Below are 288,358 nucleotides of genomic sequence, written 5' to 3' on the forward strand. Positions count from 1 at the left end.
CGCTGTAATGTTCTATGTTCTATGTTCTAAGGGGATTAACGAGAACTTCTACAGCCAACCAGGGCCCTCTAGGCCTCTTGCACACAGTGTACGAGTGCAAAGCTCATCCACAGCCAAAGGGCAATTAGATCAGCAGCCTTCCTCCAGTCAGGCTGCAAGCGCAGAGGTTGTACAGAGATGGGGCACTTGCCAGCATTTATAGAGAACACACTGACACAAATGAGAATGTACAGGTGTCACAGCAATGTAAATATGTTTTTTATGAAATGTTCCTCACCAACATGTGTGTCCTTTTCTCTGTGTGAATGATATGTGCCAGCATGTTGCGCCAATGTCACATCCCTTTGCACCATTGGACTGACAGGAGAGCCAATGTATGCAATAACATCATTGCTGTGCCACCATTACTCATGATCGTCTCCACGGATGCTGTGACATGGTCATTGGCTCAGTCAGCAGCTGCCTCTAATGGTTTACACAGAGATACTGCAGATGTGGACTGGTGCACAGCAGGTGAGCGAGGATGATGTGTGGCTTGCAAAGCTCATGTCAGTTCCTATGGAGCAGAAATGGCCCAAATATATAGGGTTGTACTTACCCAGCAGCCCCCTGGTCTCCGCCGAAAACAAAAAGAAATTAAGTTTCCTTTAAACTGACCTTCCCAGCTGCTCACTCGCTCGCACTCTCTGCTCCTGAAAAAGCTGCTGCAATGAAAGGCAAGTTATTTTAAACGGCCCAAATATACAGAGTTGTACTTACCCAGCAGCCCCCTGGTCTCCGCCGAAAACAAAAAGAAATTAAGTTTACTTTAAACTGACCTTCCCAGCTGCTCACTCGCTCGCACTCTATGCTCCTGAAAAAGCTGCTGCATTGAAAGGTAAGTTATTCTAAATGGCCCAATTATATAGGGTTTTACTTACCCAGCAGCCCCCTGGTCTCCGCCGAAAACAAAAAGAAATTAAGTTTACTTTAAACTGACCTTCCCAGCTGCTCACTCGCTCGCACTCCCTGCTCCTGAAAAAGCTGCTGCAATGAAAAGATGTCAGGCTAACAGGTCTGTAATCCCCTTTTTTTCTCACTCCCTCCCAATATTTTCACTGGGGACCAAAGCAGCAAAGGTGGAGGTGAGGATGTAGTCGAGCAAATCAGTAGCTGCAGAAATGTTGTGGCAAATGGATGGCGAAAGGCTAGAGAGTTGAGACTTTGAAAGTGCAATTGTGAGTGAATTGGGTATCGTTTTTCCCAGGCACAGTTACAGAAGGAGGTAAGGTTGGGAATGGAAGGGGGATGTGGGTGCAGGATGATATAAGGAAAATCATCAGAGCTGATCTTATCTGTGATTAAGAGGATAGGACCAACAAGGTAACGTGAGATGACAAGATCAATGTGGTGGCTGTGAATATGGGTTGGGGAGTTTATATGGAGGGAGAGATTTTGGGAGGATAAGAAGGCAGTGAACTCAGAGCAGAGAGAGAATGATGAGTTGAGATGAAGGTTGAAATCACCGAGGATGAGAAATCGTTCAGTTCAGAAGCTGTGGGAGAAAAGCAATTAAGATATCTCAGTGATAAAATTTTTATCATACTTGGGAGGGAGGGAGAGAATGAGGATTTTGAATGCGAGATGAGAAGGGTGGAACAAGGTGAGATGCTGAAAGGAGGAGAAAGTGCCAGGCGAGTAGGGGGTCAGGCCATAGTGTGATCTGGTGATAAGTGTCACATTGTCACCACGATAGTCTCAGTGAGACAGCCAGTGGAAGGCATAGCCAGGTAGGGAGGCTTCAGTTAGGGGGAAGGTGTCATCACCCCTCTGCCAGGTTTCCAGTAAGGCCATGATGTCAATGCAAGCAGACACAATACGTTCATGGATACCAAGGGCCTTGTTCACAAATGCACAGTAATTCTAGAGGGAAATGCACAAAGAGGTGGTGAGAGCAGAGTCTGCAGGGTCAGCAGTGGGAGGGGTGAGTTGGACAGGAAGGACTTTGGCAACACTAGCCTCCAGTGGGAGCTGCACTGAGTGGGAAGTTAGATGAAAGTGTAGGATGTGGCAATTGGGGTTTCTGCTCATAATGAGCCAGCACCAAGTGCCTCGATGAGCCTTTTGTGGATGCTAAGAGAGGCACAGAGGGAAGTTGTAGGTTTATCTAAGAGGGAATCAAGCCTGGTGCAGCAGCGAGAACATATGAACATACAAATTAGGAGCAGAAGTAGGCCATTTGGCCCCTCGGGCCTGCTCTGTCATTCAATAAGATCATAGCTGATCTATTTGTGTTTCAAATTCCCTGATACCCTTGATTCCCATGCCTAACAAGAATCTATCTACCTCCGCCTTAAAAATATTCAGTGACCCCGCCTCCACCACCTTCTGAGGCAGAGACTTCCAAAGTCGCACAACCCTCTGAGAGAAAGAATTTCTCCTCGTCTCTGTTCTAAGAGGACGACCCCTAATTTTAAAACAGTGCCCTCTAGTTCTGGACTCACCTACAAGAGGAAACATTATCCTCACATCCACCTTGTCAAGATCGTTCAGGATCTTATAAACTTCAATCGAGTCTCCTCTCACTCTTCTAAACTCCAATGAAAACAAGCCCAGTCTCTCCAACTTTTCCTTATAAGACAACCCACTCATTCCAGGTATCCTCTAGTAAACCTCCTCTGAACTGTCTCCAACGTAATTACATCAGTCCTTAAATAAGGAGACCAAAACTGCACACAGTATTCGAGATGTGGTCTCACCAATGCCCTGTATAACTGAAGCCTAAGATCCTTACTTTTGTTTTCAATTCCTCTCGCAATAAAGAATAGCAATTCATTAGCTTTCTTTATTCCCCGCTGTACATACATGCTAGCTTTTTGTGACTCATGCACTAGAACACCTAGATCCCTCTGCACCTTGGAATTCTGCAGTCGTTCTGCGCTTAAGTAATACTCTGCTTTTTTATTCTTCCTGCAAAGTGAACAACTTCACATTTTCCCACATTATACCCCATCTGCCAGATTTTTGCCCACTCACTTGACCTATCTATATTGGTTTGCAACCACCTTATGTCCTCTTCACAACATTCATTCCTATCTTTATGTGATTTGCAAATTTAGCAACCATGCCATCGCTCCACTCATCATATCCTGCCAATCAGAAAAGGACACCTTGGATTGCCCCTCTGCCATGTCCTTCAACTTCACTGGTCAATGCACAGTCTAAATAATTTAAGTTGCAGCTACAAGGTTATTTTATCAGCTGATGAAAGTAAGCAGGGCTGCCTGCCCTTTAAATCGGGCCCCAGCACCTGCTCCTCATCCGACCTGACGCCGATCCCGGTGCTGGGAATCCCACCCCCTCCACGTCATTTGCAGGTGGGAGGGGGGCATGCGCATCGTGTATATGATAATGAGCCGCCACACTCAATATCACAGCGGCTCCATGACGGGCGGTCTGCCCATTTTTAAAGCTCGTTGCTGAGATTGACGGCAAGCTGGTAAAACTCAGCCCATAGTCTGCTGATCCCACAAACAAACCAAGACATTTGAAATTCAGAGGCAGTGTGAACTCACATTTCCACAGGGAACTCCACTGTATCCCTTCCTCCAGTCCAAAAAAAACAACCGTTCATCATTACTCTCTGTTTCCTGTCACACAGCCAACTTTATATCCATGCTCCCACAATCCCTTTTATTCCATGGGCTTTAACTTTGCTGGTAAGAAAATTTTGTGCCAGTTTATTAAATTTCCAGAGCACAGATTTGTAAAATCTAACTTATATGTATCGACTAATTTTGACTTTAAAAAAAAAAAATTTTTGAAGGAATTTGAACATCAACCCACAGCGACAGGACTGGGCCAATTATGAGGTCATCATCAGCAGTGAGGTCATCCCCTGGCAGGTCACATGACAGCTGGAGCCACAAGGCATCACAAACAGATTTGTGACTGGATTAAAACCCAAAATCCGGTCACAATGGCTTTTCAAACAAAGATGTTGTTGCTTGAAAACACAACAGTTAAACTTTCTGTCTGACTGTGAGGAGAACTCGGGAAAAATTTACAAAACAAAATCCTTCAACAAAATATTCAAAAATCATCTAAATAGAAATCCTATGAGGAAAGGACAAGTTCGAGATATTGTCAGGATAAAGTAAACTGTTCGAACAGATTTTATTGAACTGAGTTGAACAGAACAAGTAAGTCAGCTTGGTAATTTTTATTAAAGTTCAGTTTGTTCAGTGATTGAATTTAATGCAAATAGAATTCCAGTGAAAAAGAAATGATTATTCAAGATAAACTTATACATTTGGAACAATAAATTGAAACAATTAAATTCTGAACAAGAACAAGAGTGAACCGAGAGGGCTCAAGGTCAGAGAGACAGTGAACTGCTAAACAGAGTGAATTGTAAAAAGAGTGAAGTCTTTAAATGTGGATTTGTTGAGAGTGGGAATTAGGTGCAGAGGGGTACGGAGCTGCTGTGTAATTTAAACCAAGGGACAACAGTAAAAGAGAAGGAGGGAGAACCAGAGGACTCTAAGTTCAAAAAGCTTTAAATAAATCGACAGTAAAATATTCATCCGTGGGCCATGGGCATCACTGGCAAGGCCAACATTTATTGTCCATCCCTAATTACCCTTGAAAAGCTGGTGGTGAGCAGCCTTCTTGAACCACTGCAGTCTGTGTGGTGTCAGTGCACTCATACTGCTGTTAGCAATGGAGTTCCAAGATTTTGACCCATTGCCAGTGAAGGGACTGTGATACAGTTCCATGTAAGGAAGGTGTGTGACCCAGAGGGGAACTTGCTGGTGCTGGTGTGCTCAAACATGCTGCTTTATCCTGGGTGGTGCCAAGCTTCTTGAGTGTTGTTGGAGCTGCACTCATCCAGGCGAGTGGAGAGTATTCCATCACACTCTTGACTTGTGCCTAGTAGACAGTGGACAGGCTTTGGGGAGTCAGGAGGTGAATTACTCACCGCAGGATTCCCAGCCTCTGAACTGCTCTTGAAGCCATTGTATTTATAGGGCTGGTCCAGTTAAATTTTTGATCAATGGTAACCCCCAGGATGCTGATGGTTGAGGATTCAGTGATGGTAATGCTTTTGATTTTGGGGGGGAGATAGTTAGATCCTCTCTTGTTGGAGATGGTCATTTCCTGGCATTTGTATGTTCTGAATGTTATTTGTCACTTATCAACCTGGATGTTTTCCAAGACTTGCTACCTGCAGGCATGGACTGCTTCAGTATCTGAGAAGTTGCCAAGGAGACTGAACACAGTGCAATCATCAGCAAACATTCCCACTTTTCACCTTCTGATGGAGGGAAGGTCATTGTCAAAGCAGCTGAAGATGGTTGGGCTTAGGACACTGCCCTGAGGAACTCCTGCAGCAACATCCTGGGGCTGAGAAGATTTGCCTCCCACAACCACAACCATCTTCCTTTGTGCTAAGTATCACTCCAGCCCATGGAAAGCTTTTCCTCTGATTCCCATTGACTTCAATTTTACTGGGGTGCCTTGATGCCACACCTGCAGAAGGAACATGGAGCAGGGAACAGTTAAATAATGCCCGAAGATCGCGGCCTACAGCACTTACCAGTGAGCGAGGAGCAGACAGGAGCGGACCTGCGGGAGGAACACGGACCAGGGAACAGTTGAATAATGCCCGAGGATCGCGGCCTACAGCACTTACCTTCCGGGAGAGCAGCAGACAGGAGCAGACCTGCGGGAGGAACACGGAGCAGAGAGCAGTTAAATAAAGCCCGAGGATCGCGGCCTACAGCACCTACCTTCTGGGAGAGCAGCGGACAGGAGCTCAGGTGTACCTGAGTTTGAAAAGAAGGTGAACAGTGACATCACAGGAATGTCGTAAGGTGATTGGTCCTTTTCCATGTTTTGGATGTGAGGAGGGATGATATACTAAATGAATCATCAAATGAGGTCATATGGGTTGAGCTCAGAAATAAAAAAAGCAGCAGCCACACTACTATGAGTATACTATATGCCCCCAAATAGTGAGAGGGAGATAGAAGAACAAATATGTAAGCAAATTTCTAAGTGCAAAAACAAGTAGGGCAATAACAGTTGGGGATTTCAACTACCCTAATATCAACCGAGATACAAAGAGTGTGAAGGGCACAGAGGGGACGAAATTCTTGAACTGCATTCAAGAGAGCTTTTTCAGCCAGCACGTAACAAGCCCAACGAGAGGGAGTGCAATTCCGGATTTAGTCTTCAGAAATGAAGCTGGGCAAGTGGATGAAGTAACAGTGGGGGATGATTTTGGAGATAGTGACCATTTAACAGTTAGTTTTAGCATAATCATGGAAAAGGACAAAGATAGAACAGGAGTAAAAGTTTTAAATTGGGGAAGGCAAATTTCATGGAACTGAGGTGATCTGGTGAAAGTGGACTGGATACAGATACTTGAAGGAAAATCAGTGGCAAACCAGTGGGAAGCATTCAAAAGCGAGATACGACAGGCACAGTGCAGACAGATGCCCACAAAGGAAAAGGGTGGTACTGCCAAATGTTATCCCCTCGTTATCTAGAAACTTACAGGGTAAGATAAAGCAGAAAAGGAAAGCTTATGACAGTCACAAAAAACTGAATACTTTAGAAAGCATAGAGGAGTATAGAAAGTACAGGGGTGAAGTAAGAAAGGAAATTAGGAAAGCAAAGAGAGGAGATGTAAAATTATTGGCAGGTAAAATCAAGGAAAACCCAAAGATGTTTTATCAGAACATTAAGAGCAAGAGAATAACTAAGGAAAGGGTAGGAACTATCAAAGATGTAAAAGGGAACTTATGCATGGATGCAGAAGATGTGGGCAGGGTTCTGAATGAGTTTGTTGTTTCTGTCTTCACAAAGGAGAGGGATGATGCAGACATTGTAGTAAAAGGGGAGGAGTGTGAAATATTAGATATGATAAGCATAAAGAGGGAGGAAGTACTGGAGGGTCTGACATTCTTGAAAGTGGATAAATCACCAAGGCTGGATGAATTGTATCCCAGGTTGTTAAAGGAAGCCAGAGAGGAATTGGTGGATGCTCTGAGGATCATCTGTAAATCCTCACTAGATACAGGCGAGGTACCAGAGGATTGGAGGTCTGCGGAAGTTGTATCGTTGTTTAAAAAGGGTGTGAGGGATAGACCAAATGATTATAGGCCTGTCATTCTGACCTCAGTAGTGGGCAAATTATTCGAATCAATTCTGAGAGATAGAATAAACTGTCACTTAGAAAGGCATGGATTAATCAGGATAGTCTGCATGGATTTGTTAAGGGATGGTTGTGTCTTACCAACTTAATCAATTTTTTTGTGGCAGTAACAGGGAGGATTGAGGAGGTTCGTGCAGTGGATGTGGTCTACATGAATTGTAATAAGACATTTGACAAGGTCCAACATGGCAGACTGGTCAGAAAAATAAAAGCCTATAAGATACAGGGGAATGTGGCAAGTTGGATCCAAAATTGGCTCAGTGACAGGAAACAAAGGGTAATGGTCGGCGGATGTTTTTACGAATGGAAGGTGGTTTCCAGTGGTGTTCCAAAGGGCTCAGTGTTGGATCCCTTGCTGTTTGTGGTATATATTAATGATTTGGACATAAATGTGGGAGGTATGATTGGGAAATTTGCTGATGACACATAAATTGGCCATGTTATTGATCGTGAAGACGGTAGCTGTAGACTCCAGAATAATATCAATGATTTGGTGGAGTGGGCGGAAAAGTGGCAAATAGAATTCAATCTGGACAGTGTGAGGTAATGCATTTGGGGAGGGAAAACAAATCAAGGGAGGATATTGAGAGACCTTGGAGTGCATGTCCACAGGTCCCTGAAGGTGGCAGGACAGGTAGATAAAGTGGTGAAGAAGACATATGCATTGCTTTCCTTTATTGGCTGAGGTATGGAATACAAAAGCAGGGATGTAATGCTGGATCTGTGTAAAATGCTGGTTTGGCCACACCTGGAGAATTGTGTACAGTTCTGGTCACTACATAGAATCATAGAAATATTATGGCACAGAAAGAGGCCACTTGGCCCATCTTGTCTGTGCCAGCCGAAAATGTTCCACCCATTCTAATCCCACCTTCCAGGATTTGGTCCGCAGCCCTACAGATTACGGCACTTGAGGTGCAAATCCAGACTTCTTTTAAATGAGTTGAGGGTTCCTGCCTCAACTATTCTTTCAGGCAGTTAGTTCCAGACTCCCACCATCCTCTGGGTGAAAACATTTTTCCTCATCTCCCCTCTATACCTTCTTCCAATCACTTTAATTCAATCACTAATCTGTTTACGGACAGGTGGTTGGAAAAACAGAGACATTTGTTTCGAAAAGAAAAGATTAACTACCTGTTGGTAACATAAGACACAAACACCCAACAGGTGCATTATTCGTTATGAACAAAATAAGTTAAAGATTGCGTTAGGTCAAAGGAAGTGGCTTATAAGGTCACCAGAAAAAGTGGTAAGTCCGAGGATTGGGAGAAATTTAGAATTGAACACAGGAGGACCAACAAACTGATAAAGGAAAAAGAGATTATGAATGCAAACTGGCTTGAAACATAAAGGCAGACTGTAAAAGCTTCTTTAGGGATGTGAAAAGGAAAATGAGCAAGGACGAATGTGGGTCTGACTGAAGGTCACTGGATACTGCAAAGGCCATGGGCCCTGACAACATTTTGGCAAAGTACTGAAGACTTGTGCTCCAGAACTTGCCATGCCCGTATCCAAGCTGTTCCAGTACAGCTACAGCACTGGCACCTACGAAACAAACTGGAAAATTGCCCAGGTATGTCCTGTACGCAAAAAGCAGGACAAATTCAATCCGGCCAATCGCCACCCAATTCGTCTACTCTTGATCATCAATAAAGTGATGGAAGGTGTCGTCGACAATGCTATCAAGTGGCATTTGCTTAGCAATATCCTGCTCAGTGACGCTCAGTTTGGGTTCTGCCAGGGCCACTCAGCTTCTGATCTCATAACAGCCTTGGTTCAAACATGGATCAACGAGATGAACTCAAGAGCTGAGGTGAGAGTGACTGCCCTTGACATCAAGGCAGCATTTGACCGAGTCTGGTATCAAGGAGCCCGAGCAAAACAAGAGTCAATGGGAATCAGGGGAAAAAATCTCCACTAGGTGGAGTCTTACCTAGTGCAAAGGAAGATGGTTGTGATTGTTGGAGGTCAATCATCTCAGCTCCAGGACATCACTGCAGGAGTTCTTCAGGGTAGTGTCCTAGGCTCAACCATCTTCAGCTGCTTCATCAATGACCTTCCGAACACCATCAGGTCAAAAGTGGGGATGTTCGCTGACAATTGCACAATGTTCAGCACCGCTCACGACTCCTCAGATACTGAAGCACGTGCAAGTGAGCATAGGAATAGGAGAATTCAGCAATTGAACACGTGGCTGGAGAACTGGTGTAAGAGGGAGGGCATCAGATTTCTAAGACAATGGAAGCAGTTCTGGGGCAGGTGGGACCTGTACAAGATGGACGGGTTGCATCTCAGCAGGACTGGGACGAATATCCTTGCAGGGAGATTTGCTAGTACTGATGTGGAGGGTTTAAACTAACATGTCAGGGGTGTGGGAACCAGGAGCAAGTATTAGAGAGGAATACCAAGGTGCACAGAATACTGGGGGAGATAGATAGCACGAGAGTAGGGAATAGTACATTATTAGGTGGGGTCAGAGAAAGGGAGAATGTAATAAAGTCTGAATCAAGGTTAATGTGCATGTATGTGAATGCACAGAGTGTGGTTAATAAGACTGGTGAGGTACAGGTGTTGATTGCCTTGTGGAAATTTGATGTTGTGGCGATAACAGAGACCTAGCTCAAAGGAGGGCAGGACTGGGTGTGAAATATTCTTGGATACAAGGTGTTCAGAAAAGATAGGAAAGGGAAACAGGGGGGAGGGGGTGGCAGTATTGTTTTAGGAGAGCATTGCAGTGCTGGGGAAAAAGGATGTGTAGAGAGGTCGAGGACAGAATCAATTTGGCTAGAGCTAAGGAAAAAAAAAGGTGCAGTTACATTGCTCAGTGTTGTCTATAGGCCACCAACTAGTGGGGAGGACATGGAGGAACAAATTTGCAAGGACATTACAGAGAGGTGCAACAATGATAGGGTAGCTTTAATGGGGGACTTTAATTATCCAAACATAGCCTGGGATAATAGTGGTGTAAAGAGCAGTGAAGGGCAAGAGTTCCCAGCGTGTGTTCAGGAAAGATTTTCTGCAACAGTATGTTGCTAGTCCAACAAGAAAGGAGGCACTGCTAGACCTGGTTCTTGGGAATGAGGTGGGCCAAGTATCATAGAGTCATACAGCACTGAAACAGACCCTTTGGCCCAACAAGTCTGCTCAACCATCAACCACCCATTTGTACTAATCCTACATTAATCCCATTTTCCCTCTCACATCCCCACCTTCCCTCAATTCTCCTACCACCTATCTACTCGAGGGGCATTTTTTTTTCTTATGACTAATTTGCCTATCAACCCACAAGTCTTTGGCATGTGGGAGGAAACCGGAGCACCCAGAAAAAACCCACACAGTCACAGGGAAAATGTGCAAACTCTGCCCAGGCAGTACCCAGAACCAAACCCGGATCACTGGAGCTGTGGTGCTAACCACTGCACCACTGTGCCACTCACGGTAGGAGAGTATTTAGGGGATAGTGATCATTGTATCGTAAGGTTTAGGCTGACTATGGAAAAGGACAAAGACCAATCCAGGGTAAGATTAATTAACTGGGGGAAGGCCAACTGTTAGCGGGAATGAATCCAGAAGAATCACTCGACACTCAGGTCTGCTCCAATGTCAAACAGTTAATTGAGTTACGCCAGTGGGGAGCAGGTCACTGGGCTGTCCAGATGCCTCTCCACCGAACAAAGGAAAATCATCAATACTTATACATTTTCAAACAGTTACTCAGCCCATCCCGGCTGGACATGGTCCAATCACAAAGATTATCGATCATATACATTGATTATTAGAGCCAATAGAAGTGGTTACCCGGCATGGAGGGACTGTACAACCTGCCCATAGACAGATAGGGGATTACTCATGATGTTTTCCATTCCCCATTATCCATTATCCTTGGTTCTCATGTACGCATAGCATCTTAGCTTGACCTCGTTACAGGCTGGTACCTTTGTCAGCATTCCACAAGGACATCTGCTTTGTCTTTGTTTAAATTTTGATTAGTCAGCTCTTGTGTGGAATGTGGTCAAGTTAACTAAGCCCCATGATGCCTTGCAACCTCCTCCATGTTCTTTAAGATTATATGTATCTACTTACTCAAATAACATTTGAACTATATATATATTACTGCAGGTGCCTCTGTGCTTGGGAATACCCTCCAACACCAACTTCCATTGGGTAAGAATTGAGCTGGGGTGAAAGCTGGCAGGAAAACTGATAGATGAACAATTGGCTACCTTCAAAGAAAAGATAGTTCAGGGACAGTCAAGGTATGTTCCCAGGAAGTGGAAAAGTAGGGAAAACAAATCCAGAATTCCTTGGATGACAAAAGAGATAGAGATTAAGATAAAGAAGAAAAAGTATGCTTCTGACAGATGCCAGGTAGAAAATCCTGGCAGGATCCCCAAGGACGCATCGTACAGCGAGCTCGTCACTGGTATCAGACCCACCAGCCGTCCATGTCTCCGCTTTAATGACATATGCAAACGTGACATGAAGTCCTGTGACATTAACCACAAGTCGTGGGAGTCAGTTGCCAGTGATCTCCAGAGCTGACAGACAACCATAAAGGCGGGGCGTGTGAGCAGCAAGTCAAAGAGACTTAGTAGTTGGCAGGAAAAAAGACAGAAGCGCAAGGGGAGAGCCAACTGTGTAACAGCCCCGACAACCAATTTTATCTGTAGCGCCTGTGGAAGAGTCTGTCACTGTAGAATTGGCCTTTATAGCCACTCCAGGCACTGTTCCACAAACCACTGACCACCTCGAGGCGCTTACCCATTGTCTCTCGAGACAAGGAGGCCAAAGAGGTAGAAAATACTATTGAGAACCAGGCTGAATATAGAAGGTTCAAAGGGGATGCGAAAAAGCAAATAAGAGAAGCAGAGAGCATGAGAAGAGACTGGCAGCCAGAATTAAAGGTAATTCCTAAGTTTTCTATAGGCATATAAATAGTAACAGGTTGGTAAAAGGAGGAGTGGGGCCTGATTAGAGACCAGAAAGGGGATTTACATATGGAGGCAGATGGCATAGCTGAAGTATTAAATCAATAATTTGCACCTGTCTTAAACAAAGATAAAGATGCAACCCAGGCAATGTTGAAAGAGGAGGTCAGTCAGACACTAGAGGGGTTTAAAATTAATAAAAAGGAAGTACCAGATAGGCTTTGTGAACTTAAAGTGGATAAAGCACCAGGGCCGGATGAGATGCATCCAAGGATACTGAGGGAATTGAGGTTGGAAATCGCAAAGGCACTGGCCATAATTTTTCAGTCTTCCTTCAACTCAGGTGTGGTGCCAGAGACTGGAGAACTGCAAACGTTACACCCTTGTTCAAAAAAGGGTGTCAGGATAAACCCAGTAACTACAGGCCAGTCAGGTTAACTTTGGTGCTGGGAAAACTTCAAGAAACAATAAATCGGGTCAAAATCAATAGTCACTGGACAAATGTGAGTTAATTAAGGAACGCCAGCATGGAATTCTTCAGGGAAAATCATGTTTAACTAACTTGCTGGAGTTTTCTGAGATGGTAACAGAGAGGGTTAATGAGGGCAATGCCATTGATGTGGTGTACATAGACTTTCAAAAGGCATTTGATGCAATACCACACAATAGACCTGTGAGCAAACTTGTAGCTCATGGAATAAAAGGGACAGTAGCAATCTGGATACAAAAATGGCTGAGTGACAGGAAACAAAGAGTAGTGGTTAATGGATGTTTTTTGGGCTGGAGGAAGTTTTGTAGTGGAGTTTCCCAGGTGTATATGTGCATAAGTCATTAAAGGTGCCAGGACAGGTTGAGAGAGCAGTTAATAAAGGATACAGTATCCTGGGCTTTATAAATAGAGGCATAGAGTACAAGAGCAAGGAAGTTATGTTGAACTAGTATAAGACACTAGTTTGGCCTCAGCTGGAGTATTGCATCCAATTTTGGGCGTCGAAGTTGAGGAACGATGGGAGGGCATTGGAAAGAGTACAGAAGATGTAAATGGGTATGATACAGTCAGGATTACAGAGACAAGTCTGAAGGGTGACCAGGGTTGGGAAATGAACATCCAAAGGTGTTCAGTATTTAAGAAGGACAGACGAAAAGCAAAAGGCGGTGGAGTTGCATTGCTGGTTAAAGAGGAAATTTACAGTGAAGAAAGATTTAGATTTTAGATTTAGATTAGAGATACAGCACTGAAACAGGCCCTTCGGCCCATCGAGTCTGTGCCGAACATCAACCACCCATTTATACTAATCCTACACTAATCCCATATTCCTACCAAACATCCCCACCTCTCCCTATATTTCCCTACCACCTACCTACACTAGTGACAATTTATAACGGCCAATTTACCTATCAACCTGCAAGTCTTTTGGCTTGTGGGAGGAAACCGGAGCACCCGGAGAAAACCCACGCAGACACCGGGAGAACTTGCAAACTCCACACAGGCAGTACCTGGAATCGAACCCGGGTCCCTGGAGCTATGAGGCTGCGGTGCTAACCACTGCGCCACTGTGCCGCCCTAAATATTAGTTCTGATGATGTGGAATCTGTATGGACAGAGCTGAGAAATACTAAGGGGCAAAAAATGTTAGTGGGGGTTGCATATAGACCCCCAAACCATAGTGGTGATGTTGGGAATGGCATTAAACAGGAAATTAGAGATGCATGCGATAAAGGAACATCTGTAATTATGGGTGACTTTAATCTGCATACAGAATGGGCAAATCAGATTAGTCACAATAGCGTAGAGGAGGAATTCTTGGAGTGTATACGGGATGGTTTTCTGGAGCAATATGTTGAGGAACCAACTAGAGAACAGGCCATCCTAGACTGGGTATTATATAATGAAAGTGGTATAATTGGCAATCTAATTGTGCGAGTCCCCTTGGGGATGAGCGACCATAATATGATAGATTTCTTCATCAAGATGGAGAGTGACAAAGTTGATTCTGAGACTAAGGTCCTGAAACTTAGTAAAGGAAACTACGAAGGTCTCAGGTGCGCGTTGGCTATGATGGATTGGGAAACATTACTTAAAGGAACGATGGTGGAAAAGCAATGGCAAACATTCAAAGAGTGCATGGATGAACTGTAACAATTGTTTATTCCTGTCTGGCACAAAAGTAAAACGGGAAAGGTAGCCAAACCAATGCTTACAAAGGAAATTAGAGATAGCATTAGATCCAAGGAAGAGGCATATAAATTCGCCAGAAAAAACAACAGACCTGAGGATTGGAAGCAGTTTAGAATTCAACAAAGGAGGACCAAGGAATTGATTAAGAAGGGGAAAATAGAGTATGAGAGCAAGCTTGCAGGAAACATAACAACTGATTGTAAAAGTTTCTCTAGGTATGTGAAGAGAAAAAGATTTGTGAAGACAAATATAGCTCCCTTACAGTCAGAAACAGGGAAATTTATTATAGGGAACAAAGAAATGGCTGACCAACTAAATGCATACTTTGGTTCTGTCTTCACAAAGGAGGGCACAAATATCATACCAGAAACATTGGGGAACAGAGGGTTTAGTGAGAGAGAGGAACTGAAGAAAATCAGTCTTAGTTGAGAAATGGTGTTGGGGAAATCGATGGGATTGAAGGCCGATAAATCCCCAGGGCCTGATGGTATGCAGCCCATAGTACTTAAGGAAGTGGCCCTAGAAATATTGGATGCATTGATGGTCATCTTACAAGATATTATAGACTCTGGAATAGTTCCTATAGATTGGAGGGTAGCTAATGTAACCCCACTATTTAAAAAGGGAGGTAGAGAGAAAGCACGGAATTATAGACCAGTCAGCCTGACGTCTGATATGGGGAAAATTCAAGAGTCCATTATCAAAGATTTTATAGCAGAGCACTTGGAGAACAGTGGTAGAATCGGACAGAGTTAGCATGGATTTACGAAAGGGAAATCATGTTCGACAAATGTACTAGAATTCTTCGAGGATGTAACTAGTAGAGTTGATGAGGCGTAGCCAGTGGATGTGGTTTATTTGGACTTTCAGAAGGCTTTCAACAAAGTCCCACATAAGAGATTAGCGTGTAAAATTAAAGCGCATGGGATTGGGGGTAGTGTATTGTGATGGATAGAAAATTGGTTGGCAGATAGGAAACAAAGAGTAGGGATAAATGGGTCTTTTTTTGAATGGCAGGCAGTGACTAGTGGGGTACAGCAGGGATCGGTGCTAGAAACCCAGCTATTCACAATATATATTAATAATTTAGATGAGGGAACTAAATGTAATATCTCCAAATTTGTAGATGACACAAATCTGAGTGGGAGGGTGAGTTGTGAGGAGGATGCAGAGAGACTTCAGGGTGATTTGGACAAGTTGAGTGATTGGGCATATGCATGACAGATGCAGTATAATGTGGATAAATGTGAGGTTTTCCACTTTGGTAGCAAAAACAGAAAGGCAGATTATTATCTGAACGGCTATAAACTGAGAGAGGGGAATATGCAGCGAGACCTGGGTGTTCTTGTACACCAATTGCCGACAGTAAGCATGCAGGTGCAACAGGTGGTAAAAAAAGGCAAATGGTATGTTGGCCTTCACAGCGAGAGTATTCGAGTACAGGAGCAGGGATATCTTGCTGCAATTATACAGGGCCTTGGTGAGGCCACACCTGGAATATTGTATGCAGTTTTGGTATCCTTATCTGAGGAAGAATATTCTTGCTGTAGAAGGAGTGCAGCGAAGGTTTACCAGACTGATTCCTGGGATGGAGGGACTGACGTCTGAGCAGAGATTGAGTTGGTTAGGATTATATTCGCTGGAGTTCAGAAGAGTGAAGGGGAAATCTATAAAATTCTAACAGGACTTGAGAGGGTAGATGCAGGAAGTAGGCCGAGGTGGATCATCCACTCGGCACTTCTGGCTGAAGATTGTTGCAAATGTCTTATCTTTTGCAGTAATGTTCTGGGCTCCCCTATCACTGAGGTCGGGATATATGTGGAGCCACCAATTAGTTGTTAAATTGTTCACCACCAGTCACGACTGGATGTGGCCGGACTGCAGAGCTTAGATCTGATCCGTTGGTTGTGGGATCATTTAGCTCTGTCTATCGCATGCTGCTTACACAGTTTGGCCACAACAAGGACTCCAATCCATTCTCCCAGTTACTCCGTCTCCGACGCATCTGCTCTGATGATGCTACCTTCCATGACGATGCTGCTGATATGACCTCCTTATTCCTCATCGAGGATTTTCCCCCCACTGTTGTTGACAGGGCCCTCAACCATGTCCGGCCCATTTCCCGCACTTCTACCCTCAACCCTTCCCCTCCCTCCCAGAACCGTGACAGGGTTCCCCTTGTCCTCACTTTCCACCCCATCAGCCTCCATATCCAAAGGATCATCCTGCGCCATTTCCGCCACCTCCAGCGTGATGCCACTACCAAACGCATCTTCCCCTCCCTTCCCCTGTCAGCATTCCGAAGGGATCGTTCCCTCCGCGACACCCTGGTCCACTCCTCCATTACCCCCACCACCTCGTCCCCGTCCCATGGCACCTTCCCCTGCAATCACAGGAGGTGTAATACCTGCCCATTTCCCTCCTCTCTCCTCACTATCCCAGGCCCCAAACACTCCTTTCAGGTGAAGCAGCGATTTACTTGTACTTCTTTCAATGTAGTATACTGTATTCGCTGCTCACAATGTGGTCTCCTCTATATTGGGGAGACCAAACGCAGAGTGGGTGACCACTTTGCAGAACACCTCCGCTCAGTCCGCAAGCAGGACCCTGACCTTCCGGTTGCTTGCCATTTCAAAACTCCCCCCTGCTCTCATGCTCACATCTCTGTCCTGGGATTGCTGCAGTGTTCCAGTGAACATCAATGCAAGCTCGAGGAACAGCATCTCACTTTCCGATTAGGCACACGACAGCCTGCCGGACTGAACATTGAGTTCAATCATTTCAGAGCATGACGGGCCCCCCATTTTACTTTTATTTTTAGTTATTTTTTCTTTTTTTACATTTTTTACAATTTTTTTCCTTTTATTTATTTCATTTCATTGTAGTTTGTGCAGTTTGCTTACCCACTGTATTTTTTCATGTTTGTACTTCCTGCTGCTCAATCTTCAGTTCATTAACACCCTATCTATACTAATGCTTTGTCTTTCAACACGCCATTAACTTACTGTTTGCCTTTGCTCCATGACCTCTTGGTCAGCTATGTGGCCTTGTCCAATCTACACCTTCTCCTTTGTTATCTCTTGCCCCACCCCCGGCTCACTTGCTTATAACCTTTGACATTTCTAATATTTGCTAGTTCCGAAGAAGGGTCACTGATCCGAAATGTTAACTCTGCTTCTCTTTCCACAGATGCTGCCAGACCTGCTGAGTGGTTCCAGCCTTTCTTGTTTTTATTTCAGATTTCCAGCATCCGCAGTATTTTGCTTTTATTATATTATATTGGCCACAACTAATCCTGGATTGTAGCTTCACTAGGTTGACACCACATTTTGAGGTATGCCTGGTGCTGCTCCTGGCATGCCCTGCTGCACTCTTCTTTAAACCAGGGTTGACCCCCCGGCTTGATGGTAAGGGTAGAGTGGGGGATATGCCAGGCCATGAGGTTACAGATTGTGGTTGAATACAATTCTGTTGCTGCCGATGGCCCACAGTGCCTCGTGGATGCCCAGTTTTGAGTTGCTAGATCTGTTCGAAATCTATCCCATATAGCACGGTGGTAGTGCCACACAGCACGATGGAGTGCCTCCTCAATGTGAAGACGGAGCTTTATCTCCACAAGGACTCTGCGGTGGTCTCTTCTATCAATACTGTCAGATTGGTGAGGATGAGGTCAAGTATGTTTTCCCTCCCCACCTGTCGCAGACCCAGTCTATCCGCTGTGTGCTTGAAGATTAGGCCAGTTCGGTCAGTAATGATGCTACCGAGCCACTCTGGGTGATGGACATTGAAGTCCCGCACCCAGATTACATTCTGTGTCCTTGCTACCCTCAGCGCTTCCACCTAGTGGTGTTCACCATGGAGGAGTTCTGATTCATCAGCTGAGGGTCAGCAGGAGGTGGGGGGGAGGGGCTGTCGGTGGCAATCAGCAGGAGGTTTCCTTGTCCGTTTTTGACTGGACATCACGTGGTCCAGAGTCGATGTTGAGGACTCCCAGGGCAACTCCCTTCCAACTGTATACCACTGTGCCGCCACCTCTGCTGGGTCTGTTCTGCCGGTGGGACAGGACATACTCAGGGATGGTGATGGTGGTGTCTGGGACCTATGATTCCGTGAGTATGACTATGACAGGCTGCTGCTTGACTCGCATCTGTGGGACAGCTCTCCCAATTTTGGCACAAGCCCCCAGATGTCAGTAAAGAAGACTTTGCACAGTTGATAGGGCTGGGTTTGCCGTTGTCATTTCTGGTACCTAGGTCAATACACCACCGCCTCACCAAATACTCTGCCCCTCTGTTTTTTCTACCAAAGTGGATCATTTCACACTTCATCACATTATATTCTGTCTGCCATGTTCTTTCCCATTCACTTATCCTGTCCCAATTCCCTTGCAGCCTTTTTACATCCTCCTCACAACTTACATTCACACCTCGTTTTGTGCCAGCAACAAATTTGGAAATATTACATTTGGTCCACATATCCAAATAATGAATATGGATTGTGAACAGCTGTGGCCCAATCACTGATCCTTGCGATACCCCACTAGTAACAGCCTGCCATCCTGAGAATGACCCAATTATTCCTACTCTCTGTTTTCTGCCCATTAACCAATTCGCAATCCATGCCAATATATTACCCCCAATTCCCATATGCTCTAATTTTGTTTACTAACCTCCTGTGTGAGACCTTGTTGAAAGCCTTCTGAAAATACAAATAACCAACTCCACAGGTTACAATATACAATTATCCAGTATCTGTTTATCCGTCTGCCTGTCTGCGGGGCCACTTGCCTCCCTGTCTGTCTATCTGTCTGCCGATCTGCGGGGGCTCCTGCCTGTCTGTCTGCCTGTCTGCTGGAGTGCCTGCCTCCCTATCTGTCTGTCTATCTGTCTGCCTGCCTGCCTGTCTGCAGGGGGATGTATATAAAATTGGATAAGTGAGAGAAAACTGAGATGTTGGTGAACGGTTGTTTTTTGTGATTGGAGGAAAGGAAACAGTGGTGTTCCCCAGGGACAGGTACTCAGACCATTGCTTTTTGTGGTTTCTATTCATGAATTGCACTTGGGTGTACAGGGCACAATTTCAAAATGTGCAGCTGACAAAACTTGGAAGTACTGTGAACTGTGCTATAGACAGAGCTAAGCGATCCCACAACCAACTGTTCAGATCAAAGCTTTGCAGTCCTGCCACATGCAGTCGTGAATGATGGTGAACAATTAAACAATTAATCAAAGGAGGAGACTTTACAAATATCCCCATCCTCAATGATGGAGGAGCCCAGCACATCAGTGCAAAAGACAAAGATGAAGCATTTACAACCATCTTCAGCCAGAAGTGCCAAGTGGATGATCCATCTCGGCCTCCTCCTCAGGTTCCCAGCATCACAGATGCCAGTCGGCAGCCAATGAATGCTAATGAATCGATAAAGACTCATTTTTTAATTTGATTAATTTAGATTAAATTAAAAGCTTATCGGTATACTCACCCCGGCTGGCTTTCTGTCTCCCCGCACTCTCTGTTGAATGTGACGCCAATTTTCAATTTTTGATTTAGAATTTGAATTTCTACTCTGCTCCCGCTGCTTTTTCTCCAGCCTCTGATCTTTTAGCGCTCTTTTTAAATCTCCGCTCTGCTTCCGCTGCTTCTCTCCAGCTATCAACTACACGGACAATTTTCACATCATCTGTAAACTTCTTAATCACACCTCAACGTTTAAGTCGAAATCATTGACAAAGACCACGAGCAACAAGGGACCCAGTATTGAGCCCGGGTGAACCCTAGTGGAAAAAAACATTCCAATAAAAAAAATACCCATCGACCATAACTCTTTGCTTTCTTCTGCTGAACAAGTTTTACATCCAACTTGCCAGTTTCCCTTGGATCCCATGAGCTTTCAATTTTCTGACCAGTCTGTCATGTGGAACCTTGTCAAAAGCCTTGCTACAATCCATGTCGACTACATCAAATACGCTACCCTCATCAACCTTCTTTTCAACTCTGCAAAAAATTCAAACAAGTTAGTCAAACACAACCTTCGCTTCCCAAATCCATACTGATTGTCCTTTATTAATTCCTACCTTTCTAAATGACGATTTATACTGCCTCTCAGAGATTTATCCAATAATTTGCCCATCACTTAGGTCAGGCTGACTGGCCTGTAATTATCTGGACTATCCCTTCCTCTATATTTAAACAATGCTGCAGTCGTCCAGTACTCTGGCACCAGGTCAGTTACCAGAGACAATTGGAAAATGATAGTCAGAGCCTTCACTTAAAAACTAAGGCAGATTTTATAATATATTATAGAGCAAGACAGAGAGAGAGAGACAGAAAGAGAGAAAGAGAGACCAGCAGGGAGGATATTGGTTCAAATTTGGAGCTGGGAAATTAAAACATATAATCGGGGTAGTGTAACAGCAGGTGTTGTAATAAGAGTATAAGCACAGAGCAGGACTAGAGGTAGTAATTACAATTGATCGTTTAGACAGGGTACTAAATAGATTGTTCAAAAGGGGAATAGAGAGGTGTTTTAGATCATGGATAAGCAGCTGCGACCTGTTGTTTGCAATTCCTGAGCCAGGTGGCTACTTCCTGTGTCTTGGGTGACCATGCGTGTATGACGTGTCTCCAGCTGCTTCAGCTCGATCTCAGGATTTCCGAGCCTGTGGGGCAGCTGGAATCACTGCGGAGCATCAGGGAGCAGGAGACTTTCCTGGATTGTATGTTCCAGGAGCTGGTCACCCCACAGGCAGTAGGAGTTCAGGATAGTAGGTGGGTGGCCATCCAGAAGATTAGGAAGAGGCAGGAAGTGCAGGAGTCTTTGGGATGTGTGTTACTCACAAACCAGTACTCAGCAGTGGAGAATGCTGGGAGTGAGGACACCTTGAAAGAGTGCAGTTCAGACTATGGCAATCATGGACATGGGACTGTACAGGAGGGAGCAGCAAAGGGCAGAAATGCAGTTGTTATAGGTGATTCCATGGTCAGGGGGACAGATAACATCTCTGAAACTGTTCTCATGAGTCCCGCATAGTGGGATGTCTCCCTGGTGCCAGGATAAAGGACATCATAGAGAGGGTGCAGAATATTCTGCACGGGGAAGGGACAGATCCAGATGTTGTGGTGCACGTTGGTACTAATGACACAGCAAGGGCAGGTATTGAGGTCCTGGGGTCAGATTTTCAGTAGCTAGGGAGGAAGTTAAAGAGTAGTACATCGAGGGTAGTAACCACTGGATTACTCCCAGTGCCACGTGCGAGTGAGAGTAGAATTCAGAAGATAGGGAGGATCAATGTGTGGCTTGAACATGGTGCATGGGATGGGAGGGGGGGTCAGATTCTTGGGGCTTTGGGACCAGTTCTCAGCAGGAGACATCAAATCAAAAGGGACAGATTGCAACTCACCAGGACTGGGGCCAATATCCTCACAGGAACATTCACTAGTGTGGTTGGGTAGGGTTTAAACTAAATTGGCGAGGGATGGGCAGCAGCATGTGAGCGTGTTAGACAATACTAGAGAAGGGAGTCGGTCCATATTAGATCGGAGCGGACTGAGAAGGACTACAAGGAATGTAAAGACAGAATTACAAAGCATGTGTGTAAATGCACAAAATGTGGTGAATAAGGTTGATGAGCTACAAGCACTAATAGCAGTGTAGGAATATGATGTTGGGGCAATAACGGAAACGTGGCGAGGACTGGGCATTTAATATACAAGAATATAAAGCGTTCAGAAAAGATGGAGAAGGAAAAAAGTGAGGTGGTGTGGCAGTATTGATAAGGGAAGACATTGCATTGTTGGAAAGAGAGGAAGCCCTTGAAGGGGCAAGGACAGAATCCATTTGGTTAGAGTTGAAAAGGAAGATGGATATGATCACATAACCTGGGGTATTCTATAATCCTCTAAATAGTGAGAAAGCGATAGAGGAACAAATCTGCAGGGGAATCAGAGAGCTGTTCAAGAACTATAGAGTGGTGATATTGGGGGAGTTTAATCACCCAAATATCGATTGGAATAATTCTAAAGGATAAGGAGGGGGAGGAATTTCTGAAATGTGTTCAGGTGAACTTCATCATATCGTAATGTTTTGACTCGTATTGCAGAAAAGCGAGGAACAAAATAAGATATAAGGTTGAAGACGGCTAATTTTAATGCGATGAGAAGGGTAGAATTGAACCAAAGTCTGACAAGAAGAGCTGCAGCAGAACAATGGGATATCTTTAATGAAGAGATGCTTCAGGTACAGGCTCGGAACATTCCACCAAGGGTGAAAGGTAAAAGAACCAATAACAGGGCTCCTTGGATGATAAAGGAAATAGAGTTTATGATGCAACAAAAACAAGAGGGTGTATGATGTCTGTCAGGTGAATTCTTCAAGTGAGAACCAGGCCATATACAATAAGTTGATAGGGAGGTGTAGAGGAAAATTAGACATGGCAAAGAGAGAATATGAGAATAAAATGGCAGTCAACATAAAAGGGAACCCAAAAATCTTCTACCGGCAGAGAAACAGTAAGCGGGTTGTAAGATGTGGAGTGAGGCCTATTAGGGATAAATAGAATAACACATGCTTAGAGGCGCAGGGCAAGGCTAATATACTTAATAAATACGTTTGAACAGTGTTCACTAAAGAATTGGAATCTGACAAAATATCAGTAGAAGAGGAGAGAGTAGAGACAATAGATGGGGTAGAAATTGAGAGGGGGGAGGTGCTAAAAAGGCTGACTAAGTTTAGGGTAGATAAGTCACCTGGTCCGGATGGTTTGCATCCCAGGTTGCTCAAGGAAGTGGGGATGGAGATAACGGAAGGGCCTGCCATAATCTTCCCTCGAATTGGGGGAGGTGCCAGAGGATTGGAGAGTGACAAATGTGACACCCTTATTTAAGAAAGGGCATAAGGACAGTCCGAGCAAGTACAGGCCAGTTAGTTTAACATCAATGATGGGTGAGGTTTTAGCAACAATAATCAAGGAAAAAATCAACACAGACTTGTAGAGGTTCGAGTTAATTAAGGACAGCCAGCATGAATTTGTAAAAGGGAGATCATGCTTAACTAATCTAATTGAATTCTTTGATGAAGTAACAGAGAAGGTTGATGAAGGGAACACAGTGGATGTTGTTTGTTTGGATTTTAAGAAAGCGTTTGATAAGGTACCACATAAAAGGATGATGAACACAATTAAGGTTCATAGAAGCAGAGGGTCAGTGTATAATTGGATTAAAAAAAAATGCTTCAGGACAGAAAACAGTGAGTTGTAATAAATGGTTATTTATCAGACTGGAGGATTGTAGATAGTGGTGTTCCCCAAGAGTCGAGACTGGGCCCACTGATTTTTTTTACTATATATAAATGACTTGGATCTTGGAATGCAGAGTAGAATCTCAAAATTAGCCGATCACCCCAAACTTGGAGGTGTGCCAAACAGTGAGTATGACATGAACGCCTGCAACAGGACATAGATAGGCGAGCAGAATGGGCAGAGATGTGGCAGATGGATTATTTACTTAATAGCACAGTTCTAAAGAGTGTGCAGGAACAGAGGGACCTGGGGGTGCATGTGCCTTGATCTTTGAAAGTGGCAGGATATAAAGAGAGTGGTTCGTAAAGCAGATGGGATATTGAGCTTCATAAATAGAGGCATTAAGTACAAAAGCAGAAAAGTTAAGCTGAACTTTTAGAAGGTTCTGGTTAGGCCCCAACTGGAGTATTGTGTCCAGTTCTGGTCACCACACTTCAAGAAGGATGTGAGGGTCTTTGAGAGGGTGCAGAGGGGATTTACCAGAATGGTTCCAGGGATGGAGAATTGTAGTTACAAGTTTAGGTTGGAAAAGCTAGGGTTGTTCTCCTCAGAACAAAGGAGATTGAGGGGAGATTTAATAGAAGTGTACAAGATGATGACAGGCTAAGATAAGTTAGACAAGGAAAATAAAACTGTTTTCATTAACAAATGAAACAAGGACTAAGGGACACAGATTGGGCAAGAGATGCAGGGGGAATATGAGGAAGAACTTTTTCACGCAGCAGTTGGTAATGACCTGGAACTCGCTACCCACAAGGGTTGTGGAAGCTGAGACAATCAATGACTTCAAAAGAAAATTAGATGGCCACTTGAAAGAAATAGACATGCAGGGCTACGGGGATTGAGTGAGGGAAAGGAACTGACTGGATAGCTCCATGGAGAGTTGGCATGGAGTCGAGAGGACGAATGGCTCCGTCTGTGCTGTAAATGACTCTATGACTCTCTGATGATGAGGAAGAAAACTGTAGACTGCAGAAAGACATCAGTGGACTGGTCAGGTGGGCAGAAAAGTGGAAAATGGAATTCAATCCAGGGAGGTGTGAGGTGATTTATTTGGGGAGGACAAACAAGGCAAACAAATACACAACAAATGTAGCAAACTGAAAATTGTAGAGGAACAGAGGAACCTCGGAGTGTATGGCTGCAGATCCCGGAAGGTAGCAGGCCTGGTAGATAAGGTGGTTACGAAGGCATACGGGACACTTCACTTTGTTGACTGGGACATACAATATACAGCAGGGATATTATGTTGAAGTGTATAAAATACTAGTAATACTGCAGCTATAGTACTGCATACTGTTCTGGTCACTGCATTACAGGAAGGATGCACTACAGAGGGCACGGAGGAGATCTATGGAATGTTGTGAGGAATGGAGAATATTAGCTCTGAGGAAAGATTGAACAGGCTGGAGCTCTTGTGTTTCGAACAGAGGAAATTGAGGGGATATTCAATTGAGATATTTAGAATGCTGAGGTGCCCAGATAGACTGGGTAGAAAGGTCCCATTTCACTGAGCAGAGAGGTCAGTAACCGGGGTGTAGATTTACAGTAATTGGCAGAAGGACTGGAGAGCAGTTTAAGAGATTTTTTGTCACCCAGAGGTCCGTGAGAGTTGCGCCCTCTCTAATGAAAAGGGTGGTAGAGGCAGAAATCCTCATTGCAATTAAAAAAAAACTTGGATATGGACCTGTAGTGCTGTAACCTACAGGGGTACGGATCAAGGACTGGAAAGTGAGATTAGGCTGGGTAACACTTCATTGGTCAGCACAGACATGATGGGCTGAAAGGCTACTTTCTGAGCCGTACATTTTCTATGTTTGCTATTTTTCGATGTGTTTATGTTTTTTTCTCTAATAGAATGACTCGTTGCATAATCAATAGTCCAATCAGTGCAGCCCCATTGGCTCCAGTGATCCCTTCACATCATTGCTCATGTACCAAGGCAATGAATTAAAAAGTGGGTAACTTTGCCTGGTGCCCTGACATCAAGCGGCACATTGACTGGCGTTTTGTTTCTCTGCCACATTGTTGTTTTTGTACGTTAACCGTGTCCTTCTCCAATCTTTACTGTCGATCCCAAACCCCACCCCCGCTCCGAGGTACCGTGAACTCACCTCCAAATCTTGGATCCTCACACAGGTCAAATGCAGGTCACCGACATTGCTCAGTAATTACTGATAATTTCACTAAGTGGATCGAGACATTCCCATAATAACTAACACACGGCTCACTGCAGCACACTTACTACTGAGTGAGGTGATCTGGAGGTGGGGATTAGTAATACAAGTGGATGTTGATAAAGGTTCACAATTCACAGGGATCTTCTTTCCAGCATTACAGGAAGCAATGGGAATTACACAAAAATTGCATGTTATCCCATCAGCCTCAGTCATCAGGGTGTTCGAAAGGGGAAATAGGACTTTGAAAATGATGCTTAACAGGTTTTTTGCAAATTACCCAACTGAGTGGACAACAACAACAACAAAACACAAACAAAATACTGCGGATGCTGGAAATCTGAAATAAAAACAGAAAATGCTGGAAATACGCAGCACGTCTGGCAGCATCTGAGAGGGGAGAAACAGAGTTAACGTTTCAGGTCGGTGACCCTTCATCAGAACTGGTGAAAGTTAGAAATGTAATAGGTTTTAAGGAGGTCAAATGTGGGAGTGTAGAAAAAGAACAAAAGGGAAGGTCTGTGATAGGGCTGAAGACGGGAGACATTAAATGACAAAAGAGTTGATGGTGCAGAGCCAAAGGGAATGGTAATGGGACAAGTAAACAAATAAAAGATGCATCTAGAGGAGGTGTCAATGACAGAATAATGAACAGTTGCTGTCTGAAAGCATAAACAAGAAAAAAAATTAAAGCTGAAACAAACGGGCAACTCTGCTGCCAATGTGCTTAATGGCTAAATGTTCTATCCCACACTGCACTGCAGGAGTGCCACCTTACCAAACAATGATGGGTGACTAATGTGTACCCCAGGACATCTCTTTGCTGCCACCAGAAACACCATTGATTCCGGGAGTGTTTTGGACACATGATTGGTTATTATGATTGACGATGACCAAGTCACTAATCAATATGTGGCCCATCAAACTGGCAAATCAAAAAATCAGATGAAGAATTACATCGATAAAAGGATGATACCTTTTAAATATGAAGCTGGTGACAATCTCTTGGTGTTACGCGATGGAAAAAAGGATCATGTGTTTGCACCAAAAAGACTAGGATGAGTTTCAATTGTGCATAAGGTGAACCCAGCTGTGGAAAGAGGAACGTAGAAACAGGAGAACCTGTTCCAGCATTCTGGAATTCCTTTGCGGGAAGAAGTGTTTCCTAATTTCACAACTGAAAGTCTGGCTCCAATTATTTGACAAGCCTCCTTGTTCTAGACTCACCAACCAGCAGAAATAGTTTCTCTCTATCTACCCTATCTTCCCCTTAATGTCTTGAAAAATTTGATAAAATCACCGTTAAGATGTTCTAAATTTGAGGGAATACAACTGTAGTTTGTGTCATATCTCCTCCTAATTTAAACGCTGGAGTCCAGGTATCATTCTGCTTCTGTTATAATACACTGGGAAAGAGAAACATCAAAGTACTGGGTGGTGTCACATTATCCAGTTGAAGACTGGAGTGTGGTCAGAAATTGTTTTGATCATTAATGGAGATACAATGCTTAACTTAAAGATATAAAGGGCTGGATTTTAAGAAGCCCTCGATGTCATGATCCGTGATGTGGAGGGGCCTGAAGATGGCTCTGGATGAGGCCGTCACGGACCTTGACAGCGGCAGGGCCCGGCCCGATCCTCCTGGTGATGACGAAGCTCTGTGACGGCCCCCTCCCCACCCCACCCCCACCACTGGGCAATGGGACCATAATTTAAATATTCAAATCAATAAAATTAATTCATTTAAATACACTTACCTGAGATCTTGAGGGCCCTCCGCAATCTTTGATGCGGTGTCCGGCACTCCCATGCTTTCAGATCCCAGTCCACGGAAACAAGACGCCACACTGGTGGGGAGGGGGGAGGAGGTAAGTTTATCAGTGTGTGGGGGGGGGCAGGGTCAAATTCACGGAATGGGTGTAGGGGATTATGGGAAGGGTTAAATCTTAAACTTTGTGCTGTTTGGGGGCGAAGGGCAGATGTAAAAGGTAAATGTTTTGGGAGAAAAGGCAAATAGTCATTCTAATTATTATTGGGGGTGGTAAATGGGCAAAAGAAATATATTTATTTAATTTTGTGATATATTTCTTTCAATATTTAAATCTGCCGGCAGGGCTGACGGTCCTTTAAAAACGACGCCAGCGCCTGCGCACAGACAGCTGACGCCGTTGCCGGGGACGGACAGCCCCCGCCCCCTCCTCCATGTGATTGGTTGGGCGGGCCGCCATTTTTTGAACTCACTGCCGAGATCGTCAGTGGGTTCATAGATTCCAGCCCAAAGACTTGACAATGATGACACTACAGGTATTGATTCTGTGTGTAATATTTGGACTAATCTGAGTTCAGGCAAGGTATCACATCTCTGCTTATGGAGTCATAAACCAATTTGTGATTGTATAAAATACTTCACCATTGGTCCAAGAATGCAGAATACAACTGCCAGTCAGTTATACATGGTTGACAAATAATATGCCAAGTCCTGGTTTGGCCTGAGCTCTTCAGTGGAATATGGGAGGACTAACAAGGCAAGGGAATATACAATGAATGGTAGGACCCTAGGAAGTACAGAGGGTCACAGAGACCTTGGTGTACTTGTCCATAGATCACTGAAGGCAGCATCAAAGATAGATAAGGTGGTTAGGAAGGCATACGGGGTACTTGCCTTTATTAGCTGAAGCATAGAAGATAAGAGAAAGGAGGTTATGATGGAGCCGTATAAAACACTAGTTAGGCCACAGCTGGAGTACTGTGTACAATTCTGGGCTCCACACTATAGGAAGGATATGATTGCACTGGAGAGGGTGCAGAGGAGATTTACCAGGATGTTGCCTGGGCTGGAGCATTTCAGCTATGAAGAGAGACTGGATAGGCCAGGGCCTATCTGCCCTTAGAGCAGAGAAGGCTGAGGGGGGACCTGATTGAAGTATACAAAATTATGAGGGGCATTGATAGGATAGATAGGAAGAAACCTTTCCCTTCGCGGAGGGGTCAATAACCAAGGGGCATAGATTTAAGGTAAGGGGCAGGTGGTTTAGAGGGGATTTGACAAAAAATGTTTTCATCCAGATGGTGGTTGGAATCTTGAACACACTGCCTGAAGTGTGACCAAGGCAGGAACCCTCACAACATTTAAGAAGTATGTTGATGAGCACTTGAAATGCCATAGTGTACAAGGCTAAGGGCCAAGTGCTGGAAAATGGGATTCGAATAGATAGGTGCTTGATGGCCAGCACAGACACAATGGGCCCAAGGGGCTGTTACTGTGCTGTATAACTCTATGACTCTATGGCTAAAGATGATGGCTACTTTACTTTGGACGTTTCAATAAATACCAGTGGTATGGGGGTTAAGAAGGATGAACAAATCAGTTACAGTACATATGTTACTGTACTAAACGTTATACAAAACCATTTCCTTATGTTCTCAAACAACATGATGGGAAGCTTGAGTGTGCGGCAACAAAACGTCTGCAATCAGGCTCCGTAAACTCAGGATGCTTTTTCACCCAGGATGGGCCCGTGTGTCAATAACAAGGTTGTCAAACACAAGACACTCAAACCCAGGACATCAAGTGGTGTACACGAATATACGTTATGAAACTGTACCGGTTCCACTGATTTCACAAGTATGGCATTTGCTCAGGGGCTATGTGATAATGATTAAGTTGACAGGGTTTAAGTAGCGCTTGAATAAGGACAGGATTGGTTCGATAAATATACCGCTGGGATGTATTGGGAGGCAGAGAGAGAGAGTATAATATTCTCTCACACTTTTGCCAGAAAGGGCCCATTATGGATTGGATGGCAGGAAGAGCTGATGATGGGGCTACGTGAAACATACTAGATTTCGAAAATCAATATTATGATCAAGGCAAATTAAAGGATTATTTTAAAGTGTTAGTGAGAAGTTTAAAAGTCTCAGCTGAATAGTTAAACGTTTGGGTTGTTGAATCATAAATAAGAAATCACTCAGTGATTTCTTCATCCTCAGGGTGGGACTGTAAGATCCCTTAGTTTTATATAAATACATACGTGGGATTTGGATTTGTTTTAATCTGATATGATTAAACGTGTTGGTTTCTTTTCACTTATAGACAGCTTGTAGATTTGTACTGCAACTAGAAATAATGAAAAGGTTAATGTTGTTCATTGTCAGGATGCTTTACAGTTTAATGTGTGAGGGCACAATTTAGCTGATGCTGTTGGATATTTTTGACAAAACTGTAGAATGTGTGTTTCGTGTTTCTTTACTTCTTTATGTAGCCACATTGTGAAACGAAATCACCAGGGCAGTCTTGAGACAAGATGTGAAACAACAGGAGAGGATGAGAAACAAGTTTCCATCTGTTGTTTAGTAGGAAATACCTCATTTCTGGGTGTCTTTTTCACAATAAGACTTGTCATGCCATAATGAATCAGCAATAAATTGTTTTGTGAGCAGCAGCCTATCACAATCTTCAGCTTTTACTGTCATGTCCAGAATTTAAGCATAAGGGACCATTCTTACAAATAAAATAGGAAATGCTGGAGGATTTGTTGCAACAAAAGTTTATTAAGTATGTGAAACAGATTGCAGACATGACTGGTATAACAAGAAAAATCAATATGTTTCAATAAGGAGTTAAACAATTGCTTGTGAGCAAATGGGATTTGAGGCGATTGGAAATGTAGCAACAGAATTCTGTGGATGTGTGGACCAGATATATTGAAGGTTGTCTCCTTCCATAACTAGTTGCCGTGTGACTATGTTGTTGTGTTACATAACTGCCATATTGAAGACAATCATTAAGTTTGATTTGGTCCCTGATGCCAGGGACTGGAACTTTGCCCTTTCCAGACTGGAGGATGGAATTCATACCTTGGTTACTGTGACTATTAACTCCACCTGTTACCTACTGGTGAAAAATAGCTGACAGTCTGTCTCTGGCTCAAAAATGTCCATAAACTTGTCCAGAGCCAGTGTTACCAGTAATGTAACTTTATGCTATTGTTATGTGAGTAATGAAATAGGCAGCATCGTTTTGGATGAGCTAAATTTTATGGAGCTAGAATGTGGGAGACCAATGGGAGTGCATTGGAATAGTCAAGCCTCGAGTTACTAAAGACATGAATGAGGATTTCAGCAGTAGATGAGCTGAGTCAGTGGCAAAGTCAGGTGATGTGATGGAGGTGGAAATAGGCGGTGTTAGTGATGTTGAAGATATGAGGTCAGAAACTCACTTTGGGGTCAAATCTGGCACCGAGGTTGTGAACAGTCTGGATTAGTCTCAGAAGGATACAGGGAGAGTAACTAGGGAATGGATTCTGTACCAGTGAACTGAGGACAATCTTCCCAGTATTTAATTGGAGGAAATGTCTGCTCATCCAACACTGGATGTCGGTCAAGCAGTCTGACAATATAGAGACAGTGGAGGAGTTGAGAGAGGTGGTGGTCAGGTAGAGCTGGGTATCGTCAGTGTACATGTGAAAATTAATGATGTGCTTTCAGATGATGCCACTAAGGGGCAGCATGCAGTTGAGAAATAATAGGGGACAAGGATAGATCCTCGGAGGATACAATAGGTAACGATGTGGGCGTGGGAAAAGAAACCATTGCAAGTGATTCTCTGGCAACGATGAGATAGATAAGAATGGAACCAGGCGAGTGCAGTCCCAACGAGCTGGACAACAGTGGAGAGGCAGCAGATCAGATGGTCTCATCTTAGTGACAAAGAATTCTCTCAACTCCTCACACTTACGGCTCAATTTTACCAGCCCCTTGACATCGTGGTTCGTGGGTGGAGGTGGGCCCATAAAATACTTGTGGGAGAGGCCTGCCATGACCCGTGACGGTGAGAAGGCCCTGTTGTATTTTACGGGTGGCAGAGAGGTCTCCGTGCACCCACCCCTCCCCCTGCCGCGTTGCAAAATGTATTCAAATAAATGTTAATAAACCTACCTAGACCAGGCGGCTCTCCCATGCCAATATTCCCGCCAGTGGCCTGATATCCTGTGCCTTCAGATCCCCATTTGGAGAACCGAGGCGAGACACTGGTGGGGAGGGGGGAGGAGTGTAATTCTCAGGGCGGGAGGGGGAGAAGCTGTGGGAACAGTCTTTTGATTGGTCGGGTGATGGTGAGAAGGGATTAAGGTTTAAAATTAATAAAGGTCGGGGGGAAAGGTCAGACTCTCCATCAAACCTTTTTTCGGAGACAATGGACATTTAATAAATTGATTCTTCCATGGGGATGCAGGTGAGGGGAGTGAAAATGTGATTCCATGTGTAAGTTTAATTTTGAACTTTTGTTCCTTTTAAAAATGCAAATGTTAGTGAAGGGCTCAAAGCCCTTTAAAAATGGCACCGGCGTTTGTGCGGTGCAGCTGGACGCCGTCACTGGGGACAGAGTGGTCGCCCCCAGTACGTCATTGGGGACGGCCGTTCCACCTCCTCCATTTAAATGTGCCCCTTGGCGTTATATTGTGGGGGCTGAGCAGCAGAGAGGTCACACGTGATGTGCACCTTTGTTCAACGTCGCTGCCGAGAATGGTGGAGAGCAGGTAAAATTTAGCCCTTATTGTTCGAGGTGAGGATGGAGGAGACAGGGGAGTGAAGTTTAAATGAAGTAAAGAAAAGAAGACGGGGGTTATCTTCTCGTTGCAGGATGATCCCGGAAAAGTGAGCAGTTTCAGCAGATGAGAACAGGACCCAATAGAGCTTTATGTGACCTGGTGGTGTTGCTAAACAAGTTGTCTGTCATATCCTTTCAATTCGGCATTCCTTGGAATTATGGGAGCCGAGATGAGGGTCATACCAGGGGAAATGATCAGAGTGAGAGAGAGAAATGGATTTATTTGGAGCGAGGGCTTCAAAGATTGATGTGAGGGTGCAGTGGAGCAAATCGGTAACTGCAGAAATGTTGTGGAAAATGGAGGGTCAAAGGCGAGACAGTTGGGATTTTGAAAGTACAGTTGTAAGTGAATTCGGGGATGGTCTTTTTTCCAGGGGTGGATACAGAAGGAGGTCGGGTTGGGGCGTGGAAGGGGGATGTGGGTGGAGAGTGAGACAAGGAAGTGATCAGAGATGGCCTTCTCTGTGATTGAAGCGCGACTATGTGAGATGACATGGTCAAGGTTGTAAACGTGAAGATGAGTTGGGAAGTTTACAGGGAGGGAGAGATTTAGGGAAGATTGGAGGGTAATGAACTCAGAGGAGAGAGAGAATGATGATTTGAGATGGAGATTGAAATCACCGAGGATGAGCTGCCATTCAGTGCAGAGGCTGAGGGAGCAAAGCAATGAAGATATGTCAGTATGAATACTTTAATTGTACTTGGGAGAATGGTAATGAACGAGGATTTTGATTGAGAGGTGAGAGAGGTGGAGCAACAGGAGCTGCTGAAAAGGGAAGAAAGCGCCAGGGGAGTAGGGGATCAGGCCAAGGTGTGATCTGGTGATAAGTGCCACATTGCCACTGCGTCAATCTTCATACTGATTGTGGTGGAAGGTATAGCCAGGTGGGGAGGCTTCATTTAGGGGAAAGTATAATCAGCCCTCAGTCAGGTTTCCATTGAGGCCATGATATCACTGCAATCATCCACAATAACTTCATGGATGGAACGGGCATTGTTCGGACATTCTGGTGGGAGATGTGTAGAGGGATGGTGAGAGCTAATCCACTGGCTGAGTACATAGGGTCAGCAGTGGGAGGGGTGAGATTGATGAGAAAGATGTTGGCAGTTTAGCCCTCAGCGGGTGCACTGGGTGGAAGATTCAGGGAAAGAGTAGGATGGGGCAAATGGGATTGATGCTCGTAATGAGTGAGTAACGAGTGCCTCGATGACCACTGTGGAGGATGCTGGGAGAGATAAAGTGGGAAGCTGTAGACTTATCCAATAAAACAGAGACAGGGGAAGTGGTCACAGGAGATGTTCCATATTAGTTTAATTTTATTCTAAATGTATCTGTTTTAGAGAGTAAAACAAGCATGAGGTCTTCACAGGGAGCAGCCATGTTGAACACACTTTATTGACACCTTTCAACAGAGGGGGCAGCAGAGAGGCAGTATACAAATGTTCTACTATTACATACAATCAGCCAGTTTAATTCAGTTTACACTCTCTCCCCATGTAATCATTTGTTTTAAATTAACACCAGTATGTCTTTAACACAAATATCCTCATTTGCCAACATCTCAGACTGTGTCGACTCTGAACCTTGACTTTGACGACCAACTCCACTTAATGGTTTGAACTGTGAAATTGATTATTAGTCTTAATCAAAGACATTGACTCACTTTGTTCTAGTGGTGGGCTCTGTGATACCGGCAAGCTTTCAGTTTTGGTGTGACATTCACTTGCCTCCTGATTTTCACTTGGGACTGGAGGAATTTGGACTTTAGGAGGATTCTCATGCTCCCCCTTTGTCACATTCCTCTTTCAAGCAAATGATCGACATGACACTGACACAGTCTCTCTCCGATCTCCACGAGATATTTGAATGCTCCTAGTGTTTTTACAGCAAATTCAAATACATACTTATCCTTATCACCTCTGTCTTGCTTTTCTCTTACATTGCTATTGACATCTGGCTTAAGCAAACTAAATCATGTCTTGAGAGCATTTTAACCTCAAACTTGAAAGGTGAGCACCTGTTGTAGACTGTAGGGTCATTCTGTAAGAGAACAGAAAATTGCCTAGCCTGTGTCGAAGACAAACATGGAAATTACAGCCTCGCTTGTCACCTGGCAAATACTTCTGCAAAGAACTCTTCACCATTTGTACACTTCTTTCTGCAGCACCATTCAATGCTGGGTGATATGGTGGTATTAGAGTGTGTTTGACTCCATTATTACTCAGAAATATTTCAAACTGTTCTGACATAAACTGTGGACCATTATCCAACAACAACATCTCTGCCAATCCATAAATTGCAAAACAACTTCTCAAAACCTCAATAGTTTTGGCACTTGTGGTATTGGGCATAAACTCAACATTTGTCGCCTTGCTACAGTTAGCGACAGAAACAAAATACTCTTTACCTTCCACTTCAAATAAATCAACATGTACTCGTTCTCACATTTTTCTTGTCTTTGACCATGGAATAAAAGGAACTTTGATTGGATCATTTCTCATTCTGAGACACATTTCACAACTTTTCACTAACTCTTCAATATCTCGATCTACTTTTGGATTCCAAAAATAGCTTCTTGTTACTGCTTTCATAAGGACGATCCCTGTGTGCTCATGATGAAGTTCCTCGAACAATCTCTCTCTAAACCTTGGCAGAATAATGACTCTTAAACTCCATAGGAGACAACCTTGATCCACACTTAGTTCATATCTGTGTGTGAAATAATCCTGCAATTTCTCATCATCACACTCTTTACACCAACCATTCATAACATAATTGAGTACTTTACTGAGCACCACATCCTTGTGAGTTTCTTCAGAAATTTCTCTGGCAGACACTGCCATGTCATTTGTCTCTGTAAAGTAATTTATAGGTAACTGCTAAAAATGAATCAGTCTTCATGGGAAATCTCGAAAGACGCCCATATTTGCATGATCTGCTGACTTACGATATTTAACATCGTACTGATGGGCCATCAAAATCAATGCCCATCTCTGAAGCTGTGCTACCGCTAGAGATGGTGCTCCCTTCTTTGAACCAAATATGATCATAAGGACTTGGTGCTCAGTTAAGAAAGTGAACTTCCTGCCATAACAGTATTTATGGAACTTTGTAACACCATTTCTGATCACGAATGCCTCCTGAGTAATTTTGCTCTGACTTTGTTCAAGGATGTGAAGCATATGCTACAGACTTCTCCACATCATCTTCTTTTATGTGAGGTAAAACCACATCTAACCCCTGTGCTGAGGCATCACACGTTAAAACCAATGGCTTCTTGGGATCATAGTCGGTCAAGACAGCATCACTAGTCAGTACTTTCTTCACTTCTTCAAATGCTTTCTGACACTCCACAGACCACTCCCAGTCTATTCCATCTTTGAGCAGTCGATTCCAAAGAACGAATGTATTAGCTAAGTCAGGACGAACTTGGAACAATATACAACAATTCCTATGAATGTTCTAAGTTCCTCTTTGTTCTCTGGTCTTTTTGCTTTTAAAATCCCCTCGACATTTTCCTGCCTTGGGTGGATCCCTTCACCATCGATCTGGTCACCCTGTAATCTTACACTCGAGACCATGAAGCAACACCTGTGCTTTTTAGCTTTGATGCCATTCTGTTGAAGTTGATCTCGGGCTTTATTCAATCTTACAATGTGCTCTTTCTCTGCCTTAGTGCTCATTAAAATGTCATCCAAGAAGCAGCACACTCCATTCATCCCACTTAGTACCTGATCCATGACGCTCTGGAAGACTGAAGGAGCAGTGGACATGCCAAATGGTAACCTTTCATACTGGTACAACCCTTTGTGTGTATGAATGGTCAGCAATTCCTTGCTCTTGTCAGTTTATTCTAATTGCAAATATGTATTTGACACTTTTATTATACAGAAGATCTTTCCATTCACTAAAATAACAAACAAATCATCACTAGTGGGAAGTGGGTAAGTATCATTTTCAATCACATTATTTACCATTTGTTTATAAATCCTCAAATTCAAACAGACCCATCTACTTTGTGAACTATCATAATGGGTGCAGCCTATTCACTTCTCTTCACCGTTTTAATTGCCCCTGTTCTTTGTAATCTCTCCAGCTCTTTACTTATTACTTCTAACGGTGCATAAGGCACGAGCTTAGCTTTGCCAAATGCCGGCTGTACATTGTTCTTTTTCTTGACTTCAGCCTTGTGATGCCTAATTTTACCATTTGGTCCTCCTTGCACAAAGACCACTTTGTGCTCTCTTAGCAATTCCTCAATGTCAGACGTATTCTTACTGATCTCCATTGTAAATAACTCAGCTAGATTTAAACGTATGTTTTTAAGCCAATTCCTTCCTATCACGGGGACTTTGTTCATTCCTACCATTACCAATGGCAGATAATAGCTTGCATCACAGTATTCCACCTTAACATTCACTTCACCTAATATTGGAATACTGTTGTTGGAACCACTAGTCAGTTTCACACCAGTTTTTCAGAAGGGAATATAACTCAGGGACCTCTTGTACTCTCCTTCCGAGATAACAGATACTGCTGTGGCAATATCAATGACGAAAGTAAGTTGCAACACTCCAAATTTCATTTTTACTGTGGGTGCTGGAATTATATCTGCAGCACTTTTTCTCTCAACGTCCATATGTTGTTTATCTTGCTCTCTCACTGAGTACAACTCTTGATCTTCCTGTTCAATAACATGAAACTATGTTTCCATATCTATCATATGCACATTCGAAAACGTCCTGGCTCCTGGACTAGCTTTAAGTCTGCCATGACCTCGAGCTGATGCATTGCTGTGACCTGGAGCATTACTGTTTCCTCTACTCATGCTTGTAGTCTGGATATTACTGACTTTTCCACAGGCATAGCATTTTGAGTGGAAATAGGAACATTTGGATGGTTGGTGGCAATGATAGCATCTAAATTTCTGTCTCTGAGTCTGCGAACATGGCTGCCTGGTTCCGACTGAAATCTGGTGGACTTCCTCTGCCAGTTCAAGAAAAGAACTTCCTTGCAATCTGCAACTATCTCCTCCTGCCATTTCCATGGCTGTGGCCTCATCGCAGGCCTCCTTCCCTGTCAGCTTATTGCCTTTACTCAAAACTTTAGAGTGGATTTTGTTTTTCTTTAGACCTCCAATGAACGTGTCTCTAAGGTTGACTTCTAAGTTGGCACCATAACCACAGTGATGTAATTATTTCTTTCATTCAAGAATATAATCTGCAATAGACTCATTTGGCAACTACTTCCTTTCACAAAATACAACTCAGGGTGCAATTTTGTTCTCAATATGTAATGTGAGTCCAGAATCTCACTTATTTCAGATTAGTCCAAAGTACTGGGTTCTCGTGAGCAGCATTGGTTAAACACCACCTCGAAAAGATCTGGCACTATCATGGTGAGGAAAAGATACACTTTATCCGAATCTCCAATTTTGTTCCAAATGTGCAATCTTCGTTCATAATTCCACCAGTCCTCATTGTCAGTGTTGAATTCTCCCATTGTCCCAAAATACGTCTTCAGTGCCATATTTTTAAAAGTATGCACTCAATGAGTTGTAGCCGAACATGAATTGCAGGCCAATTAAGCAATCTTTCAAATCGCTCAAATTTCCTCAAATTTGACAGTGGAATTTCCAACACATGTTTCAGAATGTTCTCAGACTGCAATCACTCAAATGAGATGTAAAAAAAAAATCAATCTTCTCCCTTCATCATCATCTTTCTGTGTTGTAGATACAGAATAAAACTAACACGAGGTCTTAACTGGGAGCAACCATATTGAACACACTTTATTTGCACTTTTCAGCAGACAGGGCAGCAAAGAGACACGACACAAATGCTCTTCTATTACATGCAATCAGCCAGTTTAAGTCACAATACTACAGTATGATGAGTGTGAAGGATTTTCTGCTCTTTTGACACAAAAGCTGCCTGACATTAAATGCAAACTCAATCAAATCAATCTGTTTGGCTTCAAAACAACATGATTACAGAGACTGAGTGGGGAGAGGCTGGGTTCACGTGTGGTTTATATGTGAGAATCTTTCATTTTCTTTGTTGTTTTATAATCTTAGAAAGTACAGTGAAGGGATATTTCACCCCATTCTTCAGTTCCTCTCTAAACTTATTCTGAGTCACAGCGTAAATAAAAGTGTTTGTGCAGCAACTCAGGAGCTGAAGCATAAAACCAAGACATTCTACAATGGGTGACAGGCCATCAGAATCAGTCAGGCCCAGCAGAGCAAATCTAGAATGAATCGTAGTCACCAGGAACAGAACCCATAGCAGGATAAAATTCCCCGATATCATAAAAAGTGAAGTGATTGATTTTCTTCTGTTAATTGTTTCTGGATCACTGTGACTCTCCCCACTGACCCGGTCCCGCAGTCTCTTGCGAATTCTGATGGTCACTAGAATGTGCCTGACAGTTAAAACATTGAGCATCAGAATCAGAATAAATGGTACACACGGGGTGAAAATATAATGTAGAAATTCAATTGCTGCCCATACTGGTGAAAACAGAACACTCCAGGAAAGAATGCAGAACCAGGGGGCTCGCATACCCATATAGCTGCTTGAAAGCATAAAGTACCAGAAAATATTCTTTACACAGAACAACACAGACATTGTTCCAATAATCACAGCCGCCGATTTCTCAGTGCAATATTTAGTTTTCAGTTTCTGGCAGCAAATGGCCACAAATCGATCAAAGGTGAAAGCGACAGTGAACCAGACAGAACAGTCGGTTGCTGCATAAAGTAGGACAGCGTGGATATTACACACTGGAATATCAAGCAGAAATTGAAACATTCTATAATAACTAATGGGAATGCGCCTCAGTATCAGATCGAAGACAATGACCAGTAGATCCGCCGCTGCCATGGCCACCAAGTAACGAGTGACACATTTGGAGAGACCATACTTTCCCCGAGACAGGATCACAATCGTCACTAAGTTAACTGTAAGGAAGGGGAAAAACAGGGACATTATACATCAGAATGGGAGCAGGAATATCAATATGGTGGATCCCTGGGTAGAACAATCATCTCCCCAGGTGCACTGAAAGTAAACACACTGACTGGTGCCATGCAAACCAAAGAGATCAATTCTCAGCTTGTTCAGTTACAATCGGAATCAGTTACACTGGGATATGGTGGGACAATTACCAAGGTCTCACTCCTGATCAGTGACCCTTGGACATGCTGAGCTTTTAATCCCCCGGCTTCTGCTGCTGTTCTATGACCATGGGATATGATGCATGTTGGGTTCCTGTTTCAGATTCTTTGCATTTAAACTTTGGCACAACCCCAACCCATCAGTTTTTGTGAATTAAGATGCAGCCCTTTGTGTCTTCTGCAAACTTGGATAGATGGTTCTCAAGTTCATTATTATCTCATCTAAGTCATCAATAAATATTATGAATACTTGAGGCTCCACCACAGATCAATCAGCAGATTGATCGTCACTTCATTCCAATACAAGTTGTTCTGACCTCAGTGAGATCGTTAACATAAAAAGTACGAGATATGAACCCCAAGAACAATTTCAAGAATTACACAAGATTTCACGTTTTGAGACCCTTGTTATAACAACTAAACTAAAAGAAATCCCCAATTAACTAGACAGCACATTATAAGTAGCTGTTACCCCAAATTAACAAGAAATATAGTTTTGCTATTTATGACAATACTTGAAAACCTCACACCACACTTATATGTTACCTGGTTCTTTTTGATGGAGAAATTCTTTGTGGTTAAAGGTCCAAAACTCTTCCCATTTGCAATGAATTGGATCTCCCAGACTATTTCAAAAATCAGTGTCCTCTTCATTCACTTATCTGAGCATTTCTGACCTGGACGCCCATGGATAAGGTGTTTCCTGGTGATTCCACTGGTCCTCTATTCCCCACAAGCTTCGACTGTCAAAACAGGTTCAGGTCTTCAAAGCCTTTTACTGCAACAGGCGTCGGAGAGCAGGTGTCTGCTCTCTTTCTCTTTCTTGATCTGCTGCTGCTGGTTGTCTTTCTTCCAGCCTGTGTGAGGCTGCAACTGCTGAGTTCCATTCTTCCAGCCTGCCTTGAGGCCAAAAGCCGCTGGTTTCTTCACTTACAGCCTGTGTCATAGAGTCATAGAGTCGTAGTGTTTTACAGCACAGAAACAGGCCCTTCGGCGCAATGCGCCTGCGCCGACCATCAAGCACCCGTCCTAACTAATCCCATTTCCCCGCACTTGGACCGTAGCATTGTATACTATGGCATTTCAAATGCTCATCTAAATATTTCGTGAATGTCGTGAGTTTTCCTGCCTCTACCACCCCTTCAGGCAGTGTGTTCCAGCCACCCTCTGGCTGAAAACATTCCTCCTCAATTCCCCTCTAAATCTCCTACCCCTGACCTTAAGTCTATGCCCCCAAGTTATTGACCCCTCCGCTAAGGGAAAAAGTTTCTTCCTTTCTATCCTATCAATGCCCCTCATAATTTTGTATACCTCAGTCAGGTCCCCCATCAGCCTTCTCCGCTCCAAGGAAAACAACCCCAACCTATCTAGTCTATCTTCATAACTGAAGTGCTCCAGCCCAGGCAACATCCTCGTGAATCTCCTCTGCACCCTCTCCATTGCAATCACATCCTTCCTATAGTGTGCCGACCAGAACTGTACACAGTACTCCAAATATGGCCTAACCAACGTTTTATACAGCTCCATCATAACCTCCCTGCTCTTATATTCTATGCCTCGACTAATAAAGGCAAGTATCCCGTATGCCTTCCTAACTACCTTATCTACCTTATGTGATCTATTCATTCAGTGATCTATGGAAAAGCAACCCAACGTCCCTCTGACCCTCAGTACTCCCTAGGGTCCTACCATCCATCGTAGATTCCCTTGCCTTGTTAGTACTCCCAAAGTGCATCACCTCACACTTCTCAGGATTAAACTCCATTTGCCACTGCTCCGCCCATCTTACTAGCCCATCTATATCGTCCTGTAATCTAAGTCGTTCCTCCTCACTATTTAGGACACCACCAATTTTCGTGTCATCTGCAAACTTACTGATCATACCTCCTATATTCATGTCTAAATCATTAATGTACACTACAAACAGTAAGGGTCCCAGCCCTGATCCCTGTGGTACACCACTGGTCACAGGCTTCCACTCGCAGAAACAATCCTCGACCATCACACTCTGCCTCCTGCCACTAAGCCAATTTTGAATCCAATTTGCCAAATTACCCTGGATCCCATGGGCCTTTACTTTCTTAACCAATCTTCCATGCGGGACCTTATCAAAAACCTTACTGAAGTCCATGTAGACTACATCAAATGCTTTACCCTCACACCTTGTCACCTCCTCAAAAAATTCAATAAAATTTGTTGGACACGATCTCCCCCTGATAAAGCCATGCTGACTATCCCTGATTAATCTCTGTCTCTCCAAGTGGTGATTATTCCTGTCTCTCAGAAATTTTTCCAATACTTTCCCTACCACTGATGTTAGACTCACCGGCCTCTAATTACTTGGTTTATCTCTGCTCCCCTTCTTAAATATTGGTACCACATTCGCTGTCCTCCAATCCTCTGGTACCTCTCATGCGGTCAGAGGGGATTTGAAAATTTGTGTCAGAGCCCCCGTTATCTCCTCCCTTGCCTCACATAGCAGACTGGGATACATCTCCTCTGGGCCTGGGGATTTATCCACCTTCAAGCCTGCTAAAACAGTTAATACTTACTCCTTTTCCATGCTAATTTGATCAACTATATCACAATCCCCTTCCCTGATCACTACACCTACATCGTCCCTCTCCATCGTGAACACAGATGAAAAGTAATCGTTCAAAACCTCATCTATGTCCTCCGGCTCCACACACTGGTTGCCTCGTTGATCCCTAATAGGCCCACATTTTCCCTGGTTATCCTCTTACCCCTAACATACTAATAAAACGCCTTGGGATTTTCCTTTATCTTGTCTGCCAGTGATTTTTCATGCCCCCTCGTCGCTCTCCTAATTACTTTTTTAAGTACTCCCCTCACTTTCTATACTCCTCTTGGGCCTCCGCTGCTCTCAGCACTCTGAATCTGCCATACGCCACCTTTTTTTTCCTTATCCAATCCTCTATATCCTTTGATATCCAGGGTTCCCTTGACCTGTTGCTCCTACTCTTCACCTTTACAGGAACATGCTGCACCTGAACCCTCACAATTTCCCTTCTAAATGACTCCCACTGATCTGATGTAAACTTTCCTATAAGAGGCTGCTCCCAGTTCACTTTGGCCAGATCCTGTTTTATCATATTGAAATCTACCTGCCCCCAACTCTTATTTCCGGACCCTCTATGTCCTTTTCCATAACAACCTTCAATCTTACAGAGCTATGGTCACTATCCCCGAAATTCTCCCCCACTGACACTTCTACCACTGGTCCGGCCTCATTCCCTCGGATTATGTCCAGTCCTGCTCCTCCTCCTGGAGGACTGTCTACGTGCTGCCTCAAAAAGCTCTCCTGAATGCACTTGAAGAATTCTGCCGCCTTTAAGCTTTTTGCACTAATGCAATCCCCTCTAATATAGGGGAAGTTGACATCCCCTACTATTGTTACCCTATTATTATTGCACCTCTCTGAGATTTGCCTACATATCTGCTCCTCTACCACTGCCTGACCATTTGGAGGCCTGTAGTACACTCCCAGCCAAGTGATAGCCCCTTTTTTTGTTTTTAGGTTCTACCCATATGGCCTCATTAGAGGAACCTTCTCAGATATCATCCCTCCTTACTGCAGTAATTGTCTCTTTAATCAACAGTGAAATGTCACCTCCTCTTTTACCCCTCCCCTGTCATGTCTGAAGATTCCATACCCTGGGATATTAAGCTGCCAGTCCTGCCCTTCCGTCAACCATGTCTCAGTAATAACAATAATATCATATTCCCATGTGTTAATCAACACCCTCAATTCATCTGTCTTACTAGTAAGACTCTTTGTATTAAAATAGATACAATCCAGCCTTGCATTATTTGCCTGAGCGTTAACAGATCTATATTTACTCTGACCTCCGGACTGACTTAGCTTCTCATTTATATTTGATTGTACATCACCCCCTACTGTGCTTCCACTCTGTATCCCATCCCCCTGCCAAGTTAGTTTAACCACCCCGCCCCCGCTCCCCACCAACAGCACTAGAAAATCTCCCAGCAAGGATGCTGGTCCCGTTCTGGTTCAGGTGCAACCCGTCCATCTTATACAGATCCCACCGTCACCAGAAAGAGGCCCAGTGATCCAAGAATCTAAAGCCCTCCCTCCTGCACCATCTCCCCAACCATGCATTCATCTGCTCTAACCTCCTATTCATATACTCACTAGCCCGTGGCACCGGAAGAACCCCAGAGATTACAACCTTTGAGGTCCTACTTTTTAATCTACTGCCTAGCTCCCTAAATTATTTTTGCAGGACCTCATCTCTCTTTCTACCTATGTCATTGGTACCAACGTGGATCACGGCCTCCAGCTGTGCACCCTCACCCTCCAGAATACTTTGTAGTTGCTCAGTGATCCAAGATCCTTGCACCAGGGAGGTAACATACCATCCTGGAATCACATCTGCGACCACAGAAATGCCTATCTGTTCCTCTAACCATAGAATCCCCTACCACTATTGCCCTCTTGTCCCTTTTTCTCCATCCCAGAGGAACCCTCTCCCTCATCGGTACTCAGAACTGAATACTGGTTAGAAAGTAGGATGTCCGCTGGGGACTCCTGCACTACCTGCCCTGACTTCTTGTCCGTCCGGCATCCGCCAAGTCACCCCCGACTGTGCTCGCCTCGGCACTGGCTTGACAAGTTAGGGTTAGGGTTTAAGGTAGTCCTCCACCTCATGGATGCACCATAGTGACTCCAGCCGCCGCTCGAGCTCTGAAACCTGAAGCTCAAGCATCTTCAACCGGAGACACTTTCTGCAGACATGTTCACCAAGGTCACATGGCATTTCCATGACTTCCCACATTGCACAGGAGGTACATTCCGCTTGGCCAAGCTGCCCCGCCATTACTTACTTTTACAATGAGAAAAAAAAACTTGCTAGTGTAATAACTTACCAGCTATTTACAATCGACTTTTATCCCCTGTACCTTTGAGGCTGAGGCAGAAAAAGAGCAAAGAGCAACTTCCACCGCCCCCAGCCAATTAAAATACCCACATTTGACTTTCGGCCTCACTCCATGCAATCAGCACTAGTAGAGCCAGTAAAAACTAAAAAAATTCAGGTAGATATCCTAGGGTTTTAATTTAAAAGGAACCTTTTTTTAACTCCAATCAATCACAGTTATCCCCAGACAATAACAGCTGCTGCCCACCGACCAATCAGCACCCAGGATTTCAGTGATGTCACTATTCTTATTTTTTTAACTAAATGCAAATAAGGCGGGCGCAAGAACAGTCAGAGAGTCCACCACCGCCCCAGGACGTCAGGTAGATGAAGGGCCTCGAGTCCCGCTCTTTATTTATAGGTTTTCAACCCTGTTCCTTTCAGGTCTGCCACCGCCCGGATGTCAGGTCGGTGAAGGGCCTCGAGCCCCACTCTTTATTTATAGGTTTTCAGCCCTGTTTCTTTCAGGTCCGCCACCACCCCAGACGTCAGGTAGGTGAAGGGCCTCGAGCCCCACTCTTTATTTATAGGTTTTCAGCCCTGTTCCATTCAGGTCCGCCACCACCCCAGACGTCAGGTAGGTGAAGGGCCTCGAGCCCCACTCTTTATTTATCGGGTTTCAGCCCTGTTCCATCCATGTCTGCCACTGCCAAGGATGTCAGGTAGGTGAAGAGCCTCGAGCCCTGCTCTTTATTTATAGGTTTTCAGCCCTGTTCCATTCATGTCTGCCACTGCCAAGGACGTCAGGTAGGTGAAGGGCCTTGAGCCCCGCTCTTTATTTATAGGTTTTCAGCCCTATTCCATTCAGGTCCGCCGTTGTCCCCGGACGTCAGGTAGGTGAAGGGCCTCGAGTCCCACTCTTTATTTATAGGTTTTCAGCCCTATTTCATTCAGGTCCGCCACTGTCCCCGGACATCAGGTAGGTGTGCCTTTGGAAAGTCTGTTAAATTTATATGGATGCAGCAGTCGCAGGTTATTGTGTTGTTCTAAAATGCAGACATTAGAGGTCTAGTTTCACAAAAGACACTTGTGCCTTTTCATTGCTCCCAGCTGCCTGGCACATTAATATCTTTTGATTTACTGACTCTTGTTTTACAACCCAAATGTCTGGGAGGGCCAAATCCGTTGTTCTTCAGGGATTCGCCCTGCAATCTCTGTTTTTTGAAGAAAGTCTTTGATCTGTGTTCTCTGTTGCCCTGGTAACCTTTCGCAGAGTGGAGGTGAGGTCACCTGATCTTCAGAACTCCAACTTGAACATTTAAAAGTCACGATTGTTTTAAATATTATAATGTTACAAGGTTCAGTGTTCATAACAAAGTATGAATTTTACTGGCTGCTCAATGCCAAGGGTCGTGGCATGGGGGCTGGTAAAATTCAGTGGGGAGAGGCCCGCCTCAACCCGCAATGTCGAGAAGGGCCTGCCGCATATTACCAACGGTGGCGGTAGGAGACTTCGGTGTGGCCACCGCCCCAACCACCCCTTCCTCGTCGCTCAGCGGCGGCCCCCCAATTATAATATGTAAAACGCTGCTTACCTCTGCAGATTATGCATCCCGCTGCCGCTCGCTCCACACTTGCGCATATTATGTAGAACGGGCGGCCGTCAAGTGCCGTCCCATTCACAATTAGAGAAGCCGGCGGGTTATCAGAAGCAGAAGGTTCACTACGGAAGGTAAGTTCAGTTTTCAGGGTTCTCACTCTGCATTCTGGAAGAGAGGATGAGGGGGGATTACAGGGGTCTCACTCTGCATTCTGGAAGAGTGGGGGGAGAGGGATTACAGGGGTCTCACTCTGCATTCTGGAAGAGTGGGGGGAATACATGGGTCTCAGTCTGCATTCTGGAAGGGAGGAGGAGGGGGGAATTACAGGGGTCTCACTCTGCATTCTGGAAGAGAGGATGAGGGGGGATTACAGGGGTCTCACTCTGCATTCTGGAAGAGTGGGGGGAGAGGGATTACAGGGGTCTCACTCTGCATTCTGGAAGAGTGGGGGAAATACAGGGGTCTCAGTCTGCATTCTGGAAGAGAGGAGGAGGGGGGAATTACAGGGGTCTCACTCTGCATTCTGGAAGAGTGGGGGGAATACAGGGGTCTCACTCTGCATTCTGGAAGGGAGGAGGTAGGGGGATTACAGGGGTCACTCTGCATTCTGGAAGGGAGGAGGGAGAGGGATTACAGGGGTCTCACTCTGGATTCTGGAAGGGAGGAGGTAGGGTGATTACAGGGGTCACTCTGCATTCTGGAAGGGAGGAGGGAGGGGGATTACAGGGGTCTCACTCTGCATTCTGGAAGGGAGGAGGAGGGGGGGATTACAGGGGTCACTCTGCATTCTGGAAGTGAGGAGGTAGGGGGATTACAGGGGTCTCACTCTGCATTCTGGAAGAGAGGAGGTAGGGTGATTACAGGGGGTCACTCAGCATTCTGGAAGGGAGGAGGGAGAGGGATTACAGGGGTCTCACTCTGGATTCTGGAAGGGAGGAGGGAGAGGGATTACAGGGGTCACTGCATTCTGGAAGAGAGGAGGTAGGGTGATTACAGGGGTCACTCTGCATTCTGGAAGGGAGGAGGGAGGGGGATTACAGGGGTCTCACTCTGCATTCTGGAAGGGAGGAGGAGAGGGGGATTACAGGGGTCTCACTCTGCATTCTGGAAGGGAGGAGGAGAGGGGAATTACAGGGGTCTCACTCTGCATGCTGGAAGAGAGGAGGGAGGGGGGGATTACAGGGGTCTCACTCTGCATTCTGGAAGGGAAAAGAGGTGGCATGTCATTTGGGGCCTGCAGATGCACAGTGACTGTAATGGCGAGCTCCCCTTGGTATTGCTGAAGGGAAAGCTATGCAGGCATGAAGGCAGGTACAGATCTCACTCTGTAAAAAGTGTCCACTTTTTGTATCCTTCATTTATTCAAAGGTTCCTAACAGGGCAGGGATTGGTGTTGACGAGTACATCAGGTATTTCATGGATCAACTATGTGGCGTGGAATGGCATTGCCCATCTTGGCCAACACTCAAAGTGGTACAGCATGAACACATCAAGATCCAACCAGCTGCATCGATTGGCGAGGGTGGCACAGTGGCGCAGTTGTTGGCACTGCAGCCTCACAGCTCCAGGGACCCGGGTTCGATTCTGGGTACTGCCTGTGTGGAGTTTGCAAGTTCTCCCTGTGCCTTCGTGGGTTTTCTCCGGGTGCTCCGGTTTCCTCCCACAAGCCAAAAGACTTGCAGGTTGATAGGTAAATTTGCCATTATAAATTGTCACTAGTATAGGTAGGTGGTAGGGAAATATAGGGACAGGTGGGGATGTTTGGTAGGAATATGGGATTAGCGTAGGATTAGTATAAATGGGTGGTTGATGGTCGGCACAGACTCGGTGGGCCGAAGGGCCTGTTTCAGTGCTGTATCTCTAATCTAATCTAATCTAACTCTGCATTTATTCGTGTATGAAGGAGCAATGGCACTCTCATCACCCTGTATGTGGGGAGAGTGCCAGAAAGGATAGGAAGGTTAAGGTTATTTGGATGGTGGGGGCAATCGATGCAGCTGGTTGGATCTTGATGTGTTCATGCTGTACCACTTTGAGTGTTGGCCAAGATGGGCAATGCCATTCCACGCCACATAGTTGATCCATGAAATACCTGATGGACTCGTCAACAACAATCCCTGCCCTGTTAGGAACCTTTGAATAAATGAAGGATACAGCTTAATTTATCACATGGAAATGGCTCATCCTAAATAGTGTGAACCTCTCCTCCTGGGAGTCTGTATGCAAATCTAACAGGCACGTGCGGTCCATGTAGAGGCCCCCGGTTGTGAGCAGCAGTCCCCAAGGGGAGCTCACCATTACGGTTGCTGTGCATCTACAGGCCCCACATGACATGCCATCGGATGTCAGAGCACTGGTTTCAGAGGCGATTGTGCATTTAGAGAGGGTGGTGACATGTCTCTGTGCCCTGCTCAACGATGACCTGCAGCCCATGGGCTTCATTGGACATCCTATGCCTTTGTTCCGCAAAGCTTGACACCTTTGCAGCTTTTCAGGGGCCCACCAGAGACCTTTGTGGAGTCACAAAATCAGCAGTGCACCGTTGCATTAGGGAGGTCAGTGATACCCGGTACCAGAGGACAAGTGAGTATGTTCGCTTCAGGACGGACTCTCACAGCTGAGGCCCAGAGGGCCATCGGTTTCGGCACCATTGCCGGATAACCAAAGGTTTTAGGGTTCATAGACTGCACCAGGCCTCCCACCAGCTACCACCTGCAGACATCACCATTAAAGGAATCCTCTCAATCTAGGTGAAGCAGGGATGCTTCATGCAAGTCTGTGCCTGCTTCTCAGGCAGCTGCCATGACACCTGGGTCCTGTGCCATCCTAACTGCCACCACTCTTCACTGAACTGGCTCAGATAGAGGAGTGACTTCTTGGAAACAAGGGCTATCCCTTGCAGACATGGCTCCCGATACCAGTAACAAACCCCACCACTGCTGCAGAGGAGAGGTACAATGCCAGCAACTGAGCTACAATAGCCCCCATTGAGCAGGTGATTGACATGCTGAAAGAGCGCTTCCAATGCCTGGATAGATAGGGTGATGTCCTATAATACAGGCCGAAAAGGTCAGCTCGTTTCTTTGCTGCTCTGCACAACGACACACCCAATAGGGGGCAGGCCTGGCATGATGAGGAGAGACGTCAACAGGATTCCTCCTCAAACGATGAGGACGCTCTACAACAGGAAAGGCACAGTGAAGGGCTTCTGGCACCCAGGCAGTGTATGCAGGGCCAGCAGTGAGCTAAGGATGTACGGCAGTGGTTTATCAGACAAAGGCTCTCTGCTCCATAGGAACTGACATGAGCTCTGCAAGCCACACATCATCCTCGCTCACCTGCTGTGCACCAGTCCACATCTGCAGTATCTCTGTGTAAACCATTCGAGGCAGCTGCTGACTGAGCCAATGACCATGTCACTGCATCCGTGGAGACGATCATGTGTAATGGTGGCACAGCAATGATGTTATTGCATACATTGGCTCTCCTGTCGGTCCAATGGTGCAAAGGGATGTGACATTGGCGCTACATGCTGGCACATATCATTCACACAGAGAAAAGGACACACATGTTGGTGAGGAACATTTCATAAAAAACATATTTACATTGCTGTGACACCTGTACATTCTCATTTGTGTCAGTGTGTTCTCTATAAATGCTGGCAAGTGCCCCATCTCTGTACAATCTCTGCGCTTGCAGCCTGACTGGAGGAAGGCTGCTGATCTAATTGCCCTTTGGCTGTGGATGAGCTTTGCACTCGTACACTGTGCGCAAGAGGCCCAGAGGGCCCCGGTTGGCTAGTTTAGTTTAGTTTAGAGATACAGCACTGAAACAGGCCATTTGGCCCACCGAGTCTGTGCCGACCATCAACCACCAATTTTACTAATCCTACGCTAATCCCATATTCCTATCACATCCCCACCTGTCCTTATATATTTCCCTACCACCTACCTATACTAGGGGCAATTTATAATGGCCAATTAACCTATCAACCTGCAAGTCTTTGGCATGTGGGAGGAAACCAGAGCACCCAGAGGAAACCCACGCAGACACAGGGAGAACTTGCAAACTCCGCACAGGCAGTACCCAGAATCGAACCCGGGTCCCTGGAGCTGTGATGCTGCGGTGCTAACCACTGCGCCACTGTGCTGTAGAAGTTCTCGTTAATCCCCTTCTGGCATTGAACTCTTTGGCACTGGATGTCTCCACGGCTACTCACCTCCTCTGCCATCTCCAGCCAAATTTCCTTGTTCAGGTGGGAGGGGCTCTTTTTACCATCACTGGTGAAAAGGACCTCTGGCCTTGCCCGCACAACCTGGAGGAGAGCGAGCAGGGAGACTTCGCTGCACTGTGGGGCCACCCTAGAGCACCCCCCTGCCATCTTCGGCTTTTGGTGCAGTCCTTCAAATGCAAAGGTGACTCCACCGTGTAACTGCTCAAACCTCTGGCTGCAAGGTTCGTCTTGCATATGTTTGAAAACTAATGCAGGACGAGTGATGAAATCTGTGCTATTGTCATGGTATTGCAACTATTACACATCGACGCATGTTCACGAACACTCTGCTTTCACAGCAGCTGATCATAGTTATTGGTGTAATCTTTCTAGTTGGCAATGCAGCTAGAATATGATTATATTTTCCTGTATTTTAACAATGGAGCTCAAGCTTCTTCAGCCAGTGACACTTCTTGCAAATGTCTTTGTTCAGGACACGTGGTGCATCCATGACTTCTTACATACTGCAGGACGTACATTCCAGTTGGCCAAGCCGACCTGCCAACATGTAACTTTAAAAACTTTTTAATGCAATGAGAAGTAAAATAACTTACCAATTACTCACCAATCAATTTTTTCCCCTGCACTGGAGAGAGAGGCAGCTACTGGAGGCTGTAAAAGGAGGGAGAAAGAAAGACAGAATCCGGACAAATGTGAGGTAATGCATTTTGGAAGATCTAATACAGGTGGGAAGTATACAGAAAATGGCAGAACCCTTAGGAGTATTGACAGGCAGAGAGATCTGGGCATACAGGTCCACAGGTCACTGAAAGTGGCAACACGTGGATAAGGTAGTCAAGAAGGCATCGGCATGCTTGCCTTCATCGGTCGGGGCATAGAGTATAAAAATTGGCAAATCATGCTGCAGCTGTACAGAACCTTAGTTAGGCCACACTTAGAATATTGTGTGCAATTCTGGTCGCCACACTACCAGAAGGATGTGGAGGCTTTGGAGAGGGTACAGAAGAGGTTTACCAGGATGTTGCCTGGTCAGGAGGGCATTGGCTATGAGGAGAGGCTGGATAAACTCGGATTGTTTTCACTCGAACGACGGAGGTGGAGGGGCAACATGATAGAGGTTTACAAAGTTATGAGTGGCATGAGTGGCATGGAAAGAGCGGATAATCAGAAGCTTTTTCCCAAGGTGGAAGAGTCAGTTACTAAGGGACATAGGTTTAAGGTGTGAGGGGCAAAGTCTAGAGGGGATGTGCGAGGCAAGTTCTTTACACAGAGGCTGGTGAGTGCCTGCAACTTGCTGCCGGGGGAGGTGGTGGAAGCAGGTACGATAGCGACATTTAAGAGGCATCTTGACAAATACGTGAATAGGGTGGAAATAGAGGGATACAGTCCCTGGAAGTGCAGAAGGTTTTAGTTTAGTCAGGCATCACGATCAGCGCAGGCTTGGAGGGCTGAATGGCCCGTTCCTGTGCTGTACTATTGTTTGTTCTAAGAAAGAAAGAAAGAAAGGAAGAAAGAAAGAAAGAAAGGAGCCCCTCCCTCAAGTGCTAAACTCTATGCACTCAAATTTATTTTATTCTGAATTTATGTTCCCCTGCTTATTGAATTCCCACAATTACTAAATTCCCTTCTTTACATTCTGTGCCCTCCAGCAGCACTCAGTGCAGACAAGTAGCACTGAGAGTCCCCTGATTTTATACTCTGAAAACAATGGTGTGTCAGCTTTGCTAGAGCTCTGCTACAGCTCAGAAACCAGTTTAAGCTAGCTAACTAATTATCTAGCTACAGATACTCAGAGTGTTAGCATACCCCTGTTTAAAACTGCAAGAAACCTAACTTACCTCTTATCTGAAGCAGGAATTTCAATTAATTGCTAAATGTAAACAAAACAAAAACAAGTCTTGAGAGATTAACCCTGAAAATTCATTCACTTACGAAACTCCCTTCTTCACACTCAGTGCACACCAATACATTTCTAACCTTTGCAAGTTCTGATGGAAGGTCACAGACCTGAAACGTGAACTCTGCTTCTCTCTCTCCACAGATGTTGAATAACCTGCCGAATATTTCAAGCACTTTCTGTTTTTATTTCAGATTTCCAGCATCTGCAGTATTTTGCTTTTATTTATGTCTACCTATCTGTCAATCTGTCTCGGTTTTAATCTCTCTGTCAATGTAGAGGTGGCAGGGGGCGGGTTGAGGGTGGTAGTGTTGGTGGAGGGTCACTACGATTAGGGACCAAAAATGAGACAAAGGTTTAGTTAAGTTTAGTTTAGAGATACAGCACTGAAACAGGCCCTTCGGCCCACCGAGTCTGTGCCGACCATCAACCACCCATTTATACTAATGCTACACTGATCCCATATTCCTACCACATCCCCACCTGTCCCTATATTTCCCTACCACCTACCTACACTAGGGGCAATTGCTAATGGCCAATTTACCTATCAACCTGCAAGTCTTTGGCTTGTGGGAGGAAACCGGAGCACCCGGAGGAAACCCACGCAAACACAGGGAGAACTTGCAAACTCTGGGCAGTGCCCAGAATTGAACCTGGGTCACTGGAGCTTTGAGGCTGCGGTGCTAACCACTGCGCCACTGTGCCGCCCATGTTTGGACATGGCTGAATTATAAAATGAGAAATTTTCATCTGTCTTTACCAAGGAATTAGATCTAGTCAAACTCACAGTGAAAGATGAGATAGTTGAGATGCTGGGTGGTGGAAAAATTGGTAAATAGGAGGTACTGGAGGGGTTCCCTAGACATAAGATTGATGAGTCACCAAGTCTGAATGGATGCTTAGGGAAGTAAGGGTGGAAATTGTAGCGGTACTGGCTGTAATTTTCTAATCCTCCTTAAATGCGGGGGTGGTTCCAGAGGGCTGGAAAATTGAAAAAGTTGCACCCTTTTCAAAGGGTGTCAGGATAAACCCAGCAGATTCAGGCCAGTCAGTTTAACCTCAGTGGTGTGAAAGGTTTTAAGATGATATTCCAGGACAAAATTAACTGTGACTTGGGCAAGTGTGGATTAATTCAGGAAAGTTAGAAAGGACATGTTAAAGACAAATCGTATTCAGCTAACGTAACTGATATTTTTGAGCTGATAACATAAAGGGTTGAATCGGGTGATGCAATTTTGATAAAATGCTTTATCAAAAAGGTATTTGATAAAGTGCATAATTACAGACTTGTCAGCAACACTGAACCCATGGACTAGAAGGATCTCTGATGACATGTATATAAAATTGGATAAGTGAGAGAAAACCTCGATGGTGGTGACCGGTTGTTTTTTTTTGATTGGAAGAAAGAAAACAGTGCTGCTCCCCAGGGACAGGTACTCAGACCACTGCTTTTCTTGATATATATTCATGAATTGGACTTGGGTGTACAGGGCACAATTTCAAAATGTGCAGCTGACATAAAACCTGGAAGTACTGTGAACTGTGTAACAGATAGAGGTAAGAGATCCCACAACCAACAGATCAATTCAAAGCTTTGCAGTCCTGCTGCATTCATTCATGAATGGTGGTGGAGAATTAAACAACTAACTGGAGGAGGAGGAACCAGAAATATCCCCATCCTCAATGATGGAAGAGCCCAGCACGTCAGTGCAAAAGACAAGGCTGAAACATTTGCAACTGTCTTCAGCCAGAGATGCCGATGGATGATCCATCTCGGCTTCTGCCTGAGGTTCCCAGCATCACAGATGCCAGTCTTCAGCCAATTCAATTCACTGCACATGATATAAAGAAATGGCTGAAGGCACTGCATACAGAAAAGGCGATGGTCCCTGAAAACAATCGATTGTAGTACTGAAGAGTTGTGCTCCAGAACTAGCTGTGCCTCTGGCCAAGATGTTCCAGTACAGCTACAACCCTGGCATCTAACCAACAATGTGCAAAATTACAAAACTATGTCTTGCCCACAAAAAGCAGGACACATCCAATCTAGCCACTTACCACTCCATCAGTCTACTCTCAATCATCTGCAAAGTGATGGAAAGTGTTATTGACGATGCTATCAAGCAGCATTTACTCAGCAATAACACACTCACTGATGCTCAGTTTGGTTCTGCCAGAGGCACTCAGCTCAGATTCATTACAGCCTTGGTCCAATCATGGACACAAGAGCGGAATTCGAGAGGTGAGGCGACAGTGTCTGCCCCTGACATCAAGGCAGCATTTGAACAAGTTTGACATCAAGGAGTCTGGGCAAAATTGAAGTCAGTGGAAATCAAGGGGAAAACTCTCCATTGGTGGAAATCATACCTAGCACAAAGGGTTGTGGTTGTTGGAGGCCAATAATCTTGGCCCCAGGACATTGCTGCAGGTTTTACTCAGGGTAGTGTCCTAGGCCCAATCATCTTCAGCTGCTTCATCAATGACCTTCCCTCCAATATACAATGAGAGGGGATGGTCAGAAGGGAGATGTTCACTGATGATTGGATAGTGTTCAGTACCTTTTGCAACTCCTTAGATACTGAAGCACTCTGTGCCCACATGCAGAAAGACCTGGACGGCATTCAGACTTGGGCTGAAAAATGGCAAGTGACATTCGTGCCACACCAGTGCCAGACAATGACCATCTTCAACAAAAGTGAATGTAACTGTCTTCTCTTGACATTGAACAGCATTACCATCACTGAATCCCCCACAGTCAACAAACATCTGGGGGTCACCACTGTCTAGAAACTTAACTGGACTGGCCACATAAACACTATGACTACAAGATCAGATCAGAGTCTTGGAATTCTGTGGCGAGTAACTCACCTCCTGACTCCCCAAAGCCTGTCCACCATCTGCAAGGCACAAGTCAGGAGTGTGATGGAATCCTCTGCACTTGCCTGGATGGGTGCAGCTCCAACAACACTCAAGAAGCTCGACATCATCCAGGACAAAGCAACCTGCATGATTGGTATCTCATCCACCATTCACTCCCTTCACGCACAGTGGCAGCAGTGTGGACCATCTACAAGATGCACTGCAGCAACTCACTAAGCTTCCTTTGTCAGCACCTTCCAAACCCACGACCTCTACCACCTAGAGAAGAAGTGCAGCAGAGACATGGGAACACCACCTCCTGCAAGATTCCCTCCAAGTCACACACCATCCTGACTTGGAAATATAGCCTTCACTGTCACTGGGTCAAATTTCTGGAACTCCCTCCCGAAAAGGGGTGTGTTAAGGGTACACACACCACATGGATTGGTGCAGTTCAAGAAAGCAGCTCACCACCACCTTCTCAAGGACAATTGGAGATGGGTAATAAATGCTGGCCTTGCCAGTGATGCTTGCATCCCAAAAATGAATTTAAAAAAAAGATTGTGATTGACTTCAATAGGTCATAGACAGGCTGGTGGAATGGACAGAGATGTGGCAGATGAAATTTTATGCACACAGTAGTGCCGGTTGGAGGAAAGATAGAGTGAGACAATATTATCTAAAAGGTACAGTTTTAAAGGGAGTGGTGGAACAAAGAGGCCTGTGGGTATATGTGCACTACTCATGGAAGGTGGCAGGGAAGTTTGAGAAAGGAATTAAAAAGCTACACGTGTCCGGAACTTAATAAATAGAGGTGTAGTGAATAAAATCAAGGACATTTTAATGAACCTCTATAAAATATGGTTCATCCTAAACTGGTGTTTTGTGTCTAATTCTGGACACCGTACGTGAGGAAGGATGTGAAGGCCTTGGGGGAGAGTTGGGTGGTGAGTGCAGAAGAGATTTATGGGAATGATTTCAGGGTTGAGGGCGACCATGACTCATGGTCCTCCAGCCTTGGTCGTTATGGCATTAGAAGGATGAATGAGAATGGACAGAGACTGCTTGAGTTGTGTACCTATCATAACCTCTGCATCACCAACTTGTTCTTTCACACTAAACCCTGTCACCAGGTTTCTTGGAGGCACTCAAGAACACGTCGTTGGCACCAGCTGGACCTCATCGTCACAAGGCGAGCCTCTTTAAACAGCGTTCAAATCACATGCAGCTTCCACAGTGCGGACTGCGACAGTGACCACTCCCTGGTGTGCAGCAAGGTTAGACTCAAACCAAAGAAGCTATGTCACTCCAAGCAGAAGGGACGCCCGCGCATCAACACGAGTAGAATTTCTTATCCACAGCTGTTACATAAGTTTCTAAATTCACTTGAAAAAGCCCTTCAAAACACTCCTACAGGGGATGCAGAGACCAAGTGAGCCTATATCAGAGATGCCATCTATGACTCAGCAATGACCACCTATGACAAACGTGTGAAGTGGAATGCAGACTGGTTTCAATCTCACATTGACGAGCTGGAACCTGTCATAGCTGCTAAGTGCATTGCACTGCTGAACGGTGACTGCAACAACTACCGTGGAATCTCCCTGCTCAGCATATTGGGGAAAGTCTTTGCTCAAGTTGCTTTAAACAGGCTCCAGAAGCTGGCTGAGCGTGTCTACCCTGAAGCACAGTTTGTTTTTCGATCACAGAGATCCACCATTGACATGCTGTTCTCCCTTCGCCAGCTACAGGAGAAATGCCATGAACAGATGCCTCTCTACATTGCTTTCATTGATCTCACCAAAGCCTTTGACCTCGTCAGCAGACGTGGTCTCTTCAAAATACTAGAAAGCCCCCAACGAGTTAACATCCGTAGCAATTAAAGCAGCCAGAAGCATTGCATAAAGAACAGCCAGGCGCTGCGCAAATGACGACTGGCAACACCTATGCAGTCATATTCAGCTGACCTCTCACATCGGAAACATCAGAGGGATGTATGATGACATTGAGAGCTTTTGGGCCAACCATCAAGAAGATCGCCTTCCTCAAATCTAAATCAGGGGACACAATCACTGACCAATGCAAGCAAATGGACCGCTGGGTTGAGCACTACCTGGAAGTGTACTCCAGGGAAAATGTTGTCACTGAGACCGCCCTCAATGCAGCCCAGCCTCTGCCAGTCATGGATGAGCTGGACGTACAGCCATCAAAATTGGAAGTCAGTGATGCTATTTATTCTCTAGCCAGCGGAAAAGCCCCTGGGAAGGACGGCATTACCCCCGAAATAATCAAGAGTGCCAAGCCTGCTATACTATCAGCACTGTATGAACTGCTTTGCCTGTACTGGGACGAGGGAGCAGTACCACAGGACATGGGCAATGCCAATATCATCACCCTCTATAAGAACAAGGGTGACCGCAGTGACTGCAACAACTACCGTGGAATCTCCCTGCTCAGCATAGTGGGGAATGTCTTTGCTCAAGTCGCTTTAAACAGGCTCCAGAAGCTGGTTGACCGTGTCTACCCTGAGGCACAGTGTGGCTTTCGAGCAGAGAGATCGACCATTGACATGCTGTTCCCTCTTCACCAGCGACAGGAGAAATGCCGTGAACAAAGATGCCCCTCTACGTTGCTTTCATTGATCTCACCAAAGCCTGTGACCTCGTCAAAGGGTTGTTAATCTATGGAATTCCTTGCCCAGTGAAGTAGTTGACGCTACTTCATTAAACGCTTTTAAAGCTAAGGTAGATATCTTTTTGAACAATAAAGGAATTAAGGGATACGGTGAGAGAGCGGGTAAGTGGATCTGAGTCCACGAAAGGATCAGCCATGATCTTATTGAACGGCGGAGCAGGTTCGAGGGGCCGGACGGCCTACTCCTGCTCCTAGTTCTTATGTTATTATGTCCTTATGTCAGCTGACGTGGTCTCTTCAGACGACTAGAAAAGTTTGGATGCCCTCCAAAGCTACGAAGTATCTTCACCTCATTCCATGACAATATGAAAAGCACAATTCAGCATAGCAATGCCTCATCAGACCCCTTTCCTATCCTGAGTGGCGTGAAACAGGGCTGTGTTCTCGCACCTACACTGTTTGGGATCTCCTTGTCCCTGCTGCTCTCATATGCGTTCACGTCTTCAGAAGAAGGAATTTTCCTCCACACAAGATCAGGTGGCAGGTTGTTCAACCTTGCCCTTCTAAGAGCGAAGACCAAAGTACGGAGAGTCCTCATCAGGGAACTCCTCTTTGCTGACGATGCTGCATTAACATCTCACACAGAACAGTGTCTGCAGAGACTCATCGACGGGATTGTAGCTGCCTGCAACGAATTTGGCCTAACCATCAGCCTCAAGAAAACGAACATCATGGGACAGAACATCAGAAAGTCTCCATCCATCCATATCGGCTACCACGCTCTGGAAGTGGTTCAAGAGTTCACCTAACTAAGCTCAACTATCACCAGTAACCTGTCTCTAGATGCAGAAATCAACAAGTGCATGGGAAAGTCTTCCACCGCTATGTCCAGACTGGCCAAGAGACTGTGGGAAAATGGCACACTGACACGGAACACAAAAGTCCGAGTGTATCAAGCCTGTGTCCTCAGTACCTTGCTCTACGGCCGCGAAGCCTGGACAACGTTTGTCAGCCAAGTGCGACATCTCAATTCATTCCATCTTCGCTGCCTCCGGAGAATCCTTGGCATCAGGTGGCAGGACCGTATCTCCAACACAGAAGTCCTCGAGAAGGCCAACATCCCCAGCATATGCACCCTACTGAGCCAATGGTGCTTGAGATGGCTTGGCCATGTGAGCTGCATGGAAGATGGCAGGATCCCCAAGGACACATTGTGCAGTGAGCTCGTCACTGGTACCAGACTCACCGGCCGTCCATGTCTCCGCTTTAAAGACGTCTGCAAACGTGACATGAAGTCCTGTGACATTGATCACAAGTCATGGGAGTCAGTTGCCAGTGATTGCCAAAGCTGGCAGGCAGCCAAGAAGGTTTGGCTAAAGTGTGGCGAGTTGAAGAGACTTAGCAGGTGGCAGGAAAAAAGACAGAAGCACAAGGGGAGAGCCAACTGTGTAACAGCCCCGACAACCAATTTTATCTGTAGCACCTGTGGAAGAGTCTGTCACTCAGGAATTGGCCTTTATAGCCACTCCAGGCGCTGCTTCACAATCCACTGACCACCTCCAGGCGCTTATCCATTGTCTCTCGAGACAAGGAAGCCAAAGAAGGATGAACTGGTGTCACACTTATGAGAAATGCAATCGTAAAAAAGAATAAAACTGAAGAGTTATAAAAATGTACTTTGCCTTTTCAAGAAAATGGACAATGCTGCAAAAAATGGCTGCATGTATATTCAAACATGACCGCACTGTTTGTATGGAACAATGAATACCTTCAAAGCTAAGAGGTCTCAAATTCACCCATCCTATGTCCATCCTGAAAGATTCCTGAATTGAATGGGTTCTTCTGAAACAAAGAAGGTATGAAGTAGCCACATGCTAGACCATCGTGGCTCACCACATGGAGGGAAATCCCTTTCTCCTGGAAGAGGTGAGATGCAACAAACTTTTGGAATATGGTGGATTGTTCAATAAATACTTGATTTTCTGTTTTAAAACTACAAGAAAAACAGTTGTGGTCTGTTTATTTGACAAATAAAACATAAAGGGGTTAAACCCTAAAAACAAAAACACTTGCTGCTGTCAGGTGGGAGTTGAACAGTGGGAACCACCCAAACCCCTCACCACGTGGCCATAAACTGGGATTGTTCTCCTTAGCTCATAGAAGGGTGAGAAGAGATTCTGATGAAAGGTCACAGACTTGAAACATTAACTCTGTTTTTCACTCCACAGATGCTGCCTGACCTGCTGAGTATTTCTAGCATTTTCTGTTTTAGTTTCAGCTTTCCAGCATCTGCAGTATTTTGCTTTGGTAGAAGGGTGAGAGATTTGATTGAGGTTTTCAAAATCATGAAGGTGGAGACAGAGCAGATAAAAGAAACTGTTCCCATTGGTGGAAGGAACGAGAGCCAGAGGACACAGGTTTAAGGTGATTGGCGAAATATCCAGAGACGACATCAGGAAGAACTTTTTTACCGAGCGAGGGGTTAGGATCTGGAATGAACTGTCTGAAAGGGTGGTTGAGGCCGATTCAGTCGGAGGTTTGAAAAGGAAATTGGGTAAGTATATGAAGGAAAGAAATTTCAGGGATACGGGGAAGATGGGGGAGGGACGAGGTGGATTGCTCTTGCCGAGGCAACATGTTCTTGATGGGCCAAATGGCCCATGTATTCATTCATTCTATCTATCTATCTATCTATCTATCTATCTATCTATCTATCTATCTATCTATCTATCTATCTATCAAATAATTCACACAATGGGAGAATTTACACTTATATTACAAAGCTATTCTGATGAACAGTCACTATCAAGGGGCTGATGCTGTAACTGATGCTGAGATCTGCTCCCTCGGGTTTGAGAATGTATCAGGATGGAAGTGGGACAATATTAATCTGGAGCTTTTCACCTGTGAGTGAGAACTGAATAGATTTCCACTTAATCGAGGGAATACAAATTCATAAAATGAGAAAGGAATCTACTTCCCACATTACTCCATTTACAATCAATTAGAATTAAAACCAGTTGGAATGATTTATCACCAATTAGAGTCTAAGAGTCATACAGCACAGAAAGAGGCCCTTCGGCCCATCGTGTCTGTGCCAGCCATCAAGCACCTACCTATTCTAATCCCATTTCCCAGCACTTGGCCATAGCCTTGTATGCTATGGCATTTCAAGTGTTTATCTAAATACTTCGTAAATGTAGTGAGCGTTCCTAACTCTACCACCTCTACAGGCAGTGCGTTCCAGATTCCAACCACTCTCTGGCTGAAATAATTTTTCCTCAAATCCCCTCTAAACCTCCTGCCCCTTACCTTAAATCTATGCCTCCTGGTTATTGACACCTTCACGAAGGGAAAAAGTTTCTTCCTATCTATTCTATCAATGCATCTCACAATCAGGTGCCCCCTCAGCCTTCTCTGCTCGAAGGAAAACAACCCTCACCTTTTCAGTCTTTTGTCATTGCTGAAATGCTCCAGCCCAGGCAACATCCTGGTGAATCTCCTCTGCACCCTCTCCAGTGCAATCACATCCTTCCTATAGTATGGTGCCCAGAACTATACACAGTACTCCAGCTATGGCCTGACTAGCATTTTATACAGCTCCATCATAACCTCCCTGCTCTTATATTCTATGCCTCGGCTAATAAAGGCAACTATCCCATATGGCTTCCTAACCATCTTATCTACCTGTGCTGCTGCATTCAGTGATCTATGGACAAATTTATCAAGGTCCCTCTGACCTTCTGTACTTCCTAGGATCCTACCATCCATTGTATACTCCCTTGCCTTGTTAGTCCTCCCAAAATGCATCACCTCTCACTTCTCAGAATTAAATTCCATTTGCCACTGCTCTGCCCATCTTACCTGCCCAACTATATCGTCCTGTAATCTAAGGCTTTCCTCCTCACTGTTCACGACACCACCAATTTTCATGTCATTCGCAAATTTACTGATCATACCTCCTATATTCATCTCTAAATCATTGGTGTACATGACAAACAGCAAGGGTCCCAGCACCGATCCCTGCAGTACACCACTCGTCACAGGCTTCCACTCGCAGAAACAACCCTCGACCATCACCCTCTGCCTCCTGCCACTAAGCCAATTTTGGATCCAATGTGCCAAATTGCCCTGGATCCCATGGGCTCTTACCATCATAACTCAAGAAGTTGAAGCGCTTGTCAAGAGGAAGAGGGCGGCTTATGTTAGGATGAGACGTGAAGGCTCAGTTAGGGCGCTTGAGAGTTACAAGCTAGCCAGGAAGGATCTAAAGGGAGGGCTAAGAAGAGCAAGGAGAGGACACGAGAAGTCATTGGCGGATAGGATCAAAGAAAACCCTAAGGCTTTTTATAGGTATATCAGGAATAAACGAATGATAAGAGTTAGAACAGGGCCAATCAAGGATAGTAGTGGGAAGTTGTGTGCAGAATCAGAGGAGATAGGGGAAGCGTTAAATGAATATTTTTCGTCAGTATTTACAGTAGAGAAAGAAAATGTTGCCGAGGAGATTACTGAGATACAGCCTACTAGGCTAGATGGGATTGAGATTCACAAGGAGGAGGTGTTAGCAATTTTGGAAAGAGTGAAAATAGATAAGTCCCCTGGGCCAGATGGGATTTATCCTAGGATTCTCTGGGAAGCCAGGGAGGAGATTGCAGAGCCGTTGTTGTTGATCTTTAAGTCGTCATTGTCGACAGGAGTAGTGCCGGAGGACTGGAGGATGGCAAATGTTGTCCCCTTGTTCAAGAAGGGGAGTAGAGACAGCCCTGGTAATTATAGACCTGTGAGCCTTACTTCGGTTGTGGGTAAAATGTTGGAAAAGGTTATAAGAGACAGGATTTATAATCATCTTGAAAAGAATAAGTTCATTTGCGATAGTCAGCACGGTTTTGTGAAAGGTAGGTCGTGCCTCACAAACCTTATTGAGTTTTTCGAGAAGGTGACCAAACAGCTGGATGAGGGTAAAGCCGTGGATGTGGTGTATATGGATTTCAGTAAGGCGTTTGATAAGGTTCCCCACGGTAGGCTATTGCAGAAAATACGGAAGTATGGGGTTGAAGGTGATTTAGAGCTTTGGATCAGAAATTGGCTAGCTGAAAGAAGACAGAGGGTGGTGGTTGATGGCAAATGTTCATCCTGGAGTTTAGTTACTAGTGGTGTACCGCAAGGTTCTGTTTTGGGGCCACTGCTGTTTGTCATTTTTATAAACGACCTGGATGAGGGTGTAGAAGGGTGGGTTAGTAAATTTGCGGATGACACGAAGGTCGGTGGAGTTGTGGATAGTGTCGAAGGGTGTTGTAGGGTACAGAGGGACATAGATAGGCTGCAGAGCTGGGCTGAGAGATGGCAAATGGAGTTTAATGCGGAGAAGTGTGAGGTGATTCACTTTGGAAGGAGTAACAGCAATGCAGAGTACTGGGCTAATGGGAAGATTCTTGGTAGTGTAGATGAGCAGAGAGATCTTGGTATCCAGGTACATAAATCCCTGAAAGTTGCTACCCAGGTTAATAGGGCTGTTAAGAAGGCATATGGTGTGTTAGCCTTTATTAGTAGGGGGATCGAGTTTCAGAGCCACGGGGTCATAATGCAGCTGTACAAAACTCTGGTGAGGCCGCACCTGGAGTATTGCGTGCAGTTCTGGTCACCGCATTATAGGAAGGATGTCGAAGCTTTGGAAAGGGTGCAGAGGAGATTTACTAGGATGTTGCCTGGTATGGAAGGAAGGTCTTACGAGGAAAGGCTGAGGGACTTGGGGTTGTTTTCGTTAGAGAGAAGGAGGAGGAGAGGTGACTTAATAGAGACATACAAGATAATCAGAGGGTTAGATAGGGTGGATAGTGAGAGTCTTTTTCCTCGGATGAGGATGGCAAACACGAGGGGACATAGCTTTAAGTTGAGGGGTGAAAGATATAGGACAGATGTCAGAGGTAGTTTCTTTACGCAGAGAGTAGTAGGGGCGTGGAACGCCCTGCCTGCAACAGTAGTAGACTCGCCAACTTTAAGGGCATTTAAGTGGTCATTGGATAGACATATGGATGTAAATGGAATAGTGTAGGTCAGATGATCGGCGCAACATCGAGGGCCGAAGGGCCTGTACTGCGCTGTAATATTCTAATTCTAATTCTAATAACAAATTTCCGGACCTTATCAAAAGCCTTACTGAAGTCCATGTAACTACATCAACTGCTTTACCCTCATCTACACATCTAGTCACCTCCTTGAAAAATTCAATCAAGTTTGTTAGACACGATCTCGCCCTGACAAAGCCATGCTGACTATCCCTGATTAATCCCTGCCTCTCCAAGTGGAGATTCATCCTGTCCCTCAGAATTTTTTCCAATAGTTTCCCAACCACTGATGTTAGACTCACTGGCCTATAATTACCTGGTTTATCCTTGTTACCCTTTTTGAATAATGGTACCACATTCGCTGTCCTCCAGTCCTCTGGTACCTCTCCTGTAGCCAGAGAGGATTTGAAAATTTGTGTCAGGGCCCTTGCTATCTCCTCCCTTGCCTCACATAACAGCCTGGGATACATCTCATCTGGGCCTGGCGGTTTATCCACGTTTAAGCCTGCTAAAACAGCTAATACATCCTCCCTTTCAATGCTAATATGTTCAAGTATATTACAATCCCCCTCCATAATCTCTGCACCTACATCGTCCTTCTCCGTAGTGAACCCAGATGAAAAGTAATCATTTAAAATCGCACCTATATCCTCCGACTCCACACACAGATTGCCACGTTGGTTCCGAATGGGCCCCACTCTTTCCCTGGTTATCCTCTTGCCCTTAATTTACTGATAAAATGCCGGAGGATTTTCCTTTATCTTGCCTGCCAGTGTTTTTTCATGTCCCCTCTTCGCTCTCATAATTACTTTTTTAAGTACCGCCCTACACTTTCTATGCTCCTCTAGTGCCTCCGCTGTTTTCAGTGCTCTCAATCTGCCATAATCCTCCTTTTTTTTATCCTGATCCAATCCTCTATATCCCTTGACATTCACGGTTTCCTGGACTTGTTGATCCTACCCTTTACCTTAACGGGTACATGTTGGCTCTGAATTCTCACGATTTCCTCTTTAAATGGCTCTGACAGGTCTGATGTAGACTTTCCTGCAAGTAGCTGCTCCCAGTCCACTCTGGCCAGATTCTGTTTTCTCATAATGAAATCAGTCTTCCCCCAATTAAGTTCCTTTATTTCCGGTCCGTCTTTGTCCTTTTCCATAGCTACCTTATATTTTACAGTCATGGTCACTATCCCCGAAATGCTCCCCCACTGACACTTCTACCACTTGTCCAGATTTATTCCCTAGGATTAGGTCCAGTACTGCCCCTTCTCTTGTAGGACTTTCTGCGTGCTGGCTCAAAAAGCTTTCCTGTGTGCATTTTAAGAATTCCGCCCCCTTTAAGCCTTTGGCAGTAAAACTATCCCAGTTGATGTTAGGAAAGTTGAAATCCCCTGCTATTATTACCCTATTATTTTTACACCTCTCTGTGATTTACCTACATATCTACTCCTCTATCTCTCCCTGACTGTATGGAGACCTGTAGTACACTCCCAGCCAAGTAATTGCCCCCTTTTTGTTTTTAAATTCTATCCATAGGGCCTCATTTGAGGAACCTTCTAAGATATCATCCCTCCTTACTGCAGTAATTGACTCCTTGATCAACAGTGCAATACCACCTCATCTTTTATCCCCTCTCCTGTCACGCCTGAAGATTCTATACCCTGGAATATTGAGCTGCCAGTCCTGCCCGTCCCTCAACCATAGCAATAATATCATCATGCCATATGCTAATCAATGTCCTCAATTCATCTGCCTTACTAGTAAAATGCATTAACTTGCATTAAAATAGATGCAATCCTGCCTTGCATTTTTCACTTGTGCCTTAACATTATTTGCTCTGCCTTCCAGACTGACTCTGTTTCTCTTCAATATTTGACTGTGCATCACCCCCTACTGTACCTCCACTCTGTATCTCAACCCCTTGCCAAATTAGTTTAACACCCCCCCCCACAACAGCACGAGCAAACCTCGCAGCAAGGAGGTTGGTCCCGTTCCAATTCAGGTGCAACCCGTCCAACTTGTATAGGTCCCACCTTTACCAGAAACAGACGCAGTGATCCAGGAAACTAAAGCCCTCCCTCCTGCACCATCTCTTCAGCCACGTATTCATCTGCTCTACCCTCCCATTCCTATACTCACTAGCTCATGGCACTGGGAGTAATTCAGAGATTACAACCTTGAGGTCCTGTTTTTTAATCTGCTACCTAGCTCCCGAAATTTTTGTTGCAGTACCTCATCCCTCTTTCTACCTATGTTACTGGTACCAATGTGTCTCATGACCTCTGACTGTTCACCCTCCCCCTTCAGAATGTCCTGCAGCTGCTCCGTGACATCCTTGACCCGAGCACCAGGGAGGTAACATACCATCCTTGAGTCACATTTGCGGCCACAGAAATGCTTATCTGTACCCCGTATGATAAAATCCCCTATCACTGTAGCTCTCTCACTCCATTTCCTCCCCTCCTGTGCAGCTGAGCCACCTGTGGGAGTGTACTACAGACATGGCTCTTGCTGCATTCCCTGAGAAGCTATCTCCTCCAACAGTATCCAAAGTGGAAAATCTGTTAGAAAGGGAGATGGACCCAGGAGAAACCTGCACTACCTGCCTAGTTCTTCTACTCTGCCTGGCAGTCACCCATTCCCTTTCTGTCTGAGCCGTCTTTACCTGCAGTGTGACCACCTCCCTGTACGTGCTATTCACAATGTCCTCAGACTCGCAGATGCTCCACAATGTTTCCAGCCGCAGCTCCAGATCCGAAACGCGGATTTCGTTTAGCTGCAGCTGGAGCCACTTTCTGCATACGTTTTCGTCCTGAAACTCTGTATCATTAATCTTATCCAGCAGACCTTAAATTATCCTTAAATCCATGCCTACATAAATTAAGCAGCTCCTGCCCAGTGTGCACAATGATAATCGGGGTGGAGGGCAGACCCTTCACCAGGACTAAAACCCACCTGATTATCCTTCCCTTAAACTCAATGCAATGAATCTCAGGCTGGTTCTGGAAAGGACGTGCAATCCTTCTCAATCACCTTTTATTGCACCGCCCTCTTCAGGTGCTGTTTAACACCCAGATGGTAAAGAGTAAAATCTACTCCCAGGACTCAATGCAGAGAGCAGACTGTTCATCAAATAAATCACCCAGTAACATTGTCGAGGGAACAATGTACTTTCAGTCACACAGCAAGGAGAATAAACTGAATATATAGAATTGTTGGATATGGAAACTTGCATAATGAAGGCAGTGTTTACAGTTAAATATCATTTACATAATGAAATAGAAATATGGTTACTTTCAAGGAACCTGACAGCAATTGACTGAGTGAGGAAAAGAGTTAATGCAGTTACAGTATTAATACCTGGGCATAAAACTTACCAGGGACACCAATAACAGCGAGGGTGGGAAAATAAATATCCTGTATATCATTAAGTATTTCCGTGACCAAATATTCGAATGAACTAAACCGATTCATTCTTTCCATTTCTGCGGAACGCTAATCCTGGTTTGTGCTGGAGACCAAACTCTTCCTGACTCTGTAACTGAGTGAAGACTCTTATGTAAGGCAGGTGAAATCTCCATTGACATACTTATGAGGCAAGGAGACTGACATTACTTACAGTGACTGAACAAAAAGATTCCGTTATTCTCTTTTACACAACACATTGCAAAATCATAAATTATATTTAGCCAGATATTGCACAATGGAAAGTGAATCTCCCCAGAGTCCAGGGAAGAACAGACTGGGTGAAATCCACAGTCTGACAGCATTGGGTGCAGTGAGAACAGATTTATTTACAGGTTTCCTGATATTTCTGTGATATAATGTGTTCTGTAATTTCAGTGAATTTCTATCCAATTCACAGGGTGGACTTTAAACTCAGCCAGTGAGACCAAACCATGTGGTATAGCCCCCGAGAATATTCTTTACTCATTTCAGGGTCAAACATCATTCTATTTCCATAGCCCTTAAAATGATGTCACACTTCCAGACCCTAAAGATTGTGCAAACATGATCCGGAATCGATCCAAGAAATACACAAACATTGACCCTGCACAGAGTTATATGTGCTCTAAACATTGAAACATTCCTGAGGATTTCCCACAATTATTGATTCCCATCCAGAGACCCGTGTGATTCGATTCCAAGAGCCCTGTCTCTATAAATGGTGATGCAATTATTGATAATAGAATAAATATTGACAATTACATCGGACTTACTCGAGTTAGTGGCAAAATACCTGGGGAACCATCCACAACTACTAACTGTTCCAACCCTGGGAAAGTATACTTACTCTCTTATTTCCAAAGGTCGAGTGCAAATAACTCACATTTCCAGGGATCCCCACCAGACAAAGAGCTAATTCTTGAATTTTAACCAGGGACCTCAGTTCGGTGGAGAGACTAAAGAAACTGGGCTGGTTCTCCATGGAGCAGGGAATAGTTAGTGTAGATTTAACAGAGATACTCAAAGCCATGAGGATTATTGACAGAATCGAGAGGAAGAAACTGTTTCCACTGGCAGGAGGGTCAATGACCAGATGACACAGATTTAGGACAATTAGCAAACAGTCAAAGGAATATCTGAGGGGAAATTTGATGCAGTGATTGTTGTGAGCTGGACTGCAGTATCTGAGAAAGTAGGAAGCAGATCCAATCGTAACTTTCCAAAGGAAGATATATATCGAACAGAAGATATTTGCACAGCTAAGGGAAACTATCACTGGAGAGTGCCAATGTAGGTCAGCGAGCACAGGTGTGATAGGTGAACGGGATTAAACATTACATACAGCAACTATAAATTCCATGAAGGCACAAAAAGTAAAGGTAGTAAACCATGGATAGCAAAGGAAGTTAAGGATTCTTTAAGAGTAAAAGAAAAGTCCTATAAAGTTGCCAGAAATAATAGCAAACCTGGGGATTGGGGTGCTTTTCGAATACAGAAAAGGAGGATGAAGAAACTGGTAAAGGAAGGGAGAATCGAATACGAGTGTAAGCTAGCAAAAAATATAACAACAGACTGTAAAAGCTTCCATAGGTACGTAAAAAGGAAACGTTTGGCAAAGACAAATGTGGATCCATTACAGGCAGAGTCAGGGGTATTTATAAAGGGGAATAGAGAAATGGCAGAGAAGCTAAATGATTACTTGATGTCTGTCTTCACTGAGGAAGATACAAGAAATCTCCTAGAATGAGAGATCCGAGGAATTGTGGGAATGAAGAATTGAAGGAAATTACTATTTACCAAGAAGGTTGTACGGAATAAATTAATGGGGATGAATGTTGATAAGTCCCCAGGATCCGATATTCTACATCCCAGAGTGTTGAAAGAACTAGCTATGGAGATAATGGGTGCATTGGTGATTATCTTCCAAAATTCGATAGATTCTGGAGCAGTTCCTGCAAATTGGAAGGTCGCAAATGTCAGCCCACTATTTAAGAAGAGAGGGAGAGAGAAAACAAGGAATTACAGAACTGTTAGATTGACATCAGTCATTGGGAAAACACTAGAATCTATTCTAAAGGATGTGATAAATGGACACTTGGATAATATTGATCTGATTGGGCATAGTCAACACGGATTTATGAATGGGAAATCATGTTTGACGAACCTGTTGGAGTTTTTTGAGGATGTTACTCACAGAATTGATAAAGGGGTTACAAACAAGAAATGCTGGAAATACTCAGCAGGTCTGGCATCAACTGTGGAGAGAAAAGCAGAGTGAACGTTTCAGGTCAGTTTCCCTTCATCAGAACTGGCAAATAGTAGAAATGTAAAAGGTTTTAAGCAAACAAAGCGGGGGTGGGGCAGGACCGAACATTGAGTTCAATAATTTAAGAACATGACAGGCCCACATTTTTATTTTATTTTCGATATTTTTTATTTATTTTTCATTTATTTATTTTATTTTTGTGTGTTTAGTTTGTTTCTACTGTGCCTACCCACTGTTTTTATTTTCATGTTTGTGCTTGGGGCCAGGGCTGTTCATTTTTCTGTCAATTAACACCCTCTCTGTACGAATGCTTTGTCTTTCACCACACCATTAACATACCGTTTGCCTTTGCTCCATGACCTTCTGGTCAGTTATTCTCTGTGACCTTGTCTTATCAACACCTTCCCTTTTGTTATCTGTTGCCCCACCCTCACTTTACATTTTTAAAACCTTTTACATTTTTAATATTTGCCAGTTCTGATGAAGGGTCACTGACCTGAAATGTCAAATCTGCATCTCGCTCCACAGATGCTGCCAGAGCTGCTGAGTATTTCCAGCATTTGTTGTTATTATTTCAGATTTCCAGCATCTGCAGTATTTTGCTTTTATTATATTGATAACGGGGAGTCAGTGGACGTGACATGCTTGGATTTTCAAAATGCCTTTGATAAAGTCCCCCACAGGAGGTTGGTGAGCAAAATTAAAGCACATGGGATATGAGGTAATATTAAGGATTGGTTAACAGGCAGAACACAGAGAGTAGGAATAAATGGGTCATTCTCGCATTGGCAGGCTGTGACGAGTGGGTAACGCAAGGATCAGTGCTTGAGGTCTAGCTGTTCACAATATATATCAATGATTTGGATGTGGGGACCAAATGTAGAATTTCCAAGTTCATGGATGACACAAAACTAGGTGGGAATTTGTGTTGTGAGGAAGATGCAAAGCAGCTTCAAGGGGATTTGGAAAGACTTAGTAAGTGGGAAAGAATGTGGCAGATGGAATATAATGTGGAAAAATGTGAGGTTATCCACTTTGGTTGGAGGAATAGAGTATTTCTTAAATGGTAAGAGATTAGAAAGTGTAAATGTACAAAGCCACCTGGGTGTCCTTGTCAGTAAGTTACTGAAAGCTAACATGCAGGTTATTAGCAAGCAATTAAGATATCTAATAGTATATTAGCCTATATCGCAAGAGGATTTGAGTACAGGAGTAATGAAGTCTTACTTCAATTGTATAGAACCTTGGTTAGATCATACCTGAAGTACTGTGTGAAGTTTTGGTCCCCTTACCTTAGAAAGGATATTATTGCCACAGAGGGAGTACAACAAAGGTTCACTAGACTTGTTCCCGGGATGGTGGGTCTGCCCTATGAAGAGAGATTGTGGAAACTGGGCTTATATTCTCCAGAAATTTGATCTCATTGAAGCCTCCAAAATACTTAAAGGATAGACAGGGTAGATGCAGCTAAGATTTTGCCCCTGGTTGGGGAGTCGAGAATCAGGGGACACAATTTCAAAATAAGGGTGAAGCCAATTAGGACAGAGATGAAGAGAAAGTTCATGACTCAGAGAATTGTGAATCTTTGGAATTCTCTACCGCAGAGGGCTGGAAGCTCAGTCATTGAGAATGTTTAAAGCAGAGATTGACAGATTTATGAATACAAATGACAGAAGGAGATATGAGGATAGTGTGGGGAAAAGGCACTGAAGTGGATGATCTGCTCCTATGTTCCTAAGTGCAAGTTAGAGTATGGGCAGCAGAGTTTTCAATGACCTCTAGTTTATGGTACGCAGAATGTGGAGACCAGCCAGGAGCGTGTTGAAATAGTCAAGTCTAGAGGTAACAAAAGCACGAATGAGGTTTTCAGCAGCAGATGACCTGAGACAGAAGCAAAGTCGAATGATGTTACAGAGGTGAAACAGGCCCTTCAGCCCACCGAGTCTGTGCCGACCATCAACCACCCATTTAGACTAATTCGACATTAATCCCATTATCCGATAATATTCCCACCTCCCCCGGACTATACTAGGGGCAATTTATAATGGCCAATTTACCTATCAACCTGCAAGTCTTTGGCTATGGGAGGAAACTGGAGCATCCGGCAAAATCCCACACAGTCACAGGGAGAACTTGCAAACTCTGCACAAGCAGTACCCAGAATCAAAACCGGGGTGCTGGAGATGTGAAGCTGCGGTGCTCACCACTGCGCCACTGTGCCGCCCAAATATGACAGTACGTTTGCGATCTGACTGGTTCCGTTTCAGACTGTTGCCAGGGAGATGTACGGAGTTGATAGCTAGGCAACAGAGTTTGGAGCAGGGACCAAAAACAATGTCTTCAATCTTCCCAATATTTAATTGAAGGCAATTTCTGCTCACCCAGTACTGGATGTCAGATAAATAGTCTGATAATTTAACAACAGTGGAGGTGTGGAGAGAGGTGGTAGTGAGGTCGAGCAGGGTGTTGTCAGAGTAAATGTGAAAATGTAAGCTGTGCTTTCATGTGATGTCGCTGAGCGGCAGCATGTAGACGAGAAATAGGAGGGGCCCAAGGAGAGATCCTTGGGGGACACCAGAGGTAACAGTGCTGGAGCAGAGAGAAGACATTGCAAGTGAATCTCTGGCTACAATTATATCGATAAGAATGGAACCAGGTGAGTGCAGTCCCACCCAGCTGGATGATAGTGGAAAGACGTTAGAGCAGGATGGTGTATCAACTGTACCAAAAGCCACAGACAGGTCAAGAAGGAGGAGGAGGGATAGTTTACCTTTGTCACAGTCACATAGGAGGTCATTTGTGACTTTCACAAGTGTTGTTTTGGTATTTGGCAGAGGCAGAATCCAATTGGAGGATTCATAGCTTTCTGGGAAGGATGGGCACAGATTGAGGAAGTGACAACACATTAAGGACTTTGGAGAGGAAAGGGAGGTTTGGAAGGATATTGGAGTCAAGGGTTGTTTTTTGAGGAGAGAGTGATGATGACAGATTTAAAGGAGAGAGGGAAAGCACCTGGTGAGAGAGAATTATTAACAATATCAGCTGACATGGGGACCAGGAGGGGAAGTTGAATGGTCAGCAGTTTAGTGGTCGAAGAAGATGGAGGTGTATCTCATGACAAGATGAGCTCGGAAAGGGCAGGAGAGGAGATAGGAGAGAAACTAGAGGAAGATGTAAATTTGGGGCTAGGACAAGGGGAGCTTTAAAGGGAGTGCGACCTGATGGGTGAGTGGAAGGGAGGGATGTGGCAGAGGGAGCTGATCAGATGGTTTCATTCTGACTGACAGAGAAGTCCATGAGTTCCTCACACTTATTGTTGGAGGTGATGGTGAAGGGGACAATGGAGAAGGGTTCAAGAAGACTGTGTGCCGTAAAGAAAAGAAGTTGGATGTTATATTTGCATCCCAGGATTATCCTGGAATAGTGAGCAGTTTTAGCAGATGAGACTAGGACCCGATAGTGTTTTGTGTGGTCCAGCCAGATCGAGTGGTGGATGGTTAAACCAGTTGTCCACCATATCCTTTCAAATCTGCATCTCTTGGACTTAAAGGAGCAAAGATGAGGATCATGCCAGGGAAATGGCTAGGCTGAGAGAGAACATAGGAACATATGATCAGGAGGAGGCCATTCAGCCCATCGAGTCAGCCTCGTCATTCAATATGATCATGGCTGATCATCCACTTCAGTGCCTTTTTCCCACACTATCCCAACATCCCCTTATGTCATTTGTATTTAGAAATCTGTCAATCTCTGCTTTAAACATATTCAATGACTGAGCTTCCACAGCCCTCTGCAGTAGGGAATTCCAAAGATTCACAACCCTCTGTTTAAAGAAACTTCTCCACATCTCTGTCCTAAGTGGCTTCCCCTTATTTTGAAATTGTGTCCCCTGGTTCTAGACTCCCCAACCAGGGGAAACATCTTAGCTGCATCTCCCTGTCTATCTCTTTAAGTATTTTGGAGGTTTCAATGAGTTCACCTCTCATTCTTCGAAACTCCAGACGATACTGGTCCAGTTTCCCCAATCTCTCTTCATAGGACAGACCCACCATCCCGGGAAAAAGTCTGGTGAATCTTCGTTGCACTCCCTCTATGGCAATAATATCCTTCCTACGGTAAGGGGACCAAAACTGCACACAGTACTCCAGGTGCAGACTAACCAACGTTCCATACAATTGAAGCAAGACTTTACTACTCCTGTACTCAAATCCTCTTGTGATAAAGGCTAACATACCATTAGCCTTCCTAATTTCTTGCTGCACCTACATTTTAGATTTCAGTGACTTATTGACAAGGACAACCAGGTCCCTTTGTACATCAACACTTTCTCATCTCTTACCATTTAAGAAATACTCTTCACATCTATTCCTCCTACCAAAGAGGATAACCTTACACTTTTCCACATGATATTCCATCTGCCACGTTCTTGCCCACTCACTAAGTCTGTCCAAATCCCATTGAAGCCGCTTTTCATCTTCTTCACAACACACATTCCCACCTAGGTTTGTGTCATCCGCGAACTTGGAAATACTACATTTGGTACTCACATCCAAATCATTGATATATGTTATGAACAGCTGGGGCCCGAGCACTGATCCTTTCAGTACCCCACTAGTCGCAGCCTGCCAATGCGAGAATGACGCATTTATTCCTATTCTCTGCTTTCTGCCTGTTCACCAGTCCTTAATCCATGCCAGTATATTGCCTCTTTAATTTTGCTAATCAACCTCCTGTCGGGGACTTCATCAAAAGCCTTCCAAAAATCCAAGTACTATCCATCTACTAACTCCCCTTTATCAATTCTATCAGTAACATCCTCAAAAAACTCCAACAGGTTCATCAAACCTGATTTCCCATTCATAAATCCATGTTGACTATGCCCAATCAGATCATCATTGCCCAAATGTCCATTTATCACATCCTTCAGAATAGATTCAAGCATTTTCCCAACAACTGATAAAGAACCACGAACAAAGAACAAAGAAAATTACAGCACAGGAACAGGCCCTTCGGCCCTCCAAGCCGACGCCGATCCAAATCCTCTATCTAAACCTGTCGCCTATTTTCTAAGGGTCTGTATCTCTTTACTTCCTGCCCATTCATGTATCTGTCTAGATACATCTTAAAAGACGCTATCATGCCCATGTCTACCACCTCCACTGGCAACGCGTTCCAGGCACCCACCACCCTCTGCGTAAAGAACTTTCCACGCATATCCCCCCTAAACTTTTCCCCTTTCACTTTGAACTCGTGACCCCTTGTAATTGAATCCCCCACTCTGGGAAAAAGCTTCTTGCTATCCACCCTGTCTATACCTCTCATGATTTTGTACACCTCAATCAGGTCCCCCCTCAACCTCCGTCTTTCTAATGAAAATAATCCTAATCTACTCAACCTCTCTTCATAGCTAGTGCCCTCCATACCAGGCAACATCCTGGTGAACCTCCTCTTCACCCTCTCCAAAGCATCCACATCCTTTTGGTAATGTGGCGACCAGAACTGCACACAGTATTCCAAATGTGGCCAAACCAAAGTCCTATACAACTGTAACATGACCTGCCAACTCTTGTACTCAATACTCCGTCCGATGACGGAAAGCATGCCGTATGCCTTCTTGACCACTCTATTAACCTGCGTTGCCACCTTCAGGGAACAATGGACCTGAACACCCAAATCTCTCTGTACATCAATTTTCCCCAGGACTTTTCCATTTACTGTATAGTTCACTCTTGAATTGGATCTTCCAAAATGCATCACCTCGCATTTGCCCTGATTGAACTCCATCTGCCATTTCTCTGCCCAACTCTCCAGTCTATCTATATTCTGCTGTATTCTCTGACAGTCCCCTTCACTATCTGCTACTCCACCAATCTTAGTGTCATCCGCAAACTTGCTAATTAGACCACCTATACTTTCCTCCAAATCTTTTATGTATATCACAAACAACAGTGGTCCCAGGACAGATCCCTGTGGAACACCACTGGTTACACGTCTCCATTTTGAGAAACTCCCTTCCACTGCTACTCTCTGTCTCCTGTTGCCCAGCCAGTTCTTTATCCATCTAGCTAGTACACCTTGGACCCCATGCGCCTGCACTTTCTCCATCAGCCTACCATGGGGAACCTTATCAAACACCTTACTGAAGTCCATGTATATGACATCTACAGCCCTTCCCTCATCAATCAACTTTGTCACTTACTCAAACAATTCTATTAAGTTGGTAAGACATGACCTTCCCTGCACAAAACCATGTTGCCTATCACTGATAAGCCCATTTTCTTCCAAATTGGAATAGATCCTATCCCTCAGTATCTTCTCCAGCAGCTTCCCTACCACTGACGTCAGGCTCACCGGTCTATAATTACCTGGATTTTCCCTGCTACCCTTCTTAAACAAGGGGACAACATTAGCCATTCTCCAGTCCTCCGGGACCTCACCCGTGTTTAAGGATGTTGCAAAGATATCTGTTAAGGCCCCAGCTATTTCCTCTCTCACTTCCCACAGTAACCTGGGATAGATCCCATCCGGACCTGGGGACTTGTCCACCTTAATGCCTTTTAGCATACCCAACACTTCCTCCCTCCTTATGCCGACTTGACCGAGAGTAATCAAACATCTGTCCCTAACCTCAACATCCGTCATGTCCCTCTCCTCGGTGAATACCGATGCAAAGTACTCGTTTAGAATCTCACCCATTTTCTCTGACTCCACGTATAACTTTCCTCCTTTGTCCTCGAGTGGGTCAATCCTTTCTCTAGTTACCCTCTTGCTCCTTATATATGAATAAAAGGCTTTGGGATTTTCCTTAACCCTGTTTGCTAAAGATATTTCATGACCCCTTTTAGCCCTCTTAATTCCTCGTTTCAGATTGCACCTACAATCCCGACATTGTTTCAAAGCTTCGTCTTCCTTCAGCTGCCTTGACCTTATGTATGCTTCCTTTTTCCTCTTAGCTAGTCTCACAATTTCACCTGTCATCCATGGTTCCCTAATCTTGCCATTTTTATCCCTCATTTTCACAGGAACATGTCTCTCCTGCACGCTAATCAACCTCTCTTTAAAAGCCTCCCACATATCAAATGTGGATTTACCTTCAAACAGCTGCTCCCAATCTACATTCCCCAGCTCCTGCCGAATTTTGGTATAGTTGGCCTTCCCCCAATTTAGCACTCTTCCTTTAGGACCACTCTCGTCTTTGTCCATGAGTATTTTAAAGCTTACGGAATTGTGATCACTATTCCCAAAGTAGTCCCCTACTGAAACGTCAACCACCTGGCCCGGCTCATTCCCCAACACCAGGTCCAGTATGGCCCCTTCCCGAGTTGGACTATTTACATACTGCTCGAGAAAACCCTCCTGGATGCTCCTTACAAATTCTGCTCCATCTAGACCTCTAACACTAACCAGTCAATGTTGGGAAAATTAAAATCTCCTATCACCACCACCCTGTTGCTCCTACATCTTTCCATAATCTGTTTACATATTTGTACCTCTATCTCACGCTCGCTGTTGGGAGGCCTGTAGTACAGCCCCAACATTGTTACCTCACCCTTTCTATTTCTGAGTTCTGCCCATATTGCCTCACTGCTCGAGTCCTCCATAGTGCCCTCCTTCAGCACAGCTGTGATATCCTCTTTGACCAGTACTGCAACTCCTCCACCCCTTTTACCTCCCTCTCTATCCCGCCTGAAGCATCGGTATCCTGGGATATTTAGTTGCCAATCATGCCCTTCCCTTAACCAAGTCTCTGTAATAGAAATATCATAATCCCAGGTACTAATCCAAGCCCTAAGTTCATCTGCCTTACCTACTACACTTCTTGCATTAAAACAAATACACCTCAGACCACCAGTCCCTTTGCTTTCATCATCTGCTCCCTGCCTACTCTTTCCCTTAGTCACGCTGACTTCATTATCTAGTTCCTTACAGGCTTTAGTTACTACCTCCTTACTCTCCACTGACCTCATTTGGTTCCCATCCCCCTGCCACATTAGTTTAAACCCTCCCCAACAGCGTTAGCAAAAGCACCCCCAAGGACATTGGTTCCAGTCCGGCCCAGGTGTAGACCGTCCAATTTGTAATAGTCCCACCTCCCCCAGAACCGGTCCCAATGTCCCAAAAATCTGAACCCCTCCCTCCTGCACCATCTCTCAAGCCACGCATTCATCCTGACTATTCTTTCATTTCTACTCTGACTATCACGTGGCACTGGTAGCAGTCATGAGATTACTACCTCTGAGGTCCGACTTTTTAACTTGGCTCCTAACTCCCTAAATTCTGCTTGTAGGACCTCATCCCGTTTTTTACCTAGATCATTGGTGCCTACGTGCACAACAACAACTGGCTGTTCACCCTCCCCTTTCAGAATGTTCTGCTGTCGATCTGAGACATCCCTGACCTGTGCACCTGGGAGGCAACATACCATTCAGGAGTCTCGTTTTCGACCACAGAACCGCCTATCTACTCCCCTATCTGCATGTTCGTGAACATGCGTCGATGTGTAATAGTTGCAATACCATGACAATAGCACAGATTTCATCACTCGTCCTGCATTGGTTTTCAAACATATGCAAGACAAACCTTGCAGCCAGAGGTTAGAGCAGTTACACGGTGGAGTCACCTTTGCATTTGAAGGACTGCACCAAAAGCCAAAGATGGCAGGGGGGTGCTCTAGGGTGGCCCCACAGTGCAGCAAAGTCTCCCTGCTCGCTCTCCTCCAGGTTGTGCAGGCAAGGCCAGAGGTCCTTTTCACCAGTGATAGTAAAAAGAGCCCCTCCCACCTGAACAAGGAAATCTGGCTGGAGATGGCAGAGGAGGTGAGTAGTCATGGAACCATCCAGTGCCAAAGAGTTCAATGCCAGAACGGGATTGGATATGGATTTCAGTAAGGCGTTTGATAAGGTTCCCCACGGTAGGCTATTGCAGAAAATACGGAAGTATGGGGTTGAAGGTGATTTAGAGCTTTGGATCAGAAATTGGCTAGCTGAAAGAAGACAGAGGGTGGTGGTTGATGGCAAATGTTCATCCTGGAGTTTAGTTACCAGTGGTGTACCGCAAGGATCTGTTTTGGGGCCACTGCTGTTTGTCATTTCTATAAATGACCTGGAAGAGGGTGTAGAAAGGTGGGTTAGTAAATTTGCGGATGACACTAAGGTCGGTGGAGTTGTGGATAGTGCCAAAGGATGTTGTAGGGTACAGAGGGACATAGATAGGCTGCAGAGCTGGGCTGAGAGATGGCAAATGGAGTTTAATGCGGAAAAGTGTGAGGTGATTCACTTTGGAAGGAGTAACAGGAATGCAGAGTACTGGGCTAATGGGAAGATTCTTGGTAGTGTAGATGAACAGAGAGATCTTGGTGTCCAGGTACATAAATCCCTGAAAGTTGCCACCCAGGTTAATAGGGCTGTTAAGAAGGCATATGGTGTGTTAGCTTTTATTAGTAGGGGGATCGAGTTTCGGAGCCACGAGGTCATGCTGCAGCTGTACAAAACTCTGGTGAGACCGCACTTGGAGTATTGCGTGCAGTTCTGGTCACCGCATTATCGGAAGGATGTGGAAGCTTTGGAAAGGGTGCAGAGGAGATTTACTAGGATGTTGCCTGGTATTGAGGGAAGGTCTTACGAGGAAAGGCTGAGGGACTTGAGGTTGTTTTCGTTAGAGAGAAGGAGGAGGAGAGGTGACTTAATAGAGACATATAAGATAATCAGAGGGTTAGATAGGGTGGATAGTGAGAGTCTTTTTCCTCGGATGGTGATGGCAAACATGAGGGGACATAGCTTTAAGTTGAGGGGTGATAGATATCGGACAGATGTTAGAGGTAGTTTCTTTACTCAGAGAGTAGTAGGGGCGTGGAACGCCCTGCCTGCAGCAGTAGTAGACTCGCCAACTTTAAGGGCATTTACGTGGTCATTGGATAGACATATGGATGAAAATGGAATAGTGTAGGTCAGATGGTTTCACAGGTCGGCGCAAAATCGAGGGCCGAAGGGCCTGTACTGCGCTGTAATGTTCTAATGTTCTAATTCTAATTCTAAAAAAAAGTGTGAGGTGATTCACTTTGGAAGGAGTAACAGGAATGCAGAGTACTGGGCTAATGGGAAGATTCTTGGTAGTGTAGATGAGCAGAGTGATCTTGGTGTCCAGGTACATAAATCCCTGAAAGTTGCCACCCAGGTTAATCGGGCTGTTAAGAAGGCATATGGTGTGTTAGCTTTTTTTAGTAGGGGGATCGAGTTTCGGAGCCACGAGGTCATGCTGCAGCTGTACAAAACTCTGGTGCGGCCGCACCTGGAGTATTGCGTGCAGTTCTGGTCACCGCATTATAGGAAGGATGTCGAAGCTTTGGAAAGGGTGCAGAGGAGATTTACTGGGATGTTGCCTGGTATGGAGGGAAGGTCTTACGAGGAAAGGCTGAGAGACTTGAGGTTGTTTTCATTAGAGAGAAAGAGGAGGAGAGGTGACTTAATAGAGACATATAAGATAATCAGAGGGTTAGATAGGGTGGATAGTGAGAGTCTTTTTCCTCGGATGGTGATGGCAAACACGAGGGGACATAGCTTTAAGTTGAGGGGTGATAGATATAGGACAGATGTCAGAGGTAGTTTCTTTACTCAGACAGTAGTAGGGGCGTGGAACGCCCTGCCTGCAACAGTAGTCGACTCGCCAACTTTAAGGGCATTTAAGTGGTCATTGGATAGACATATGGATGAAAATGGAATAGTGTAGGTCAGATGGTTTCACAGGTCGGCGCAACATCGAGGGCCGAAGGGCCTGTACTGCGCTGTAATGTTCTATGTTCTATGTTCTAAGGGGATTAACGAGAACTTCTACAGCCAACCGGGGCCAGCTAGGCCTCTTGCACACAGTGTACGAGTGCAAAGCTCATCCACAGCCAAAGGGCAATTAGATCAGCAGCCTTCCTCCAGTCAGGCTGCAAGCGCAGAGGTTGTACAGAGTTGGGCACTTGCCAGCATTTATCGAGAACACACTGACACAAATGAGAATGCACGGGTGTCACAGCAATGTAAATACGTTTTTTACGAAATGTTCCTCACCAACATGTGTGTCCTTTTCTCTGTGTGAATGATATGTGCCAGCATGTAGCGCCAATGTCACATCCCTTCGCACCTTTGGACCGACAGGAGAGCCAATGTATGCAATAACATCATTGCTGTGCCACCATTACTCATGATTGTCTCCACGGATGCTGTGACATGGTCATTGGCTCAGTCAGCAGCTGCCTCTAATGGTTTACACAGAGATACTGCAGATGTGGACTGGTGCACAGCAGGTGAGCGAGGATGATGTGTGGCTTGCAGAGCTCATGTCAGTTCCTATGGAGCAGAAACGGCCCAAATATATAGGGTTGTACTTACCCAGCAGCCCCCTGGTCTCCGCCGAAAACAAAAAGAAATTAAGTTTACTTTAAACTGACCTTCCCAGCTGCTCACTCGCTCGCACTCTCTGCTCCTGTAAAAGCTGCTGCAATGAAAGGCAAGTTATTTTAAACGGCCCGAATATATAGGGTTGTACTTACCCAGCAGCCCCCTGGTCTGCACCGAAAACAAAAAGAAATTAAGTTTACTTTAAACTGACCTTCCCAGCTGCTCACTCGCTCGCACTCTCTGCTCCTGTAAAAGCTGCTGCAATGAAAGGCAAGTTATTTTAAACGGCCCGAATATATAGGGTTTTACTTACCCAGCAGCCTCCTGGTCTCTGCCGAAAACAAAAAGAAATTAAGTTTACTTTAAACTGACCTTCCCAGCTGCTCACTCGCTCGCACTCTCTGCTCCTGAAAAAGCTGCTGCAATGAAAAGATGGAAGACTAACAGGTCTGTAATTCCCTTTTTTTCTCACTCTCTCCCAATATTTTCACTGGGGATCAAAGCAGCAAAGGTGGAGGTGAGGATGTAGTCGAGCAAATCAGTAGCTGCTGAAATGTTGTGGCAAATGGATGGCGAAAGGCTAGAGAGTTGAGACTTTGAAAGTGCAATTGTGAGTGAATTGGGGATAGTTTTTTCCCAGGCACAGTTACAGAAGGAGGTAAGGTTGGGAATGGAAGGGGGATGTGGGTGCAGGATGATATAAGGAAAATCATCAGAGCTGATCTTATCTGTGATTAAGAGGATAGGACCAACAAGGTAACGTGAGATGACAAGATCAATGTGGTGGCTGTGAATATGGGTTGGGGAGTTTATATGGAGGGAGAGATTTTGGGAGGATAAGAAGGCAGTGAACTCAGAGCAGAGAGAGAATGATGAGTTGAGATGAAGGTTGAAATCACTGAGGATGAGAAATCGTTCAGTTCAGAAGCTGTGGGAGAAAAGCAATTAAGATATCTCAGTGATAAAATTTTTATCATACTTGGGAGGGAGGGAGAGAATGAGGATTTTGAATGAGAGATGAGAAGGGTGGAACAAGGTGAGATGCTGAAAGGAGGAGAAAGTGCCAGACGAGTAGGGGGTCAGGCCATAGTGTGATCTGGTGATAAGTGTCACATTGTCACCACGATAGTCTCAGTGGGACAGCCAGTGGAAGGCATAGCCAGGCAGGGAGGCTTCAGTTAGGGGGAAGGTGTCATCACCCCTCTGCCAGGTTTCCAGTAAGGCCATGATGTCAATGCAAGCAGACACAATGCGTTCATGGATAGCAAGGGCCTTGTTCACAAATGCACAGTAATTCGAGAGGGAAATGCACAAAGAGGTGGTGAGAGCAGAGTCTGCAGGGTCAGCAGTGGGAGGGGTGAGTTGGACAGGAAGGACTTTGGCAACACTAGCCTCCAGTGGGGGCTGCACTGAGTGGGAAGTTAGATGAAAGTGTAGGATGTGGCAATTGGGGTTTCTGCTCATAATGAGCCAGCACCAAGTGCCTCAATGAGCCTTTTGTGGATGCTAAGAGAGGCACAGAGGGAAGTTGTAGGTTTATCTAAGAGGGAATCAAGCCTGGTGCAGCAGCGAGAACATATGAACATACAAATTAGGAGCAGAAGTAGGCCATTTGGCCCCTCGGACCTGCTCTGTCATTCAATAAGATCATAGCTGATCTATTTGTGTTTCAAATTCCCTGATAACCCTTGATTCCCATGCCTAACAAGAATCTATCTACCTCCGCCTTCAAAATATTCAGTGACCCCGCCTCCACCACCTTCTGAGGCAGAGACTTCCAAAGTCGCACAACCCTCTGAGAGAAAGAATTTCTCCTCGTCTCTGTTCTAAAAGGACCACCCCTAATTTTAAAACAGTGCCCTCTAGTTCTGGACTCACCTACAAGAGGAAACATCATCTTCACATCCACCTTGTCAAGATCGTTCAGGATCTTATAAACTTCAATCGAGTCTCCTCTCACTCTTCTAAACTCCAATGAAAACAAGCCCAGTCTCTCCAACTTTTCCTTGTAAGACAACCCACTCATTCCAGGTATCCTCTAGTAAACCTCCTCTGAACTGTCTCCAACGTAATTACATCAGTCCAGAAATAAGGAGACCAAAACTGCACACAGTATTCGAGATGTGGTCTCACCAATGCCCTGTATAACTGGAGCCTAAGATCCTTACTTTTGTTTTCAATTCCTCTCGCAATAAAGAATAGCATTCCATTAGCTTTCTTTATTACCCGCTGTACATACATGCTAGCTTTTTGTGACCCATGCACGAGAGCACCTAGATCCCTCTGCACCTTGGAATTCTGCAGTCGTTCTGCGCTTAAGTAATACTCTGCTTTTTTATTCTTCCTGCAAAGTGAACAACTTCACATTTTCCCACATTATACTCCATCTGCCAGATTTTTGCCCACTCACTTGACCTATCTATATTGGTTTGCAGCCACCTTATGTCCTCTTCACAACATTCATTTCTATCTTTATGTGATTTGCAAATTTAGCAACCATGCCATCGCTCCACTCATCATATCCTGCCAATCAGAAAAGGACACCCTGGATTGCCCCTCTGCCATGTCCTTCAACTCCACTGGTCAATGCACAGTCTAAATAATTTAAGTTGCAGCTACAAGGTTATTTTATCAGCTGATGAAAGTAAGCAGGGCTGCCTGCTCTTTAAATCGGGCCCCAACACCTGCTCCTCATCCGACCTGACGCCAATCCCGGTGCTGGGAATCCCACCCCCTCCACGTCATTTGCAGGTGGGAGGGGGGCATGCGCATCGTGTATATGATAATGAGCCGCCACACTCAATATCATTGCGGCTCCATGACGGGCAGTCTGCCCATTTTTAAAGCTCGTTGCTGAGATTGACGGCGAGCTGGTAAAACTCAGCCCATAGTCTGCTGATCCCACAAACAAACCAAGACATTTGAAATTCAGAGGCAGTGTGAACTCACATTTCCACAGGGAACTCCACTGTATCCCTTACTCCAGTCCAAAAAAAACAACTGTTCATCATTACTCTCTGTTTCCTGTCACACAGCCAACTTTATATCCATGCTCCCACAATCCCTTTTATTCCATGGGCTTCAACTTTGCTGGTAAGAAAATTTTGTGCCAGTTTATTAAATTTCCAGAGCACAGATTTGTAAAATCTAACTTATATGTATCAACTAATTTTGACTTTAAAAAAAAAATAATGAGGTCATCATCAGCAGTGAGATCATCCCCTGACAGGTCACATGACAGCTGCAGCCACAAGGCATCACAAACAGATTTGTGACTGGATTAAAACCCAAAATCCTGTCACAATGGCTTTTCAAACAAAGATGTTGTTGCTTGAAAACACAACAGTTAAACTTTCTGTCTGACTGTGAGGAGAACTCGGGAAAAATTTACAAAACGTAATCCTTCAACAAAATATTCAAAAATCATCTAAATAGAAATCCTATGAGGAAAGGACAAGTTCGAGATATTGTCAGGATAAAGTAAGCTGTTCAAACAGATTTTATTGAACTGAGTTGAACAGAACAAGTAAGTCAGCTTGGTAATTTTTATTAAAGTTCAGTTTGTTCAGAGATTGAATTTAATGCAAATAGAATTCCAGTGAAAAAGAAATGATTATTAAAGATAAACTTATACATTTGGAACAATAAAGTGAAACAATTAAATTATGAACAAGAACTAGAGTGAACCGAGAGGGCTCAAGGTCAGAGAGACTGCTAAACAGAGTGAATTGTAAAAAGAGTGAAGTCTTTAAATGTGGATTTGTTGAGAGTGGGAATTAGGTGCAGAGGGGGACGGAGCTGCTGTGTACTTAAACCAAGGGACAACAGTAAAAGAGAAGGACGGAGAACCAGAGGACTCTAAATTCAAAAAGCTTTTAATAAATCGACAGTAAAATATTCATCCGTGGGCCATGGGCATCGCTGGCAAGGTCAGCATTTATTGTCCATCCCTAATTGCCATTAAAATGCTGGTGGTGAGCAGCCTTCTTGAACCACTGCAGTCTGTGTGGCGTCAGTACGCTCACAGTGCTGTTAGCAATGGAGTTCCAAGATTTTGACCCATTGCCAGTGAAGGGACTGTGATACAGTTCCATGTCAGGAAGGTGTGTGACCCAGAGGGGAACTTGCTGGTGGTGGTGTGCTCAAACAGGCTGCTTTATCCTGGGTGGTGTCAAACTTCTTGAGTGTTGTTGGAGCCGCACTCATCCATGCAAGTGGAGAGTATTCCATCACATTCCTGACTTGTGCCCAGTAGACAGTATACAGGCTTTGGGGAGTCAGGAGGTGAGCTACTCACTGCAGGATTCACAGCCTCTGAACTGCTCTTGACGCCACTGTATTTAAAGGGCTGGTCCAGTTAAATTTCTGATCAATAGTAACCCCCAGGATGCTGATGGTTGAGGATTCAGTGATGGTAATGCTGTTGATTGTGGGGGGGAGATAGTTAAATCCTCTCTTGTTGGAGATGGTCATTTCCTGGTATTTGTGTGTTCCGAATGTTATTTGTCACTTATCAACCTGGATGTTTTCCAAGACTTGCTACCTGCAGGCATGGACTGCTTCAGTATCTGAGAAGTTGCCAAGGAGAGTGAACACAGTGCAATCATCAGCAAACATTCAACTTTAAACCTTCTGATGGAGGGAAGGTCATTGTCAAAGCAGCTGAAGATGGTTGGGCTTCGGACACTGCCCTGAGGAACTCCTGCAGCAACATCCTGGGGCTGAGAAGATTTGCCTCCCACAACCACAACCATCTTCCTTGTGGGGCGGCACAGTGGCGCAGTGGTTAGCACCGCAGCCTCACAGCTCCAGGGACCCGGGTTCGATTCCGGGTACTGCCTGTGCGGAGTTTGCAAGTTCTCCCTGTGTCTGCGTGGGTTTTCTCCGGGTGCTCCGGTTTCCTCCCACAAGCCAAAAGACTTGCAGGTTGGTAGGTAAATTGGCCATTATAAATTGTCACTAGTATAGGTAGGTGGTAGGGAAATACAGGGACAGGTGGGGATGTTTGGTAGGAATATGGGATTAGTGTAGGATTAGTATAAATGGGTGGTTGATGGTCGGCACAGACTCGGTGGGCCGAAGGGCCTGTTTCAGTGCTGTATCTCTAATCTAATCTAATCTAATCTAATCAAGTATCACTCCAGCCCATGGAAAGCTTTTCCTCTGATTCCCATTGACTTCAATTTTACTGGGGTGCCTTGCTGCCACACCTGCAGAAGGAACATTGAGCAGGGAACAGTTAAATAATGCCCGAAGATCGCGGCCTACAGCACTTACTCCTGGGAGAGGAGCAGACAGGAGCGGAGCTGCGGGAGGAACACGGACCAGGGAGCAGTTAAATAATGCCCGAGGATCGCGGCCTACAGCACTTAACTTCCGGGAGAGCAGCAGACAGGAGCAGACCTGCGGGAGGAACACGGAGCAGAGAGCAGTTAAATAAAGCCCGAGGATCGCGGCCTACAGCACCTACCTTCTGGGAGAGCAGCGGACAGGAGCTCAGGTGTACCTGAGTTTGAAAAGAAGGTGAACAGTGACATCATAGGAAAGTCGTAAGGTGATTGGTCCTTTTCCATGTTTAGGATGTGAGGAGGGATGATATACTAAATGAATCATCAAATGAGGTCATATGGGTTGAGCTCAGAAATAAAAAAAGCAGCAGCCACACTACTATGAGTATACTATATGCCCCCAAATAGTGAGAGGGAGATAGAAGAACAAATATGTAAGCAAATTTCTAAGTGCAAAAACAAGTAGGGCAATAACAGTTGGGGATTTCAACTACCCTAATATCAACCGAGATACAAAGAGTGTGAAGGGCACAGAGGGGACGAAATTCTTGAACTGCATTCAAGAGAGCTTTTTCAGCCAGCACGTAACAAGCCCAACGAGAGGGAGTGCAATTTCAGATTTAGTCTTCAGAAATGAAGCTGGGCAAGTGGATGAAATAACAGTGGGGGATGATTTTGGACATAGTGACCATTTAACAGTTAGTTTTAGCATAATCATGGAAAAGGACAAAGATAGAACAGGAGTAAAAGTTTTAAATTGGGGGAGGCAAATTTCTTGGAACTGAGGTGATCTGGTGAAAGTGGACTGGATACAGATACTTAAAGGAAAATCAATGGCAAACCAGTGGGAAGCATTCAAAAGCGAGATATGACAGGCACACTGCAGACAGATGCCCACAAAGGAAAAGGGTGGTACTGCCAAATGTTATCCCCTAGTTATCTAGAAACTTACAGGGTAAGATAAAGCAGAAAAGGAAAGCTTATGACAGTCACAAAAAACTGAATACTTTAGAACGCATAGAGGAGTATAGAAAGTACAGGGATGAAGTAAGAAAGGAAATTAGGAAAGCAAAGAGAGGACATGTAAAATTATTGGCAGGTAAAATCAAGGAAAACGCAAAGATGCTTTATCAGTACATTAAGAGCAAGAGAATAACTAAGGAAAGGGTAGGACCTATCAGAGATGTAAAAGGGAACTTATGCGTGGATGCAGAAGATGTGGGCAGGGTTCTGAATGAGTTTGTTGTTTCTGTCTTCACAAAGGAGAGGGATAATGCAGACATTGTAGTAAAAGAGGAGGAGTGTGAAATATTAGATACGATAAGCATAAAGAGAGAGGAAGTACTAGAGGGTCTGACATCCTTGAAAGTGGATAAATCACCAAGGCCGGATGAATTGTATCCCAGGTTGTTAAAGGAAGCCAGAGAGGAATTGGTGGATGCTCTGAGGATCATCTGTAAATCCTCACTAGATACAGGCGAGGTACCAGAGGATTGGAGGTCTGCGGAAGTTGTACCGTTGTTTAAAAAGGGTGTGAGGTAAAGACCAAATGATTATAGGCCGGTCATTCTGACCTCAGTAGTGGGCAAATTATTCGAATCAATTCTGAGAGATAGAATAAACTGTCACTTAGAAAGGCATAGATTAATCAGGATAGTCTGCATGGATTTGTTAAGGGATGGTTGTGTCTTACCAACTTAATCAAATTTTTTGTGGCGGTAACAGGGAGGATTGATGATGTTAGTGCAGTGGATGTGGTCTACATGAATTTTAATAAGACATTTGACAAGGTCCAACATGGCAGACTGGTCAGAAAAATAAAAGCCGATAAGATACAGAGGGGAATGTGGCAAGTTGGATCCAAAATTGGCTCAGTGACAGGAAACAAAGGGTAATGGTCGACGGATGTTTTTACGGATGGAAGGTGGTTTCCAGTGGTGTTCCAAAGGGCTCAGTGTTGGATCCCTTGCTGTTTGTGGTATATATTAATGATTTGGACTTAAATGTGGGAGGCATGATTGGGAAATTTGCTGATGACACAAAAATTGGCCATGTCACTGATAGTGAAGACAGTAGCTGTAGACTCCAGAATAATATCAATGATTTGGTGGAGTGGGCGGAAAAGTGGCAAATAGAATTCAATCTGGACAAGTGTGAGGTAATGCATTTGGGGAGGGAAAACAAATCAAGGGAATACACAATAAACGGGAGGATATTGAGAGACCTTGGAGTGCATGTCCACAGGTCCCTGAAGGTGGCAGGACAGGTAGATAAAGTGGTGAAGAAGACATATACATTGCTTTCCTTTATTGGCTGAGGTATGGAATACAAAAGCAGGGATGTAATGCTGGAACTGTGTAAAATGCTGGTTTGACCACACTTGTAGTATTGTGTATAGTTCTGGTCACTACATAGAATCATAGAAATATTATGGCACAGAAAGAGGCCACTTGGCCCATCTTGTCTGTGCCAGCCGAAAATGTTGCACCCATTCTAAGCCCACCTTCCAGGATTTGGTCCGCAGCCCGACAGATTACTGCACTTGAGGTGCATATCCAGACTTCTTTGAAATGAGTTGAGGGTTCCTGCCTCAACTATTCTTTCAGGCAGTTAGTTCCAGACCCCCAACACCCTCTGGGTGAAAACATTTTTCCTCATCTCCCCTCTATACCTTCTTCCAATCACTTTAATTCAATCACTAATCTGTTTACGGACAGGTGGTTGGAAAAACAGAGACATTTGTTTCGAAAAAAAAAGATTAACTACCTGTTGGTAACATAAGACACAAACACCCAACAGGTGCATTATTCGTTATGAACAAAAGAAGTTAAAGATTGCGTTAGGTCAAAGGAAGTGGCTTATAAGGTCACCAGAAAAAGTGGTAAGTCCGAGGATTGGGAGAAATTTAGAATTGAACACAGGAGGACCAACAAACTGATAAAGGAAAAAGAGATTATGAATGCAAACTGGCTTGAAACATAAAGGCAGACTGTAAAAGCTTCTTTAGGGATGTGAAAAGGAAAATGAGCAAGGACGAATGTGGGTCTGATTGAAGGTCACTGGATACTGCAAAGGCCATGGGTCCTGACAACATTTTGGCAAAGTACTGAAGACTTGTGCTCCAGAACTTGCCGCGCCCGTATCCAAGCTGTTCCAGTATAGCGACAGCACTGGCATCTACCCAACAAAGTGGAAAATTGCCCAGGTATGTCCTGTACGCAAAAAGAAGGACAAATTCAATCCGGCCAATCGCCACCCCATTCGTCTACTCTTGATCATCAATAAAGTGATGGAAGGTGTCGTCAATGGTGTTATCAAGTGGCATTTGCTTAGCAATATCCTGCTCAATGACGCTCAGTTTGGGTTCTGCCAGGGCCACTCAGCTTCTGATCTCATTACAGCCTTGGTTCAAACATGGATCAACTAGATGAACTCAAGAACTGAGGTGAGAGTGACTGCCCTTGACATCAAGGCAGCATTTGACCGAGTCTGGTATCAAGGAGCCCGAGCAAAACAAGAGTCAATGGGAATCAGGGGAAAAAATCTCCACTGGGTGGAGTCTTACCTAGCGCAAAGGAAGACGGTTGTGATTGTTGGAGGTCAATCATCTCAGCTCCAGGGCATCACTGCAGGAGTTCCTCAGGGTAGTGTCCTAGGCTCAACCATCTTCAGCTGTTTCATCAATGACCTTCCCAACATCATCAGGTCAAAAGTGGGGATGTTCGCTGACATTTGCACAATGTTCAGCACCGTTCACGACTCCTCAGATACTGAAGCACGTGCAAGTGAGCATAGGAATAGGAGAATTCAGCAATTGAACACGTGGCTGGAGAACTGGTGTAAGAGGGAGGGCATCAGATTTCTAAGACATTGGAAGCAGTTCTGGGGCAGGTGGGACCTGTACAAGATGGACGGGTTGCATCTTAGCAGGAATGGGACGAATATCCTTGCAGGGAGATTTGCTAGTGCTGTTGGGGAGGGTTTAAACTAACATGTCAGGGGTGTGGGAACCAGGAGCAAGTATTAGAGAGGAATACCAAGGTGCACAGAATACTGGGGGAGATAGCACGAGAGTAGGGAATAGTACATTATTAGGTGGGGTCAGAGTAAGGGAGAAAGTAATAAAGTCTGAATCAGGGTTAATGTGCATGTATGTGAATGCACAGAGTGTGGTTAATAAGACTGGTGAGGTACAGGTGTTGATTGCCTTGTGGAAATTTGATGTTGTGGCCATAACAGAGACCTAGCTCAAAGGAGGGCAGGACTGGGTGTTAAATATTCCTGGATACAAGGTGTTCAGGAAAGATGGTCGCCCAAGACAAGGAAGTGTCCTGAAGTTCCCACATGGAACAGGAATTACAAGCTACAGGTCGCAGCTGCCCATCCATGATCGAAACAAAAAAACCCTTTCCCTTTTTGAATAATCTATTTAGTAGCCTGTTTAAACTATCAATTGCAATTACTACCTCTAGCCCTGCTCTGTGCTAATACTCTTAAAACACTAAATGTAACACTACCTCAATTGCATATTTTTAATTTCCAGCACCAATTTAAACCAGTACCCTCTCTGCCACCATTCCTTTCCACTCTCCTTATATTACAAAGCTATTCTGATGAACAGTCACTATCAAGGGGCTGATGCTGTAACTGATGCTGAGATCTGCTCCCTCGGGTTTGAGAATGTATCAGGATGGAAGTGGAACAATATTAATCTGGCGCTTTCCACCTGTGAGTGAGAACTGAATAGATTTCCACTTAAACAAGGGAATATAAAATGAGAAAGGAATTGACTTCCCACATTATTCCATTTACAATCAATTAGAATTAAGATCATTTGGAATGATTTATCACCAATTGCAACTCTGTATCATTAATCTTCTCCAGCAAATGTTAACTTATCCTTAAAGCCATGTCTACACCATATATTAATTAAGCAGCTCCTGTCCAGCGTGCACGATGATAATCAGGGTGGGGGAACAGACCCTTCATCAGAAATAAAACCCGCATGATTATCCTCCCCTTACAATCAATGCAATGAATCTCAGGCTGGTTCTGTAAAGGACGTGCAATCCTTCTTCATCACTTTTTTATTCCACCGTCCTCTTCAGGTGCTGTTTAACACCCAGATGGCAAAGAGTAAAATCTACTCCCAGGACTCAATGCAGAGAGCAGACTGTTCATCAAATAAATCACCCAGAAACATTATCGAGGGAACAATGTACTTTCAGTTACACAGCAAGGAGAATAAACTGAATATATAGAATTGTTGGATATGGAAACTTGCATAATGAAGACAATGTTTACAGTTAAATAACATTTACATCATGAAATAGAGGTATGGTTACTTACAAGGAACACTGACACCACCTAAGAGTCAGGAATGGAATTAACGTGGTTACAGTATTAATACCAGGGCAGAAAACTTACCAGGGACACCAATAACAGCGAGGGTGGGATAATAAATGTCCTGTATATCCAAAAGTGCCTTTCTGACCCAATGATCTATTGTATGAATCCGATTCATTCTTTCCATTTCTGCAGAACGTTGATCCCGGTTTGTGCTGGAGACCAAACTCTTACTGACTCTGTAACTGAGCGAAGACCCTTATGGAAGGCAGGAGAAATCTCCACTGACATAATTATGAGGCAAAGAGACTGACATTACTTACAGTGACTGAACAAAAAGATTCCGTTAGTCTCTTTTACACAACACATTGCAAAATCATAAATTATATTTAGCCAGATATTGCACAATAGAGAGTGAATCTCCCCAGAGTCCAGGGAAGAACAGACTGGGTGAAATCCACAGTCTGACAGCATTGGGTGCAGTGAGAACAGATTTATTTACAGGTTTCCTGATATTTCTGTGATATAATGTGTTCTGTAATTTCAGAGGATTTCTATCCAATTCACAGGATGGACTTTAAACTCAGCCAGTGAGACCAAGCCATGTGGTATAGCCCAAGAATATTCTTTACTCATCTCTGGGTCAAACATCATTCTACTTCCAAAGCCCTTAAATTTCTGTCACAATCCCAGACCCTAAAGATTGTGCAAACATGATCCGGAATCGCTCCAAGAAATACACAAACATTGTCCCTACACAGAGTCATATGTGGCCATGTAGCTGCTCTAAACATTGAAACATTCCTGAGGATTCCCAACAAGTATTGATTCCCATCCAGAGACCCATGTGATCAGATTCCAAGTGCCCCATCTCTATAAATGGTTATGTAATCATTGGTAATGGAATAAATATTTACAATTACACCGGACTTACTGGAGATGGTTGCACAATTCCTGGGAAACCATCCACAATTACTAACTGTTCCAGAAAACCCCTGGAAAGAGTTAACTCTCTAGCATTTCTTATACTTATTCTCTCATTTCCAGAGGCAGAGTGCAAATAATTCTCATTTCCAGACAAAGACCGAATTGCTGAATATTAACCAGGGACCTCAGTTGTGTGGAGAGACGAGAACAACTGGGATGGTTGAACTGAGAACAGAGAATGGTTCGTGTAGATTTAACAGAGATGCTCAAAATCATGAGGGATTTTTGAGAATAGAGAGGGAGAAACTGTTTCCACTGGCAGGAGGGTCAATAACCAGATGACACAGATTTAGAACAATTGGCAAAACAATCCAGGGAGGATATGAGGAGAAATTTGATGCAGTGATTTGAGGTGAGCTGGACTGCAGTATCTGAGAAAGAAGGACACAGATCTAATAGTAATTTTTCCAAAGGAAGTGGATATCTATCTAAAAGGCAAGATGAAGGGAAATGATCACTGGAGAGTGCCAATGTTGGTAAGTGAGCACAGGGGTGATAGGTGAACTGGACTAAGTGCGAGTTAGGATAGGGGCAGCAGAGTTTTCAATGGCCTCTAGTTTGCTCTACGTAGAATGTGGAGACCAGCCAGGAGTGTGTTGGAATAGTCAAGTCTAGAGGTAACAAAAGCATGAATGAGGTTTTCAGCAGCAGATGACCTGAGACAGGAGCAAAGTCGAATGACGTTACAGAGGTGGAAATGGGCGGTCTCAGTGATGGTGCAAATATGTGGAAGGAAGTTTATCTCAGGGTCAAATATAACACCAAGTTTGCGATCAGACTGGTTCAGTTTCAGACTTTTGCCAGTAAGACGTATGGAGTTGATAACTAGGAAATGGAGTTTGGAGCGGGGACCAAAAACAATGTCTACAATCTTCCCAATATTTAATTGAAGGCTATTTCTGCTCATCCAGTACTGGATGTCAGATAAGTTGTCTGATAATTGAACAACAGTGGAGGAGTTGAGAGAGGTGGTAGTGAGGTAGAGCAGGGTGTTATCAGCATAAATGTGAAAGTGTAAGCTGTGCTTTCATGTGATGTCACTGAGCGGCAGCATGTAGACGAGATATAGGAGGGGCCCACGGAGAGATCCCTGGGGGACACAGAGGTAACAGTGCTGGAGCAGAGAGAAGACATTGCAAGTGAATCTCTGGCTACAATTATAAGGATAAGAATGAAACCAGGTGAGTGCAGTCCCACCCAGCTAGACACAAGTGGAAAGGCGCTAGAGCAGGATGGTGTATCAACTGTACCAAAAACCACAGACAGGACAAGAAGGACGAGGAGGGAAAGTTTACATTTGTCACAGTCACATAGGAGGTCATTTGTGACTTTAACAAGTATTGTTTTGGTATTGTGGCAGGGGTGGAATCTGATTGGAGGGATCCAAACATGGAGCTCTGGGAAAGCTGGGCACAGATTAGGGAGGTGTCAACACAGTAAAGACTTTGGAGAGGAAAGGGAGGTTTGCAAAGATAGTGGGGTCAAGGGTTGTTCTTTGAGGAGAGGGTGAAGACGGCAGATTTAAAGGAGAGAGGGAAAGCACCTGATGAGAGAGAATTATTAACAATATCGGTTGACATGGGAACCAGGAGGGGAAGTTGAGTGGTCAGCAGTTTAGTGGTCGAAGAAGTTGGAGGTGTATCTCATGACAAGATGAGCTCGGAGAGGGTAGGAGAGGAGATAGGAGAGAAACTAGAGGAAGATGTGAATTTGGGGCTTGGACAGGGGGAGCTTTAGAGGGAGTGTGACCTGGTGGGTGAGTGGAAGGGAGGGATGTGGCAGAGGGAGCTGATCAGCTGGTTTCATTCTTAGTGACAGAGAAGTCCAAGAGTTCCTCACACTTATTGTTGGGGATGAGGGCGAAGGGGACAATGGAGAAGGGTTTAAGAAGACTGTGGGCAGTAAAAAAAAGAAGCTGGATGTTGTATTTGCATCCCAGGATCATCCTGGAATAGTGAGCAGTTTTAGCAGATGAGACTAGGACCCGATAGTGTTTTGTGTGGTCCAGCCAGATCTAGTGGTGGATGGTTAAACCAGTTGTCCACCATAATAATAAAAGCAAAATACTGCGGATGCTGGAAATCTGAAACAAAAACAAGAAATGCTGGATTCACTCAGCAGGTCTGGCAGCATCTGTGGAAACAGAAGCAGAGTTAACGTTTCGGGTCAGCGACCTAACCCAAACCCGCCCAGACTCGACCCAACCCGAGACTGACCCGACCATCCCTTTACTTACCTTCGGACCCGGAATCTCCACAAAGCTGCGGCACATGCACGATTACGTTATAGTGACGTCACTCCCTCACTGTGCAGACTCAATTTCGTCCCGGACTCCCAGCTCAGGTAAGTTTTTTAAATTTCAATACTTACCAGCAGAGTACTTACCGTGTGTGTCCAGGCTGACCTGACCCGACTCGACCCGGACTAGGCCCGACCCAACCCGAGCCCGTATGCCGTACCCAGAAGATAGGGCCGACCCGTCCCAAACCCTATACGTCGTCGGGTTCTGTCGGGTTCGAGTTGGGTTGCAGGCCTCTAAGTCCCGCCATCACGGGAACAAGTCTGATGAATCATCATTGCACTCCCTCTATGGCAATAATATCCTTCCTCAGGTAAGGGAACCAAAACTGCACACTGTGCTCCAAGTGCGGTCTATCCAAGGGTCTATATAACTGAAGCAATACTTCACTACTCCTGTACTCAAATCCTCTTGCAATAAAGGCGAACTTACCATTAGCCTTCTTAATTGCTTGCTGCACCTGCATGTTATTTGCAGTGACTTATAGACAAGGACACCCATGTCCCTTTGTACATTTAGACTTTCCAATCACTTCCCGTTTAAGAAATACTCTGCACATCTATTCCTCCTACCAAAATGTATAACCTCACATTTTTCCAGATTTTATTCCATCTGCCACATTCTTACCCACTCACGAAGTCTGTCCAAATCTCTTTGCAGCCCCTTTGCTCACAACAAACATTCCCACCTAGTTTTGAGTCATCCGTGAAATTAGAAATACTACAATTGGTCCCCACATCCAAATCATTGATAAATATTGTGAACAGCTGGGACCCAAGCACTGATCCCTACGGTATCCCAATAGTCACAGCCTGCCAACGTGAGAATGACCCGTTTATTCCTATTCTCTGTTTTCTGCCTGCTCACCAATCCTTAATTCATGCCAGTATATTACCTCCTATCCCATGTGCTTTAATTTTGCCAGGTCTGTAATCCCCTGTTTTCTCTCTCCCTCCCAATTTTTCACTGGGGACTAGGGCAGCAGAGGTAGAGGTGAGGATGTGTTGAGCAAATCAGTAGCTGCAGAAATGTTGTGACAAATGGAAGACCAAAGGCTAGATAGTTGGGATTAGAGTCACAGAGTCATAGAGTCGTACAGCATAGAAACAGGCTCTTCGGCCCACCACGTCCATGCCGACCATAATGCCTATCTATACGAATCCCACCTGCCTGCATTAATTCCATATCCCTCTATGCCTTGCTCATTCAAGTACCCATCCAGATGCCTCTTAAATGTCGCTACTGTTCCTGCCTCCACCACCTCCTCAGGCAGCTCATTCCAGATACCCATTATTCTTTGTGTCAAACATTTAGCTCTTTGATCTCCTTTAAACCTCCTCCCTCTCACCTTAAATCTATGCCCTCTAGGTTATTAGTCACCCCTACCATGGGAAACAGACTCTGGCTATCCACCCTATCTATGCCTCTCATAATTTTATATACCTCTATCATGTCCCCTCTCAGCCTCCTTCGCTCCAGGGAAAACAGAACCAGCCTATCCAATCTCTCTTTATAACTCAAGCCCTCCAAACCAGGCAACATCCTTGTGAATCTTTTCTGCACCCTCTCTAGCTTAATCACATCTTTCCTGTACTGCGGCGACCAGAACTGCACACAGTACTCCAAATGCGGCCTAACCAACGTTATGTACAACTTTTTATTTTTTTTATTTATTTTATTTATTTAGAGATACAGCACTGAAACAGGCCCTTCGGCCCACCAAGTCTGTGCCGACAATCAACCACCCATTTATACTAATCCTACAGTAATCCCATATTCCTACCACATCCCCACCTGTCCCTATATTTCCCTACCACCTACCTACAGTAGGGGCAATTTATAATGGCCAATTTACAGTAACACGACATCCCAACTCTTGTACTCAATGCCTCAGCCGATGAAGGCAAGTATGCCATATGCCTTCTTCATCACCCTGTCTACCTGTGTTGCCACTTTCAGGGAGCTATGTACTTGCAACCCAAGGTCTCGCTGCTCAAGTACACTCCCCCAGGCCCTGCTATTCACTGTATATGTCCTGTCCTGGTTTAACTTCCCAAAATGCATCACTTCACACTTGTCTGCGTTAAATTCCATTTGCCACTCCCTTGCCCATTTCCCCAGTTGATCTATATCCTGTTGCAAGCTTAGACAACCTTCTTCACTGTCCACTATACCACCAATTTTGGTGTCATCTGCAAATGATGTCATCTGATTGTGAGTGAATTGTGGATAATTTTTCCCAGGGAGGGTTGCAGAAGGAGGTAGGGTTGGGGCGTGGAAGGGGGATATGGGTGGAGGGTTATATAAGGAAATGATCAGAGCTGACCTTAACTGTGCTTAAGAGGATAGGACCAACAAGGTAACATGAAATGACAAGACAAAGGTGGTGGCTGTGAATATGGGTTGGGAAGTTTACATGGAGGGTGAGAGTTAAGGAGGATAAGGAAGCAGCAGACAGAGGTGAGAGAGAATGATGAGTTGAGATGGAGGTTGAAATCACCGAGGATGAGAAATCATTCAGTGCAGAGGCTGAGGGAGAAAAGTAATGAAGATATCTCAGTGATAACATTTTTGTCATACTTGGGAGGGCGATAGAGTATGAGGATTTTGAATGAGGTAAGAGTGGTGGAACAAGGTGAGATGCTCAAAGGAGGAGAAAGTGCCAGAGGAGGAGGGGGTCAATGTCATCTGATGATAAGTGCCACATTGACTACCTTGGACCGGAGCAGTGGCAATCAGCAGACGGACCTGGGAGGAGGTGGATCCAGAGCGGGAAAGAACGGGGCTCGAGGTCCTTCCCTACCTTGGACCGGAGCAGTGGCAGTCGGCAGGATCTCTGTCTGTGTCGGCCCGCGCTGAGTTTCAATAGAGGAAAAAAAGACTTACTGTGACATCACGGGAAATCTGTAAGCTGATTGGTTGGGTAAGTAACAGCTGTTAGTGTCTGTAAATAGCTTAAAAAATCAGGAGAAAGATTTTTTTCCAAAAAAAAAATCAAAACCTACCTTATAAGTGAAAAGGTGATTGGTGAGTAACTGCTGTTAGGGAGTATCAGTAAATAGCTGAGTTAGTAACGAAAGTAAAGAGAAAGGTAAGGTCTACAGTTTTTTTATATCGTAAGTCGTGATTTTTAGGGATTTAAGGTCCCTAATGTAAATAATCTCTAATTTTTGAGTAATTTGAGGGAGTAAATTAAGGGGAAGTCACGGCAGGGCAGATCAGCAGTGTGGAATGCTCCTGCTGTGCGATGTGGGAAGTCAGGGACGCCTCCAGTGTCCAGGATGAGCACGGGTGCAGAAAGTGTCTCCAGCTGCATTACTCGAAATCAGTGTGGCAGATCAGGTCCAGTGACGGGGGGGAGGGTGTAAAAGTGGAGGTGGCATTGCACTATTGATCAAGGAGTCAATTACTGCAGGATGGAGGGATGATATCTTAGAAGGTTCCTCAAATGAGGCCATATGGGTAGAACTTAAAAACAAAAAGGGGGCAATCACTTGGCTGGGAGTGTACTGCAGGCCTCCAAACAGACAGGGAGAGATAGAGGAGCAAATAGTAGGCAAATCTCAGAGAGGTGTACAAATAATAGGGTAATAATAGTAGGGGATTTCAACTTCCCCACTGTTAACTGGGATAGTCTTAGTGCAAAAGGCTTAAAGGGGGCAGAATTCTTAAAGTGCATCAAGGAGAGCTTTTTGAGCCAGCAGGTAGAAAGTCCTACAAGAGAAGGGGTGGTACTGGATCTAAGCTTAGGGAATGAAGCCGGACAAGTGGTAGAAGTGTCAGTGGGGGGCATTTCGGGAATAGTGACCGTAACTCTGTTAAATTTAAGGTAGTTATGGAAAAGGACAACGATGGACCGGAAAGACAGGTACTGAATTGGGGGAAGGCCGATTTCAATATGATAAAACAGGATCTGACCACAGTGGATTGGGAGCAGCTACTTGTAGTAAAGTCTACATCAGACCAGTGGGAGTCATTCAAAAAGGAAATAGTGAAAGCTCAGGGCCAACATGTTTTCGTTAAGGTGAAGGGTATGAACAAAAAGTCCAGGGAACCCTGGATGTCAAGGGATATAGAGGATTGGATAAGGAAAAAAAAGAGGCTTATGGCAGATTCAGAGTGCTGAAAACAGCGGAGGCCCTAGAGGATTACAGAAAGCACAGGGGGTACTTAAAAAAGTAATTAGGAGAGTGAAAAGGGGACATGACAAAACACTGGCGGACAAGATAAAGGGAAATCCCAAGGTGTTTTACAAGTATATTAAGGGCAAGAGGATAACCAGGGAAAGAGTAGGGCCCATCAGGGACCAAAGTGACAACTGTGTGTGGAGCCGGAAGACATAGGTGAGGTTTTAAATGATTTCTTTTCATCTGTGTTCACGATGGAGAAAGACAATGTAGGTGTAAAGATCAGGGAGGTGGATTGTGATGTACTTGAACAAATTAGCAATGGAAGGGAGGAGGTATTAACCATTTTAGCAGGCTTAAAATTGGATAAATCATCAGGCCCAGATGAGATGTATCGCAGGCTGCTAGGTGAGGCAAGGGAGGAGATCAAAGAACAAAAGAACAAAGATCAGTACACCACAGGAACAGGCCATTCGGCCCTCCAAGCCTGCACCGAGCTTGATCCCTGTCTAAACTAAAACCTTCTGCACTTCCGGGGTCCATATCCCTCTATTCCCATCCTATTCATGTATTTGTCAAGATGCCTCTTAAACGTCGCTATCATACCTGCTTCCACCACCTCCCCCGGCAGCAAGTTCCAGGCACTCACCACCCTCTGTGTAAAAAACTTGCGTCGCACATCCCCTCGAAACTTTGCCCCTAGTAACTGACACTTCCACCCTGGGAAAAAGCTTCTGACTATCAACTCTGTCCATGCCGCTCATAACTTTGTAAACATCTATCATGTCGCCCCTCCACCTCCGTCGTTCCAGTGAAAACAATCTGAGTTTATCCAACCTCTCCTCATAGCTCATATCCTCCAGACCAGGCAACATCGTGGCAAACCTCTTCGGTACCCTCTCCAAAGCCTCCACATCCTTCTGGTAGTGTGGCGACCAGAATTGCACACAATATTCTAAGTGTGGCCTAACTAAGGTTCTGTACAGCTGCAGCATGACTTGCCAATTTTTATACTCTATGCCACGACCGATGAAGGCAAGCATGTCGTATGCCTTCTTGACTACCTTATCCACCTGTGTTGCCACTTTCAGTGATCTGTGGACCTGTACGCCCAGATCTCTCTGCCTGTCAATACTCCGAAGGGTTCTGCCATTTACTGTATACTTCCCACCTGTATTAGACCTTCCAAAATGCATGACCTCACATTTGTCTGAGGCACTGACACACATTTTCAAATCCTCTCTGGCCACATGAGAAGTGCCAGAGGACTGGAGGGCAACAAATGTGGTACCATTATTCAAGAAGGGTAATAGGGATAAACCAGGTAATTACAGGCCAGTGAGTCTAACAGCAGTGGATAGGGACACTATTGGAAAAAATTCTAAGGGACAGAATTAATCTCCACTTGGAGAGGCAGGGATAGTCAGCATGTCTTTGTCAGGGGGAGATCATAGATCATAGAGAGACACAGCACTGAAACAGGCCCTTCGGCCCACCGAGTCTATGCAGACCAACAACCACCCATTTTTACTAATCCTACATTAATCCCATATTCCCTACCACATTCCCACCATTCTCCTACCACCTACCTACACTCGGAGCAATTTACAATGGCCAATTTACCTATCAAACTGCAAGTCTTTAGCTGTGGGAGGAAACCGGAGAACCTGGCAGAAACCCACGTGGTCACAGGGGGAACTTGCAAACTCCACACAGGCAGTACCCAGAATCGAACGCGGGTTGCTGGAGCTGTGAGGCTGCGGTGCTAATCACTGCGCCACTGTGCCGCCCAAAAGTGCAGCATGTCAAACAAATTTGATTGAATTTTTCGAGGAGGTAACTAGGTGTGTCGATGAGAGTAAACCAGTTGATGTAGACTACATGGACTTCAGTAAGGCTTTTGATAAGGTCACACATGGGAAATTGGTCAAGAAGGTAAGAGCCCATGGGATCCAGGGCAATTTGGTAAATTGGATCCAAAATTGGCTTTGTGGCAAGGAGGCAGAGCATGATGATCGAGGGTTGTTTTTGCGATTGGAAGCCTGTGACCAGTGATGTGCCAAAGGGATCAGTGATGGGACTCATGCTGTTTGTAGTGTACATTAATGATTTAGACGAGAATATAGGAGGTATGATCAATAAACCCGCAGATGACACAAAAACTGGTGGTGTCGTAAATAGTGAAGAGGAAAGCTTTAGATTAAAGGACGATGGAGATGGGCTGGTAAGATGGGCAGAGCAGTGGCAAATGGATTGTAATCCTGAGAAGTCTGAGGTGATTCACAAGGCAAAGGAACATACCATGGATGGTTGGATCCCAGGAAGTACAGAGGGTCATGTCCAAAGATCATTGAAGGGGGCAGCACAGGTAGATAAGGTGGTTAGGAAGGCATATGGGATACCTGCCTTTATTAGCCGATGCATAGAATATGCATAGAATTTGCTATCCTGAGTGGCGTGAAACAGGGTTGTGTTCTTGCACCTACACTGTTTGGGATGTTCTTCTCACTGCTGCTCTCACATGCGTTCAAGTCTTCAGAAGAAGGAATTTTCCTTCACACAAGATCAGGTGGCAGGTTGTTCAACCTTGCCTGTCTTAGAGCGAAGACCAAAGTACGGAAGATCCTCATTAGGGAACTCCTCTTTGCTGACGATGCTGCATTAACATCTCACACTGTAGAGTGTCTGTAGAGACTCATCAACAGGACTGCGGCTGCCTGCAACGAATTTGTCTGAACCATCAGCCTCAAGAAAACGTACATCATGGGACAGGACATCAGAAATGCTCTAGCCATCAATATCGGCGACCACGCTCTGGAAGTGGTTCAAGAGTTCACCTACCTAAGCTCAACTGTCACCAGTAACCTGTCTCTCGATGCAGAAATCAATAAGCGCATGGGAAAGGCGTCTGCTGCTATGTCCAGACTAGCCAAGAGGGTATGGGAAAATGGCGCACTGCCACGGAACACAAAAGTCCAAGTGTATCAAGCCTGTGCCCTCAGTACCTTGCTCTACGGCAGCGAGGCCTGGACAACGTATGTCAGCCAAGAGCGACGTCTCAACTCATTCCATCTTCGCTGCCTCCGGAGAATCCTTGGCATCAGGTGGCAGGACCGTATCTCCAATGCAGAAGTCCTCGAGGCGGCCAACATCCCCAGCATATACACTCTACTGAGCCAATGGCGCTTGAGATAGCTTGGCCATGTGAGCCGCATGGAAGATGGCAGGATCTCCAAGGATGCATTGTGCAGCGAGCTTGTCACTGGTATCTGACCCATCAGTCGTCCATGTCTCCGCTTTAAAGACGTCTGCAAATGCGACATGAAGTCTTGTGACATTGACCACAAGTCGTGGGAGTCAGTTGCCAGTGATCGCCAGAGCTGGCAGACAGCCATAAAGGCGGGGCTAAAGAGTGGCGAGTCGAAGAGACTTAGCAGTTGGCAGGAAAAAAGTCAGAAGCGCAAGGAGTGAACCAACTGTGTAACAACCCGACAATCAATTTTATCTGCAGCACCTGTGAAAGAGTTTGTCACTTGAGTATTGGCCTTTATAGCTACTCCAGGCGCTGCTCCACAAACCACTGACCACCTCTTGGCGCTTACCCATTGTCTTTCGAGACAAGGAGGCCAAAGAAGAAGAAGAATAGAATATAAGAGCAGGTAGGTTATGATGGAGCTGTATAAAATGCTAGTTAGGCCACAGCTGGAGTACTGTTGTACAGTTCTGGTCGCCTGACTATAGGAAGGATGTGTTTGCACTGGAGAGGGTGCAGAGGAGATTCACCAGGATGTTGCCTGGATTGGAGCATTTCAGCTATGAAGAGAGACTGGAGAGGCTAGAGTTGTTTTCCTTAGAGCAGAGAAGACTGAGGGGGGACCTGATTGCGATATACAGAATTATGAGGGACATAGACAGGTTAGATAGGAAGAAACTTTTTCCCTTCGCGGAGATGTCACTAACCAGGGGGCATAGATTTAGAGTAAGGGGCAGAAGGTTTAGAGGGGATTTGAGGAAAACATATTTTCATCCAGCTGGTGGTTGGAATGCTCTGAGCCCTGTATCAGAAGCCTGAAGTGGTGGTAGAGGCAGGAAATCCTCACAACATTTAAGAAGTATTTTGATGAGCACTTGAAATGCCAGAGCATACAAGGCTACAGGCCATATGCTGGAAATGGGATTAGAATAGATAGGTGCTTGATGGCCGGCACAGATATAATGGGCCGAAGGGCCTGTTTCTATTCGGTATAACTCTTGTCTCGATGACTCTATTGCCACCACGATACTCTCAGCAGGACAGGTGGTATAAGGTTTAGCCAGGCGGAGAGGCTTCAGTTAGAGGGAAGGTGTCATCACCCCTCAGCCAGGTTTCTATTCAGGTCATGATGTTGTTGTGGGACAACTCATTCAACACACGAGGAGACTCAGGTACAGGTTCAATCAATTTATTCAAGCGCATGCTGGGAGAGATACCACCTTCGGTATTCTGAGGTAATGCTCTAACTTTACATTCAAGAACACAAAGTAATATACTGTGCTCTTGTTACACAATACATTTAAACAACAGATAATTGATATGATTGACCACACACTTTAATTAAAACAATGGTGATTGATTCTAATGAACATACTTCCTCAGCCTTATCAATACACATACCAGATGGCTGCAAGCTGAGCCTTTTATCTCTTTGTTTCCCATTATACCAACATTCCATAGAAGCAGTTGATTGCATGGCCTTGAAGCCCCGGCTCCAATCTTCACCCCCTAATCCTAACCTTCGCCCTAACAGCTTCTCTGTTCTATTCTCAGTCTGACTATTATTTCTGCTGAGCGATTTTCCTAATACTCAGCTTGTTTCTACTTAACCCTTTCAGTCCCCCCCGTTTGGCCCTTCGCCTAGCCCAAGATGGGCAACAAGCCTACATCATAATGTGTGTTCAACCCTTGATGCTCTCCATTGCTCATTGATGCTGGCCAGGTATCGAGCTGAGGGTCGCAAAGACAATTGATTGCATCATCTGTAAGGGCCGGCCCTGCAGTTCTTCTTTGGCCTCCTTATCTCGAGAGACAGTGGGTAAGCGCCTGGAGGTGGTCAGTGGTGTGTGGAGCAGCGCCTGGAGTGGCTGTAAAGGCCAATTCTAGAGTGACAGGCTCTTCCACAGGTTTTAGTTTAGTTTAGTTTAGAGATACAGCACTGAAACAGGCCCTTCGGCCCACCGAGTCTGTGCCGACCATCAACCACCCATTTATACTAATCCCATATTCCGACCACATCCCCACCTGTCCCTATATTTCCCGGCCACCTACCTATACTAGGGGCAATTTATAATGGCCAATTTACCTACCAACCTGCAAGTCTTTTGGCTTGTGGGAGGAAACCGGAGCACCCGGAGAAAACCCACACAGACACAGGGAGAACTTGCAAACTCCAGACAGGCAGTACCCAGAATTGAACCCGGGTCGCTGGAGCTGTGAGGCTGCAGTGCTAACCACTGCGCCACTGCGCCACGGTGCTGCAGAGAAATTTGTTTGTTGGGGCTGTTGTTACACAGTTGGCTCTCCCCTTGCGCTTTTGCCTTTTTCCTGCCAATTGCTAAGTCTCTTCGACTCGCCACACTTTAGTCCCGCCTTTATGGCTGCCCGCCAGCTCTGGCGAATGCTGGCAACTGACTCCCACGACATGTGATCAATGTCACAGGACTTCATGTCACGTTTGCAGACATCTTTAAAGCGGAGACATGGACGGCCGGTGGGTCTGATACCAGTGGCGAGCTCGCTGTACAATGTCTCTTTGGGGATCCTGCCATCTTCCATGCGGCTCACATGGCCAAGCCATCTCAAGCACCGCTGACCCACTAGTGTGTATAAGCTGGGGATGTTGGCCGCCTCGAGGACCTGCCACCTGATGCTAAGGATTCTCCGGAGACAACGAAGATGGAATGAATTGAGACGTCGCCCTTGGCTGACATACGTTGTCAAGGCCTTGCTGCCATAGAGCAAGGTACTGAGGACACAGGCTTGATACACTCGGACTTTTGTGTTCCGTGTCAGTGTGCCATTTTCCCACACTCTCTTTGCCAGTCTGGACATAGCAGTGGAAGCCTTTCCCATGCGCTTGTTGATTTCTGCATCTAGAGACAGGTTACTGGTGATAGTTGAGCCGAGGTAGGTGAACTCTTGAACCACTTCCAGAGCGCGGTCGCCAATATTGATGGATGGAGCATTTCTGACGTCCTGTCCCATGATATTCGTTTTCTTGAGGCTGATGGTTAGGCCAAATTCGTTGCAGGCAGCCGCAAACCTGTCGATGAGACTCTGCAGGCACTCTTCAGTGTGAGATGTTAATGCAGCATCGTCAGCAAAGTGGAGTTCCCTGATAAGGACTTTCCGTACTTTGGACTTCACTCTTAGACGGGCAAGGTTGAACAGCCTGCCACCTGATCTTGTGTGGAGGAAAATTCCTTCTTCAGAAGACATGAACGCATGTGAAAGCAGCAGGGAGAAGAAAATCCCAAAAAGTGTGGGTGCGAGAACACAGCCCTGTTTCATGCCACTCAGGATAGGAAAGGGGTCTGATGAGGTGCCGCCATGTTGAATTGTGCCTTTCATATTGTCATGGAATGAGGTGATGATACTTCGTAGCTTTGGTGGACATTTCTAGTAGTCTGAAGAGACCACGTCTGCTGACGAGGTCAAAGGCTTTGGTGAGATCAATGAAAGCAACGTAGAGGGGCATCTGTTGTTCGCGGCATTTCTCCTGTATCTGACGAAGGGAGAACAGCATGTCAACGGTCGATCGCTCTGCACGAAAGCCACACTGTGCCTCAGGGTAGACGCGCTCGGCCAGCTTCTGGAGCCTGTTTAAAGCGACTCGAGCAAAGACTTTCCCCACTATGCTGAGCAGGGAGATTCCACGGTAGTTGTTGCAGTCACCGCGGTCACCTTTGTTCTTACAGAGGGTGATGATATTGGCATCGCGCATGTCCTGAGGTACTGCTCCCTCGTCCCAGCACAGGCATAGCAGTTCATGTAGTGCTGAGAGTATAGCAGGCTTGGCACTCTTGATTATTTCAGGGTAATGCTGTCCTTCCCAGGGGCTTTTCCGCTGGCTAGAGAATCAATGGCATCACTGAGTTCCGATTTTGTTGGCTGTATGTCCAGCTCATCCATGACTGGTAGAGGCTGGGCTGCATTGAGGGCAGTCTCAGTGACTACATTCTCCCTGGAGGACAGTTCTAGGTAGTGCTCAACCCATTTGTTTGTGTTGGTCAGTGATTATGTCACCTGATTTAGATGTGACGGGGGCGATCTTCTTGATGGTTGGCCCAAAAGCTCTCTTAACGCCATCATACATTCCTCTGATGTTTCCGGTGTCTGAGGCCAGCTGAATATGACTGCATAGGTGTTGCCAGTAGTCATTTGCGCAGCGCCTGGCTGCTCTTTGTGCAGTGCTTCTGGGGCTGCTGTTAGTGCCGCGGATGTTATCTCTCTGGGTGCTTTAATGTAGTTCAACAGTGCAATGCACTTAGCGGCTATGACAGGTTCCAGCTCTTCATTATGAGATTGAAACCAGTCTGCATGTCTCTTCGCACGTTTGCCGTAGGCGGTCAAAGCTGACTCATAGTTGGCGTCTCTGATGTGGGCCCACTTGGTCTCAGCATCCCCTGTGGGAGTGTTTTGAAGGGCTGTTACAAGTGAATTTAGAAATTTTTGTAACAGCTGTGGATGAGAAATTCTGCTCGTGTTGATGCGCGGGTGGCCCTTCTGCTTGGAATGATGCAACTTCTTTGGTATGAGTCTCACCTTGCTGCACACCAGGGAGTGGTCGGTGTTGCACTCCGCACTGTGGAAGCTGTGTGTGATTTGAACACTGTTTAAGGAGGCTCGCCTTGTGACGATGAGGTCTAGCTGGTGCCAACGACGCGATCTTGGGTGCCTCCATGAAACCTGGTGACAGGGTTTAGTGTGAAAGAACGAGTTGGTGATGCAGAGGTTATGATAGGTACACAACTCAAGCTGTCTCTGCCCGTTCTCGTTCATCCTTCCAACGCCATTGCGCCCAAGGCAGGAGGGCCATGAGTCATGGTCGGCCCCAACCCTGGCATTAAAGTCCCCCAGCAGGAACAGGTGTTCGGTGTTGGGGATGCTGCTAATGATGTTATGGAGTTGCTCGGAGAACTGGTCTTTAGCTTCAGGTGGGGAGCAGAGTGTTGGAGCATAGATGCTGAGTAGGTGTTCTGGACCAGAGGTGGTGAGCAGTCGGATGGACAGTATGCGTTCAGAGCCATTTGAGGGAGGCTCTATCATGCTGAGCAAGGAGTTTCTGATGGCGAAGCCCACTCCATGCTGTCTTGGTTCATCAGGATCCCTGCCCTGCCAGAAGAAGGTGTAGTCTTGCTCTGCTAGAGATCCACTCACGGGGAGGCGTGTTCTCCTGAAGTGCTGCAATGTCTACATTGAGTCTACTGAGCTCGTTGTTAATGATGGCGGTCTTCCGAGTATTGTTGATTTGTGTAAGGTCTTCCGACAGGCCAGGACACATAGTTCTGACGTTCCAGCTTGCAAAGCGAAGGGCTGGTACCTTCTTTCCTTTTTTCATGTTGTTTGGTGCGGTGATGCAGTCCATCTTTCGGGCAATGACCCTGAGCTTCAAGCACCCATTGAAGCAGGTGGTCTGTGGCGGTACAGAACCTTATTGACCGGAGGCTGCCCGGTTTGAGGCAGGCGGTAGCTGTCCAGTGAGGTGCGATGACCTCTCCCACCGACAAAGGCAACCCGTGGCACCCAATCTCTACGCCAATTTAGCTGGACTTATAACCTGTAACTGCTGCCTTCCGTGTTGTTTCAGTCGCTGTGAGGCAACTATGGAGTGACCGCTCCATGGCGCATGCCTGGGCGAATGTATGGAGGTTGAGAGTTGCCCAAGCGTCAAAACCCCCCTCTCGGCCTTTCTGGTGGGGTCCAAAGGAGTGCAGAGCACGACGTTTGGCACTGGCATGGCTGCAGGAACTGCCGGAAACATGCCAAAGGTGACACATGACCGCCTACGGGGTTCCGCTCCGAATTTTCTGTTAGGGTTTACTCCCTCAGCCTTGGTCTCTCCCGAGACGCCCACAAGGCAGTGGGGTTGTTAGGGCCCTACACAGGTGTAGGATGAAGCCGGTGGGAGGAGGGGGTGCGAGGGGGAGGGGGTGTGAGGGGAAGATGGTGCGAGGGGGAAGTTGGGAAGGAGTTGTGAGGGGGGAGGAGGGTGCGGGGGGAGGGGTGAGCTGAGAGAGTGGAGCTGGGAAGGGGGAGGGGGAGGTGGAAGGGGTGGGGAAGGGGAAGTGGGGTGAGCTGAGAGAGTGGAGTTGGGAAGGGGGAGGGGGGGTGGAAGGGGGGGGAAGGGGAAGGGGGGAGAGCTGAGACAGTGGAGCTGAGAAGGGGGAGGGGGTGGAAGGGTGGAAGGGGAAGGGGGGAAGTGGGGGGAAAGGAGGTGCAGGTAATAAGCCAGCTGCTCTTGGTGATGTTGGCTAAGGCAGGAATATCAGTCAGTGCACCAGGGAGCTCCCTTCTCTTCTTCGAACCATGCCACATGATCTTTACTTGCAAGTATGCAAGTAGAGCTGCCGGACGAAGCTGGCCAGGTTATTGTGCTTGAAATATTTTGGAAGCACTTCTTTCGCGAAATGTCCTTGGTCAAAAACATGGAAACTGTTCCCACTTGCGCTCCAGCAGATGAGATCATTGGTGTCAGGATCTACAATTAAAGTCCACAGTTTGGTGAGGAAGGCAGGCACATTACAGCCGTGTGCGTCCATCCAGAGCTGGAGACAGGCCGACAGAGCAGCTGTGGCCAGACAGCTGCCTTTCAGCCCGGCCGGGGTGTGGGGAACTGACGATTTAACACGAGGAGAGGAAAGCCGCTGGCTGGACTCAGTACTCAAAAATCACTGCTTGTACCTCAGAACTTCTCAACTGCTCAATAAGGAACAGTAATGAACAAGAGATCTCTCAGGGGCTCACAAACAGCTTTCCTAATTCCCGAGTTCTCATGTCCCCATACTACTGGCCTCTCCTTGTGTGTCCACCTCACCCTGTGGACTAAACACATTAAATATACAACCATCACTACTTGGGCAATAACTAAGATGTGGGAGATGATCCTGACCCGGGGGGTATCTGTACGTTTGAACCCCAATTCCACAGATCCTCCCACCATGTGGTAACATCGATCTGTTCGATCTCTTCTTCCAGCACCTTAGCTTGTTGTTGTAATGTATAATACACCCTATGGACCTGCTGTTAACCCTCACGGATGCCTGTGAGGTATGTGGCCGCTGGTGGGATAGAGTATGAGAACTGTCTCAAGTAAATGTGTGAGGTTTTCTTTTGTGTTCTCAGTGACCTGCAGGGTGACAGCTTCCCTTTTATATATTTCCACCAGCTCCACCTTGCCAACCCTCGCTGCGACCTGGGGGTGTAGATATACCATGTGATTAGTTATTGGACAGGATCTGTCGTGTCCCTACTGATAGTCTCGTTGTGTCGTAGTCAGACAATATCTCCCTTTTCCCACATATGCAATGTGAGTCATGTGGTGGGGGAACCAGCACGAGGGAAGAACATACTCGACCTCATCCTCACCAATCTGTCTGCCGCAGATGCATCTGTCCATGACAGTATTGGTAGGAGTGACCACCGCACAGTCCTTGTGGAGACGAAGTCCCGCCTTCACATTGAGGATACCATCCATCGTGTTGTGTGGCACTATCACCGTGCTGAATGGGATAAATTTTGAAAAGATCTAGCAATGCAAAACTGGGCATCCATGAGGCGCTGTGGGCCATCAGCAGCAGCAGAATTGTACTCAACCAAAATCTGTAACCTCATGACCCAGCATATCCCCCACTCTACCATTAACATCAAGCCAGGAGACCAACCCTGGTTCAATGAAGAGAGCAGGAGGGCATGCCAGGAGCAGCACCAGGCATACCTCAAAATGAGGTGTCAACCTGGCGAAGCTACAACCCAGGACTACTTGCATGCCAAACTGCGCAAGCAGCATGCGATGGACAGAGCTACGCAATCCCATAACCAACGGATCAGATCTACGTTCTGCAGTCCTGCCACATCCAGCCGAGAATGGTGGTGGACAATTAAACAATGAACTGGAGGAGGTGGCTCCATAATTATCCTCATCCTCAATGATGGGGGAGCCCAGCACATCAGTGCAAAAGATAAGGCTGAAGCATTTGCAACAATCTTCAGCCAGAAGTGTTGAGCTGATGATCCATCTCGGCCTCCTCCTGAAATCCCCAGCATCACAGATGCCAGACTTCAGCCAATTCGATTCACTCCACATGATATCAAGAAACGACTGAAGGCACTGGATACTGCAAAAGCTATGGGCCCTGACAATATTCCGGCAATAGTACTGAAGACCTGTGTTCCAGAACTTGCCGTGCCCCTAGCCAAGCTGTTCCAGTACAGCTGCAACACTGGCATCTACCCTGTAATGTGGAAAATTGCCCAGGTATGTCCTGTACACAAAAAGCAGGACAAATCCAACCCGGCCAACTACCGCCCCATTAGCCTCCTCTCAATCATCAGTAAAGTGATGGAAGTTGTCATCAACAGTGCCATCAAGCGGCACTTGCTTCGCAACAACCTGCTCAGTGACGCTCAGTTTGGGTTCCGCCAGGGCCACTGAGCTCCTGACCTCATTACAGCCTTGGTTCAAACATGGACAAAAGAGCTGAACTCAAGAGTTGAGGTGAGAGTGACTGCCCTTGACATCAAGGCAGCATTTGACCGAGTATGGCATCAAGGAGCCCTCACAAAACTGAGGTCAATGGGAATCAGGGGGAAAACCCTCCGCTGGCTGGAGTCATACCTGGCACAAAGGAAGATGGTTGTGGTTGTTGGAGGTCAATCATCTGAGCTCCAGGACATCACTGCAGGAGTTCCTCAGGGTAGTGTCCTAGGCCCAACCATCTTCAGCTGCTTCATCAATGACCTTCCTTCAATCATAAGGTCAGAAGTGGGGATGTTCGCTGATGATTGCACAATGTTCAGCACCATTCGTGACTCCTCAGATACTGAAGCAGTCCGTGTAGAAATGCAGCAAGACCTGGACAATATCCAGGCTTGGACTGATAAGTGGCAAGTAACATTCGCGCCACACAAGTGCCAGGCAATGACCATCTCCAACAAGAGAGAATCTAACCATCTCCCCTTGACATTCAATGGCATTACCATCGCTGAATCCCCCACTATCAACATCCTAGGGGCTACAGTTGACCAGAAACTGAACTGGAGTGGCCATATAAATACCGTGGCTACAAGAGCAGGTCAGAAGCTAGGAATCCTGAGGCGAGTAACTCACCTCCTGACTCGCTAAAGCCTGTCCACCATCTACAAGGCACAAGTCAGGAGTGTGATGGAATACTCTCCACTTGCCTGGATGGGTGCAGCTCCAACAACACTCAAGAAGCTCGACACCATCCAGGACAAAGCAGCCCGCTTGATTGGCACCCCATCTACAAACATTCACTCCCTCCACCACTGACGCACAGTGGCAGCAGTGTGTACCATCTACAAGATGCACTGCAGCAATGCATCAAGGCTCCTTAGACAGCACCTTCCAAACCCGCGACCTCTAGAAGGACAAGGGCAGCAAATACATGGGAACACCACCACCTGCAAGTTCCCCTCCAAGTCACACACCATCTTGACTTGGAACCATATCGCCGTTCCTTCACTGTCGCTGGGTCAAAATCCTGTAACTCCCTTCCGAACAGCACTGTGGGTGTACCTACCCCACATGGACTGCAGCGGTTCAAGAAGGCAGCTCACCACCACCTTCTCGAGGGCAATTAGGGATGGGCAATAAATGCTGGCCTGGCCAGCGACGCCCACAACCCATGAATGAATTTAAAAAAAGTTCTATTACTGCCCATATAGCTTCCATTGTACAATTAAATCCATTGCGTTAAATCCACATTTTGCGTCTTTGGTCATATATATATCGGGTGTGGGCACACTACAACAGAGACGCCTACACTACATCTGTCTAAAGTAGTACCTATCATTTCCCCCTCTATTTCTACTGCATATGGCAGTATATCATGATATCTTATGTAATAATCTTCCCAAATAACCCCAATTTTTTTTTACTTCGAACAGTATCTTACAGGGTATTGATTCTGGTATACCTGGGATTGTCAAGACCACACCTATCAATAGGCTGTTACTGACAACATATTTCTCATCAGCTTTATACACATGTGTTCAACCTCTGTGGTGTCAGGTCAAGTTGGATAAATGGGTATTGGACACCCACAGGGGAAGTTCACCCTCGTGGAATTGTCTCAAGCTCCCCCGAGTCTGCTCAAGCATCCAAGATCCATAAGTGCTGCAGACATCATTCCTAACTGCATCCTCCGAGATGTTCTGCCCTTCACCAATTAATTCATTAATAGTCCATGCATGACACTCAAGTCCCGCAATTAAATCCTCAGCTATCCGCGCCAGGTTTTGATCTGTACCAAGTTGTCCACTTTGGATCGTTTGTCCCCGTCTGAGGATTCCTTTAAGTTGGGCGCTTAGCATCCGGACTTTTGGTCCACAGAAGCCAAGTCAATGGAAATTACAACCGAGGTTCCTGAGTTAAACATCGATGCAGCATCATTTATTAGACTATGTTTCTGTCGGTACCTTCCCTGAGCGAGGGGTGCCCGCCCCCCACAACTTGGCTGTCCCCCTGAATTAAACCAAGAGACCTGTGTTCTTATTTGTTTCACTAAAGCCTCATACAAGGTTTGGGTTTCCACCGGGCACCACTGAAGTAATTTAATGTCAGAAATGTTCAGGACACCAGGCTCAGGGTGGACAGGGTTTTACTCGTTTTTGACAACACTGGTCCATTCTCTGGCCCAGGGCTCAACACTGGGCAAGGGGGATCCGTTAATTGTGTCCTCGGTGTTGGTGTTCTGTTCGTTACATCAGTTGAAGCTGTTGTGGCAAGAAGTGGGGTCATGAACTGTGGTGACTTTAGGCAAATTTGCCACAGTTCATGTCGGCCACTTAGGTGGATCCCATTGTCCCCCAAACTTGGCTCAAAGGTTTTACCCTTACTCATGGGATCACATCTGATCATCAAACAGTCTGGTACAAACAGCCAACAAAACTCACCCATCCCGTCGTATTGTGTCTCATTGAGAACGATGAACGCCTGAGTCAGGTTCTGGAATTGGAAACAGGCCCAATCAGGGGCTGAAGGGTGTCATCCTTTGTGACATCAACAGTTACTTCCCCGATGTCACAGCAGAAGCAAGTTAGGCTAAACTGTAATTACTTTAATGCAAGAAGCCTTACAGGTAAAGCAGATGAACTCAGAGCATGGATCGGTACATGGGATTGTGATATTATAGCTATTACAGAAACATGGTTGAGGGATGGGCAGGACTGGCAGCTCAATGTTCCGGTGTACCCATCCTTCCTGCATGATAGAGGTGGTGGTACGAGAGGAGGGGGAGTTGCACTATTGATTAGGGAGGACATCACGGCAGTACTTAGAGAGGATATTGCGGGGGGAATATCCAGCGAGGCCATGTGGGTAAAACTTAGAAATAAGAAAGGGGGTGATCACTTTGATGGGATTATAGTATAGGCCCCCCAATAGTCAGAGGAAAGTGGAGGAGCATATATGTCGAAGTCACAGATAGGTGTAGGAATTATAGGGTTGTAATAGTAGGTGATTTTAACTTCCCTAATATTGACTGGGACTGCCTTAGTGCTGAGGCATCAGATGGGGAAGAATTTGTTAAGTGTGTCCAGGATAATTTTCTGAAGCAGTATGTGGATGGCCCTACTAAAGAAGGAGCTACACTCGACCTCCTCTTAGGAAATGAGGATGGGCAGGTGGTTGATGTGTCAGTGGGGAGCACTTTGGTACCAGTGACCATAACTCTATTAGCTTCAAGATAGTTATGGAAAAGGATAGGACTGGTCCTCAGGTTGAAGTCCTAAATTGGGGGAAGGCTAATTTTGATGGCATCAGACAGGAACTCTCAAAAGTTGAATGGGAGAGGCTGTTTACAGGTTTAGGGATGCCTGGCAAGTGGGAGGCTGTTAAAAGTGAGATAGAAAGAGTTCAGGGCTGGCATGTTCCTGTTAGATGGAAGGGCAAGGCCGGCAAGTTGAGGGAACCTTGGTTGATGAGGGATATTGAGGGTCTGGTCAGGACAAAGAAGGAGGCATATGTCAGGTATAGGCAGCTGAGATCGAGCGAGTCCCTCGAGGAGTATTGGGGATGTAGGAGAACAATTCAGAAGGAAATTAGGAGGATGTAAAGGGGCCATGAGATTTCCCTGGCAGATAAGATGAAGGAGAATCCTAAAATATTCTGTAAGTATATGAAGAGTAAAAGTGTAACTAGGGAGAGAGTAGGTCCCCTGAAGGATCAGTGTGGCAATCTATGTGTGGAGCCACGGGAAATGAGCGAGGTCTGAAATGAATATTTCTTATGTTTATTTACCGTGGAGAAGGTCATGGAAGTTATTGAGTTCAAGGGAGGGAACACCGAATTCCTGGAACATATCAACATTACAAAGGAGGAGGTGTTGGAGGTCTTGAAACACATTAAGGTGGATAAATCCCCAGCATGCTCTGGGAAGCAAGGGTGGAGATTGCTGGGGCCCTGGCAGAGATTTTTGTATCATCATTAGCCATGGGTGAGGTACTGGAATACTGGAGGATAGCTAATGTTGTGCCTTTATTTAAGAAGGGCAGCAGGGATAGGCCAGGAAACTACAGGCCGGTGAGCCTTACATCAGTGGTGGGAAACTTATTGGAAGGGATTCTGAGAGACAGGATTTATATGCATCTGGAAAGGCATGGTCTGATTAGGGATAGTCAGCCTGGCTTTGTGCGTGGGAAATCATGTCTCATGAATTTGATTGAGTTTTTCGAGGAGGTGACCAAGGGGATTGATGAGGGCAGGGCGATGGACATTGTCTACATGGACTTTAGCAAGGCCTTTGACAAGGTCTCTCATGGTAGGCTGGTCCAGAAGGTTCAAACACATGGGATCCAGGGTGAGCTAGCAAATTGGTTACAAAATTGGCTTGGTAATAGGAGGCAGAGGGTGGTAGTGGAGGGTTGTTTTTCAGATTGGAGGCAGGTGACCAGTGGTGTGCCGCAGGGATCAGTGCTGGGCCCTCTGTTGTTTATCATATATATTCATGACCTGGATGTGAATGTAAGGGGCATGATTAGTAAGTTTGCAGATGACACCAAAATTGGTGGTATAGTGGACAGTGAAGAAGGTTGTCTAAGGTTACAATAGGATATAGATCGACTGGGAAAGTGGGCAAGGGAGTGGCAAATGGAATTTAACGCAGGCAAGTGTGAAGTGATGCATTTTGGGAAGTTTGAAAGTGGCAACACAGGTAGACAGGGTGGTGAAGAAGGCGTATGGCATGCTTGCCTTCATCGGCCGAGGCATTGAGTACAAGAGTTGGGATGTCATGTTACAGTTGTACATAACGTTGGTTAGGACGCATTTGGAGTACTGTGTGTAGTTCTGGTCGCCGCACTACAGGAAAGATATGATTAAGCTAGAGAGGTGCAGAAAAGATTCACAAGGATGTTGCCTGGTTTGGAGGGCTTGAGTTATAAAGAGAGATTGGATAGGCTGGGTCTGTTTTCCCTGGAGCGAAGGAGGCTGAGAGGGGATACGTTAGAGGTATATAAAATTATGAGAGGCATAGATAGGGTAGATAGCCAGAGTCTGTTTCCCATTGTAGGGGTGACTAAAACTAAGAAGGCATAGATTTAAGGTGAGAGGGAGGAGGTTTAAAGGGGATCAAAGGGGTAAATTTTTGACACAAAGAATAGTGGGTATCTGGAATGAGCTGCCTGAGGAGGTGGTGGAGGCAGGAACAGTAGCAACATTTAAGAGGCATCTGGACAGGTACTTGAATGAGCAAGGCATAGAGGGATATGGAATTAATGCAGGCAGGTGGGATTAGTATATATAGGCATTATTTTCGGCATGGACGTGGTGGGCCGAAGGGCCTGTTTCTTTGCTGTATGACTCTATCTGCTGTATACTAAGTTCCAGGATATTTGAGTTCCCCCTTCCATTCTGTCATTGAGTACAATTCAGCTGTCACTTAGTGCGTTGAACCTTCGCTGATTCCCAGTTCCAGCAGCATCTGTATTGTGGGTAATATTCTGTAAGATATAATGGGGTTTCCTGTCATCACTGGGCGGCCATGATTAAATTCTGCAAAACAGAATCAATAAGTTACAGGTTTCAGCTGCGTCCAGTGTTTCCAGCGTCTCTTCCCTCTAATGTCGACACAGGCCAAGGTGTAGCTGGTCATCTTTACCTCCTAGGGTCCTATCCACCTCGGTACAAGGTGTACCTAGGTATACTGTCAGTGTAAATATTAGCCCGCTTTCCTTCTGCCATTGCTAAGGCCTCTCTTAGGGCTCTCAGTTCTGCTACCTGAGCTGAAAGTTCTCTTGATAACTTTCCACTGCCGACAACATGCCCCCCTTCGTTAACAACTACCCAACTGGTACACGGGGTCCCATCCATGTATCTACGGGACCTGTCCACAAACAGGGTCATATCTACTTCTTTAATCTCCTCCTCCTTTAAGGTTCCAGGCGTCCCTTCCTCCATTCGAACAGAAACTGTGCTCCTCCCCTTCCTGCAGCATGCTCCCTGCTGGATTAACCCTGTTGTCATGGACTATCACGATCGCTCGATAACAGCACTGCTTCCCAGGGTGCCCATCTACTGTCAGATACTGTCTTAACTTTCCATATATTCAGTCATTCCACGATAGTTTGTCTTGTATGAAGAACTATCTTCCCTGTCATTATTTTAGGCTCGCAGACCTTCACTGCCCCTGATGCACAATCAATTGCTGCCACACAGCGGGGCATGCCGCTCACGATAGAGGAATGTTTCATTGAGAAATATCCTACCGGTCTCATGTGATCCCCGTTCTCTTGGGTTAATACCGTGCTATAGAAGTCGCCCTCGTTGTGGGCATACAGATGATATGGTTAGCCCATGCTGGGTAACCCTAGAGCTGGCACGCGCACGAGTGCCTGTTTTAACACAGTGTATGCTTGTTCCTGCTCCTCGCCCCATTCTATACTGTCCAGTGATGCCTTTCCCCTTTGGTCACATTCTGTCGGGGTGCTGCGATTCTTGCAAAATTCTCTACGAAGTTCCGACAATAGTTAAATAGGCCCAAACCTTCCTAACTCCTCTTACATCCACCGGTCTGGGCATTCTATTTATGGCCTCCTTCCAACTCGGGAGGAGCTCCCGCCTACCCTGGGTGACTCGGTACCCGACGTATTGGACCTCTTGTTGCCCCAATTGAGCTTTCTTCAGGCTTACCTTAAATCCCACCGTCTCCAGTAATTCCAAAATGTTCAGTAGAGCTCCTAATGCCCCAGGAGGTCTTTGAGGCAATCAAAAAGTCATCTATGTATTGGACTATGGTGCTACCCTCACCTATGTTTGCCTGACTCAAGGTGTTGCACATGACCCAGTGAAACATCGCAAGGCTATTGTGAAATCCCTGAGGTAATCACGCCCAGTTTTATTGTCAGTGCCCGACCGTGAATGTAAACTTGTCCTGGGATTCCTCATGCAACTGGATAGCCCAAAATCCGTTCACTTTGTCCAGTACATAGAAGACAGTATAATCTGACCCCAAGCCATTAAGTATAGCAACCGGACTAGCTACGATTGGGTGTTGTCTGGGTGTTACTTCATTCAGGGCTGTGTAATCTATAGTCAGTCGGTAAGATCCATCAGGCTTCCCGACCGGCCAAACGGGGGAATTTGTGGAACAATGTGTCCTCCTCACTATTCCTCCACGTTCCAGGCTCTGCACTATTTCCCACACTACCTCCTCCATCTGATGGGGTATTGCTTCCTTAGGGAATGTTCTGGTCCTGGTATATAGACGGGTGCCATAATAACCCTTCCACTGTCATGTTTGTGCTTTGCCCAATCCCTTGCCGGCACAGTATTCCCCAGGGACCATGGCGTTCCCATGGATCTGGGTCAGCCTAGGTCATTGCCACCACATTGCAAGCGATCATAGGGGTTTTCCTCCCTTTGAGTGGATCCCACATCAGTATCTTATGGTCTCCTGGGTTAATCAGAGCCCCCAACTCTATTAAAAGGTCCATCCCTAGGATACTCCCTTCTGTGGTTTTACATACCCATATTTGGATGGAGATCATTAATCTGTCGACTTCTATGGGGATAGTTTCATTGTGTTTTTCTTCAATTCTCGTTTCCACCACCACCCCACCCCCCACCCCCCATCCCAGATAAAGTTACTATTTGTGTTGTTGCTGGTAAATCCAGGTCTGTGATTGATACAGACGCCTCAGTGTCAATTAACATCCTGCACTGCCGGCCCCCTAACAGCACGTCAACAAACATTCTGGGGTTCCCGGCCCTGGATGATCTGAGGGCCGATATTCCCTATGTGTTGTTCCTGGCCATATCCTGGAACAGTTGCCGGACCTGGTCAGCTGTCAGGTCCTGTTGCCTTGATCTGCTACTAGAGATCTGTCTGGGCCCTTGTTTAAGACGGGGCAGTTCCTGAAGCAACATCTGTTTCACACCTGGACTGAAAGGGATTTGTGTTATTTTCTCTGTTACTTCCTGTGTTTCTAAGTCTTTATCCTGTTTGTTTTTTAATATTCTTTTGCAGGGTTTGGTTTGTACTGTCACAGGGGCCAATTTGGGAACTACGAGAGGGGTTGCCATGGGAACTACCTCCGCTCCCTCCTATGGAAACGGGTGTTGTCCAAATTCAGCTTCTCCTCTGCCAGACCTCCCCAATCAACCATATCATTGGTGGGTTTATCGGAGGCTGGGAGCACCACCGCCACCAGGAATCTTCCCTCTTTTTTTGTTGTATGTGGGCGTTCAGTCAGCTGCAAATTGTAAATATAATGTGGTCACAATGACCACCCCTTTCTGTTCCCTCTCCTTCTTATGACGTATCCACCAATTTTTCAGCCTCTTGGGTACTTCCTCTGGATCCCACCCATCCTTCTGCATCTTTTTAATAATCTTTGTGTGTTGCTCTGCCATAGATTTGGTGAAAGAGCCCTCCAGACCCCAATCAAAAGGTATTTCCTTATTCATCTTTACTTCTGACATTTTGCCAGCTTCTGAACGTTGCCCAGCGTGGTCTATTCCTCTCCTGACCGACACGCCTTCACATTCAGTTTACTTACAGTGAGTGGTTCTGACCTCTGTGCGGCTTCGGACTTGTTGTCCTGCCAGCACAGTTCTGCCTCCTTTACCTGGAGCCTCCCATCCTGAGTCCTCCTTAGATTCTTTGGATATTCGACCAGACTGTGCAGGCTAACTGCCCTAAATATACTCACCCGCCTGCAGTGCCGCTCCGATGGTCCACTGCGAGTATCGTGCCGACTACGCCAAACTGTTGTGGGGCAATCATCACATAAGGAGACTCAGGTACAGTTTCAATCGATTTATTCAAGCGTATGCAGGGAGGGTATTACCTCAGAATACCCGAGGTGGTGTCTCTCCCTGCGTACCCTTGAATAAATCGATTGAACCTGTACCTGAGTCTCCTCGTGTGGTGATTGAGTTGTCCCACAACACATGACCTGTACACAAAAAGCAGGACAAATCCAACCCGGCCAATTACTGCCCCATCAGTCTACTCTCAATCATCAGTAAAGTGATGGAAGGTGTCGTCAACAGTGCTATCAAGCAGCACTTGATTAGCAATATCCTGCTCACTGATGCTCAGTTTAGGTTCCACCAGGGGCACTCAGCTCCTGACCTCATTATCGCCTTGGTTCAAACATAGATGAAAGAGCTGAACTCCAGAGGCGAGGTGAGAATGATTGTCCTTGAAACTAAAGCAGCATTTGACCGAGTACGACATCAAGGAGCCCAAGCAAAACAGGAGTCAATGGGAATCGGGGGAAAAACTTGCATTGGTTGGAGTCATACCAAGTGCAAAGGAAGATGGTTGTGTTTGTTGGAGGTCAATCATCTCAACATCAGGACATCACTGCAGGAGTTCCTCAGGGTAGTGTCCTCGGCACAACTATCTTCCGTTGCTTCATCAATGACCTTCCTTCAATCATAAGGTCAGAAGTGGGGATGTTGGCTGATAATTGCACAATGTTCAGCACCATTCACGACTCCTCAGATACTGAAGCAGTCATGTAGAATTGCAGCAAGACCTGGGCAATATCCAGGCTTTGGCTGATAAGTAGAAAGTAACATTTGCACCACACGAGTGTCAGCAATAACAATGTCAAACAAGAAAGAATCTAACCATCTTCCCTTGACAATCAGTGGATTACGATCACTGAATCTCCCACTATCAATTTCCGAGGGATTACAATTGATCAGAAGCAGAACTAGAATAGCCACATAAATACCAAGACATGGTCATGGTTCTTAATGAATACTTTGCGTCTGGTTTCACAATACAGAGGGATGAAGCAGACATTGTTAATAAGGATGAGGAGTGTGAAGTATTGGATGGGATAAACAGAGTGAGGTTGGAAATATTTAGATGTTTAGCATCCTTTGAAGTAGATAAATCACCAGGCTCAGATGAAATGTAACTTAGGTTGCGAAGAGAAGGAAGGGAAGGAATAGTGAAGGCTCTGACAATCATTTTGCAATTGTCTCCAGCTACTGGCATAGTGCCAGAGTACTGGATGACTGCTAATGCTGTAACGTTGTTTCAAAATGGAGGAAGGGATAGTCCAGATAATTACAGGCCAGTCAGCCGAACCTTGGTGGTGGGCAAATTATCGGATAAATCTCTGAGAGGTAGAATAAATCATCATTTAGAAAGGTAGGGATTAATGAAGGACCATCAGTAAGGATTTGGTAAGGAAGGTCATGTTTGACTAGCATGATTAAATTTCTTGAGGAGGTAACAAGAAGGTTGATGAGGGTAACGCATTTGATGTCGTCTACATGGATTTTAACAAGGCTTTTAACAAGGTTCCACATGATGGACTGGTCAGAAAATTGAAAGCTTATGGGATCCAAGATAAAGTGGCAAGTTTGTTCCAAAGGTAGTTTAGTGATAGAAAGTAAAGGGTTATGGTCCATGGGTATTATTTTTACTGGAATGATTTTTTGCACTGGGGTTCCACAGGGCTCAATACTGGGTCCCTTGTTGCTCATGGTAGATGTCAATGATTTCGACTTATATGTCAGGGCATGATTAAGAAGTTTACAGATGATGCAAAAATTGTCTGTGTGATTAATGGCCGGAGAGAAAGCAGCGGAAGCAGAGTGGAGATTTAAAAAGCGCGCCAAATAATTGGAGGCTGGAGATAAAGGAATGGGAGCAGAACAGAAATTCGGAGACAAATCACAAATCAAAAAGTGATATCAGAGTGTTGTCACATTCAAGAGAGAGTGCGGGAGACAGAAAGCCAGCTGGGGTGAGTATATCGGTAAGCTTTTAATTTAATCTAAATTAATCCAATATTATATAAAACTTGATCAACTCATTAGCATAAAAACTAAAAACTAAGGCCGATTTTATAATTTATCATATGTAGAGAGAGAGAGACTAGCAGGGAGAGTATAGGTTCAAATTAGGAGCTTGGAAATTAAAAATATTCATTCGGGGTAGTGGAACAATAAGTGTTATAAAGAGAATCAACCCAGAGCAGGACTGGAGATATTAATTACAATTGACAGTTTAAACAGGGTATTAAATAGATTATTCAAAAAGGGAATCGAGGGTTTTTTTTAGATGAGGGATGAGTAGCTGCGACTTGTTGCTTGCAATTCCTGTTGATGTGGGAACTTCAGGACACTTCCTGTGTCTTGGGTGACCATGTGTGTATGAAGTTTCTCCAGCTGCTTCAACTTGAGCTCAGGATTTCCGAGCTTGTGGGGCAGCTGGAAACAGTGCAGAGCATCAGGGAGCAGAAGAGTTTCCTGGATTGTATGTTGCAGGAGCTGGTCACCCCACAGGCAGTAGGAGTTCACGATAGTAGGTGGGTGGCCATCCGGAAGAGTAGGAAGAGGAAGTGGAGGAGTCTTCAGGATGTGCGTTACTCACAAACCAGTACTCAGCTTTGCAGACTTCTGGGAGTGATAACACCTTGAAGGTGTGCAGTTCAGACCATGGCACCAATGGGCATGGGACTGTACAGGAGGGAGCAGTAAAGTGCAGAAATGCAGTTGTTATAGGTGATTCTATCGGCAGGGAGACAGATAGGCATCTCTGTTGCTGTTATCATGAGTCCCGCATGGTGTGTTGCCTCCCTGGTGCCAGGGTAAAGGACATCACAGAGAGGGTGCAGGATATTCTGTAGGGGGGTGGGAGTGAGCCAGCAGTTGTGGTACATGTTGGTACCAATGATAGAGCAAGGGCAGGTATTAAGGTCCCGGGGTCGGATTTTCAGGAACTAGGGCGGAAGTTCAAGAGTAGAACCTTGAGGGTAGTAACCTCTGGATTACTCCCAGTACTCTGTGCTAGCGAGAGTAGTAATAGGAAGATAGGGAGGATCAATGCGTGGTTTGAAGCATGATGCAGGAGGGAGGGCTTCCGATTCTTGGGGTAGTTGGACCTGTTCAAAAGGGATGGGTTGCACCTCACTGAGACTGGGACCAATATCCTCGTGGGGAGATTCACTAGTGTGGTTGGGTAGGGTTTAAACTAAATTGGTGAGGGATGGGCAGCAGCATATAGAAGTAGAATAGAGGAATAATGTGCATAATGTGAGAGTATTTGGCAGTACAAGAGAAGGGAATAGATCCATATTGGATGGGAGCAGACTGAGAAGGAGTACAAGGAATGCAAAGACAGGATTACAAATTCACAAAGTGTGGTGAATAAGGTTGGTGAGTTACAAGCACAAATAGCAGTATCAGAATATGATGTAGTGGCAATAATAGAAATATGGCTTAAAAATGGTGAGGACTGAATGCTTAATATACATGGACATAAAGCATTCAGGAAAGATAGAGAAGGGAAAAAGGGAGGCGGGATGGCAGTATTAATAAGGGAAGACATTACAGTGTTGAAAAGGGAGCAAGTCCTTGAGGGGGCAAGGACAGTATCCATTTGGTTATGGTTGAGAAGCAAAATGGGTATGATCATGTTACTGGGGTATTCTATCGGCCTCCAGACAGTGAAAGAAAGATAGAGGAGCAAATCTGCAGGGAAATCACAGAGATGTGCAAGAACTATAAAGTGTTTATGTTGGGGGACTTTAATGGTCCAAATATCTATCGGGATAATTATAAAGGGTCAGGAATTTCTGAAATGTGTTCAAGAGAACATCCTTGATCAGTATGTTCTCAGCCCAAATAGGAAGGAGGCATTGCTGGATCTTGTCCTGGGAGATGAGATGGGCCAAGTCTCTGTCAGGGAGCACTTCGGTAAGAGTGATCATCGTATCATAAGGTTTAGACTCGTAATGCAGAAAAGCAAGGAACAAGATAAGATAGAACGTCTATATTGAAAGAGGGCTAATTTCAATGCAATAAGAAAGGATCTAGCCAGGTTAAAATAGAACCAAAGACTGACAGGAAGAGCTGCGTCAGAACAATGGGTTCTCTTTTCGGAAGAGATGTTTCAGGTACAGGCTAGGAATATTCCAATAACAGTGAAAAGTAGGGGAACCAAGACTAGGGCTCCTTGGATGACGAGGAAGTTAGAGTTGATGATAAAACAAAAAAAGAGGACGTATGATGTATGCCAGGTGAATTCTTCAAATGAGAACCAAGCCATATACAATAAGTTGAGAGGGGTAGTGAAAAGGAAAATTAGACTGACAAAGAGAGAATATGAGAATAGAATGGCAGTCAACATAAAAGGAAACCCAAAAATCATCTACTGGCATGTAAATAGTAAGTAGGAAGGGGAGGATTGGGGCCTATTAGGGATAAAGAGGGTAATATGTGCTTAGAGATGCAGGGCAAGGCTAATATCGTTAATGAGTACTTTGTCTCGGTGTTCTCTAAGGAAGTGTAATTTAACAAAATATCAGTGGAAGAGGAGAGAGTAGAGGCAATGGATAGGGTAAAAATTGAGGGGCGGAGTTAGTAAAAATGCAGGCTATGCTGAGGATAGATAAGTCACCTGGTCCGGATGGCTTGCATTGTAGTTTGCTAAAGGAAGTGGGGATTGAGATAGCAAAAGGGTTTGCCATTATCTTCCAATCTTGCCGGGATACGGGAGAGGTGTCAGAGGATTGGCAAGTGGCAAATGTGACAACCTTATTCAAGAAAGGGTGCAAGGACAGTCCAAGCAAGTACAGGCCAGTTAGTTTAATGTCAGTGTTCGGTAAGGTTTGAGAAACAAAAATCAGGAAAAATATCAACTCACACTTGGAGAGGTTCAAGTTAATTAGGGGTAGCCAGCATGGATTTAGTTTAGTTTAGTTTAGAGATACAGCACTGAAACAGGCCCTTCGGCCTACCAAGTCTGTGCCGACCATCAACCACCCATTTTTACTAATCCTGCACTAATCCCACATTCCTCCCACATCCCCACATTTCCCTACCACCTACCTATACTCGAGGCAATTTATAATGGCCAATTAACCTATTAACCTGCAAGTCTTTGGCATGTGGGTGGAAACCGGAGCACCCGGAGGAAACCCACGCAGACACAGGGAGAACTTGCAAACTCCACACAGGCAGTACCCAGAATTGAACCCGGGTCGCTGGAGCTGTGAGGCTGCGGTGCTAACCACTGCGCCACTGTGCAAAGGCAAATCATGTTTGACTAATCGAGTTGAATTTTTTGATGAAGTAACAGAGAAGGTTGATGAAGGGAATGCAGTAGATGTTTTTTTGGATTTTAAGAAAGCATTTGTGAAGGTACCACATAAAAGGCTGGTGAACAAAATTGAGGCTCATGGAATAGGAGTGTCAGTGTCTAATTGGATTAAAAATTGGCTTAAGGACAGAAAAAATACGAGTCATAGTAAATTACTGTTTTTCAGACTGGAGGATGGTAGACAGCGGTGTTCCCCAAGGGTCAGTGCTGGGACCACTGCTTTTTAGCGACATATAAATCACTTGGATCTTGGAATACAGAGTAGAATTGAAAAATTTGCTGATGACACCAAACTTGGAGGTTTGGCAAACAGTGAGGATGATACGAACTGCGTGCAACAGGACATTGATACACCAGCAGAATGGGCAGAGAAGTGGCAGATGGAATTTATTATTGTCATGTGTGAGGTGATGCATTTTGGCAGAAAGAATAGGGAGAGGTAATATGTACTTAATGGCACAGTTCTAAAGAATGTGCAGGAACAGAGGGACCTGCATCGATCATTGAAGGTGGCAGGACATATTGAGAGATTGGTTTGTAAAGTTTATGGGATCTTGGGCTTCACAAATAGAGGCATTGAATATAAAAGCAGGGAGGTTATACTGAACCTTTATAAAGCTCTGGTTAGGCCCCAACTAGAGTACTGCATCCAGTTCTGGTCACCACACTTCAGGATGGATGTAATGGTTCTTGAGAGGATGCAGAGGAGATTTACCAGAATGGTTCCAGGGATGGAGAATTTTAGTTACAAGGTTAGGTTGGAAAAGCTGTGGTTGTTCTCCTCAGAAGAAAGATGATTGAGGGGAGATTTAATAGAAATGTACAAGATTCAGGCAGGCTGAGATAAGTTAGACAAGGAAAAACTGTTCCCATTAACTAATGGTACAAGCATTAGGGGGTACAGATTGAAGCTTTTGGGCAGGAGATGCAGGGGGAATATGAGAAAGAACCTTTTTATACAATGGGTGTTATGACCAGGTTTGAAAGGGGTCTAGGGGTCCCTTTCAGTCTTGCCTGGTTTAACCGTAACAGGGTTTAATTTTAAAAATACCATGTTTTTAGCTTCCCCTCAGTGAATTCATGTTCACTACTTTCCAATTGAAAGGCAAAGAAATCAATCAGGCAGGTTTTCTTAGATTTAAACAAGAAAGATGGAAGTTTATTAATCTTAAACTCTAATTTGGTTAACGACTACAAATATGTGACACAACCATGCAAGCATGCAAACGCAATAAACACACATGCCGAAAGAAACATGAAAAAGTAGAAAGAATAAAGAGGAAAAGTTTGAGGCAGTAGCTGCATTTCTATTTATGGTCCTTTGAGGTCAATGGAGAGTCTTTGGTTGCTGGTAAAGTCTTGCTGTTTCGTTGGGACCCAGTGCACTCTTTAAAATCTGTTTTGATGGAGGAGTCTTTTCTCTCTTGGGGTTTAGGTGATGCCAGTGAACCCGGAGATTAGTGAAAGAGAGAGAGAGAGAGAGAGAAAGAGGCTCTCTTCTTCCAAGTTCAGATGAAATCTGCAATCTGACCCAAGCTGTCCTGTGAGCAGTTTAAAACCAGACCTGAGCCAGCAGGTTAGTCATGTGAGTCGCTGTTTTAACAAACTCCTGTGTTTGTGGATTCCAAAGCTCTTGGTGGGGGGTTGTAATGCTCTCTCTTACACCCACAAGATATGGATCACCATTGGACAATTCAATCTCTGTTAATTGAATCAGTGAGCAATTCCCATTGCCTTTTCCCAGGCGACTGTCTCTTAGGATGCAAATTTCTTTCCAGCCACTGCTGATCTCTTTAAACAAGTCATCTCTCCATTCCAGCAACAGTTTAAAATTAATGTTCATGTGATGAAATTAATATGCCTCATTCTTGGCAGGTGGGGGTCTTCATGACATGGGTGATAATGACCCAAAATCACTGCCCATAAGGGTGGTGGAAGCGGAGACAATCTATCAAAAAGGGAATTGGATGGCCACTTGAAGGAAATATCTTGCAGGACAACGGGGATTGAGTGGGGGAAAGGGACAGCTCCTGGAAAGTTGTCATGGACTCTATGGGCCGAATGGCCTCCTTCTGTGCCGTAAATCACTCTATGACTCTGATGATGAGGGTGAAAACTGTAAACCACAGGAAGACATCATTGGACTGGTCAGGCAGGCAGAAAAGTAGAAAATGGAATTCAATCCAGGGAAGTGTGAGGTGATGTATTTGGGGAGGACAAACAAAGCAAATAAATACACAATAAATGTCAGAAAACTGAGAATTGTAGACGAACAGAGGGAACTTGGAGTGTAGGCCTACAGATCCCGGAAGGTAGCAGGACTGGTAGATAAGGTGGTTAAGAGGACATACGGGATACTTTTCTTGCTGGGCCGAAACACAGAACATAAGATCGGGAATATTATGCTAGAAGTGTATAAAACGCTAGTCAGATTGCAGCTATAATACTACATAATGTTCTGGTCACTGCATTACAGGAAGGATGTGGTTGCACTAAAGAGTGCACAGAGGAGATCTATGGGAATGCTGCAAGAAATGGAGAATATTAGCTATGAGGAAAGATTGAATAGACTGGGGTTCTTGTTTTTGGAACAGAGGAAGCTGATTTAATTGAGATGCTTATTTTATTCTATTTATTTATTTTATTTAGAGATACAGCACTGAAACGGGCCCTTCAGCCCACCAAGTCTGTGCCGACCATCAACCACCCATTTATACTAATCCCACATTAATCCCATATTCCTACCACATCCCCACCTTCCCTCAAATCCCCTACCACTTACCTATACTAGGGGCAATTTATAATGGCCAATTTACCTATCAACCTGCAAGTCTTTAGCTGTGGGACGAAACCGGAGCACCCAGCAGAAACCCAAGGGGTCACTGGGAGAACTTGCAAACTCCGCACAGGCAGTACCCAGAATTGAACCCGGGTTGCTGGAGCTGTGGTGCTAACCACTGCGCCACTGTGCCACCCCATGTATAGAAAGTTAAGCTGGGAATATAGATTTAATAGAAAGGTCCTATTTTCCTTAGCAGAGAGGTCAATAATCAGAGCCTAGATTTAAATTAACTGGCAGAAGGATTGGAGAGGATTTTAGGAGAATTTTTTTCACCCAGAGGGCCGTGAGGGTCTGGTCCTGTCTCCTGAAAAGGCTGGTCGATGCAGAAACCCTCATTTCAATAAAAAAAAAGACACTTGGATCTGGACTTGAAATGCTGTAACCTACAGGGCTATGGACCAAGAGCTTCAAAGTGGGATTAGGCCGGGGGGGAGGAAGTGCATAGTGGTAATGTCACTAGACTAGTAACCCAGAGCCCCAGGCTAATGCTCTGAGGACACGGGTTGGAATCCCACCGTGGCAGATAGTGGAATTTGAATTCAATTAATAAATCTTTAATTAAAAAGCTCGTCCAGTAGTGACCATGAAACCATTGCCCATCTTGTTCATTAATGTCCTTCAGGGAAGGAAATTTGCCGTCTTTACCTGGTCTGGCCTACATGTGACTTCAGACCATAGCAATGTTGTTGACTCTTAAATGCCCTTGAAATGGCCTAGCAAGCTACTCAGTTGTATCAAATTGCTACAAATTCTGAGAAAAGAAATGAAATCGGACAGACCACCTGGCATCGACCTAGGCACCGGCGGCAAACCCAGCCCTGTTGACCCTGTAAAGTCCCACAGACTAGTCAAGCAACAACTTGACATCGTCATACTCATGGAATCATACCTTGCAGACAATGTCTCAGACACCACCAGCACCATTCCTGCTGGTGGGACAGGATATACCCACCAGAGGTGGCAGAACAGTGTTATATATTTGGGAGTTGCCCTGGGACTCAACATTGACGACGGAGGACATGAAGTCTCATGGCATCAAGTCAAACATGGGCAAGAAAACCTCCTGCTGATTACTACCTACCGCACCACTGCACCCCCCGCCCCCCACCGCCCTTCCCCTCAGTTGATGAATCAGTGCTTCTCCATGTTGAACTCCAATTGGAAGAAGCACTAAGGGTAGTAAGGGCACAAAATGTTCTCCGGGTGGCAGACTTCAATGTCCACCACCAAGAGTGGCTCGATAGCTCTACTACTGTCCGAGCTGGTCTAAAGGGCATAGCTGCTAGACTGGATCTTTGGCAGGTGATGAGGGATCCAACACAAGGTAAAAACCTACTTGACCTCATCCTCATCAATCTACCTGTCACAGATATATCTGTCCATGGCAGTATTGGAAGAAGTGGCCACTGCCAGTCATTGTGGAGACAAAATCCTGTCTCCACCATTGTGTTGTGTGACACTCCCACCGTGCTAAATGGGATAAATTTCAAACTGATCTAGCAACTCAAAACTGGGCGTCCATGAGGCATTGTGGGCCCTCAGCTGCAGCAAAATTGTATTCAACTACAATCCGTAACCTCCTGGCCCGTCATATCCCCCACTCTACCATTACTTACCTTCCGGGAGAGCAGCAGACAGGAGTCCAGGCATGCCTGAGTTTGAAAAAAGTGAACAGTGACATCACAGGACAGCTGTCAGGTGATTGGTTGGTGAATGGTTGGTGAATAACTGCTATTAGGGATTATCTGCAAATAGCAGCGTTCGGACACGACTGCTAGGGTGTGCGTGCAAATAGCTACAAGTTCGAGAAAAAAATTAAATTTATGTAACTACCTTCTCAGCAATTAAGACACACATGCAGAAGGGAGAAGTTGGTGAGTCTACTGTTCTGTTTTATTTTGAACCAGTAAGGTTTATTACTGAGGTTATTATTACTATTGGTAGTATTTTAGATTGGTCGGGTTTATTAATAGTGGTAAGGTGGATTAGTTTTGGTAAGTGGACATCACAGGGAAACAGGTAGGTGATTGGCTGGATGAAACATCGAGCTACAAACAGCGTGAAAAGGGAGAGAGAGAGGCAAGGCACAGGGGCTAGTCGGTGAGTTTTCTGATAGGTATTTTCTTTATTTTCTTTTCACTGCTGATTTTTATTATTTTTCTAACATTTAAGTTTATCAACTAAATCTATTGTCTTGGATCCCTGCACAGGTCAAATGCAGGTCACCTACATTGCTCAATAATTAGTGACAATTTCACTAAGTGGATCGAGACATTCCCATGCATAACTAACACACCGCTCACTGCAGCACACTTAATACTGAGTGAGGTGATCTAGCAGAATAGGGACACAGCTAAACACAGGAAAGCGAACAAGTCAGAGGGAAGACAGCGGAAGTAAGTTTCAAGGGAGTAAGACCAGGAGGGAAGGCCTCTACTTTAATGCCAGGAGTATTGCAGGTAAAACGGATGAGTTAATGGCAATGATTGACAAGTGGAATTGTGATATAGTAGCCATCATGGAGACATGGTTGAGGGAGGGGCAGGATTGGCAGCTCAATATCCCAGGATATAGAATCTTCAGGCGAGACAGAGGAGGGGGTAAAAGAGGAGGGGGCATTGCAATATTAGTTAAGGAGTCAGTTACTGCAGTAAGGAGAGATGATTTCTTGGAGGGGGCATCAAATGAAGCTTTATGGGTAGAGTTTAGGAATAAAAAATGGACAGCCACATTGCTAGGTGTTTATTATAGACCCCCAGATAGTCAGCGGGAAATTGAGGAGCAAATATGTGCGCAGTTCGCAAAGGTGTGTAAAAATAATAGGGTAATTATATTAGGTGATTTCAACTTTCCCAACATTATTAGGGACAGTCATCATGTTAAGGGCTTAGATGGAGTGGAGTTCTTAAAATGTATACAGGAGAACTTTTTCGCTCAATATGTAAAGGATCCAACAAGGGCGGGTGCAGTGCTGGACCTAATTCTGGGGCCAGGTGGTTGATGTGTTGGTGGGGGAATATTTTGGTGATAGCGACCACAACATGGTACAATTTAAGCTTGTGATGGAGAAAGAAATAGACAAGTTGCAAAAAAAGGTTTTGGATTGGGGGAGAGCAAATTTTAGCAAAATAAGGCAGGATCTGGCCAAGGTAGACTGGAAAGAGTTACTTGTTGGGAAATCTACAGAAGAGCAGTGGGGGGCATTCAAAAAGGAAATGGGGAGGGTACAGGCCCTACATGTTCCCTCGAGGGAACATTGCTTTCACTGCAGCAGCTTATTCGGGAGCAGAGAGTGCGAGCCAGTGAGCAGCTGGGAAGGTCAGTTTCAGCTTAAACTTAACTCCCTTTTCATTTGGCCGGACCAAGGGGCTGCTGGGTAAGTAAAACCCTATATATTTGGGCCTTTTCTGAACCCGAAAAACTACACTGGTAGTGTCTCCCACCCGCCCTCCTCCTCTAATCAAAAAAAAAAGGACTCGGTGGTGTGTAGATAAGGTAAGGCTTTTTCTACTTTTTTTTTATCGTGTGATTGGTAAAAACTTTTCGTTCCTTTTTCATTTTTTCTAAGTTTCAGACGAAGTTAAGCTTAAGATTGAAAATAGCAGGAGATCTCAGACCCGTGTTATGCTCCTCTTGCTCAATGTGGGAGCTCAGGGACACGGCTGATGTCCCTGACTCCTTCATGTGCAGGAAGTGTGTCCAGCTGCAGCTCTTGTTAGACCGCATGATGGCTCTGGAGCTGCGGATGGACTCACTGTGGAGCATCCGCGATGCTGAGGAGGTCGTGGATAGCACGTTTAGTGAATTGGTCACACCGCAGATTAGGATTGCTGAGGGAGAAAGGGAATGGGCGACCAAAAGGCAGAGAAAGAGTAGGAAGGCAGCGCAGGTGTCTCCTGCAGTCATCTCCCTCCACAACAGGTATACCGTTTTGGATACTGTTGAGGGGGATGGCTCACCAGGGGAAGGCAGCAGTAGCCAGGTTCATGGCACCATGGCTGGCTCTGCTGTACAGAAGGGCAGCAAAAAGAGTGGAAGGGCTATAGTCATAGGGGATTCGATTGTAAGGGGAGTAGATAGGCGGTTCTGTGGTCGAAAACGAGACTCCCGAATGGTATGTTGCCCCCCAGGTGCACGGGTCAGGGATGTCTCAGATCGGCTGCAGAACATTCTGAAGGGGGAGGGTGAACAGCCAGACGTTGTTGGGCACATAGGCACCAATGATATAGGTAAAAAACGGGATGAGGTCCTACAAGCAGAATTTAGGGAGTTAGGAGCCAAGTTAAAAAGTAGGACCTCAGAGGTAGTAATCTCAGGATTGGTACCAGTGCCACGTGATAGTCAGAGTAGAAATGAAAGAAGAGTCAGGATGAATGCGTGGCTTGAGAGATGGTGCAGGAAGGAGGGGTTCAGATTTCTGGGACATTGGGACCGGTTCTGGGGGAGGTGGGACTATTACAAATTGGACGGTCTACACCTGGGCCGGACTGGAACCAATGACCTTGGGGGTGCTTTTGCTAACGCTGTTGGGGAGGGTTTAAACTAATGTGGCAGGGGGTTGGGAACAAAATGAGGAGGTCAGTGGACAGTAAGGAGGTAGTAACTAAAGCCTGTAAGGAACTAGATAATGAAGTCAGCGTGACAAAGGAAAAGAGCAGGCAGGGAGCAGATGATGAAAGCAAAGGGACTGGTGGTCTGAGGTGCATTTGTTTTAATGCAAGAAGTGTAGTAGGTAAGGCAGATGAACTTAGGGCTTGGATTAGTACCTGGGAGTATGATGTTAATGCTATTACTGAGACTTGGTTAAGGGAAGGGCAGAATTGGCAACTAAATATCCCAGGATATCGATGCTTCAGGCGGGATAGAGAGGGAGGTAAAAGGGGTGGAGGAGTTGCATTACTGGTCAAAGAGGATATCACAGCTGTGCTGAAGGAAGGCACTATGGAGGACTCGAGCTGTGAGGCAATATGGGCAGAACTCAGAAATAGGAAGGGTGCGGTAACAATGTTGGGGCTGCACTGCAGGCCTCCCAACAGCGAGCATGAGATAGAGGTACAAATATGTAAACAGATTATGGAAAGATGTAGGAGCAACAGGATGGTGGTGATAGGAGATTTTAATTTTCCCAACATTGACTGGGATTCTCTTAGTGTTAGAGGTCTAGATGGAGCAGAATTTATAAGGAGCATCCAGGAGGGTTTTCTCGAGCAGTATGTAAATAGTCCAACTCAGGAAGGGGCCATACTGGACCTGGTGTTGGGGAATGAGCCCGGCCAGGTGGTTGAAGTTTCAGCAGGGGACTACTTTGGGAATAGTGATCACAATTCCGTAAGTTTTAGAATACTCATGGACAAAGACGAGAGTGGTCCTAAAGGAAGAGTGCTAAATTGGGGGAAGGCCAACTATACCAAAATTCGGCAGGAGCTGGGGAATGTAGATTGGGAGCAGCTGTTTGAAGGTAAATCCACATTTGATATGTGGGAGGCTTTTAAAGAGAGGTTGATTAGCGTGCAGGAGAGACATGTTCCTGTGAAAATGAGGGGTAGAAATGGCAAGACTAGGGAACCATGGATGACAGGTGAAATTGTGAGACTAGCTAAGAGGAAAAAGGAAGCACATATAAGATCTAGGCGGCTGAAGAAAGACGAAGCTTTGGAAGAATATCGGGAATGTAGGACCAATCTGAAACGAGGAATTAAGAGGGCTAAAAGGGGTCATGAAATATCTTTAGCAAACAGGGTTAAGGAAAATCCCAAAGCCTTTTATTCATTTATAAGGAGCAAGAGGGTAACGAGAGAAAGGATTGGCCCACTCAAGGGCAAGGGAGGAAAGTTATGCGTGGAGTCAGAGAAAATGGGTGAGATTCTAAACGAGTACTTTGCATCGGTATTCACCGAGGAGAGGGACATGACGGATGTTGAGGTTAGGGACAGATGTTTGATTACTCGAGGTCAAGTCGGCAAAAGGAGGGAGGAAGTGTTGGGTATTCTAAAAGGCATTAAGGTGGACAAGTCCTCAGGGCCGGATGGGATCTATCCCAGGTTACTGTGGGAAGCGAGAGAGGAAATAGCTGGGGCCTTAACAGATATCTTTGCAGCATCCTTAAACGCGGGTGAGGTCCCGGAGGACTGGAGAATTGCTAATGTTGTCCCCTTGTTTAAGACGGGTAGCAGGGATAATTCAGGTAATTATAGACCGGTGAGCCTGACGTCAGTGGTAGGGAAGCTGCTGGAGAAGTTACTGAGGGATAGGATCTATTCCCATTTGGAAGAAAATGGGCTTATCAGTGATAGGCAACATGGTTTTGTGCAGGGAAGGTCATGTCTTACCAACTTAATAGAATTCTCTGAGGAAGTGACAAAGTTGATTGATGAGGGAAGGGCTGTAGATGTCATATACATGGACTTCAGTAAGGCGTTTGATAAGGTTCCCCATGGTAGGCTGATGGAGAAAGTGAAGTCGCATGGGATCCAGGGTGTACTAGCTAGATGGATAAAGAACTGGCTGGGCAACAGGAGACAGAGAGTAGCAGTGGAAAGGAGTTTCTCAAAATGGAGACGTGTGACCAGTGGTGTTCCACAGGGATCCGTGCTGGGACCACTGTTGTTTGTGATATACATAAATGATTTGGAGGAAAGTTTAGGTGGTCTGATTAGCAAGTTTGCAGACGACACTAAGATTGGTGGAGTAGCAGATAGTGAAGGGGACTGTCAGAGAATACAGCAGAATATAGATAGATTGGAGAGTTGGGCAGAGAAATGGCAGATGGAGTTCAATCAGGGTAAATGCGAGGTGATACATTTTGGAAGATCCAATTCAAGAGTGAACTATACAGTAAATGGAAAAGTCCTGGGGAAAATTGATGCACAGAGAGATTTGGGTGTTCAGGTCTATTGTTCCCTGAAGGTGGCAACGCAGGTCAATAGAGTGGTCAAGAAGGCATACGGCATGCTTTCCTTCATCGGACGGGGTAAGGAGTACAAGAGTTGGTAGGTCATGTTACAGTTGTATAAGACGTTGGTTCGGCCACATTTGGAATACTGCGTGCAGTTCTGGTCGCCACATTACCAAAAGGATGTGGATGCTTTGGAGAGGGTGCAGGGGAGGTTCACCAGGATGTTGCCTGGTATGGAGGGCGCTAGCTATGAAGAGACGTTGAGTAGATTAGGATTATTTTCATTAGAAAGGCGGAGGTTGAGGGGGGACCTGATTGAGGTGTACAAAATCATGAGAGGTATAGACAGGGTGGATAGCAAGAAGCTTTTTCCCAGAGTGGGGGATTCAAATACTAGGGGTCACGAGTTGAAAGTGAGAGGGGAAAAGTTTAGGGGGGATATGCGTGGAAAGTTCTTTACGCAGAGGGTGGTGGGTGCCTGTAACGCATTGCCAGCAGAGGTGGAAGATGCGAACACGATAGCGTCTTTTAAGATGTATCTAGACAGATACATGAATGGGCAGGAAGCAAAGAGATACAGACCCTTAGAAAATAGGCGACATGTTTAGGTCGAGGTTCTGGATCGGCGCAGGCTTGGAGGGCCGAAGGGCCTGTTCCTGTGCTGTAATTTTCTTTGTTCTTTTGTTTGAGGGTAATAGGTAGGAGCAACAAGCCCAGAGAACCGTGGATAAACAGAAACATTCAGGGTACACGAATATATGCTATGAAACTGTACCGGTTCCACTGATTTCACAAGTATGGCATTTCCTCAGGGGCTATTTGATAATGATTATGTTAACAGGGTTTAAGTAGTGCTTGAATAAGGACAGAATTGGTTCTCTTAATATACCACTGGGATGTATTGGGAGGCAGAGAGAAAGAGTTAATATTCTCTCCCACTTTTGCCAGAAAGGGCCCATTATGGATTGGAGGCAGGAGGAGCTGATGATGGGGCTACATGGAACATATTAGATATAGAAAATCAATATTATGATCAAGGCAAATTAAAGGATTACTTTTAAGTGTGAGTGAGAAGTTTAAAAGTCTCAGCTGAACAGTTAAATGTTTGGGTTGTTGAATCATAAATAAGAAATCACTCAGTGATTTCTTCATCCTCAGGGTGGGACTGTAAGATCACCTAGTTTTGTATAAATACATATGTGGGATTTGGATATGTTTTAATCTGATTAAACTTGTTGATTTCTTTTCACTTTTCGACAGCTTGTAGATTTGTACTGCAACTAGAAATAATGAAAAGGTTAATGTTGTTCATTGTCAGGATGCTTTACAGTCTAATGTGTCAGGGCACAATTTAGCTGATGCTGTTGGATATTTTTGCCAAAACTGTAGAATGTGTGATTCGTGTTTCTTTATTGCTTTATGTAGACACATTGTGAAACGGGATCACCAGGGCAGTCTTGAGACAGGATGTGAAACAACAGGAGAGGATGAGAAACACGTTTCTACTCATGTAGTAGGAAATACCTCATTTCTGGATGTCTTTTTCACAATAAGACTTGTCATGCCATAATGAATCAGCAATAAATAGTTTTGTGAGCAGCAGCCTATCAGAATCTTCAGCTTTTACTGTCATGTCCAGAATTTAAGGATAAGGGACCATTCTTACAAATAAAATAGGAAATGCAGGAGGATTTGTTGTAACAAAAGTTTATTAAGTATGTGAAACAGATTGCAGACATGACTGGTATAACAAGAAAAATCAATATGTTTCAATAAGGAACTAAACAGTTGCTTGTGAGCAAATGGGATTTGAGGCGATTGGAAATGTAGCAACAGAATTCTGTGGATGTGTGGACCAGATATATTGAAGGTTGTCTCCTTCCATAACCAGTTACCGTGTGACTATGTTGCTGTGTTACATAACTGCCATATTGAAGACAATCATTAAGTGTGATTTGGTTCCTGATGCCAGGGACTGGAACTTTGCCCTTTCCAGACTGGGGGATATAATTCATACCTTGGTTACTGTGACTATTAACTCCACCTGTCACCTACTGGTGAAAAATAGCTGACAGTCTGTCTCTGGCTCAAAAATGCCCATAAACTTGTCCAGAGCCAGTGTCACCAGTAATGTAACTTTATGCTATTGTTATGTGAGTAATGAAATAGGCATCAGAGTTTTGGATGACTTCAATTTTATCGAGGAAAGAATGTGGGAGACCAATGGAAGTGCATTGGAATAGTCAAGCCTCGAGTTACGAAAGACATGAATGAGGATTTCAGCAGTAGATGAGCTGGGTCAGGGGAAAAGTCAGGTGATGTGATGGAGGTGGAAATAGGCGGTGTTAGTGATGTTGAAGATATGAGGTCAGAAACTCACTTTGGGATCAAATATGGTGCCGAGGTTGTGAACAGTCTGGATCAGTCTCAGAAGGTTGCCAGGGAGAGTAACTAGGGAATGGATTCTGTAGCAGGGAAGTGAAGACAATCTTCCCAGTGCTTAATTGGAGGAAATTTCTACTCATCCAACACTGGATGTCAGTCAAGCAGTCTGACAATATAGAGACAGTGGAGGAGTCGAGAGAGGTGGTGGTAGGGTAGAGCTGGGTGTTGTCTGTACATGTCATGGAGTCATAGAGTTATACAGCACAGAAACAGGCCCTGCGGTCCATCGTGTCTGTGCCATCCATCAAGCCTATCTATTCTAATCCCATTATCCTGCACTTGGCCAGTAACCTTGTATGCTATGGCGTTTTAAGTGCTCATCTAAATATTTCTAAAATGTTGTGAGGGTTCCTGCCTCTACCACCCCTTCAGGCAGTGTGTTCCAGATTCCAACAACCCTCTGGGTGAAAATTCCTTTCCTCAAGTCCCTTCTAAACCTTCTTCCCCTTACCTTAAGTCTATGCCTCCTGGTTATTGACCCCTCTGCTGAGAAAAAAGTTTCTTCCTATCAATGCCCCTCATAATGTTGTATACTTCAATCAGGTCCCCCCTTAGCCTTCTCTGCTCAAAGGAAAACAACCCGAGCCTATCTAGTCTCTCTTCATAGCTGAAATGCTCCAGCCCAGGCAACATCCTGGTGAATCTCCACTGCACCCTCTCCAGTGCAGTCACATCTTTCCGATAGTGTAGTGATCAGAACTGTGCACAGTAGTCCAGCTGTGGCCTAAGTAGTGTTTTATACAGCTCCATCATAACCTCCCTGCTCTTATATTCTGTGCCTCAGCTAATAAAGGCAAGTATCCCATATGCCTTCCTAACCACCTTATCCACCTGTGCTGCTGCCTTCAGTGATCTTTGGACAAGTACACCGAGGTCTCTCTGACCCTTTGTAATTCCTAGGGTCCTACCATCCATTGTATACTCCCTTGCCTTGTTAGTCCTCCCAAAATGCATCACCTCACACTTCTCAGGATTAAATTCCATTTGCCACTGCTCCGCCCATCTTACCAGCCCATCTATATCATCCTGTAGTCTAAGGCGTACCTCCTCACTATTTACGACACCACCAATTTTCGTGTCATCTGTGAACTGACTGATCATACCTCCTATATTCACGCTGAAATCATTAATGTACACTACAAACAGCAAGGGTCCCAGCACTGATCCCTGCGGTACACCACTGGTCCCAGGTTTCCACTCACAAAAACAACCCTCAACCATCACTCTCTGCAGCCTGCCACGAAGCCAATTTTGGATCCAATTTGCCAAATTGCACTGGATCCCATGGGCTCTTACCTTCTTAACTAATCTCCCATGCGAGACCTTATCAAAAGCTTTGCTGAAGTCCATGCAGACTAAGTCAACTTCTTTACCCTCATCTACACATCTAGTCACCTCCTCGAAAATTCAATCAAGTTTGTGAGAAACGATCACCCCTTGATAAAGCTATGCTGACTATCCCTGATTAATTCCTACCTCTTCAAGTGGAGTTTAATCCTGTCCCTCAGAATTTTTTCCAATACTTTTCCTACCACTGATGTTAACCCTCCCCTCTGTAACTACCTGGTTTATCCCTGCTACCTGTGAAAATTAATGATGTGTTTTCAGATGATGTCGCTAAGGGGCAGCATGCAGATGAGAAATAGGAGGGAGACAAGGATAGATCCTCAGAGGATACAATAGGTAACGATGTGGGAGTGGGAAAAGAAACCATTACAAGTGATTCTCTGGCAACGATTAGATAGATAAGAATGGAACCAGGCGAGTGCAGTCCCAACCAGCTGGACAACAGTGGAGAGGCAGCAGATCAGATGGTTTCATCTTAGTGACAAAGAATTCTCTGAACTCCTCAAACTTAGGGCTCAATTTTACCAGCCCCTCGACATCATGGGTTGTGGTGGGGGAACCCATAAAATACTTGTGGAAGAGGCCCGCTGCGACCCACAATGCTGAGAAGGCCCTGTCGCCTTTTACCTGCCTCGGTGCACCCACCCCTCCCACCCGCTGCCAAGGGGCGGGGCCTGCATTTGCATTGCAAAATGTATTCAATAAATGCAAATAAACCTACCTAGACCGGGCGGCCTTCCCACGCCAGCATTCCGCACAGTGGCCGAATGTCCCATGCCTTCGGATCCCCATTTGGGAAACGGAGGCGAGACACTGGTGGGGAGGGGTGAGGAGTGTAATTCTCAGGGGGGGAGACGGGGAAGCTGTGGGGGACAGTCTTTTGATTGGTGGGGTGATGGTGGGAAGGGGTTAAGGTCTAAAGTTAATAAAGGTCGGTGGGAAAGGCTGGAGTCTGCATCACAGTTTTTTCGGGGGATATGGTTATTTAATAAATCGATTCTTCCATGGGGAATGCAGGTGAGGGAAGTGAAAATGTGATTAAATGTGTAAGTTTAATTTTGAACTTTTGTTCCTTTTAAAACTGCTAGTGAAGGGCTCGAAGCCCTTTAAAAATGGCGCCGGTGATTGTGCGGTGGCACCGGTCACCGTTGCTGGGATACAGTAGCCGCCCCCTCTACATCATCAGGGGCAGCCGTTCCACCTCCTCCATTTAAATCAGCCCCCGGGTATAATATCGCTGGGGCTCAGCGGCAGAGAGGTCACGTGTGATGTGCACTTTTTTTCAAGGTCGCCGTTGGAAAGGCGGAGAGCAGGTAAAATTCAGCCCTTATTGTTAGAGGGGAGGGTGGAGGAGACAGGGGAGTGAAGTTTAAGAAGACGGTGTCCGGTCAAGAAAAGAAGGCGGGGTTATCTTCTCATTGCAGGATGATCCAGGAATAGTGAACGGTTTCAGCAGATGAGAACAGGACCCAATAGAGCTTTATGTGACCTGGCCGTGTTGCTAAACAAGTTGTCTGTCATATCCTTTCAATTCTGCATCCCTTGGAATTATGGGAGCTGAGATGAGGGCCATACCAGGGGAAATGACCAGAGTGAGAGAGAGAAATGGATTTATTTGGAGCGAGGTTTTCAAAGATTGATGTGAGGGTGCAGTGGAGCAAATCGGTAACTGCGGAAATGTTGTGGAAAATGGAAGGTCAAAGGCTCGACAGTTGGGATTTTTAATGTGCAGTTGTAAGTGAATTGGGGGATGGTCTATTTTCCGGGGTGGATACAGAAGGAGGTAGGGTTGGGGCGTGGAAGGGGTATGTGGGTGGAGAGTGATACAAGGAAGTGATCAGAGATTGCCTTATCTGTAATTGAAGCGCAACTATGTGAGATGGCATGGTCAAGGTTGTAACCGTGAAGATGAATTGGGAAATTAACATTGAGGGAGAGATTTAGGGAAGATTGGAAGGCGAAGATCTCAGTGGAGAGAGAGAATCATTAGTTGAGATGGAGATTGAAATCACCGAGGATGAGATGTCATTCAGTGCAGAGGCTGAGGGAGCAAAGCAATGAATATATCTCAGTGAGAATATTTACGTTGTACTTGGGAGGTCGGTAGATAACGAGGATTTTGATTGAGAGGTGAGAGGGGTGGAGCAGCGGGAGATGCTGAAAGGGGGAGAAAATGCCAGAGGAGTGGGGGGGGTTAGGCCAAGGTGTGATCTGGTGATAAGTGCCACACTGTCACTGCATCAATCTCCATGGGTATTGTGGTGAAAGGTCGAGCCAGGTGGGCAGGCTTCATTTAGGGGGAATGTGTTATCACCCCTCAGCCAGGTTTCCATTGAGGCCATGATGTCACTGCAATCATCCACAATAACTTCATGGATGGAAAAAGGCCTTGAACGGTCATTCTGGTGGGAGATGTGTAGAGGGATGATGAGAGCTGATCCATTGGCTGAGTCCATAATGTCAGCAGTGGGAGGGGTGAGTTTGATGAGAAAGATATTGGAAGATTAGCCCTCAGTGGGTGCGGAGATTCAGTGAAAGATTAGGATGGGGCAATTGGGATCGATGCTTGTAATGTGTGATCGCCGAGTGCCTCAATGACCACTGTGGAGGATGCAGAGAGCGATAAAGTGGGAAGCTGTAGACTTATCCAATAAAACAGAGATGGGGGAAGTGGTCACGGGAGATGTTCCAAATTAGTTTAATTTTATTCTAAATGTATGTGTTTTAGGGAGTAAAACGAACATGAGGTCTTCACTGAGAGCAGCCATGTTGAACACTCTTTATTTACACCTTTCAACAGAGGGGGCAGTAGAGAGGCAGTATACAAATGTTCTCCGATTACATACAATCAGCCAGTTTAATTCAGTTTACACTCTCTCCCCACGTAATCATTTGTTTTACATTAACACCAGTATGTCTTTAACACAAATATCATCACTGACAAGAAGTAATGAAAAGAACAACTTATTTCTTCTATAAAAGCAAAATACTGCGGAGGCTGGACATCTGAAATAAAAACAAGAAATGCTGGAATCACTCAGCAGGTCTGGCAGCATCTGTGGAAAGAGAAGCAGAGTTAACGTTTCGGGTCACGGACCCAAAACGTTAACTCTGCTTCTCTTTCCACAGATGCTGCCAGACCTGCTGAGTGATTCCAGCATTTCTTGTTTTTATGATAACTTATTTCTTCTTCCTTCCTACATAATTTCAATGAACCTATCTGGCTTCTTTCTCTTTCTGTCTGGGTATCTTCTTCCATTTTCATTAGCTTGACTCTGCTCTGCCAACATCTCAGACTGTGTCGACTCTGAACTTTGACTTTGACGACCAACTCCACTTCATGGTTTGAACTGTGAAATTGATTAGTTTTAATCAAAGACATTGACTCACTTTGTTCTAGTGGTGGGCTCTGTGATACCGGAAAACTTTCAGTTTTACTGTGACTTTCACTTTCCTCCTGATTTTCACTTGGGACTGGAGGAATTTGGACTTTAAGTCTATCATGACCTCGATCTGAAACATTGCTGCAACCTGGAGCATTACTGTTTCCTCTACTCAGACATGCAGTCTGGATATGACTGACGTTTCCACAGGCATAGCATTTTGAGTGGAAATGGGAACATTTGGATCGTTGGCAGTTACCATGGCAATGATAGCATCTAAATTTCTGATTCTGAGTCTGCAAACTTGGCTTCCTGGTTGCTGCTGAAATCTGGTGGACTTCCTCTGCCAGCTCAAGAAAAAAACTTTCTTGCAATCTGCAGCTATCTCAGCCTGCCATTTCTACGGCTGTGGCCTCATCGCAGGCCTCCTTCCCTCCCAGCTCACTGCCTTTACTCAAAATTTTAGAATGTATTCTCTCAAATGAGATGTAAAAAAAAAAATCAGTCCCATCCCTTCATTGTCACATTTCTGTGTTGTTGACACAGAATAAAACTAACATGAAGTCTTAACTGGAAGCAACCATCTTGAACACAATTTAATTACACCTTTCAACAGAGAGGGCTGCAGAGAGACACCACACAAATGCACTATTACATGCAATCAGCCAGTTTAATTCAGTATACTACAGTATGATTAGTGCAAAGGATTTTCTGCTCTATGTACACAAAAGGTGCCTTACATTAAATATAAACTCAATCAAATCAATCCGTTTGGCTTCAAAACAGCATGATTACAGAGACTGAGTGGAGAGAGGCTGGGTTCACATGTGGTTTATACGTGAGAATATTTCATATTCTTCATTATTTTAAAACCTTAGAAAGTGTAGTGAAGGGATATTTCACCCCATTCTTCAGTTCCTCTCTAAACTTACTCTGGGTCACAGAGTAAATAAAAGTGTTTGTGCAGCAACTCAGGAGCTGAAGCATAAACCCAAGTCGTTCTACAATGTGTGATGGACCTTCAGGATCAGTCAGGTCCAGCAGAACTAATCTAGAATGAATCGTAGACACCAGGAACAGAATCCATAGAAGGATAAAATTCCCCGATATCATAAAAAGTGAAGTGATTGATTTTCTTCTGCTCATTGTCTCTGGATCACTGTGACTCTCCCCACTGACCCGGTCCCGAAGTCTCTTGCGAATTCTGATGGTCACTAGAATGTGTCTGACAGTTAAAACATTGAGCATCAGAATCAGAATAAATGGTACACATGGGGTGAAAATATAATGTAGAAATTCAATTGCTGCCCATACTGGTGAAAACATAACACTCCAGGGAAGAACGCAGAACCAGGGGCCTCGAAAACGGATATAGCTGCTTGAAAGCATAAAATACCAGAAAATATTCTTCACACAGAACAACACAGACATTGTTCCAATTATCACAGCCGCCGATTTCTCAGTGCAATATTTAGTTTTCAGTTTCTGGCAGCAAATGGCCACAAATCGATCAAAGGTGAAAGCGACGGTGAACCAGACAGAACAGTCCGTTGCTGCATAAAGTAGGACAGCGTGGATATTACACACTGGAATATCAAACAGAAATTGAAACATTTTACGATAACTAATGGGAATTTGCCTCAGTATCAGATCGAAGATAATGACCAATAGATCTGCTGCTGCCATGGCCACCAAGTAACGAGTGACACATTTGGAGAGACCACACTTTCCCCGAGACAGGATCACAATCGTCACTAAGTTAACTGTAAGGAAGAGGAAAAACAGGGACATTATACATCAGGATGGGAGCAGGAATATCAATATAGTGGATCCATGGGTAGAATAATGGTCTCCCCTGGTACACTGAAAGTAAACACACTGACTGGTGCCATGCAAACCAAAGAGATCAATTCTCAGCTGGTTCAGTTACAATCGGAATCAGTTACACTGGGATATGGTGGGACAATTACCAAGGTCTCGCTCCTGATCAGTGACCCTTGGACATGCTGAGCTTTTAATCCCCCGGCTTCTGCTGCTGTTCTATGACCATGGGATATGATGTAAGTTGGTTTCCTGTTTCAGATTCTTTGCATTTAATCTTTGGCATGACCCCAACCTGTTTGTTTTTGTGAATTAAGATGCAGCCCTTTGTGTCTTCTGCAAACTTGGATATATGGTTCTCAGATTCATTATTATCTAATCTAAGTCATCAATAAATATTATGAATACTTGAGGCTCCACCACAGATCATCTCAGCAGATTGGTCGTCACTTCATTCCAATAAAAGTTGTTCTGACCTCACTGAGATCGTTAACATAAAAAGTACGAGATATGAACCTCAAGAGCAATTTCAAGAATTACACAACAAGATTTCATGTTTTGAGACCCTTGTTATAATAACTAAACTCAAAGAAATCCCCAATTAACAGCAGCTGTTACCCCAAATTAACAAGAAATATAGTTTTGCTATTAATTACAATGCTTGAAAACCTCACACCACATTTATATGTTATTAACTAACACCTCATCCCCGGGATGAAATGTTCGGGTCTTGGCGTGCTTGTCTTCCCATTTCTTTACAGTTGTTTGAGAAGCTTTCAGGTGTTCCTGAGCCGCTTTGAAGGCTCTCATTAGGGGATTCCCTGGTGGCAAACAAAAGATATTCTAGCCTTTTGTCCCAATCATGAGGATATTCCTGACGGTATTCCCTGATCATCATTTTGAAGTTCTGATCGTACATTTCTAAAGCTCCTTGTGTCTGTGGGTGGTTTGCTGAGGACTTTAACTGTGTTACATCCAAATTATGCATATATTTCTGAAAAATTATAGACATAAAATTGGAACCTTGATCCAACTGAATCTCAATCAGTAATCCACATCTGGTGAAGAACTGGTTAACTTCTCGACCACTATCTTCGCAGAAATTGTTCTCAAGGGAATGGCCTCAGGGAATTGAGTAGCCATATATATGATCGTGAGTATATTTTGGTCTCCCACTTTCGTTTTCGGTAAACATCCTACACAGTCTTCCAACACCCTACATAATGGTTCCCCCAAAACTGATATGAGAATTAGATGTGCCTGTTTTATAACAGATTATGGTTTTCCCACAATCTGGCACATCTGGCACATTTTATAAAACTGCATCACATCCTTGGAAAGACCTGGCCAATAAAAATGCTACCATAGATGCGATTGGATCTTCCGGATCCCCACATGTCCCACCATAGTAATTTCATGGGTCATGCTTCATCTGCAGGTCTGTCAGCAGGTCTCCACTTCCTCATCAGGATCTCATTTTTAATTTAATATTCTTCCAGAACTCCCTTTGCCTCAGTTTCCATTTGAGCCGATTGTGTCATTTGATTTAACTCTGGATTGGTTTGCTGACCCTTGATCAGAGAAGATTTATTAAACATTTCCTAAAGATTATTCAAATCCTCAAAGAAAGTTTCAGATATTTGGCTGTCTGTCTGTGGTGCCAATTTTACCTCCGAAAATTGAACTTGTTTCGTCATTGCTCCTGTCACTACACATGGAGAAAAACTTCCTGGAACCTTGTCCTGCAACTGTTCTGTCTCTTTGACTTCACTTGGTGTTTCAATGACTACAGGAGAAGTTACCACCTTCGCTCCGGCAGAATCACTCCCCAGGTGTAGATCAACTCAATCTACCATCAAACTATGAACAACTCCTACAGCTACCGTTCAAGACATGAGGTCACACTCCAGGTGCACCCAATACAAAGGTACAGGTAGATACTCCCCGCCAATGTAAACCTTGGCATTCAGTGTGCACTCTGGTGAAAAGTTATGCCTTTCCCAGCAAAGAGTTTGTGTGGCTCCTGTATCCCTACATATAACTATAGGTTTACCTGCGTTAATTGAGGGATAAGGAGTTATTTTTCTCCTTGACAAGAATTCCCAATAATTCTCAAGTATCTTGCTCACATTCCCCCTCAACTCACAGCAGTTTTTATACTTGGCCTTACAGCTGCAGTCAGAGCTACAGCTTGCTCTGTCATACTCTCAGTCAGGACCCTTTCTCTGAGTTGGCCTTGTGTGTCCCAATAACTCAGTGATGAGGGGGCATAGATTTAAAGTGATTGGTAGAAAAATTAGAGGGGAGATGTGAAAAAGATTTTTCACCCAGAGGGTGGTGATGGTCTGGAAGTCACTGCCTGAAAGGGTAGTTGAGGCAGAGACCCTCAACTCATTCAGAAGGAGTCTGGATATGCACCTCAAGTGCCGTAAGCTGCAGGACTATGGTCCAAATGCTGGAAGGTGGGATTAGAATAGGTGCATTTTTTTTCGGCCAGCACAGACATGATGGGCCAAGTGGCCTCTTTCTGTGCCTTCAACTTTCTATGATTCTATGGGTTTACCCCACAACTTCCAGCATTCTGCACAAAAGTGTCCCACCTTGTGGCAATGATAACACTTCGGCTTTCAGACCGCACTTCCATCCTCAATATCTTCCTTTCTGGCCTAATGAGGAGATCCTGGGGCATTCCCAGCTGTCTCTTCTTTTCCCTGGCTACTTGCCTTCTTTTCACCCTCCCATCTTCTATCCTTCTTCGGTTTGTGGGGGTGACAGACAAAGGGTTTGGGCTTGTAAACAAGCTCATAATCATCAGCAATCTCAGTTGCCTGTCTGGCTTTTGAAACCTTCTGGTTCTCTAAATGGGTTCTTATTAATGGAGAAAGTGATTTTTTACAATTCTTCCAGGAGAATTATTTCTCATACATGGCATTTACCTTTCGTGCTTACATCAAACGAACAAATTTGATTTGCTTTACCCTCTCATTCTATATAAGTCTGCCCAGTCTGTCTCCGGAGGTTTCAAAATTTCTGCTGGTAAGCTTCAGAGACTTTTTTGCCATCTTATAATCTGCGGAAGCCTTCTCAGAACGCATAGCAGAAACGTCATGAGCTCTGCCCATCAACCTTCTTTGCATGAGCAGTGCCCAGCTTTCCTTCGGCCACTTCACCTGTCTAGCTCACTTTTCAAAAGAAATGTAAAATGTGTCTACATCCCTTTCCTCAGACTTTGGGAGGCCTTGTGCAAATTTAAAATGCTCTCCACTGGGTCCTCGGCTGGACTCAGCTTCTTCCTCAGAACTTTCACTGGAATCAAAGACAGGCTTTTGTTTTAGTTTCAGCTTTTTTCATTCGATTTCCATTCCTTCTCTTTCACTTTCTTTTTGAAATTCTCATTCAAGTTTCTTCATTTCTTTTTCATTTTCAAGCTCAATGTTTTTCGTTTCCAATTCTCTTTCTTTCAGAAATGTTCTCTCTTTCACCCTTTCCTCTCTTTCCACTTTCAAGTTCAAGCTGCTTCATCTGCAACTGAATTTTAGCTAATTCAATTGAATTATCATCTGGTTTGCCTTTTTCTTCTTTCAATTTCAAATGCTATTACTTCAATTATGTCTGCTTTCTTAGCTCCTGGTTTCAACACTGATCCCAATTTTGCTGACAATTCTATTAGCTTATCCTTGGTTGTACAACTCTATAACTCTGTGACACTCAGGGATAAGTCATCCTTCTCCAGAAAGATCATAGAAACTAACAAATCCATTCTGGTCATGTAAACTTTACTCTAATGCACAAGAAACCCTTTCTTTTCCCTTTTCCTCTTTTCAGTTATTATTACGCCACTTAGAATTTCATCTCGTCAGCTTTGGCTGATCCAGCACAGAGCCCCCAATTATATGTTACAACTGGGGTGGGAGGAATGCGCTGTATTTTCTAGTTCCACTTCTCTACAGGTCACAGCATGTATTTATATGTTTACCCAGGATCCGATATAGTTGATCATCGACTCTACTCTTTCCCCCCGAATTAATTGCATCAACTAGATTTCTTTAATAACCAACAAAATGATCAATTGATAATAAACAAGACTTATCCAGAAAGGAAGCAAAATATTAACACACTGATTGAAATATAAACATTCCTTTTTACCTTAGCCACTCTCACACACACACACACATCAGTTAACTAAAAAGTAGAAATTTTCTCTGCAGAGCTATTTTACAAAAAGAATACTTTTGCGAAATACTTGCTAATTCTTGAAGAAAAAAGAGAAGATATTGAAGGATATCAGTTGTCTTTTTTAGTCTGGTGCCAAGTATATGGAGATTGATGACTGGGATCTTTTCTGGAGCAGTTCATTCTGGAGATGTCAAGCAGTAGTCTGGTATACATTCCAGGAGAAATGTTACATCAGGGATTTCAGTTATCCCACTCTGGATTTGCAGATTTGTCACTGAGTTAAAGAAAGATGAGCTGGTGTCTTATGTCTCAGCAGGCTGACCTCCAACTGCCTTCAAACACAGTCCGCACACCAACTGAACCTAAACAATATCTCAGAAGTGAAATCACAAACAGCAAGTCAGAACGTTCTGACAATGATACATCTTGACATGTCACTGCTCTGTAAACATCTTCCCCATGTCACCAAGGTTTCTGTTGTTTATTAAGCTTAAGGCATGTGATTTCGAGTAATGGTTATTTTCAAGCAAGACCTCTCAGTGATCCTTGTGAAAAACACATCCATCAAATCATTTCAGTTTTAAGTATAAGTCCTCAAAAAACATTCAAAAATGGAAGCACTGTCATAACACTTAGTTAAAAGTAGGAAAACCTGTCTGGTTGGTTTTGCTATGATCATCGCAAGTAAGTAATGACACACCTACTGAATTGGCCAGTACATCCACTTACAGAAAGAAAAAAACCTGTTGTCAACAAACAAGAGGAGGGACAAGAGGAAGGTCCTTTGACGCCTCCTCACTTGACCATAACGCACTCACTCTCCATCCATCCATCCATCCATCCATTCATCCACCCATCCATCTATCTGCCCATCTAATAATTCATGCAATGGGAGAATTTACACTTATATTACAAAGCTATTCTGATGAACAGTCACTATCAAGGGGCTGATGCTGTAACTGATGCTGAGATCTGCTCCTTCGGGTTTGAGAATGTATCAGGATGGAAGTGGGACAATATTAATCTGGTGCTTTCGACCTGTGAGTGAGAACTGAATAGATTTCCACTTAATCGAGGGAATATAAATCAATAAAATGAGAAAGGAATCTACTTCACACATTACCCCATTTGCAATCAATTAGAATTAAATTTAGTTGGAATGATTTATTGTCAATTGCAACTCTGTATCGTTAATCTTATCCAGCAGACCTTCAATTATCCTTAAAGCCATGTCTACACTTATCAATTAAGCAGTTCTTGTCCAGTGTGCACAATGATAATCGGGGTGGGGACAGACCCTTCACCGGGAATAAAACCCACCTGATTATCCTTTCCTTAAACTTACTGCAATGAATATCAGGCTGGTTCTGTAAAGGACGTGCAATCCTTCTCCATCACTTTTTTATTCTAACACCCTCTTCAGGCAGTGAGAGTCAAGAGTGAGTTAAGGTGAGTTACAATATTAATAGGGGGACATAAAACTTACCAGGAACACCAATAAAAGCAAGGGTGGGAAAATAAATACGCTCTATATCACGAAGCACCATACTGACATAATATTCCAGTGAACTAATCCGATTCATTCTTCCCATTTCTGCAGAACATTGATCCCGGTTTGTGCTGGAGACCAAACTCTTACTGACTCTGCAACTGAGCAAAGACCCTTATGTAAGGCAGGAGAAATCCCCATTGACATAATTATGAGTCAAGGAGACTGACATTACTTACAGTGACTGAACAAAAATATTCTGTTCATCTCAGTTACACAACACATTGCAATATCATAAATTATATTTAGCCAGATATTGCACAATGGAATGTGAATCTCCCCAGACTCCAAGGATGAACAGACTGGGTGAAATCTGCAGTGTTACAGCATTGAGTGCTGTGAGAACAGATTTATTTACAGGTTGCCCGCTTTTTCTGTGATATAATTTGTTCTGTAATTTCAGAGAATTTCTCTCCAATTCACAGGATGGACTTTAAACTCAGCCAGTGAGACCAAAACATGTGGTATAGCCCCGGGAATATTCTTTACTCAATTCTGGATCAAACATCATTTTATTTCCATCGTCCTTAAAATGCTGTCACACTCCCAGACCCTAAAGATTGGGCACACATGATCTGGAATCAGTCCAAAAAATACACAACCATTGAGCCGACACATAGTCATATGTGGCCATGTAGCTGCTCCAAACATTGAAACATTCCCGAGGATTCCCCACAAGTATTGATTCCCATTCAGAGACCCATGTGATTAGATTCCAAGAGCCCAATCTCTATAAATGGTGATGCAATCACTGGTAACGGAATAAATCCTTACAATTACATCAGACAATTCCTGGGAAACAATCCACAATTACGAACTGTTCCTGTAAACGCCTGTAAAGATCTCACTGTCAAGTGTTTCTTATACTTATTCTCTCATTTCCAGAGGCAGAGTGCAAATAATTCACATTTCCAGAGATCCCCACCAGACAAAGTCCTAATTCCTGAATTTTAACCAGTTAGAGAAACTGGGATGGTTTTCAATGGAACAGAGAATGGTTGGAGTAGATTTAACAGAGATGCTCACAATCATGAAGGATTTTGACAGAATCGAGACGGAGAAACTGTTTCCACAGGCAGGAGGGTGAATAACCAGATGACACAGATTGAGAACAAATGGCAAAACATCCAGGGAGGATATGAGAAAAAATTTGATGCAGGGATTTGTTTTGAGCTGGATTACAGTATCTGAGAAAGTAGGAAGCAGATCTAATAGTAACTTTCCAAAGAAGTGGATATATATTGAAAAGGAGATATTTGCATGGCTATGGGGGAATAGCAGCAGAGAGCTAATAATTGAATCTCTCTTTCAAAAAAAACGGCACAGACTCCTTCTGTACAGAATGTTAAAATGACTGTCTATAAACAATTTACATTTGTATAGCACCTTAATCATAATGAAACATCCCAAGGTGCTGCACAGGAGCGTTTAAAACAACATTTGACACCGAGTCACATCAGGAGATATTAGGTCAGATGACAAAAAGCTTGGACAAAGAGGTAGGTTTAAACGAGTGGCTGAAAGGAGGAATGCGAGGTGGCGAGGCAGATTGATTTCAGGAGGGAATTCCAGAGTTTAGGCCCTGGCAACTGAATGCATGGTCACCAATGGTGGAGCAATTAAAATTGGGGATTCTCAAGAGGCCAGATAGCACAGATATCTTGGAGGTTTTGTGGGATGGATGAGATTACAGAGATAGGGAGGGGTGAGGCAGTGGAGGGACTTGAAAACAAGAATGAGAATTTTAAAATTAAGGCATTCCTTGGCTGGGAGCCAATGTAGATCAGCGAGCACAGGGGTGACAGGGGAACAGGACTTGGTGCGAGTTAGGATACAGGCAGCAGGGTTTTGGATGAACTCAAGTTTAAGGGGAGTAAAATATAGTAGACCTGCCAGGAATGCATTGCAATGGTCAGTTCTAGAGGGAACAAAGGCATGAATGAGGGTTTCAGTGGCAGATGTGCTGAGACAGGGGTGAAATCAGGTGACGTCACAAGTGGAAATAGCCACGGGTCCCAGCTATGTCTGCATGTTGGTGGAATATGTGGAACATTCCTTATTTCAGTCTGACTTGGGCCCCCTCCATCACCTCTTTTTCTGGTACATTGATAACATTCCGGGAGCGGAGCCGACCTGCGGGGAAAACTCTGAGCTAGAAAAGAGGGTAAATAGAGTCCGAGGATCACGCCCTAGAGACTTACTGTCCGGGAGCAGAATGGAGAGGAGTGGACCTGTGGGGAGAACGCCGAGCGAGAGAAGAGGATAAATAGAGCCCGAGGATCATGGCCTAGACACTTCCCTTCCGGCAGCACAGAGCAGTCCAGACGCACCGGAGTTTTGAAAAAAAGAAGGAAAAAAGTCAACAGTGACATCACATGAAATTTGCAAGATGATTGGTTGGTGAGTAACTACTGTTAGGGAATAACTCTAAATAGCTGGGTAAGTAACCAAAGTAAAGAGAAAGGTCTACAGTTTTTTATATATATAGTAGGTAGTTTTTTGGGGGGATTCAAGGTGCCTAGTATAAATAATCTAATTTTTGGGTAATTTAAAGGAGTAAATTAAGGCTAAGTCATAGAGTCATACAGTTCTACAGCACAGAAACAGGACCTTCAGCCCATCGTGTCTGTGCTAGCCATCAAACACCTATCTATTCTAATCCCATTTTCCAGCACTTGGCCCGTAGCCTTGTTTCATGGCACGGCAGCTCGTCAGCGTGGAATGCTCCTCCTGTGCAATGTCGGAAGTAAGGGGCACTGCCAGTCTCCAGGGCAAACACCTGGAAGTGTCTTCAGCTGCAGCTACTTGAAATCCACGTTTCAGATCTGCAGCGGTGGCTGGAGACACTGTGGAGCATCCGCAAGGCGGAGATCATCGTGGATAGCACGTACAGGGAGGTGGTCACACTGTAGGTAAAGACTGCTCAGGCAGAAAGTGAATGGGTGACCACCAGGTTGAGTAGTAGGCGCAGGCAGGTAGTACAGGAGTCCCCTGTGGTCATCCCCCTCTCAAACAGATATACCGCTTTGGATACTGTTGGGGGAGATAGCTTCTCAGAGGAATGCAGCAAGACCCAAGTCTGTGGCACCATGGGTGGCTCAGCTGTACAGCAGGACGGAGAAAGTAGTGGGAGAGCTTTAGTGATGGGGGTTCTCTTGTAAGGGGTACAGATAGTCATTTATGTGGCCGCAAACGTGACTGCAGGATGGTATGTTGCCTCCCTGGTGCCAGGATCAAGGATGTCATGGAGCCGATGCAGGACATTCTGAAGGGGTGGCTGAACAGTCAGAGGTCATGGTACACATTGGTACTAACAACAGAGGTAGAAAGAGGGATGAGGTCCTGCAACAAGAATTTAGGGAGCTAGGTAGCAGATTCAAAAGCAGGACCTCAAAGTTGTAATCTTTGGATTATTCCCAGTGCTAGTGAGTATAGGAATAGGAAGATAGAGCAGATGAATGCGTGGCTAAAGAGATGGTGCAGGAGGGAGGGCTTTAGTTTCCTGGATCACTGGGTCTGTTTCAGGCAAAGGTGGGACCTGTACAAGTTGGACGGATTGCACCTGAACCGAATGGGACCAACATGCTTGCTGGGAGGTTTGCTTGTGATGTTGGCGGGGAGGGTGGTGCGGGGGTTAAACAAATTTGGCAGGGGGATGGGATACAGAGTGGAAGCAGAGTAGGGGGTGATACACAGTCAAATATAGAAGAGAAACTGAGTCAATCTGGAAGGCAGAGCAATATATAGACCTGTTAAGGTACAAGCGAATAATGCAAGGCTGGATTGCATCTATTTTAACGCAATGAGTCTGACTATTAAGGAAGATCAATTGAGGCATTAATTAACACATGGGAATTGCTATCACAGAGACATGGTTGAGGGAGGGGCAGGACTGGCAGCTCAATATTCCAGGGTATAGAATCTTTAGGCGTGACAGAGTGGGGTGTAAAAGAGGACGTGGCATTGCACTGTTGATCAAGGAGTCAATTACTGCAGTAAGGAGATATGATATCTTGGAAGGTTCCTAAAACGAGGTCATATGGGTAGAACTTAAAAACAAAAAGGGGGCAATCACTTGACTGGAAGTGTACAACAGGCCTCCAGTCAGGGAGAGATGGAGGAGCAGGTATGTCGGCAAATCTCAGAGAGGTGCAAAAATAATCGGGTAATAATAGTAGGGGATTTCAACTTCTCCAGTATTAACTGGAATAGTCTTAGTGCACAAGACTTAAAGGGGCGGAATTCTTAAAGTGCATAAAGGAGAGCTTTTTGAGCCAGCACGTAGAAAGTCCTACAAGAGAAGGGGCGGAGGTAGATAGATTCTTGTTAGGCAATGGAATCAAAGGTTATCGGGAGTAGCTGGGAGTGTGGAATTCAAGACACAAACAGATCAGTCATGATTTTATTGAATGGCAGAGCAGGCTAGAGGGGCCGAATGACCTACTTCTGCTCCTAATTTTTATGTTCGTGTGTTTGCATGAGTCGATAGGGAGAAACTGTTCAAGATTAGTGGAAGGGTCGAGATCAAGAGGACAGGAATTTAAAGTGACTGGCAAAAGAACTAACGGTGACATGAGAAAGAAACTTTTTTTCTGCAGTGAATGGTTTTGATCTGGAATGTACTGCCTGAGAATGTAGTGCAGGCAGATTCAATCAGGGCTTTCAAAAGGGAATTAGATAAAAACCTGAAGTGAAAAAATTGCAGGTCTATGGAGAAAGGGCAGGGGAGTGGGACTAGCTGAGTTGCTCTTGCAGAGAGCTATCAAAAACACGATGGACCAAATGGCCTTCTTCTGTGCTGTCGCCAATCTATGATTCTATGATTCTAACCACAATTAACACTTACTTTCCGACTCATTTCACTGTAAAATTATTTGGATTTCATGAAAAGCTGACAGCTATGAAACTGAAAATGAGCACCATGGAATTTTCTGTTCAGGACAGATGTTGTTGCAGGTAGAGGAATTCAGCATTTTCTCTGAAGTAATTTGTCCATGAGGAACCCAACTACATGGATTCAGTAGTGTAGCAGTTATCATGATCATTGCTAATGTTAAAATCCCCCGGATCAAACTCAGGCAAAAGACTGATGTTAGAATCTTGTTTTTCCTCTGAAATAAACAACCCCATTACATTTAACAAAAGTTCCACCAGATTCCTGGTGTCTTAGGCAAACAACTTTTTACACCAGTGTAAAATGAGCTGCAGGAAACAGCTTATCACCTGCAAAGTACAAATCAAATCATGAAAGGGTCGACTCCTTCAGTAAGAATTTGCTCCATTCTGCAAAAGAAGCTTCTGGCTTGATTAATGGTGATTAAAGCAATTGCTTTTTTCACATTGGATGCATGTCAGTAATTCAACCCAATGGCTGTACTGAAACTGTGTTATAAAAATCATTTTACTGACTGATAATCAAACCTGGGCCACAGCAGTGATAGCATCAAATAGTAAACTCGAGACCACCAGGAAAAGCTGTAACAGCTCTTGTGATTATTGGACTTGTTTGAACTGTAACTGCATTTCATGGCCCTGCAGATTACCGATTTATTTATTTGAATCCCTAATATTTAATCATCAATTGGGGTGCAGTTGTCTTTATTTCAAATGGATTTTGGAGGTTCTGCATTCCTCAAAATGCTACTTTTAAATTACATAAGAATTACATTTATCCAGAACGTAGACACATATAAAAATAATGGTAAATGACATAAACACAAATAGATGGGGGGGGGGGGGGGGGGGGGGGTGAATTTTATGTAGGTGATGGGGTCTTGGCCACCGGCTGAAGCACCAGCGAGAGCCCTGCGTCACCTCTTTGTGTGAAGGCCCGCCGCATTACCTGCCAAATAGGAACTTAAGTACTCTAGTAATTTCCTGACAACAAATGTTAGATTAACCAGTCTATCATTCCCTATTTTTCCTCTCTCACCTTTCTTAACCAGTAGAGTGACATGCACAATTTTCAAATCAACATAACAGCATAAGAAATACAATGAGTAGACCATTCAGCCCCTCGAGGTTATTCTGTCATTCAATACATCCATGGCTGATCTTCAAACTAAATTACACCTTCCTGTCTGATCCTGACATCCTTAATTCCCTTAGTAACCAAAAATCTAATGATTTCCCTCTTGAATATACTCAAGGACAGGGCATTCACAACTCTCTGCGGTAGAAAATGCCTAAGATTCATAACTGTGAGAGTCGAAATTTCTCCTCATCTTAGTCCCAAATGAACAACTGCTTAATCTGAGACTGTGACCCATGTTCTAAAATCCCCAGCAAGAGGAAACATTTTCTCAGCATCTAACCTGTCAATCTCCTTAAATGTTTTATGTGTTTCAATTAGATCACATCTCATTCTTCGAAACTCTTGAGAATATAGGCATAGTCTACTCAATCTCTCCTCATAGAACAATGCCCTTATCCCAGGAACCAGTCTTTGTTGTTCTCCCACTAGTCCAAGTGTAACCTTCCTTAGGTAAGGAGCCCAAAACTGTACTCCAGGTGTAGTCTCAGCAAAGTAGTAAGACTTTGTTACTCTTATACTCCAATCCCTTTGCAACAAAAGCTCACACACTATTGACCTTCCTGAAGGAATGGTTCCCAAGTTGAGAGAACTTTGAAAGAATATAATTTGGTCATCTGAAATATTCTCACCTACTTCCTGGAAAATCCTGGGATGCAAACCATCTGGTTCTGGGGATTTGTCACTCTTTAGTGTCATTATTTTTTTAATTTCTGTTATTTTGCTGCAGTAAATTTTGGTGAGACACTGTCCCTGATTCAATATCAATTTCCTTGCGATGTCACACATGCTGACCTCTGCCTCTATTGTAAATACTGATGCAAAGTTATTTTTCAACGTGTCTGCCATTTCCTTCGTTTCATTGACAATATTACCGTTCTCAGTTTTCAAAGAATCCACATTGCTCCTGAACACCCTCTTTTCCCGAATTTAACTGTAAACAAAATTCTGTTGATTTTGATATCCCATGCAAGTTTCTTTTTCATACGATCTTTTTGTAGCTCTTGCTATCTGTATTGTCACCCGTTGCTGTTTTTGCATCTTTACCAATCACCAGCATCTGTGCTTTTCTTTTGCATATTTGTGTGTCTTTTCATTAACTTTAATGTTGTCCCTTACATCTTTAGTTGTCCATGGCTGGTCATTGTTTTCTGACAAGGAGAGATCTCACTTTTTAGGGGTACAAACTGGTTCTATATCATATTAAATTCTTTTTGAACACCTCCCACTGATATTCTGTCATTTTACCCATTAACAGATTTGCCCAGTTTCCTGTGGACAGTCTCTGTCTCATCCCATTAAAGTCAGCCTTACCGAAATCTAAAATCTTAGTTTTACATTTCTTCCTTTCAAACACTACGTTGAACTTAATCATATTATGATCATTATAAGATAAATGTTCACACATCAATAGGCTCTTAACTAATTCAGGTTCATTTCTCATTACTAAATCTAATATGCTCTGCCTCTTGTTCGTTTTCGGATGGGTTGTTGCAGAAAACAATCCCAGACACACTGAAGGAATTTGTCTCTTTCTGACACGTGCTAGTCTGTTTATTCCAATCAAATGAAAGTTAAAATCTTCCATTAAACCCACTCTGCCTTTGCTACATGCTTGTCTAATCTCTGCATTTACAAGCTACCATTCCACAGATACTTCCAGGGATCTATACACAACTCCCACTAATCTTTAATCCTTTTCTACTTCTTAATTCCATGCACAAATTCTGCACTGCCTGCTTACCCTTCATTATATCCCCTCTTATCATTGAAGTGATATCATCCTTAATCACGAAGACTATTCTTCCCCCTCGACCATTTTCCCTATCTTTCCTGCAGATGTTATAACCTTGTATATTTAGCTCCCAGTCCTGACCATAATGCAGCCATGTCTCAAAAATCCCTGAATTCTGCAAAGATCCCTGTGGATCGGAAAACCACAAATAAAACACCCATGTTCAAGAAAAGAAAGACAGAAAGCGGGAAACTATGGCTGGAATTTAATGCCTCCCCCCCCTCCACCCAGGTGTGAGCGAGAAGGAGGGGGTACATTACCTACCATCACCTGCTGCTATTTACCAATGGCAGAAAAGGTGGAAAATGGCCCGCCCGCACAAGGCCAATTGAATCCCTTAAGTGGCCATTTAAGGGCCTCCTCCCGCCATCACTGGTATTTTACCAGTAGCAGATGGGCATTTTAGCGTGTGAGGAGGCCGTCCAGTAATACCTGCCGGACTCCTTGCAGGCTGGGGGACCCTCCTGATTAGGCCCCACATTAGCCCTGCCAGCAGCATGGGCTGCTCCTGCTAAAACTACCCCCTTTGCCCTGCTCTCTGACTCACTTCCCCCCAACTTGCTGGGGCCTAGCGATTGTCCCAAGCGAGCCCCAACCCCAATTACCTAATCCCAGCCCGTCATCCATTGTGTCGCCTCTCACTGGGTGCAGTCCCAGCAGTAAGCACCAGTCCCTGTGGCGCTGCTTTGCCTGAACAGCTGCTGGCTCTTTATTTGGCTGGAAGCTTTTGGAGGCAGGACTTGGTATCTCAGAGGGGCAGAAGTCCTGACTGAAGTCAATTCAGGGCCTGGGCCCACGTAAAATAGCAGCATGGCCTCCAGGCTCGGCAGCGGCAGGTTCTCCCCCAATATTTCAGCTGGTGGGCAGTGCTACCGCCTCAATGTTAAATTCTGGCCTAAAAACCAGTTAGACAAACATCTGTAATAAAAGCAGAAAGTGCTGGAAATACGCAGCAGGTCTGGCAGTATCTGTGGAGAGAAAAGCAGAATTAATGTTTCAGGTCTGTGACCATCAGTCTGTAGCTTAACATCTGTCATTGGGAAAATGCAGGAATCTATTATTAAGGACGTGGTAGCAGGACATTTAGAAAATCATTATGCAATTAGTGAATGTCAACATGGTTCTGTGACAGGAAAATCATGTTTGACAAATTTATTAGAGTTCTTTCAGGATGTAACAAACAGGATGAATAAAGGGGAACCAGTAGATGTAATGTATTGGGATTTCCAAAAGGCATTTGATAAGGTGCCACAGTGAGTTCGGCTAATATATTAGCACGCTCAGAGGATGGGATAATTAATAGGAAACAGAGAGTCGGGATAAATGGGCCTTTTTTGGGTTGTCAAACTGTAACTAGTAGTGTGTCACAGGGATCAGTGCTGGGGCCTCAACTATTTACAATCCAGATTAATGACTTGGATGAAGGGACTAAGTGTACTGCAGCTAAATTTGCTGACAATACAAAGATAGGTGGGAAAGCAAGTTGTGAGGAGGATACAAAGAGTCTGCAAAGGGATAGAGAGAGGTTGAGTGAGAGGGCAAAAATGTGGCAGATGGAATAAAATGTGAAGTTCTCCATTTTGGTCGGAAGAATAGAAAAGAAAAACATGATTTAAGTGTAAAGTGATTACAGAATGCTCCTGTACAAAGGGATCTGGGTGTCCATGAACATGAAACACAAAGGGCTGCATTTTAAAAGCCCGCCACCGAGATCGGTAGCGGACGGAAAAATTTGCAGCCTGCACACACGGGACACATCTTGCAGAATGCCACAATTCCAAACGCGGTGGCTGATTTGCATGGCAGGGACAGCCACCCCCATCCCCCATGACGTGGAGGGTGCGGGCAAGCCGTCCCTGGCAACGGCGTCCGGCGCCAATGCTCAGGCACCGGCACCATTTTTAAAGGGCCCTAAATCACAATTTAACTTTTTAAAGGGCCAGTTATATTACAGATAATAGAAATGAATAAAAACATCTTTTCATGCCGTCTGCCACACCCCCAATGGCATTACACATCATTCCTGCCCTTCCCCCCCAGAATACCTGCTGTGAAAATATGACCTTCCCCCCACCCCCACTCCAAAGTTCAGAACCTTTGTCCTTTACCCCTTCCCATCACTCCCCCAACCAATCCGAGGAGTTTGACCCTCTCCCACATTGAGAAATGTTCCTCCTCTCCCCTCCCCACAGGAGTCACGCCTCGTTTCCCCGAACAGGGATTCGAATGCACGGCATTGCAGGCCGGAATGAAGATCGGAACCTGCCCTCAGAATCACTGCAACTGGAATGTTAATGAAAGGTAAGTACTATTTGCATATTTAATGCGGGTCCATCGCCGAGCAGCAGGGGAGTTGCCACGAGGCCTCACCGCCACCGCTGAGATTGGTACAGACCCTGCCGGGGTCGGTGGCAGTCCTCATCTGTTGCAATCTTCATTCCCCCCTCTATCACCATTCTCCGTGTCAGAGAGCCTTTAAATTCCAGCCCAAAGTGTTAGCTTGCAGGTAAAGCAAGTAATTAGGAAGGAATGGAATGTTGGCCTTGATGACAAGGGGGATGGAGTATAAAAGCTGGGAAGTCTTACAACAACTGTACAGGGTGTGGCTGAGACCACAGCTAACGTATTGCATACAGTGTTGGTCTCCTTATTTAAGGAGGGGTATACTTGCACTGGAGGCAGTTTAGAGAAGGTTTCCGAGGTTAATTCCTGGGATAAATGGGCTTTCTTATGAGGAAAGCTTGAGCAGGTTGGGCCTATACTCATTGGAGTTTAAATGAATGAGAGGTGATTTTGTTGAAACATAAGATTCTGAGGGGGCTTGACATGATCAATGCTGACAGGTTGTTTCCCCTCGTGGGGGAATCTAGAACTGGGGGGCACAGTTTCAGAATAACAGGTCGCCCTTTTTAAGACGAAAATGAAGAGGAACTTCTCCTCTCAGAGGGTGATGAATCTTTGGAATTCTGTACTCCAGAGAACACTGGAGATTGAGTCATTGAATATATTCAAGGCTGAGATCGACAAATATTTGACCTATACTGGAGTCAAGGATTATGGGGAACAGTCAGAAAAGTGGAGTGAAGGCCTTGATCTGATCAGCCATGATCTTGTTGAATGGCCCAGCAGGCTTGAGTGGCTACTCCTGCTCCTATTTCTTATATTCTTATGCAATAAAGTTACAGTTAATTGTTAAATTGGGCTTGATAGCCATTACAAAGGGCAGTAATGTCACAGTTAGTTGTGCCATTGACCTAATAATCAATACATAAGGGTAAAAATCTGCACTTAATTGTTTAATTTCCCTTGATAATTAATACAATGTTGAATTTAGTTGCTATATTAGTCTTGATAACTAAAACACGGTTTATATTGTTACATTAAATTGTTATATTGAATTTGAAAACTATATGGAGGATAAAATATTGATATTTAATTGGCTAATTGGGCCTGATTACCAATGCACTGGGAAATAAAGTTACAGTTAATAGTTACATTGCCATGACAAGCATTATTACAGTTCATTGTTAAAGTGGGCTTAATACCCAATATGGAGGGCAGTCCATTTCCAGTTAATTATTAAAATTGACATGACAACAAGTGTACAATATTTCATTAATTAATTTGTTAACATTGTTAATTTAGCCTTGATCACTAATACACCGTGTATATATTTACAAATAATTCTTTAACTGGGTTTGATCATCAATACACCGAGGATGAAGTTACAGTTAATTGTTTAATTGGACATGAAGTCAATACACAGGAGAATAAAGTTACAGCTAATTGTTGTGTTGGAAAAGATAACAGGTATGCAGAGTAAAATGTTACATCGAAGGGCAGGGTTTATTCTGACCTTGGAGATGGGTACAGAGGTGGTGGGGCAAATAAAGCAGCAGGGGACGCTGCTCCTGATGTTGCCTGGCGATCTTTCTGCCCAGGCCAATTGAGGCCCTTTAATGGCCAATTAATGGCCACTTAAGGGCCTCTTCTCGCCTCCTCTTCAATTTTATTGAAGGCAGAGGGGACTTACACTGCATGGGGATGCCGCCAGTTAAAGCATCCTAGTGGGGTTGGGGGAGGAGTCCCTCCTTTGGGGGTAAACCAGAGTCCCTGGAAAGCCTGCCAGTGGTAATGGCCACCCCACCAGGAAGACCCCACCCCAGCCTCACTAACCACACACAGTCGCCGGGGCCTGTCTGAATGGGCCCGGCAACCCTCACCCCACTTACCTGCCCTGGAGTCTCCTCCTGTCTTCGTTGCTGCATGGGCTCCTGCAGTACTGGCAGTGACCTCTGCTCCCAGTGATGCTGCCAGTACTGCAGAGCTGCCGGCCTTCCAATTGGCCAGCAGCTCTGGAGGCGGGCACTCGTCCCTTAAAGGGACGGCATCCCCAATGGCAGGCATTGCCATCCCTGCCTCCTGACCCTCTGCCAAGGACCCGGTGGAATAAAATCCAGCCCTAATTGATAAATTTGTCTCGATAATGAATACTCAGAGTATACATTTACAATTAATTGTTGTATTGGACTTGATAGCAATAAGCAGGTGAATAATGTTCCAGTTAGAACAAAGAACAAAGAAAATTACAGTACAGGAACAGGCCCTTCGGCCCTCCAAGCCTGCGCCGATCCATTCAATTGGACATGATAACTAGTACACATGTATAATGTTACAGCTGAGTATTAATTTGGGTTTTATAGCCATTACTGAGGATATAAGGTTACAGTTAATTGTTAAGTTTGACATGATAACTAATCCACAGAATAATAAAGTTAAATTAATTCTTATGTTGTGTTTGATGACTAATACAGTGATTATAATATTAATTTTCAGATTGTTTGTAATATCAAGTGCACAGGGTACAAAGGTACAGTTAATTGCTAAATTGTACACAATAATTAATTCACAAGGGTATTGTTTTAAAGCTATTTTTTTATACACAAGGTGTAAACTTACAGTTACTTGTTGTATTGGACTTGATACACAATACATAGGCTATGCAGTTACAGTTACTTATTAAATTAAGCTTGAGAAAAATGCACAGGATAATAAATTTGCACTTAATTGGTCAAATGAATATAATGAATACACTGGCTCATAAAAGTAGTTAATTGCTAAATTGTTCTTGAAAACGAGCGTATGAGGTAGAAAACTACAGTTAGTTGTTAAATTGGAGATGATGATGCAGACACAGGGGAATATTGTTACAGTTAGTTGTTAAATTGGGCTTGAAAACTGGTACACAGACTATAAAACTACATTTAATTGTTAAATTGGTCATGATAACCAATGCACAGGGAATAAAGTTGTAGTTAATTATTAAATTGGACATGATAATTAATATATAGGGGAATAAAGTTGGTCAATTCTTTAATTGGTCTTGACAGCTATGACACAGGTTAGTGAAGTTACAGTTAATTGTTCAGTTGGACCTGTTAATGAATGCAATGAGGTTGAATCAACACTGAATTGCTATGTTGACCTTTATAAGTATTACACAGGTTATATTGTTACAGTAAATTGTTAGATTGGATTTGAAAACAATACTCAGGGGAATTTATTGACATGTAATTGGCTAATTGGGCCTGATAACCAAAGCATAGGCAAATAAAGATGGTTATTTGTAACTTTGCCAAGGTAAATATGACACAAGTTTTTTAAAATTTAACATGACAGCCAATACATAAAGTAATAAAGACATACTTAATTACCCAGAAACATAGAAACATAGAAAATTGGAGCAGGAGTAGGCCATTCGGCCCTTCGAGCCTGCTCCGCCATTCATTATGATCATGGCTGATCATCCAACTCAGTAGCCTGTTCTCATTTTCACCAAATATCCTTTGGTCCCTTTAGACCCAAGAGCTATATTTAACTCCTTCTTGAAAACATACAATGTTTTGGCCTCAACTGCTTTCTGTGGTAACGAATTCCACAGGTTCACCACTCTCTGGGTGAAGAAATTTCTCCTCATCTCAGTCCTGAAAGGTTTACCCCATATCCTTAGACTATGACCTCTGGTTCTGTACTCTCCCACCATTGGGAACATCTTTCCTGCATCTACCCTGTCAAGTCCTGTTAGAATTTTATAGGTTTCTATGAGAACCCCCCTCACTCTTCTGAACTCCAGTAAATATAATCCTAAGCGACTCAGTCTCTCCTCATATGTCAGTCCCACCAGGATTCAGTCTGGATTGATTAGAGATAGTCAGCATGGCTTTGTGAGGGGCAGGTCATGCCTCACAAGCCTTATTGAATTCTTTGAGGATGTGACAAAACACATTGATGAAGGAAGAGCAGTGGATGTGGTGTATATGGATTTTAGCAAGGCGTTTGATAAGGTTCCCCATGGTAGGCTCATTCAGAAAGTAAGGAGGCATGGGATACAGGGATAGTTGACTGTCTGGATACAAAATTGGCTGGCCCATAGAAGACAGAGGGTGGTAGTAGATGGAAAGTATTCAGCCTGGAGCTCGGTGACCAGTGGTGTTCCGCAGGGATCTGTTCTGGGACCTCTGCTCTTTGTGGTTTTTATAAATGACTTGGATGAGGAAGTGGAAGGCTGGGTTAGTAAGTTTGCCGATGACACAAAGGTTGCTGGAGTTGTGGATAGTGTGGAGAGCTGTTGTAGGTTGCAATGGGACATTGACAGGATGCAGAGCTGGGTTGAGAAGTGGCAGATGGAGTGCAACCTGGAAAAGTGTGAAGTGATTCATTTTGGAAGGTCGAATTTGAATGCAGAATACAGGCTTAAAGACCGGATTCTTGGTAGTGTGGAGGAACAGAAGGATCTTGGGGTCCACGTCCATAGATCCCTCAAAGTTGCCACCCAAGTTGATAGGGTTGTTAAGAAGGCGTATGGGGTGTTGGCTTTCATTAACAGGGTGATTGAGTTTAAGAGCCGCGAGGTTATGCTGCAGCTCTATAAAGCCCTGGTTAGACCACACTTGGAATATTGTGTTCAGTTCTGGTCGCCTCATTATAGGAAGGATGTGGAAGCTTTAGAGAGGGTGCAGAGGAGATTTACCAGGATGCTGCCTGGGCTAGAGGGCATGTCTTATGAAGAAAGGTTGAGTGAGCTAGGGCTTTTCTCATTGGAGCGAAGAAGGATGAGAGGTGACTTGATAGAGGTGTACAAGATGATGAGAGGCATAGATAGAGTGGATAGCCAGAGACTTTTTCCCAGGGCGGAAAGGGCTATCACCAGAGGGCATAATTTTAAGGTGATTGGAGGAAGGTTTCGGGGAGATGTCAGAGGTAGGTTCTTTGCACAGAGAGTGGTGAATGCACTGCCAGCGGTGGTAGTAGAAGCAGATACATTAGGGACATTTAAGCGACACTTGGATAGGTACATGGATGATAGTAGAATGAAGGGTATGTAGGTAGTTTGATCTTAGAGTAGGTTAAAAGGTTGGCACAACATGGTGGGCTGAAGGGCCTGTATTGTGCTGTACTGTTCTATGTTCTATGTAAACCTTCGCTGCACTCCATCGATAGCAAGAAAATCCTTCCTCAGATAAGGAGACCAAAACGGCACACAATATTCCAGGTGTGGCCTCACCAAGGCCCTGTATAATTGCAGCAAGACATCCCTGCTCCTGTACCCGAATCCTCTTGCCACAAAGGCCAACATACCATTTGCCTTTTGTACCTGCATGCTTACCTTCAGCGACTGGTGTACGGCCATCGACTATACTGAACTAAATAAGGTCACCCCCAAGGAACACCCAAGAGTGGCTGGTCCTGCTAGAAATTTTAACGGATTAAAACCAGAGCATAAAATCTTTACAGTATTGGATATAGCGAATGGGTTTTGGCCAATACCACTTGATTCTGGGTCACAGGATAGATTCGCATTTACTGCCAAAGGGAAGCAAAATACGTGGACAGGTTTGCCCCAGGGTTTCCACAAAAGCCCCAACATTTTCCACCGAATAATGAGTGGGCAGCTGGAGGAATGCAATGTGACCCCGTATGGGAGTGCAATCCTCCAATACGTGGACGACATTTTAATAGCGTCCGAATCCGAAAGGGGACACCTGGGGATACTATCAGTGGTCCTCCAGACTTTGGAAGAGGCAGGATTTAAGGCTAACCCCAGGAAAGCTCAGGTGGGACAGAGAACGGTTTTATATCTAGGGCATGACATAAGCCAGAATAGTCAAACCTTGCCCCAAGACAGGAAAGCTGCTAAAGCAGACATGCCCCGCCCAACCACCATTAATGGGGGGGTGCGGGCCAGGAAGGTCATGGGATTATTTAACTATTGCTGTAATTTTATTCCCCAATTTGTGGCTACCGCGGTACCCATTCAAAGGTTGGTCAAAGGGGGAAAGCCAGTATGAGGAAAGGTAGAATGGGGGTCGGAGCAAGAGAAAGCGCACTCAGAATTAAAAGCAAGTCTCATGACCGCACCGGCCCTTAAACTACCGGACATGTCAAAACCATTCCATATATATTACAACATCGACGGGGATTTTTATAACGCAGGAGTAGCCCAAGAGTCGGGGGGAGGCAAGCGACCTAAAGCCAATTACTCCACACAGGAATTCCCGGTGGTCCGGGGACTCCATCGGTGCATTGCCGTGCTAGACTGTGCAGCCTGGGCATTGAAAGTTAGTGAGCCTGTCACCATGTCCGGACAGATAGTGTTACATTCACGGCATTCCTTTGTGGAATTCCTCAATACAGGAAGGTTAAAAACAGTATCAGACTCTCGGAGAGCCACGTGGGAAGCAGTGCTATTACCAAAAGATAAGTCAATTCGAATCATACAGAATATCAAATACAACCCCTCAGAGAATCTGATTATAGAGGGAGAGTCACACCATTGTCAGACAGAAATTGATCAGGAAGCAACCGAAGGGATCTTGGATGAGCCCCTGGACAATTCAAATTGAATTTTATATGGAGACGGGTCTAGACGATTTATCAATGGACAGTTCCGGACAGGGTGGGCCATAGTGGACCAGACTGGGAAAACAGTTTTAAAGGGAGGGCTGGAGGGGACTTTCTCAGCCCAAGTGGCAGAAGTAATAGCACTCACAGAAGGCCTGTGATTAGTAAAGGAGAGGAGGGTTAACATATACACAGACACTCGATACGCTTTCGGTGTCGTACATGACTACATGGCAGCATGGAGCAGACGGGGCTGTGTTACTTCAGGAGGAGGGCATATAAAACACAAAAACATCATTCAGGAACTAGTGGAGGCGGCCAAGACCCCGCGGAAGCAACGGTTATAAAAATAAAAGCACACAGAAAGATAGAAACAGAGGCGCAGCATGGGTACATGTTAGCGGACGCAGACGCAAAAGAAGCAGCAGAAAACGTGATCCCAACAATTGGCCAAGGAGCAGCGATGGAGCCAGAGGAGATGAATATACAGAAAGTGCAGGCAGAAGCAAGTGTAGATGAAAGAAAGAAATGGGAACAGGAAGGGGCAAGCCAGAACGATGATGGGGTGTGGAGAAAGGGATCATTAGTTGTCGCACCAGAGTGTATACGAAATTCCCTCCTGAAACTGTACCATGAACCAGATCACAATGGGTGAGACAGTATGCTTGGCCGCCTCCTCTGAGATTGGTGGTTGTCCAGAATTGGCAGGGATGTGGCCAAGCACTGCCAACGATGTATTATTTGTGCACAGCACAACCCAGGTAAACCAATAAAGGTCCGAATGGCACATCAGCCACGTCCCAAGGGACCCTGGGAGAACATTCAGATAGACTTCACCGGACCCCTGCCCAACAGCTGGGAAAGAAATACTGCCTGGTGATCATAGATCAGTTTACCCAGTGGGTCAAAGCATTCGTGACCAGGGACTGCAGTGCACACACCGTGGCCCACATTCTAGACTTTGACATTATCCCTAGATGGGGGGGTGCCTCTACAGATCGATTCAGATTAAGGGACCCATTTCACGGGAAGTATTATGAAGAAGGCCTGTGGCCTCCTGGGAATACAAATGATTCCACATCCCATATCACCCCCAGAGTTCGGGAATGGTGAAACAAATGAATAGGATCCTCAAAACCGCCATATCCAAGGTGATAGCTGAGACAGGAAAAGGCTGAGTAGACTTACTCCCAGGCATTTTGATGAGACTCAGGGCCACCCCAAACCGAACAACAGGCCTGACTCCTTTTGAATTGATGACAGGAAGAGCTATGAGGCTCCCTGAAAGTATTATAGTAGGGGGAGCTGAGATGGGACCCCACAGGGATAAGATGAGGCAGTATGTGACCCAACTAGACCAACAATTGTGAAATCTACATCAGGGGGCAAGGGACCAACAAGCAATAAGAGATCTGGTGTCAAAGGGGGAGCCAAACTCTCACAAACCCACATCGCAGATGATCAAGTCTTTGTACAGGTTACCCCGGAAAAAATAGGATTTGCCCCATGGTGGATAGGGCCCTATGACATAATCATGACCAGTGACACATGCACATGCATAGATATGAAAGGGAAGGGCCGATAGAAACATTGGTCCCAACTGAAGGTATATAAAGACAACAGCAAGTGACAGACCCCGAAATAACATATACACTGACCACCACCTGTTATGCAAAGAGATACTGGGAATGGAAGAATACACTTGAGAATGGACTATTCGGGGGGCTGGGAATAATGGTCGTGTTGATTTGGATTATTATTACATGGGCTACTAACTGGGCAAGGATTGTGGGAAAAGAAGCCCAAGCACGATGGGACCAAATAGATAATTTCAAAAGAGTAGAGATGATAAGAATATAAAATAACTCCTGGATTCCCCAGGATGTGTTTGGTCCCCACAGGTAGACATGTATACCTCGTTCGGGGACACTCACAACATGGACAAGTACTAACACCTGGTGACTACCAGGATGGTGTGTTTAAATGACAGATATAACCACTAGTGGAGAATGGGAAGGAATGGACTACAGTGTCTGTGGGGCCTGATGCTAATATCCGGAGGCTTGGGAGAACGACCGGAGAGGAAGAACAATGACCAAGTGACGAATGTACAATGGATTAATATTAATATGGACTATATGAGCTATGGGGCATTGTACAACATGTTGGATGGGAAGTGTATACTGGCAAGTAAAGATCAAAATAGGGACCGAACCTACTTGAATGCATGGCTTATAATGAATCCGGGCAAAGATGTAGTATGTGTAACGTGCTCTACAGATGACCGTGCTAACTGCGTGACCAGACAGAAAGGGGGAGGGGTGACTGAGAGCTGTGACTTTGGAATTGTTTGTGCCCCTCCCACTGGGCAAAAGACGATAAGGAAAGTTGAAGGGAATAGGGATGTGTCTGGATACATCGAGCCCAGGGTAACACCAGCCTTATCATTGTACATATGTTTTCCCCCTGATCCGACAACACCTCGCCCTTTAACACTGTCCAAAACCCCTAAAGAACTTAAATGTCTCGGCAAGGGAGGAAATTGCTGGGGCCTTGACAGAAATCTTTGTAACCTCATTGGCTACAGGTGAGGTCACAGAGGACTGGAGAATAGCCAATGTTGTTCCTTCATTTAAGAAGGGTAGCAAGGATAATCCAGGAAATTACAGGCCGGTGAGCCTTATGCCAGTGGTAGGGAAATTATTGGAGAGGATTCTTCGGGACAGCATTTACTCCCATTTGGAAACAGATGGGCTTATTAGCGAGAGGCACCATGGTTTTGTGAAGGGGAGATCGTGTCTCACTAACTTGATTGAGTTTTTTGAGGAAGTGACGAAGATGATTGATGAAGGAAGGGCAGTGGATATTGTCCACGTGGACTTCAGTAAAGCCTTTGACAAGGTCCCTTAAGGCAGACTGATACAAAAGGTGAAGTCAGACGGGATCAGAGGTGAGCTGGCAAGATGGATCCAGAACTGGCTCGGTCATAGAAGACAGAGGGTAGCAGTGGAAGGGTGCGTTTCTGAATGGAGGGCTATGACTAGTGGTGTTCGGCAGGGATCAGTGCTGGGACCTTTGCTGTTTGGAGTATATATAAATGAAATGGAGGAAAATGTAGCTGGTCTGATTAGTAAGTTTGCGGACGACACAAAGTTTGGTGGAGCTGTGGATAGTGATGAGGATTGTCAAAGGATACAGCAGGATATAGGTCGCTTGGAGACTTGGGTGGGGAAATGGCAGATGAAGTTGAATCCAGACAAAGTGTGAGGTAACGCATTTTGGAAGGTCTAATACAGGTGGGAAGTATACAGTAAATGGCAGAACCCTGAAGAATATTGACAGGCAGAGAGATCTGGGCGTACAGGTCCACAGCTCACTGAAAGTGGCAACGCAGGTGGATAAGGTAGTCAAGAAGGCATACGGCATGCTTGCCTTCATCAGTCGGGGCATAGAGTATAAAAATTGGCTAGTCATGCTGCAGCTATACAGAACCTTAATGAGGCCACACTTGGAATATTGTGTACAATTCTGGTCGCCACACGACCAGAAGGATGTGGGGGCTTTGGGAGAGGGTACAGAAGAGGTTTACCAGGATGTTGCCTGGTCTGGAGGGTATTACCTATGAGGAGAGGTTGGATAAACTCGGATTGTTTTCACTGGAATGACAAAGGTGGAGGGGCAACCTGTTAGAGGTTTACAAAGTTATGAGTGGCATGGACAGAGTGGATAGTCAGAAGCTTTTTCCCAGGCTGGAAGAGTCAGTTACTAGGGGACATAGCTTTAGGGTGAGAGGGGCAAGGTTTAGAGGGGATGTGCGAGGCAAGTTTTTCACACAGAGGGTGGTGAGTGCCTGGAACTTGCTGCCGGGGGAGGTGGTGGAAGCAGGTCCGATAGTGACGTTTAAGAGGCATCTTGACAAATACATGACTAGGATGGGAATAGAAGTACATGGACCCCGGAAGTGCAGAAAGTTTTGGTTTAGACAGGCATCATGATTGGCGCACGCTTGAAGGGCTGAATGTTCTGTTCCTGTGCTGTACTGTTCTTTGTTCTTTGTTCTAATAGCAAAAAAACCCAACAATGGAATAGTCCTGTTGAATGAGGGAGAGATTTTGTCCGATAATGTAAAGCATGATATTGTGCCTTTGCTGATCAAGGTCTCAGGCATCCGGATGCCGGAGCAGTGTTCAGAGCAGGCAAAGACTATGTATAATATGTTAACTGATGTTGTGATGCGTCAAGTTGCTGATGTCACAGGGGCCACTAGGTTAATGGGGCAAAACCCATTTCATAAATACAAGAGAGAAATATTAAATGACAAAGTATCAGGGATCAATACTGGGACTTCTTTAATCATTTAGATATACAAGGGGTAAACAAGAATGTGGAATGACTTCGGAGGTTTATAAAGGAGCTCATAATTCAAGCTGAAAAGACCAAGCCAGTCTGGGGCAGCAGACAGTGGATATACAGTTAGATGGGGTAGTGGTGATGGAGGCACATGTTAAGACAATCAATCATTGAATGGACAGAGAATGGGAGCACACCGGAAAACTGAGACAAGGCCAGTTGTACCACACATACAGGCTGTGGATGGTGGGCCAGATATGAGACAAGCTCATTCAGGTCCAAAGTGGACCAGATTGGATTAACAGCACGTGGTTAGCACAATTAGCAGGATTCACGGAACGCTGGATAATTGTACCCTGAAGGTCTTAACAAGGGGGCTTAACCCTGTGGTCCCAGATTGCAAGGGCGGACAGGCTATAGGGATAGGAATGGTCCTAATGATTCCCATTGTAACCCCAAAGGTGGGACCCTCCCATCACTATCAGATGGAGAACATTGGCGTCATACAGGGCAATTCCTCCCTTTGATACTATACCAATGCTATACGAAGAAACAACACTTGATCGAGAACTCGAAGATGGAAGCTGGTGGGAGGAGGTATGGGACTGGGGAATGAATGTGAACATCCACCCCTGGATGAGAATAATATCACACATTTTAGTGGGAGTACAGTTAATACTGGCATTGGCATGGGGAACAATGGCTTGCAGACCTTGCAGGGGCTATACACTGAGGAAGAGAGCACACGCCCGAGCAAGGGAATGGCGTAGACTACAGGCTCCCATGGAACACTATAATTTGATCTGAATGACCAGAATTCCTGAAATCCCGTGACTGGCCAGCACAGATGAGGCAGGGAATACCGGGCAGTATAAAACATCAGAATAAGTCGGTTAATGGGCCGAGGGTTGGACCATTACCGAAAGGGGGGATTGTAAGGGCCAGCTGTGGCAGAAGCAGCAGTTAAATGAACAAAATGACAGGGATGGCTACAAAATGGCTGAAGAAGGAATTTGGCTGAAACAGCAGAATGTAGCCTGCCTTAGTAATGTGTAACACATAGTGAATTGTATTAGAGACTAGATTAATTAGCTGCCTCGGTAGAAACTAGATTAGAAATAACGTATACCAAAGGCCTTGAGAAAACAAGGCAGTTAAGCATACTCATAGACAAACCCAGCCAGCAGTTAGATAAGAAGAGGCCCTGGACACGCACTGATACAGGGTCTCATTGTTGTAAACAAGCTTAAAGTTCTACATCTGTTATTCTTCACCGAAAGAGATATGGGTACGACAGGACTTGATCACATAGTCACAAAATGATGAGACCCTCAGAATAAAGGGTAGAACATGCCCTGATCATGCATCCATGTGATAAGAAGACATCTAATCAATTGGACAATATCCAGCCGATATGGGCTGAGTAACTGTATTTAAAGTGTGTAATTTCTTCTGTTTGGTGGAGAGGTACCTGGACTGCTCAGAGGCCTGCACCCCACTGGTGTAAAACTATAAACTCTTTGACAGTTGAATCGTATCTGGGTGTCGAGTGATTCATTTAGTCATTCCACTCCAACAGGGAATTGAAAGTGAAACAAATAAAGGAGCCAGATTTCTTGTGTAATAAGGTAAGGTCTACACCATCAGAATGGCATTAGCAGTTGCAGCAGCTTTTTCTGGGAAAGGAGAAGGTGTCCCTCAGTGACTTGAAAGCTTTAACCAAGATTAAACTAAAAGAATTAGCAGCACAACTGGGGTTAGAATTGAAATCAGGTGCTAAAAAAGCAGAGATAATTGACATAATATCCCAATATTAGAAATTTGAAGAAGAAGAACAAGAAGATAGTTAGTCAGAGGGTGATGCACTTAAATTGGCTAAAATTCATTTCCAGTTCAAGCAACTGGAGCCTCAACAGGAAGAAAAAAAGCAATAAATTGAAACAACTTGAAGCTGAAAAAGAATTGAGAAAACTTGAACTTCAGAGAGAAAGTGCAAAAGTAGAGAGGGAATTGAGATTAAAAGAGATGGAATTCAGACAAAGAGGTGTCTTGACTCCAGGGAAAATTCTGGTCATGAAGCATCTGAATCCAGCCCAGGAACCCAGTGAAAAGCTATTTAAATTTATACAAGCTCTCCCTAAGTTTGAGGAAAGAGACAGAGAGGCATTTTTCATTTCATTTGAAAAAATAGCCAAAGAAATGAAATGGCCAAAGGAAAGCTGGACACTGCTTATGCAAAGCAGGTTGATGGGCAGAATTCATGAAGTTTGTTCCATGCTCCTGAATAGGCTTCTGCACATTATGAGATGGCAAAAAAGGCTATTCTCACTGCATATGAGTTAGTCCCTGAATCGTACTGACAGAAGTTTCGGATCCTCTGGAGACTGGCTGGCAAGACTTATGTAGAATTTGAGAGGATAAAGCAAATTAATTTTGATCGTTGTTGTTACGACCCAGTGAGAAGGGGTCAAAAGTTCCCTCTCAGCCTTCAACTGGTCTTACCGGAACAGGGTGTGATTTTAAACACACTGTTTTTAGTTCTCTCTTTTTGAATCCTTGTTCACTGCTTTCCAATTGTAAGGCAAAGAAATCAGCCAAACAGGTTTTCTTAGGTTTAAAGAAGAAAGGTTGAACTTTATTAAACTTAAACTCTAATTCGTTTAATGCCTACGGATACACACATGCAGATAGAGATAGAAAAGAGCAGAAGAAATAAAGTGTAAAAGTTTGAGGCAATATCTGAAGATGGTTTTGGTTGCTGTTCTTCGAGCTCACTGTACAGTCCTTGATTGTAGTAGGTCTTGCTTTTCATTGGGGTCCAGTATTCTTCTTAAAGCTTGTTCGATGTCGGAGACTCTTCTGTCTTGTGGTTCATGTCTTCAGTGGATTTAGAGTTCTGTGAGAAAGAGATGGAAGCAGACAGGAGAGGCTGTGGTGAGCCAGCTAGGAGAGGTCTTTACAATCCAGTAGCAAACAGTCTCTCTTGCTCTCAAACTGCCTGTACAATTCAAAAGAAAAACTTATGTTGCCCACCAGGTTAGTTATGTGACCAACTGGTTTGACTATGTCTGTTTGTGGATTTGCCATCTTAGCCGTCATCCTGGAATATGAGCTTCATCACTTTCAATGTCTGGAGATCAAAGCCCATTGTGGGTCGAATGTGTCAGGGACGAATATGTCTCCACAATCACTGTCTGTTAGTATATGAATGTTTGTTTCCAGCCATGGCTGATCTGTTTAACAAGTCATTTCCTCGCTCCAGCAACTGTTTAAAATCAATGTTCATATGACAAAATTGATATGCCTCATTCTTGGCAGGTGGGGATCTGCATGACAATTGGATACAGGCAGTAAAGGTGGAAGTCATGTATGTGAATCATAGAGAATTGATTTTCTTGGAAGAGTTTAAAAATTCAATCCCTCCAGTTGTGAGAACTCATGTAGAGAACCAGAAAGTTTTAAAAGCCAGACAAGCAGCAGAAATTGCTGATGATTTTGAGCTTGTGAATCAGCCAAAACACTTTGTCCATCACCACCACAATCCTGAGAAGGATAGAAAGTGAGAGAGTGAAAGGAAGGCGAGTAGATGGGGAGAAGAAGGAACAGCAGGGAATACCCCAGGATCCTCTCCTCAGGCCAGAAAGAAAGATGCTGAGGGTCGAAGTGAGATCCACAAATCAAAGTGTTATCATTGCCACAAGGTGGGACATTTTTGTTCAGAATTCTGGAAGTTGCGAGGTAAACCCATAGGACTTGGTGGTGTACACAAAACTAAGGCAGACAACGGGGCTCTGACTGAGAGTACAGCAGACCGGGCTGTGGGGTTGACGGCAGCTGTTAAACCAGATACAAAAACCAAAGTGAGCGTAAGGGTTGAGAATAAGATACCTGAAAGTTATCGGGAATTCTTGTTCAACAGCAAAGTAACTCCATATCCCTCAAGTGACGCAGGTAAACCTATTGTTTTTCTTTGGGATACAGGAGAAACCCAAACTCTTTTGCTGGGAAAAGGTATGACATTTCCACGAGAGAGTGCACTGAATGCTAAAATCTTAGTTAATGGTATTAGTGGGAAGTATATACCCGTACCTTTGTACTAAATGCACTTCGAGTGTGACCTCATGTCTGGGACAATAACTGTAGGAGTTGTCCATAGCTTGCCAGTAAAGGGAATTGACTTACTCATAGGGAATGATTTGGCTGGAGCAAAAGTATCAGTCTCTCCTGTAGACACAGAGAAACCAAGTGAAGTTAAAGGAACAGAACAATTATAGGAACAAGTTCCAGGAATATTTCCTGCATGTGTCGTGCAAAGAACAAAGAACAAAGAACTGTACAGCACAGGAACAGGCCATTCGGCCCTCCAAGCCTGCGCCGATCTTGATGCCTGCCTAAACTAACACCTTCTGCACATCCGGGGCCCATATCCCTCTATTCCCTTCCTATTCATGTATTTGTCAAGATGTCTCTTAAACGTCGTTATCGTACCTGCTTCCATCACCTCCCCTAGCAGCATGTTACAGGCACTCACCACCCTCTGTGCAAAAAACTTGCCTCACACATCCCCTCTAAACTTTGCCCCTCGCACCTTAAACCTATGTCCCCTCGTAACTGACTCTTCCACCCTGGGAAAAAGCTTCTGACTATCCACTCTGTCCATGCCGCTCATAACTTTGTAAACCTCTATCATGTCGCCCATCCACCTCCGTCGTTCCAGTGAAAACAATCCAAGTTTTTCCAACCTCTCCTCATTGCTAATGCCCTCCAGACCAGGCAACATCCCGGTAAACCTCCTCTGTACCCTCTCCAAAGCCTTCATGTCCTCCTGGTAGCGTGGCGACCAGAATTACACGCAATATTCTAAGTGTGGCCGAACTAAGGTTCTGTACAGCTGCAACATGACTTGCTAATTTTTATACTCTATGCCCCGACCGATGAAGGCAAGCATGCCGTATGCCTTCTTGACTACCTTATCCACCTGCGTTGCCACTTTTAGTGACCTGTGGACCTGTACGCCCAGATCTCTCTGCCTGTCAATACTCCAAAAGGTTCTGCCATTTACTGTATAACTCCCATCTGCATTAGATCTTCCAAAATGCATTACTTCACATTTGTCCGGATTAAACTGCATCTGCCATTTCTCCGCCCAAATCGTTAACCGATCTATATCCTGCTGTATCCTCTGACAATCCTCATCATTATCCTCAACTCCACCATCCTCTGTGTCGTCTGCAAACTTACTAATCAGACCAGCTACATTTTCCTCCACATCATTTATATATACTAACCAAAGCAATGGCTAAACAAGTTCCATTGTCGGATGTAAAATTGGCAGCGCAAACAGATAGCCGAGTTTCTGAAACTTGCCTTGGTGATTAGATAATCCAAATGAGAAGTTTAAGAAATCTGCTCTAATTGCAGCACAGTAAGCTGATCCAGAGCTACATAAAATCATACAGTCAGCTCTGACAGAAGCTCAGGCGAAAGGAATTCCAGAAGGCTATTATGTTGAAGACGGGGTTCTGAAGAGGAAATGCAGACTGCCTCATAGATCTGCAGATGAAGACTGGACGGTTGTTCGACTGGTAGTGGTACCACCTAAATATCACTGAGAATTATTAAGGTTAGCACAGGACATTCATCTAGCAGGACAGAGGGGATCCGGAAGACCAAATCACTTATAAATCAATATTATAATTGACCAGGCCTTAGAAAGGACATGAGGCAGTTTTGTAGGATATGCCATACGTGCCAAATGGTGGCCTAACCTAACACAAAATGGTGGCCTAACCTAACACAAAACCGGCACCCCTAATTGCCATACCAATTATTGAGGAAACATTTAGTAGGGTGTTGGTCGACTGCATAGGACCCTTGCCAAAAACAAAAGCAGAATATGAATATATACCCACTATCATAAATATCGCTACTCGATTTCCAGAGGCCATTCTTTTGAGGAAAATTACTGCTAAAGTAGAAGTAGAGAAGTTAACGGAATTTTTTATAAGATATGGATTACCACTTGAAGTTCAATCGGATCAAGGTGCCAATTTTAAGTCTAAAATATTTCAAGAAGCCATGGGCAATTTGGATGTCAAACAGTTAAAATCTTTAGCATTTGACCCAGACACAGGAAGCTTTAGAAAGGTACCATCAAACTCTCAAAACAATGATGAGGACATACTGTCATGAATATCCCCATGATTGGGATAAAGGGCTAGAATTTCTTTTATTTGCCACGAGTGATTCATCGAATGAGTCGACAGGTTTTAGTTCTTTTGAATTGGTTTATGGACATGAGATAAGAGGTCCTCTAAACTCATCAAAGACAGGTTCTTAGAACAAAGGAATGAATCTCCAGTACTAGACTCTGTATCCATGTTCCGGGAAAGGCCCATGAAAGCTTGCAATGTGGCTCAGGAACACCTGAATGCATCCCAATCCACGATGAAAAATGGGCAGATGAAAAGACAAAGAGTCAAACTTTTCAACCAGGGGATGAAGTATTTCTATTATTACCTTTCCAGGGTGAGCCATTAAAAACGTGGTTCAATGATTCGAATAAAGTGGTCAAAGGGTTGGTATAGTAAAATACTTGATTGACACCCCAGATCACCAGAAAAAGAATCGGCTGTGTCATATCAATATGTTAAATCAATATTATCGCAGGGAGGAGGATAAGCCAGTCCAAGTATGTCAGGTATTCGGGACAGATAAGAATGAAAGGAATAGTGAGGATGAGGCAGCAAGAGGCCGAGACAATACTCAAATTGAACCTCCTACTATCCGGGTAGTTAATACAGAATGGCGAGGAAAATTGGACAACAAGCTTTCGTACTTAAATGCAGAAAAACGAGAAGACCTAACAAGGCTACTCACAGCATTTAAAAGAGTTTGTAGGGATAAACCAGGGTGTACAACCTTTGCTACACATGATGTGGATGTAAAAGGGAATCTGTTCCTATAAATCAGCATCCTTAAATCCAGACAAACAGGCCCAAGTAAAAGCAGAAATCCCATACATGCTGAAAAACAACTTAACTGAATCAAGTCAAAGCAGCTGGAGTTCACCAATAGTATTAATGCCTAAACTTGACAGGTCAACCCGACATTGCACCTGGTTTGATGTCCTTTATTGTGGCGGACAAATAGAGTGTCTAATTTTCCTATTCTTAGGTAGAAAGAAAACTTTCTTGATATGCTGTGACCGATGGAGTAGTGGGACTGGATTAACAGTGCATTACTCCTGCCTTGGTCATGATAACAGACATACATGGGGTTGGGATTTGTTTTAATCTGATGTGATGACATTTGTTGGCTGCTTTTCACTTATAGACAGCTTGCAGATTAATACTGCAACTAGAAATAATGAAATAGTTAATGTTGTTCATTGTCAGGATGCTTTACGGTTTAATGTGTCAGGGCACAATTTAGCTAATGCTGTTAAATAGTTTTTGTCAAAACTGCAGGATGTCTGATTTGCATTTCCTTATTTCTTTATGTAGCCACATTGTGGAATGAGATCACCAGGGCAGTCTTGAGACAGGATTTGAAACAACAGGAGAGGATGAGAAACAAGTTTCCATCTGTTGTTTTGCAGGAAATACCTCATTTCTGGGTGTCTTTTTCACAATAAGACTTGTCATGCCATAATGAATCAGCAATAAATAGTTTTGTGAGCAATGGCCCAACAGGATTTTCAGCTTTTACTGTCATGTACACAACTTAAGCATAAGAGACCATTCTTACAACTTAAGGAAAATAAAATAGAAAATACAGGAGGATTTGTTGTAGTTAAAGGGTATTAAGTGTATGAAACATATTGCCGACATGACTGGTCGAACAATAAAAATCAATATGTTTCAATAAGGAGCTAAACAGTTGCCTGTGAGCAAATGGGATTTGAGGCTATTGGAAATGTAGCAACAGAATACTGTGGACGTGTGGACTAGATGCATTGAAGGTTGTCTCCTTCCATAACATGTTGCTGAGTGTCTATGTTGTTGTGTTACATAACTGGCATATTGAAGGCAGTCTTTATGAAGTTTTTTTTGGTTCCTGATGCCAAGGACTGGAACTTTACCATTTCCAGACTGGGGGATATAATTCATACCTTGGTTACTGCAATTGTTAACTCTATCAAGAGCCGACTGGTGAAACATAGCTGACAGTCTGTCTTAAATTCAAAAATGCCCATAAACTTGGACAGAGCCAGTGTCACCAGTAATGTAACTTCATGCTATTGTTATGTGAGTAATGAAATAGGCAGCATAGTTTAGGATGACCTGAATTTTATAGAGGGATGAATGTGTGAGACCAATGGGAGCGTGTTGGTAGTCAAGCCTGGAGGTACTAAAGACATGAGTGAAGATTTCAGCAGCAGATGAGCTGAGGCTGGGATAAGTTGGGTGATGTTATGGAGGTGGAAATAGGCAGTGTTAGTGATGATGAAGATAGGAGGTCAGAAGCTCACCTTGGGGTCAAACATGGTGAACAGTCTCGATTAGACTCAGAAGGTTACCAGGAAGAGTAACTAGGGAACGGAGTTTGTAGCGGGGGGACTGAAGACAGTGACTTCAATCTTCCCAGTATTTAATTCAAGGTTATTTCTGCTCATCCAGGACTGGATGTCGGTCAAGAGGTCTGACAATATAGAGACAGTGGAGAAGTTGAGAGAGGTGGTGGTCAGGTAGAGCTGGGTGTCATCAGTGTACTTGTGAAAACTAATGAGTGCTTTCGGATGATGTCACTGAGGGGCAGCATACAGATCAGAAATAAGATGAGGACAAGGATCGATCCTCGGGGGAAACCATAGATAATGGTGCGGGAGTGGGAAGAGAAGCCATTGCAAGTGATACTTTGGCAACAATTAGAAAGAAAAGAATGGAGCCGGGCAAATGCAGTCCCAACCAGCTGGATGACAGTGGAGAGACATTGGAGGAGTACGGTGTGTTCAAATCTGTCAAAGGGTGCAGAACTTGCAAAGGTGAGAAAAGAATTTGGTTTTAAGCAAGTGAAGGGGAGGGGGGAGTGGGGTGGGGGAGAGAACGAAGGGGAAAGTTTTTGATAGGACAGGAGAGATTAAATAACAAAGTCATCCTGGGACAAAGGCAAAGTGTGTGTTAATGCTTGAAGCCAATGGACAGCAAAATCGAGTGGGCTGTAAACTGGGTGGCCGTCCCGAACTCACCAAGTTCCTGCCCGGGGTGTACGAGGGGACATTGGGTTAAGATCTAGGCTGAAATTAGATGCAAAGAATAACAGAAAATTAAAACCACAAATTAGATACATCAAAATAAACATCAGCAATGAGATAGGTTGGAACAGGAGAGAGCGACAATCACTCTCAACGGATATACTTCTAACAAAGGAGGAAATCTAAACAAGAATCAGAGGAAGACACCGAGCCATGAGGAGAGAGTGGGTCTGGGGATTCATTTCTGGATTATTCCAGCAAACAGCTGAGATGGAGAGGAGAGGGTGAAACATCTCTTTCTGTGCAGCAAACATCTGCGTTGTGAAAGGGCAGTGGCAAAATTGACCAAAAGGGAACATTCTGTCATTACCTGTAGGACATGAAGATACCTGTCTTGTGAACACACATCAAGGATACAGAACCTTCTAGAGAGGAAGAGGGAGAACCTTTATAAAAAATCAGTGCTGGAAATAATAGCAGAATATTCTCTTTTACTCCCGGACATGAAAATGGCAGTAATGGATTGGCTGAGCGTTTTACACCCTGTCCAATTTCTGACATTGAATACTGGGGAAACCTTCAACTTGCGCTGATGAAATAAATGAGATGGTATTGGATGAGCCGTTGGCTGGAATTTAACGCCCACCCCTCACCCCAACACCAGGAGTGTGCTGGAAGGCAGGAGTGCCATGAAATCATGTGGGAGGTGGGGGGGAGATGGGGGGGTGGGGTTGTAGTGGGGGGGCCGTGCCGGTAACCTGTCCGCCCCCCACTGCTATTTTACCAGCGGGGAGGAAGGTGGCAAATGGCCACCCCAGGCCAATTGAGGCCCTTAACTGTCTAATTTATTGCCTCTTAAGGGACTGTTCCAGCAATACCAGCAGGAGTCAAACACTACAGCACCTGAGAAGCCCACCCAGTAATACCTGGTGACATCCTTGCAGGCTGCGGATGGCCCTCCTGACTGAGCACCCTGTGCCCAATGGAGGGCTCCTCGAAAGTACGGGCCATCCCTGGTAAGACTAATGCCTCGCCCTGCTCTCCGACACATGCCCCCCCTCACCGGGACCGAGCAATTAACCCCGACAAGCCCCAGCCCCACTTACCTGCTCCCAGGCCAGCATCCATCGCAGCTCCTCTCACAGGGTGCTTCCCCAGCAGTGGCCACCAGTCTCTATGGCACTGCTAGGACTGAAGAACTGCTGGGTCTCTGATTGGTCAGAAGTTCTTGGAGGTAGGACTTGCTGCCTCAGAGGGTGGAAGTCCTGACTGAAGCCAATTAAGGGCCTGAGCCACGAAAATAGCAGCGAGACCCCCAGGCCCAGTGGAGGTGGGCTCTCCCCCAACATTTGAGCCAGTGGGCAGGGCCACCCCCTCAATGTTAAATTTCACTATCCATTGCAATCAATTTAAAATAAATCTGTGAGAGCGGTATTATGGGAGGATGAGGTTATATTGCTTGTTTAACACTATCACAAAGAGACAATTATGCACATATCTGTCTATCCATCAGCCTGTCTGCGGATGTATCTGTCAGTCTGCTAAATACATCATCCATCTAACTGTCTGCCTGTCTGTCTGTCCTTCTGTCTGACTTTCTGCCTATCTGTCTGTCTCTTTGTTAACCTCTGTATCTAAGTTGAGGTGTGGGGGATGGGGGGTGCTGTGAGTATAGACCAAGACATCAGTGCAAAAGACAAGGATGAAGCATTTGCAACCATCATCAGCCAGAAGTGCTGAGTAGATGATCCATCTCAGCCTCTTCCTGAGGTTCCCAGCATCACAGATGCCAGTCTTCAGCCAATTCAATTCACTGCACAAGATATCAAAAAGGCTGAAGGCACTGGGTACAGAAAAGACTATGGGCCCTGATAACATCCTGGCTGTATTACTGAAGAGTTGTGCTCAGGAACTAGCTGTGCCCCTGGCCAAGCTGTTCCAGTACAATCCTGACATCTACCCAAAAGTATGGAAAATTGTCCAAGTATATCCTGTCCACAAAAAGCAAGAGAAATCCAATCCGGCCATTTACCGCCCATCAGTCTACTATCAATCATCTACAAAGTGATGGAGGGTGTCATTGACAGTGCTATCAAGCGGCACTTACTCAGCAATAACCCGCTCACTGATGCTCAGTTTGGTTCTGCCTGGGGAACTCTGCTCAGACAAAATTACAGTTTTGGTCCAATCATGGAAAAAAGAGTTCGAGAAGTGAGGTGAGAGCAGCTGCCCTTGACATCAAGGCAGCATTTGACCAAGTTTGGCATCAAGAGTCTCAGCAACATTGAAGTAATGGAAATCAGGGGAAAACACTCCACTGGTTGGAATCAAACGTGGCATAAAGGAAGATGGTTGTGGTTGTTGGAGGTCAATCATCTCAGCCCCAGGACACAGAGTCATTTATGGCAAAGAAGGAGGCCATTCGGCCATTAAGTCCATGATGGCTCTCCACGGAGCTATCCAGTCAGTCCCACACCCCTGCTCGATCCCCATAGCCCAGCAAGCTTATTTCCTTCCAGTGTTCATCTAATTTCCTTTTGAAGTCATTGATTGTCTCCACTTCCACCATCCTTGTGGACAGTCAGTTCCAGGTAATTGCCACCCACTGTGGAAAAAAAGTTCTTCCTCAGATCCCCCCTGCATCTCTTGTCCAAATCCTTCAGTCTGTGTCCCAAGACTTTGTACTATTAGTTAAAGAGAACAATTTTTCCTTGTCTAACTGATCGCAGCTTTCCATAATCTTGTGCACTTCTAATAAATCCTACCTCAATCTCCATTGTTCTAAGCAAAACAATCCCAGCTTTTGCAGCCGAAATCTGTAACTCAGATCCCCTATCCCTGGAGCCATTCTGGTAAATCTCCCCTGCATCCGCTCAAGGCCCCTCACACCTTCCTAAATTATGTGACCAGAACTGGGCGGCACAGTGGCGCAGTGGTTAGCACCGCAGCCTCACAGCTCCAGTGACCCGGGTTCAATTCTGGGTACTGCCTGTGTGGAGTTTGCAAGTTCTCCCTGTGTCTGCGTGGGTTTCCTCCGGGTGCTCCGGTTTCCGCCCATTTGCCAAAGACTTGCAGGTTGATAGGTAAATTGGCCATTATAAATTGCCCCTAGTATAGGTGGGAGGGAACTATAGGGACAGGCGGGGATGTGGTAGGAATATGGAATTAGTGCAGGATGAGTATGAATGGGTGGTTGATGGTCGGCACAGACTCGGTGGGCCGAATGGCCTGTTTCAGTGCTGTATCTCGAAACTAAACTAAACTAAAACTGGATGCAATCCTCCAGTTGGAACCTGACAAGAGCTTGACAAAGGTTCAACATAACTTCCCTACTTTTCTACTCAATGCCTCCACTTATGAAGCCCAATATCCCAACTGCTTTACTGTTTACCTGTTAGCCTTACATCAGTTGGGAAAATGGTAGAATCTGGTCCAGAGGATGTGATAAATGGACACTTGGATAATAATGAGCTGATTGGGCATAGTCAACATGGATTTATGAATGGGAAATTATGTTTGATGATCATGTTGGAGTGTTTTGATGATGTTACGAACAGAATTGATAAAGGGGAATCGGAGTCCATGGGTTTTCAGAAGGCTTTTGATAAAGTCCCCCACAGGAGATTGGTTCGCAAAATTAAAGTACATGGGATAGGAGGTAATATACTGGCATTGATTAAGGATTGGCTAACAGGCAGATAGCAGAGAGTAGGAATAAATGGGTCATTCTTACTTTGGCAGGCTGTGACTAGTGGAGTACTGCAGAGATCAGTGCTTGGGCCCCAGCTGTTCACAATATAAATATCAATGATTTGGCTGTGGGGACCAAATGTCGCATTTACAAGTTCACGGATGACACTAAACTAGGTGGGAATGTGTGTTGTGAGGAAGATGCAAAGTGGCTTCAAGGGGATTTGGAAAGATTAGTGAGTGGGCAAGAGCGTGGCAGATGGAATATAATGTGGAGAAATATGAAGTTATTCACTTTGGCAGGAGGAATAGATGTGCAGAGTATTTTTTAAATGGTAAGAGATTAGAAAGTATTGATTTACAAAGGAACCTGGGTGTCCTTGTCAATAAGTCACTGAAAGCTAACATGCAGGTGCAGCAAGCAATTAGGAAGGCTAATGGTATTTATTAAGAGATACAACACTGAAACAGGCCCTTCGGCCCACCGAGTCTGTGCCGACCATCAACCACCCATTTATACTAATCCTAGTATAAATCCTAGCAAGATGGCTCCTGGGCTGTAAGCTCCCTCGGAAGCTCCCTTGCTGTTCAACTCTATCCATGGCCATCTGCTCCCATTCTTAGTGTTTTCTCCCCCAATCTACCCTCTTAAACTGTTTCAACTCCCCTGGCTCTTTAAATCAGTTCATTTTAGCCCTAACTAAAAGCTAACAGTTAGTTTAGTTTCTGTTACCTGGGCCCACTGCCCTCCCCCAGTCACACCTGCTCTTTGTTTTCTCAATGAAATTGATCCGGATGAAACTGACGAGCACAGCTGTCGATACTTTAATCTCCGATCCTGATGTCTTCACTGTCCAGAGTGTCTGCGGCCACGGCGTGCGGTAAGTGCATTGAGGTGAAGAAGGAGCAGCGGGACCCGAGGGAAGCCTTGAGAAAAGGTGCCCCGAACACCCAAAAAACCCACGAACGGCTCCTCGGCCGCAAATTCAAAGCGCCCGCGGGAGATGGCTCGGAGAGCATCTGCAGCGCACTGTTGGCAATGCTATATGCCTTTATATAAACCACATCAAAAAAGCCCTTAGCGAATATAATCACCTTTGTAAGTCTGCCAAAAGATGCTTCACCTCCCGAAGGACGTGGATGAGCTTTCCGGACGTCGATAGTGAGAACTGAGGAAATGGCTTATTACCTGCATCCGCTTCCCCCCCGCCCCTTCCCCTGCCCCTTCCCCCCCCACCCCCCGTCCCCTTCCCTGCTCCACCCTCTCAGCTCACCCCCTCACAACCCCGTCCCAGCAGCCCCCTCTCACCATCTTCCCCCTGCACCCCCTTCCCCTGCACCCCCCCACCCACTTACAGCCCTCTTCCCAGCTCCCCCTCGCACCCCCCTCCCTCCACCCCTCCCCCTCGCATCCCCTCCTCTCACCGGCATCATCCTACACCTGGGTAGGAGCCCTAACAACCCCACTGCCTTGTGGGCATCTCGGGAGAGACCAAGGCTAAGGGAGTAAACCCTAACAGATAATCCGGAGCGGAACCCCGTAGGCGGTCATGTGTCACCTTTGGCATGTTTCCAGCAGTTCCTGCAGCCATACCGGTGCCAAACGTCGTGCTCTGCACTCCTTTGGACCCCACCAGAAAGGCCGAGAGGGAGGTTTTAACGACTGGGCAACTCTCAACCTCCATAAATTCGCCCAGGCATGCGCCATGGAGAGGTCACTCCACAGATGCCTCACAGCGACTGAAACAACACGGAAGGCAGCAGTTACGGGTTATAAGTCCAGATAAATTGGCGTAGAAACTGGGCGCCACGGGTTGCCTTTGTCGGTGGGAGAGGTCATTGCACCTCACTGGACAGCAACCTCTCGCCTCAAACCGGGCAGCCCCCGGTCAATAAGGTTCTGTCCCGCCACAGTCTACCTGCTTCAATGGGTGCTTGGAACTCAGGGACATTGCCCGAAAGGTGGACTGATACACCGCACCAAACAACACGAAAAAAGGAAAGAAGGTACCAACCCTTCGCTTTGCAAGATGGAACGTCAGAACTATGTGTCCTGGCCTGTCGGAAGACCTTACACAAATCACGATTCTCGGATGACCGCCATCATTAACAACGAGCTCAGAAGACTCAATGTAGACATTGCAGCACTTCAGGAGACACGCCTCCCCGCGAGTGGATCTCTAGCAGAGCCAGACTACACCTTCTTCTGGCAGAGCAGCCATCCTGAAGAACCAAGACAGCATGGAGTGGGCTTCGCCATCAGAAACTCCTTGCTCAGCATGATAGAGCCTCCCTCAAATGGCTCGGAACGCATACTGTTCATCCGACTGCTCACCACCTCTGGTCCAGTACACCTACTCAGCATCTAGGCTCCAACACTCTGCTCCCCACCTGAAGCTAAAGACCAGTTCTACGAGGAACTCCATAACATCATTAGCAGCATCCCCAACACCGAACACCTATTCCTACTGGGGGACTTTAATGCCAGGGTTGGGGCCGACCATGACTCATGGCCCTCCTGCCTTGGGCGCTATGGCGTTGGAAGGATGAATGAGAACGGGCAGAGACTGCTTGAGTTGTGTACCTATCATAACCTCTGCATCACCAACTCGTTCTTTCACACTAAACCCAGTCACCAGGTTTCATGGAGGCACCCAAGATCGCGTCGTTGGCACCAGCTAGACCTCATTGTCACAAGGCGAGCCGCCTTAAACCGTGTTCAAATCACACGCAGCTTCCACAGTGCGGACTGCGACACCGACCACTCCCTGGTGTGCAGCAAGGTTAGACTCAGACCAAAGAAGTTGCATCATTCCAAGCAGAAGGGCCACCCGCGCATCTACACGAGCAGAATTTCTCACCCACAGCTGTTACAAAAATTTCTAAACTCACTTATAACAGCCCTTCAAAACACTCCCACAGGGGATGCTGAGACCAAGTGGGCCCACATCAGAGACGCCATCTATGAGTCAGCCTTGACCACCTACGGCAAAAGTGCGAAGAGAAATGCAGACTGGTTTCAATCTCATAATGAAGAGCTGGAACCTGTCATCGCCGCTAAGTGCATTGCACTGTTGAACTGCATGAAAGCCCCCAACTATTTAACATCCGCAGCACTTAAAGCAGCCAGAAGCACTGCACAAAGAACAGCCAGGCGCTGCGCAAATGACTACTGGCAACACCTATGCAGTCATATTCAGCTGGCTTCAGACACCGGAAACATCAGAGGAATGTATGATGGCATTAAGAGAGCTCTTTGGCCAACCATCAAGAAGATCGCCCCCCTCAAATCTAAATCAGGGGACATAATCACTGACCAACGCAAACAAATGGACCGCTGGGTTGAGCACTACCTAGAACTGTACTCCAGGGAGAATGTTGCCACTGAGACTGCCCTCAATGCAGTCCAACCTCTGCCAGTCATGGATGAGCTGGACATACAGCCAACCAAATCGGAACTCAGTGATGCCATTGATTCTCTAGCCAGCAGAAAAGCCCCTGGGAAGGACAGCATTACCCCTGAAATAATCAAGAGTGCCAAGCCTGCTATACTCTCAGCACTACATGAACTGCTATGCCTGTGCTGGGACGAGGGAGCAGTACCCCAGGACATGCGCGATGCCAATATCATCACCCTCTATAAAAACAAAGGTGAACGCGGTGACTGCAACAACTACCGTGGAATCTCCCTGCTCAGCATAGTGGGGAAAGTCTTTGCTCGAGTCACTCTAAACAGGCTCCAGAAGCTGGCCGAGCGCGTCTACCCTGAGGCACAGTGTGGCTTTCGTGCAGAGAGATCGACCTGTTCTCCCTTCGTCAGATACAGGAGAAATGCCGTGAACAACAGATGCCCCTCGACATTGCTTTCATTGATCTCACCAAAGCCTTTGACCTCGTCAGCAGACGTGGTCTCTTCAGACTACTAGAAAAGATTGGATGCCCACCAAAGCTACTAAGTATCATCACCTCATTCCATGTCAATATGAAAGGCACAGTTCAACATGGTGGCTCCTCATCAGAGCCCTTTCCTATCCTGAGTGGCGTGAAACAGGGTTGTGTTCTCGCACCCAATCTTTTTGGCATTTTCTTCTCCCTGGTGCTTTCACATGCGTTCAATTCCTCTGAAGAAGGAATTTTCCTCCACACAAGATCAGGGGGCTGGTTGTTCAACCTTGCCCGTCTAAGAGCGAAGTCCAAAGTACGGAAAGTCCTCATCAGGTAACTCCTCTTTGCTGACGATTCTGCTTTAACATCTCACACTGAAGAGTGCCTGCAGAGTCTCATCGACAGGTTTGCGGCTGCCTGCAATGAATTTGGCCCAATCATCAGCCTCAAGAATACGAACATCATGAGGTAGGACATCAGAAATGCTCCATCCATCAATATTGGCGACCACGCTCTGGAAGTGGTTCAAGAGTTCACCTACTTAGGCTTAACTATCACCAGTAACCTGTCTCTCGATGCAGAAATCAACAAGCGCATGGGAAAGGCTTCCACTGCTATGTCCAGACTGGCCAAGAGAGTGTGGGGAAATGGCACACTGACACAGAACACAAAAGTCTGAGTGTATCAGGCCTGTGTCCTCAGTACCTTGCTCGATGGCAGCGAGGCCTGGACAACGTATGTCAGCCAAGAGCGACGTCTCAATTCATTCCACCTTCGCTGCCTCCGGAGAATACTTGGCATCAGGTGGCAGGACCGTATCTCCAACACGGATGTCCTCGAGGCGGCCAACATCCCCAGCTTATACACACTACTGAGTCAGCGGCGCTTGAGATGGCTTGGCCATGTGAGCCGCATGGAAGATGGCAGGATCCCCAAAGACACATTATACAGCGAGCTCGCCACTGGTATCAGACCCACCGGCCGTCCATGTCTCTGCTTTAAAGACGTCTGCAAACGCGACATGAAATCCTGTGACATTGATCACAAGTTGTGGGAGTCAGTTGCCAGCGTTCGCCAGAGCTGGCGGGCAGCCATATAGGCGGGGCTAAAGTGTGGCGAGTCGAAGAGACTTAGTAGTTGGCAGGAAAAAAGACAGAGGCGCAAGGGGAGAGCCAACTGTGGAACAGCCTCGACAAACACATTTTTCTGCAGCACCTGTGGAAGAGCCTGTCACTCTAGAATTGGCCTTTATAGCCATTCCAGGCGCTGCTTCACAAACCACTGACCACCTCCAGGCGCTTACCCATTGTCTCTCGAGACAAGGAGGCCAAAGAAGACACTAATCCCATATTCCTACCACATCCCCACCTGCCCCTATATTCCCCTGCCACCTACCTCTACAAGGGGCAATTTATAATGGCCAATTTACCTATCAACCTGCAAGTCTTTCGGTGGTGAGAGGAAACCGGAGTACCCGGCGAAAACCCAGGCAGACACAGGGAGAGCTTGCAAACTCCACACAGGCAGTACCCAGAATTGAACCCAGGTCGCTGGAGCTGTGAGGCTGCGGTGCTAACCACTGCACCACTGTGCCACCCATATGTTAGCCTTCATCGCAAAATGAATTGAATACAAGAAGTAGTGAAGTCTTGCTTCAAATGTATAGAACCATGATTAGTCTGCACTTGGAGTACTGTGTGCAGTTTTGGTCCCCTTACCTTAGCAAGGATTATTGCCATAGAGGGAGTGCAGTGAAGGTTCACCAGACTTCTTCCTGGAATGGTGGGATTGTCCTCTGAAGAGAGTTTGGGGAAACTGGGCTGTATTCTCTAGAGATCTGACGAATGAGAGGTGATCTCAATGAAACCTACAAAATACTTAAAGGGATAGACAGGGTAGATGCAGCTGAGATGTTTCCCCTGGTTGGGGAGTCTAGAACCAGGCGACACAATTTCAAAATAAGGGGAATAGAGATAAGGAGAAATTTCTTTATTCAGAGGGTTGTGAATCTTTGGAATTCTCTCCCCCAGAGGGCTGTGCAAGCTCAGTCGTTGAGCATGTTTAAAGCAGATATTGACAGATTTCTAAATACAAATGACATGAGGGGATATGAAGATATTGTGGGAAAAAGGTGTTGAAGTGAATGATCAGCCATGATCACATTGAATGGCGTGGCATGCTCGATGGGCTGAATGGCCTACTCCTGTTCCCATCTTCCCACTAACCACTCTCAACAGGTCCTGTCACCTTCAAAAATCGATACACATGTACCCGCAGGTCCCTCTGTTCATCCACACTCTTTAGAACTGTACCATTAAGTATATATTACCTCTCACTCTTCCTTCCGACAAAATGCATCACCTCACACTTTTCAATATTAAATTCCATTTGCCACCTCCCTGCCCATTCTGCTAGCCTATCACTATGTCCTGTTGCAGGTGGTTCTTATCATTCTCAGTGTTTGCCACAACTCCAATTTTGGTGTCATGTGCAAATTTTGAGATTCTATTCTGTTTTCCAAAATCCAAATCATTTATATATAACAAAAAGAGCAGTTGTCCCAGCACTGACCCTTAGGGAACACCACTGTCTACCATCCTCCAGTCTGAAAAATAGCCATTTGCTACAACTTGCTGTTTTCTGTCTTTAAACCAATTTTTTTTCATCCAGTTGGACAATGACCCTCCTATTCTTTAAGCCTCAATTTTATTAGCCAGTCTTTTATGTGCTACCTCATCAAATACTTTCTTAAAATCCATATAAACAACATCCACCACATTCCCTTCATCAACCTTCTCTGTTACATCATCAAAAAATTCATTTAGGCAAGCATGATTACGCTTTTACAAATCCGTGCTGGCTTTCCCTAATTAACTTGAATCGCTCCAAATGTCTGTTGAATTTTTCCTGATAATTGTTTCTAACACCTTATCCACTACTGATGCTAAACTAACTGGCCTGTAGTTGCTAGGACTCTCATTGCACCCTTTCTTGAATAAGGATTTCACATTTGTCACTTTCCAATCCTTTCGTTATCTCCATCTCCACTTTCTTTAGCAACCTGGGATGCAAGTCATCCTGACTTATCTAACCAAGCATAGTCAGCCTTTTTACTGCCTTCCCATCTCAATTTTTATCCTCTACTCTCTCCGCTTCCCCTGTATTTTGTCAGATTCCACTTCCTTAGTGAACCCTGATACAAAGTACTCATTAAGTATATATGTCTTGCCCTGCACCTCTCAGCATATATTACACTCTTTGTCTCTAATAGGCCCCACTCCACCTCTTACTATTTGCTTCCATTTTTGGGTCCTCTTTTATGTTGATTGCCATTCTATTCTCATATTCTCTCTTTGCCTGTCTTATTTTACTCTGCACCTCCCCTCTCTAATTATTGTATTTGGCCTGGTTCTCACTTGAAGAATTCACCTAACATGCATCATACACCCTCTTTTGTTCGAGGAAGGTACTGCCCTCGAAGGTGGAAATTTTAGTACTCGAGCACTGAAAACCACAAGAAAACCTGAAATGAAGTGTTTAAATTATTGGGAAGGATCAATTTAGTTTCCCGCTTCCAATTTCCCATTCGTCTTTGTGTTTGATCCCAGATGTGAACCCCCAAATTTCTGTTACGGTCAAGTGAGGAGGGGTCAAAAAGCTTCCCTCTTTTCCCTCTCCTTGTTTCACCACAACAGGTGGATGTACTGGTCAATTCAGTGAGTGTTTGATTCCTTACTTGCTATGATCATAACAAGAACCAACTGGAAAGGTTTTCTTGAGTTAACAAAGAAAGAGATTAACTTTATTGCATCCTAAACTGAACTAATAAAATAATAAACAATGCACGCGCACACACACACACACACACACACACACACACACACACTGGAGGTTTACACACACACAAATAGTTACAGAGTGGGGAAAGGTAGATTGGTTGAGTTAGTGTCCACAGAAAAAAGGGGTATATAGTCTGTGAAGTTTGATGATATGGCTGGCTTTTACCTGAATTCAGTGGTCCTGAGGCTTTTAGTTTGAAGAGACAGATGACTGGTTTGGTGGGTCTCTTGGAGACAGCGATGCAGATGATTTCCTCCAAAGGGGTTTCTGGTTGTAGCCGCAGTATGCAAATGTGGTCAGTCACCAGGCAGGAGTTGAAACCTTTAAGCTCGAATGCAGAGAAAAGGAGAAGGACCTCCTACTTGGGTCTGCATTTGTCAGAGTCCTGTTTCTCCCTTCTCTACTGCAGAAAGACACAAGCTTAAAACCACAAATGGGGAGGACTTGCACATGACAGTCACTCTGTGATTCAAAACATAGCAGTTAGCAATATTTCTCTCTTGTTAAAAAGAAAAAGTACAAACAGTTCCCTTAAACTTCCTGGGTCTTGGTTCTTTCTGGGAAATGCAGCCATTTCATCTCCCTCCTCACAGTCCTTTGCAGTGTAGGATACAGTGTTACAAACTAGGCGATCATCTGAAGCTGCCAGCAAAGTCATCCTTTTAGCTGGTCTTTTCAAATGTCTTTTAAACAAATTATAAATTCAGATCTCCAGCCAGTGGATTAAAAAACAGTATCATTCAACAAATCACATTGGCATAACAATATCCTGGTACATTGAGCACCCAATCCTTGCCATTTTTAATCCACATTTCCGTTATTGCTGCTACATCATATTCCCATACTACTATTTGTGCTTGTAACTTACGAACCTTAATCACCACATTTAATACATTTACACTCAACATTATAATCCTGTCTTTGTATTCTCATAGTCCTTCTCAGTCCACTCTCATCTCATACAGAACTACTCCCTATTCTAGTTCACTCTCACATTATGTACCTTATTCCTCCTTTTGACTACTATATGCTGGTGCCATCCCCCTGCCAATTTAGTTTAAACCCTCCCCAACCACACCATTGAATCTCCCTGCATGGACTTTAGTCCCAGTCCTGTTGATGCATAAGCTGTCTTTTTTAAATAGAAACATAGAAAAATAGGAGCAGGAGTAGGGGGATATGCGTGGAAAGTTCTTTACGCAGAGGGTGGTGGGCACCTGGAACGCATTGCCAGCTGAGGTGGTAGATGCGGGCACGATGGATTCTTTTAAGATGTATCTAGACAGATACATGAATGGGCAGGAAGAAAAGAGATACAGAACCTTAGAAAATAGGCGACATGTTTAGAGAGAGGATCTGGATCGGCGCAGGCTTGGAGGGCCGAAGGGCCTGTTCCTGTGCTGTAATTATCTTTGTTCTTTGTTCTTTGTTCTTTGTTCTTTGAGTAGGCCATTCGGCCCTTCAAGCCTGCTCCGCCATTCAATATGATCATGGCTGATCATCCAAACTCAGTACCCTGTTCCCGCTTTCTCCCCGATCACATTAGCCCTAAGAACTATATCTAACTCTTTCTTAAATATATTTAATGATTTGGCCTCAACTGCTTTCCTCAACCCTTATCCTTAGACTGTGACCCCTGGTCCTGAATCCCCCACCATCTGGAAAATCCTTCCTGCATCTAGTCTGTCCAGCCCTATTAGAATTTTGTAGTCAAGAGTGACTGCATCAAGGACACAGCTTCAGGCACAACTTTCTTGTGATCTTCTCACATCCAAGATCACTCTTTGCTTTCCTTCACACGTGTTTTAAATTCTGCCGTTTCTGATCACAGCACTTGGACATTTTAAAGACCTTTGACTCATGGTCAATCTCCTGTAATTGCTCCTTTTCTGCCACTAGCATTCTGTTCATTTATTCTCCATTTCTTTCAATAACATCTTTCAACAGATCGATTAAGATGAAGACAGGATGTTTTGGATCTTGCTGCACTGACCTAGCTGGACAAAATGGCACATTTGAGCCCTCATTGGCAGCTATGTGGCACTGCCCGTCACTCATCCAACTCAACTGTTCAGAGAAAAGCACCAACTACCAGGTAAACAGAAGCCAGTTTTCAGTTAGTATCCCCCCATCACAATATTCCCCAAGAAAGTACCATGAGCTGCTGGGCTGCTGTCCCTCGAAAGGCCGGCTCTGCTTTCACAGCTTGTTCACCAAGTGGTCCCATGGATAGTAATGTATCTGGATTCAAGACACAAATGAACATTGGTGTGAATGGGACCTGTGTCCCCAGGAACAGCAGAGGGAGCAGAGCAAACCTAACGGCGTAATATTGAGAATGGATGTTCGATGAGGCAATACTGCAGGAAAATGACAATGGAATGGAAGGAGGAAAGTAAAGGAGGGATATTGACTGTGAAAGGAGGAGAAGCTGGGAGAAGAGACGGGTTTGAATTATGGAGCATCAAGCACAGGCATGTGAGAGTGTGAGGATTTGAAGGAGCAAATTGTTTTCCATGAACAACAATTTGTTTCCAGTTGGAATAGATTGATTTTTCACTGTGTTCTGTTAACATGTGCAGCAGAGACCAGACGTTGATGCAGCCACAACTCAGTGTAATAACCACTGTGTGATCACGGTGCTACACATCAGCTGTGGGAGTTGTGCACAAACCAAAGCAATATCGCAAATGGCATTACTGAGAAACACACATCTTTAAAGGCAACATAATGAAAGCCAAGAGCTGTTCAGGTGATGAATACTCAGTGAATATTCAGTGACTGATGAATGCCATCCCACTGATCTGTCCAGATTTTGTGGGACAGTGTGTGAAGCAACTTCGACTCCGACTATGCTGGGCAACCAAATAAGGATAATTTTACGTCAATGTAATTTTAATTTACAGGTTCCTTTTGAGGTTGATTAATATTTACCTTTGTGCCACACAGATTAAATTACAAGTTTGAAAAGGGAATTGGATAAAGACAGAAAAAGTGAAATGTTTAGGCTGATGGGGAAGGAGCAGTGGAGTGGGAATTATTGGATAGTTCTTTCCAAAAGCCAGCACGGACATGATGGGCGGAATGACCTCCTTCTGTGCTGTAAGATTCTATGGCACACTCAATCTCCTGTTGGGCTTCAAAATTTTTCCATCAGCAATTAAAATACCCAACTGTCCTGCTCTGCATCCTTCCCCGTCTCAAACACATTTATTGACCTATCAGATCCTGGTTTTGTGTGGTTACCTACCATTGGGACTCTTGTCTGTGAGAAATGATTAACGCAGCAAAATTCCAGGGACTGTAATGAAAAGCTTTTGTTGCCATTGAAATTTAATTTCACATAAACTGTCTGTTGTATAATCTTTTGGAGTTAGCATATTCTGTCTCCTTGTAAGATTTTTCTTAACAGTCTTTGTCCTTTCAGGAGTTACAGGATGAGTGAGTGATGCAGACACAGTACCAACAAATCAGCTCGAAGCCTTGAAAGCTGCTATGGACAAGCTGATGGGTAGTGAATGTAGATTATATTTCCCTTTTGGTCCAAACCTTTACATTTAAAGGTATGAAGGTAGACAGGAAATGGCTAGCATTTAAAGAACTAATACATGCTTTACAACAACTATACATTCCATTGAACAGTTCTTGCAGATTGGAAGGTAGCAAAGGCAACGCCACTATTTAAGAAAGGAGGGAGAGAGAAAACCAGGAACTACAGACCTGTGAGCCTGACGTCAGTAGTATGGAAAATGCTTGAATCTATTGTAAAGGATGTGGTAACAGGACACTTTGAAAATAATGGTAGGATTGGGCAGTGTCAACACGGATTTATAAATCAGGCAACCTGACATCTGTAGTGGGGAAAATTCTAAAGTCCATTATCAAAGATTTTATAGCACAGCACTTCGAGAACAGTGGTAGAATTGGGCAGAGTCAGCATGGATTTACGAAAGGGAAATCATGCTTGACAAATCTACTAGAATTCTTCGAGGATGTAACTGGTAGAGTTGATGAGGGGGAGCCAGTGGATGTGGTTTATTTGGACTTTCAGAAGGCTTTTGACAAAGTCCCACAAAAGAGATTAGCGTGTAATAGTAAAGCGCATGGGATTGGCGGTAGTGTATTGCGATGGATAGAAAATTGGTTGGCGGACAGGAAACAAAGAGGAGAGATAAATGGGTCTTTTTCCGAATGGCAGGCAGTGACCAGTGGGGTACCGCAGGGACCCCAGCTATTTACAATATACATTCATGATTTGGATGACGGAACTAAATGTCATATCACCACATTTGCAGATGGCACAAAACTGGGTGGGAGGGTGAGTTGTGAGGAGGATGCAGAGAGGCTTCAGGATGATTTGGACAAGTTGAGTGAGTGGGCTAATGCAGATGCAGTATAATGTGGATAAATGTGAGGTTATCCACTTTAGTAGCAAAAACTGGAAGGCAGTCGGGGTAGTGGAGGAATGGACCAGGGTGCCGCGGAGGGAATGATCCCTTCGGAATGCTGACAGGGGAAGGGAGGGGAAGATGCATTTGGTAGGTGGCTGCAGGTGGTGGAAATGGCGGAGGATGATCCTTTGGATACGGAGGCTGATGGGGTGGAAAGTGAGGACAAGGGGAACCCTGTCGCTGCTCTGGGAGGGAGGGGAAGGGGTGAGTGTAGAGGTGCGGGAAATGGGCTGGACACAGTTGATGGCACTGTCGTACACAATTGGGGGAATCCTCGGTTGAAGAAAAAGAAAGACTTATCAGAAGTGCTGTCGTGGAAGGTAGCATCATCAGAGCAGATGCGTTGGAGACGGAGAAAATGGAAGAATTGAATGGAGTGTTTACAGGAGGCAGGGTGTGAAGAAGTGTAATCGAGGTAGCTGTGGCAGTCGGTGGGCTTATTTTTTTTTAGAATTAGAATATTACAGCGCAGTACAGGCCCTTCGGTCCTCGATGTTGCGCCGACCTGTGAAACCATCTGACCTACACTATTCCATTTTCATCCATATGTCTATCCAATGACCACTTAAATGCCCTTAAAGTTGGCGAGTCTACTACTGTTGCAGGCAGGGCGTTCCACACCCCTACAACTCTCTGAGTAAAGAAACTAACTCTAACATCTGTCCTATATCTATCAGCCCTCAACTTAAAGCTATATCCCCTCGTGTTTGCCATCACCATCCGAGGAAAAAGACTTTCACTATCCACCCTATCTAACCCTCTGATTATCTTATATGTCTCTATTACGTCACCTCTCCTCCTCCTTCTCTCCAACGAAAACAACCTCAAGTCCCTCAGCCTTTCCTCGCAAGACCTTCCAGGCAACATCCTAGTAAATCTCCTCTGCACCCTTTCCAAAGCTTCCACATCCTTCCTCTAGTGCGGTGACCAGAACTGCACGCAATACTCCAGGTGCAGTCTCACCAGAGTTTTGTACTGCTGCAGCATGACCTCGTGGCTCCGAAACTCGATCCCCCTACTAATAAAAGCTAACACACCATATGCCTTCGTAACAGCCCGATTAACCTGGGTGGCAACTTTCAGGGATTTATGTACCTGGACACCAAGATCTCTCTGTTCATCTACACTATCAAGAATCTTCCCATTAGCCCAGTACTCTGCATTCCTGTTACTCCTTCCAAAGTGAATCACCTCGCACTTTTCCGCATTAAATGGATATTAATAATGGATATTAGTAGACAGCCTATCCCCAGAGTTGGAGATAGAGAAGTCGAGGAAGGGAAGGGAAGTGTCAGAGATGGACCAGGTAAAGGTGAGAGAATGGTGGAAATTAGAAGCAAAGTTGATAAAGATTTCCAGTTCCGAGCGGGAGCAGGAAACGGCACCGATACAGTCAAAAATGTCCCGGAAGACGAGTTGGGGGAGGGGCCTGAGTAGGACTAGAACAAGGAATGTTCGACATATCCCACAAAAAGACAGGCATAACTAGGACCCATGTGGGTACCTACAGCAACACCTTTCACTTGAAGGAAGTGAGTGGAGTTGAAGGAGAAGTTGTTCAATGTGAGAACAAGTTCAGCCAGGCGGAGGAGGTTGGTGGTGGATGGGGACTGGTTGGGCCTCTGTTCAGGGAAGAATTGGAGAGCCCTCAAACCATCCTGGTCGGGGATGGAGGTGTAGAGAGATTGGATGTCTATGGCGAAGAAGAGGCGGTTGGGACCAGGCAACTGGAAATTGTCAGAATGACGTAGGGTGTCAGAAGAATCATGGATGCAGGTGGGAGGAAATTGGACCAGCGGAAAAAAGATAGTGTCAAGATAGGAAGAAATAAGCCCAGTGGGGCAGGAGCAGGCTGACACAATGGGTCTGCTGGGACAGTCCTGTTTGTGGATTTTGGGAAGGAGGTAGAAGCAGGCTGACCGGGGTTGCGGGACTATGAGGTTGGAAGCTGTGGAGGGAAGATCTCCAGAAGAGATGAGGTCAGTGACAGTCCTGTGGACAGTCGCTTGATGTTCGGTGTTGGAGTCATGGTCCAGGGGGAGGTGGGAAGAAGGGTCTGAAAGTTGTCGTTGAATCTCTACAAGGTAGAGGTCGGAACACCATACAACAACAGCACCACCCTTGTATCTCAAAAATGCTCCCTTTCAGGATCAATCTCATCAAGTGATCATTGTTGATGAATATACAGCAAGGAAACATGAATCTGGAGCCCCATGAATGACAATGACAATGATCTAAACAAGGTCAAAGTACCATCATGGAAGGGCAGTTAGTTAATGACTGACCAATTAGATGAACAGAAATGGGGTTTTACCTAATATGGCACAGAACCAAGCTGGGAAAGGTGTATAAAGTAAGAACTTGTAAGACCCCAAAAGCACGCATCATCATCCAAACGAAGACAGAAGATAGACTTCAATCAAGAGACAAGGCATCGCAGTTAACTGGAGGTTGAGGACCGGTGTTGCATCGTGAACACAACTGCTCACCACTGCCCTTTGCTCAGTAGCACGATTTTGTGCTTATTGTAGAAAATGTAATAAAGTCTGTGAAGCTTGTGAAAAACTACTCGTACCCGTGTGGTTTTGTAGCTAGTCTGAGCTGTAAGTCCCTTTTAGATCTGCTCTCCCAACTTAGACTGTCGTTGTAATTGACCAAGTCTTCCAATTAAATGAAAGCAAACTCCAGATCTTACAAGTGATGCTGAAACCCTGGACTTTGACAAGTACAGAAACCGAGGGAGTTAAAGCAAGTTTCACAAATGTCGGAACGTTGTTTGGTCAGTGATAATTCTTACGGGCATCATTTCTTAGGAAGGGTGGCAGATTAAACTGACCCAGCGGTGTCTATTTCAAGTACAAGCTATGTGGTGAAAGGCCAATGTAAGGAAGGGTTTCTGGGAAACATATGAGGAAAAGTTGGTCACTAAATGTAATCTAGACAATATCCAATCACTGTGAGAAGAGTACACACAAAAACATGAGCACGTTCCGTTCTGAAGGCTTTTGTTAAAGTCCCCCACAGGAGGTTGGTTCATAAAATTTAAGCACATGGGATAGGAGGTAATATACTGGCATGGATTAAGGATTGATTAACAGGCAGAAAGCAGAGTTTAGGAATTAACAGGTCATTCTCGCATTGGCAGTCTGTGACCAGTGGGTATTGCAAGGATCAATACTTGGGCACCAGCTGTTCACAATATATATCAATGATTTGGATGTGGGCACCAAATGTAATATTTCCAAGTTTGCAGATGACACAAAACTAGATGGGAATGTATGTTCTGAGGAAGATGCAAAGTGGCTTCAAGGGGATTTGAACAGACTTAGTGAGTGCGCAAGAATGTGGCAGATGGAATATCATGTGGAAAAATGTGAGGTTATCCATTTTGGCAGGAAGAATAGACGTGCAGAGTATTTCTTAAATAGGAAGAAATAAGAAAGTGTAGATGTACAAAGCGACCTGGGTGGCCTTGTCAATATGTTACTGAAAGCCAGCATGCAGGTGCAGCCTGGTAAACCTCTTCTGAACCTTCTCCAAAGCCTCCACAGCCTTCTGGTAGTGTGGCGACCTTTAGCCTTTATCTTAAGAGGATTCGAGTACAGGAAAAGCAAAGTCTTGCTTCAATTGTATAAAACCTTGATTAGACCGCACCTGTGTGCATTTTTGATCCCCTTACCTGAGGAAGGATATTATTGCCACAGAGCAAGTGCAACGAAGATTCATCAGATTTGTTACTGAGATAATGGGACTGTCCTGTGAAAAGAGATTGGGGAAACTGGGCTTGTATTCTACAGAGTTTGCAAAAATGAGCGGTAATCTCATTGAAACCTTCAAAATACTTCTAATGACAGACAGGGTAGATGCAGCTAAGATGTTTGCCCTGGTTGGGGAGTCTCGAACCAGGGGACACAAATTTCAAAATAAGGGGGAAGCCACTTCGGACAGAGATGAGGAGAAATCTCTTCACTTAGAGGGTTGTGAATCTTTGGAATTCTCTACCCCAGAGGGCTGTGGAAGCTCAGTCATTGAGTATGTTTAAAGCAGAGACTGACAGATTTCTAAATACTAAGAAAGGAATATGGGTATAGTGTGGGAAAAAGGCATTGAAGTGGATGATCAGCATTGATCATGTTGAATTGCTGAGCAGGCTCAATGGGCTGAATGGCCTACTCCTGCCCCTACGTTCCTATATAAAGAAAGAGTAGAGTTTATCCAGGTTCAGGTCTTGGCTAAATGTTGGAAGAGTGTCATGGTTTTAAATCTAATCACACTCGCACTGTGTGCAGTGCAATGAGGAAGTGGTACAGTCACAGGTGAAACAGATGGTAGCTCAAAGTGAACTGATCCAGCAGCAGCAGAAACTGCTGGAAATGTTACAAAATCAGCTAGCATCCTCTACTGCCACTCTGAGGGACAGGCACTTAATGCCGTACAGGCTGGGGCAGCTCAGCAGTGGTTAGTGTTGGCGGAGAGGCATATTGTCACTCTCATCAGGAAAACACCCAGTTAACCCAGAAAATAGAGGAATCATGGGGAGTCTTTAGAGAGCTACAGGAGTGACCCCACCGAGAGGCAGACCAATGCACAGTGCAGGTGCAACATTCAGTGACTGCGAGCAGATTATGGGAGCTGAGATGAGGGCCGTACCAGGGGAAATGACCAGAGTGAGAGAGAGAAATGGATTTATTTGGAGCGAGGTTTTCAAAGATTGATGTGAGGGTGCAGTTGAGCAAATCGGTAGCTGTGGAAATGTTGTGGAAAATGAAGTGAATTTGGGATGGTCCTTTTTCCGGGGCAGATACAGAAGGAGGTAGGGTTGGGGTGTAGGAGGGGGATGTGGGTGGAGAGTGATACAAGGAGGTGATCAGAGATGGCCTTATCTGTGATTTAATTGAGACCATGTAAGATGGTATGGTCAGGGTTGCAGCCGTAAAGATGATTTGGGAAGTTTACACGGAGAGAGAGATTTAGGGAAGATTGGAGGGCAATGAACTCAGAGGAGGGAGAGAATGATGAGTTGAGATGGCGATTGAAATCACAGAGGATGAGATGTCATTCAGTGCAGAGGCTGAGGGAGTAAGGCAATGAAGATATCTCAGTGAGAAGAATTTCATCGTCCATGGGAGGAATGCAGAGAATGAGGATTTTGATTGAGAGGTGAGAGGGGTGGAGGAACGGGAGATGGTGAAAGGAGAAGAAAGTGCAAGGGGAGGAGGGGGTCAGGTCAAGGTGTGATCTGGTGAAAAGTGCCACACAGCCACCACATCAATCTCTATGGGGATTGTGATGGAAGGTATAGCTAGGTGGGGAGGCTTCATTTAAAGTCATCAAGTTATACAGCACAGAAACAGGCCCTTCGGCCCATTTTGTCTGTGCCAGCCATTAAGCACCTATCTCTTCTAATCCCACTTTCCATCACGTGGCCTGTAGCCTGATATGTTTTGGCATTTCAAGTGATCTTTTAAATATTTCTTAAATGATTTGAGGTTACCTGCCTCTACCACCACTTCAGGCAGTGTGTTCCAGATTCCAACCACCCTCTGGGTGAAAAAAGTTTTCCCCTCTAAACCTCCTGCTCCTAACTTAAATCTATGTCTCCTGGTTATTGATCCCTCAGCTAAGAGAAAAAGTTTCTTCCCATCTATCCTATCAATGCCCCTCATAATTTTGTATACCTCAATCAGGTCGCCCCTCAGCTTTCCCTGTTCTAAGGGAAACAACCCAAGCCTATCCAGTCACTCTTCATAGCTGAAATGCTCCAGCCCAAGCAACATCCTGCTCAATCTCCTCTGCACCCTCTCCAGTGCCATCACATCTTTCCTACAGTGTGGCGACCAGAAGTGTACACAGTACTCCAGCTGTGGCCTAACTAACGCTTTATACAGCTCCATCATAACCTCCCTGCTCTGAAATTCTATGCCTCAGCTAATAAAGGCAAGTATCCCATATGCCTTCCTAACCACCTTATCTACTTGTGCTGCTGCCTTCAGTGATCTATAGACAAGTACACCAAGGTCCCTCTGACCCTTCTGTACTTCCTCGGGTACTACCATCCGTTGTATGTTCCCTTGCCTTGTTAGTTCCCCCAAAATGCATCACCTCACACTTCTCAGGATTAAATTCCATTTGCCACTGCTCCAGCCATCTTACCAGCCCATCTATATCGTCCTGTATTCTAAGGCTTTCCTCCTTACGATTTACGCCACCACCAATTTTCATCTCATCTGCAAATTTACTGATCATACTTCCTATATTCATGTCTAAATCATTAATGTACACTGCAAACAACAAGGGTCCCAGCACCGATTCCTGTGGTACACCACTGGTCACAGTCTTCCACTTGCAAAAACAATCCTGGACCATTACCCTCTGCCTCCTGCCACTAAGCTAATTTTGGATCCAATTTGCCAAATTACCCTGGATCCCATGGGCTCTTATCTTCTTAACTAATCTCCCATGCGGAACTTATCAAAAACCTTACTGAAGTGCATGTAGACTACGGCCTTACCCTCATCTACACATCAAGTCAAATCCTCAAAATATTCAATTAAGTTTGTTAAACACAATTTCCCCTGACAAAGCCATGCTGACTAGCCCTGATTAATCCCTGACTTTCCAAGTGGAGATTAATCCTGTCCCTCAGAATTTTTCCAATAGTTTCCCTACCACTGATATTAGATTCACTGCCCTTTAATTACCTGGTTTGTCCCTGCTGCCCTTCTTGAATAATGGTACCACATTCGCTGTCCTCCAATCCTCTGGTACCTCTCCTATGGCCATAGTCGATTTGAAATTTGTGTCAGAGCCCCTGCTATCTCCTCCCTTGCTTCACATAACAGCCTGGGATACATCTCATCTGGGCCTGGGGATTTATCCAGTTTTAAGCCCGCTAAAACATCTCATACTTCCTCTTTTTCAATGCTGATTTGTTTAAGTACAACACAATCCCCCTCCCTGCTCTCTACACCGACATCATTCTTCTCCATCGTGAACACGAGGGGACGTGTTAGGCCATGTTGTCAATGAAATCATCCACAATAACGTCATGGATGAAAAGGGCCTGAATATTTTGGTGGGAGATGTGTAGCGGGATGGTGAGAGCTGATCCACTGGCTGAGTCTATAGTGGCAGGGGTGAGTTGGATGATAAAGATATTGGAAGATTAGCCCTCAGCGGGTGCACTGGGTGGGAGATTCAATCAATGACTAGAATGGGGCAATTGGGATTGATGCTTGTAATGAGCGATCGCCGAGTACCTCAATGTCCACTGTGGAGGATGCTGAGAGAGATAAAGTGGGAAGCTGTAGGTTTATCCAATAAAACAGAGACATGGGGAGTGATCAGGGGACATGTTGCATATTAGTTTAATTTTATTCCGTATGTATGATTAGCGTAAAGGAATTTCTGCAGATGGCAGTTGCTCTGCGTTTGCAAAAGGTACCTTAAATTAAATGCAAACTCAATCAAATCATCTCAGTTTGTCTTTAAAACAATGTGATTACAGAGACTGAGTGGAGAGAGGCTGGGTTCACATGTGTTCTATATGTAAAAATCTTCCATTTTCCTCATTATTTTACAATCTTAGAAAGTGCAGTGAAGGGATATTTCACCCCATTCTTCAGTTCCTCACGAAACTTACTCTGGGTCACAGCATAAATAAAAGTGTTTGTGCAGCAACTCAGGAGCTGAAGCATAACCGCAAGGTGGTCAACAATGGGTGACATTTCTTTTGAAAAATTCTGGTACAGCAGACCAATTCTAACATACATCATATTCACCAGGAACAGAACCCAGAGAAAGATAAAATTCCCCGATATCATAAAAAGTGAAGTGATTGATTTTCTTCTGTTCGTTGTCTCTGGATCACTGTGACTCTCCCCACTGACCCGGTCCCGAAGTCTCTTGCGAATTCTGATGGTCACTAGAATGTGCCTGACTGTTAAAATATTGAGCATCAGAATCAGAATAAATGGTACACACGGGGTGAAAATATAATGTAACAATTCAATTGCTGTCCATACTGGTGAAAGCAGAACACTCCAGGGAATAACGCAGAGCCAGGGGGCTCGAAAACGGGTATAGCTGCTTGAAAGCATAAAGTACCAGAAAATATTCTTCACACAGAACAACACAGACATTGTTCCAATAATCACAGTTGCCGATTTCTCTGTGCAATATTTAGTTTTCAGTTTCTGGCAGCAAATGGCCACAAATCGATCAAAGGTGAAAGCGACAGTGAACCAGACAGAACAGTCCGTTGCTGCATAAAGTAGGACAGCGTGGATATTACACACTGGAATATCAAACAGAAATCGAAACATTCTCCGATAACTAATGGGAATTTGCCTCAGTATCACATCGAAGATAATGACCAGTAGATCCGCCGCTGCCATGGCCACCAAGTAACGAGTGACACATTTGGAGAGACCACACTTTCCCCGAGACAGGATCACAATCGTCACTAAGTTGACTGTAAGGAAGAGGAAAAGCAGGAACATTATACATCAGGATGGGAGCAGGAATATCAATATGGTGGATACATGGGTATCATAAATTGAAAGCTCACTACATAACACGATGGAATACAATGTGTTTGAATTTTATGATAAAAATAAGGCTTTGCACCAACTATCAGTCATGATTTGAGAAGTTCATATCTGAAGAGTCCAATAAATAAGCACAAAAATAAAATGCTTATGTTCATTCATAAATGTGCAGTGTTAAAATTTGTTCTCCCTTGCTGCGCAGAGAGTAAACACACTGGTGCCCTGTGAAACCAAAGGGATCAATTCTCAGCCTGATCAGTCACAATAGGAATCAGTTACCAGGGATATGATGGGGCAATTACCAGGGTCCCTCTCCTGATCAGTGACCCTTGGACATGCTGAGGTTTTAATTCCCCGGACTTTGCTGCTGATCTATGACCGTGGGATATGATACAGTTTGGGTTCCTGTTTCAGATTCTTTATATTTAATCTCTGGCACAACACCAATCCACCTGTTTTTGTGAATTAAGATTCAGCCTTTTGATGATTTGGCAAATTTGGATCTCAAATTCATTATTGTCTTAAGTTTTTAATTTATATTGTGAATAGTTGAGGCCTCAGAACAGGTCATCTTGGCACATTGCTAGCCACTTCCTTCCAACACAAATACATTCTAATTATCCAAACTCTCTATGTTCTACTGCATAACCAATCTTCTAACCAGGTCAATCATTTGCCTTCAATTCCAGGAGCTTTATTTTTAACTGACAATCTCTGCTGTGGAATCATATCGACTGCCTTCATTCATAGCCATTCCAAAAAAAAACTCAAGTGATAAGTTTAGCACTACTAAAGAGTGCTTTTTGTAAAATTAGTGTAATTTATTAAGGGCTTTAGATTGTAGTGGGTCGTGTTTGGAGTAGAACAAGGCCCCGAGTGTAATTAGTATTTTTTAAAGAGAGTAACTGATTAATCTAAAGTAAGTCATGGCAGGAGAGCTCACACCGGTGATATGTGGGAAATCAGGGACGCTTCCAGTGTCCCTGACGACCATGTGTGCAGGAAGTGTATCCATCTGCAGCTCCTGGCTACATGCATTACGGAGCTGGAGCTGTGAGTGGATTCACTGTGGAGCATCCGCAATGCTGAGGACATCGTGGATTGCACGTTTTGTGAGGTGGTCACACCGCAGGTAATGGCTGCACAGCAGAAAAGAGATGGGTGATCACCAGACGGAGTAGTAGGTGCAGGCAGGTAGTGCAGGAGTCCCCTGTGACCATCCCTCTCTCAAACAGATATACCACTTTGGATACTGTTGGGGGGGATGACCTCCCAGCGGAAAGCAGCAACAGCCAAGTTTGTGGCACCACGGAGGGCTCTGCGGCACAGCAGGCGATGAAAAGGGTTGGAAGAGCTATAGTGATAGGGGATTCTATCGTAAGGGGTGCAGATAGGTGTTTCTGTGGCCACAAACAAGACTCCTGGATGGTATATTGCCTCCATGGTGCGAGGGTCAAGAATGTCTCGGAGCGGTTGAAGGACATTCTGAAAGGGGAGGGTGAGCAGCCAGAGGTCATGGTCCATATTGGTAAGAATGACATAGGCATGAAAAGAGATGAGGTCCTGCAATGTGAATATCGGGAGTTAGGCAGAAGCTTAAAAAGCAGGACCTCTAGGGTTGTAATCTCAGGATTACTCCCTGTGCCACATGCTAATGAGGGTAGGAATAGGACGATTAGGCAAATGAATGCATGCTGAAGAGCTGGTGTAGGCGGGAGAGCTTCAGCTACTTGGATCATTGGGATCACTTCTGGTGCAGAGGTGACCTGCACAAGAAGGACGGGTTGCATCTAAACTGGAGGGAGACCAATATCCTTGCTGGGGGATCTGCTAGCACTACTCGGGAGGGTTTAAACTAGTCTTGCAGGGGTGTGGGACCCAAAGTAGTAGTCTCTCAGATGAGATAGTTGAGGCAAATGTAGAGGTTGAAGCAAGCAAGTCCAGTAGGCAGGCCGGGCAGGGGCAGGACAGGGAGCGTGGAAGGTCTGGTAGGCTGAACTGCATTTACTTTAGTTTAGATTTAGTTTAGTTTCGAGATACAGTACTGAAACAGGCCCTTCGGCCCACCGAGTCTGTGCTGACCATCAACCACCCATACAGAATAATCCTACACTAATCCCATATTACTACCACATCCTCACCTGTCCCTATAATTCCCTACCACCTACCTATACTGGGGGCAATTTATAATGGCCAATTTACCTACCAACCTGCAAGTCTTTTGGCTTGTGGGAGGAAGCCGGAGCACCCGGAGAAAACCCACGCAGACACAGGGAGAACTTGCAAACTCCACACAGGCAGCACCCAGAATTGAACCCGGGTCGCTGGAGCTGTGAGGCTGCGGTGCTAACCACTGCGCCACCGTGCCGCCCTATGCAAGAAAGCTTCCATGTAAGACAGATGAACTCAGAGCATGGATTGGTAGATGACATAGTGATATTATAGCTATTATGGAAAGGTAGTTGAGGGATGGGCAGCTCAATGTTCCGGGGTATCGATCTTTCCGGTGTGACAGAGGTGGAAGTAAGAGAGGAGAGGGAGTTGCACTATTGTTTAGGGAGAGCATCACGGCAGTACTTAGAGAGGATATCCCAGGGGGAATGTCCAGCGAGGCCATATGGGTAGAACTTAGAAATAAGAAAGGGGTGATCACTTTGATGGGATGAGACTATCGCCCCCCCCCAGTAGTCAGAGGGAAGTGGATGAGCATATATGGAGGGAAATCACAGATAAGTGTAGGAATTATAGGGTTGTAATAGTAGGTGATTTTAACTTCCCTAATATTGATTGGGACTGCCTTAGTGCTAAGGGATCAGATAGGGAAGAATTTGTTAAGTGTGTCCAGGATAGTTTTCTGAAGCAGTATGTGGATGGCCCTACTAAAGAAGGGGCTATACTCGACTTCCTCTAAGGAAATGAGGATGAGCAGGTGGTTGATGTGTCAGTGGGGGAGCACTTTGGGACCAGCGACCATAACTCTATTAGCTTCAAGATAGTTATGGAAAAGGATAGGACTCATCCTCAGGTTGAAGTCCTAAATTGGGGGAAGGCTAATTTCGATGACATCAGACAGGAACTCTCAAATGTTGAATGGGAGAGGCTGTTTCCAGGTAAAGGGACATCTGGCACTGGGAGGCTTTTAAAAGTGAGATAGGAAGAGTTCAGGGCCAACATGTTCCTGTTAGATGGAAGGGCAAGGCTGGCAAGTTTAGGGAACCTTGGTTGACGAGAGATATTGAGGGTCTGGTCAGGACAAAGAAGGAGGCACATGTCAGGTATACGCAGCTGGGATCGAGCCAGTCCCTCGAGGAGTATAGGGGATGTCGGACTACACTTAAGAAGGAAATTGGAAGGGCTAAAAGGGGCCATGAGGATTCCCTGGCAGCAGAGATCCTAAAAGATTCTGTATGTATTTTCAGAGTAAAAGGGTATCTCGGGAGAGAGTAGGTCCCCTGAAGGATCAGTGTGGCAATTTATGTGTGGAGCCACGGGAAATGGGCGAGTTCTTAAATGAATATTTCTCGTGCGCTTTTCGCGTGGAGAAGGTCATGAAAGCTGATGAGTTCAAGGGAGGGAACACCGACACCCTGGAGCATATCAACATTACAAAGGAGGAGGTGTGGGAGGTTTTGAAGCGCATTAAGGTGGATAAATCCCCAGGGCCTGACCAGGTGTATCCGAGGATGCTATGGGAAGCAAGTGAGGAGATTGCTGGGGCCCTGGCAGAGATTTTTGTATCATCGTTAGCCACGAGTGAGGTACCGGAAGACTGGAGGATAGCTAATGTTGTGCCTTTATTGAAGAAGAGCAACAGGGATAAGCCAGGGAACTACAGGCCGGTGAGCCTTTCATCAGTGGTAGGAAAATTATTGGAAAGGATTCTGAGAGACACGATTCATATGCATCTGGAAAGGCATGGTCTGATTAGGGATAGTCAGCATGGCTTTGGTGCATGGGAAATCATGTCTCATGAATTTGATTGAGTTTTTCGAGGAGGTGACCAAGAGGATTGATGAGGGCAGGGCGATGGACGTTGTCTACATGGACTTTAGCAGATCTTTGACAAGGTCCCGCATGGTAGGCTGGTCCAGAAGGTTCAAACACATGGGATCCAGGGTGAGCGAGCAAATTGGATAGAAAATTGGCTTGGTGACAGGAGACAGAGGGTGGTAGTCGAGGGTTGTATTTCAGATTGGAGGCCGGTGACCAGTGGTGTGCCGCAGGGACCGGTACTGGGCCCTCTGTTATTTGTCATATATATTAATGACTTGGATGTGAATGTCAGGAGCATGATTAGTAAGTTTGCAGATGACACCAAAATTGGTGGTATAGTGGACAGTGAAGAAGGTTGACTAAGGTTACAACAGGATATCGATCGACTGGGAAAGTGGGCAAGGGAGTGGCAAATGGAATTTAACGCAGGCAATTGTGAAGTGATGCATTTTGGGAAGTTAAACCAGGGCAGGACATATACAGTGAATGGCAGAGCACTGGGGAGTGTTGTTGAGCAGAGAGACCTTGGGGTGCAAGTACATAGTTCCCTGAAAGTGGCAACACAGGTAGACAGGGTGGTGAAGAAGGCGTATAGCATGCTTGCCTTCATCGGCCGAGGCACTGAGGACAAGAGTTGGGACGTCATGTTTCAGTGTTACATAATGTTGGTTAGGCCGCATTTGGAGTACGGTGTGCAGTTCTGGCCTCCACACTACAGGAAAGACGTGATTAAGCTAGAGAGGGTGCAGAAAAGATTCACAAGGATGTTGCCTGGTTTGGAGGGCTTGAGTTATAAAGATAAATTGGATAGGCTGGATCTGTTTTCCCAGGAGTGAAGGAGGCTGAGAGGGGACATGATAGAGGTATATAAAGTTATGAGAGGCATAGATAGGGTAGATAGCCAGAGTCTGTTTCTCATGGTAGGGGTGACTACAATGAGAGGGCATAGATTTAAGGTGAGAGGGGGGAGGTTTAAAGGGGATCAAAGGGGTAAATTTTTGACACAAAGAATTATGGGTATCTGGAATGAGCTGCTGAGGAGGTGGTGAAGGCAGGAACAATGGCGACATTTAAGAGACATCTGGACAGGTACTTGAATGAGAAAGGCATAGAGGGATATGGAATTAATGCAGGCAGGTGGGATTAGTATAGATAGGCATTATGGTCGGCATGGACGCGGTGGGCCTAAGGGCCTGTTTCTATGCTGTACGACTCTATGAATCTATTATTGTTTTCTAATATACTTCTCTTGTTTCTGTTAATTTTAGTGAGTTCCAGTCCTTGATTCATTGTGGAATGTGAGCTATATTATCCTCTTGCTCTGCTGTGAAGACTGACACAAGGCAATTTTGCAACAAGCCTGGAATTTCCTTACTTTCAGAATCTTTTACATCAGCTTTTTTCAGCTTTTACTTATCTTTATTTTTACCGTTTTTGTTGTTCTTCGTCTTTCTGACTGTTTCCTCGACCTACTCTATTCTTTAAATTTTTGTGTGTTCTTTCCTTTAGCTTTATGTTATCTGTCACCTCTTTTGTCGATGATTGTGAGCCTGGCTCCTGTTCCTGATCAGTGACACTGGGATACAGGGCACAATTTAGTGCAGCCATTTGGAGCGGGCATGGAGGTGGTGGTGGGGGGGATGGGGGGGTAGAATAGCATTGGACAAGTCTCCCCCGAAATCCGACATTGTGACATTGGTTCTGCATCTAGTCAGTGTTGGGAAAGCATCAAGGCAGCATCACCGCCCCGATGTAACAGGAATGTACAACATGTTGTTTCAATGCATTTGCCTGTAATTTTTATAATTCAATGTGGGGCTTGGGATTAAATGGACCATGGATGGCCCTGACTGGCCTTCAGGACACTGGCCATTGAATGCTGGTGGCACCGAGACAGGGACTCAGTGCCGCAATGGATAGGCAGCCATGATCAGCACTGCACAGGGGATGAAGGGGGAGTGGAGCCCATTGCTAACCTACAGTGCTGTACACTCTGCATGGTGGGGCAGAGTCTCGGGTGTTGTGCATGGGTTGGCAGGGTGTCAGGTGATCTGCAAGAGGCTGCTGGGTATTGGATGATCAGCAAGGGGATGGTGGGTGTTGGGTGACCTGCAAGGGGGGCTTGGTTTTGGGTGGCAGTATAGGGTGCTCAAACTGCTGGGTGAGAGGGTCGACTATCATCAAGGGTGGGCACTGAGGCCCATTAGGCAGTCTGCCAGGAGAAGGAGCAAAGGGAAAACTGCCAAAGCAGCGGCGTCTCTGCAAGGACAGCGCTCTGGAGGTCTACTTATCACCTGGCCTGGGTCTCATACACCCTGTCTTTTTGGCCCCCAGTGGTATGATGCAGTGCCTCCGATGGAAGAAGGGCCAAGAAGCAGCTTCACCTGCCTGTGAAGCTCCACGAAGAGAGCAGGAGCAGCCGACGATGCCAAGACGGACTAACCTGCGCTAGCGAGCGAACCGGACTCGAGTCAGCAACCTCCCAATGACCAAGCGGCATTGTCAGTGAAGACTATGGCTCTCCAGGGAGGCAGGCACCATCTTATGCACCCTGTTGTCGGATGAGTTACGACCTGTGGGATTTGGTGGGAAGCCTTTGCATCTCGCATTGAAAATCACCGCCGCACTTAACTTTCACTCGTCTGGATCATTCTCCAAGGTTCCACCGGGGACATCTCCCAGGCAATATCCCACCACTGCATCAAGGAGGTGACCAATGCCCTGTTCAAGAGAGCCGGTGACTGTGCGGGCTACTGAACCACCCTGACAGTCAGGCAGAGAGATCTATTGGATTCAAAGACATTGCTGGATTCCCTCAGCCAGCCGCCTCCTTCAACAGGAAAAGCTTCCATTTGATCAACATTCAACTGGTCTGTGACCACCGAAAACAGATCTTTCAGGTGGGTGCCCACTTCCCGAAAAGCACCCACGATGCCTACATATTTCAACAGTCACAGGTACCACAGCTTTTCAGGCCCCTGCTCATCTTCAGGGATGGATTCTAGGGGACAAGAGCGACCCATTCAAGATATAGATTTTCAGCGCCTGTGAGGAAACCTCACACTGCAGCAGAGGAGAGGTACAACATTTACCAGCACTCCACCCGAGTGACCACCGAGCAGCTCCTTGGGCTGCTGAAGATGAGATTCCTTTGCCTGGATCGATCTGGTGGAGCCCTGCAGTATGTCCCAGTGAGGGTCTCGCGTATCGTGGTGGTCTGCTGTGCTCTGCACATTCTAGCAGTGCAAAGAAGGGCGGCCTTGCATGACGAGGCCACGTGAATGCCATTCCTCTCCTGACGAGGAGGACGTGGAGGAGGGTAATGGACAGGCAGCACTGGATGGTGAACCCCTTGCACTGGAGGCCAGGAACATTGAGCGATGCATCAAGGAGGCAAGAGACAATCTCATACTTACCCAGTTCCAGCCACCATGATGGTAACTCACAGAGAAAACAATAAAGACTGAACTCAATGCATGGAGTCTGTCATCTCCTTTCCATTGGTGTTCTGTGCCTTGTGCCCTGCTGAAACACACACTAGTGCCCGTGGGAGATCATATTTAAATGAGGCTGTGCTTACATTGGCATTTCACTGAGGGGGAAGGGGGAAGTCAGCAGCTCACAATTAGGGAATGACAGAATAATCACTTTTACACAATGAACGTTAGAGACTTAAAAGAACTTTATCTGAAGCATCACATGTCAGATATCAAACACCCGTGAACTCCCATGTGAGTCGAGGTGCTTTGCTTTTAACGATTGCGAGTGCTTCTACGAGGCGGGAACCCATCGCCAGCAGCTGGGCTGGAGACAGGCTGCTGATCAGGCTGCCCCTTGGCCTGTGATGACTTTTGCAGCTGTCCTCTGATTACCTGAAGCCTCGAAGGCCCCAGCTGCCTGAGGCTATCCTGCACTGGTGCAGCTCTCTCCTCAGGCATCGCAGTTGCTGGAGCCGGGCTCACTGGCAGAGGGTCTGAGGAGTCACTGCCCACACTCAGAGCACCCTGAGGGGAGCCCCCAGCTGTGGAGGATAGTCACTCCTCCTCCCTTTCAAGGCTCGCATGAACCTCCCTGCGCAGAAAAGTACAAAGGATAGGAGAAGACTCCAGGTGCCTTGTCCTTCACTCACCTTGCCACTGCTTTTTCGAACTCATGGCCAAGGTGATTGTGTGCAGCTCTGGGCACATTTGTGGGATCTGACTCTTCATAAGGGTTGCCAACTTCTCAATGGAGGAATCCATACACTTCCATGCCTGAGACATGGCAGCACTCAAGGCATGATTGGACTTTACCATCATCCACTCATGGCTGCAAATTGCCTTTGGCATCTCTGCCAGATGTTGCCTTCCCTCAACTCTCTCTGAAACTCCAGTATGCCCTGTGCTGTCAACACCACAGTCCCGTCACGAGCCTAGGGCTCAGCATAGGCTTGGTCACCCACAATCCTCCGACTGTCAGAGACCACGACTGTCCCAGCCTCAGCCAGCTGCTCAGGCTGACCCTGATTGTGACCCTGATTCTAAAATCGAGCAGAAACCCAATGAGGTGAAATTATCTGCACTGGTGGAAGGTGCCGGAGATTCATTGGACAGTGCATCCTGTGACCATGGATCCTCCTCTGAAGTGGAATGATTAGATTAGATTAGAGATACAGCACTGAAACAGGCCCTTCGGCCCACCGAGTCTGTGCCGAACATCAACCACCCATTGAAACTAATCCTACACTAATCCCATATTCCTACCAAACATCCCCACCTGTCCCTATATTTCCCTACCACCTACCGACACTAGTGACAATTTATAATGGCCAATTTACCTATCAACCTGCAAGTCTTTTGGCTTGCGGGAGGAAACCGGAGCACCCGGAGAAAACCCACGCAGACACAGGGAGAACTTGCAAGCTCCACACAGGCAGTACCCGGAATCGAACCCGGGTCCCTGGAGCTGTGAGGCTGCAGTGCTAACCACTGCGCCACTGTGTCGCCCTCCTGTGATGTCCTCCTCCTAGTAGAATCTCCTGTGAACACCGACCTGCAAAACATGTGCGGTTCAGCATGAGCAGATTGTGTCATAGCAACCATGTGTGATGGGGTCTCTCGAAGTGATCTGCATGTTGATGGAAGACAATCCTCACTCTTTAGTCAGGAGACTCCAGTCTAACCATCTGTTATTGAGTGGCTGCCTTGGGACCCATTAGTTCAAGTGCCTCCTCCTCAGCCTTGGAGAGAGGTCTGATGTCTGGGATGCCTCCGCCAGTCAGTGATGTCTCCCTCCTATTATGGGCCCTCTTGTCCTGTAAGTGGAAAGAGGGAGGTAGTCATACTTCACAGAGAGATCGACATGACAGTTCTGCTCATGGCATCACCTCGCCCCCTACTGGGGTATCCTGTATAGCTCATCCTCCCATCAGCTCTCGGGGGAGTTAATGGGGGTGAGCTGTGAAAGAGGGTGGTCAGTGGCCGACATGCAGCCATGCATCTGTCAGGATGAGGTGATGCTTAACCCCACTTGCCAGCGCTTCTGTGGTGCCTCCCCCACTATGTCCCACTTTATAAGAACATAAGAGATGGGAGCAGGAGTAGGCCATTCGGCCCCTAAAACCTGCTCCGCCATTTAACAAGATCATGGATCCTCTGACTGTCACATTCACTCCACTTTCCTGCTGCCCCCCCATAACACCCGACTCCCTTGGAGATCAAAGATCTGTCTATGTTGAATAAATGTCCTGTTGGGCTTTTGTGCCTTAAGTTATGAACAGATAGTTAATCTTTTTTTACTGAACATATTTCTCTGCTTTTCCAAACACCTGTCTGTAAACAGATTAGTGATTGAATTTTCTCTCCCTTAAACCCTGACTCGTAAAGGACAGTCACAACAACACGGTTGTGAAAGTTAAATCAAAGAAGTCGGGTTTATTAACCCACTCTCTTAAACTTGGGAAGGGGCTTAACTCCGCAACGCAGGCTCACAAACATACAAAGAAATGTTAAAGGCATAAAAAAGGCAAGAACATTTACTAAATAGATAATTGACTTCACTGTACACGAAAATGTATTTCAGTTGAAACTAGAGTCCATTTGTAATTGTCAAAAAGTCCAAAAAAACAGGGGATCACTGACTGGAAATGCCGAGTGGGGGAGGAGCTGTTGAAAATACCTCTTCTCTTACTCTTTCTTTTTTTGCACTCTTGAAGGTAAATGGAGATTGTCATGTAGGCCCCCATCTGTCAGGAACGAGGCACATTAATTTCACCACATGGACATTAAACTTCAAATTGTTGCTGGGAAGAAAAGAGGGTCTGTTACAAGGAATTGCCAGGCCCCAAGCCGGAAAGATATTTTTGCATGCTAGCAGCCAGTGTTGGAACAAAGGAACCAGTCCTTGTTCCCAATACACAGAACAGATGTGGTTAGATCAGTTTAGTCACATGACTAACTGACTGTTGCAGTGTTTTGAACTGAGAATTTTAAATTGGAGAAACATTGTTTGAACAAATAAAGCTGTTTGCTCCTGGACTGAAAGGACCTCATGTCTGGCTCACCACAGCCTCTCCTGTCTGCTCGCATCTCTTTCTCATGGAACACTAAAAACCAGCTGAAGACACATGAACCCCAAGAGAGAAAAGTCTCCAACAGTGAACAAGGTTTGAGAAGAATACTGGGCCCCAACGAAAAGGAAAATCAACCTACAAAAGGACTATACAGTGAGCTTGAAGAACTGTAACAACCTCTTCAGATAATGCCTCAAACCTTTCTACTTTATTTTTCATCAGCTCCTTCCTGTCTCTATTTGCATGTGCATATCGCATATGCTTGCTAACGTGGGACGCAGTGTGTATCCATAGGCGTTAACTGAAATTAGAGTTTTTAGTTTAAGTTTAATAAATTTCACTTTTCTTCTTTGAAACTAAGAAAGCCTGTTTGTGCTAATTTCTTTGCCTTATAATTGGAAAGCGGTGAACAAGGATTCACCAAGTGAGAGCTCAGAACACGGTGTGTTTAAAAATCAAACCCTGTTACAGTAAGACCAGGTGAAGGTTGAGAGGGACCTGTAGACACCTTTCCCACCTGCTTTTAACAAGGTCTTTAATTGCTGATGTCACCATTTTTTGATGGGATGAAAGCTGGCAGAAAACAAGTTTTCTTGCAGACTGTGTCTTTTTAATTTTCTTTGTACTTAAAGGAAGGCCTGCGAGAAAATATGCAGCTTGAAGGGCAGCTGTGGTTTGCACGAGATGTTCCTTCCACTGCTACAGTTTCAAATTCAAGCAGGCTGAAAAGGGTGGCTTCTGGGTCCTGTGACTGGACCCCTTCAAGTCGCTGTCCCACCTGCTCTCGCTCCTCCATTTACCAAGTGGAATATAGAAGTAAAAACTTAAACATGCTGTATAAAATGGCAGTTGACATTAATAGCCAAGTGCACAAAACATAATTTACAGTTAGTTCTCATCGATTCATGACAATTTACAATTTGTTCTCATCTATTCATGACACTTAGAGGAATGCATATTTGTTGGAAACGGTGTAATACTTCTTTGAATACTCGCCATTGCCTGTTTACCATCAAATCTTTTAATGTATTTTCCCAATCCATCACAGCCAACTTGCTGCTCAAACCTTAGTTTACTTTGTTCAGTTTTATGATCATAGTTTCAGAATGAACTGTATCTCTTTCAAACTTAATGTAAAATTCTATCATATTGTGGTCACTATTTCCTGATGCCTCCATTACAGCAAGGTTATTAATTAGCCCTTTCTCATTACATAATAATAAATCTAAAATAGCCCGATCCCTTGTTTGTTCTTCAACATACTGCTCCAGAAACCCATCTTGTACACACTCCAGGAATTCATACTCCACTGCATTAGTGCTAATTAGGTTTAACCAATCTATATGTAATTGAAGTCACCCATTATTACTGTACTGCCCATGTTACATGCAGCTCTAATTTCCTGATGTATATTGTACCCAACATTACCACTAGAGTTTGGTGACCTATAAAAAATTTGCACAAATTTTTGCTGCCCCTTGCTGTTTCTTAGTTCACCCAAACTGATACTACATCTTGCTCCTCTGATCAAAGATCCTCTCACTAATGTACTGATCTCCTCCTTTATTAGCAACGTTACCTCACCTCTGTTCAGACTGTTCAGATCAAAGCTTTTCAGTCCTGCCACATGCATTTGTGAATGATGGTGAACAAGTAAACAACTAACCAATGGAGGCGGCTCCTCAGTGATGGGGAGCCCAACACATCAGTGCAAAAGACAAGGATGAAGCATGAACAATCTTCAATCAGAAGTGCTGAGTGGATGATCCATCTTGGCCTCTTCCTGAGGTTCCCAGAACAGCCAAATTGAAGTACTGGGGATCAGGGGAACACACTCCACTTGTAGGAATCAAACATGGCATAAAGGAAGATGGTTGTGATTGTTGGAGGTCAATCATCTCAGTCCCAGAACACAGAGTAAGATTCATTTATGGCACAGAATGAGGCTACAACCCATTAAGTCCATGCTGGCTCTCCACGGAGCTATCCAGTCAGTCACATTCTCCTGCTCGATCCCTGTCACCCTGCAAATTTATTTCTTTCACGTGGCCATCCAATTTCCTTTTGAAGTCATTGATCCTCTTCACTTTCGCCATCATTGTGGGCAGCAAGTTCAAAGTAATTACCACCCACTGCGTAAGAAAATTCTTCCTCATATTTCCCCTGCATCTCTTCTCCAAATCCTTCAATCTGTGTCCCTAGTCCTCATACCATTAGTTGAAGAAAACAATTTTTCTTTGTCTAACTTATTTCAGCTTGCCATAATCTTGTACACTTCTAATAAACCCTCCCTCAATTTCCATTGTTCTCAGGAAAACAATCCCAGCATTTCTAACCAAAAGCTGTAGCTAAAATCCCCTATCCCTGGAACCATTCTGGGAAATCTCTGCATCTGCTGAAGGCCCCTCACACCTTCCTAAAGTGTGTGACGAGAACTGGAAGCAATGCTCCAGTTGGAGCCTAACCGGAGCTTTACAAAGATTTAGAATAACTTCCCTGCTTTTATACTCAGTGCTTCTACCGATGAAGCCTGTTTTGACCAAGGTGGGAGTAATGCACTGTTGATTCAGTCCCACTACACCAGAGGTCACAGCATATTAGTAACATTTTATAACAATTTCTTAAGGATAATAAAATAATTGCGGTAATCTTCTGGTCGTATTTTCCTGGATCAGTGAGGTGCCCCAGAGTCGAATAGTCAGATGCCATTTGATGGCTCTCCAGGTGAAATTAATGAATAAACTATAGTGGGTAGGCATTCAAAGTAGTTCATCTGCAGCAGGCATCACATAGATCTTTCAGCAATAGTCTGTAGCAACAGGTCTATTTAAATTTTAAAGTAGCACAGTGGCGCAGTGGTTAGCACCACAGCCTCACAGCTCCAGCGACCCAGGTTTAGTTCTGGGTACTGCTTGTGCGGAGTTTGCAAGTTCTCCCTGTGACCCCACGTTTTCCTCCGGGTGCTCCAGTTTCCTCCCACATGCCAAAGACTTGCGGGTTGATAGGTAAATTGGCCATTGTAAATTGCCCCTAGTGTAGGTCGGTGGTATGAGAATTGAGGGAAAGTGGGGAAGTGAGAGGGAAATGGGATTAATGTAGGATTAGTATAAATGGGTGGTTGTTCGTTGGCGCGGACACGTTGGGCTGAAGGGCCTGTTTTGGTGCTGTATCTCTCTATGACTCTAACAGTAGAAACTTTCTTGAGATTTCAGGAACTTCCAAAAATACAAAAGTCAACAGGCCTTCCCCACAGAACACAACAACTAAGTAACTTAGTCTGGAGGCAGCAGAAACTTAACCCACTCAAAATACAGGCTTCCTTTCACCAAAGCAGGGTTTCTCCACAGAGTGTCGCAAATCCTTTTTATTTCTGATTCTCTACCTCTCTATTCAGGCATAAATAGCAACAAGGGTTTGTGCTCCCACACATTAGATTTTTGCAACTCCTTCAAAGTTCTTTTGACTTCATGAAGAGATTAACCTTTTACTTGATACAGGAATTATTCTTAAAGAGAACGTTTTCTCAGGGCTGTATTCCTGGCCAGTTTCCAGCAGTAACTATTAGCTGCTCACAGCTCCCCTGTTTTTTTTTCACACTGCCAAAATGAAACTGAAAGCCTTTTCAATAGGAGTCACAAGACCATCATAAAATATTCCTGTTGCTTGGAAACACATTGCCCTGCAGCCTGGACTTTCAAATACCACAATCCCTCCAGTCACTGTTCACAGAAAATTGCAACAGGCCTTAAAGGCACACAGATCTCAAGTTTTTTTTTGGAAAAATCAAAACTCTTATGGAAAAACCAAGATCCCATCAGTGTGACTGATCGCTCTCAATATGCCCTCCCACCTTCAAACATCAATTCACATGTACCCCCAGGTCCCACTGTTCCTCCACACTCCTTAGAACTGTGACATTAAGACAATATTGCCTCTCTCTGTTCATTCTGACAAAATGCATCACCTCACACTTGTCAATATTAAAATCGATCTGCCATCTGTCTGCCCTTTCTGCTAGCCTATCTATGTCCTGCTGCAGGTGGTTCATGTCATCCTCACTGTTTACCACACCTCCAAGTTTCATTTCATCTGCAGATTTGGAGATTCTACTCTGTATTCCAAGATCCAAGTCATTTATATACAGCAGGAACTCCAGTGGCCTAGCACTGACACTTCGGGAACACCACTGTCTATAATCCTCCAGTTTGAACAACAGCAATTTACTATGACAAAAACAAGAAATGCTGGAATCACTCAGCAGGTCTGGCAGCATCTGTGGAAAGAGAAGCAGAGTTAATGTTTCGGGTCAGTGACCCTTCTTCGGAACTGGCAAATATTAGAAAAGTCACAGATTATAAACAAGTGAGGTGGGGGTGGGGCAAGAGATAACAAAGGAGAAGGTGCAGATTGCACCAGGCCACATCGCTGACCAAAAGGTCACGGAGAAAAGGCAAACAATATGTTAATGGTGTGTTGAAAGACAAAGCATTAGTACAGATTAGGTGTGAATACACTGAATAGGTGTGAATCCAGCAAATTACTATGACCGGCTGTGTTCTGTCTTTAAGGCAATTTTTTATCCAATTGGACACTGACTATTCCATGAGCCTCAATTTTATTAGCCAGCCTTTTATGTGGTACCTTATCAAATACTTTCTTAAAATCCATATAAGCAACATTCACCAAATTCTTTTAATCAACCTTTTCTGTCACTTCGTCAAAAATTCAATTTTGTTGGTCAAGTTTCCCTTTTACAAATCCATAATGGCTTTCCTTAATAAATTCAAATCTCTCCATGTGTCTGTTGAATTTTTCCTCATTATTGTTTATAAAACCTTATCCTGATGCTAAAGTAACTGGCCTGTAGTTGCTTGGACTCAGCTTATACCCTTTCTTAAATAAGGATGTCACATTTATCACTCTCCAGCTCTTCCGTTAGCTCCATCTCCAAATTTATTTGCAGCCTGGGATGCAAGCCATCCTGACTTATCTAACCAAGCACAGTCAGCCTTTTTACTGCCTCCCCTGCCTCATTTTTTATCCTCTACTCTCTCCGCTTCTACCTGTATTTTGTCAGATTTCACTTCCTTAGTGATCCCTGATACAAAGTACTCATTAAGTATACAAGCCTTGCCCTGCACCTCTAAACATATATCACCCTCTTTGTCCCTAATAGGCCCCACTCCACCTCTTACTATCTGCTTACATGCTGGTGGAAAATGTTTGGGTCCTCTTTTATGTTGACTGTCATTCGATTCTCATATTCTCTCTTTGCCAGTCTTATTTTCCTCTTCAAATCCCCTCTCAACATATTGTATTTGGCCTGGTTCTCACTTGAAGAATTCACCTGACATGCATCATACACCCTCTTTTATTCTGGGAAGGTACTGCCCTCGAATGTGGACATTTGACTATTCGAGCACAGAAAACCTGTAATGAAGTTTTGAAATTATTGATAGGGATCAATTTTGTTTCCTGCTTCCAATTGCCTGTTTGTCTTTTTGTTTTATCCCAGATATGAGTCCCCAAATTTCTGTTACAGTCAAGTGAGGAGGGGTCGAAAAGCTTCCCTCTTTTCCCTCTCCTTGTTTGACCACAATGGGTTTAATTCTTTTTTAAAGTGGATGTAATGGCCAATTCAGTAGGTGTTTGATTCCTTACTTGCTATGATCATAACAAGAACCAACTGGAGAGTTTTTCTTGAGTTCACAAAGAAAAAGGTTAACATTATTGTACCTAAACTGAACTAATAAAATAATAAGCAATGCACCAACTTTCACTCACACACACACACTTGCACGCACCCACTCGAGGTTTCCACACACATAGTTAGGTGACAGAGTGGGGAAAGATAGATTGGTTAAGTTAGAGTCCATAGAAAAAAGGCATATGCAATCTGTGATGTTTGATAATTCAGCTGGCTTCAAGCTGAATTTGGTGGTCCTGAGGCTTTTAGTTTGAAGAGGTAGGTGACTGGTTTGGTGAGTCTCTTGGAGATAGCGATGCAGGTGATTTTCTTCAAAGGTTTTCTGGTTGTAGCTGCAGTATGCAAATGTGGGCAGTCACCGGGCAGGATTTGAAAGTTTTCCAGCTGGAATAGCTCCTGAAAATCTGTCCACGGGACCTCAATACCAGCCTTATCTATGTTGTTGCGATCAATGTGTATTGCTACTTCTGGCTCATTCCCTTCCCCCTTCAGAATATCCTGCACCCTCTCCAAGATATAGTTTACTCTGGCACCAGGGGGGCAATACACAGGGGGGCGGAACTCTCGATAACATTTAAAGAAATGCTTGTCTGACCTCCTGACTATGGAATTCCCTTCAACAACTTCATTTCTGCCCTTTGCTGCTCCCTCCTGTACAGTCCCATGCCCATTGGTGCCTCCTTCAAGGTGTCGTCACTCCCAGCAGTCTCCAAAGCTGGTTTGTGAGTAGCACACACCCCGAAGACTCCTGCATTTTCTGCCTCTTCCTAACCTTCTGGATAGCCACCCATCCTGAACTCCTACTGCCTGTGGGGTGACCAGTTTCTGGAGCATACAATCCAGGGAACTCTCCTGCTCCCTGATGCTCCGCGGTGATTCCAGCTGTCCCTCCAGCTCGGAAATCATAAGCTCGATCTGAAGATAGAGACATGGTCGCCCAAGACTCATGAAGTGTCCTGAAGTTCCCACATGGAACAGGAATTGCAAGCAATAGGTCACAGCTGCCCATCCATGATCTAAACAAAAACCCGCTATTCCCTTTTTGAACGAACTATTTAGTAGCCTGTTTTAACTATCAATTGTAATTAATACCTCTGGTCCTGCTCTGTGCTTATACTCGTATTACAACACTTAGTTAATTTTCCAGCTCCTAATTCAAACCAGTATGGCACCACCCCACCCCCCGCCCCTTGCTGGTCTCTGTCCCCCTCACTCTGCTCTCACTCTCTCTCTGCTGCCAATTTTCTAGGCTCTCCTTATGATGAACAGTCACTACCAAGGGGCTGATGCTGAGATCTGCTCCCTCAGGTTTGAGAATGCATCAGGATGGAAGTGGGACAATATTAATCTGGCACTTTCCACCTGTCAGTGAAAACAGAATAGATTTCCACTTACTCAAGGGAATATGAATCAAAAAATGAGAAAGGAATCGACTTCACACATTATTCCATTTACAATCTTCTTTCTTTTGGGCCTCCTTATCTCGAGAGACAATGGATACGCGCCTGGAGGTGGTCAGTGGTTTGTGAAGCAGCGCCTGGAGTGGCTATAAAGGCCAATTCTGGAGTGACAGGCTCTTCCACAGGTGCTGCAGAGAAATTTGTTTGTTGGGGCTGTTGCACAGTTGGCTCTCCCCTTGCGCCTCTGTCTTTTTTCCTGCCAACTACTAAGTCTCTTCGACTCGCCACAATTTAGCCCTGTCTTTATGGCTGCCCGCCAGCTCTGGCGAATGCTGGCAACTGACTCCCACGACTTGTGATCAATGTCACACGATTTCATGTCGCGTTTGCAGACGTCTTTATAACAGAGACATGGACGGCCGGTGGGTCTGATACCAGTGGCGAGCTCGCTGTACAATGTGTCTTTGGGGATCCTGCCATCTTCCATGCGGCTCACATGGCCAAGCCATCTCAAGCGCCGCTGACTCAGTAGTGTGTATAAGCTGGGGATGTTGGCCGCTTCAAGGACTTCTGTGTTGGAGATATAGTCCTGCCACCTGATGCCAAGTATTCTCCGAAGGCAGCGAAGATGGAATGAATTGAGACGTCGCTCTTGGCTGGCATACGTTGTCCAGGCCTCGCTGCCGTAGAGCAAGGTACTGAGGACACAGGCCTGATACACTCGGACTTTTGTGTTCCGTGTCAGTGTGCCATTTTCCCACACTCTCTTGGCCAGTCTGAACATAGCAGTGGAAGCCTTACCCATGCGCTTGTTGATTTCTGCATCTAGAGACAGGTTACTGGTGATAGTTGAGCCTAGGTAGGTGAACTCTTGAACCACTTCCAGAGCGTGGTCGCCAATATTGATGGATGGAGCATTTCTGACATCCTGCCCCATGATGTTCGTTTTCTTGAGGCTGATGGTTAGGCCAAATTCATTGCAGGCAGACGCAAACCTGTCGATGAGACTCTGCAGGCATTCTTCAGTGTGAGATGTTAAAGCAGCATCGTCAGCAAAGAGGAGTTCAATCAGTTGAAAGTAAAATCAGTTGGAATGATTTATCACCAATTACAACGTTATATCATTAATCTTATCCAGCAAACCTTAAATGATCCTTAAAGCCATGTCGACACCATATATCAATTAAGCAGCTCCTGCCTGGTGTGCACAATGATAATCAGGGTGGAGGAACAGACCCTTCATCAGGAATAAAACCCGCCTGATTATCCTCCTCTTAAACTCAATGTAATGAATATCATGAAACATTTTTTCATGTTTGCACTTGCTGCTGTTCAATATTCAGTCCGTTAACACCTTTTCTGGACTAATGCTTTGTCTTTCAACACACCGTTAACATATTGTTTGCCTTTGCTCCATGACCTTCTGGTCAGCGATGTGGCCTTGTCCAATCTACACCTTCTCCTTTGTTATCTCTTGCCCCACCCCCACCTCACTTGCTTGTAACATGTGACATTTTTAATACTTGTCAGTTCCGAAGAAGGGTCACTGGCCCGAAATGTTTACTCTGCTTCTCTTTCCACAGATGCTGCCAGACCTGCAGAGTGGTTCCAGCATTTCTTGTTTTTATTTCAGATTTCCAGCATCCGCAGTATTTTGCTTTTATTGTAATGAATATCAGACTGGTTCTGTAAAGGACGTGCAATCTTTCTTCATCACTTTTTATTCCACCGCCCCCTTCAGGTGCTGTTTAACACTCAGATGGCAAAGAGTAAAATCTACTCCCAGGACTCAATGCAGAGAGCAGACTGTTCATCAAATAAATCACCCAGTAACATTATCGATGGAACAATGTACTTTCAATCACACAGCAAGCAGAATAAACTGAATACATAGAATTGTTGGATATGGAAACTTGCATAATGAAGGCAGTGTTTACAGTTAAATATCATCGACATATTTCTGGGGTAGGTGGGACCTCTACAAACAGGATGGTCTTCATCTGAACCAGAGGGGTACCAATATCCTGGGGGGGAGATTTGTTAGTGCTCTTCGGGGGGGTTTAAACTAAATCAGCAGGGGAATGGGAACCTAAATTGCAGTGCCAGTGTACAGGCTGTTGAGAGTAGTGAGGTAGGGGATAAGGTTACAGGGACGCAAGAGGGCACTGGCAAGCAAGAACTTGGTTTAAAGTGTGTCTACTTCAACGCCAGGAGCATCCGGAATAAGGTGGGTGAGCTTGCAGCATGGGTTGGTACCTGGGATCCTGATGTTGTGGCCATTTCGGAGACATGGGTAGAGCAGGGGCAGGAATGGATGTTGCAGGTTCCGGGATTTAGATGTTTCAGAAAGAACAGAGAAGAGGGTAAAAGAGGGGGCGGTGTGGCATTGTTAATCAAGGAAAGTATTACAGCGGCAGAAAGGACGTTTGAGGACTCGTCTACTGAGGTAGTATGGGCCGAGGTTAGAAACAGGAGAGGAGAGGTCACCCTGTTGGGAGTTTTCTATAGACCTCCGAATAGTTCCAGAGATGTAGAGGAAAGGATAGCGAAGATGATTCTCGACAGGAGCGAGAGTAACAGGGTAGTGGTTATGGGGGACTTTAACTTTCCAAATATTGACTGGAAATACTATAGTTCGAGTACTTTAGATGGGTCTGTTTTTGTCCAGTGTGTGCAGGAGGGTTTTCTGACACAGTATGTGGACAGGCCAACCAGGGGCGATGCCACATTGGATTTGGTACTGGGTAATGAACCCGGCCAGGTGTTCGATTTAGATGTAGGTGAGCACTTTGGCGATAGTGATCACAATTCGGTTAGGTTTACCTTAGCGATGGGCAGGGACAGGTATATACCGCAGGGCAAGAATTATAGCTGGGGGAAAGGAAATTATGACGCGATTAGGCAAGATTTAGGATGTGTAGGATGGGGAAGGAAACTGCAGGGGATGGGCACAAACGAAATGTGGAGCTTATTCAAGGAGCAGCTAATGCGTGTCCTTGATAAGTATGTACCTGTCAGGCAGGGAGGAAGTTGTCGAGCAAGGGAGCCGTGGTTTACTCAAGAAGTTGAAGCGCTTGTCAAGAGGAAGAGGGCGGCTTATGTTAGGATGAGACGTGAAGGCTCAGTTAGGGCGCTTGAGAGTTACAAGCTAGCCAGGAAGGATCTAAAGGGAGGGCTAAGAAGAGCAAGGAGAGGACACGAGAAGTCATTGGCGGATAGGATCAAAGAAAACCCTAAGGCTTTCTATAGGTATATCAGGAATAAACGAATGATAAGAGTTAGAACAGGGCCAATCAAGGATAGTAGTGGGAAGTTGTGTGCGGAATCAGAGGAGATAGGGGAAGCGTTAAATGAATATTTTTCGTCAGTATTTACAGTAGAGAAAGAAAATGTTGCCGAGGAGATTACTGAGATACAGCCTACTAGGCTAGATGGGATTGAGATTCACAAGGAGGAGGTGTTAGCAATTTTGGAAAGAGTGAAAATAGATAAGTCCCCTGGGCCAGATGGGATTTATCCTAGGATTCTCTGGGAAGCCAGGGAGGAGATTGCAGAGCCGTTGTTGTTGATCTTTAAGTCGTCATTGTCGACAGGAGTAGTGCCGGAGGACTGGAGGATAGCAAATGTTGTCCCCTTGTTCAAGAAGGGGAGTAGAGACAGCCCTGGTAATTATAGACCTGTGAGCCTTACTTCGGTTGTGGGTAAAATGTTGGAAAAGGTTATAAGAGACAGGATTTATAATCATCTTGAAAAGAATAAGTTCATTTGCGATAGTCAGCACGGTTTTGTGAAAGGTAGGTCGTGCCTCACAAAACTTATTGAGTTTTTCGAGAAGGTGACCAAACAGGTGGATGAGGGTAAAGCCGTGGATGTGGTGTATATGGATTTCAGTAAGGCGTTTGATAAGGTTCCCCACGGTAGGCTATTGCAGAAAATACGCAAGTATGGGGTTGAAGGTGATTTAGAGCTTTGGATCAGAAATTGGCTAGCTGAAAGAAGACAGAGGGTGGTGGTTGATGGCAAATGTTCATCCTGGAGTTCAGTTACTAGTGGTGTACCGCAAGGTTCTGTTTTGGGGCCACTGCTGTTTGTCATTTTTATAAACGACCTGGATGAGGGTGTAGAAGGGTGGGTTAGTAAATTTGCGGATGACACGAAGGTCGGTGGAGTTGTGGATAGTGTCGAAGGGTGTTGTAGGGTACAGAGGGACATAGATAGGCTGCAGAGCTGGGCTGAGAGATGGCAAATGGAGTTTAATGCGGAGAAGTGTGAGGTGATTCACTTTGGAAGGAGTAACAGCAATGCAGAGTACTGGGCTAATGGGAAGATTCTTGGTAGTGTAGATGAGCAGAGAGATCTTGGTATCCAGGTACATAAATCCCTGAAAGTTGCTACCCAGGTTAATAGGGCTGTTAAGAAGGCATATGGTGTGTTAGCCTTTATTAGTAGGGGGATCGAGTTTCAGAGCCACGGGGTCATGATGCAGCTGTACAAATCTCTGGTGAGGCCGCACCTGGAGTATTGCGTGCAGTTCTGGTCACCGCATTATAGGAGGGATGTCGAAGCTTTGGAAAGGGTGCAGAGGAGATTTACTAGGATGTTGCCTGGTATGGAAGGAAGGTCTTACGAGGAAAGGCTGAGGGACTTGGGGTTGTTTTCGTTAGAGAGAAGGAGGAGGAGAGGTGACTTAATAGAGACATACAAGATAATCAGAGGGTTAGATAGGGTGGATAGTGAGAGTCTTTTTCCTCGGATGAGGATGGCAAACACGAGGGGACATAGCTTTAAGTTGAGGGGTGAAAGATATAGGACAGATGTCAGAGGTAGTTTCTTTACGCAGAGAGTAGTAGGGGCGTGGAACGCCCTGCCTGCAACAGTAGTAGACTCGCCAACTTTAAGGGCATTTAAGTGGTCATTGGATAGACATATGGATGTAAATGGAATAGTGTAGGTCAGATGATCGGCGCAACATCGAGGGCCGAAGGGCCTGTACTGCGCTGTAATATTCTAACTCTAAAAAAAAAAAATAGAGATATGGTTACTTACAAGGAACCCAACACCAACTGACAATCAGGAGCAGAGTTAATGCAGGTACAGGATTAATACCTGGGCATAAAACTTACCAGGGACACCAATAACGGCGAGGGTGGGAAAATAAATATCCCCAAAATCCAGAAAAATCTGAAAGACCAAATCTTCAAGTGTATAAATCTGATTCATTCTTTCCATTTCTGCAGAACATTAATCCCAGTTTGTGCTGGAGACCAAACTCTTTCTGACTCTGTAACTGAGCGAAGACCCTTATGTAAGGCAGGAGAAATCCCCATTGACATAATTATGAGGCAAGGAGGCTGACATTACTTACAGTGACTGAACAAAAAGATTCCATTAATCTCTTTTACACAACACATTGCAATATCATAAATTATATTTAGCCAGATATTGCACAATGGAAAGTGAATCTCCCCAGAGTCCAGGGAAGAACAGACTGGGTGAAATCCACAGTCTGACAGCATTGGGTGCAGTGAGAACAGATTTATTTACAGGTTTCCCGATATTTCTGTGAGAGAATGTGTTCTGTAATTTCAGAGAATTTCTATCCAATTCACAGGATGGACTTTAAACTCAGCCAGTGAGACCAGACCATGTGGTACAGCCCCTGAGAATATTCCTTGCTCATTTCTGGAGATCCAGCTCACATATCATTCTATTTCCATCGCCCTTAAGACTCCAGGAGGTGGTGGTGTAATGGTAATGTCACTAGACTAGTAATTCAGAGCCCAGGCTAATGCTGTGGGAACATGGGTTTAAATCCCATAACAGCATGTAATGAAACTTGAATTCAATTAATAAATCTGGAATTAAAAAGCTAGTCTAATGGTGAGCATGAAACCCTGTTGATTGTCTTAGAAACCCGCTTGGTTCACTAATGTCATTTTGGGAAGAAAATCTGCTGGCCTTACCTGGTCTGGCCGACATGCGACTCTATCCCCACAGCAATGTGGTTGTCTCTTATAAGCCCTCTGAAAATGGCCTAGAAAGACACTCAGTTGTATCAAACTGCAAGCACTGTTGGTTTACATATAGCCCAATGAGAGCAATGGTTCAAGAAGGCAGCTCACCACCACCTTCTCAAGGGCATTTAGTGTTAGGCAATAAATGCTGGCATAGCCACTGATGCCCACGTCCCACGAATGAACAAATTCACTCTCACGTATTTCTTATACATATTCTCTCACTTCAAGAGGCAGAGTCACATTCCAAGGAATCCCCACCAAACAATGACCTAATTCCTGAATTTTGACCGAGGATCTTAGTAATGTGAAGAGAGGAGAGAAATTGGGATGGTTCCCCATAGAACAGAGACTAGTTCGTGTCGGTTTAACAGAGACGCTCACAATCATGAGGGATTGTGAAAGAATCGAGGGGGAGAAACTGTTTCCACTGGCAGGACACTGATTTAGAACAATTGGCAAAAACAATCCAGGGAGGAAAAGAGGAGTAATTTGATGCAATGATTTGTTGTGAGCTGGACGGCAGTATCTGAGAAAGTAGGAAGCAGATCCCATCGTAACTTTCCAAAGGAAGTGGATATATATTGAAAAGGAGGCATTTGCATGACGATGGGGAAATAGCAGCAGAGAGGTAATAGAGTGACACAGCACTGAAACAGGCCCTTTGGCCCACCAAGTCTGTGCCAACCATCAACCACCCATTTATACTAATTCTACATTCATCCCAATTACCCTGCCTTCCCTCAATTCTCCTCCCTACACAAGGGGCAATTTACAACGGCCAATTTACCTGTCAACCTGCAAGTCTTTGGCTGTGGGAGGAAACTGGAGCACCCGGCAGAAACACATGCGGTCACAGGGAGAACTTGCAAATTCCGCACAGGCAGTACCCAGAACCAAACCTGGGTCACTGGAGCTATGGTGCTAACCACTGCGCCACTGTGCCGCCCCATAATAATTGAATCTCTCTTTGAAAAAGATGGCACAGACTTCTTCAGCGTGGAATGCTAAAATGACTGTCGAAACAGCTACTATTTGCATTTGTATAGTACCTTCAACATAATAAAAACATCCTAAGGCTTTGCACCTCAGCATTTTAAAACCACATTTGACACCGAACCACATAAGGAGATATTAGGTCAGATGACAAAAAACTTGGACAAAGTGCGAGGCTTTAAGGATTGTTTTAAAGGAGGAAAGAGAGGTGGAGAAGCAGAGAGATTAAGGGAGGGAATTCCACATTTTAGGGCCTAAGCAGCTGGATGCATGTCCATCAATGGTGGAGCGATTAAAATTGGGAATGTTCAAAAGGCCAGAATTAGAAGTGCACAGGTATCTTGGAGGGTTTATGGGCTGGTGAAGATTACAGCGATAGGGAGTGGTGAGGCAATGGAGGGATTTGAAAGCAAGGATGAGGATTTTAAAATCAAGACATTGCTTGAGAGGGAGTCCATGTAGATCAGTGAGAACAGGGGTGATCGGGGAACAGGATTTGGTGCAGGTTCGGACTCAGGCAGCAGGGTTTTGGATGACCTCAAATTTAAGGAGAATAGAATGTGGAAGACCTGTCAGGAATGTGTTGGAATGATCAGTTCGAGAGGTAACAAAGGCATGAATGAGGGTTTCAGATGAGCTGAGGCAGGGGCTAAGTTGGGTGATGTCACAGAGGTGCAAACAGCCATGGGTCCTAGCTATGCTGCTTTTTTGTGGGATATGTGCAACAATCCTTATTCTGATGAAAGGTCACAGACCTGAAACATTAAGTCTGTCTCTATCTCCACAGATTCTGCTGACCTGGTGAGTATTTCCAGCACTTTCTGTTTTTATTCCTTTTTCCAGTCTGACTCGGGCCCTCTCGCTCACCTCTTTTTCTGGTACATTGATGATTGTATCAGTGACGGTTCCTGCTCTCATCCTGAACTGCAAAACATCATCAACTTTGCTTCGAAGTTCCACCTTTCTTTCACCTTCACATGATCCATGTCTGACTCTTCCCTTCCCTTCCTTGACTTCTCTGTCTCCATTTCTGGGTATAGGCTTTCAACAAATATTTATCTGAAGCTCAGTGACTCCCACACCTACATCAACTGCACTGGCTCACACCCTGCTTCCTGTCAAGAATCCATTCTATTCTCACAGCACACCATCTCCATTGCATCTGTTCTGATGACATAACCTTCCAGTGCTTCTGATATGTCTTCCTTTTCTCCTTAACCAAGGATTTCCCCACCACGAATAACCGGAGCCTCAACTGTGTCTGTCCCACTTCCAGCACATCTTCTGTCAGTCCTTCCCCTCCTTCCCAGAGACATGATAGGGTTCCCTCTGTCCTCACCTTCCACCCTACCAGCCTCTGTATTCAATGGATTATCCTTCACCGTTTTTGCTAGGTTCAGTGTGAAGCCACTACCAATCATATCTTACTTTCCCCTTTCAGCATTCCGAGGGGACTGTTTTTCCCACTACACTCTGCTCCGCTCCTCAATAACCCCCAACACCACCTCCCTTTCACACAGCACCTTTCTATGCAAGCACAGGAGATGTAAAACCTGCCGTTTTACCTCCTCTCTCCTCACCGTCCAAGATCGCATAACACTCCTTCCAGGCGAGACAGTGATTTTTGTGTACTTCTTTCAATTCAGTAAACTGTGTTCACTGCTCACAATGTGGTCTGCTCTACATTGGGGAGACTGAACACAGGTTGGGTGATCGCTTTCCAGGACACCTCCATTCTGTCTGCAAGTGTGACCCCGAGCTTCCAGTCGGCTGCCATTTTAATTCTCCATCTTGCTCTCACACTGACCTCTCTGTCCTTGGCCTACTGCAGTGTTCCATTGAAACTCAATGGAAGCTCGAGGAACAGCATCTCATCTTTTGATTAGGCACTTTACAGCCTTCCAGAATCAACAATGAGTTCAACAATTTCAGACCATAATCTCTGCCCCTTTTCTTTTTCTTTTCTTTGCATGTTTTGGTCTTACTGATGTAAATGTCTTGTTTTTGCTTTCTTACAGCAGCTGTTCATCATTCTGTCATTCATACCTTGTTTCGACATATCTTTTGTTTCTTTACTGGTCCCATGACAACTCCCTTTGGCCCTGCTCCACCAACTCTTTTCTCATTTAATCTCTCCTGTCTTCCACATTATCACAGACCATCTATTTTGTTTCTTTTCAACCTTCCCCGTTTCACCTGCTAAAAACCTATAACATTTCTAACTTTTCCCAGTTCTGATGAGAGTGGGGAGGTGTTGGAGGAGGATGCTGTGGTCAACTGTATCAAAGGCTGCAGACAGTAGAGAAGGACAATTAGGGATAGAAAATCTTTGTCACAGTCACATAGGATGTCACTTGTAACTTTGACAAGAGTTGAGTTGATACTATGGCAGGGGTGGAGGCCTGATTGGTGAGATTCAAACATGGAGTTCCGGGAAAGATGGGCACGGATTTGGGAGATGACAATCCTTCAAGTACTTTGGAGAGGAAAGGAGGTTGGATATGGGGTGGTAGTTTGCAAGGACAGTGGGGTGAGGGTTATTTTTTGAGGAAAGGGATAAAACTGCAGATTTGAAGGAGAGAAGGAATCGTTAACGACATTGTCGAACATGGGGACCAGGAGCGGTTATTGGCTGGTCAGCAGTTTATTGGAATAGGGTCAAGGAAGCAGGAGGTGGGTCTCATGGACAACATGAACTCAGAAAGGGACCAAGGGGAGATAGGAGAGAACCAGAGAAAGATGTGAGTTGTTCAGAGCGAAGGCAGATGGGAGTTTAGAGGAGGTTTGTCCTGGTGGGTTCGTGGAAAGGAGGAACATGGCGGAGGCAGCTGATCAGATGGTCTCACTCACACTTCCTCGCACTTATTGTTGGAGGTGAGGGTGGAGGAGACAGGGGTGTAAGATATGATAAATTGTCGGGGTTTAATGCTCATCTCAGATGGAGCCCAAGCTGGGACAGCGACATGAGAGTAGGGTGATCGAGGAGTACTGAAAGGTTTGGGTAGGGAATTGAGAGTACCTGAGAGGGGAGAAGTGAAAGTAGGCAGGACGATAGAAGAGAGGCATCTAGGAGGGGTAAAAAGAAACTCAGTTAAAAAGAAAGAACAAAGAGTGATGGGCTCGGGTCCAGGGTGGCAGCTAAAATACACATTCGAATGGACTCAGGGAAGCCTCAAGTTACATGGATCTGTTTATATAAAAATTAGGGAACATAAGTACCTGCCAATAGATGAGAAATGGAAGATAACAGGAAAGAGCCCAGAGTTAAAGACAGAGGTCCTGTGAGGGGATAACGATGATTGAGACAGGGTGGAGTCAGCACAGAGCATCATGAACTGTTGTCCAGTTCGGAGACAGGAATAGCGAGTGAAACCCAGAAGCTATTTGAGGGTCAGATTATTGCCTATATATGGATTACAGCCTACATATAGACTGTATGGCCAGACTTCCAAATAAAATTCTAGATATTGAATCAGTATTGGAGCTTGTGATATGAAGTCATTTCTCAGGATTATGTTGAATACTGAAGCACTCACCCAGACTTCGTAAAAGTCAGTACAATCACACTTTGAGAATTCCAGTTAATGTTGGCTCGTTCATGAGAAATACTGAATAAATTTTGCTTTCTATGAATACTTTGTTTTTCTTCATGGGATCATCAATGGCAAGGCCAGCCGTTATTGCCCATCCTTAATTGCCTTTGAGAAGGTGGTGGTGAGTTGCCCTCTTGAATCGTTGCAGTCCATGTGGTGTAGCTGCTCCTTCAGTGTTGTAAGGGAGCGAGATCCAGAATTCTGACCCAGTAACAATGAATGAATCGTGATATGGTTCCAAGTCAGGATGGTGTGAGACTTGGAGGGGAACTTGCAGGTGATGGTATTCCATGTGCCTGCTGCCCTTGTTCTTCAAGGTGGTAGAGGTTGTGTATTTGGAAAGTGCTGTCGAAGGAGCCTTGGCAAGGTGCTGCAGTGCATCTTTTAGAGGGTACACAATACTGTTACTGTGCAATGGTGGTGGAGGCAGTGAATGTTTAATGTGTTGGATGGGGTGTTGATCAAGCTGACTGTTTTGTCTTGGATGGTATCAAGCATCTTGAGTGTTGTTGCAGCTGTGCTCATACAGGCAAGTGCAGAATGTTCCAACCCACACCTGACATGTGCTTTGTCAATGGTGGACAGGATTTGGGGAGTAAGGAGGTGAGTTACTCACCACAGAATTCCAGCCTCTGACTTGCTCTTGTAGCCACAGTATTTATATGACTGGTCCCGTTAAGCTTCTGATCAATGGTGACCGCTCCCCTCCCCCACCCCCAGGATGCTGATGGTGGAAATTCAGCAATGGTAATGATGTTAAATCTTAAGCTGAGATGGTTCGATTCTCTTTTGTTGGAAATGGTCATTGCCTGGCATTTGTTTGACATGTATAAGCCAATGCATTATTTACCTAAATTGTATTAATCACTCTTTATCATGTAAACCTTGCTTTTATTTCTTTCATATTAATGAATGTAAGCTGGCTGTGGTGGAGTCCTGTGGGCAGAGTTTATCTCATGATGGTAGGAAGATGGAGCTATGAAGGGGGAATTCTGACTGAAGACATTATGACTGGGACAGTTTTAACTAAAACAGACAGGTTGCACAATGGTCAGCACCATTCACAACTCCTCAGATACTGAAGCAGTCCGTGTAGAAATGCAACAAGTCTTGGACAATATCGAGGCTTGGGCTGATAAGTGACAAGTAACATTCACGCCATACAAGTGCCAGACAATGATCATCTCCAAAAAGATAGAATCTACCCATCTCCCGTTTACATTCAATGGCATTATGATCACTGAATGCCCCACTATCAACATCCTGGGGGGTTACCATTGACCAAAAACATAACTGGAGTAGCATAACTGGAACACCACGGCTACAAGAGCAGGTCAGAGGCTTGGAATTCTGCAGTCTGTAACTCACCTCCTGACTCCCCAAAGCCTGTCCACCATCTACAAGGCACAAGTCAAGAATGTGATGACATACTCGCCACTTGCCTGGATGGGTGATGCTCCAACAACACTCAAGAAGCTCGTCACTATACAGGACAAAGCAGCCCACTTGATTGGTACCCCATCTAAAGACATTCACTCCCTCCACCACCGACGCACAGTGGCAGCATTGGGTACCATCTACAAGATGCACTGCAGCAACGCACCAAGGCTTCTTAGAGAGCACCTTCCAAACCCATGACCTTGACCTCCGAGAAGGACAAGGACAGCAGATATGTGGGAACACCACCACCTGAAAGTTTCCCTCCAAGCCACACACCATCCTGACTTGGAACTATATCGCCTTTCCTTCACTGTCGCTGGGTCAAAATCCTGGAACTGCCTTCCTCACAGCGCTGTGGGTATACCTACCCCAAATGGACTGCAGAGGCTCGAGAAGGCAGCTCACCACCACCTTTTCAAGGGAAATTAGCGAAGGGCAATAAATGCTGGCCTAGCCAGCGACTCCTAAATCCCAGGAACAAATAAAAAAACACACACAGGCATGTCAGGACATGTCCCTGAGGTGGTGAATTGCCACAGACACTTTGCCGACAGACAATGGCCACTCGAGAATGTGTGAATGGCCTTCTTCCTGCTCCAGGAAACAGTAATCACACCCATTATTGGCATGCAACTGGAGACACACTACCCCCCCTACCCCACTGCTGGGATATGACCAAGTGGGGGTTGGTTCTGAAAGGCTAAGGTGTGATTATTAATCCAATCGGATGATCCAATTTGAAGTATTACCTGATATGCCATGGGCCAGGGTCAGGAAGTTGTATAAAGTCACAGCCCTCAAGGACATTGTTACTGCAGTCGGTAGAGTGACCTGGTCAGCCATTCTGAAGTCATGACTGGAGATCTGTTGAAGGACTGTCCACCTGAGACCGACCCGAGCTTGCGGGATTGCGAAGCAACCAGTGTCATTGTGAGCATGTACCATTGCTTAGAGATTTAATAAAGGTGTATCACATTTACTGAAACAGTATCCAAGTCATTGTGTGCCATTGATATGAGGAGTAAAGACAAGAACCTTTAGACCAGAGAGGGGGTCTTACAAGTGGCGAGCCAGCCAGGAGTCTTGAAGATAAAGAAATGGCAGAAAATACCAGGGATGTGTTTGTCACGAAGTACGTGGCAGGGAAATTACCTCTTGAGCAGTCGGTGGGTTCGGGTTATCCTGGAGGGTGATGATCCGGTGGATGAGGCAGAACAGTGGACACAGGGGTCCACTTGTAAGCGGATCTTGATGAAGGCCCAGTTTGGCTGATGGCAGATCAGTGGCAGCACAGGAAAGATGAGGCTGAGAAAACAAAATTCAAGCAGGAGCTGGAGGAGAGAGATAAAGAAGCTCAGTGAATGGGATGTGGTTATTAATGGGTTAATGAAACAGCGAGCGGAAGAGAGAGAGATGAGGAAAAAAGACAGTGAACAATTGGAGCTGGAAAGGGAGCGGTGGTTAATCAGAATGGGCTGCATGGGAAGCAGAGCAGTGCCATAGGGCAGACAGAGCAGAACAAGAGGCTGAGGACATGAAGGCTGCACCGTGTTATACACCAACAGCATAAAGAGAAAGGCATGAAAGCAGATCACACTGAGTGTCAGAGTGAGATAGAGAGACTGAGAGAGAAGTTCCAGGTGTACAGGGGTGTTGTGTGTGTGATGGGTGTTGGTGAGGTAAAGATTACAGAAGTAGAGGAGGAGGAGGATTCTGGTACCGATGAGGATGACCCGCCGGTACCGGACGTGCAGGACAACGCCCGGCCAGAAAGTCTCCGGCCGCCTCTTGGCCCCTGTGAGATAACAGAGGTTTCTTCCTCCAGCTAACGACCATAATAGAATGCAACAAATAGTCAATCTTTACAACGTGAAGATGTATTTCTTCTGGATGGAGAAAACCTATTGACTCCTTTTACATCCTCGCACTTTCACAAGCCTGTGCTTCAGGCTCCAACATTCAAACCCACCCCTTCTCTCAGCTTATTCCTTCCACCATTAATACTGACAAACTTCCATTTCATTTCTCTCCAGCTCAGCCTCCTGTAACATTCACTTTCATGTTTTTAGGCCTTTAACATTGCTCAGTCAGCACCGCTGTTCCTCAGGTGTTCATGTTCCATTCCATCATCCAAAAGCACAGTGTTAGTTTCCACGTGTACGCTAATGACACCCAGCTCTCCCTCACCATCACCTCTCTCGACTCTTCCACCCTTGTTAAATTGTCAGACTCCTTGTCCGACATCCAGTACTGGATCAGCAGAAATTGGTCTTGCTGACATACATTGGCTCTCGATCAAGCAGCGTCTGGAATTTAACATTTTCCTCCTTGTTTTCAAATCCCTCCATGGCCTCGACCCTCCCTATCTCTGTAATCTCATCCAATCCCAAAAACCTCCGAGATATCCACACTCCTCTAATTCTGGCCTCTTGAGCATCCTCGATTTTAATCGCTCCACCATCGGCGGCCATGCCTTCAACTGCCTGGGCTCTAAGCTGTGGAATTCCCTCCCGAAACCTCTCTGCCTCTCGACCTCACTTTCATCCTTTAAGACACTCCTCAAAACCTATCTCTTTTTTGAGATTTTGTTCTTCTGCCCTAAAATCTCCTTCTGTGGTTCGGTGTCAAATTTTGCTTTATAATTCTCCTGTTAAGCTGCATGGGTTATTTTATGATGTTAAAGGTGCTTTATAAATATAAGTTGTTGTTGTTTGTGCTTTCACTATAACAGTTTCCTGACAACACACAGCCTGCCTCAAGGACAAAGCTTCAGGCACAACTTTCTTGTGATCTTCTCACATCCAAGATCACTCTTTACTTTCCTTCACATGTGTTTTAAATTCTGCCGTTTCTGATCACAGCACATGGACATTTTAAAGACCTTTGACTCATGGCCAATCTCCTGTAATTGCTCCTTTTCTGTCACGAGCATTCTGTTCATTTATTCTCCATTTCTTTCAATCACACCTTTCAACAGATCGATTAAGATGAAGACAGGATGTTTTGGATCTTGCTGCACTGACCTAGCTTGACAAAATGTCACATTTGAGCCCTCATTGGCAGCTATGTGGCACTGCCCATCACTCATCCACCTCAACTGTTTAGAGAAAAGCACCAACTACCAGATAAACAGAAGCCAGTTTTCAGTTAGTATCCCCCCATCACAATATTCCCCAAGAAAGTATCATGAGCTGCCGGGCCGCTGTCCCTCTAAAGGCCGGCTCTGCTTTCACAGCTTGTTCACCAAGTGGTCCCATGGATAGAAATGTATCTGGATTCCGGACACAAATGAACATTGGTGTGAATGGGACCTGTGTCCCCAGGAACAGCAGTGGGAGCAGAGCAAACCTAACGGCGTAATATTGAGAATGGATGTTTGATGAGGCAATGCTGCAGGAAAATGACAATGGAATGGAAGGAGGAAAGTAAAGGAGGGATATTGACTGTGAAAGGAGGACAAGCTGGGAGAAGAGAAGGGTTTGAATTATGGAACATCAAGCACAGGCATGTGAGAGCGCGAGGATTTGAAGGAGCAAATTGTTTTCCATGAGCAACAATTTGTTTCCAGTTGGAATAGATTGATTTTTCACTGTGTTCTGTTAACATGTGCAGCAGAGACCAGACGTTGATGCAGCCACAACTCAGTGTGATAACCACTGTGTGATCACGGTTATACACATCAGCTGTGGGAGTTGTGCACAAACCAAAGCAATATCACAAATGGCACTACTGAGAAACGAAGGATTTTTGTTGAAGTGGATCAAAGACAAACCAATTCTGGCCTTTCTGGCCCTCAAAACCACACCTCAGCAGAGTTGAGAGCCTTAACCTGCTCCTTCAATCACTGGGCCATGCCAGTTCTCACACTACTTTCAAAACGATTGTCCACATGCTCAGGAATCCTTAACAATAACTTCATAATATTAATAATAACTTCTCCTCTAACTCCACTCAAGAACACAAAAACACAAGAAATAGCCGCAGCAGCCGACCATATGGACCATCGAGCCTGCTCCAGCATTCAATCCGATCATGGCTGATCTTGGGCTTCAATTCCACTTTCCTGCCCACTCCCCATATCCCTTGATTCTCTGCGAGAGGAAAAATCTATCTATCCCAGCCTTAAATGTATTCAATGATGGATCATCCACAATCCTCTGGGGTAGAGAATTCCAAGGATTCACAACCCTTTGAATGTAGTAATTTCTCCTCATCTCAATCCTGAATGATTGACCCCTTATCCTGAGACTGTGTCACTGTGTTCTAGATTCTCCGACCAGTGGGAACAATCTCTCAGCTTCGACCCGATCAAGCCCTATCAGAATCTTGTATGTCTCAGTTAGATCGCCTCTCATGTTTCTCAGAGAATTTAGGCCCAATTTACTCAGCCTCTCATCATAGGACACCCCCCTCATCCCAGGGGCCGATTGAGTAAATCTTCGCTGCTCTGCCTCCAGAGCAAGTATCTCCTTTCTTAAATGTGGAGACCAAAACTGCAAGTATTATTCCAGGTGCGGTCTCACCAACGCCCTGTACATTTTTAGTAAAATTTCTTTATCCTGTACTCCAATCCGCTTGCAATCAAGGCCAACATGGCATTTACCTTCCTAATAGCCTGCTGCACCTGCATGTTAACTTTGTGCACTTCATTCAAATAAAAGGTGTTGCTATGGGTACCTGCATGGGTCCAATTTATGCCTATCTTTTTGTGGGGTACGTCGAACATTCCTTGTTCCAGTCCTACTCAGGTCCCTCCCCCAATTCTTTTTCCAGTACATTAATGACTGGATCGGTGCCATTTCCTGCTCCCACCCCAAACTGGAAAACTTTATCAACTTTGCTTCCAATTTCCACCCTTCTCTCATATTTACGTTTTTATGACCAGGTGAGAAAGGTGTCGAGGGGTCTTTTCAGTCTTCACCTGGTCTTATCGTAGCAGAGTTTAATTTTAAACAGACTATGTTTTGAGCTTCCCCTTGGTGAATCCTTGTTCACAACTCTCCAATTATAAGGCAAAGAAATGAGCACAAACAGTTCTTCTTAGGTTTAAAGAAGAAAAGAGGAATTTATTAAAACTCCAGCTTAAACTTTAGTTCAGTTAACGACTACGGACACACGCCGTGCCCCACTCCAGAATGCATAAGCAATACACACGTGCAAATAGAGACAGAAAAGAGCAGAAGAAAAAATGAAGTGGAGAGGTTTGAGGCAATATCAGAAGAGTTTCTTGTTACTGTGCTTCGAGCTCACTGTAGTCCTTCTGTCGGTAGATCTTGCTTTTCGTTGGGGCCCAGTATTCTTCTTAAACCTTGTTCACTATCGGAGACTTTTCTCTCTTGAGGTTCATGTGTCTTCAATGGGTCTTCAGTTCCGTGAGAAACATAGAAACAGAGAAAATTGGAACAGGAGTAGGCCATTCAGCACATCAGACCTGCTCCGCCATTCAAAAAAGATCATGGCTGATAGTCTAATTCAGTACCATGTTCCTGCTTTCTCCCCATATCCCTTGATCCCTTGGGCATTAAGAAATATATCTATCTCCTTCTGGAATATATATCATGACTTGGCCTCCACTGCCTTCTGTGATAGAGAATTCCACAGGTTTATCACCCTCTGAGTGAAGCAATTTCTCCTCATCTCTGTTCTAAATGGCATACCCCGTATCCTGAGACTGTGACCCCTGGTTCTGGACTCCCCGGCCATCAGGATCATCCTCCCTGCATCTAGCCTGTCTAGTCCCGTTAGAATTTGATAGGTTTCTATGAGATCCCCTTTCATTCTTCGAAACTCTAGTGAATATCGGCCTAGTCAACCCAATCTCTCCTCATACATCAATCCTATCATCCCAGAAATCAGCCGAGTAAATCTTCTTTGCACTCTCTCCATGGCAAGAATGTCCTTCTTCAGATAAGGAAATCAGAACTGCACACAATACTCCTGATGTGGTCTCACCAAGGCCCCATCTAACTGCATTAAGACATCTTGCTCCTGTACTCAAATCCTTTTGCAATGAAGGCCAACATACCATTTGCCTTCCTAATTGCTTGCTGCACCTGAATGTTTGCTTTCAGCGACTGGTGTACAAGGACACCCAGGTCTCATTGCACCTCCCCCTTTCCCAATCTATCACCATTCAGACAATCTGCCTTTCTGTTTTTACAACCAAAGCAAATACCCTCACATTTAACCATGTTATACTGCATCTGCCATGCTTTTGCCCACTCACCCAACTTGTCCAAATCACACTGGAGCCTCTTTGCATCCTCCTCACAGCTCACATTCCCCCCTTAGCTTTGTGTTGTTCTCAAACTTGGAAATGTTACATTTAGTTCCCTCACCCAGATAGGAGAGAGGTCTCTTCAGTTCAGGTGGAAACAGCTTTCTGAGTTCAAATTCTCTGTAGCAAGTTCAAATTCAAAAAACTCCAACAGCCATTTAGTCATGTGACTGAACTTGCCTAACCAAGTCTGTTTGTGTATTCGGCCATCTTAGCAGTTATCCTGGAATGCTCGCCTCTCCACCTTCAACATCCGGTAAACAAAAGTCCATTGTGGATTAAATTGGAGCAGGGAGTGGCCCCTTTGTCCTTTCCAAGCACTGTCTGTTACTATGAAAATGTCTTTCCAGTCAGGGGCTTGGCAACCTCGAGTAATAGGCCTTCTTTTCGTCCTAGCAACAATTTTAAAATTTAATGTCCATGTGGCAAAATATCTTTGCCCCATTGTTGGCAGGTGGGGGCCTGCATAACAACGTGGTCCATCTCTGACACTTCCTTTCCCTTCCTCAACTTCTCTGGCTCCATCTTTGAGGATAGACTGTCCACTAATATTCATTATAAGCCCACCGACTCCGACAGCTACCTCGAATATACTTCCTCACATTCTGCTTCCTTTAAGGACTCCATTCCATTCTCCCAATTTCTCCATCTCCGATGCATCTGTTCTGATGATGTAACCTTCCAATACAGCGCTTCTTTTTCCTCAACTGAGGATTCCCCTTCACTTTGGTTGACAGGGCCTTGAGCCGTGTCCGAGCCATTTCCCACATTTCTGCCCTCACACCTTCCCCTCCCTCCCAGAACCATGATAAGGTTCCCCTTGTCCTCACTTTCCACCCCACCAGCCTCCACATGCAAAGGATCATCCTCTGTCATTTCCGCCACCTCCAGAATGATGCCACTACCAAACATATTTTCCCCTCCCCTCCCCTGTCAGCATTCCAAAGGAACTGATCCTTCCACAATACCCTGGTCCACTCCTCCATTATCACCAAAACCTTGTCCCCTTCCCACGGCACCTGCCCATGCAATCGCAAGACGTGTAATACCTGCCCTTTTACCACCTCTCTTCTCACTATCCAAGGCTCCAAACACTCCTTTCAGGTGAAGCAGTAATTTACTTGTACCTCTTTCAATTTAGTGTATTCGCTGCTCACAACGCAGTCTCCTCTACCTTGCGGCGACCAAACGCGGATTGGGTGACAGCTTTGCGGAACACCTCCACTCAGTCAGTAAACATGGCCTCGTGCTTCTGATCACTTGCCATTTCAACACTCCCCCCTGCTCTCATGCCCACATTTCTGTCCTGGGCCTGCTGCAGTGTTCCAGCAAGCTCGAGGAACAGCACCTCATTTTCGAATTACACATGTTATAGCCTATCGGAATGAACATTAAGTTCAATAATTTCAGAGTATGACTGCCCTTTTTTTAATTTTTAGTTTGTTTTGTTTTATCATTTTTTTATCATGTGCCTGCCTACTTTAAGGGTTAATCTCTCAAGACGACTTGTTTTTCTGTTTACATCTAGCAATTAATTGAAATTCCTGTTTCAGTTAAGAGGTAAGTTAGGTTTCTTGCAGTTTTAAACAGGGGTATACTGATAATCTGAGAATAGCTGTAGCTAGTTAATTAGGTAGCTGGCTTAAACTGGTTTCTGAGCTGCAGCACAGCTCTCGTAGAGCTGACACAACATTGTTTTCAGAGTTTAAAGTCAGGGGACTCTCACCGCCGCTTGTCTGCATTGAGTGCTGCTGGAGGGCAGAGAGAATTAAGGGAGTTTGGTAATTGAGGGAGTTTGAGAAGGAAGTGAACATTAATCAAGAAGAAAATAAATTTGAGAGCACAAAGTGAGGGGTGATAGATATAGGACAGATGTCAGAGATAGTTTCTTTACTCAGAGAGCAGTAGGGGCGTGGAACGCCCTGCCTGCAACAGTAGTAGACACGCCAACTTTAAGGGCATTTAAGTGGTCATTGGATAGACAAATGGATGAAAATGGAATAGTGTATGTCAGATGGTTTCACAGGTCGGCGCAACATCGAGGGCCGAAGGGCCTGTACTGCGTTGTAATGTTCTAATTTTAAAAGTGTAAAGTGGGAGTTTGGTGCATGAGGGAGGGGTTCCTTTCTTTCTTCTACCTTTTTTCAGCCTCCAGAAGCTGCCTCTCTCTTCGGTGCAGGGGAAGAAGTTGATTGGTAAGTAACTGGTAAGTTATTTTAATCCTCATTGTAATAAAACGTTTTTAAAGTTACGTGTTGGCAGGTCAGCTTGGACAAGTGGAATGTAGGGCCTGGGATATGTGGGAAGTCATGGACACACCACGTGTCCTGGACGAACACATCTGCAGGAAGTGTCACTGGCTGCAGAAGCTTGAACTCTGGGTTTCGGAAATTGAACAGTGGTTGGAGTCACTGTTGTGCATCCACGGGGCAGAGGACTATGTGGATAGCACGTTTAGGGAGGTGGTCACAATGCAGGTTAGGAACAGGCAAGCAGAGAGGGAATGGGTGACTGCTTAGGAAGTCAAGAAAACCAGGCAGTCAGTGCAGGAACCACTCAGCAGGTCTGGTAGCATCTGTGGAAAGAGAAGCAGAGTTAACGTTTCGGGTGAGTGACCCTTCTTCAGAACTCGAAGAAGGGTCACTGAACTGAAACGTTAACTCTGCTTCTCTTTCCACAGATGCTGCCAGACCTGCTGAGTGGTTCCAGCATTTCTTGCTTTTATTTCAGATTTCCAGCACCCGCAGTATTTTGCTTTTATTTAAGTCAGTACAGGAGTCTTGCTTGCTAATCGGTTTTCCATTTTGGATACTGAAGAGAGCATTGGTTCCTCGGAGGAGTGCAGCCAGAGCAAATTCCATGACACCACGGGTGGCTCAGCTGCACAGGATGGGAGGAAGAAGAGTGGAAGAGCAATAGTGAGAGGGAATTCGATAGTCAGGGGATCAGACAGACATTTCTGCAGCAGTAAACGTGACTCCAGAATGGTATGTTGCCTCCCTGATGCCAGGGTCAAGGATGTCATGGAATGGCTGCAGGACATCCTTCTGGGGGAAGGTGAACAGCTAGAGGTCACATTGTGGTTCACATTGGCACCAATGGCATAAGTAGGAAGAGAGATGAGGTCCTGAAAGCAGACTTTAGGGAGTGAGGAAGGAAATTAAAAAGCAGGACCTCCAAAGCAGTAATCTCAGGATTACTCCCAGTGCCACATGCTAGTGAGCTTAGGAATAGGAGAAGTGACTGATTGAACACGTGGCTGGAGAATTAGTGGAGGAAGGAGGGCCTCAGATTTCTGAGGCATTGGGACAGGTTCTGGGGCAGGTGGGATCTGGACAAGATGGATGGGTTACACCTCAACAGGATGGGAACTAATATCCTAGCAGGGAGATTTGCTGGTGCTGTTGAGGAGGGTTTAAACCAGCGTGTTAGGGGGATGGGAACCTGAGGGGTAGCTCAAGTTGGAAGGAAGTAAAGCTGGTAACAGGACGTAGAAAAGTAGCAAGTGACATTAGAAGGCAGGTGAAACAAAGGTGAGCATCAACTAGGCTTATAATGCAGAATGTCAAGAAGACAAGGTTAAGGGCACTCTCCCTGAATATACACAGCATTCGCAACAAGGTAGATGATTTACAGGCCCACGGAGAGATAAATGGGTATGATCTTATTGCCATAGAGGAAACTTGGCAACAGGGTGACCAAGACTGGGAACTGAATATTCAATGTATTTGACATTTTGGAAGGACAGGCAAAAAGGGAAAGGAGGTGTTGTTGCGCTGATAAAAAGGGATGGGATCACTACATTAGTAAGGGAGGATCTCAGATGGGAAGAACAAAATGTGGAATCTGTTTGGGTGGAGCTAAGTAACAGCAAGGGACAGCAAACATTGTTGTTTGCAGGCCATCAAACCGCAGTGGTAACATGGGGTATGGTATTAATCAGGAAATTAGAGAAGCATGTGGCATGGGTAATGCAGTAATCATGGGTGAATTCAATCTGCATATAGACTGGGTAAATCTAATGAGCACTAATGCTGTGGAGGACATGTTTCTGGAGTGTGTTAGGGATGGTTTTCTCCAGCAGTATGTTGAGGAACCGATTAGAGAGCAGGCAATTGTAAATCTAGTATTATGAAATGAGAAAGGGCTAATTAATTCATTAATAATATTGTTGTCGAAGAACCTTTAGGGATGAGTGACCATTATACGATAGAATTTTACATTATGGTTGAAAGTGATGTAGTTCAATCTGAAGCCAGGTTGTTAAATTTGAACCAGCGGAATTCTGAAGGTATGAGGGGCAAATTGGCTGAGGTGGATTGGGAAAATACATTAAAAGGTATGACAGTGCATAGGCATTGGATGGTCTTTCAAGAAATATTACATAGTTTACAGCAATACTACATTCCTTCAGGTGCAAAAACCCCAAAAGTAATGACAGTCAACCGTGATTAACAAAGGAAGTTAAGGATTGTACAAGATTAAAAGAAAGGCCCATAAATTTGTCAGAAATAGTAGTAAACCTGAGGATTGGAAGGATCTTAGAATAGAACAAAGGAGAATCAAGAAACTGATAAAGAAAGGGAGAATAGAATATGAATATAAGCTTGCAAAAAATATAAAAACAGACTGAAAAGCTTCTACAGGTACATAAAAAGGAAATGCTTGGCTAAGACAAATATGGGTCCATTACAGGCAGAGTCAGGAGAATTTATAATGGGAACAGAGAAATGGCAGAGAAGCTAAATGATTACTTTGTGTCTGTCTTCACTGAGGAAAATCTTCGAAATATCCCAGAATTAGAGATCCAAGGGGTTACGGGGAATGAGGAATTGAAGAAAATTAATCTAGGTATTGGAGAAATTAATGGGGCTGAGGGTTGATAAGTCCCCAGGACCTGATATTCGACATCCAAGAGTGTTAAAAGAGGTAGCCATGGAGATACTGAATGCACTGGTGATCATCTTCCAAAATTCTATTGATTCTGGAGCAGTTCCTGCAGATTGGAAGGTTGAAAATATCACGCCACTATTTAAGAAGGGAGGGAGAGAGAAAACAGGGAATTACAGACCTGTTAGCCTGACATCAGTCAATCTGTTCTACAGGATGTGATAAATGGACACTTGGATAATAACGATCTGATTGGGCAGAGTCAACATGGATTTATGAATGGGAAATCATGTTTGAAAAACTGTCGGAGTTTTTTGAGGATGTTACTAACAGAATTGATAAAGGGGAGTTGTTGGACATGGTATGCTTGGATTTTCAGAAAGCTTTTGATAAAGTTCCCCACAGGAGATTGATTAGCAAAATTAAAGCACATGGGATAGGAGGTAATATACTGGCATGGATTAATGATTGGTTAACAGGCAGAAAGCAGAACGTAGGAATAAACGGGTCATTCTCACATTGGCAGGCTGTGACTCTTGGGGTACCGCAGGGATCAATGCTTGGGCCCCAGCTCTTCTCATTATATATTAATGATTTGGATGTGGGGACCAAATGTAGATTTCCAAGTTCGCAGATGACACAAAACTAGGTGGGAATATGTGCTGTGAGGAAGATGCAAAGCGGATTCAAGGGGAGTTGGACAGACTTAGTGATTGGGAAGAACGTGGCAGATGGAATATAATGTGGAAAAATGTGAGGTTATCCATTTTGGCAGGAGGACTTGATGTGCAGAGTATTTCTTAAGTGATAAGAGATCTGAAAGAGTGGATGTACAAAGGGACCTGGGTGTCCTTGTCAATAAGTCACTGAAAACTAACATGCAGGTGCAGCAAGCAATTAAGAAGGCTAATGGTATGTTAGCCTTTATCACAAGAGGATTTGAGCACAGGAGTAATGAATTCTTGTGATAATTGTATTGAAGCTTGGTTAGACTGCACTTGGAGTACTGTGTGCAGTTTTCGTCCCCTTACCTGAGCAAGGATATTATTGCCATCGAGGGAGTGCAATGAAGATTCACCAGACTTGTTCCTGGGATGGTGGAACTGTCCTATGAAGAGAGATTGAGGAAACTGGGCCTGTATTCTCTAGAGTTTCGAAGAATGATAGGTGATCTAATTGAAACCTACAAAAGACTTCAAGGGACAGACAGGGTAGATACAGCTAAGATGTTTCCCGTGGTTGGGGAGTCTAGAACCAGGGGACATAATTTCAAAATAAGGTGGAAACCACTTGGGACAGAGACAAGGAGAATTTTTTTCCTCAGAGGGTTGTGAATATTTGGAATTCTCTACTCCAGAGGGCTGTGGAAGCTCAGTCATTGCGTATGTTTAAAGCAGAGACTGACAGATTTCTAAATACCAATGACATAAGTGGATATGGGGATAGTGGAAGAAATAGGTTTGAAGTGGATGGTCAGCCATGATCATATTGAATGGCGGGGCAGGCTCGATGGGCTGAATGGCCGACTCCTGCTCCTATGTTCCTATGTTCCTGTGTGCCTGCAGTTTTTTGATGTTTGTGCTGTTGGCTAGGAGGTTCATTATTCAGTCATTAACACTCTCTCTACACTAATGCTTTGTCTTTCACCACAGCATTAGCACACACTCTTTGCCTTTGCCCGATGACTTCCTCGTCAGTTAATCTCTCCGACCCTCTGTCCTATCACACACCTTCCCTTTTGTTCTCTCCTTCACCACCCCCACCTCCGCTTAAAATCTATTACATTTCTAAACATTGCCAGTTGTGATGAAAGGTCACTGACCTGAAACTTTAACTCTGCTTCTCTCTCCACAGAGGCTGCCAGACCTGCTGAGTATTTTCAGTACTTTCTGTTTTTATTTCAGATTTCCAGAATCCACAGTATTTTGCTTTTCTCTGAAATCCTTTGGTGTCCTGTTGCTCATTGGTTGTGTGTCCTAATGGAGTGAGCATTGGTGTTTCTCATTAATGGCTGAACAAACCCATTCAGAGGTTGTGGGTTTGAATCCCAGCACAGTTGTGTTTCAGGTCAGTGTTTGTTGGTTCTCGTGCTGGACAGTGAGATCTTTCAGCAGAACATTTTGCCCTTCAGGGAACAGAAACTTCCGCTCCGATGCTTTCCGATTGCTTGCCATTTCAACACTCCCCCCTGCTCTCATGCTCACATCGCTGTCCTGGGATTGCTGCAGTGTTCCAGTGAACATCAACGCAAGCTCGAGGAACAGCATCTCATCGACTGATTAGGCACACTATAGCCTGCCGGACTGAACATTGAGTTCAATAATTTCAGAGCATGACAGCCCCCCATTATACTTTCATTTTTAGTTATTTTTCCTTCCTTTTTTTTGCATTCTTTTTTTTGCATTTATTTCATTTCATCTTAGTTTGTTCAGTTTGCTACCCACTGTTTTTTTTCAGGTTTGCACTTGCTGCTGTTCAATATTCAGTGTATTAACAGCTAATCTGTACTAATGCTTTGTCTTTCAACACACCATTAACATATTGTTTGCCTTTGCTCCGTGAACTTTTGGTCAGATATGTGGCCTGGTCCAATCTCGAACTCCTTTGTTATCTCTTGCCCCACCCCCACCTCACCTACTTATAACCTGTGAATTTTCCAATATTTGTCAGTTCCGAAGAAGGGTCACTGACCCGAAACGTTAACTCTGCTTCTCTTTTCACAGATGCTGCCAGACCTGCTGAGTGGTTCCAGCATTTCTTGTTTTTATTTCAGATTTCCAGCATCCGCAGCATTTTGCTTTTGTTTCAGTCCCACCTGTCTGACTTGATTCTTAATTTCCTCTGAGCTGATTGCTGAATGGCAAGAAATGACTCATCACCTGCTCTGGGCAACTTGCAAAATAAAGCAATTAAAAAATGGCAGCAGCAGAATTGTATTCAACCACAAACTGTAACCTCATGACCCGGCATATCCCTCACTCTACCATTACCATCCAGCAAAGGGACCAAGCCTGGTTCAATAAAGAGTGTAGGAGAGCATGCCAGGAGCAACACCAGGCATACTTAAAAATGAGGTGTCAGCCTGGTGAAGTTACAACACAGGGTTACTTGTACACCAAACAGTGGAATCAGCATGCAACAGACAGAGCTCAGCAATCCCACAACCAACAGATCAGATCTAAGCTCTGCAGTTTTGCTACATCCAGTCGTCAATGGTGGTGGACAATTAAACAACTAACAGCTGGAGGAGGCTCCACAAATATCCCCATCATCAGTCATGGAGGAGCCCAGCAAATCAGTGCAAAAGACAAGGCTGAAGCATTTGTATCCATCTTCAGCCAGAAGTGCTGAGTGGATGATCCATTTCTGCCTCCTCCTGAGATCTCCAGCATCACAGATGCCAGTCTTCAACTAATTCGATTCACTCCAGGTGATATCAAGAAATGGCTGAAGACACTGGATAGTGCGAAGGCTATGGGTCCTGACAATATTATGGCTGTAGTACTGAAGATTTGTGCTGCAGAACTATCCGTGCCCTTATCCAAGCTGTTCCATTATAGCTACAACACTGGCATCTAGTCGACAATGTGGAAAATTTACCAGGCATATCCTGTATACAAAAAGAAAGACAAATCCAACCCGGCCAATTCCAAGCCTATTAGCCTACTCTTGATCATTAGCAAAGTGATGGAAGGTGTCATTGACTGTGCTTTCAAGTGGCACATAAACAGTAACAATTGGCTCACAAACACTCAGTTTGAATTCCGCCAGGGCAATCAGATCCCAACCTCATTACAGCCTTGGTCCAAACATGGACAAAAATAACTGAACTGAAGAGGTGAGGTGACAGTGACTGCCCTTGACATCAAGGCAGCATTTGACCGAGCGTGGCCTCAAGGAACTCCAGCAAAACTAGAGTCAATGGGAATCAGAGGGAAAATGCTTCGCTGGTTGGAGTCATACCTAGCACAAAGGAAGATAGTTGTGGTGGTTGGAGGTCAATCGTCTCAACCCCGGGACATTGCTGCAGGAGTTCCTCAGGGTAGTGTCCGAGGCCCATCTCATTGCTTCATCAATGACCTTCCCTCCATCATAAGGTCAGAAAGGAGGTTGTTAGCTGATGGTTGCATCATGTTAAGTAGCATGCGCAACTCCTCAGATACTGAAGCAGTCCATGTCCATATACAGCAAGACCTGGAGAACATTCAGGCTTGGGCTGATACATGGCAAGTGGCATTTGCCCCACAGAAGTGCCAGGCAATGACCATCTCCAATAAGAGAGAATCTAACCATCTCCCCTTGACATTCAATGGCATTACAATTGTTGAACCACCACCTTTAACATCCTACGGGTGATCATGGACCAGAAACTGAACTGGAGCAGCTGCATAAATACTGTGGCTACCAGAGCAGGTCAAAAGCTGGGAATGCTGTGGGACGTAACTCAGCTCCTAACTCTCCAAAACCTATCCATCATCGAGAAGGCACAAGTCAGGAGTGTGATGGAATGTTCTCGACTTGCCTAAATGCTATTGTGTCATGGGTCTGGGCAGATTCTTTGTGGCTTTGGAGATCGTACTTCAGCGACACAGTCTCAGAGTCTTGTTTAAACCATATATTGTAGCCCTGGTGCAGCTGAGTGGACATTTCCTGATCACTTAATGAAAAGACCAGGTTTTGTCAGGAGGTGCAGAAGAGAATTGAAACCTGGGCAGCTCTCATTCTATTCACTGATGCAGATTTGGATCACTCTGTGAATGAATGGAAATGGAATGAAATTGTTTCCTGCACTCTTTCCTCATAGGAAGCCCCTTCACTCAGGTCACCTGTCCTGATCCAGCAGTCTAGTTGGAAAATCATCAATTGGCAAAATTATTCTAAGAAAATCAGTGAGTGTGAGAGAGCTTTTCTTTGTACAATCTAACTTTTTAGTTTTTACCTCTGTAGATGTACCAGCAGCAGATGAAAACCAATCTGAAGAAAGCAGGTAGGATCACACTTGGGGTTTCACTCACCAATCTCTATACTATGGTTGTCACTCGGTAATTCTAGTGCAAAATTTTCTCACAACCTCACAACAACCATTCTCTTTTTACTAGAATTTCAGAAAAGAGTAATGGACCCAGCAGTAAGACGATGCTTTTGTCCTTTTCAACTGTGGGTTGGCTGCTGAGGGGATTTGGATCGAAAAGGCACAGAAGCCAAATGCTAACAGTTACATTTTTATCACTGGTGGTGGGAGCAATTTAAGATGATGAATTGAGTGTCACAAAGAAGTGTATTATGCAATATTAAGGCATCATGACTTCTACCCCATACCGTATCAGAACCAATTTACTAATTGAGCCCAGTGACTGCTGGTTTCTGGTTGAAGAGTTAAAATTGTCTTTGATGGACATGTGGGGCTGAATTTTATCAGTAAGTGACGGCTTTACGATATGGAAGTCTCACCGCACAGCCCGCGTGATATCACAAGCAGGGGCTGATTTAAATAGAGGGGGTGGATCGGCCGCCTCTGATGACATCATCAGGGATGGCCACCACGTCCCCGGCAAAGGCGTCTGGCGTCACCGTGCATGTGCCGGTGCCATTTTTAAAGGGCTTGAAACCCTTCGCAAAAATTTACATTTTTAAAGGGATGTTAGATTTCATTTTCTTTAAATAAATAATTAGAAGATGGAAGCCCTTTCCTAATCCCCCCCCCAATGATCTATACATTGCCATGTATTCAGAAAACTTATTTTATTCCTGACTTGAACTTCCCCCCAACCTTCTCACATTTGTCCTTCAACACCTTCCCACCATCCCCACATCCAATAAAAAGTGTTTTCCCTGCTCCCCCACCCTCCCTGGTAATTTTATTCCGCGCCCCGCCCAACCAGTGTCTCGCCTCGGAACACCAACGGTGTTCTGAAGGCACGCGGGTCGTGGCCGGTTGGCTGTAATATTGATGTGGGACGGACGCCGTCAGCAGGTAAGTTAATTTGAATCTTACTAATGCTGATTTACATTTTGTAATGAAGGCCCCATTGCCATGCAGCAGGGGGTAGGGGGCCGCAACGAGGCCTCGCCGCCACTGCTAATATTCAGCGGGACCTTCTTGGCATCATAGGTTGTACTGGGCCGCTCCCGCTAGCATTTTAAGGGCCTCCCCACTACGACCCACACCGTCGAGGGGCTGGTATAATTCAGCCCGTGGTTCAGAAGAATCTTTCTTTCCCTCGCCTCCACTTATCAAATGACACTGACTCCTTGCTGGGGTCTGGTTCATTGGTGCTGGCTGCACCCCCCCGTTTAGCATTAAGTCATGGCTGTAACTGGAGTGAAAGGTCACAGACCGGAAACATTGGGCTGGATTTTAAGAAGCCCTTGACATTGTGATGGATATGTGGAGGACATGAAAGTGACTTCGGATGAGGCCCGATCATCCAGGCAGGGCCCGTACAATCCTCCTGGCGGTGGCAGTGAGGCTCAGGGGTGCCCCCTCCACCCGGCTTGCCGCTTGGCGATAGGACCACAATTAACATATTCAAAAGAATAAAAGTCATACATTTAAATATACTTACCTGAGATCTTGAGGACCCGCCATGATCTTCAGCCTGGTGGCTGGCACTCCTGCGCCTTCAGATCCCCGTCCGGGGAAACGAGGTGTGACACTGGTGGGGAGGGAAGAGGAGGTAGGTTTATCAGTGCGGGGGAAGGGAGGTGGGAACGAGGTGTAATACACATAATGGGTGTAGAGGATGGTGGGAAGGGTTGTGAAGTTGTGGGGGGGAAGATCAGATGTAAAAGGTAAGTATTTGGGGGGAATGAAGGACAAATACTTCTTGTAATTGTTGATGGAAGAGCTGGGAAAAGGGTAGAAGAAATTTATTTATTTGCTTTTGGGGGGATCTTGCTTTAAAAATGTAAATACGCCAGCAGGTTGGCTGCTCTTTAAAAATGGCGCCAGCGCCTGTGACCAGGCAACTGATGCCATTGCCGGTGACGAACATCCCGCCCCCTCCATGTGATTGGCGGGGTGGTGAGGTGGAGGCGGGATGCCCCAGTTATTCAAATGAGCCACCGCGCTTAAGATGCTGTCAGACCGGATGAGTATTTCCAGCACTTTCTGTTTTTAATTCAGATTTCCAGCATCTGCAGTGTTTTGCCTTTCTGATGTTATAGATGATATATAAATGCAAATTGTTGTTGCAGTGGCAATTGCATTATGAGTTTAACTTGTCAGACAGAGTGAAATGTAAAGTTTTTATTTCCTTCCGAGACTATTTATATGAATGGTGAAAATGCAGCTTGTACTGTCAGCCCAAACGAACTGGAGGTCGAGTGCTGTGAGAGGATTCATCTGTCGAGGACATGATTTTAATGTAGGAAATGATTTTTTTAAATACATTTTTGTGTATATTTTATATAAACTATCGAATACCATTAATCACATTTTATCCCCTTTTTGGTAGTGCATTTAACACAGTAATCTAAATACTGAGGCCCCTGAATATTTTCTCAGCTTCTTTGTCTGATTTTGGAGGTTCTCTAAATCCAAATAAGTGTCTCATGTTCTGTTTCTGTGCAGAATGTGATTATTCAGATGGAAAATGCTTTAGTTTTTCGACAGATTAGATTTCTAACTTTTGCCAGTTCTGATGAAAGGTCACAGACCTGAAACGTTAACTCTGTTTCTCTCTACACAGATGCTGCCAGACCTGCTGAGCATTTCCGGCACTTTCTATTCTCATTTCAGAGATGCTGCAGTGTTTGTTGCACTTGGTAACAGTGGTTTCATAATTCAGTTGCTTACAGGCTTGAGTTATGTGGCCTTCTCCAGGAGTATAAGCCTGTATGTTGCTGTCAAATGTTCTCTTTCCACAACTGGTTTAATTTTTTTTCCCTTAAACTAATCCCCACCCGGCGTCAAATTTTACCACTCGTCCTGAAGGCAGGTTCTACTTGCACCAATCACCTGCCAGTATTCACGTGTGAGCTTTGAGTTTGTTCACAGACCCCAGTCTGATCCGGCCCTCATCTGCCCTCCATGTAGAGCACCTCCAGGAGCTGGTGGCACTGAGTAGTTAATGGTGACAGGAAACCTGGCTACTTATCCCCTCATAACAGGCAACTCAGCAAAGACTGAGATTGAACCTGAGAACTTCCTGATCTGTGTGGCTCAGACTCAATGTATAAACTCACTGAGCTCTCAGGGAGCCAGTCTGAAAAATCAGCTGTGCGGTGAGATTGCTGCTCCATGGTTGAGTTTGTGTGAACAAGGGACATTTTTTTTAGCAGTTTTGTATATTTTAAGTCAGTGTGGGTTGGGGGAGGTGATATTTGAATTTTTCTCCCGGCCTGAACTGCAACTTGAGCTGCAGCAATCACAAGCTGTTGCTGTTTTTGTCCTCAACACAGAAATTGCTGAACCGATAATTGGTCATATTTTGCCATGGACAGAAAGTGAGTTCTGACTTCATAATATCTCGACACCACTTGTATAAATTTAGTTAATGAGGTTACAGATGGATATTGTGTTCTGTATATAATTGTTGCTTGTAACTAAATAGAAAGTAATTGAAACTATATTCTGTCTGTCAGGATTAAAGTTTGCTTTCCCAGGTTCTTGCATCACTAAGCACTGTTTCGATGCCCGTACTTCCTTTATATTTGTGTCAGATAACTTCATGCATCACTGAACATTTGGCCATTCACAAATTTCTTATCGAAAGTCTGAGAGCTGGAATGTTTTTCTTAAATTCATTTGTTTGTTTGTGTTCAGATTACTCGAATGAACCCGACTGTTACTCAGTTTATAGTTTGAGTTTGTTAAAAGCTGTAAAATCCATACTGCAGTTCAGAAGTTTCACCCTGCTTTCCCCCCGCCCCTTCCCAGGGCCAGTTTTCAGGTAGGGAGGGTCTGTTACTCTCGCACCAAGTGGAATAGAAGATTCCTGTATTTGGATTAATGCAGGGTTTGGGGCAAAGCCCCTTCAACCATTAATTCCATTCAAAAAGGACCATGTTTGATAATTGCATCTTCCTCAAGGTTGTAAAGACTGTCACCATCCTTAATGAGTCTTGATTAAATTTTGTTCACTCCATTACCTATCAGCAGTCTCCAAGGACATTTCTGTGGATGAAATTGACTTTTGACTTCAAAGAAGTCTACTTGGCTTGGAACAAAGATTTGAGTTAAATGATGCATAATAAGAACTACAAACTCTTTTAAAATGTCATTTATTATTGCTGCTTACAATTGTATAATCCTGACAAAGCTTAATCAAAAGCTGGACAAATCTACTGGATATTCAGACTGACCAAATGTAACTTGTTTCAAAAACGAGCCTCAGAAAGACCATGAAATAATAACACAAAGGTAGACATTCTGTTTTGTTGTGAGGGATGTCACTGGAGGCCAACGAGTGTTCATAAAATTCATTCTTAGACCTTTTTTTATATATCCAGTGTTTCAAAAGTGAATATCCAATGATTCAGAGATATTTCATCATTTCCAATTGGTTGATTATTTTTGGCCACTGACGTTGTCTTATCAAAAGAGTCACAAATGTGACTCCAGGATGGTATGTTGCCTCCCTGGTACTCAGGTCAAGGATGTCACGGAGCGGCTGCAGGACATTCTGAAACATTCAGAGTTTGAGGTACACATTGGTACCAACGATATAGGTAAAAAGAGGGATATGGTCCTGAAACAAGAATTTAGGGAGCTAAGTAGCAAATTAAAAAGCAGCACCTCAAAGGTTGTAATCTCTGGATTACTCCCTATGCCATGTGCTAGTGAGTATAGGAATAGGAGGATAGAGCAGATGTATGCATGGTTGAAGAGATGGTGCAGGAGAGAGGGCTTTAGTTTCCTGGATCACTGGGTCTGTTTCTGACAAAGGTGGGACCTGTACAGGTTGGACGGGTTGCACCTGAACCAGAACGGGCCCAATATCCTAGCTGGGAGGTTTGCTAGTGCTGTTGGGGGGGAGAGTGGGGGGAGGGTTAAACTAATTTGGCAGGGGAATGGGATACAGAGTGGAGGTACAGTAGGGGGTGTTGCACAGTCAAATATAAAAGAGAAACTGAGTCAGTCTGGAAGGCAGAGCAAAGATAGACCTGTTCAGGCACAAGTCAAAAATGCAAGGCTGGATTGCATCTATTTTAATGCAAGGAGTCTTACTAGTAAGACAGATGAATTGAGGGCATTGATTAACACATGGGATTATGATATTATTGCTATCACAGAGACATGTTTGAGGGAGGGGCAGAACTGGCAGCTCAATATTCCAGGGTATAGAATCATCAATCGTGACAGGGGAGGGGATAAAAGACGAGGTGGCATTGCACTGTTGATCAAGGAGTCAATTACTGCAGGAAGAAAGGATGATACCTTAGAAGGTTCTTCAAATGATGCCATATGGGTAGAACCTAAAAACAAAAAGGGGGCAATCACTTGGCTGGGAGTGTACTATAGGCCTCTAAACAGTCAGGGAGAGACAGAGGAGCAGATATGTAAGCAAATCTCAGACAGGTGTAAAAATAATAGGGTAATAATAGTAGGGGATTTCAACTTACCTAATATCAACTGGGATTGTCTTAGTGGAAATCGCTGAAAGGGGGCAGAATATTTAAAATGCATACAGCAGATTTTTTTGAGCCAGTACATAGAAAGTTCGACAAGAGAAGGGGCAGTACTGGACCTACTCCTAGGGAATGAAGCTGGACAAGTGGTAGAAGTATCAGTGGGGGGGCATTTCGGGGATAGTGACCATAACTCTGTAAGACTTAAGGTAGTTATGGAAAAGGACCAAGACAGGCAAGAAATAAAGGGACTGAATTAGGGGAAGGCCGATTTCAATGTGATAAAACAGGATCTGGCCAAACAGGATCTGGCCAAAGTGGATTGGGAGCAGCTACTTGTAGGAAAATCGATATCAGACCAGTGGGAGTCAGTCAAAGAGGAAATACTGAGGGTTCAGAGCCAACATGTATCCATTAAGGTGAAGGGTAGGACCAACCAGTCCATGGAACTGTGGATGTCAAGGGATATAGAGGATTGGATCAGGAAACAAAAAGGAGGCTTATGGCAGATTCGGAGTGCTGAAAACAGCAGAGGCACGAGAGGAGTATAGAAAGTGGAGGAGGTACTTAAAAAGGTAATGAGGAGAGCGAAGAGGGGACATGAAAAAACACTGGCGGGCAAGATAAAGGAAAATTCTAAGGCGTTTCATCAGTATATCAAGGGCAAGAGGATAACCAGGGAAAGAGTGGGGCCCATTAGGGACCAAAGTGGCAATCTGTGTGGGGAGCCGGAGGACATAGGTGAGGTTTTAAATGATTACTTTTCATCTGTGTTCACTATGGAGAAGGACAATGTAGGTGTAGAGATCAGGGAGGGGGATTGTGATATTCTTGTTCATATTAGCATTGAAAGCGAGGAAGTATTAGCTGGTTTAGTAGGCTCAAAAGTGGATAAATCCACAGGCTCAGATGAGATGTATCCCAGGCTGTTATGAGAGGCAAGGGAGGAGATAGCAGGAGCACTGACACAAATTTTCCAATCCTCTCTGGCCAACGGAGAGGTACCAGAGGACTGGAGGACTGCAAATGTGGTGCCATTATTCAAGAAGGGTAGCAGGGATAAACCAGGTAACTACAGGCCGGTGAGTCTAACATCAGTGGTTGGGAAACTATTGGAAAAATTCTGAGGGACAGGATTAATCTCCACATGGAGAGGCAGGGATTAATCAGGGATAGTCAGCATGGCTTTGTTCGAGGGAGATCGTGCCTTACTAACTTGATTGAATTTTTCGAGGCGGTGACTAGAAGTGTAGATGAGGGTAAAGCAGATGATATAGTCGACATGGACTTTAGCAAGGCTTTTGATAAAGTCCCGCATGGGAGATTGGTTAAGAAGGTAAGAGCCCATGGGATCCAGGGTAATTTGGCAAATTGGATCCGAAATTGGCTTAGTTGTAGGAGGCAGAGGGTGATGGTCGAGGGTTGTTACTGTGTTTGGAAGCCTGTGACCAGTGGTGAACCATAGGGATCGGTGCTGGGACCCTTGCTGTTTGTCGTGTACATTCATGATTTAGACATTAATATGGGAGGTATGATCAGTAAGTTCGCAGATGACACGAAATTTGGTGGTGTCTTAAATAGTGAGGAGGAAAGCGTTAGATTACAGGATGATATAGATGGGCTGGGAAGATGGGCGGAGCAGTGGCAAATAGAATTTAATCCAGAAAAGTGTGAGGTGATGCATTTTGGGAGGACTAACAAGGCAAGGGAATATACAATAGATGTTAGGACCCGAGGAAGTACAAAAGGTCAGAGGGACCTTGGTGTACTTATCCATAGATCACTGAAGGCAGCAGCACAGGTAGAGAAGGTGGTTAGGAAGGCATATGGGATACTTGCCATTATTAGCTGAGGCACAGAATATAAGATCAGGGAGGTTACAATGGAGATGTATAAAACACTTGTTAGGCCACAGCTGGAGTACTGTTTATAGTTCTGGTCACCACACTATAGGAAGGATGTGATGGCACTGGAGAGGGTGCAGAGGAGATTCACCAGGATGTTGCCTGGGCTGGAGCATTTCAGCTATGAGGAGAGACTTAAAAGGCTCGGGTTGTTTTCCTTCGAGCAGAGAAGTCTGAGGGGGGACGTGATTGAGCGAAACAAAATGATGAGGGGCATTGATATATTAGATGGGGAGAAACTTTTTCCCTTATCGGAGGAGTCAATAACCAGGGGACATAGATTTAAGGTAAGGGATAGGAGGTTTAGAGGGGATTTGAGGAACAATTTTTTCACCCAGAGGGTGGTTGGAATCGGGAACACACTGCCTGAAGAGGTGGTCGAGGCAGGGACAATCAAATAATTTAATAAGTATTTGGATGAGCACTTAAAACAGCATAGCATACAAGGCTACCGGCCAAGTGCTGGAAAATGGGATTAGAATAGTTAGGCCGGCACAGACATGATGGACCGAAGGGCCTGTTTCTGTGCTGTATTACTCTATGACTCTCTGAAAGTGTTATCAGTTCTCAGCCAGGATTCCAATGAGGCCATGATGTCGCTGCAATTATCCACAATAACTTCATTGTATGGAAAGGGCCTTGAACGGACATTCTGGTGGGAGATGTGTAGAGGGGTGGTGAGAGCTGATCCACTGGCTGAGTCCATAGCATCAGCAGTGGGAATGGTGAGTTGGATGAGAATGATATTGGTCGGGCATTTAGAAAAATTCAAGGTAATCAGGCAGAGTTAACATGGTTTTCTGAAAGGGAAATCATGTCTAACCAATTTATTGGAGTTCTTTGAGGGAGTTACATGTGCTGTGGATAAAGGGGAACCAGTGGATGTATTGTACTTAGATTTCCAGAAGGCATTTGATAAGCAGCCATGTCAAAGGTTATTGCAGCAAGGAAAAGCTCATGGTGTAGGGGGTAACATACTGGCATGGATAGAAGGTTGGTTAGCTAACAGAAAACAAGAGAGTAGGCATAAATGGGTCATTTTCTAGTTGGCAAGATGTAACGATTGGTGTGCCACAGGGATCTGTGCTGAGGCCTCAACTTTTTACAATTTATCTAAATGAGCTAAATGAAGGGACCGAAAGTATGGTTGCTGAATTTACTGATGACACAAAGATAGGTGGGAAAGTAACTTGTGAAGAGGATGTAAGGAGGATATAAAGGGATATAGATAGGTTAAGTGAGTGGGCAAACACCTGGCAAATAGAGTATAATATGGAAAAATATCAAATTGTCCACTTTGGCATGAAGAATAAAAAAGAAGCATATTATCTAAATGGTGAGAGACTGTGGAGCTCTGAGATGCAGAGCGACCTGGGTGTCCTACTGCATGAGTCGCAAAAGGTTAGTATGCAGGTACAGCACGTAAATAGGAAAGCTAATAGAATGTCAGCATTTATCACGAGGGGAATTGAATACAAAAGTAGGGAGGTTATGCTTCAGCTATTCAGGGCATTGGTGCAACTGCATCTGGAGTACTGTGTACAGTATTGTTCTCCTTATTTAAAGAAGGATATAAATACATTGGAGACAGTACAGAGAAGGTTTACTAGACTAATACCTGAAAGGGGTGGAATAAAAACAAGAAATGCTGGAAATATTCAGCAGGTCTGGCAGCACCTGTGGCGAGAGAAGCAGAGTCAACTCTGGGATTTCAGGACATTTCAGATTTCCAGCATCCGCAGCATTTTGCTTTTATGACCTGAAATGGGTGGGTTGTCTTACGAGGAAAGATTGGACAGGCTAGGTTTGTATCTGCTGGAATTTAGAAGAGTAAGAGGCGACTTGATTGAAACATATAAGATCCTGAGCGGTCTTGATAGTGTGGATGTGAAAAGGATGTTTCCCCTTGTGGGAGAATCTCAAACCAGGGGTCACTTTTTAAAAATAAGGGGTCGCCCATTTAAAACAGAGATGAGGAGAAATTATTTCTCTCAGAGGGTCGTGAGTCTTTGGAATTCTCTTCCTCAAAAGGTGGTGGAAGCAGAGTCTTTGAATATTTTTAAGGCAGAGGTAGATAGATTCATGATAAGCACAGGGCTGGAGGGTTATCGGGGGTAGGTGAAAATATGGAGTAATCAGTTCAGCCATGAACGTATTGAAAGGCGAAGCAGGCTCGAGGGGTCGAGTGGCCGACTCCTGCGTCTAATTCGTATGTTCATATGGAAAATTAGCCCTCAGTGGGTGCACTGGGTGGGAGATTCGGTGAAAGATTAGGATGGGACAATTGGGATTGATGATTGGAATGAGCGATCACCGAGTGCCTCGATGACCACTGTGGAGGATGCTGAGAGAGATAAAGTGGGAAGCTGTAGATTTTTCCAATTAAACCGTGACAGAGAGAGTGTTCATGGGACATGCTGCATATTAGTTTAATTTTATTCTATATGGATGATTAGCATAAAGGATTTTTTGCAGTTGCTCTACTTTTACAAAAGTCACCTTACATTAAATGCAAACTCAATCAAATCATCTTGGTTTGTCTTGAAAACAATCTGATTACAGAGAGGCTGGGTTCAAATGTGGTTCATGTGTGAAAATCTTCCATTTTTCTCAATATTTTATCATCTTAGAAAGTACAGTGAAGGGATATTTCACCCCATTCTTCAGTTCCTCTCTAAACTTACTTTGGGTCATAGCGTAAATAAAAGTGTTTGTGCAGCAACTCAGGAGCTGAAGCATAACTGCAAGCCATTCCACAATGGGTGAAGTGCCTTCAGAAACAATCAGCCACAGTAGAGCAATTCTAGTATGCATCGTAGTCACCAGGAACAGAACCCATAGAAGGATAAAATTTCCTGATATCATAAAAAGTGAAGTGATTGATTTTCTTCTGTTCATAGTCTCTGGATCACTGTGACTCTCCCCACTGACCTGGTCCCGAAGTCTCTTGCGAATTCTGATGGTCACTAGAATGTGCCTGACAGTTAAAACATTGAGCATCAGAATCAGAATAAATGGTACACACGGGGTGAAAATATAATGTAACAATTCAATTGCTGCCCATACTGGTGAAAACAGAACACTCAAGGGAAGAATGCAGAACCAGGGGCCTCGAAAACGGGTAAAGCTGCTTGAAAGCATAAAGTACCAGAAAATATTCTTGACACAGAACAACACAGACATTGTTCCAATAATCACAGCCGCTGATTTCTCAGTGCAATATTTAGTTTTCAGTTTCTGGCAGCAAATGGCCACAAATCGATCAAAGGTGAAAGCGACGGTGAACCAGACAGAACAGTCCGTTGCTGCATAAAGTAGGACAGCGTGGATATTACACACTGGAATATCAAACAGAAATTGAAACATTCTACGATAATTAATGGGAATTTGCCTCAGTATCAGATCGAAGATAATGACCAATAGATCCGCCGCTGCCATGGCCACCAAGTAACGAGTGACACATTTGGAGAGACCACACTTTCCCCGAGACAGGATCACAATCGTCACTAAGTTAACTGTAAGGAAGAGGAAAAACAGGACCATTATACATCAGGATGGGAGCAGGAATATCAATATGATGGATCCATGGGAATAATAAACTGAAAACTCACTACATCCCACAATGGAATACAATGCGTTTGAACTTTATGATGGAGATACGGCTTCGCACTAACTAACAGTAAAGATTTGAGAGTCCATGTCTGAAGAGTTCGATAAATGAACACAAAAACAAAATGCTTATGTTCATTCATAAATGTGCAATGTTAAAATATGGTCTCCCTTGGTGCACATTGAGTAAACACATTGGTGCCCTGTGAAACCAAAGAGATCAATTCTTTTTTTGGTCAGTGACAATAGGAATCAGTTACCAGGGGATATGGTGGGGCAATTACCAGGGTCTATCTCCTGATCAGTGACCTTTGGATATGCTGAGGTTTTAATCCCCCGGCTTCTGCTGCTGATCCATGACCGTGGGATATGAAGCAGGTTGAGTTCCTGTTTCAGATTCTTTACATTCAATCACTAGCTCGACCCCAACCCACCTGTTTTTGTGAATTAAGATTTCGTCCTTTGATGCTTCGGAAAACTGGGATATGTCGTGCTCAGTTTCATTGTGCTATCAATGTTACCAATATCGATTGTGAATAGTTGAAGCCTCAGAACAGTTCATCTTGGCACATTGCTAGTCACTTCCTTCCAGTACAAATACATTCCAATTATCCAAACTCTCTATGTTCTCCAGCATAACCAATCTTCTAACCAGGTCAATAATTTGCCTTAAATTCCAGGAGTTTTATTTTTAACTGATAATCTCTTTTGTGGAACCTGATCAACTGCCTTCTGGAAGTCCATATAAACTGCATCCATTGCCATTCCGTAGTCGACCATTTGAATTATCTCCTCCAAAAAATCAATAGGATTCATTAGATTTGACCAATCCTTTAAAAATTCCATGCTGTTTCTTCCTAATTACCTCAAATTGCTCTCAGTGCTCAGTGACTCTGTCCTGAATTGTCGATTCCAATAATTTCCCCACAACAGATGTTGCACCAGCAGGTCTATAATTTCTTGGATTCTCTCTCTCACTTTCCTTATTTGTTTCAATTTCTTAATTTGTAATCTTCTCATCTAAACAGACAATTTATGAATCAAGAGAACTTTGTAAAATATTGACTAAAACATTTGCAATTTCCTCAAGTACATTTTTAAAATCCAGTGGTGGAAACCATCAGGTTCTGGAGATCGTCAGTCTTTAGTGCCATTATTTTTTCTAATATTCTTCTCTTGCTTCTGTTAATTTTAGTGAGTTCCAGTCCTTGATTCATTGTGGAATGTGAGGTATATTATCCTCTTGCTCTCCTGTGAAGACTGACACAAAGCAATTATCCAACAATCCTGACATTTCCTTATTTTCATTATCTTTCACATCACCTGTTCTGCAGCTTTTAATATCTATTTTTTACTCTTTCTTTGTTGTTCATCATCTTTCTGACAGTTCCCCCGACCTACTCTATTGATTTCATTTTTGCATGTTCTTTCCTTTAGCTTAATGTTATCTGTCACCTCTTTTGTTGACCATTGTCTCCCTGGCTCCTGCTCCTGATCAGTGACACTGGGATACAGGGCACAATTTAATGCAGCCGTTTGGAGTGAGAATGGAGGTGGGGGGGCCGGAGAATAGCATCAGACAAGTCTCCCCCGAAATCCGACATTGTGATATCGGTTCTGGATCTAGTCAGTAACGAGAAAGCACCAAGATAGCATCGCTGCCCCGAAGTGACGGGAGTGCATTTGAAGTTGTACAACATGTTGTTTCAATGCATTTGCATGCAATTTTTATGATTCAATATGGTGCTTGGGATGAAATGGACCACGGGCGGATGTAAGATAAGATGCATGATGTGATCAACTGCAAGAATGTGGTCATTAAGTCTCCAACAGACCAGTCAGCCTCCTCCTTCAACAGGAAGAGCTTCCATTTGATCAACCTTAATCTGGTCTGCAACCATCGAAAATGTTTCCTGCAGGTGTGTTCCCACTTCCCGAGGAGCAGCCACGAGATGCCTACATATTTCAACAATCAAAGGTACCACAGGTTTTCAGGCCCCCGCTTGCCTTCAGGGATGGATTCTCAGGGACAAGGGCTACCCAGTGAAGACATGGCTTCTCAACACCTGTGAGGAAACCTCACACCACAGCAGAGGAGAGGTACAACAATTGCCACGGCTCCACCCAAGTGACCTTCGATCAGGCCATTGGGCTGCTGAAGATGAGATTCCTTTGCCTGGATCAATCCGGTGGAGCCCTGCAGTATGCCCCAGTGAGGGTCTTGTGTATCCTGGTGGTCTGCTGTGCTCTGCACATTCTAGCAGTGCAGAGGAGTGAGGCCTTGCACGATGAAGCCATGTGAACGCCACTCCTCCACTGACGAGGAGGGTGATGGACAGGCAGCACTGGATGTTGAACCCTTTGCATTGGAATCCAGGAACATTGAGCAACGCATCAAGGAGGCAAGAGACAATCTCATACTTACCCACTTCCAGCCACCATGATGGTCACTCACAGAGAAAACAATAAAGACTGACCTCAATGCATGTAGTCTGTCGCCTCCTTTCCATTGGTGTTCTGTGCCTAGTGCCCAGCTGAAACACACACCAGTGCCCATGGGAGATCATATTTAAATGAGGCTGTGCTTACATTGGCATTTCACTGAGGGGGAAGGGGGAAATCAGCAGCTCACAATTAGGGAATGATAGAATAATAACTTTTACACAATGAATGTTAATGACTTGAACAAAATAACTTTATCTGAAGCATCACATGTCAGATATCAAACACCCGTGAACTCCCATGTGAGTCGAGGTGCTTTGCTTTTTACAAAATTTGAGTGCTTCTACGAGGTGTGAACCCATCGCCAGCAGCTGGGCTGGAGGCAGGCTGCTGATCAGGCTGCCCCTTGGCCTGTGATGACTTTAGCAGCCGTCCTCTGGTTACCTGAAGCCTGGAAGGGCCTGGCTGCCTGAGGCATTCCTGCACTGATGCAGGTCTCTCCTCAGGCATCGCAGCTGCTGGTGCTGAGCTCACTGGCAGAGGGGCTGAGGAGTCACTGCCCACACTCAGAGCACCCTGTGGGGAGTCCCCAGCTGTGGAGGATAGTCACTCCTCCTCCCTTTCAAGGCTCGCCTGAACCTCCCTGCTCAGAGAAGTACGAGGGACTGGAGAATACGCCAGGTCCCTTGTCCTTCTCTCACCTTTCCACTGCTGTTTCCAACTCATGGCCAAGGTGATTGTGTACAGCTCTGGGCACATCTGTGGCATCTGACTCTCCATAAGGGTTGCCAACTTCTCAATGGAGGAATCCATACACTTCCATGCCTGAGACATGGCAGCACTCAAGGCATGGATGGACTTCACCATCATCCACTCATGGCTGCAGATTATTTTTGGCATCTCTGCCAGATGTTGCCTTACCTCAACTCTCTCTGAAACTCCAGCATGCTCTGTGCTGTCAACACCACAGTCCCTTCACGAGCCTCGGGCTCAGCGTAGGCTTGGTCACCCAGAATCCTCCGACTATCAGAGACCACGACTGTCCCAGCCTCAGCCGGCTGCTCAGGCACCAGATTGTGACCCTGATTCTAAAATCGAGCAGAAACCCAATGAGGTGAAATTATCTGCACTGGTGGAAAATGCCGGAGATTCATGGGACAGTGCATCCTCCGAAGTGGAATGATGTCCTCCGTCCAGTAGAGTCTCCTGTGGACACCGACCTGCAAAACATGTGTGGTTTAGCATGATCAAATTGTGTCATACCAACCATACATGATGGGGTGTCTAGAAGTGATCTGGATGTTGATGGAAGGCAATGCTCACTCTTTAATGTGGAGACTCCAGTCTAATCATTCGTTATTGAGCTGCTACCCTGGGACCCATTAGTTCAAGTGCTTACTCCTCAGCCTTGGAGAGAGGTCTGATGTCTGGGATGCCTCTGCCAGTCAGTGACGTCTTCTTCCTATTATGGGCCCTCTTGTCCTGTCAGTGGAAAGAGGGAGGTAGTCATACTTCACAGAGAGATCAACAAGACTGTTCTGCTCTTGGCATCACCTCGCCCCCTACTGGGGTATCCTCTATAGCTCACCCTCCTATCAGCTCTCGGGGGAGTGAATGGGGGTGAGCTGTGAAAGAGGGTGGTCAGTGGCCGACATGCAGCCATGCATCTGTCAGGATGAGGTGATGCTTCACCCCACTTGCCAGCGCTTCTGTGGTGCCTCCCTTCCTATGTCCCGCTTCATAAGAACATAAGAGATGGGAGCAGGAGTAGGCCATTCGGCCCTGAAAACCTGCTCCGCCATTTAACAAGATCATGGGTCCTCTGACTGTCACATTCACTCCACTTTCCTGCTGCCCCCCATAACTCCTGACTCCCTTGGAGATCAAAGATCTGTCCAACTCAGCCTTGAATATATTCAGTGACCCAGCCTCCACTGCTCTCTTGGGAAATTCCTCCACATCTCTGTCTTATAAGGGAGACCCCTTCGTTTTAAACTGTGCCCCCCAGTTCGAGATTTCCCCACAAGAGGAAACATCCTTTCAGCATCTGACCTGACAAGCCCCCTCAGAATCTTGTATGGTTCAATAAGATCACCTCTCAGTTGTCTGAACTCCAATGAGTATTTGCCCAACCTGCTCAACCTTTCCTTGTACGACAAGTCCTTCATCCCAGAAATCAGTGAACTGCCTCAAATGCAAGTATATCCCTCCTTATATAAGGAGACCAATATTGTATGCAGTACCCTACCTGCTGTCTCATCAATGCCCTGTACAGTTGTAGTAAGAGTTTCATACTTTTATGCTCCGTCCCCCTTGCAATAAATCTAACATACCATTTGCCTTCCTCATTACTTGCTGTACCTGCATGTTAAGTTCTTGTGATTCATGTACAAGGACCCCCACTTCCCTCTGCACTGCAGCATTCTGCAATCTCTTACTTTCAATAATATTCTGCTTTTCTATTCTTCCTGCCAAAGTGGAGAACTTCACAATTTCCCACATTATATTCCATCTGCCAAATTTTTGACCACTCCCTAACCTATCTATATCTCTTTGCAGACACCTTATGTCCTGCTCACAACTTGTTTTCCTACCCATCTTTGTATTGTCTGCAAATTTGTTTACAATACATTCAGTCGTTTTGTCCAAGTCATTAATATAGATCGTAAATAGTTAAGGCCCCAGCACTGATTCCTGTGGCAGTGTTTGCCAACCTGAAAATGCCACATTTATCTCAAATCTCGGTTTCCTGTGAATTGCCAATCCTCTTTCACAACAAGGTTGATGATTTGAAGGCACAAACAGTGGTAAATGTGGATGATTTAATTGTCATTACAGAGACATGGTTACAGGGTGACCAGGACTGGGAACTGAACATTCAGGGATATTGGTCATTTAGGAAAGATAGGCGGAGGGGAAAAGGAGGTGGGGTAACACTGTTAATAAAGGAGGAGATCAGTACATTAGTGTGAGAGGATCTTTGATCGAAGGAGCAAGATGTAGTATCAGTTTGGGTGAGCAAAGAAACAGCAAGGGGCAGCAAATATATGTGCAAATTTTCTATCGGTCACCAAACTCTAGTGGTAATGTTGGGCATGGTATATATCAGGAAATTAGAGCTGCATGTAACATGGGCAGTACAGTAATAATGGGTGACTTCAATTACATATAGATTGGCTAAACCTAATTAGCACTAATGCAGTGGAGTATGAATTCCTGGATGTGTGCAAGGTGGGTTTCTAGAACAGTATATTGAAGAACAAAACAGGGTTCGAGCTATTTTAGATGTAGTATTATGAACTCAGAAAGGGCTAATTACTAACCTTGCTGTAAAGGAGTCATCAGGAAATAGTGGCCACAATATGATATAATTTTACATTAAGTTTGAAAGAGATATAGTTAATTCTGAAACTAGGATCATAAAACGGAACCAAGGAAACTAAGGTTTGAGGGGCAACTTGAGTATGATGGATTGGGAAAATACATTAAAAGATTTGATGGGAGACAGGCAATGGCTAGGATTTAAATAAGTATTACACAGTTTACAACAAACATACATTCCTCCAAGTGTCAGGAATAGATGAGAACCAACTGTAAATTGTCATGAAGCAATGAGAACTGACTGTAAGTTGTGTTTTGCGCACTTGGCTATTAATGTCAACTGCCATTTTTTACAGTATGTCTAAGTTTTTACTTCTATATTCCACTTGTTAAAATGGAGGAGCGAGAGCAGGTGGGACAGCTACTTGAAAGGGTCCAGTCACAGGACCCAGAAGCCACCCTTTTCAGCCTGCTTGGATTTGAAACTGTAGCAGTGGAGGGAACATCTCGTGCAAACCACAGCTGCCCTTCAAGCTGCATATTGTCTCTGAGACCTTCCTGCAAGAAGCAAGAAAATTAAAAAGACACAGTCTACAAAAACAGCAAGAAAACTTGTTTTCTTCCAACTTTCACTCCATCAAAAATTGGTGACTTCAGCAATTAAAATTCTTGTTAAAAGTAGATGAGAAAGGTGTTGACAGGTCCGTCTCAACCTTTACCTGGTCTTACTCTCACAGGGTTTTTAAACATACTGTGTTTTGAACTCCCCTTGGTGAATCCCTGTTCATCGCTTTCCAATTATAAGGCAAGGAAATGAGCACAAACAGGCTTTCTTAGTTTTAAAGAAGAAAAGTGAAATTTATTAAACTTAAACTAAAACTTTAATTTTGTTAACACCTATGGATACACACTGCGTCCCACGTTAGCATGCATACAGATTACGCACATGCAAATAGAGACAGAAAAGAGCAGACAAAAAATAAAGTGGAAAGCTTTGAGGCATGATCTGAAGAGGTTGTGACAGTTCTTCAAGCTCACTGTATAGTCCTTTTGTAGGTTGATCTTCCTTTTCATTGGGACCCAGTATTCTTCTCAAACCTTGTTCACTGTAGGAGACTTTTCTATCTTGGGGTTCATGTGTTTTCAGCTGGTTTTTAGTGTTCCATGAGAAAGAGATGTGAACAGACAGGAGAGGCTGTGGCGAGTCAGCCATGGGGTCCTTTCAGTCCAGGAGCAAACAGCTTTCTTTTTTCAAACAATGTTTCTCCAATTTAAATCTATCAGTTCAAAACACTGCAACAGCCAGTTAGTTATGTGACTAACCTGGTCTGACCACATCTGTTCTGTGTGTTGGGAGCAGTGACTGGTTTCTTAGTTCCAACACTGGCTGCTAGTATGCAAAAATGACTTCTCGGCTTAAGGCCTGGCAATTCCTTGTAATAGGTCCTCTTTTCTTCCCAGCAACAGTTTGAAGTTTAATGTCCATGTGGCGAAATTAATGTGCCTCATTCTTGACAGGTGGGGGCCTGCATTACAACCTCCATTTACCTTCGAGAGTGCAAGAAGAAGAAAGAGTAAGAGAAGAGGTATTTTCAACAGCTCCTCCCCTGCTTGGCATTTCCAGTCAGTGATCTCCAGTTTTTTTGGACTTTTTGACAATTAAAAATGGACTCTAGTTTCAACTGAAGTTCATGTTAGTGTATAGTTAAGTCAATTATCTATTTAGTAAATGTTCTTGCCTTTTTTGTGCCTTTAACATTTCCTTGTATGTTTTTGACCATGCGTTGTGAAGTTAAGCACCTTCCCTAGTTTAAGAGTGTGTGTTAGTAAACCCTACTTCTTTGATTTAACTTTAGCAACTGTGTTGTTGTGACTGTCCTTTACTAAACAGGGTTTAAGGGAGGGAAAAATTCAATCACTAATCTGTATACCGATAGGTGGTTGGAAAAACAGAGAAATTTGTTTAGAAAAAAAAAGATTAACCACCTGTTCATAACAGAAGGAACAAAAACCCAACAGGAAAGGTGCATCAACCGTGGTGAACAAAAGAAGTTAAAGATTGCATTAGGTCAAAGGAAGTGGCTTATAAGGTCACCAGAAAAAGTGGTAAGCCCAAGGATTGGGAGCAATTTAGTATCAAACAAAGGAGGACCAAGAAACTGATAAAGGGAAAAGAGATTATGAATGCAAGCTAGTTCGAAACATAAAGGAGGATTGTAAAAGCTTCTTCAGGTATGTGAAAAGGAAAAGATAAGAAACGCCGACTGTGGGTCCATTGTAGACGGAGACAGGAGAGTTTGCGGTGGAGAATGAGGAAATTGCGGAGAGACTAAACAATTGCTTTGTGTCTGTCTTCAGAGAGGAAGACACAGAAAATTTATCAGAAAATTAGGGAACCAAGGGACTTGTAAAAATGAGGAACTGCTAGAAATTAGTATCAATAAAGAGGTAGTACTGGAAAAATTAACTGGATTGAGAGTTGATAAATCCCCTGGACCAGGTGAGTGACATCCCAGAGTGTTGAAAGAGGTGGCTATCGAGATAATGGATGCATTGGTGGTTATTCTTCAAAATTCTATAGATTTTGGAAGGGTTCCTAAAGACTGGAAAGTAGCAAATGTAACCCCACTAATTACGAAGGGAGCAAGAGTATAAACATAGATCTACAAATCTATTAGTTTGACGTCAGTAGTAGGGAAAATGTTAGAATCTATTGTAAAGGATGAAATAATTGGACACTTGGAAAATCATGATTTTTTTTTCATTTTTCATGTGATACGGGTATCACTGGCTTGGCCAGCATTTATTGCTTTTCCCTCATTGCCCTTGAGAAGGTGATGGTGAGCTGCCTTCTTGAATTGCCACAATCATTGGGTTGGAAGTACACCCAAAGTGCTGTTAGGAAGGGAATTCCAGGATTTTGACCCAGAAACAGTGAAGGAACGGCGATATAGTTCCGTCAGGATGGTGTGTGGTTGGAGGGGAACTTGCAGGTGGTGGTGTTCCCATGCATCTGCTGCCCTTGTTCTTCTCGGTGGTAGAGGTCGCAGGTTTGGAAGGTGCTGTTGAAGGGGTGCGTTACTGCAGTGCATCTTGTAAAGGGTACACACTGCTGCCACTGTGCGTCGGTGGTGGAGGGATTGAATGTTTGTGAATGGGGTGCCAATCAAGCAGGCTGCTTTGTCCTGGAAGGTGTCGAGCTTATTGCGTGTTGTTGGAGCTGCACCCATCCAGGCAAGTGGAGAGTATTCCAATGCACTTCTGACATGTGCCTTGTAGGCGGTAGACAGGCTTTGGGGAGTCAGGAGGTGAATTACTTGCCACAGGATTCCGAGCCTCTGACCTGCTCTTGTAGCCATGGTATTTATATTGCTACTCCAGTTCAGTTTCTGGTCAATGGTAATCCCCAGAATGTTGATAGTGAGGAATTCAGTGATTGTAATGCCATTGAATGTCAAGGGGATTTGGTTAGATTCTTTTTTATTTGAGATCGTCATTGCCTGGCACTTGTGTGGTGCGAATGTTACTTGCCACTTATCAGCCAAAGCCTGGATATTGTCCAGGTCTTGCTGCATTTCCACACGGACTACTTCAGTATCTGAGGAACCGTGAATGTGCATAACGTTTTGCAACCATCAGTAAACATCCCCACTTTTGACCTCATGATGGAGGAAAGGTCATTGATGAAGCAGCTGAAGATGATTGGGCCTTGGACACTACCCTGAGGAACTCCTGCATTGATGTCCTGGGGTTGAGATGATTGACCTCCAACAACCACTGAATTCTCCCTAATTCCCATTAACTTCAGTTTTGCTCGGGATCTTTGATGCCATACTCAGTCAAATGCTGCCTTGATGTCAAGGACAGTCACTCTCACCTCACCTCTTTTGTCCATGTTTGAACCAAGGCTGTAATGAGATCAGGAGTTGAGTGACCCTGGTGGAATCCAAACTGAGCAGGATATTGCTAAGCAAGTGCTGTTTGATAGCACTGTCAACAACACCTTCCATCATTTTACTGATAATTGAGAGTAGCCTCTTGCCGTGATGGAGTTCGGAGTAGAAATCTTGTTTTCGGAATCTTCTATCAGGCATGCGGACGATGTGACCCTTGCTATCCTCAGTGCTTCCTTCAAGTGGAGTAGTACTGATTCAGCATCTGATGGGGTATGGGGGCGCGCTAGATGATAATCAGCAGGTGGTTTCCTTGCCCGTGCTTGACTAGACTTCCTGGGGTCCGGACTCGATGTTGAGGACTCCCAGGGCAACTCCCTCCCGAAGGCATACCACTGTGCTGCCACCTCTGCTGGGACAGGACATACTCGGGCATGGTGGTGTCTGGGATGTACGATTCCGTGAGTATGACTATGACAGGCTGCTGCTTGACTAGTGTCTGTGGGACAGCTCTATCAATTTTGGCACAAGCCCCCAGATGTTAGTAAGGAGGACTTGGCAGGGTCGACAAGGCTGTGTTTACTGGTGTCATTTCCGGTGCCGAGGTCGGTGCTGGGTGGTCCGGTCTGGTTTCATTCCTTATTGACTTAGTAGCAGTTTGATACAACTGAGTGACTTGCTCGACCATTTCAGAGGGCATTTAAAAGTCAACCACATTTCAACGTTTAACTGTAGATTTTTATTAATTGAATTCAAATTCTACCTTCTACTGTGGTGGGATTTGAACCCATGTCCCCAGAGTAATACGCTGTGTCTCTGAGTTACTTGTCCAGTGACAATAACATTACGCCACTGCCTCCCCTATATGTTTGGGATATGATTGGGCAGAGTCAACATGGATTTATAAAAAGGGAAATCATGTTTGATAAACCTGTTGGAGTTTCTGGAGGATGTTACATGTAGAACAGATAAAGGAGTTGCAGTATGCTGATGACACTTGCGTATGTGCACACTCAGAGGCTGAACTTCAAAACCTCGTCGATGCAGTCACAAAGGCAAATGAAAGAATGGGCCTTAAGCTAAACATCCGGAAGACAAATGTCCTCTACCAGCCTGCTCCCACAGTGCAACACCACCCCCGACTATCAAGATGCATGGAGAATCACTGGATAATGTGAATCACTTCTCATACCTTGGGAGTCTCCTTTCAGCAATGGTAGACATCGAAGATGAAACTCAGTATTGCAGCCTTCAGTCATCTGAGGAAAAGAGTATTTGACGACAAAGACTTTAAATCTGGCACCAAGCTCGTGGTCTGCAGGGTCGCAGTGTTACCTGCACTCCTGTATGCGTTCGAAACATGGACACTGTACAGCACACATCTCAAAGAGCTAGAGAGATATTAACAGCAATGCCTCTGCAAAATCCGACAAATTCAGAGGCAGGAGAGGCACTGCAATGTCAGTGTCCTCTCTCAGGTCAACATTCCCAGTATTGAGACACTGGTCAATGGCTAGTCAGTTAGATTGGGTGGGCCATGTTGTCTGCACACCTGACACAAAGAACTCCCAAAACAAGCTCTCCGTCACAGCAAGAGGTTACCAGGAGGGCAGAGGAAACACTACAAGGATGTCTTCAAAGCCTCTCTGAAAAAATGTGACATCTCCACTGATTCATGGGAATCTCTTGCCCAAAATCGCGAAGAAGCATCCGAGAAGGTGCCAGCCTGTTTGAAAAACCCGACATGCCCAGGCAGTGACCAAGTGCAAACAGCAGAAGGAACATTTGGAAATTCAAGCATCTCATTCACTCCACTCACCAAACACCACCTACCCCACATGTGGCAGAGTGCGTGGATCCAGAATTGGACTATTCAGTCACCTTCGGGCCCACAACCCTGGAGTGGAAGCAAGTTATCCTCATTCCCAAGGGATTGCTCAAGAAGACAGTAAAGGAGAACCAGTGGATGTGGTGTATTTGGATTTTCAGAAGGCTTTTGATAAGGTCCCACACAGGAGGTTAGTAAATAAAATTACAGCACATGGGAATTGGGGGTAATATACTGGCATGGATTGAGAATTGGTTAACTGACAGAAATATTCCATCTGCCGCGTTCTTGCCCATTCACTTAGCCTGTCCATATTCCCTTGCAGCCTCCTTGCATCCTCCTCACAACATACATTCCCACCTCGTTTTGTGCCAGCAGCAAATTTGGAAATATTACATTTGGTCCACATATCCAAATCATGTATATGATTGTGAACAGCTGTGGCCCAAGCACTGATCCTTGCGGTACCCCACTAGTAACAGCCTGCCACCCTGAGAATGACCCATTTATTCCCACTCTCTTTTTTTGTCCATTAACCAATTCTCAATCCATGCCAGTATATTACACCCAATTCCCATGTGCTCTAATTTTATTTACTAACCTGCTGTGTGGGACCTTATAGAAAGCCTTCTGAAAATCCAAATTCACCAACTCCACAGGATACAATATACAATTATCCAATATCTGTTTATTTGTCTGCCTGTCTGCAGGGCCATCTGCCTCCCTGTCTGTCAGTCAGCAGGGGCACCTGCCTATCTGTCTGTCTGCCTGTCAGTCTGTCTACCTGCCTGCCTGTCTGTATGTCTGCCTGTCTGTCTGTCTGCCTGCCTGTGTGTCTGTCTATCTGTGTGCAGGGGCACCTGCCTGTCTGCCTGCCTGTGTGCAGAGGTGGGGTGCGATGCGGGGGTTGGGGGGGCGGGGGGTGGTGCGGGGGGCTGCAATTAGGGACCAAAAAGGAATCAAATGTTTGCACATGGTTAAGGTACAAAATGAGAAATTTGCAACTGCCTTTACCAAGGAATTAGATCCTGTCAAACTCACAGTGAAAGAGGAGATAGTTGAGATACTGGATGGGCTAAAATTGGATAAATAGGAGGTACTGGAGGGGTTGACTGGACTTAAGATCGATGAGTCACCAGGTCCAGATGGTTGCTTGGGAAGTAAGGGTGGAAATTGCAGAGGTTCTGGCTGTAATCTTCCAATCCATCTTAGATTCTGGAGTGGTTCCAGAGGGCAGGAGAATTGTAAATGTTACACCCTTTTCAACAAAGGGTGTCAAGATAAACCCAGCAGATTCAGGCCAGTCAGTTTAACCTCAGTGATGGGAAAGCTTTCAAAATGATAATCCAGGACAAAATTAACAAGTCACTTTGACAAGTGTGGATTAATTTAGGAAAGTCAGAATGGACTTAATAAAGACAAATAGTGTTCAGTTAACTTGACTGAGTTTTTAACCAGGTGACAGAAAGGGTTGAAGAGGGTGATGTGTTTGTTGTGGTGTATACAGACCTCCAAAAGGCATTTGATAAAGTGCCGCATTACAGGCTTGTCAGCACCATTGAACCCATGGACTAGAAGGGTCTCTGGTGGCATGTAGATAAAATTAGATAAGTGAGAGAAAACCGAGATGGTGGTGATATTTGATTGGAGGAAAGAAATCAGTGCTGTTTCCCCAGGAACAGGCACTCAGATCGCTGCTTTTCTTGATAAACTTTCATAAATTGGACTTGGGTGCACAGGGCACAATGTCAAAATGTGCAGATGACAAAACTTGGAAGTACTGTGAACTGTGCTATAGACAGAGTTCAATGATCCTGCAACCAAAATATTCACATCAAAGCTTTTCGGTCCTGCCACATGCATTTGTGAATGATGGTGAACAATTAATCAACTAATCAAAGGAGGCTCAATGATGGGGATCCCAACACATCGGTGCAAAAGATAAGGATGAAGCATGAACAATCTTCAGCCAGAGGTACTGAGTGGATGATACATCTCAACCTCTTCCTGAGGTTCCCAGCATCACAGATGCCAGTCTTCAGCCAAATCAATTCACTGCACATGATATCACGAAAGGCTGAAGGCACTGATTACAAAAAAGACGATGGGCCTTGAAAACATCCTGGCTGTATTACTGAAGAGTTGTTCTCAAGAACTAGCTGTGCCCCAGACCGAGCTGTTCCAGTACATTCCTGACATCTACCCAAAAATATGGAAAATTGCCCAAGTATATCCTGTCCACAAAAAACAGGACAAATCCAATCTGGCCATTTACCGCCCATCAGTCTACTATCAATCATCTACAAAGTGATGGAAGGTGTCATTGACATTGCTATCAAGCTGCACTTACTCAGCAATAACCCACTCACTGATGCTCAGTTTGGTTCTGTCAGGGGAACTCTGCTCGGACAAAATTACAGCTTTGGTCCAATCATGGAAAAAAGAGCTGAATTCGAGAAGTGAGGTGAGAGCAGCTGCCCTTCACATCAAGGCAGCATTTAACCAAGTTTGGCATCAAGAGTCTCAGCAAAATTGAAGTAAAAGTGATCAGGGGAACACGCTCCTCTGGCTGGAATCAATTGTGGCATAGAGGAAGGTAGTTGTAGTTGTTGGAGGTCAATCATCTCAGTCCCAGAACACAGAGTAAGAGTCATTTATGGTACAGAATGTTGCTACGACCCATTAAGTCCATGCTGGCTCTCCACGGAGCTATCCAGTCAGTCACATTCTCCTTCTCGATCCCCATTACCCTGCAAGTTTATTTCCTTCAAATGGCCATCCAATTTCCTTTTGAAGTCATTGATCATCTTCACTTCCACCATCCTTGTAGGCAGCAAGCTCCAGGTAATTACCATCCGCTGCGTAAAAAAATTCTTCCTCATATTTTCCCTGCATCTCTTGTTCAAATCCTTCAATCTGTGTCCCTAGTCCTGGTACCATTAGTTAAAGAAAAGCATTTTTCCTTGTCCAACTTATCTCAGCTTGCCATAATCTTGTACACTTCTAATAAACCCTCCCTCAATTTCCATTGTTCTAAGGAAAACAATCCCAGCATTTCTAACCAAAATCTGCAACTAAAATCCCCTATTCCTGGAACCATTCTCCTCTGCATCTGCTCAAGGCCCCTCAGACCTTCCTAAAGTGTGTGACTAGAACTAGATACAATGTTCCAGTTGGAGCCTAACCAGAGCTTTGCAAAGGTTTAGAATAACCTCTAAAATAAAAACAAAATTCCGAGTTCCGATGAAGGGTCACTGACCCGAAACGTTAACTCTGCTTCTCTTTCCACAGATGCTGCCAGACCTGCTGAGTGGCTCCAGCATTTCTTGTTTTTATTTTAGAATAACCTCCCTGCTTTTATACTCAGTGTCTCTACCTATGAAACCTGTTATGACCAAGGTGGGAGTAATGCACTGTTGATTCAGTCCCACTACTCTAAAGGTCACAGCATATTAGTAAAGTTATAATGTACTGGAAAAATAGCCAAATTAATCACTATTTATCCCCAGAATAAAATGCGCCAAACCAGGTTTTTTGAACAACAAAATTAACTATTTATTAATAAACTAAGTTTTAAATGATAATGAGATGAATCTATATGTATGAAAAGTTTTATAACTCCTTAATCTTCCTAACCCTCATGCACACACATACATTCAATTACCAATGGTTAACTGGGGAAAACGGTTATATTGATTTTATAAGTTTCTTAAGGATAATAAAATAATTGGGGTCATCTTCTGGTAGTATTTTCCTGGATCAGTGAGGTGTCCCAGAGTCGCATAGTCAGATGCCATTTGATGTCTCTCCAGGTGAAATTAATGAATCGTCTGTCGTGAGTAGGTGCTCAAAGTAGTTCATCGGCAGCAGGCATCACACAGATCTTTCAGCAATGGACTGTAGCAACAGGTCTATTTAAATTTTAAAGTAGCTGTCCAACAGTAGGAATGTTCTTGAGATTTCAGGAGCTTCCAAAAATACAAAAGTAAACAGGTCTTACCCTCAGCAAATGAGCCTTCCCCACAGAGCACAGCAATTATGTAACTCACTCTTGAGGCAGGGATTCTTGACTGGAGGCAACAGCAACTTGCCCACTCAAAATATAGGCTTCCTTTCACTTCAGCGGGTTTCTCCACAGAGTGTAGTCAATCCTCTTTTTTCTGGGTCTCTTCCTTGCTCTTCAGGCATAAATTGCAACAAGGGTTTTTGCTCCCATACATTAGATTTTTGCAACTCCTTCAAAGTTCTTTTGACTTTATGAAGAGATAAACCTTTTACTTGATACAGGAATTATTCTTCAAGAGGAAGTTTTCTCAGGGCTGTATTCCTGGCCAGTTTCCAGCAGTAACTAGCTCACAGCTCCCTGTTTTTTTTTCACTCTGCCAAAATGAAACTGAAAGCCTTTTCAATAGGAGCCACAAAACCAAGATCCCATCAGCGTGACTGATCACACTCAATATGCCCTCCCACCTTCAAAGTTCAATTCACATGTACCCCCAGGTCCCACTATTCCTCCACATTCCTTAGAACTGTGACATTAAGTCAATATTGCCTCTCACTTTTCCTTCTGACAAAATGCAACACCTCACACTTATCAGTATTAAATTCCATCTGTCGTCTCTCTCTGTCCATTCTCTAGCCTATCTGTGTCCTGTTGCAGGTGGTTCATGTCATCCTCACTGTTTGCCACACCTCCAAGTTTGGTGTCATCTGCAGATTTTGAGATTCTACTCTGTACTCCAGGATACAAGTCATTTAGAGATAGCAAGAAAACCAGTGGGCCCAGCACTGACCCTTAGGGAACACCAATGACTCCCATCCTCCAGTTTGAGAAACAGCAATTTACTGTGACGCACTGTCTTCTTTCTTTAAGCCAATTTTTAATCCAATTACAAGTCCATGATGGCTTTCCTTCATTAACTCAAATCACTCCAAGTGCCTGTTCAATTTTTCCTGATTATTGTTTCTGAACCTTATCCACCACTTATGCTAAACTAACTGGTCTGTAGTTGCGAGGACTCACCTTAACACCCTTTCTTAAATAAGGATGTTACATTTATCACTCTTCAGCTCTTCCATTATCTCCATCTCCACTTTCTTTTAGCAACCTGGGATGCAAGCTATCCTGACTTATCAAACCAAGCATAGCCAGCCTTCTTACTGCCTCCCAATCTCAATTTTTATCCTCCACTTTCTCCCCTTCTACGTGTATTTTGTCAGATTCCACTTCCTTAGTGAACCCTGATACAAAGTACTCATTAAGTATATAAGCCTTGCCCTGCATCCCTAAGAATATATTACACTCTTTGTCCCTAATAGGCCCCACTCCACCTCTTACTATCTGCTTACATTTTTGGGTCTCCTTTAATGTTGATTGCCATTCTTTTATCATATTCTCTCTTTGCCAGTCTTATTTTCCTCTTCACCTCCCCTCTCAACTTAATGCATTTGGCCTGGTTCTCACTTGAAGAATTCACCTGACATGCACCATACACCCTCTTTTGTTCTAGGAAGGTACTGCCCTCGAATGTGGACATTTTAGTATTCGAGCACAGAAAACCACATGAAAACCTGTAATGAAGTTTTTAAATTATTGATAGGGATCAATTTTGTTTCCTGCTTCCAATTTCCCATTTGTCTTTGTGCTTAATCCCAGATGTGAGTCCCCAAATTTCTGTTACGGTCAAGTGAGGAGGGGTCGAAAAGCTTCCCTCTTTTCCCTCTCCTTGTTTGATTACAACAGGTTTAATTCTTTTTTAAAGTGGATGTACTGGCCAATTCATTGGTGTTTGATTCCTTACTTGCTATGATCATAACAAGAACCAACCGGAGAGTTTTTCTTGAGTTAACAAAGAAAGAGGTTAACATTATTTTACCTAAACTGAACTAATAAAATAATAAACAATGCACCAACTTTCACTCACACATACACATACACACCCACCCACTAGAGGCTTACACACACACAAATAGGTTAAAGAGTGGGGAAAGATAGATTGGTTAAGTTAGAGTCCATCGAAAAGAGACATCTGCAGTCTGTGATGGTTGATAATTCTGCTGAATTTGGTGGTCCTGAAGCTTTTAGTTTGAAGAGGTAGGTGACTGGTTTGTTGGCCTCTTGCAGACAGTGATGCAGATGATTTCCTTCAAAGGGTTTCCGGCTATAGCTGCAGTCTGCCAAGGTGTTTAGTAACCAGGCAGGAATTGAAAGCTTTCAAGCTGGAATGGAAAGAGAAAGAGCAGGACTTCCCACTTGGGTCTGCATGTGTCAGAGTCCAGTTGCTTCTTGCTTCTCGACTGCAGAAAGACACAAGCTTAAAACTACAGATGGGTCGGGGTTTGTCACCTGACAGTCACTCAGCGATTCAAAACATAGCAGCTAGCAGTATCCTCTCTTGTTAAAAAGGAAAAGAACAAGCAGTTCCCTTAAACTTCCTGGGTCTTGGTTCTTGCTGGAAAATGCAGCCATTTCCTCTCCCTCCTCACAGTCCTTTGCAGCATAGGAAACAGTGTTGCAAACTAGATGATCATCTTCAGCTGCCAGCAAAGTCATCCTTTTAGCTGGTCTTTTCAAATGTCTTTCAAAAACATTATAAATTCAGATTTCCAGGCGGTGGATTAAAGAAAATGATCATTTAACAAATCACATTGGCGTGACAATATCCTGGTATATTGAGCACCCAATCCTTGCCACTTATAAGCCAATTTTTCATTCTTGCGACTACATCATATTCCCATATTGCTATTTGTGATTTTAACTCACTAACCTTAATCACGACACTTCGTGCATTTACACTGAGGCATTGTAATCTTTCTTTGCATTCCTCGTAGTCTTTCTCAATCCATCCAATCTAATATGGAACTACTTCCTTCTCTAGTACTGTCTAACACTCTAACCTTATGTACCTTATTCCTCTTTATGACTACTATATGCTGGTGCCCATCCCCCTGCCAATTTAGTTTAAACCCTCTCCAACTACAACAGTGAGTTTTCCTGCTCAGACTTTGGTCCCAGTCCTGGTGAGGTGCAATCGACTTCTTTTAAATAGGTGCCTTCTGCCTGTGAACTGCTCCCAATGCCCCAAGAAATTGAAGCCCTGCCTCCTGCACCATTCTTGAAGCCATGTATTGATCCTCCTTATCTTCCCATTTCTACTCTCGCTAATCAGTGGCACTGGGAGTAATCCAGCGATTACTACCTTTCAAGCTAATCCTTTTTTTCTTCCTCTCAGGCTCCTGAAAATCTGACCACAGGACCTCAATACCAGCCTTTGCTATGTTGTTGCTATCAATGTGTATTGCTACTTCTGGCTCATTCCCTTCCCCCTTCAGAATATCCTGCACCATCTCCATGATGTTGTTTACTCTGGCACCAGGGCTGGAATACACCATGCGGAACTCTCGATAACATTTAAAGAAATGTCTATCTGACCCCCTGACTATGGAATCACCTTGAACAACTTCATTTCTGCCCTTTGCTGTTCCCTCCTGTACAGTCCCTTGTCCATGGTTGCCATATTCTGAACTGCACTCCTTCAAGGTGTCGTCGTTCCCAGCAGTCTCCAAAGCTGAGTACTAGTTTGTGAGTAGCACACACCCCGAAGACTTCTGCACTTCCTGCCTCTTTGTAATCTTCTGGATGACCACCCATCCTGAACTCCTACTGCCTGTGGGGTGACCAGCTCCTGAAGCATACAATCCAGGAAACTGTCCTGCTCCCTGATGCTCCGCACTGATTCCAGCTGACCCTCAAGCTCTGAAACTCCTGAGCTCAAGCTGAAGCTATACACATGGTTGCCCAAGACTCACGAAGTGTCTTGAAGTTCCCACATGGAACTCAAGCAACAGGTCTTAGCTGCCCATCCATGATCGAAACAAAAACCCGCTATTCCCTTTTTAAACAAACTATTTAGTAGCCTGTTTAAATGATCAATTGTAATGAACACCTCTAGTCCTGCTCTGTGCTTATACTCTTATTGAAACACTTACTTAATTTTCCAGCTCCTAATTCGAACCAATACTCGCCCCGCACCGCACCCTCCACTGGTCTCTGCCTCTCTCACTCTGTCTCTCTCCTGCCGATCTTTTAAGCTCCCCTTATTTTACAAAGCTATTCTGATGAACAGTCACTATCAAGGGGTTGATGCTGTAACTGATGCTGAGATCTGCTACCTCGGGTTTGAGAATGTTTCAGAATGGAAGTGGACAATATTAATCTGGCACTTTCCACCTGTGAGTGAGAACAGAATAGATTGCATTGAGTTTAAAAGGAGGATAGTCAGGTTTTATTGAATAGATTTCCACAAACTCGAGGGAATATGAATCGAAGAATGAGAATGGAATCTACTTCACACATTACTCCATTTACAATCAATTGAAAGTAAAATCAGTTTGAATGATTTATCACCAATTGCAATGTTATATCATTAATCTTATCCAGCAACCCTTAAATGATCTTAAAAGCCATATCTGCATCATATATCAATCAATCAGCTTCTCTGAGGCATACACAATGATAATCAGGGTGGGGAAACAGACCCTTCAACAGGAATAAAACCCACCTGATTATCCTCCTCTTAAACTCAATGTAATGAATATCAGGCTGGTTCTATAAAGGACGTGCAAATTTTCTTCATCACTTTTTATTCCACCGCCCTCTTCAGGTGCTGTTTAACACCCAGGTGGTAAAGAATAAAATCTATACCCAGGACTCAATGCAGGGAGCAGACTGTTCTTCAAATAAATCACCCAGTAACATTGTCTAGGGAACAATGTACTTTCAGTCACACAGCAAGGAGAATAAACCGAATACATAGACTTGTTGGATGTAGAATCCTACAGAACGAAGACAGTGCTTACAGTTAAATATCGTCTACATAATGAAATCGAGATGTAGTTACTTACAAGGAACCCAACAGCAACTGACAGTCAGGAACAGAATAAACGCAGTTTAAGTATTAATACATGGGCATAACACTTACCAGGGACACCAATAACAGCAAGGGTGGGATAATAAATATCCTCAAAATCCACAAGAATCCAAATGACCAAATGTTCTAGTGTATGAATCCGATTCATTCTTTCAATTTCTGTGGAATATTGATCTCAGTTTGTGCTGAAGACCAAACTCTTACTGACTCTGTAACTGAGCGAAGATCCTTATGTAAGGCAGGAGAAATCTCCATTGACATAATTAAGAGTCAAGGAGGCTGACATTACTTACACTGACTGAACGAAAAGATTCCATTAATCTCATTTACACAACACATTGCAATATCATAAATTATATTTAGCCAGATATTGCACAATGGAAAGTGAATATCCCCAGAGTCAGGGAAGAACAGATTGGGTGAAATCCGGAGTCGGACAGCATTCGGTGCAGTGAGAAGAGATTTATTTATAAGCTTCCTGATATTTCTGTGATATAATGTGTTCTGTAATTTCAGAGAATTTCTATCCAATTCACAGGGTGGACTTGAAACTCAACCAGTGGGACCAAACCATGTGGTACAGCCCCGAGAATATTCTTTACTCATTTCTGGAGATCCGGGTCATTTCATTTCCAGAGCCCTTAAAATTCTGTCACGCTCCCAGACCCTAAAGATTGTGCACACGGGATCTGGAATTGCGCCAAGAAATACACAACCATTGACCCTACACATAGTCATTCGTGGTCATGTAGCTCCTCTAAACATTGAAACATTCCTGAGGATTCCCCACAATTATTGATTCCCATCCAGAGACCAGTGTGATTAGAATCCAAGAGCCCCGTCTTTATTAATGGTGATGCAATCATTCGTGACAGAATAAATATTTACAATTACATCGGACTTACTGGAGATGGTGGCATAATTCCTGGGAAACCATCCATAATTACTCACTTCCAGAGGCAGAGTCACATTCCTAGGGATCCCCACCAAACAAAGACCTAATTCTTGAATTTTGACCTAGGATCTGAGTTATGTGAAGAGACGAGAGAAACTGGGATGGTTCTCCACAGAACAGAGAATAGTTAGTGTAGATTTAACAAATACACTCAAAATCATGAGGGATGTTTGACAGAATCAAGAGGGAGAAACTGTGTCCACTGGCAGGAGGTCAATAACAGATGACACAGATTGAGAACAATTGGCAAACAATCCAGAGAGGATATGAGGAGAAATTTGATGCAGTGATTTGTTGTGAGCTGGACTGCAGTATCTGAAAAAGTAGGAAGCAGATCCAATCGTAACTTTCCAAAGGAAGTGGATATATATTGAAAAGGAGATATTTGCATGGCTGTGGGGGAATAGCAGCCGAGAGGTAATAACTGAATCTCTCTTTCAGAAAGATGGCACAGACTCCTTCTGTACAGAATGATAAAATGAATGTCTTGAAACAACTACTATTTGCATTAGTAGAGTGCCTTCGACATAATAAAAAAACTTCCCAAGGTGCTGCACATGAGCATTTTAAAACCACATTTGACACCGAGCCGCAAAAGGAGATATTAGGTCACTGTGGAGCATCCACGAGGCGGGGAGTAGCGTGGAGATCACACATTGAGAGGTGGTCACACCGCAGGCTCAGACTCCACAGGCAGGAAGGGAATGGGTGACCACCAGGCAGAGCAGGAGGACTAGGCAGGCAGTGCAGGAATCTTCTGTGGCTATTCCCCTGCAAAACAGATATACTGCTTTGGATACAGTTGGAGGGTATGGGCCTCTCAGGGGAAAGCAGCAACAGCCCAATCTATTGCACCACGGTTGGGAGGAATAATAATGTGGGAATGCAATAGTTATAGGGGATTCAATTGTAAGGGGAATAGATAGGCGTTTCTGTGGCCGCAAGAGAGACTCCAGGATGGTATGTTGCCTCCCTGATGCTCGGGTCAAGGATGTCTCAGAGCGGTTACAGGACATTCTGAAGGGGGAGGGTGAACAGCCAGTGGTCGTGGTACACATTGGTACAAATGACGTAGGTAAAAAAAAAGGTGAGGTCCTAAAAGCAGAATATAAGGAGTTAGGAAGCATGTTGAAAAGTAGGACCTCAAAGGTAGTGATTTCAGGATTACTACCAGTGCCGCGTGCTAGTTACAGTAGAAATAGCAGGAAAAATTGGATGAATATATGGCTGAAGAGATTGTGTGAGGAGGAGGGTTTTAGATTCCTGAGACATTGGGACTGGTCTGGGGAAGGTGGGACCTGTACAAACTGTACGGGTTTGACCTGGACAGGACAGGGACAGATGTCCTCGGGGGAGTATTTGCTAGAGTGGTTGGGGAGGGTTTAAAATAAAATGGCAGGGGGATGGGAACCTTTGCAAGGAGTCAGAGGAGGGGGGATCAAAGACAAGAACAAAAGACACTATGGGGAAAAAGAAAAGTGATAGACAGAGAAATCAAGGACAGGAATCAAACAGGGCCACACTGAGAAATGGTGGGAAGGGGACAAGTAATGTTAAAAATACAAGCCTTAAGGCTTTGTGCCTTAACGCGTAGAGCATTTGCAATAAAGTGGATGAATTAATCGTACAAATAGATGTAAACGAGTATGATATAGTTGGGATTACGGAGACATGGCTGCAGGGTGACCAGGGATGGGAAATGAACATCCAGGGTGTTCAGTATTTAGGAAGGACAGAAAAAGTAAAAGGCGGTGGAGTTGCATTGCTGGTTAATGAGGAAATTAACGCAATAGTGAGGAAGGATATTAGCTCTGACGATGTGGAATCTGTATGGGTAGAGCTGAGAAACACTAAGGGGCCAAAAACATTAGTGGGGGTTGTATATAGAATCCCAAACTGGAGTGGTGATGTTGGGAATAACTTTAAACAGGAAATTAGAGATGCATGCGATAAAGGAACATCTGTAATTATGGGTGAATTTAATCTGCATATAGATTGGGCAAATCAAATTAGTCACAATACAGTCGAGAAGGAATTCATGGAGTGTATACGGGATGGTTTTCTGGACCAATACATTGAGGATCCAACTTGAGAACAGGCCATTCTAGAATGGATATTGTGTAATGAGAGAGGAATAATTGACAATCTAGTTGTGCGAGACCCCTTGGGGATGAGCGACCATAATATGACAGAATTCTTCATCCATTTGGAGAGTGACTTAGTTGATTCTGAGACTAGGGTCCTGAATCTTAAAAAAGGAAACTATGAATGTATGAGGCACGTGTTGGCTATGATGGCTTGGGAAATGTTACTTAAAGGGATGACGGTGGATAGGCAATGGGAAACATTCAAAGAGTGCATGGATGAACTGCAACAATTGTTTATGTCTGGCCCAAAAGTAAAACAGGAAAGGTCGCCAAACCATGGCTTACAAGGGAAATTAGAAATGGCATTAGATCCAAGGAAGAGGCATACACATTTGCCAAAAAAAACAACAGACCTGAGGATTGGGAGCAGCTTAAAATTCAGCAGAGGAGGAGCAAGGTATTGATTAAGAAGGGGAAAATAGAGTACGAGAGCAAGCTTGTGGGAAACATAAAAACTGACTGTAAAAGTTTCTATAGGGATGTGAAGAGAAAAAGATTGGTGAAGACAAATGTAGGTCTCTTCCAGTCAGAAACATGGGAATTTATTATGGGAAACAAAGAAATGGCTAACCAACTAAATGCATACTTTGATTCTGTCTTCACAAAGGATGACACAAATATCTCACCAGAAATGTTGGGGAACACAGGGTTTAGTGATAGGGAGGAACTGAAGGAAATCAGTATTAGTAGAGAAATGGTGTTGGGAAAATTGAAGGGATTACAGGCCGATAAATCCCCAGGGCCTGATAATCTGCATCGCAGTGTAATTAAGGAAGTGGCCCGGGAAATAATGGATGCATTAGTGGTCATCTTCCAAGATTCTATAGACTCTGAAACAGTTCCTTCAGATTGGAGGGTAGCTAATGTAGCCCCACTATTTAAAAAGGGAGGTAGAGAGAAAATAGGAAATTATAGACCAGTCAGCCTGACGTCGGTAGTGGGGCATATTCTAGAGTCCATTGTCAAAGCTTTTATAGCAGAGCACTCGGAGAACAGTGGTAGAATCGGACAGAGTCAGCATGGATTTACGAAAGGGAAATCATGCTTGACAAATCTACGAGAATTCTTTGAGGATCTAACTAGCAGAGTTGACGAGGGGGAGACAGTGGATGTGGTTTATTTGGACTTTCAGATGGCTTTCGACAAAGTCCCACATAAGAGATTAGCACGTAAAATTAAAGCGCATGGGATTGGGGGTAGTGCATTGCGATGGATAGAAAATTGGTTGGCAGACAGGAAACAAAGATTAGGAATAAACGGGCCTTTTTCCGAATGGCAGGCAGTGACTAGTGGGGTACCGCATGGATTGGTGCTAGGACCCCAGCTATTCACAATAGATATTAATGATTTCGATGAGGGAACTAAATGTAATATCTCCAAATTTGCAGATGACACAAAACTGGATGGCAGGGTGAGTTGTGAGGAGGAAGGAGAGAGGCTTCAGGGTGATTTGGACAAGTTGAGTAAGTGGGCAAATGCATGGTAGATGCAGTATAATGTGGATAAATGTGTGTTTATCCACTTTGGTAGTAGAAACAGGATGGCAGATTATTATCTGAACGACTATAAACTTAGAGAGAGGGATATGCAACGAGACCTGGATGTTCTCGTACACAAGTTGCTGAAAGTAGGCATGCAGGTGCAACAGGCGGTTAAAAAAGGCAAATGGTACGTTGGCCTTCATAGCGAGAGGATTTGATTACAGGAGCAGGGATGTCTTGCTGCAATTATACAGGGCCTTGCTGAGGCCACACCTGGAAAACTGTGTGTAGTTTTGGTTTCCTTATCTGAGGAAGAATGTTCTTGCTATAGAGGGAATGCAGTGAAGGTTTACCAGACAGATTCCTGGGATGGCAGGACTGACTTATGAGGAGAGATTGAGTTGGTTAGGATTGTATTTGCTCGAGTTCAGAAGAGTTGGGGGATCTCAAAGAAACCTATAAAATTCAAACAGGACTTGACAGGATAGATGCAGGAAGGATGTTCCCGATGGTGGGGGAGTCCAGAACCAGGGGTCATAGTCTAAAAATACGTTGTAAACCTTTCAGGACTGAGATGAGCAGAAATTACTTCACCCAGAGAGTGGTGAGCCTGTGGAATTTGCAACCACGGAAAACAGTTGAGGCCAAAACATTGCATGTTTTCCAGAAGGAGAAAGATATAGCTCTTGGGGCGAAAGGGATCAAAGGGTATGGGGCGAAAGCGGGAACAGGTTACTGAGTTGGATGATCAGCCATGATCATAATGAATGGCAGAGCAGGCTCGCAGGGCCGAATGGCATACTCCTGCTCCTATTTTCTATGTTTCTATGTTTCTATATGACAAAATACTTGGACAAGGAGCTCGGCTTTAAAGATTGTTTTAAAGGAGGAAAGTGAGGTGGAGAGGCTGAGAAATTTAGAGAAGGAATTCCAGAGCTTAGGGCCGAAGCAGCTGAATGCATGTCCACCAATGGTGGAGTGATTAAAATTGGGGATGCTGAAGAGGCTAGAATTATAAGTGCACAGATATCTTGGAGGGTTTATAGGCTGGAGAAGATTACAGTGATAGGGAGGGGTGAGGCAATGGAGGGATTTGAAAGCAAGGATGAGGATTTTAAAATCAAGACATTGCTTGAGAGAGAGTCAATGTAGAGGTAGTTCTAGAGGTAACAAAGGCATGAATGAGGGTTTCACTGGCAGATGAACTGAGACAGGGGTGAAGTTGGGTGATGTCACAGAGGTGCAAATAGCCATGGGTCCTAGCTATGCTGCCTTTTTTGTGGGATATGTGCAACATTCCTTGTTCTGATGAAAGGTCACAGACCTGAAACGTTAACTCTGTCTCTATCTCCACAGATGCTGCTGACCTGGTGAGTGTTTCCAGCACTTGCTGTTTTTATTCCTTGTTCCAGTCTGACTCAGGCCCTCTCGCTCACCTCTTTTTCTGGTACATTGATGATTGTATCAGTGACGGTTCCTGCTCTCATCCTGAACTGCAAAACATTATCAACTTTGCTTCGAAGTTCCACCTTTCTTTCACCTTCACATGATCCATCTCCGACTCTTCCCTTCCCTTCCTTGACTTCTCTGTCTCCTTTTCTGGGTATAGGCTTTCAACAAATATTTATCAGAAGCTCAGTGACTCCCACACCTACATCAACTGCACTTGCTCACACCCTGCTTCCTGTCAGGACTCCATTCTCGTCTCACAGTACGCCATCTCCATTGCATCTGTTCTAATGATGTCACCTTACAGTGCTTCTGATATGTCTTTTTTACTTAACCAAGTATTCTGTCACCATGAATAACCGGAGCCTCGACCGTGCCTGTCCCACTTCCAGCACTTCTTCTGTCAGTCCTTCCCCTCCTTCCCAGAGACATGATAGGGTTCCCTCTGTCCTCACCTTCCACCCTACCAGCCTCTGTATTCAATGGATTATCCTTCACCATTTCTGTCATGTCCAGCGTGATGCCACCACCAAAGATATCTTCCCCTCCCCTTTCAGCATTCCGAGGGGACTGTTTTCTCCGCTACACTCTGCTCTGCTCCTCAATCACCCCCAACACCACCTCCCCTTCCCACAGCACCTTTCTATGCAAGCACAGGAGATGTAAAACCTGCCGTTTTACCTCCTCTCTCCTCATCATCCAAGGTCGCATAACACTCCTTCCAGGTGAGACAGTGATTTATGTGTACTTATTTCAATTTACTACACTGTGTCACTGCTCACAATGTGGTCTGCTCAACGTTGGGGAGACCAAACGCAGATTGGGTGATCGCCTTGCAGGACACCTCCATTCTGTCTGCAAGTGTGACCCCAAGCTTCCGGTCGCCTGCTATTTTAATTCTCCACCTTGTTCTCACACAGACCTCTCTGTCCTTGGCCTACTGCAGTGTTCCAGTGAAGCTCAATGGAAGCTCGAGGAACAGTATCTCATCTTTTGATTAGGCACTTTACAGCCTTCCAGAAACAACAGTGAGTTCAACAATTTCAGACCATAATCTCTGCCCCATTTCTTTT

This window comes from Heterodontus francisci, chromosome 40, assembly GCF_036365525.1.
Source record: "Heterodontus francisci isolate sHetFra1 chromosome 40, sHetFra1.hap1, whole genome shotgun sequence".
NCBI classification, from domain to species: domain Eukaryota; kingdom Metazoa; phylum Chordata; class Chondrichthyes; order Heterodontiformes; family Heterodontidae; genus Heterodontus; species Heterodontus francisci.